General features: G+C 38.4%; 2 protein-coding genes across 3 annotated transcripts; one reads left to right on the top strand and one right to left on the bottom strand.

The window, feature by feature from the left end:
* Window positions 1–93,656: 93,656 nt before the first annotated feature.
* Window positions 93,657–202,930, top strand: CEP162 (centrosomal protein 162). 2 transcript variants are annotated; one of them, XM_030929097.1, is made up of 28 exons: window positions 93,715–93,747; window positions 94,875–94,990; window positions 100,205–100,319; window positions 102,164–102,275; window positions 105,461–105,607; window positions 105,924–106,107; window positions 108,066–108,133; window positions 117,138–117,253; window positions 119,455–119,485; window positions 120,286–120,402; window positions 126,071–126,262; window positions 127,478–127,559; window positions 133,051–133,333; window positions 134,221–134,482; window positions 139,728–139,861; window positions 140,127–140,354; window positions 140,887–141,027; window positions 143,354–143,466; window positions 145,331–145,436; window positions 151,543–151,669; window positions 152,873–153,036; window positions 153,862–153,966; window positions 165,417–165,629; window positions 167,815–168,449; window positions 171,269–171,410; window positions 174,184–174,282; window positions 200,702–200,836; window positions 201,923–202,930. In XM_030929097.1, the coding sequence occupies exons 6-28, from the start codon at window positions 105,968–105,970 to the stop codon at window positions 202,130–202,132; spliced, it is 3,843 nt and encodes a 1,280-aa protein (XP_030784957.1). In that variant the 5' UTR covers window positions 93,715–93,747; window positions 94,875–94,990; window positions 100,205–100,319; window positions 102,164–102,275; window positions 105,461–105,607; window positions 105,924–105,967; the 3' UTR covers window positions 202,133–202,930. The 2 variants fall into 2 exon arrangements, with proteins under 2 accessions (XP_010382266.2, XP_030784957.1); XM_010383964.2 differs by lacking the exon at window positions 102,164–102,275 and having other exon boundaries at window positions 93,657–93,747.
* A 32,622-nt stretch (window positions 202,931–235,552) lies between these two features.
* MRAP2 (melanocortin 2 receptor accessory protein 2) lies at window positions 235,553–285,826 on the bottom strand. Its single transcript, XM_010383963.2, has 4 exons — window positions 285,611–285,826; window positions 266,532–266,665; window positions 259,230–259,329; window positions 235,553–237,348 (listed from the first exon to the last, which is right to left on the bottom strand). The coding sequence occupies exons 2-4, from the start codon at window positions 266,656–266,658 to the stop codon at window positions 236,958–236,960; spliced, it is 618 nt and encodes a 205-aa protein (XP_010382265.1). The 5' UTR covers window positions 266,659–266,665; window positions 285,611–285,826; the 3' UTR covers window positions 235,553–236,957.
* Window positions 285,827–288,358: the final 2,532 nt, after the last annotated feature.

Genomic DNA, 288,358 nt, shown 5'->3' with positions numbered 1-288,358 from the left:
GATGCTGGAGTCCATTATTCCTGAGTCAGCTGAATGATGCCGGAAGTGAGTCAAACTCATCCGCCTACGGTATGATCGAGCCAGGACTGAGTTTGAACAACCTAGAAAGTGGTAACAGAAGACCCACTGCAGACCAGAAGGGCTCTTCTGAGACCCACAGAGTAGGCTTGAGAGAGAAATATGGGAAACATTACAAGGTAAAAGAAAGGATAAATGCGAGATTGAGCACCAAATCCTGAAACACACGCTTGTTTTACTGGAATGCTTCAAGTGTGTTGACAGATTCCAGGAATTTAGGTTTGCTAATTATTTCTGAGGTTTTGCCTTTATCTTGTAATTTGAAAGCACAACAGAAAAAAACCCAGGGTCAAAATTTTTTGTATTTTTCTGAACCCTAGTGTCTTTAAGCTTCTAAATTAAATGTGGGCCCTGGAGTCTAATAGTATCAAATGCTGCTTCAAATCAAAAAAGTTGCAGGAGCTCTCCTGACATCTATCACACTTTCCACAATCCAACCTCCCTGACATGTGTTTGAGTCATGAACCACACCACAGATCTACGTGCATACCCCTAAACCCGGTATATAACCCTGAGCTTGACCTCACAAAACGTAAAACATTTTGGCAGCTTTGAAGATTTACCAGGGATCTTATTCAGTCACTACTTTCAGGGTTCACTTGCAAATTTAGAGAGTGCAAGGCATAACTCCTTCCAAATCAAACCAAGTAGCATAAAGTCACCTATCATAGCATCTGGCCCATAAAGAAATATTAAATATGCTGGTTAAGTAGTAATTACCACAATGCTGACTATTTTATGAAAATGCCCATGTAGCTTGGCAAGTTACTAGTACATTCAGCTTTTTAATTTTAGACTGTAGGGGATTTTTGCTGATTTGTTTTGTTTTGTTTTATTTTGTTTCTTAGCAGTCTGTCTTCTCATAGACATGACTAAACAATGAATACCAAGCCTGCATGGTAGGCTGACCAATCCATTGCTATTCAACTTCGGCAATCTAAATTCATGACAGATTGTATGTGATTGCCTGATTCCAGTGAACCAGAGTCAGGATTTGAAAGTGACCATAGATAAGATCAGAGATAAGTGATCATATCCACTCCACCCGCTGCGCCTCCCTTTTCTAACTAATTGTATCAGAACTGTATTGAAAATGATGCACATTGAGATAAAATGTAAAATAAATAGAATTAGAAGAGTGTCAATGGCTGAATATGGCAGACATGTCAGCTAAACTCAGGAAGACCAGATGAGAGCAAATAGCAACGGCGAGGGTAAAAGGGTCAGAGTATCTGAGGATAGTTCCCTTACAGGGAAGGAAACTTGCACATGAGCTGCCCTACAGTGGAGCCCAGAGGAAAAGGACAGAGGTGTCCTTGGTGAAGAGCCTGGATTAAGTTTTCTGAAGATGGGTGAATGTGTTCACTAAAAGGGTGGTTTCCATTCTACTTAGTAACAACTTGTGGCTCAAGGAGACTTGCTTTGGAACTTCCAAATAAACACATAGACAGGGGCCTCTCCTGTCTTAATATTCAGCAACCTTACAGAGCAGTAAGCAGGGTTTCTCACCCTGCAGTGGGGGATCCATTCAGCAGGGCCATAGGTACCTCTGCCGGTAGATTTCAGTTTAGCTCACACTGAGAGCAGCAGAGCCTCCTCTGGACAATGGTCAATAATGTGGCAACAGACAGGGACAACCCAGACCAATTCTGGAGGCATTTAAGACACCTCTTGGGACTCCAGAAATGGGCTGGGGAAAGTTTGGAGAAGGCAAGAATTCTCATGTAATAGAATCTTTTGGGTTGCAAGAAATAGAAACCCAAATGGTTTAGGCAAAATAAATGTATTAGCGCATGAGAAATCAAAGGGGATGGTGCTGGTGCTGACATGGACTATGGCTGGAGGCAGGGTTTCAATCAATGTTACTGGGCTCTCTTGCTCGCTCTCTCTCTCTCCACCCCCCAACCCCCGCCCTGCTCTGCTGTTTATCAAGAAGTCTTTCTAGGTCAGCAAAATATCCACAGGGCTCTCATATCATCTTTGTATCCAGTGCTCCCAAGGAAAATAGTGCAACCTCCTACTGTCCACATCAATTTTTAGACAGACTCAGATATGACTGGACTCTACAATTTACCCATCCCCAAACCAATTATTGTGGCCAAGAGTTTGAATTACCCTGATTTTCCAGCCTAATTATTGGTGCCTATCCCAGGGTTAGAGTAGCTTATCCCTATAGGTCAAGAGTATCCAGCATGGGAAGGGCCACTTTCCAAAAGGAAGGAAAGTGAAAAAGAAAACCAAAAAGTTATAAACGGCCTCTACTCCATACGGGTAGATCGGGGCTTGGGACTAAACAATTCCAAGATTAATTACTACAATAACATCAATAACAAATCTGAGTACAAATGAGTTATATTGTATTGCTATTTGGGGGTCGTTTTTACTATTTCATTGCTGATTGTCATCCTAGATCAGTCTCCCAAGCAGCATCTGCTTGCCTTTCTTATGTTATCTCTAGATCCAAATACTTTATTTTCTAAAATTTATGATTTTATCCAAGCACTCCTGGATTGAATATACACATCTACTTTCTTTTCCTTATTAGGAGTAGTAAAACATTAATCTGGTCTCCTTGCTGGTTCTTATCATGAAAAGCAGCTTCTGCCTGAGGGCCTGTGCACTGGCTGCTCCCTAAGCTGGAACTGCTCTTCCCACCGCTATCCTTGTTGCTAACCCCCATCTTCTTTAAGTCTTTGCTCATCTTGACTATGCAATTTAAAAATCTAACTTGCCTCCTTCACCCCAGCCTAACCCTATACTTCTGCTCTACTTCCCCTTTTTTCTAAGGTATGAATCACTTTCTAAAACATTATGAAATGTACCTATTAATTATTTTTCTTATACATTGTTGATCCCTATTCAAATGCAAGCTCTAAAGGAGGGGAACCTCTGTTCGTTGTGTCCCAGGCACCCAAAATGGTGTCTGGTACCTAGTAGATATCCAATAAATACCTGGCAAATTAATTCTTGCAAAGCACAAAAAGCACTAGCAGATGATATTTAATGTTTTTGAGATTTTAGCACAGTACAAATAACAATTTAAATTTAATATTAGATGTATGTTCTCACAAGTAATTGAGGAAAGAATGACTAAGCAATTCCTGGCCACAGGGAATTTCTCTTCTTAGACTCCCGTTTATTGATCTCTCTCTCTATATATATATATGTGTGTGTGTGTGTGTGTGTGTGTGTGTGTGTGTATATATATACTTATAGTTCTGGGGTACATGTGCAGAATATGCAGGTTTGTTACACAGGCATACACGTGCCACGGTGGTTTGCCGCACCCATCAACCCATCATCTACATTAGGTATTTCTCCTACTGCTATCCCTCCCTCAGCTCCCCACCCCACAACAGGCCCCAATGTGTGATGTCTCCCGCCCCTGTGTCCATGTGTTCTCATTGTTCAACTCCCACTGACCTCTTAATGGGCTTCTTTTCACAAGTCTTCTCTTCTATCTGTCCTTTCTCTTTACCATTTCAAGTTAAGGTCTGGAAAACCATAAGTTCTCCTCCTCATTAGGAAGAACAATTAAGTCATCTCTTTTCTCACTTACCTGACTGTCATACACCCAGGAAACCTCATCTTTATCAACCAAAGTGTCCATCAAGTATATCGCAGTGTTTCCCAATAAAAGAATTCCCTAGCTGTGAGATAGCACCAAAATAGTAACTTCAATGTAGCAGACTTAATGGTGACTTTTGCTTTCTTCTTTTTGCTTATCTTATTTTCTATTTTTTTCTAAAATAAACATGTACTTGTGAAATAAAGGGAAAATGTTTAAATTATTCTATTCTGTGATAAGAGTTTTTATATCTACCAAGTAAGCAACTAGCTCTTGAAACATGTGAGTCATACTTAAAGTAAAGCACAAGTGTGCTAAACATAGATAGGAAATAATGGAAGGAGCAAATGAGGCAACTGCCACTCCTAGTCAAGACAAGGTAACATGAAGTAACATGGATCTTCCTCTTTTAAAAAACCAGACATAGTTATGAATTAATTGTTTTTAGGTGGGTAGCACAGAACAGTTACCTTGGGAATAGGAAAGCAAATGTGAAAATAGCAAGACTTGAAAATAGTTTATGAAAAGAGTTGCTAAGTCACAGAGCAGAGAGGGAGTCTCAAACAGAGACTATAGGTTTCCCAGAGTTGAAGATATAAATTTGAAAATTCAGAGACCAAGGCAGCTAGAATTCAGTGGGAAGAGTACTAGAGAGGAGATAGTTTCAGGTAAAGGAGAGAACTTCATGGAGAGGAGAGCTTCTTGGAAAACTGAGAACTACAAAGAGAAAGAACTGGAGATCTGCACAGAATTCCACTGAGTTTTTAGCTGAATAGTGGTCAGTGCATATATGAGGAAACTGCTTGTTGCTGGGAAAAGGACCACAGGAAAGAAATAGGCAGAACAATACTCAGAGTTCACACAAAGTTTGGCAGAGCTTGCGTTCCCACCAGCCATAGAAAAAAATTCATAGTACACAAAGAATCAGGTAAAGTATTCAGAAAGATGTTGCCTCAGTAGTGGGTAAAACATAGCCCTAGACTAAAGAAGTCACTAAATACTATTCTTTTCCCACCTAGCAAAGCTTAAAAGCATACCTTGAGAGGATCAAACTATTTCAAAGTAATGTAACTGCATCCTAGAACAAAGCTGAAGAATATTTTTTAAAATGGAAAAACATCCAGCACCTGACAAGGTAACATTCACGATATCTGGCATTCAATAAGGAATTGCCAAGCAGGCAATGAAGTAAAAAGAATGTAACTCATAACACCCCCCACCCCAAAAGTCAATCAATAGAAATAGATTCAGAAATTACATAGATGACAAAACCATTAGGCAAGGACATTAAAATAATTAATATAAATATATTCCATATGTCAAAGAAGATAAAGGAAAATATAAGCATAATAAAAAGAGACATGGAAGATTTAAAAAGTTTTAAAGACCAAAACTGAACTTCCAGATTTGAAAACAATGCTGACTAGATAAAATTAACAGTAGATTAGACACAGTAGAAGAAAAAACTGTTCAACTTGAAGATAGAGAAATAAAAATTATCCAAAACAAAACACACAGAGAAGAGAGACCTAAAAAAGATGAATAGCACATCAGTGAACTGTGGGACAGTGACTTTGATTAGCCATATATACATGTAATTGGAGTCCCTAAAGAAGAGGAGAGACAGGAGAAAAACGAAATATTTGCAAAAATAATTACTATTTTCAAATTTTGTGAAATCTATGACTATACAGATCAAAAAAGTACAGTGAACCCCAAGTATAAGAACAGAGAAGAAAACTATACAAAGGCAAATAATCTAACTGCTTACCAAGTGATAAAGAACAACTTAAAAGTATCCAGAGAAAAAGACATGTTATATACAGAAGAACAAGAAAAACACACAACTTCTCATCAAAATCAATGCAAGCCAGAAGACAGTGGAGCAACATAAGAAAAAAGTTGTCAACATAGAATTCTATATACAGCAAATATATCTTTCAGAAATCAAGCTAGAACAAAGACTTTTTTGGATACATAAAAGAGCTGATAGAATTCACTGGAAGACCTTAAACACTCTCTTCCCCCTCAACCCACACACACACATATTAAAGGAAGTCCTTTACACACCAGGAAATTGACAACAAATGGAAATATGAGTCCACACAAAGAAATGAAGAATATTGGCAATGGTAAGCACTGGGGTGGTTTTCGTTTTTAATTTTTCTTAAAAGATAACTGACTCATGAAAACAAAAATAATGACAATGGATTGTGGGCTTACAACACGTGGAAGTAAAATATATGATAATAGCACAAAAGCTGGTGGGGAAAATAAAAGTAAGTTGTTACATAGTTTTCTTACCGTATATGAATGATATAACTTTATTTGAAGATAAGACACTGTTAACAAAAATAAAAATTCAAGTTGTGTAATAGAAGAAAAATAACTAACAAAGGAATTATATTGAGAGTATTAAGAACTCTTATCACATAATATTAAGACAAACAACTTCATAAAAATGGGCTAAATATTTAAATGCACATTTCATCAAAGAAGATACACCAAAAATAAAGAAGCATATGACCAGATACTCAGTAGAGATTAGGGAAGTGAAAATTAAAACCACATTGAGATATCACACACACACTAGAAACACACAATTAAGAAAACTGGTTACAACAAGTATTGGCAAGATATTTAGTAATGGTATTCTAACATGTGACTGCTGGAGTACAAAATGGTACAACCACTTGAGAAAACATTTACCAGTTTCTTAAAACATTAAAATTGCCTACAACATGACCTGGCCATTTCATTTCTAAATATTTTCCAAAAGAAATAAAGGACTTGTTCTGAAAAGGCAGGAGGAAGTCATACACATATGTTCATAGCAGCTTTATTTGTAATAGCCAAAACTAGAACTGACCCAAATGTCCATTAACAAGTGAACTAATAAACTAATTTTGGCACATCAATACAATGGAATACTACTCAGCAATAAACAGGAGTGACCAATTAACATTCACAACAACAAGGATGAATCTTAAAATAATTATTTGTATTGTCAGAGAGAGGGTTTCACTATGCCACCCAGAGGAGTCTCAAAGATCGGCCTCAGGAAATCTTCCTGCCTTGGCTTCCTAAAGTGATGGGATTACTGGTATTAGCCACCATGCCAGGCCAAAATAATTATGTTGATTTAAATAAGCCAGGCGAAAGAAAGGAGTACTTTTGTATATTTCATTTGTTAATGTTTATTTTAAGTTCAGGGGTACCTGCGCAGGAGGTACAGGTTTGTTCCGTGGGTAAATTTGTGTCATAAGGATTTGTTGTACAGGTTATTTCATCACCCAGGTATTAAGCCCAGTACCCATTAGTTATTTTTCCTGAACTTCTCCCTCCTCCCACCCTCCCACCTCTAACAGACCCCAGTGTCTGTTGTTCTCCTTTGTGTATCATGTGTTCTTGTCTTTAGTTCCCACTTAAAAGTAAGAACATACAGGATTTGGTTTTCTGTTTCTATGTTAGTTTTCTAAGGATAATGGCCTCCAGCTCCATCCATGTCCCTGCAAAGGACATAATCTCATTCTTTTTTATGGCTGCATAGTATTTTGTGGTGTATATGCATCATTTATTTAAAAATTATGGAAAATACAAACTAGTCTATAATTAGAGAAAGCAGATTCCTGGCTGTCTGAGAATAGTGGTTGGGGAGGAGAGAAAGATAGATTACAAAAGGACACGAGAACACTTTGGGGGATGATGGATATGTTCATTATCTTGACTGAGATTATGGTTACATATTTATATCAAAACTAATTAAATTGTACATGTTAAATACATGCAGTTTATGTCAATTATATCTCAATAAAATTGCTTTTAAAAACAAATTTTTAAGAATAATAACACTTATAAGATATCAAATATTTTTGGCAGTTTAGCACTCTTCAATCAGCCATTATTGTCCTCATTCTGCTGGAAACAAGAAGATAAAAGCTGTGGCACTCAGCATCACTTTCTGGCTTGTATACTCTTTCTTGCATCTTTCCAATGGAGAAAGTTTATGTTGACCCCAGGCACCTTCTGTGTACTGAGCCCCTTGCTCACCCTCAATTCTGGTCCTCATAACCACACAATCAGCAGGGAAGGCTGATGCCTTCCAGTAGGAAGACAAGATGTATGAACATTTAAGACCCCAGCATTCAGGCAACAAACTCCTTCCACCCAACTGAATGCTGTCCTAGGTGTGTCAAGTCGCACCCACCCACTCCCACCTGCACCCCCACCCCCATCACCGATCCCTGTCTCCTTGTTTCTCCATATGTTTTAAACTGATTCAATATATATTGTGCCATTTGTGCATCTTAATTTGGTTGTGAGTCATTTATTCTGTGTCTGTTCTGTGAAGCTACTGTTAACATCAAGGAATTTCCCACTGCAACATGCTCAAAGGTTCATTTGGGGGTGAGCATCATTGAGAGTGTAGGAGGTTTTCCCCTGTATCAATTCATTTTGCCCTCTGACTCCCTGAGTATTAAAATCTAGCCAGGGCAGTCATCTTCTTTCCAAAGATAGTCTCCCTCTTTTGTCAAATAAACTCCTCAATGGGAAGAATTTTTCTGTGTTTTACTGTTTCTTCATGACTATACCTGAATCATTGGCTTTGAAAACAGAGAATGCAGGGTTCAAATCCTGTCTATTCTCTCGCTCTGATTACTAAAGTTGTCTGAAACTCATTATTAGGAATCTATTAGAAATCTAGATTTCTCAGATGTAGCAATCTATGAAATGGAAATTAAAAACCCTGATTTGTGGAGCTGTAATGACCAAATGCCTTAGCATTTTTTGGTTACCTGGTATGGAGCATTACACATGGTAAGGAACCAACAAATGTTCACTCTATTTGTCTTTCTTCTCTTCCCCTTGCCTTTGCAGCATTTTGGCTGAGTAGCTATTTCCTCCCTTTAATTTCAACTCCAGAAGTAGGCACAGCATCTCAGACCTGCACACCATCTGCATCATCTTGTGTCCAGTTAGCTCATTCCTTCTCTCTGGGGCCCTGCCCTCCCACAGCCTCTGCCCAGGCAGGAAACTGTCTTCACAGCCCACACACTTGTTTACTAAGAGCACTGAGAAAGCACCAAGGCCCATCCTCTCTACTTTTCCAGACTTCATTCTCATCCTCTTCTCCCTCTTCTCCTGAAAAAGTTACATTTACACTTTGCCTAAGACAGAAATCAAAAGTCAGCATCACTTTCTGGCCAAACCAAAGGAACAACTTTAAGATAAAAAGTGAAAGTTGAGGACGCTACAGTCAGTTATTTCAACATCACTGTGAGATGATTTTCTTATAGACTTTCTAAATTTCAGTGCCTTAGCCACTGCCATCCAACTTCTATGCAAAGATATGTCTTGGCTGGCTTCTACTGAAGTGAAAGACTTATAAGATCTACTATAATCCTATCCAGAGAGGAGAAATGGCTTACAGGAGGTAAGAGCCACCTGGTGATTCAGTGAACTCAAATTTGATGTTTTCACCATTTCCCTAATTGGCTTCTTGCCTCTAGGATCTCCTTTGTCTTATCTGTGTAACTAGCCCCATTCTTGCTCTCCCAGATAACTGCCTCCCATTTTTTAATTTTTTCTCCTGCTTAGATGAGGGAAAGAGCTCATTTAAACTGATTTATTTTGGATCTCTTCATTTCTGTCATTGTACATACACAACTTGCTGTTTGTGTTTCATCTTTTCTAAGGCAACTAGATTCATGATGTATGACTGTCAAAAGTGGGAGGTAAACTGAAGAAGAAGGAGAAGGAAGAGGAGGAGAAGGGGATGGGGGATAAGAAGGAAGAGGAAGAAAGCGGAAGAGAAAGAGGGAAGGAGAAGAAGAGAATAAGAGGAAGCAACAGCAGCGGCAACAAAACAGGAAATATATATGAGGTAAACAACTTCCTTTAGAATAAGAAATGTACACTATTAACTTTTTTTGGCCAAATTAAAAGAAAAAATAGCAGGCTTTCTTTGGAATATTTATACCCTAAGGCAGTACTTGTCATTTCTTTATTGTTTATTTTTCACCCTTTGGCCCTGACCGGTCACCGGAGGTTCTGGAGTCAAAGCAAAAGTTACCAGATATCTCAAATTTGACCAGTCCAGTTCAGGTTGTATATTAGAATGTCTCTTGAACACACACACACACACACACACACACACACACACACTTTTCTAAATGGGAAATAACAGCTTAGGTTTCCTCAAACTGTCAAGTTTAGGATTAAAATCTTGAGTAAAATTTGAAGTATAAAAATTGATATAACCTCACCTATCTCAATGCCTCCCTGCCTAATATTAATTTAAATAAAAGCCAGAAAATAAAACAAAAATTATAAAAGAAGTCTAGAAAACCTGAGCTTGATATTTTAACTTGTAGGGAGTCAAGTGGTTCTGTGTAACTCAACCTGTCCTTCCAAATTAACTATGCAATATATTTGGCAATCAGTTCTCAGATTAGGAAACTTGTAAGCTGAATTTTTTACTTTTTTCATCCTTCTTTCTTTTCAAATAAAACTGCATTCATGAGTCACACTTCAGGGTGAACTAAGTTGCTTTTAGAGTGGGAGTTAGATAAGCTAGGAATCTATTTAGCCCTCATGAGATCTGCAGTAGACCTTCAATTTAGTATTTTAATGAATACTCAGGTAAACAGTGATCCTGGGCCCACTTAGAAAGTCATAGAAAATTTGCCCTTCTCTGTAATTCTTATATATCTAGCTGTCTCTCTCCTTCCATTCTTTCATGAACAGAGAAGAAGTGGGATTAAAGTATAATAACAAAAAGGGGACAATGTAGGAGATGTCCCCCAATTGTCTTCACCCCCACTAACAAAGACATAAGACCCCAGAGTTTGAAAGCAAGACTACATACATTAGGGATAGAATGAATTGTTGTTTTGGCAAACTAAATGGTTTGAACTCCCACCACTGATTTCAGAGAACCAAAGAATTCCAGGTCTTCATAGCAATGTCACTGTTACTCGTTTTAGCTTATTACAACTGGTAGCTATATGTATTTTTTCAATAGGCAGAGCCTGAAATTTTGCAAATTATTAAAAATTAGCACTCATGACTTTTTAAAGTGAGGATACAGCATAATGAAAAGGTTAGGATATGAATGAGAAATTAGTTTTTTGAGTGAATCCTTTGTTTGATAGTCATGCTAGAAGTCAATTGCTTTTCATTGTTTTTTATTTCTTTTTCCAAGGGAAAGTTTAGATAAAGAACTGATTCATAAAGGTATTCTTGAAAATCACAAGAATTTTTTGCTTTAGTCTGTGTCATTAAAAGGAAAAAAAGATCAAGATTGAGAGAATAATAATTCTAAGACTAAAATAAGCTTGAGATTCTTTGTTACTTGCTATGTGGATGACATTTTCCCATTTTATATACTCAGAGCAGCTTTCTCTCAGCTTCCAACAATGAGAGGACAAATTGAGGGAGACAAGATTAGCTCTGGCAAATATGACAAAGGACATGGAAGTACTTAAAGGGAAAATTGTGAAATGACAAAAAACTGTAACAAGCCTGCCAAAAAAAGAAAAGGTAATAAAGGTAATCCTTCAAATAAGATAATTCAAAGATTGAAACTTGCATGGCTCAGAGATCTCATTTTTTTTCCTTTTCTTTTAAAGGACGTTTATTTTTCTTCTTTCCCTTGATATTTGAATAAAATTTTCAAAGCTAAGAAAGACTTATTGGCCGAACCAAGAAAATCACTTAAAGCAAGAGCATTTTGGCTGCTCAGAGGTATTTAACAGAAAGATTAAAAATGTAAGTCTTTTTACAACCCATTGATTTTTTTATTTAGTATGTTTTTATATTCTCAACACAAATGAAAGTACTATTCTTGTTTTTCTTTTATTTGAGAAAATTTACAGTGTTTAATACTTTAGGCTTATATTTCAACATATTTTAGAGTTTTAGAGGTTTTTACATTTTAATCCTTTTACAGGTGTTTCTAAAACAATATTTATGAGAAAAGTGATTTTCACAAAATATAGTTAATTTCAGCCTTTCTTTCAAGGCTTGGAAGAAAAGCATATATTTGTTATAGGCCTGACAAAGTTTCACTATTTCCAGACACTTTAGGGTTTTACATGGCTGGGAGGACTGGTAACATCCATTCTTTCTAAATGATTCCATTTCATTGTAAATGAATTTTGATTTGGAATCCAAGACACATTTCCTAATTAAAGGTAAAGTTTTGGCTGACTTTTCCTCACCACACTACAACTCTCATCCCATAACTTTCATCTCGCAATTTCCTGGGTGACTTTTTTGTATTGGAAGCCATGTCATCAAAGTTCTGATTAGCCTAAGGATGTCTTAAATCACCTTCTTTTAAAGAAAACCTAAGCTTCTTCAAACGTAAATTAGCAAAGCCAAATTAAAGGGTCCAAATTCTATTGTGTTATTTCATTTTAAGAGATAAAACATGGTATTCCTTTTCTTTTAATGAGAATAAAAGTTATTGAAAAAGTAAGCACCTAAGTGAAATGCAAGACAATTATTGATGTGTTTTAAAAAACTACACAATTCTACTCAACAGAAATGTCAGCTCAACTTATGTTTGTGGGTAGAATTTCATTTTTTAACTTTATTTTCCAAATTGTTTTTAACATGTTTGTATTGCTTTTATAAGAAAAAACACCCATAAAATATTCAAGTAAATATTAACATACTGAGTTAACTGTTAAACTTCCTTCCGTTTTTACTGTAATGAGGGTAAAATTCCCTGAAGATCTTTAAGGTATTTTATTATCTATCTAACTTAGTTAATCCTTTTTTTTTTTTTTTTTTTTTTTTTTTTTTTTTTTTTTTTTTGAGACAGAGTTTCGCTCTGTCGCCCAAGCTGGAGTGCAGTGAGGCAATCTCGGCTCACTGCAAGCTCTGCCTCCTGGGTTCACACCATTCTCCTGCCTCAGCCTCCCGAGTAGCTGGGACGACAGGCGCCCCCTACCACGCCAGGCTAATTTATTTTGTATTTTTTAGTAGAGACGGGGTTTCACTGTGTTATCCAGGATGGTCTCTATCTCCTGACCTCGTGATCCACTCACCTCGGCCTCCCAAAACTTCGTGAAGACTTTTAAGGATAAAAAGCTTATTTTCCATAAACAGGAATACTAGCTTCTTGAAGTCCTTGAGGAAAGGAATAACTTTGCCAGGAAGAAAATATTCACTGGCATCTGGAGAGCGAGACTGGATGCCCCAAACACCCACAGCTTCTGTAGGACACACATTCTCCCAAGAGCACAGGCTGGATGGGGGTTGCTACAGGTCATCCCAGCTGCCTCTCAACCTGCCTATCATTGCTGGAAACATCTGAAGCCATCCAGACATTTTTTCCAAGTTCCATGTCTGCTCTTAGAGGAGGAACACAGTATCCATCAGGATACGAGTTCCATAATCTCAGTATCCTCAATGACCAGAACAGAGCCTGACATTAGTAGACACTCTATACCTATGTGTTAGATGAATGATATCGACAGAATGTGCAGGATTTCATTCAGGGTTGCTTGTTTCTTATTTTGTTTTGTTCTTCCTTTGGTCCATGTGTGCCCATTACAAAGTAAACTCTCTTAGGGTAAAAGTACAATCTTTTCAGTATCTAGTACTCTACTGGTACGTAAGTATTTTTAAGTAGTATCCAAAATTCTTAAGTTTCAGGACAGTACTGTAGAAACAGGTAATATGTTTAATTGTTCAAAGTTCTGACATAAACTGCCTAGTTTCCAATCCCAGCTCCACCTCATAAGTTGTATGACCTTTGGACAGGTAACTTAACTTAAAACAGAGGTAGTAACCGTACTTCCCTCACATGATAGTTGCAAGAATTAAATAATTTAAAACATTAAAAATGCTTAGAACAAACCAAGGAAATAGTGTTTGCTTTATTATTATTATTATTATCAATTTATCCTAAGTTTGAAGTCTTCTAAGAAACTAGCTTCTAAGATTTTGTTTGTTTACTCTCAGAAAAGCACAACTTCCTGTTTCTAAGAGGGTGAAAAGCTTTTTTTAAGTTATAAAAAAACTCAAAGCCTTCTTGAACATCAAATAGCTCTTACAAAACAACATTTTGATGAGTTAAGTGTAAAAGAATCAAAAACATACGGATTAAATTTCCTTTATAATACACATGGGTTTAAAGTGAAGAGAAAACTGCTTAGCAAAACATATTTTGGGTTTGCCAAACCCAAAACATTGAAAAACAGTTCAAGACATTCTGCAGACCCAGAACAGAACCAGGTCCCCCCATCCATAGTTATATAAAATCTCCACTTATCTAGACATCTGAACTCCAAACTGCTTCACAGCTGGTCATCTTTTGATCAATCTTCTCAAAGAATCAGTTTCCTTCAATTTATGAGGAAGTGTGCTGCACCTCAGAAGTAGTATATAAGCAGTTTATAATTTAAAGGACAAAGAGGTTATCGTCTGCATATGATTTTTATTTTAATATTTTATTGAAGATCTGTAACTATGCATTTGAATGTGATAAATGTTGCAATTAAGATATAGGCAAATGTCTTATAATAAGTTGATATTATATTTTTCTGTTTGCAACACGACTGTGAGTAAGCAGCAACTTATACGTTTAAAAGTGTTATTCAGGGCCAAATTAATATTGTAAAAGTTGTTTTCTACATAAAAGTATTTTTCTAGTACAATTTTCTTTATGAAGGTATTGATACAACTCTGTCTGCACATGTTATCAGGATTGGAAAACATTTAATTGCCTCATCCAGACTCTCTTCACTCATGTATTAAGTCAATGAAATGTTCCATAGCTCTATTTTAAGAAAACAAAAAAATTTCAAATTTTAGATTTCTTCTGAAACAAGATTTCCTAAACTGAACCCCTTTATAGGTGTTTATAGAGGAGCAGGGGGGAAAGCAGCCAGCAATACTAACTGATAGTCTAGAAAAACAGGCAGAAATCAAAAGTTCATGTTAGTTTTGATGACGTGGTCACATCAAAAGAAGCAGTTTTTTAATAACAGAGGCAGATACATGGATGGCATGATCTACTTTTTTTCCTGCTAAGCCCTGCTTGAGTATTTCCTATAGTAACCTAGATCCAATATCATGAGACTTACTACATCAGTTAATAAGTCTGTCTGTAAATAAAATATCATGATAAAATAGAAAGAATTTAATGTTTTGGAGTATATCTTAATTTGAAATTGGAGAGTGGCAAAACTAGCTCAAAACACATTTCTGTATGTTGAAATGCATTACTTTTGAAAAATTTTTTCTTAGCCACCTAACTAAAAAGACACTAACCTTAATGATATTGTTCCCTTCGTAACAGCAGCCTAAGGCAATGTGGGTGGTCCCTGTCTTAAAAACAGATTCTCTTTGAGTAGAAAGTTTGCTGCTAAAATAACCCTTTCAAGTATTTATCTTATATGCACACATATTGTCTCATTTTTATGACTAATTAAAAATTTGAGGCCAGAGTGACAAATTGAAAAAATGGGAGCTAATTAAACTGAAGAGCTTCTGCACAGCAAAAGAAACCATCAACAGAGTAAACAGACAAAAGTCTAATATCCAGCATCCATAAGGAACTTAAATATCTTTACAAGAAAAAAAAAAAACATTAAAAACATTAAAAAGTGGGCAAAGGACATGAACAGACAATTTTCCAGAGAAGACATACATGCAGCCAACAAGCAAATGAAACAATGCTCAACATGACTGATCACTAGAGAAATCCAAATCAAAATCACAGAGAGATATCATCTCACACAGGTCAGAATGGCTATTATTAGAAAGTGAAAAAATAACAGATGCCGGCAAAGTTGTGGAGAAAAATGAACACTTATACACCATTCATGGGAGTGTAAATTAGTTCAACCATTGTAGAAAGCAGTGTGACGATTCCTCAAAGAACTAAAAGCAGAACTACCATTTGACCCAGCAATCCCATTACTGGGTATATATCCAGAAGAATGTAAATCATTGTTTTATAAGGAAACATGCACGTGTATGTTCGTTGCAGCACTATTCACAGTAGCAAAGACATGAAATCAACCTAAATGCCCATCAATGGAAGACTGAGTAAAGAAAATGTAGTGCCTATATGCCATGGAATACTATGCAGTCATAAAAAAGAACAGGATCATATCCTTCGCAGAGATATAGATGGAGCTGGAGGCTCGTTAGCAAACTAATGCAGGAACAGAAAATCAAATACTGCATGTTTTCACTTATAAGTGGAAGCTAACTTATGAAAACACGTGGACACATAGAGGGGAACAACAGACACTGGGGCCCTTTGGAGGGTGGAGGGTGGGAGGAGGGAGAAGATCAATAAAAATAACTAATGGGTACTAGACTTGATACCTGGGTGATGAAATAATCTGTACAACAAGCCCCTGAGACATAAGTTTACCTGTATAACAAATCTGCACATATACCCCTGAACTTAAAATAAAAGTTAAAAAATAAATTAAAATAATCAATGAATATAGACACTGGTTTGCATTTTACTAGTTTTGTAGAAATGTCAGTGAAGAAACAGTACAGAATTTATAATCTCCAACAATCTCCTTGGTAGCCACTGTTCCTGTTTGCTCAAGAATTTTCTTTCTGATGAATTCAGGATCAGATCTTCCACAGATATGTTATTTTGGCTCACAAGAGACTGGAGCCCCTTGATTAGTCCTGGAAAGTGTTTCAGTTATAAAAGAAAAATAATTATACTGAAAGTAAAATTTTACTATGACTCATTCCACTTTATAGAAATTTTGACTTTTTTTATGATAAAAAAAGATAACCTGCCCTTGATGCAACTTTTTTTGTTTTACTAGTATAAGGGGGCTTATGTCTGGTTTTCGTTTGTTTGCTTAACTTTTATTTTAAGTTCAGTAATACAAGTGCAGGTTTGTTACATAGGTCAGCTTGTGTCATGGGGGTTTGTTGTGAAGATTATTTTATCAGCCAGGTATTAAATCTAGTACCCATTAGTCATTTTTCCTGATCCTCTCCCTTCTCCCATCTTTTACCCTCTGAAAGGCTCCAGTGCATCTTGTTCCCCTCTAGTAAAATATGATAAAACTTTCAAAATTTCAGTTCATAGACAGGAGGACCAGTTGAAATTAGAGAAAAGACTGCATTATAGATTATTTTCATGAAAACTACATGTGAATTAATTTAAATTGTCTAAAGTGACTCAAACTAATCTAATAAAGCAGCAGATATCTTTTGGGGACAATACATCAGTGACTGGCTTGTCTGTATTTATCAGTATTCACATACAAGTGAGAATTTCTGGAATAATTATCAAGTTTTCCAAATGTTTTGTAATACTATAAATATTTCCCAGAAATCTTAATTATGACATTAATCACTTAATAAAGAGCTGTTTAGCAAGGCAAAAACTCAGTCCAGCCACTGTCTAAACCATCAAAAGTATCAAATAAATGAAAATAAAATTAATGAAGTTTTATCATAAGTGACATTCTGTTGTGCATTATTCAAAGAAAATGGCCACAAGTGCTCACTGCTTGACCTATTTCATATCTCATGAATTACATTGATTTTTAAAATCAATATCTATTAGATCATCTGTGGTCTCTGACTACTCATTATCACTTAGATGTGCAAGTTTCATGGCTGTTTGATCTCATGGAGATATTTAAAGCATAGGATCCAAATTAACCTTCTTTCCCTAATAAGCTGATAAGAAGGACTCCAGGTTTACTCATTTATCAGAGATGTACTGAAGATCCAGTAAGTGCTAGCCACTAAAGAATCAGAGAAGATATCATAGTTTAGCCATAGGCTAATAAAAAATAACTAATGGGTACTACGCTTGATACCTGGGTGATGAAATAATCTATACAATAAACCTCCATGACACAAGTTTATCTATGTAACAAACCTGCACTTGTACTCCTAAACTTAAAATAAAATTACAACAAACAGACAAAATAAACAAAAATAAACCCCTTTATACTACAACTCTTTATTAAGTGATTAAAAATTAAGACTCAAAAACCTGAAAAATTACACAGTGAAAAGAGACGTCAGAGAACATCTTATGCAACTCTCATTTTACAGGTGAAAAATCTAAGCCCAAAACAGTCAAAAAGATTTGTTAAATTAAGTGTCATTTGGTGTGTATACAAGTTGGAAAAGAGTGACGCATGATTTATGCTCTTTTGACATATATGTAGAATCTGTTGCATAGTTAATGTAGCTACCATCTAAATTTTTATTGCTGCATAATTGTCTGTGTAGTGCTTTGGCTCAAAATATGTGTGTGTATGTGTCATTTCCTTTAAGCAAACCTCAGTCTGAACATTCAGTTTGGAATTGTGTTAATTAAATCAAGGTCCTGTGCTGTTTCTTGTTTGGATCACTTAATCTGGTTTTGTGCCACAGTCTTCAGTTTGGCAAGGCATATCACAAATACATTTGAGGTGAATTAGGTAAGAGAGCACAGCGAAATAAAAAATAATTATTAAATATAAATTATTCCCTTTTCTGGAAAAACTACTCAGCCTAAATATCCTATGGAAAAATGAATCTGTAGGCAGAACATGGAGCTTGTTGACAGCTACGTTAAATTACTCAATGATCACTAAAGGGTAATTCTGTTTTATTTTCTGTCTCCAGCCATCTCCACATCAGCTTGCCTTGCAGTAGCAGCTAAAGTGACATCCATTCTCTGCTCATGTTCAGATGAGTGTAACCATTTTGAAAAAGATATGTCATAGTAGTGACTAGAAGGCACTATTAGTAGGCCTTTACTTTTTTCCACAGAACCCCAATTTTATTCAGACTTTCATCACTCAGAGAGGATGACCCTATAAACAGCTAAAAGATAAATCTTCATTGGTTTAAACCAATTGTGGTTTTCCCATTCTCTTACCAATGATTAATTCGACCACAGCTGTGTCAGAGGAAGTCATGGGCATCTATCTGGGAAAGGTTTCCGTAGCTGAAATGGTCAGCTAACCCCCAAAGCTTAATTTTTCCATTCCATAGCCTATGGTAGCTACCGGAAAGCAACTGTCCAGCAAGGTACTATATTTCCCAATCCCTTTTTCTCATATAAGAACAATGAGTTCTGGCCAATGGAATGTGATCAGAAGGCCGCATATGCAGCTTGCTTTCTCCATGCTGCTACAGCTTTGGATATCATGAAGAGACCCTCATCAAGAAATTCTCCAGTTTGAGGGCACTTGTCCAGAAATATCTGTATTAGACTTTACAAAAGTGATAAATTTTACTGTGTAAAGCTACTTCTCTAAATCCTAATTTTTTTCTTTTTTGTTTTAATTGTCAACAATTTTACTGTATATACGGGTTACAATGTAACGTTTCAATGCATGTATACCTTGTGGAATGATCAAATCAGGATAATTAGCATATCCATCACCTCAAATATTTATCATTTCTTTGTGGTTACAACATTTAAAATTCATCCTTTTTGGCTATTTTTAAATATACAAAGTATTATTATTAACTATAGTCACCTTACACCTTACTGTGCAATAGAACATCAGAACACATTCCTCCTAGCAAACTAACACTTTGTACCCCGTACCAATGTCCCCCTTTTCCCTGACCACCCCTCCTCCCTCAAACTTCCCACCCTAGCCTCTGGTAGCCACCATTCTACTCTCTACTTGAACGACTTTGATTTTTTTAGATTTCACATATAAGTGAAATCATATTGTATGTCTCTCTGTACCTGGCTTATCTCACTTAATATAATGTCTCCTAGGTTCACCTATGTTGTCATAAAGACAGAATTTCCTGTGTTTTCTTAAGGTTGAATGGTATTCCATTGTGTATATATACCACATTTTTAAAATCCACTCATCTGTTAATGGACAATAGTGCACAAGTGTTTCCTCTCCTTCACATTCTTGCCAATGCTTGCTTTTATTCATCTTTTTGGTAATAGCCAATCTAACAGGAGTGAGATGATATCTCATTCTGGTTTTAATCTGCTTTTCTTTATGATTATAGATCTTAAACTTTTTTCATATATCTGTTGGCCATTTGTATGTCTTCTTTTCAGAAATGTCTGTTCAAATCCTTTGCACATTTTTAAATAAGATTACTTGTTTTTTTGTTACTGAGTAGTTTGAGTGCCTTGTATATTTTGAATATCAGACCCTTATCCTATACATTATTTGCAAATATTTTCTCCCAATCCATGCATCATTTCTTCATTCTATTTGCCTTTCTTGTGCAGAAGTTTCTTAATTTGTTACAATTCCATTTGTCTACTTGTGCTTTTGTTGCCTGTGCTTTTAAGGTCATATCTGAGAGATCTCTGCCCACACCAATGTCATGGAGATTTTCTCCTGTTTTCTTCTAGTAGTTTTGTAGTTTCAAGTTTTACATTTAAATTTTTAATTCATTTTTAGTTGATTCTTATATAAAGGATAAGATAAGGGTCCATTTTCATTCTTTTGTATATGGATATTCAGTTTTCCCAATATCATTTATTGCAGCAACTTAAATGAATGGTGTTGGGAATGCTGAGCATTTCCACATAGTGTCTTCTTGACACTTTTGTTGAAAACCAATTGACAATACATGTGTGGGTTTATTTCTGTGCTGTCTATCCTATTCCATTGGTCAATGTGTCTGTTTTAATGCCAGTATGATGCTGTTTTTATGACTATAGCTTTTTAATATATTTGAAATCTGGTAGTGTGATGCCTCTAGCTTGGTTCTTTTTGGTCAAATTGTTTTGGCCATTCAGGACTTTGTGTGGTTCCACACAAATTTTATGATTTTTTTTCTATTTCTGTGAAAAAATTGCTTTGGAATATTGATAGTGATTGCACTGAATCTGTAGATCACTTGGACACTATAGATATTTTAACAATATTAATTATTGCTGTTCATGAATACAGGATATCTTAAATTTTTTTCATCAGTGTTTCATAGTTTTTAATACACAGTTCTTTCACTACTTTGGTTAAATGTACTCCTAAGTATTTATTATGATATTTTAAATGAGATTGTGTTCTTAACTTCCTTTTTGAGTAGTTTGTTGTGAGTGGATAGAAACACACCTATTTTTAAATTTGATTTTGTATTCTGCAACTTTACCAAATTCGTTTATCAGACGGAGTCTGGGATTTTCTATGCAAAAGATTGGGTCATTTGCAGAGACAATTTTGCTTCTTGCTTTCCCACTTGGATGCCTTTTATTTCTTTCTCTTGACTAATTGCTCTGGCTAGGACTTTCAGTACTATATTGAAAATGAGTGGGGAGAGTAGACATTCTTTTCTTGTTCTTGATCTTAGAGGAAAAGCGGTTTTCAACCTTTCATGGTTGAATATGATGTTCACTGTGGGCTTGTCAAATATGGCCTTTCTTATGTTGAAGTATATTCCTTCTATACCTAATTAGTTGAGAGTCTTTATCATGAAAGAATGTTGTGTTTTGTCAGATGCTTTTTCTACATCTATTGAGATGATCACATGACTCTTATCCTTCATTCTGTCCATGTATATCTGTTTACTTTTGTGATCCTTCTGGTTTAGTCCTCATTCCTAAAATAATATTTTTTTCTTTTATTGTCAATATTTCCATCAATTCCATCAAGTCATTCCTTAATTTTTCTACTTCTGATTTATATTCTGTAGTAAACACTTCAATTTCTGGTGAGTTTTTTTATTGTTGTTGTTGAGACAGGGTCTCATTCTGTCAACTCAGGCTGGAGTACAATGTACAATCACAGCTCATTGCAACCTAGAACTCCTGGGCTCCAGCAATCCTCCCACCTCAACCTCATGAGTAGCTAGAACTATAGACACACACCATCGTTCCCAGCTAATTATTATTTTTTTTTAGAGATTGGTTCTCACTATGTTGCCCAGGCTGGTCTCGAACTCCTAGCCTCAAGTGATCTTCCTGCCTCAACTTCCCAAAGTGCTGAGATTACAGGCACGAACCACCTGTATTATTATCTTACATCATCAATACACCATCATTATCTTAATGTTTATTAGATAATTTTGAAATACTACAATTTCAACCTTTTTTCAGCATGTTTCTGGAATGTTGTAATTATTTATAGAACTATGATTCTACTTCTTATTCTCCTTTTTCATACAATAACTCTGTATGGAATTTGATCTTAATAGTTTTCTGTTGTTTATTTTTAGGTGAATGTAGTTTTCCATAAATTTAGAAGGAGTCTTGGCCCAAATGTATTTTCTAACATTACAGAGCACACTATTCTGTTGTTTTCATGTAGTATTTTAAGATATGGTAACTTACTTTCTGTGATTTTCTGGCTCTTTTCCTTCCCCTCCTGCACTTTAATTGAATCTTTCCTCTCCTTTTTCTCAATTGTCTCTATCCTGCTCAATTTTTATGCCACTCCCAGCAGTTTCTGCTCATTGTGAAGCCCTGCCCTAAAAAGAATCTGCCTGGTCACTTTTGATAATTCACAAGGGTAGGGATAGGTTGCACTCAACACTAATGGAGTAGGCAAAGTCCTGCCCAACTTCAGCTTCTCTTCTCAACTTGGCCTGTTACACTTTCCAGAGAATGCCTTTTCTCTCTTTCTCAGTGTATTATATCAGCCCATTCTCACACTGCTGGAAAGCACTACCTGAGACTGAGTAATTTATGAAGAAAAGAGGTTTAATTGACTCACAGTTCCATAGGTTGTACAGGAGGCATGGCTGGGGAAGCCTCAGGAAATTGACAATCATGGCAGGAGGCAAAGAGGAAGCCAGCACGTCTTACATGGCAGGAGCAGGAGGGAGAGAGAATGAAGGGGAAAGTGCTACACACTTTCAAACAACCAGCTCTTGTGACAACCCACTATCATGAGAACAGCAATGGAGAAATACATCCCCATGATCCAATCACCTCCCACTAAGTCCCTCCTGCAACATGAGGGATTACAATTCAACATGAGATTTGGGTGGGAACACAGAGACAAACTATAGCACTCGGGTTTGTTGGATGCCTTGTTGCATCTCTCTGGTTTCTCCCACAAAGATACTGATAAGACTCATATTTTGTGAGTGTTGGTGGTTTGTCTCTAGCTGCACATAGCATGGTGTTTGCTAATATACCTTACCTAGTGTGATGGCTAATACTGAGTATCAACTTGATTAGACTGAAGAATGTAAAGTATTGATCCTGGATGTGTCTGTGAGGATGTTGCCAAAGGAGAGTAACATTTCAGTCAGTGGGCTGGGGAAGGCAGACCCACCCTTAATCTGGGTGGACACCATCTAATCAGCTTCCAGCAAATATAAAGCAGGCAGAAAATCATGGAAAGGTGAGGCTGGCCTAGACTCCCAGTCTACCTCTTTCTCCTGTACTGGATACTTCCTACCCTCAACCATCAGACTACAGTTCTTCAGTTTTGAGACTCAGACTGGCCTCCTTGCTCCTCAAGCTTGCAGGCAGCCTATTGTGGGACCCTGTGGTGGCGTAAGTTGATACTTAATAAACTCCCCTTTAATATATATCCATCCTATTAGTTCTGTCCCTCTAGGGAACCCTGACTAATACACCAATTTTTTTTTAAATATCGTGTATGAGTTTTCTGCTTTTGCTATCTGATCTCTCTCTGATTTTATCTGGGGGGTTTTGGAAGACCCAAAATGATGACTGGAATTAATTCTTCAGCACACTCATGTATTTATTTAATTATTACTACATTTTCAACTAAAATTAAATTTAAACCAATTTTTTAAATTTAACAGAATTTAATTTGAGAAAGAAGGCAGTCTTGAGAATTAGGCAGTCTCCCGATCCAGAGTAGGCTCAGAGAGACTCCAGCGCAGCCACGTGGTGGAAGATTTATGGATAGAAAAAAAGGAAAGTAAAGAAAATGGAAGTGAGGTACAGAAACAAGTGACCAAAACTTAGGGCCTTAGTGCCACTCTCAGTCAATATCATTTGGGGTTTCTGGTCACAGCACATCATTTATGAATTACGGTGTCCTAATGGCCACACATTTCTTTGAGTTTTTGTCATTCCAGCTAGAGACCATAGGACAATCTAGAAATAGTTGCATGTAAACGCTTAAAACTTTTGAGATAATACAGCACAACATGGAGACTACTATTATGACTATCAGGAGGATGATACCAAGCATTTAGAGTATGCTCCTTAGCCAGGGTGCCCATAAACCAAAACAATTAAAATCGAATAGATCAAAGAATCAGCTAGATAAAGAGTCTACTTGCTTTAACCAAGCAGTCCCTTTGCTAATCCTCTACAACTGAGCCTCTATAATACCCAGTGTATTGCTCCATGAACAATTAGAAGTATGAGCAACTGCACAGACACTTCTCCATTTAGCCAGTAAGTAATCTAGAGCAATTCCTTCATTTAGTACAATTTTAGGAAGAGTGTAACTGTAGCTTTTGCAGTAGAATCTGCTATACAGCCTAGTATGAGTAAATTTCTAATCATTGCCTCATTTACTCCAAACCATAGACAAAGAGACCTAATATATAGTGCCAATTCAGAAGAATGAAGGCCTACTGGCAATGTTCTCTTTAACCTATGATGTAAGTTAAGAGGACTGAACCAATATTTTGTTTCTGACTGCTTATGAAACAACAAAGGTACCAGTAAAATTTATTGTCCACATTGGCCCTTCATCTTAAAAGAATAGAAATGTATTCTAATTAATAAGAATGGGGTCTGAAGGACAGAAAATTAGGCAGTGTCTTGCCCTGCAAGTAGTTTATTTGAAAGTGATTTCAGGAAGCAGGGAGTACATGAACAGGAATCGTAAAATGAAAAGAAGAAAAACCAATACAAGAGTGTGTAATGGAGATGGCTAGATTACAGGAAACTGCCTGAGACTGTGACCTTTCACAGAGCTTTAAGAAAAGTCTCCCAGAACTGTCCACCTGAATTATGTAAGAACAACAAAGTATTTCTATAACTATTCCATCCCCCATTGACCAGGGAAACCCCATAATGTAAGTCTCCCACACCTCTGGGCTCTGCATATGTAAATGCACAGTGGATTCCCCTGGGCATTACAAGCCAGGCATCAGAGAAACCTCAAGACAGGAAGAGCTATATCCTCTTGCCAATGCTAGACACTGTTGATTACCCATGAAAAGCTGGACAAAATATGGGTAGAACCAGTTGGTACAAAACACTGAATGATGTAAAATAAAATCATGAGGATTTTGATAGTGTCTCAAGGAGTGTTTATAAAGGTTGAGTAAAAGTTTAGTAAAATATCTAAAAACAAACTCTTCTGGATGAATAAATAAGGAAATTTCAGAGGAAATATTTAAAGTACTTAGGAGTAGAATTCAGGTAATGAGACTTATGTAATCTTTTATGTAATCAATCCTGTTAATCTAATCATATTTTGAAGTATTAATTGCAAATTATTTCCATAAGAACATTAGCTTAAGTTCCTAGAGGCTGTTTATGGAGTAATCTCATAGACATTTAGGTTCAGTTACTATCTCTTATGGTGAACTATCATAAAATATACAGCTATGTATAATCATATGAGATGCATATCATTGACCATTTCTAATATCTGAATAATGTCTGAACAAAATTATATATAAATAGATATTATATATAATAAATATATAAGATACATAATAGACATAATAGATATATATTGGATATAATAGATATTCTACTCTATATATATCACTAACCAAGTCATTTTATAAAAATGATTTTAAAAGATTTAAAAATCAGGCATTTTTGTATTTGACTTTCTGTTCTAGGAAAAAAAAAATGTCCTGTCCAGTATTATAAGTTTCTTAAATCGTCATAGTGACATATTTGGCATGTTCTACTTCATTAGCTAGTCTTTTTTTTTTTTTTTTTTTTTTTTTTTTTTTTTTTTTTTTTTTTTTTTGAGACGGAGTCTCGCTCTGTTGCCCAGGCTGGAGTGCAGTGGCCAGATCTCAGCTCACTGGAAGCTCTGCCTCCCGAGTTCACGCCATTCTCCTGCCTCAGCCTCCCGAGTAGCTGGGACTACAGGCGCCCGCTACCTTGCCCGGCTAGTTTTTTTTTTGTATTTTTTAGTAGAGACGGGATTTCACCGTGTTAGCCAGGATGGTCTCGATCTCCTGACCTCGTGATCCGCCCATCTCGGCCTCCCAAAGTGCTGGGATTACAGGCTTGAGCCACCGCGCCCGGCTAGCTAGTCTTATAAAATAAGATCACATTTATTTTTAGTTTCAATTATAATGACTTTTAAGCCCCCATCTACCCAGACTACTTCAGCTTCTTCAGGGAATATAGGTCATCGGACCCCATGATTATTTACACTGGTCAATAACAGACTCTGTCCCCACTGGTTTTATACAGGGAAAGTGGGCATGGCCTTCAAGGCCAGTACCACAACCTCCTAGCTGAAGGAGGCCCTGCAATGAACCTGCTTTGCCTTTAGTACTCCTTTTAAGTTTTCTTTAGTTGTCCTTTTGAGTTTTGGATGGCTGGTGTGGATAGTAAAATCAATATACTAAAAAGTCATTTCTAAAGCCATGTTTGGAGCTGTTCATCCTTCAATAGTTCCTCAGGGTTCATGCAAAAAGAGTGCTCTTTCTGACAGCATAATCTTAGATACAGGTGTTCCAATGCAAAGAGAGTTCAGGTTCCCAATGTCATGGCTTCCAGTTGATAATGTGTAGCCTTTTCCCCAAAACACATATCATCATTGTACCTAGAAGCAATCCTCCCCACAACTTAGTTTATGTGTAGATATCAGTTCTGGCTCCTCTTGCCAATATTGTGGCAAAGATAGCTGATATACTGATGTCCTAGTTAACACACTTGATGTCTGTAGAAATTTAGAAACAATTGGTCCTATCCCTGTCATTTTACTGATGAAGAAGTCAAAGCCTGAAGTTAAAAAAAAAAAAAAAACAGCCAGAGTAAAACATCTAAGTATTTGGATATAGATTTAAGAGTAGATATTTTTATTCTTCTTTTTGTGCCACATCTTACCTCTGGTCCCTGAATGAAAAGAAGGATTTAGAGTCAATAACAGGAGGAATCATTAAAAATTATCAAATATATGGAAATTAAATAATATGTTCCTGAACAACTATTGGGTCAAAAAAGAAATTAAAGGAGAAATTTTAAAATATATTGAGACAAGTGAAAAAGGAAACATAGCATACTACAACTTATGAGATGCAGCAAAAGTGGTTCTAAGAGGGAAGTTTATAGCGGTGAATGTGTTGTGGGAGGGATCTGGTGGGAGATGATTGAATCACATGAGCGGGTCTTTCCCATTCTGTTCTTGTGATAGTAAATGGGTCTCATGAGATCTGATGGCTTTAAAAATAGGAGTTTTCAAGCTCTCTCTTTGTCTGCCACCATCCATGTAAGATGTGACTTGCTCCTCCTTGCCTTCTGCCATGATAGTGAGGCCTCCCCAGTCATGTGTAACTGTAAGTCCCATAAACCTCTTTATTTTTTTGGACACTGCCCAGTCTTGGGTATGTCTTTACTCAGCAGTGTGAAAATGAACTAATAAAGTAAATTGGTACCAGGAGTAGGGAGCTACAGGAAAGATACCCAAAAATGTGGAAGCAACTTTGGAACTGGGTAACATGCAGAGGTTAGAACAGTTTGGAAGGTTCAGAAAAAGACAGTAAAATGTGGAAAAGTTTGGAACTCCCTAAAGATGTGTTGAATGGCTTTTACCAAAATACTGATAATGATATGGACAATGAAATCCAGGCTGAGGTGGTCTCAGATGCAGATGAGGAACTTATTGGGAAATGGAGCAAAGATGACTCTTGTTATGTTTTAGCAAAGAGACTGGAAGCATTTTGACCCTGCCCTAGAGATTTCTGGAACTTTGAACTGGAGAGAGATGATTTTGGGTATCTGGTGGAAGAAATTTCTAAGCAGCATAGCATTCAAGAGATGAATTGCTGTTAAAGGCATTCAGTTTCAAAAGGTAAACAGAGAATAAAAATTTGGAAAATTTGCAGTCTTACAATGCAATAGAAAAGAAAATCCCACTTTCTGAGGAGAAATTCAAGCCAGCTGCATAAATTTGCATAAGTAATGAGCAACCAAGACAATGGGGAAAATGTCTCCAGGGCATGTCAGAGACTTTTGCAGCAGCCCCTCCCATCACAGGCATGGAGGCCTAGCAGGAAAAAGTTGTTTTGTGGGCCAAGCCCAGATGCCCTGCATCCCAGCTGCTTCAGCCATGGTGAAAGGGGAAAATGTAGAGCTCAGGCCATGGTTTCAGAGGGTGCAAGCCTCAAGCCTTGGCAGCTTCCATGTGGTGTTGAGCCTGTGAGTGCACAGAAGTCATGAACTGAGGTTTGAGAACTTCTGCCTAGATTTCAGAAGATGTATGGGAATGCCTGGATGCCCAGGTGGAAGTTTGCTGTAGGGACAGGGTCCTCTTGGAGAACCTCTACTAGAGCAGTGTAGAAGAAAAATGTGGAGTGGGAGCTCCCACACAGAGTCCCTACTGGGGCATGGCCTAGTGGAGCTGTGAGAAGTGGGCCACCATCCTCCAGACCCCAGAATTGTAGGTAAACTGACAGCTTGCACCATGCACCTGGAAAAGCTACAGATACTCAATGCCAGCCCTTGAAAGGAACTAAGAGGACAGCTATACCCTGAAAAGCTACAGGGGCAGGGCTGCCCAAGACTATGGGAATGTACCTCTTGTATCAGTGTGACTCAGATGTGAGACATGAAGTCAAAGAAGATCATTTTGGAGCTTTAAGATTTGACTGCCCTGCTGGATTTTGGACTTGCCTGGGGCCTGTACCCTCTTTGTTTGACTAATTTCTCCCAGTTAGAATGTCTGCATTTACCCAATATCTGTACTGCCATTGGTATCTAGAAAGTAACTAACTTGCTTTTGATTTTACAGGTTCATAGGCGGAAGGGACTTGCCTTGTCTCAGATGAGACTGGTCTCTGGACTTTTGAGTTAATGCTGAAATGAATTGAGATTTTGGGGGAACTGTGGGAAGGCATGATTGGTTTTGAAATGTGAAGATATGAGATTTGGGAGGGGCCAGGGCAGAATAATATGGTTTGGCTATGCGCCCTCACCCAAATCTCATCTTGTAGCTCCTATAATTCCCAAGTGTGTGGGAGGGACCCGGTGGGAGATGATCGAATACTGGGTGTAGGTCTTCCCTGTGTTGTTCTCATGATAGTTAATGGGTCTCATGAGATTTGATGATTTTAAAAATGGGAGTTTTTCTGCACAAGCTCGCTCTTTGCCTGCTGCCATCCATGTAAGATGTGACTTGCTTCTCCTTACCTTCCACCATGATTGTGAGACCTCCCCAGCCATGTGGAAGTGTAAGTCCAATACACCTCTTTCTTTTGTAAGTTGTCCAGTCTTAGGTATGTCTGTATCAACAGCTTGAAAACAGACTAAAACAAAGATGTAATATAGAAAGGTAAAGTCAAAGTCCTGTAGTCACACATTTGAATTAAGAAAGTTAGAATAAATTTGCTGATAAAAACCTAGAAACAATGACAAACCCAAATCCATTGAGTAATCTTGGAGCTAGATTATGTTTTCTTATACCATTTGTACTAGAAGGCTCAGGCTTCTTAAAGAAATGGCTGATTCCAGGTCTGGTGCAAGAAATGTGCAAGATAATCTAAAATATCTTGCAACACCACAAAAGAAGGAAAGATCATCTTATAATGTCAAAAGACTTTAGAGTCAAATTGAAAGAAGCTCTGATTGGCCAAAGATAAGACAATGAAAGTGTCAAGAAGGACAGAATTAATGATCAATTGAAACCCATTAAACATGTTTAAAATTTTTTAATGGTATTTAAAATAAAGTGAATTGGTCATCTTTTGAGGATGACAGAGAACCACTTTATTATATTTAAAACTGAATTTAAAAAATAATTGAGCATTTACACTGCCTCTCCTTTAGGTACTGTGCTACTGGGTAATAGTAGACGAAAGGAAACATCACCGTATAAAGTTATACCAGCTAACAAATGAAAAAGAAGCAACACAATTGTGTTACTTTGTTGGAAGCCCCAATAAATTACTGTATCTAAGTTTAGCTTTGAACAACAACTTCTTTAAACATTAACAAAGAACGAAAATCAGACATTATGTACCTTCTAATGAAAACTTATCATTTTGTCAAAGGGACTGAACTTGAATCCAACTAAGTATGGATTTAGCTACCAATTTGCGGGAAATACAGAGGACAGAGGAACATGTCAAACTGCACCATGAGTATACAGTCAGCAAAATCCAGATTGTTGACTCTGGTAGGTCAAACGTTCTAGGTTCTTCACAGATATATTGTAAGAAAAAGAAACCAATGGTTGAGAAAACTGTAGATTAAAAGAGGCATAAAATTATAGCAAGTTTTTTTAAATGGGCAAGACTGAACTATATCATATCTAGGGATGCTCATTTGGGTAGTAAAATCACAAGGAAATGTAAGGAAGCACTTCCTATACATGTCCAGATTGTGCTTCAGGAAGTAGAGGGAAAGTGCTGTAATGGAGTTGGGTCTATGGGGGTATTTCTGGAGAGGCTGCCAACATTCTACTTCTTAAAAAGAGTGGTGGTTACAAGGCTATTCACCTTATGATAATTTGCTAAGCTATACATTTGTTTTGTGTGGTTTTCTGGAGCTGCATTTTATTTTAAAATAAAAGGTAATAACATAAACAAAATATAAGCATATATCAAATATAATGTATATGTCTACATGAAAGATACATTTTTTAGGCAGAAATATTTTTTAAATGAATCAACTTGCTTCACAGAGTCCAAGGTTCTTAATACAACAGATAAAATATTATTAACATTGAAAAACATGGTATATTAACATTTTTGTTATCCCATTTGCCTAACATAATGGTAAGAATATAAGTACCATTTATTGAAAGTTCATCATATGGTGAACACTGTGCCAATTGCTTTACATGAATTATCTCATTTAATCCTCCCAAAAACGTTTACAAATAGTGACTGTAATTATCTTAAAGGAATATTCCACATAAGGAGACTGAAGCTTAGAAAGAGCAAGTCTCATACCTGACGTTCCCCAACTCCAAGTGACACAACTGGAATTTGAATCCTGGCAGTCTAACTCCAGACAAAGTTCTACCTCCAAAGCAGATGTTCAACAATTACTATCTAATAGAGGTTTTAAAAGAGGAATACAGGCCGGGCACAAAGGCTCACACCTGTAATCCCAGCACTTTGGGAGGCTGAGGCAGGTGGATCACTCAAGGTCAGGAGTTCAAGACCAGTCTGGCCAGCATGGTGAAACTTCATCTCTACTAAAAATACAAACATTAGTTGGGCATGGTGGCATGTGCCTGTATTTCCAGCTACTCGAGAGGCTGAGAGAGGAGAATCACTTGAACCCAGGAAACAGATGTTGCAGTGAGCCAAGACCATGCCACTGCACTATAGCCTGGATGACAGAGCGAGACTCTGTCTCAAAAAAATAAAAATAAATAATACGTTTTGCCTTCCTATTTTCTATTCATTGCATTATTCTAGACATAAAATATAAAACAATTATATTTGTGTTTGAGTTGAATACATTATATCAAAATAATGTAAATAATACATAAGTCAAACACAATATATCAAACCAATGTGTGGTTTTTTTTTTTGTTTTGTTTTGTTTTTTAGACAGAATTTTGCTCTTGTTGCCCAGGCTGGAGTGCAATGGAGCAATCTCGGCTCACTGCAGCTTCTGCCTCTTGGGTTCAAGCGATTCTCTTGCCTCAGCCTCCTGAGTAGCTGGGATTACAGGTGCCTTCTACCACACCCAGCTAAGTTTTTGCATTTTTAGCAGAGATGGGGTTTCACTATGTTGGCCAGGCTGGTCTCAAACTCCTGACTTCAGGCGATCCACCCACCTTGGCCTCCCAAAATGCTGGGATTACAGGCATGAGCCATTGCTCCTGGCTTTGGTGATTTTTAAGAGCCATCATAATCCCATGTTCAATGAGTATTTAAGAGAAAAGGAGAAAGAAAGAGAGGGGGAGAGAGAAAAAGAGGAAGGAAGGAAGAAAGGAAGGAAGGAAGGAAGGAAGGAAGGAAGGAAGGAAGGAAGGAAGGAAGAAGAAGAAGGAAGGAAGTGAAGGGAGGGAGGGGGAGGGAGGAGGGAGGAGGGGGAAGGACGGAAAGGAAGGAAGGAAGAATTACGTCATGAAGTACGGAAGACCTTACAGAAGCATGGAAGGAGTGCAGTTTGCGGATTTGCTGGCGGTAGTGTTTTTTTCTTTCTTCGTCCCGTCCTGCCGTCAGTCCTAGGAAGGAATTCAGGAGGAGGCCTTGGGTAATACTCAGCCCATCCCCAGACTTACAAACCTTAGGAAAGTCACTTACTCTCCCAAAGCCTGTTTCCTCTTCAGCTTCCTTCAATTGCCCAGTGATTATCTTAATTAGTACTAAATCAACAAAATGAAATTAACTCAGAGTGCACGGGGAAGAACCAATGGTCACGCTGATTATTTTTAAATTATCTAAACTGCTTAAAACATTAAAAATAATATATTGTTCTGTTTTGGCTATATTGTATACACTTTTAATGTCAATATGAATCTTTGACAGGCAATTTTCATAGCTTTAACTGATTATTGAGGTATATACAGAAAGTCAATATTACAAAGAAAAAATAATGTAACTATTTTTATCAAATTAATAAACATGAGACTTTTGAATGGGAGCATCTTAAAAAGTTGCTCTATTCAAATAGTATTTATTTTACCCAATTTAGCCTTAGGTGTTAGGTTAACATTGGAATTATGAGTTCACCTTGCAATATCTAAATTTCAGTACAATATATGATTTTAATAAAATTGTGCATGGAACACTAAATTCCAAAACCTCAATACTTTTAAGGACACAGTTGCATTATGCAATTAAACTTTAGAATTCACATAAATATCAAATAGTCTTTACTTCACAATGAAGTGGTTATGGTTACATTATACATTTGCTATTACAATTACTACTAACCTCATTAGAAACAAATACGTTTTTGTTGTTATTTTTTGTCCTGGGTTATGCCCAGTAATGTTCTGTGTGAATTATGCTGCAGATATTTCTGGAATTCTGGATAAGTTTAAAAATTAAGTTGCCCTGTTATATCAATGTACCACTCTGTGACACCTTCTTCTTTATTCCTCCTTTCTTTTTTCCTCCCTTGGTTTTCCTTCTTTCATCCACTGAACAAATAATTATCGGCTGCCTACAACATACCAAAGCCTATGTTAAACAAACACAACACAATTCTGTTCTCATGCTTAACCTAGAGGCATATATAAACAAATACACAGGAGAATTTTATAAAATGTAATCTGTGCAAAATAGAAATAACCCCTCTATGGTTTGGGAGCGTAAGGAAGAAGCCCTGAGCTCAGCCTGGTAGGAGAGCTGCAGAATGACACTTTTTTGAACATCAGCACCATCAACAATAAGGGAAATTGTTCCAAAGCTAGTAGATAGAATAAAATCCTTTCCCATAGGATTGTCTGCAACCAGACCCCTCTCCTTCCACAGTCTCTCCTATTTAAAGCACCACTTTTAAAATGTTGCCCTTAAAAGACAAAGATCAGGAAACTGACAGCTCGCAAAGCAGTCTGCTGGCACCAGAGCTCAAAGGAACAGGCCCTAAAATGCAAAGGCTCTACTCGTTAGCCCAAACACAACTTGTTATAATCCCTTCTGCCTTCTGTGCTTGTATAATACAGACCTTCTTCGATTACAAGATACTTTGAAGATCTCACCTTCTCCCATTACTTGTCTTCTATATAAAATGCCCACAGATGTGAGACTGTTAGAATGTGGGAGAACTGCAGTTGATAATTTATAAACCAATACTTCCTATGGTTTGAAATTTGTTAGGATCCAGTGAAGTTGAAAGAGGGCATGTCGCTCCAGGAGCACCCCCTACTGACCACAAGGAGAGGTGGTGTAACACTGAGGGTGAGGTTGACAGGCCTGGAAATAATGATCAACACTTACTATCAAATACCAGTATATATTGAGTGATATTCTGTGGTACAAGAGGACTAAGATTATACATTCAAGTGGCCAAAGCAATTATCTTATATTTTTTAATTTTTAAAACCAATATCTTTAATAATTTGACCCCTTCTAGAATAACATCACAAAAGGAACTCGTGGTTTGGCTTCATTCGAGCATCTTGGAGATGTTTTGATTTTGCTTTTGTTTGTTGTTGTTGTCATTTCTTTCTAAATGTATTCAAATCCTATTATGTACCAACTGAGCGAGAATGGAATGATGCAAAGGAATACCTAAAGATACCACGCTCTTGCATGGAGAGATTCAATTGATGAAATTTCCAGTTGTCCCAGATACCTCCTAAATTCAGTATAATCTTAATCAGAACATAAATGGGATGTCTTAATAAATGTAACACATTGATTCTAAAGCTCATCTCTAAAAGAATAAACAAAATATTTTTGATTTGCTATCCCAAATATCAGAACACAATACAAAACTGCAGTAATGAAAACATTGTGGTACTGGCAAAGGCAATGCACCAGAAACAGATTCAGGTGTTTGTGGTAATCTCAAATTTGGTAAAGGTACCTACTAAATTAATTAGAAGAGGATTACATGTAAAATATTGAGATAGTTAAACATAATGCCTATTTTAAGACATATACAAAAATAAATTATAGCTGATCAACAATCTAAACAAAAGAAATCATAAAAGCAATAGAAGAATAAGTAGGATGACATTTTTATCATACCAGAAGGTAGGTTTTCCCGAAACAAACATAAAGTGAGCGATAGTTTCAAGCTCCAAAAAATATGTATTATCTTACAATTTTATTTAACATATGCATAGTTTATGCTTCTTCCTATCCAATTCTGATCACTTCGTACTTACTCTTTTTTCTTAATTTTATTTATTTTAGGGAAAGAGTCTCACTATGTTGACCAGACTGGCCTTGAACTCTTGGGCTCAAACGACCCTTCTGCCTTGGCCTCCCAAGTAGCTGGAACTACATGAGCATGTTTTGCTATTGTTATTTATTGAACACCATTTTCTCTTTCTTTCTTTCTTCCTTTCTTTCCTTCTTTCTTTCTCTTTTTCTCTTTCTTTCTTTCAGAGAGAAATGAGCCATAAGGAAGTGAGGTTGCTTGGCTAACAAGTTTGGAATCATGAACATTATTTCAGGAATTCAGAGTCATTAACTCCTTTCAAATAATTGGACTTCCTCAAACTAATTCAAAACTCACAGATACTAGCTGAAGCATCTAGATGTCTGGGGCTTGGTTTAAATACTCTTATTTTCCCCCCAAATGAATGCCCCAGTATAGAAAACTAACAAAGACAACAACAAATTATAAGAAGGAATGGGGACTAAATCCTTTTCATTTCTAGAGAGAGAACAGGTGAGAGGTAAAGAGCTTCAGCTGCAAGAAAGCTCACTTTAAAGCTAATGTGAATAGGCACATTAATGATCATACTAATCTGTGGAAGAAGACCACTTAAAGCACCCCTGTCGGAACCGGGTAAGAAATCTGTTGAAGAAGCCACTACTCGCAATTTAATGTTCCAGTAATCGCTCCATAAAAAGACCCCTGAGCCACTGTGTGAAGGAAATGGTCTAGACAGCCACGCTCCAAGAATGTGCCATTGTGTGTGTGTAGCAGACTGAGTTTACCCTCTGCTCCTGATTCACAAAGAGGAGCGAGTGTGCCAGTGGGCCACCAGCCAGGATGTGGGTGGTTAAATAAGTGCTCTTGGAGGGAGTGGTGTTCTTCTGGCAACTGCATCAGCATGCCAGCTGATCAACAAATGTAGAGGTTTTGAATGAAGTTAGACAGAAGATAAATTAGACATGCGTTTTCTACTATGTGAAGGTTGGGCATCCACCAAATTTCAAATTATTCCCGGACTGTCAAATTTCCAGGCAATTCTAAGTAACTATCAATGTTTTTCTGCAAGAGTCACATAAGAAAGACTTGTCTATACCAATTATATATAGGAATTTTGTGACTATACACACACTACTCTATTTTCATAACTACCTACATGGTTTGATTGCCCTTGCATAACTGTCACTACATTCCACTTAGACAGAAGGGAAGAAAATGAGGAACAGAAAAAAGAATCTAGATTTTTCTAGTAGATTTGCAATACATTAGAGAAAAAGAGGCTCCTGCCAAAACATTTTTTTCTTAATTCATTACAAAAGAACCTTAAATCCCACCTCTTTCATGAGGAATTTTATTGCTTCATGAAAGAATTGGTAATTTCTCCCACACCCCAAGTTGTTCAGATTTATTTCCCATGATTATCTGTTGACTTAAAGGAATGTATTATTTGCCTTGAGTAATATAAATGCTTTCTGTTTAAAATGTTTAATCTCATAATATCCCTGATATTTTTCATATTGCAACCATATTGCAATTTCATATTGCATATCTGAATTGCATATTTCATTATTTTCTTTAAAGAAGAAAATGGTTAAAATGCTTACATGAAAATTTCCCCACAACTGACCTTTTTCCACCTTTGACAGCAATAATTCTGCCATCACAGTCTTTACTAATGCAAAGTTCTTTTCCCCATTAGGACAAACAAAGGATTAAATGAAAGATGGTGACTTGGCAGCTTGCCTCTTGCTGGGACTAAAAGAGGAGAAAACCAAGCAGAGTTCATCTTTTTTGACTATCCTTTTGTCTTTCAGCCTTTGACACTCATTTTCTTCTTTTTCACATATTTCTCTCTATATCTCTTGTGGTAGACATTACTACAATTCATCACTATTAGATTCTCCTTTATATCCACAAATACAAAGGATAATACTTCTCACACTTCCTGCCTTCTCAAAATTAGGCACAACCATGTGACTAGTTTCAGTGGATGCTATATGAACAGAAGTAACAAGAGAGGAAAAGGGAGAGATAGTCACTACAGCTAAAATGATTCCAAACACAGACTTTGCACGACTCTAGCTCTAACCCCGTGATGACGCTAGTGTTTTTTCCTTACCCCTACAGCTACCTAAGGTTGAATTGTATACCGTATCAGTCAGGGTTCAACCAGAAAGGTAAAACATCTAGGGATCGATAGATAGATTATATGTAGATAGAGATAGAGAGAGAGAGAGAGAGAGAGAGAGAGAGAGAGAGAGAGAGAGAGAGAGAGAGATAGATACAGATAGATGCATAGGTAGATGGATATAGAGAGGGAATCAGACTTAAGCAACTCTGGGAGCCAACTAAGCAGTCTTTGAAAAGCCGTTGTCTCTGTATCTGATGCTGGATCTTGAAGTCCACAGGATAGGTAGTCAGGAAGGGGAGATGGATATAAAGTAAAAAAGAACAAGAACAAACTGGAGCCCACAAACACTAGCTAAAACTCCACAAAGATGACTGAAACCCATGTCAGTTCTTGTTGCCTCTGACCTTGATAATAAGGATATTGTGGTAGCCAGAATAAAGGCCCCCTAAAGGTATTCACAACCTAATCCCTAGAACCAGTGAATATATTCTTTATGTAACAGAGGGGAGTTAGGGTTTCAGATGAAATTGAGGTTGCTCATCAGCTGACCTTAAGATAGGGAGCTTATCCTGGGTTATCTGGGTAGCCCCAATGTAATTACATGGCTCCTTAAAAGAGGAAGAGGGAGGAAAAAAAGAGTCAGTGTCAGAGCAATGAAATGCGAGAAAGACTTGACCAGCTGCTGCAGGTTTTGAAGATAGAGGAAGAGAACCATGAGCCAAAGAATGTGGGCAGCTTCTACAAGCTGGAAAAGGCAAAGAAATGGATTCAGCTCTAGAAAGCCTCTAAAAATGAATGTAGTCCTGCAGACATCTTAATTTTATCCCAGCGAGGTATCCATCAAATGTCTAACCTGCAAGATTGTGAGGTAATAAGTAGTTTTAAGCCACCATGTTTGCGGTAATTTGTTACAGCAGCAGTAATAAACTAATACAAGTTTCCTACAGAAACCAGAGCCCTTCATCACGAAGCTAAACACACACATCAGACCAATGAGTTGGAAAAGGGTGGCTCACTCCTGAAATCCCAGCACTTTGGGAGACCAAGACAGGAAGATTGCTTGAGACAGGAGTTTGAGATTGCAGTGATCTAAGATTACACCACTGCACTCCAAACTGGGTGACAGAACAAGACACTGACTCACAAAAAAGAGAGAGGCAGAGAAAAAGGAGTCTGAAAGGCCAAAGGAGGATCAAGGAGAAGACAGTCCTTGCAGGCCCAACTGCTGCTTCGTGCCAAGAAGATGAGACAGCAGATGAGCAATCCTACGTGTGAGCCACTCAGCAGCTGCTGCTTCCATCCCACCTTCCGCAACTCCCAAGAATCTGCCCTATGGCCCACACTATGGAAGAAAGGGGATTCTGGGAAATTTAGCTCGGCCTAACCAAATTGATATATTACAAAGCCATTATATAGGTTTCCATGCCATCAACTTCACCTTTGATTTACTTTCCTTTCGTCTTGTGGAAATTAATATCAAATTGATTGTTTGAAATCTAATTTAATATTAAAATGTTCACATATATTCAGGATATCGTCTTTAGAACACATGTACAAAATAAGCAAAAAACATTTCTCATGACTCTAAAGCACTATGCGTAAGTATTGATATATGTTAATATTTATGCATAGTACTTTGCAAATTTACTTGTTCAATTACTTAGAAAAGGTAAGCTATGCCTAAATGAACAACAGTTTCCTAATTGGGATTTATGCAGTTTCATAATGAACATTTTATGAAAATACACAGTTTTCTACAAATTATCACTATCATTAAACAAAATTTACCCAAAGGTACAATATACCTGTATTATAACATGGAAAAATGAATAAAGTTCTAACAGGCAGAAAGTACATTTAGATTCTAGCATCCTCTCCACTCTGTCTGACCTAGGTGGGATCAAAAAAACAAAATCACCTTATTTTTCTGAAATCTTATTGCCTTATCTATAAAATGGGAATGATCTTTTCAGCTACTTTCAATTTCGTGAACTTATAACTGAATTATCTATGAATTTCAGAAGTCAAAAGGAATGTAATAGAAAGAACAATTAGTATGGGATGGTTGTTCTGAACAGATTTCTTTACTGCTTGATATAATCAACCTCTATCTATGAAGAAAACAGCCACAAGAGTGACTGGATAGATATTAGCCATCAAGACCTATTTTCTAAGAACTTAACTGAGAAGAACAGTAAAATTCCTGAACATGCTAAGGTCGTAGAGCCTCTATTTGAGGCAATTATTAACCTTTGAAATACATGGAAAGGAAACTGACCTTACCTTACCCTGAAGAATGCCTCATACTAAAAATAACATAGTAATATTAAAAGAACCACAGGTATGTAGTACATCAAGAGAATAAATCCTTTGAATCTTCATTGTTTTTACAATGAGCTGTAGTGACCTCAATCAGGTATGTGTTTTGCTGGTCCATGCTCTGAAAAAGCAAATTTTGACTGTAAAATGTATTAAGAATGTAATGTATTTTCCATATGTGTTATCTGAAAGAAAGAAAAAAAAAAACTGCTATGGAAACATTTTTCTAAAAAAGTTTAACCACATTAAAAGAGTAAGGCACAAAAGGACAAAAGATAATGATTTTTTTTTTTCCTCTAAACTCCTGGCATGAACATAAGTACTCTAAAAGTCCCCCTTCCCAGATGGCTAACCCAGCTGAGGGAAAACAGCCAACTTGATTTCAAATGTGAGAGTGATTTTTTATTTAAATGAAAGATAGAAACTGTCTCAACTTCATTATATCTAAGAGGGGAGCTCAAGTGTTCAGCACGTGGGTCTGGTTTGAGTAAAAGTTTGTCTTTTTTGAATGGAAATCATATGTAATCCCAGGCAGTGGCCTGAACCATTTGCTAATACTAATTGTTGTTGGTTGAAAGTGGAGTAGGAGATTGTTAAAGTCTTCCCTGGCAGAAACCTGATCTGTGGAAATGTACTTCACAGGGACTGTGATGAGGTTTGCAGCTGGCAGGAGAGTATGAAAATGTGGCTGCGTGCATCTCCACCTTCCCTTTGGCAAGGAGATGGAGACTCACATGAAACTACTCTGGAAGTGAGTTGAAGGACTGAAATGCAGATTTGGCATTCTTTTCCTCCCCACCCCCACCATGTCCATGATTTGACAACAAAAACTGAAGCGGGTGTATGTACCATTTCTAAGAACGTATATTTTTCAAAAATGATTATTTAATGATATGGCTATTTTGAACTATGATTAATATAAGTACATTTAAGTTGTAACATTGGCAAGTTAGAAAACCACCAAGTAAAGCCACATGTATAAACGGACTTGATGTTTTAATTTAAAACACCAGCATCATGTTGAGAAGTGTGTTATAGTGTGAACCAAATCACAGAGAATTTACACACAAATTAAGTTTACCTGGTATCCCCAGTATCTAGAAATATTTTCCTTTTTCAATTATTTTGAACTAATCTATGCATGATCAAGATAAGTGGATTTTGTTGGTTAAAACATTAAATTATAAAAGTGAACTTTGAATCTTATGTTAGTCATGACAATATTTGAGAATCCTGTTACGTTCTGTAAGTTTTAATATAAATTATTTTGTTTTAATTTGTTGTGAGACGCAAAATTTTTGTTAAATTACTGTGAAATTCTTTTCTAATTTAGCTTTTGTTCACTTATACAAAGAAACCACTCCCCAGCCCCCATCAACACTGTAGAAACTATATATGAATCTGTCATTTCCATTTTATTAGGCATTACCATGGCTTCTTCCAGATCATGGGAAAAGTACATGAGAAAAGTTCATTTAGGAGAATCAACACAAAACATTAAGTAGATAATCTGTATGTAGTTTAGAGAATGAATAATGACACATGTCCCCACTACTCATACACTTATTAAGTATTTATTTAATAAGTATAAAAGCCCACATATGGCTCTTCCTCATTTGTTAGAATTAACCCTCCCAGTACTCTAGCCTTTCAATCAAATATTTACTATCACCATTTCACAGACAAGGAAACTCATGTCAAGATACTGAGCAGAGCTGGGATTCAGCACTCATGCTCTTCTCAAGACATTTAACCATCGGATAAAGAGACATCATGTCCAGGTGTGGTGGCTCACACCTGTAATCCCAAGACTCTAGGAGGCTGAAATGGGCGGATCACCTGAGGTCAGGAGTTCAAGACCAGCCTGTCCAACATGGTGAAACCCTGTCTCTACTAAAATACCATAAAAAATATTAGCTGGGCATGGTGGTGGACGGCTGTGATCCCAACTACTCGGGAGGCCGAGGCAGGAGAATTGCTTGAACTCAGGAGGCAGAGATTGCAGTGAGCCGAGATCACACCACTGCACTCCAGCCTGGGCAACAGAGCAAGACTCCATCTCAACAACAACAACAACAAAAAGAAATGAGAGACACCACAATTACAGATCCTCATCTGGGAAAGATCTAGAGTAGTCCAGTCCATGAAAGAAATGTAAAATAAAGAAATAATTAGTAATGGTTCATTGGTTATTTATCAGATATCAGTCAAAGTATCTTAATATCTTTGTAATATTACAGATTATAACACCATGGAAATGTCACCACTGGCTTATAAAACTTTTTCCTGCTGCCTGGCTAGAGCTCTTTAGCTCTAAACATTTCAAACTAAAGTATTCTGTTTTTTCAAGTTGGTATTCTTTTTTGTAACCACATATTTTAAACAAAATATATTGTATAAGTTATATCTAGAAGTACATGTTGTTTTTAAGAAATTTTATGAAAAAAAAGGCCCCTTGATTTGCCTTGAAAAAAAAAAAGTCCTTGGTAGAGGCTGGAGAAGACAGACAACAGTAATGGTCTACTATACATAAGCATGGAAACCAATTCTCCTGGCTTCTAATCCCGCCAAACATCAGATATTTCCTCCAGTAAGTCCTTCTAGACTTATGGCTCAATTTCTCTAACTACAGAACATGACTTTTACCAAATATTCCAAATATTTACCATGCTGTCCCTCCTCTTCCTTTAACTGACGTACATTTGAACCAAGTTCCACACTCAGTCTATACCTCTTGTTGCAGGAAACTCGCCCAAACCATTGTTGCCCTCACCATCTCCCCCTTCTCAAACCCCACTAGGCTCAGCCCCTCTTTTAGAGTGATATACTTGAAGGCAGGACCTGTGTCTTAGCCCCAGGACCAAGCACAGTGTCTGGCATGTGATTTAAATGAATTGAGCTGATTAATCGGAACTTGCTGTTTCCATGCACCAGGTAATCCTACCTAATAGACTAGTACTTCTCAAACTGGGTTTTGAATTGGAATCGCTTGGGAAGTTTAAAAAATGTTTATGCCTGGATCCCATCTGTGGAGATTTCTGATTTAATTGGTCTGGCATATGGCCTGGGCATCAGAACACTTTAAAGTTTTCCAGGCAATTCTAATAAGCAGCCATGGTTGAGAACCACTCTAATGGCCAGAGCTTCACAAATTGAGAAATGTTCCAAGTAATCCCACATTTAAGGAGTAACTGAAATGTCTTGGGTTATATGGTACAGATAGTTATTTACCCTTCCTCTATAGTCCCATTCCCTGCTTTCTTGGAATAAGTAAAGTGACTGCTTTTTAAATGTTGTTCACTAAAAAAAATACTTAAATCACTACAACATGGAATACCCCCACACTTTCAATGATGCACTTAGATTTTACTTTAAGTTGATTTTGAGTAACTTTTTCTCTAGGAAAAAAATAAATAATTTTACAAGCCTAAAGGACACAGCAAACATAATTTGCAACTCTCTTTTATTGCCTTTGATATATAGAGGACTTCCATGATACTAATCTGAAAAATGTTTGTACTCCCTAGAAAACATCACACATGCACATATCAGAATTCTAAACAAATTGTGCTGAAATAATTCAATAGAGTAAGACCACACAGAGATGTTTTGGAAAGCCATTTATACAAATAAATTAGCATGATTCTTGAGTCAGTGGATAATATATCTCTGAGCTTCCAGGGCTTGTGCACCAGAATGAAATTAGCTCCTGTAGAAGTCATCTATATGATAACAGCCAAGCCCCTTAACATGGTTTAAAAGATCCTTTGTGTTGTGGCTCCTGCCTACCCTTGGTTCCTAACCAGCCTCCTCACTTGTCCCATCTACTCTCACCCTCCACTCTCAGTTCTCTCTAATCTGAGATGCCAGTGTGGCCAATGCTGCCGTCATCCCACCATGCCATTACTTATTTATATTCCTGTCCCCATCACTAGACCGTGAGCTTCTTGGGGGATGATCCCATGTCTTATGTATTTTCTTATCTCTATCATCTGGAACGTAGTAGAGCCTTAGAGGACCTTTGACCTGTTGAAGTGATTAAATTCCAAAATCCATGCTCTTTCTATAAAATAGGACCCTTTCTGAGGTCAGTCAGGGAAGGTTGGAATGACGACAGCTGTCTTAATCAACCTCAGCTAAGAGTATGACTCAAACATCCAGACCCTGAGTAAATTTGTTAAAGCAAAGAAAGAAAGGAACATCATAAAAAAGTGACCAGTTATGTCTTCAGACAGCACCAGTATGTTAAAGTAGCTGAGGGTAATTTATATCATTAAATTTGGCATTTCTAAAACATTTTTTTGGTGGAGGAATTTTAAAGAATCATTATGTTTTAATCTTCTTTGAAAACTGTTTAGTATTAGTCCATTTCGTCTCTTTCATTTCTGCCAGAGAAGAAGAACTGGGGTATATGTCAAGGTTTATCCCAAAACTCTCAGGCCCTATCTTATTTTGAATATTCTAATATTCATTTAGCTTGACTTGTTTATCTTAAATCATGGTCAGGATGGTTTTTTAACTTATAATTACTCACTTGCAAACAACTTGTAACAACAAGCAACTTCTTAGCATCTCTATTCCCATCCAAGGCAAAGACTGCTAGCTGACCACCAAAACTATTTCTTCTTCCTCCTAGGAAAGCAACAAGACTATACTTTCTAATCCTTTGCAATTTGATATGGTTGCATGACACTAGCCGATAATCTATGAGTAGAAGTGATATGAGCCCCTTCTAGGTTTGACCCATTAAAATCTCCCACACACAATCCTACAATCATACTTTTTCTTTCCTCTTCCACCAGCTTGATGCCAAGTGGTGAAGCCAGTCAGAGCCACATGATGAAAAAAATCTTCATCACCCAAACACCTTTAAAAGAAAGCAAGAAAGCTCCTTGCTTCACATGAGTTTATCCAGGAGAATCAGCACTACTGAGCCCTCACTATTCCCACTCTGGGAACTAGTTTCTCACTATGGAAGCGTCCTCCACCTGGGCTCTCACTTATTCCTGAACCCTTGACCTGCCCATCAGCAAACTGATCACTGCAGGAACTCTGTCTACCCACTCCTTATTAAGGTTTGGTGGTGGACAGATGGAGAAGAAGATAAAGAAAACATTTTTGAGCATCCATTATGAGTGTAGTATGCCATATGCTCCTTACACATCCTCTCATCTTGAACATCACCAAACCCCATCAGGAAAATATCAGTATCCTCACTCTGAGTAAGTGGAAACTTAACACTCACATAGGTTACCAGCTGGTAAGTGGCAGAATCTAGATTCATACTCACTCTACTGACTATAAATCCAGTGATGGTTCAACTCACCGCAAAGTCCTCCTGCACTGACACACACCCATTCTACCTCCCTGCTGTCATCTTAGGATCTCCCTTGGAGTGAGGCTTCTGGAGAGGACAGTGTGGGAGCCTCTCTTTGGAAGCCAAGTCTTTTCACTGAGACCACAGTGGGTGGAGGATGTGTAACTGGCCTCTGCTTTTAAAATTTAGAACACATTTTTTCCATGGGAAAAAACATTATGTAAAGATGTTCCATTTTTCAAAATGTATGCAAAACCACTTTGTAAACCATCAAGCAGTACATAATATGCCTATAAGGAATTACTATTCTGCAGTACATTAGCACTATAATTCCAACATGTCATGGATTAAATAACCTTTTGTGAAGTAGTTGGAGAATTTAACCACTGAGTGTTACATTGTCTCAAAGGAAAAATACATTCCAATAGCCAAACAACTGACTTACAACAGACTTTTGGAACCCAATCCATTCATAAACTGAGAACTGCCTGGATTAGCATGAAGAGGACACATCATCACCATCTTCATCAAGTATTATTTAGTAAGGGCAGAGCATGGGGTGACGGCTTCAGGGTAAAAGAAAAAAATAAGGGAAGTGTTAATCTAATTTTTTAAATGGCTACAATTCCACATCCCTGGTTGTGAATAAACTCAAGCTGTTCCAAAACAGCCCTCTCATCTTTCTCCTTACTTCCTTCCCCATTTCACTTACCTTTCTCTCTCTTTTCTTTTTTCCTCTTACCATTCTATATGTTTTTATACATATTCCACATTTATTCTTGCATTACATAAACTCGTTTCACCACCATCCTTGCCAGCATTTGTTTTTGCCTGTTTAGTCAGTAATAACTGTACATTTTAAAATAACTTGAAGAGTATAATTGGATCATTTGCAACTCAATGGATAAATGATTGAGGGGGTGGATACCCCCATTATTCTTGGTGTGTTTATTTCACATTGCATCCCTGTATCATAACACCTCATGTACCTACAAAAATTAAAAATTTTTTAAATTTTAAAATAAAATATATTTAAAAATAAAAAACAAACTCTTTTCAAGGACTATGTTCTCAGGCTCTGCAATAGAGTCTAGAAATACCAAGATGAACAAAATATAGTCCTCAGTGAATTCTTAGACCAGTAGAAGAGGTAATCCTGAAAACAAACAAAATTTCCTCTAGTGTGATAAGAACAAGCATCCATGTAGGGAGTTAAGAGAGTGCAGTATGGGCAAATACCAAAGGAGAAATTCCAGTTTCCTTTTTGCTCATCTCACACCTTCATGTCCTCTTCCTCCCTTTCCTCCTGCCACACCAGTTTAAATCTTCAATACTTCTCAACCACTCTAAAATCATTCCCTAGCTTTTGTCACTCCCCACTGCAATCCAGTGAATATACTGTCGCCAGATCAATGTTTCTTTGGGACAATGTATCGTGCCCACTACATATCCCACTGACACTTTTTGGTCACAGAATTTTATAATCCCTCACATTTTATGTGGAGGTCCTACAAGGCTTATATAGCCCATCCCTACACGAAACTCTCTTGCTTGTATCCTATTAGTTAGTCAAATTGAACTGCATGTTATTCCCCCAAGCAAGCATCTTTCCTTAAGCCTTTGCTGTTCTGTCTTTCTTTACAGTCTCCTTCAAATCATTAGTGTGAAATTCTCTGCATCCTTCAATACTCCACTCAAAGGCCACTTATTTGCAGAACATTCCCTTATTGCCTCTGCTATGGGTCCTTTACTGCCTTTCTGGGGGAAGGAACCAATGTTTGCTGAACACTTTTTATACATTAGGCACAGTGCTTGGCATTTTTTATGTGGTATCCTATTTAGTCTTCAAAACATCCCTGTGAAATGACTACAAATTTTCCCACTTCTCAGATAATGAAATAAAAAGGTAAAGAGTGTGTCTAAGTAAGGAAGTAGCAGAGTCAGAATTTGAGCCCATGTCTACCTGGACTCCAGAGCTCATGTTTGTTTCTGTCCACTGAGCCCATTTATTATCTCCTTCACTTTTCCCCTAGATCATCAAATTTGAAATGTGGTATATGTATTCATCAGTATCTCTATAATGTTATGGATACTTTAGGGTCAGAAACTTGGTCTTCAATATCTTTGCATCCCAGAGTAACTGCTGCCATATCTTGAACAGTAGAAACATGCATAATGTGACATTAATTTGAAAGTGTTCCATCAGGCATGACTCACAAGCTTCTATCTTGTTGCCAGATGCAACTTAACTCATCAGTAAACAGCCATAGAATCATATATCCACACACACATTAATGTAAAGATTCTCACCAGTGTAATTCTCTAAAGAAATTCTGAGCACAGCAGAAACTAAAGAAATTGGCCTTTGGTGTTTGCATCTGGCAACATTTGAGAAGGATAGGATACTGGGTGTCAGCAAATTCTGAAAATGCTTTGTTTATTTGTTTAGATATTCAAAGTGAGCCATTTGCCAAGTTTGCAGGCCCAAGTACAAGACTAAGACGCAAACAAGTGTTTCTTCTCAGCCAATAATAGCATCTAATACCATCTGGAAACCTACACCAGTTAAGAAAGAAACAAATATGCCTTTTTTCTTTCCTTCTAAGTCCTCAAAGCTTGTAAATCTGGGATCTGTTGGGTAGAGAAAAGAGAGTTCCAAAAATGGGGACCCTCCATAAAACTCAAGCCCCCTGGCAAACAGGATTTCAGATCATGGAGACAAACAGAGATCATGTTTATTCTCATCTCAGTGGCTCAGGAACAAAATAAAGGTTGCTTCTATCTCTGTTCACATTGAAAGAACTTCGTTGTGAGCCAATTTAGTGTTCAGTTCAACTCTGTAAATTACTGTGATATTTTTATTGATACCATGAAAAAATACCCTTGCTCCTCTATTGTCACAAAAGCATGTTGTTAAAACACTAAAATGCCTTGGCACACTTTAAAAGTGCTTTTTACAAAAGAGACATGAAATTAATGGCCCATTTCAGTCAACACGTCCCTCACAATGCTTTCTTTCCCCTTCCTCAAAGCCACAGAATAAACCAAAGTGGATCTAAATAAGACCTCTGAACATTTCTCTGATGGTAATAACATCTGGGTAGTAAAGAATGGGAATCAGTGTTATAATCTCCCCTCATACCCTAATGTACACATGAACAGCATTAAGCTAGGTTTATCATCAGATTTCACTTTTCACTGAAGTTTTAATTGCCAACCCTTATTGTGTCATTTCTGTGAGGGAGTTTGGTAGTTTACTCCGCATTTTCTTGCTTCCCAAATATTTCTCTTGGTGTGCTCCCACCTACTTCTTTCCCTGCCTCCTCTTTTCATGCCTCCATTCAGAAAGCTTCAGATCCAGGGTAACTGCTCACCATGCCATCAGCATCTTTTTTTAACCTATATTATCCTAACCACACAGCAGCTTCCAGCCATCAAGTGTATAATCTTAGTTGTATGTTAGCCTGGAAATGGACTTTCCCCCACTCTGGTTATCTTATTCACAGCATGTGCAAATATTACCTCATTCATCCTTGTGCTGGTTCCAGAGATTAGCCCCAAAACTGTCATGATAAATGTACAATTTTAAAAATAGTAAGTTTCCTCAAACTTCATTTTGTCAGTCATTTTAAATTTTATTCCCTATTATAACGTGGCTACTAGAACTTGTCATCTTTTCTACCATTTCATTTCCAAACATCTAAGCCAAATATGATGTCATATGTTCTAGTAGCATAGCACTTATCTAAAGGAAAAAGCTTACCCAGGGCTTTTAAGAATGTTTTTATTTGTTATAATAACACACAGAGTGCAAGTTGAAAAACATATTTTTAAGGAAACCAATGAGACAGCCTTTAACCTTTAACCATGAAAAAGACTCCTTAAATATTTTGAAAGAAAGATAAATTCTATGCATCAGACAGATTAAGCATCGATTGGCAGAGGTTTTTTCATCGGTATTCAATACTAACAAAATCATTTCATCTATTAGTCAAGCAGAAATTTTGTCACTTGATTATAAGCATCATGCTGGTATTATGAAAAGTGTTAAAAAGTAAAAGATTTTGTTCCTATCCAAATAAATTTAACATTTGTTCTTTTTTAAAAAAGAAGGTAAACACATTAAGTGCTCCTATTTTCTAACACCAGTGATGTCATATTTAAATAGCATAAATGGAAGATGATATAATGGATTTGAAAATAGAAGACCAGAGCATGGACTTAGTGAAGTGACACAGGGCAAATCTCTAACTTTTCCTAATTTGTTAGAAGTAATCTGCTCTCCCTCAAAGTGCCTGGGGACCATCAAGCAAAAAATTAATGTGAAAATGCATTGAAACCATAAAGTACTATACAAACATATATTATCATCTCTGCCAGTTTTTAGTCCCCACTCTTAATTTTCAGAATTATCAAGGTTAGTGTTCTGTACTCCACTTGCACACTTTACATCCTTGTTTTCCAGCATTGACCACATTGCATTATAATTACATTTATATGACTTTGGATATACTTTGGATGTATATCCCCACCCAAAACTCATGTTGAAATGTAATCCCCATTGTTGGAAGTGGGGCTTGGTCGCAGTTAATTGGATCATGGGAGCAGAGCTCTCGTGAATAAGTTAGCACCATCCACATGGTACTGTTCTCACTATAGTGAGTTCTTTCAAGATCTGGCTGTTTTAAAGTGTATGGCATCTTCCCCTTGGCTCTCTTGCTCCTGCTCTATGTGATATGCCTTTTGCCCCTTCACCCTTCACCATGATTGTAAGTTTCCTGAGGCCTCCCCAGAAGCTGAGCAGATGCCAACATCATGCTTTCTATACAGCCTGCAGAACTGTGAGCCAACTAAACCTATTTTCTTTATAGATTACCCGGTCTCATGTATTTTTTTATAGTAATGCAAGAATGGCCTAATACATATTACTACCCTGCGAGCTTCTGCAATTCAATTGATCTGTATATCACCAGAGGCTAAGATGTCCTGGTATATATGTCTCTTGAGTGATTTACTTGCTAAGTGAATATTGACATAAGGTCCCTATTTTTCATTAAATAATTTTCCATTTTTGTTTTTCCCATTAAATATGAAAACTTGTCTTTGTTTCATGACTATGCTGTCTACAATGAATGATGTTAATTTTGGTACTGCTTCCCAAACTTTCCACTACTGTCACTTTACTGTGGAATTTCCAAAGAGAGAATAGGTATGGTCAGTTAAAAAGCCAACACAAGCAAGGAATTTATTTAAAGTCTTAGGAATTAATCTTTAAAATTTATGCACATTTTGAGTAAAAAATCTATAACATAGATTTTTGAATTTGTCCTAATAAAAATAGTATTTTCTTATACATATTTGAGCAGAATTCATGCCCCAGAAAAATGGACCTCATTTGTCCATACAAAGACCCAATAGTTCTCAATATTGGTTGTACAAAGTCACATTTAAAAATCTATATTAAAAGTTTTGGTTCAAGACTAGCCTAGGCAACATAGTGAGACCCCATTGTCTACCAAAAAAAAAAAAATAGCCAGACATGGTGGCACATGCTGATAGTTCTAGTTACTCAGAAGGCTGAGGCAAGAGGTTTGGATTGCTTGAGCCCAGGAGTTCAAGGTAGCAGTGAGCTATGATTGTGCCATTGCATTCCATCCTGGGTGACAGAGCAATATCCAATCTCTAAAAATAATAATAGTAAAGAGTTTTATTAAAATTAAGAAGGAAATTTAACTTCACAAGTAAAGGTAACTTAACTGTATATTGTGAACACACTATTACCACCAACTAAATTAATTAATAAGTTTAGAGAATGTCCTAGCTATGTATCAATATTAAGATAATATATAGCAGAGTAAGTTTGTTCTAATTTTTAAACAACTTAAAGAGATTTTTTTTTAGTATACAGTCCATTCCCACTCTCGCATTCTCACTTAATTGGTATGTTGTTAGGCCTCATAACAATATTTTTTAACCTCCCAAGATGCTTCTACTGTGCAGCCAGGGTTGAGAATTTCTGAAGTACATTCACGATTAAGCAGCACAGGAGGTAGTATAACTGAAGAACTTGAGAATGAGAAACAAATACTATGTTCTAGAAATTAAACTACAAAAGTGGAATTCAAAGATGCACCTAAGTTTGGTATCAGAATGCAGATACCTGACTTAGAGAGACAGAATGACTCTGAGACGTTACTGTAACCCAATCATGGATATTTGATATTGTCAAATAAAGGGTATTTTTGTCAGAAGGAGAGTGCACATCACCAGTGGAAGCATGGGAAAGAGAATCAGACAGAAAGATCTGTATCTTTACACACTTTACACAGAAAGTGTAAAGATATTTTGACAGGATGATTATATCACTGTTCAAGAGAGAGGTACTCTGTCCTCCAATTACACCCTCTAGAGGAGGAGGCATCACCCTTGGGTAAGAGAGTGTAAAGCACATGAGTCTTAGATTCAAAATGACCTCTGGCTGAATCCTGGCTGTATCACCTATCAGCTGTGTGATTTATACAGTCACTTAAACTCCTTGATCTTTACATCATCATCCTCGAATATTTTTATCGTATATAAATGTAAATCATGTAATTTGCGAAATGGCTGGCATGTAGTAAGAGCTCAATGCTGTTGGCTATTATTATCAACTATTATACGTTTATGACACAGTTATTGAAATCATTTAGCCCTCCTTCCTTTGTTTTCATGCTTACCAAGCAACTTTCTAATTATAATTTTGCTTCTATAAAGTCTTGTCTGCAGGGAAAGAATATAATGATCAGTAACCAGAAGTAGCTGGTCTACTAAATAGCATTGTTTCTCATCATAAATTAATTCATTGGAATTATTGTTCTTATATATCTGACTTTTATGAATCTGATTAGTTATTTCTCCAGAATAACATTACCTATACTTATTTTAACATAAAATGTTTGATCCTAAAGTTGAAAACAAATCCCTGGGATATAGAAACCCTACTGAGGTCAATACCATTTTGGCCTGTCCCAGGCAGTGACCCTTCTCTTTCTATTGCCTAATTCTCCAAATAGCAACACAAGAGCTTGAAGGAAAAAAAAAAGGTGATTGTTCTTTCTTTTGTTAAAAAAGAAAAAAAGAAAAAAAAAAAACCTTGGATTTCTCATTGAGAATATGAGAATAACAAATAAGCGTTGGCAGAAAGTGAAATATCACATGTCCTCACTTACAAGCAGGAGCTAAATAATGTGTACAAACGGACACAGAGAGTGGAATAATAACACCAAAGCCTTGGAAGGGTAAGAGGTTGGAAGCAGGGTGATGGATGAGAAATTACCTGATGGGTACAATGTACACTATTCCAGTGATGGTTACACTAAAAGTCCACATTTCACCACTACACAGTATATCCATACAACAAAGATGCACTCATACCCCCTAAATTTATTTTCAAAAATTTAAAATAAATTTAAAAAATAAATAAGGGTTTGGGATGGATTAATTAAAGCAGCAAATATGAAAATATAAACTACAAAGCATTGTTATGTGTTGTTTATTTATTCAATATATTTAGCAAATATTTTAGGTGCCTACTCCATGCTCTGCATTGAGCAGTAAAGAAAACCAGAATCCTTGCTCTCATCCTGATAGGAAGAGACAAATAGTAAACAAATACATAGATTATTGTAATGTGATGATAAAAGTACTATGAATAAATAGGAAGCAAGTTAAGGGAGATATAGAGTGATAATGTGGGAAGGCCAACTGATGAGATAATTTGATCAGAGACCCAAAAATGTGAGGCAGCCAAGCAGATAAACATAGAGACTGAGAAAACAACACAAGCCATGTCACTGGGAGGGAGGATTCAACATGCTTGTTAACTAAGGATCTTTTGTGCACATGTATCCTAGAACTTAAAGTATAATAAAAAATAATAATAAATAAATAAATATAAAAAAATAAAAGACTGAAACAAGATTTACCTATATTCCAGAGAAAAATCATCTCATGCTGAGCATGTTATGACAGTGGGGCCCTTAAGAGGAAAGCAAGTAAAAGACTGAGATGGTGCCAGGGGACTCAGGAGCTGGAATGTAACTGATGACACTTGGGAAGTAGCCGTGGTTGGAGAAGCAATGGCACACATGGCAAGACAACAAGGTTTTACTTTCATCTTTTTCTCCCCTCCCTCATGTCAACGCCACCTCTGTCCCAGGGAACCACTGGACACTCATTCTGGGGAGGAAAAATTATGAAATGTCAAGAAAGTGGTGGTGCAAATGGTGCCAAGCAGCAGGGAAGGAAGACAGGAAGGGCACAAGAGGAGGGAAATGCCAACAGTCACAAGGAGAAAAGAGAATTCTTGGCTCATGCCTGCAGGGAACGCCTCCTGAAAGGATGCTCATTTATAAAACTTTGCATAGCAGTTGCAGCCTGTCTGAATTATTATTTTTGAGAGTTTTTTGAAGATTTTGGTATGGGAATGATTCTTACAAATTAACCTTTAATTCTATTTTGTATTTTTTATGTTCATTCTAAAGAGCACAAACAGTATTTATTCTTCCAATGTGAAGAATCACTTAGAATGTGATTTAATTTTGCAAACTGCAGTAGCTATTTGTGAATGATATGTGAATCATTTGATTTTTTTCTAGAAATATTACTGAACTTACTTATTTCCAGTTAAGAAACAGCTGGAGAATTCTATGCATCCTACACACTTATTTTGTGTATGATTCTCATAATTTTATGTTAACCTTTGCACAACAATAGGAAGTGGACATCTCCATTATAATACACAACACCCTCTGCATCCATAAAGAATAACATACTCTATGAGGAAAATCTTCTTTTTAAAAAGGGAGCTTTCCTTTTTTGAAATTGTTGTGTTGCTGTTTTCATCATCTTTAATTCTGTCTGAGAGAAAGAAGGTAATGCTAAAAGAACTATGCATCTCTCAGTCATCTTTTTTGGGGAGTCATAGGTCCCTCACAGACTCTGATAATTGCTGTGGTCACTGCTACAGTTAACAGACACAAAATTTTGCATTCAGTTTCAAGGGTTTATGGATCCAACAAAGTCTATCTTTTTGCTACAGACTCAAAGTTAAAACCTTCTGCTCCAAAAGAATTCAGAATTTGGCCATGGTGGGCTGATGACCCTCTATCACAATGGAGCCAGATTCACATGACTTATTTGTGTTTGCTGGATTCAATTTGTAAATGAAGCTATATTAATCTCTACTTTGTAAATCAAAGAAGGTTAGTCACTCAATAAATGAGATGATTTCTTCTAAGAAGGACAGCAGGGGTACAAATCTTATGGTGCCCATAAACTTGGAAAACAATGCGAACTAGAAGGGGCCATATTGGTAATGTGTACATTTGTATTCACAAATCAATAAGACTAGTGGCTCTAAATGTGTATTTTATTATGTTTGATTATTATAAACCCCCCAAAGTGGTAGGAAATCCCATAATACAAAAATATTATGGCTACATAAGTGATTGGTGAAATTTTATTTCTGTAAGACTAGAACATTAAGACAATGGAATATGTTGCCTTTTCTCTTTAACCTACTGCTACAGAAACGGTGGGCTGTTTTCTGCACTGGTCTCTACTTTGTTGCCTCTTACAAGTACTTAGGTCCAAAGTGATATAGTTAGAACTAAAGAAAAGAATATTTCTGAGAGTATGGATTTTTACTTCCTGCCAAAAATTCTATTCTCATACACTCTTGTGACCTTATGGAAATGGGAATCATGAAAATATTTTCTGGGTTGGGGGTCAATCTGTAGTTCACTTTCTCCAATGTGCTCCACCAAAGACCAGATGGGATTCTAAAATGAACTAGGTTCTAACTACAAAGCACCCTTGTAGCCTGAGGCAGGAGAAGGCATTACAAATATGTGTGCTATGTGGAAGTCCCAGCGGGATTTCCATAAAGAGCCTGTCTAAAGGCGCATGTCCACTCTGGGAAGCAAACCACTCTGAAATTCTCAATCCTCTCTGAGCACTGACCTTGCAGCATGGGTAAGAAGGCCAATTTGAACCATGTGTACAGGCTACAGTTCAGGGCAGACTGCACCGCCCTTGCCACACTGCCTTATGCTTCTTGTCCCAGAGTCTTCCCAGCACCATGCTTATAGGACATGTTCTCTAAAGTCATTGACTTGACCTTCTAGCAAAAGCATACCTATTGTGATAGGGAAAACATGAGCTTTAGCATCACTCAGTCCTGGATTAAATTCTGACTCTACCCAGCTGTATGACTTTGGGGAAACTACAGAATTTCTGAACTTCCAGTATTCTCATATATAAAAGGGAATAATTATGCCTATCTTGCAGGGTATTACAGATATTCAGTAAGATAATAGAATAGTGTAGAGAAGCAATCTAGTCCAATGGTTAGGAGTTCTACATCCTGTCAGCTCCAGTTTCCTCATCTATAACATGAAAATAACAAAATACCTAATAGGGTCCTGTGAGAATTCAGTGAGATAATACATATGAAGGGCTTCATCCAGAGTTTGACACATAGCAAATGTTCAGTAAATGTTCATATTATTGGAGAGTGCATATAAATTATTTAGCAGAGTGCTATGATAATGTAGGAGTTCCAAATAGCAATATTATCCTCTTATTTTCTCCCTAAACATAGTATGAACAGAATGGAAAATCATAATGTTTATTTCTATTGTCCTATAGACAAATTAAGACTAAGTAGTGCCCACAAAACCATCTCTTCTTAAATGCCTTAAAACTTCTTACACCATGTCTGGATTATCTCTACCAAACTCAGTCTGTGTCAATTCTGCAAATTTTCTGAGAATATGAAACATGGGCTAAGTTAAACTGATTCAGTGAAAGCTAAAGAAAACACACAAGGAGAGAATATCAGTCTGGGATCAATGATTTGCAGCAGAAAAATTTGGCAGTCTCTGGCAAAAATATCCTGGTACTTCTTGAAAATCTCAACAAGAAAAAAAAGTGTTTTTCTAGTCACCACACCAAATGAAAGATTTGTGTAGTGTTTTACTCAAAAATACCAATTTTCATCCTGCAGCCAGGATACTTTAATAAGGAGAAAGCCCAATTGTATATACTACCATGAAAATGATTCCAGGTGCAAGGAGCCCTCAAGATTTATATAAATCAGCTCTTAATTTATTTCCTTTAATCCAGACGACTTTTCCTAGCTTCTCAGTTGCCAGCCACATGTTTCTCGATAAAGACTGTGGTGGCACCAAACTTCCAAATTAGAGGCTGTGAGTGTGTTTCCTGAGTACCCAACATAAAAAGTAGTTGGTGTTTTTAATAATCATTTTTCTGATGATATTTCTATAGAGAAAAAAGTAAGTGTTTGATGCCAACCCTTGGGATTCTGCATGAAAACTGCTCAATGTGCACATACTTGTTAGAAAGCTGGATTTTCAAACTCTGTTGTTAATTTTCCTCACCAGTGTTTCAGACCACGGCAAAGAGCAGACCTGGATTGATAGGCAGCTATCTCATAATTGTAATGCATGGAGCACAGTGAGAAGGCAGCCGATTAAAATAAAAATCTAGTGCAATCTCAATATAAAAGCATTATTTGAAAAAAAATATAAGAATATTACCCAGTGGGCAATATGCTTTTATTATCTATGTAATAAAGAAAAACAATATGACTCTGTATAGATAACCACAAGGAAAAGGTTTATAATTTAACAAGCTTTAGTGAGCAAAACCCAAACTTAGTTGTTAACAGTCAATCTTTTGATAGACATAAGCTTTGTATCTATCAGAAGTTCTATTTTTACATGCAAAAATGATTTTGCACAATCAATGAAGCAAAAAGGATGGCTATACCAACACATAGGAAAATCTCTATTACAATTGTTTTAAGTGATATCCACAAAAAAATTAACTATGTAAAAATTCAACCAAATGAATACTATTAGCTCTTCCCTCCAGAAGGTATGAATAAACATTCATTAGATTGGAAAGGTAATCTATGAGTTTTCTGCTTTTTGTAAAAAACAATGACAAAATTTTCCCTGTTAATATTAAGCATTAATTTAAAACAACCCCCCTTAAAAAAGCAAATATATTATACACCATTAGTTACCACTGAAAATTCCAGAAAAAAAGCCACTTTTGCCTTTTTCTTGATGTTTTATAGCCTTTGTAAAATAAGCAGCAGTCATTTCTCATTGTGCAATCTGTGATGATAATTTATTTTTTAGGATAGAACATCCATCTGAGCAACGTTTCACGTACTATGTATGTGGTGCTCATGTCAACATCACACAGAACAAACATGGCTTATGGGCAGAAGTTAAATGACAGATAAATCATTTCATGAGCAATATAAGTAAAACGCTCTATTCTTCATGTGTATTAGTGCCTTAGTATTATTTTTATCTTTGCTACAGCTTAGAGGATTTTTTTCTTTCTTTTTAATATGATTCCCAGCATTTTGATGTCATATGTTTTGCCTTATTCAGCCATTTGGAGTACAGGTGTGCTATTGTGTTTTTGATGGAGTGTTGCTATTCCAGAAAGCTCCATTCAAAAACACAGTGCCACACATGTAACTCAAACTCGAAGATGAGTCAACCATTGCGTCTTTGCTCTGGTACTTAAGAGTACTGCTTACATAACTCTATAGAATATAGAATTAGTAATGCACACAATAGTTAAAGAATAGTCTTGAACTTTGAAAGACCTCAAACTTACCCTAGGAATTTTCAAGGAAGAATTTTTTTAATTCTGTGTGCATCCTGCTAGAGTTACAACTAATGTTGTCATATTGCAAAAGTCTTTCCTTAGTAAATAAACCACCTTACCTGTGCCTTACTTTTATTACCTCTAAAGTGGGACCATTTCACAATACTGGTTAAATAATTTTTCAGGTCAGAACAAGAAGCTTGAGAGAATTTCTTGCCATGGAAGTATTCCCTAAGTACTGGTCAAGAGTCCATTGATCCTGACAAATATGATGAAATTCTTATTTCTCTGAACATGATTCAGGTTTTTATCACATGAGGGAAACGACCACTTTCAAAAAGCTTGCAACTACAAAGGGAATAGCCTGGCTTGTAAGCTTAATCTGGGTATTACTTTCAAGACACATTTTAGAGAGTCTTTGAGGGCTCAGTCAGAGACATGTTTATTTCTTAAATTGATACAGTTAAGAAATGATTAGCAAAAATGATGCTGAAAGAAAGGGAATAAATGGAAGGACAGGTGTCATATCCTTTGTGCTCTCATTTAGAGCTTGCACAGCCAATTCCATGGTGGCAAATTTGGCACCACGTGGGTGGCTGCCTGACTTCAAATGCTCAGCTGCTCTGGCTCCCAGGGCACTGACAGACTGTCTCCTCCACTTCGGAATCCTCAGATGATGAGTCTCTGACCCTTTAAACAAAAAGCCTGAGCACCAGATGGCAATTTAAAAAGTGCTATCTAAAGGCTATGAAGACTTTATGAAGAGCATTTGTACTTCACTCTGTTGCATGGGGTCAGTTTCTTTTATTGTTCTTGTTGTTAGAAACCACCTTCTTGTCTGTCTTCCTTAACAGAAAAATAGCCACAGAGTAATCAAAGTTTAAAGCTAGGAGGAGCTTATAAACCATGTAGCCCAAACTCTTCAGATGATCAAAATGATAACATGTGTGAAAACACCGTAAACTCAAAATCTCCCTAAAAGTAGTGTGTTTAATTTTGAAGATGGGGAAACCAATGACTAGAAAGTTATGATTTTTCTTTTTTTTTCTTTTCCTTGAAAGTTATTATTTTTCTAATGTGCTTTGGGTTCATAGATAACTGCATAATCAATTTTAACACTCCCATGCAAAATTTTAGCTACAATGTTCATGTAATGCTTAGAATTAGCTCATGCCCTCCATGATTTCTACTTTGAATGCATATTTTGAATTAGGTACTCAAGACTTCTCAGTGAAAATAGTCTACCTTACAAGTAACACATGATGATACTTTAGACAAAGAGTTGTCAGCCACAGCCAGAACACTTCTGTGTAGAAGATCATGGAATCTGGCCTGATAGAAGCAGAAGTTAGCAGTGAATATTATATATTTCACAAGACAGACACATTTTGTCAATGTATTTTCTTTGGGTAACAGTGAGAGCATGATGTAAAACATCGTGTAATATTTTAATACTGGAACTCTCTCAATGCCTTTATCTAAGAGTATCTGTGATCCAAAATTCAGAAAAGTATAGATGCCTAGAGAAGAGCTATCAGATTTCTGTGTCTGACTCCAGGGATCTCTAAACTGACAGATCCACAGTGGCACTGAAAAGCAAATATTGGGTCCCCTTCTCACATGCATCACACAGGGAGGCACAGGAAAGAGACAAAATCACCAAACCCAAGTTGGTTTAGACTAGCTGCTCAACGCCATCATGTCAGGGATGCCAGGAAGCATCTCTACCTCTACACCTTGGGCCTATCATTGGCTCTCTCCTGGGTTTGAGGGAGTGCACATGAAACAATCATTCATTTACTGCTGGATGTCTCACAGCATCCACAACTGTCATAGAACCTGGAACTGCACATAAAAATACCCGCTTATGCCACAGGGAACAGCTCAAAGAGGGCTGGCTGACAAGTGGGATCTGAGAGAGTCACGGGACCTGCTGGGGTGTTGGGTGAGCCCACCACACTGTCTCACTCCTCTTCTTTGCCTGGAATGTCTCCTAGCCCTCTAAACAATCTATAGGATTCCCTGGCCTAAGCCCATTCCAGTTCCTGCACTAAAACCCTCTCCAGCATCTGATACAGCACCTCTCAGCTGTTGGTGACATGTTAAAGAAGAATCATGGTGTTGATAAGTGAAGAGAGAAGTTGAGAAACAGAGAAAATAGGAAATTTAGCTTGGCTGACTACTTGTATCTAAAAAGTACATTAAATGCCTTATGATAATTTGACTCTTTGTAGCTTTTCTGCAGTTTTAACCAGTGGCATTGGCACTATTAGGAGGAAATGGATAAGAGTTTGGAGTGATTTTTCAAGTTACCAAATGAATGTGAAATGTAAGGCAATTATCCCATTTTTAAAAGTGAAACTAAACTGCAGGGTATTTCAGTGACTTCTAATGCACAGGAGATGCCAGATGTCCACTATCTTGTATTTCAGTGCCCAGCCCCCTGTTATTTGTTTTCTTTTGCAGCGTGGCGATGCTGGGGATGCATAACGTTACTTATTCAAGCTCTGTGGAAAGCTATTGGTGACAACTGTCAGCACGTCAGCCATCCCCACTTTTCTGGTTAGACTCTGCCTGGCATTCACCAAGCTAAAATCTGGCCAACTGATTCCAGGAAACCAAGTGACAGAAGTGGAACAGACTTTATTTCTTAACTCTACTTGGAGGCAGGACCTCTACCCACCCTCTTACTCCCATGATACACTTCCACTTTAACAATTGAAGAAAAAGGCTGCATTAAATTATTTTGGTATCCTATTTTGAAGTTTAAAACAAATATCCATTTTTATAACTTAAATGTTGTTCTCGTTTACCTTCTAAGCTCATAAGAGGGATGAGAACTGGTTAATATTGAGCACAAACGTTACTAGAGAGCGAATATCTCTCTCAGTGTGGTGCTTAGGATAAACATACATTCACATACTGTTTATTATACTTCAAAAAATTTTTTAAAAGTTTAGCGTGGGGAAAATTTTTTTAGCTGTATTTAGAGAGTGACCTGAGATGTGGGAAAGTTGTCTATTGCTTATGTTATTTTTTTCACCCACTTTTGAATTCTTTGAGGCTCCATTTCCCCTGAGTTAAGCAGAGATTGCCACCCACCTTGGCTCTTCCTGCCTCTGCTCCAACAGAACCTCTTTGTTGTTTTATCTAATCAGATTCAGAGGCCCTGCTATGGTTGGCCCACTTGGATTTTTCAAGGAGGTTATATTTCTTATTTCCCAGGCTTCAGAAGAACTAAAAATAACTGGGTGAAAATCTGAAAGGCAAAACTGCTCTATCTGCCAGCATTATCAGGAGATAGGATCAGTTTTAACCAAAAGACAGTCTATTTCTGTTCTTCCGTGACAATTAAAGCAAATCGTAATGACACCAGTTCAAAGCCTCTGGTTTGTTTCATGTCCACATTTAACACATTTATTTTTTCTTATTTTTTCATTAAAAATATCCATATTAACACCTACGCTTCCAGGACTATCCTAAAAATAAAACTGCTCTTGAGTCATGGTGGCTTTCACCTTTGTGTGTCTGATAATTTTTTTAATAGTAAATGTTTAATGGCACCAATAGAACATGATCTATCTGAATGGCCACTGTCACCATTTGTCTACTTATAGCCACTTTCTATAATTTAGTCCTATGCTAATTGTTTTACCACTCAATGTAGAATCTCATCCAGAAACTTGAAGAATATGTGACTCTAAAACTCATTATGAAGGATTTGCTAATCAAGACAAACAGCCTTCTTTTCATGAAGTTTTGCTGGCAGAAACATCTACCTCCATGTTTCCTAAAGACAGATTATGCCCGTGAAACATGGGTGAGGGAACATCTGTCAGACATGAAAGATAAAATGTATCTGGCTTTGCTTTTTCACGTTTTATTTTTTAGAGCCATAAAAAATTAAGAGACTAAATCAAGAGAAAAAGTTCAAAAAAGGAGTTTGTACATTAACTCTGCTACTAGGGCATCAGAGGAGATATAGGATTTCAGCTCTGGACTTACAAATATGTGAAACTAGAGATTATGAAAATAAATATTTAGCCATATTCTTTAGTTGTCTTTTTGTAAAGGTTAACAGTTTCGTACTGAATTAAAAGCAAACAAACTGGTGAATTAAGAACTTTGTTCAAACTGCTTTCTTTGTCGTGTTCACAGTGATAATCCCATTTTACAAAACTAAGCAATTGAAAAACAGGCAACTCTCCAGGATAATACTAAAAACACCACTGTTATTGGAAAGCACTTACACGCAACACGGAAATTGTAATGATAAGTAAGTCAACTTAAGTATAAAATATAAATATAGCTAGCTGAATTCAATCATCAGGTTCACCAAACTGCTTCACATACAGTATCTAAGCTAAGTTGCAATCAATAAATCATAATAATAAAATTGACTTCTTATGTGGAAGGTGGGAGAGCAATGAGTAAGACTGTCAGCACACAGGAACAGGAAGAGTATTGTTTCCACTGTATTTTGAGCTTCCCACACTGGACCACAAGCTCACTGGAATAGATTTTGTGTTCTCTATGAGGAAAAATTTTTCCAATTCTGACCATGTTTAACCTCCACTATGGGAAGGACGATCTCTATCCATAGTTCTCCTCCAGGACCTGTCAGTTGCTGGCACATAATAGCTGCTCACGAAATATTTACTAAATAAATGAATGAAGGAATGAATGTACAAACAGCCTGAGTAGAGATGGTCTCATTTCCAGTGATATTTTAAGTGAGAAATAGCAGAAACATGCAAAACTTTTGTGAGCATTGATAACATTTTACTTTCCCTCTCACTCTAAAATACTTTTCCAATCTAAAACTTTGCAAACAATGAAATAGAAATTTTAAGCCATTATCTGCAAAACTGAAACCTTCTGTCACTAAATAGTTATTCCAGGCAAAGTTTGTTTAAGAGAAAGAAAGGATGAATGGATTAGCAAGGAGCAGGAAATCTCTTTGAGCAACATTCTGTGTCTGATATAAAGTGGGATAAAGAGAAGAGCATATGGTACAAATAGACCACAAGCAACTGACAACATTTTTAAAAATGAAAATGATAAACATTGCCATTATTTTTGCCTTATTCGATAGCTCTAGTGCTTATTTTCATTCCAATAGCTTGTTTTGCTGAAAAATGCTTATAAAGCATAAAAGTTGGTTGTAGCCATGCTAAGTGTTTGGGAACAAAAGGTACAAATGCTTTTGCAAATATTCCCCTAGGTCTGCTCTTGCTGACAGATTGATAGTTGGGAATATTTTGAAAATATTTTATTCAATTTATGTCATTTTGAAGTGGGATCTTGCACACACAAAAAAATTTGTTAATGTTTTATCTCCATAATAAACAGAAGAAAGAGTTGCTCGAACATATTAAATGATTTCACATATTCAAAATCTTTCTCTTCTGTGTATCTACACATGTTCGTATTTCTGCTGAAATGCATATGTACACATTTACAAAAGGAGTAGATTTTGAATGTAAAAGACAAAGTCACTTCAGAAAGCATATGCTAAGTAGACCCATTTCAAATATTTAGGAAAATGATCAGATCCATTTTCCTAATTATTTGCCAAGAATAATTAGCAATAATTACTAGTGCCAAGTACATTAGCGACACCATCTTACATCTTACAGTACTGGTAGATAAATATTATTGTTATTCCCATATTACTGATAAAGAAATTGATGCTTCAAGAGGTGAAGTAACTTAAAATCCAAGCCACTCCACTACAAATAACATAAGTTTTTTACCTTGTTCTGGTGACAAGACATTGATCTTTCTACTACAGCCAGTGGTCTTTAAACTGTGTTCAATGTGTAGCAGGGCACTTTTGGCTGAATACTGATGGTTTGGATATCCCCTGCATCCACTCCCTCCCTATATACACATAGACTCATACATACACATACCCACACAACACACTTTTACAAACATATAGGTTTGACTCCACTTATTTGCTTTTGTTTTATATCAGGGTGAGGGCCAGTAAAATATAGAGGGAAGGGATAGTATGATATCCTTTCCCATGTGTATCTGTAGACTAGATTTATTTAAAGGGCAATGACCGTAGGCAGATGGAAATGTTCAAATGTATTTTGAGCTGTACAGAAAAGTATGTCAGGGAATGGGAGAGAAAGCCCTAATGTCCATCTGTGTTGGGCACTCAGATGTTCTGGTATCCCTCATTAGGGAACGTTTAAAGTACCCTGAGATAGAACCTTTGCTGTCACAGTGGTGTTTTCATGATGGACATTGACAGCTGTGTACCTCCTTCATATGGCGTTGCAATCAGCTACCAGAGATAAACTAAAGCCAGGGCAGGGCAGCAGATGAGGAACAAGGCAGTCCCATTTTTGAGCACATGTAAGGAACTGGGGGACACTTTGGAGGGAGGCTGTGTATATTCACTCGATAGATAGATGATAGATAGATAGATAGATAGATAGATAGATAGATAGATAGATAGATAGATAGATAGATAGACAGACATGTATATTACACCTGGACACTTAGGATTCTCAGGAGACTATTTTGATAACTGAGTGGGAGGCTTAGCCGGTATTCTCTGAACTTTCATACCTGTTTCACCCAGATTCCCTCTAAATTCAAATGTTTTATATTTTGGGGATCCATGCAACATGTCATTTGAAAAAAATATTCTGTGGCCTGAATAGTGAAACTTAGAAAACTAAACCATGGTACCTCTTTTATCCCAATTGAAATTGAGTTTGAATACCCTTTAACAAGTTGCACACACACACATACACACACACACACACACAAACCAAACTAGCAATGGATGAAAGAAGCTTTAGTGAAGCCTTAAGAGTGGTTGCTGTTGATAAATCTGGAGGATTTTTTTTTTAGGGAAGCCATTTATCTATCTGCAACTCTCAAAGGTGCTTCATCCACTCAGATCACCTAAGAGACACTCCATAGCATTTCATCCCTCACTTCTCTGCTCAAATTCAGCTCCACATATGTACCTGGCAACTGGACATATTCAACAGCACCTTAAATGCAATAACTCAGTGTATCCAAAACCTCTTTAGCTTACTTGGTCAACAGCTCCAATAACCATCTGTTTATTCATCCAAGCTAGAAACTTCAAAGCTGTCATCAATTTCTCCCTCTACCCCACCTTCTACGTTACCCAGATCAATTCATTTTGCTTCTGGACAATCTCTCAAATCTTTTTCTCTCTCTCTTCCTCATGGCCCCTTTCTTTTAAAGCCCTTGTTTTCTTTTGCCTGACCTCCACAATAGTCTCCTACCTCAACTCCTTGTCATCTTTCTCTCCTCCTTACCAATCTCCACATAGATAACAGAATTTTTCATGCAGTATGATTATATCATCTCTCTCTTTGAAATCCTTGAGTCTAAAAAATATTAGGCATAGCATGTACAACTTTTCATATTCTACCTTAAATTAACCTTTCCAACTCAAACATGAGCATTGACCTAGATATGGCTATTAGTAGCAAGAAGTGTGGCTGAAAAAGCAGAAATAAATTTATAATAGGGTATATTGAGTAGTTCACAGAAATCTTTTAAAGGTTAGAAAACTGAACTCAGAAAAGGCAGAAAGAAAGAAAAGCAGCCGGGCACAGTGACTCACACCTGTAATCCCAGCACTTTGGGAGGTTGAGGTGGATGGATCACGAGGTCAGGAGTTAAGACTAGCCTGGCCAAAATGGTCAGAAAACCCTGTCTTCTCCAAAAATACAAAAATCAGCCAGATGTGATGCTGGGCGCCTATAATCCCAGCTACTCAGGAAGCTGAGGCAGAGAATTGCTTGAACCTGGGAGGTGGAGGTTGCGGTGAGCCGAGATCGCACAACTGCACTCCAGCTTGGGCGACAGACAGAGACTTCATCTCAAGAAAAAAGAAGAAAGAAAGAAAGAAAGAAAGAAAGAAAGAAAGAAAGAAAGAAAGAAAGAAAGAAAGAAAGAAAGAAAGAAGGAAGGAAGGAAAGGAAGGAAGGAAGGAGGAAGGAATGAAGAAGGAAGGAAGGAAGGAAGGAAGGAAGGAAGGAAGGAAGGAAGGAAGAAGAAAGAAAGGAAAAGCTAGGCAGAAGAACCACAGCCAAAATCTGACTACAGAACCAAGCTAGTTAAGTCTACCATTACTGTCACCATACAATACTAGTCCTATGCTTTAATACCACCACTGTTCTCTCTGGACACTGTCTCTGGATGCTAGAGATGACAGTGGTCCTACAGCTACTACTGTCCCTGGAAATTGCAATCTCAGTGATGCAGTGAACACCAGAAGAATTCTCCACTCAATATTTTTTCTACTTCCCTTTCCCCATCAAACTGGCACAGCTGAATTTAGAGGTCCACTGCCAGCCCAGAGAGGGGGAGGTGATATGGGTTGGAAAAACAGGAGGTAGACCTTTTAGCTTCATAGAAAGAGGCTGTAATAAAAAGTGAAAGTAGATGCTGGATACCATAAAGCAATAGCAGTGTGATCTATGCTTCAGCTATTCAGGCTATGCAACATGCTCCAGAGAAGAGCATGCTGTGTTTGCCTCTTCACATTGTTTTCTACATTTGAAAAGATCTTCATTATTTTCTAACAAGGGGGCATCTATCTTTCCCTGGTCTAATGCCACCCGGCTGGCACCTCTAGGCAGAACTGGTGCCTCTTTGGTTTGTTTGTTTTTTGTAGTCATAACAGTTTATTGTAGCATTTCTCACGGTGTGTTGCGGTTACTATTGTGTCACTTCACAATTCTGTTTCCCATCTCAACAGTAAGTTTCTCTTGGCAGGGACTATGTCTTTTATCTCTGTGCCTTCAGAGTCAAGCATTGTGCCAGGGACAAAATGTGTCTCCAATAAAGTTTGTTGAATAATTTTTGTGGCTCCCCTTGGAAGAATGTGTTAAAGTCTATGGGAGACTCCTAGAAGACAGTGGCCTCAACTGTCAGTAACAGAAGCACCTTCCTTCTCTTGCCCAGTGTCAGGAACAGATAATTCCAGAACTTCACAAGACAACTGCAAACTGGAAGACATTCCTGGCATGAACATTGGCCATCAGTCTTATAGGCAGCACCTCCCAACTCGATTCTCAGTTCTAACCTGCACTATGATGCGACATTTAGCATTCTGCTACAGTTACATCTATACCAAGACTTACATGCAGTTGTTTTACTGCCTGAACTAGTTACGAACTGGGTACTATAGCAATCTTGGGAAAAGTGTTCCATTATTTCACAGGTGAAGGTTAAAGCAATTTCAAAGGCATTTAAATTCTATAGAGTAGTACTCATACACACTAAAATCAACATTGTCCTCTTTTTGCTATGAAGACAGTAAAGAGCCCATTGTCTCTACAAAGCTTTCACAAATTACAAATGAGACAAAATTCTTGGAACTCTTTAAAATAATATTGCACAATATGTCAGTATAACAATATAAAGATAGGATTAGCTTCAGCATATATTATACATATTACAATCTAAAGATAATAAATTACACGTCAAGATTGTGGGTTTTTTTTGTCAATAATGGAAGATAACATACAATATACATTACTAATATTAACTAGAGGTCACAGCATTTGTGAATAATGTTCATTGGTTTTAGAGATTTTTAAAGCAATACGATTCTTCAGCAAACACTATTGTCAATTGTCATCTGGATGTCCTTGGAGACACATAGAAGTATTATTCCTTAGACATGAGAGATAGTGGTCACAGTAATTATTCTGCCAACATGAGCCAAACTTGCTAAAAGGAAATTACACTGAAATAAATAACTTTGGAAAGGTAAATGACACAATAGTTGAAACGGTAAAATTGGGTGAGAAGTAATTATGCATAAATTCAAGGGAAAATGTCATTGTTCTATTGGCATAAGAGTCGGTGATATATTGTTTTTACACACACTTAAACTCACTGTTTAATCCCCAAGTTCCAGTTTTCATCAGTGTTCCTGGGACTCTTTGGAACTCCAGGAGTTCTCAGAAATTTATTTTGATAAAATTTTAAAATTATAAAATATAAAGAAAATGAAACAAATCAAATTTGGTCCCCCCAATCCATCTTTGTTGTATGTCCTCTGCATTTTTCTATGTGCTTATATATAAATATTTTATAAAATGTATATTAAAATTTTAAATCTGATATTTGAAATTCTGTCATTTCCAAAGATTTCATCTGTAGACTAGGGAACTTTTCAAAAAAGGAAAAGAAAATAGCCTTTTCTTCTTGAAAAGTTGCCAGAACTAAAAATGTAAAACAAACTCAAATCAGCAGTACATTCTGGTTGTGTTATCCAGAACTTAAAAGGCTGTTGATCTGACCCAAAAGTATACAATTCTCTTCCAATGTTCAGATGCTACTGTTCTCAGTTGCCTGTTCCTAAATGGTTTCATTTCCTGTTAGTCCCTGCCAACCCTGCCTCCCCACCCACGTGATTCACCAGGCTGTGGCTCCACTGCAGGGAGGCCTGGGAGTTCTCAGACGTTCCAACTTAATCCTCTATGATGGCAGACATCTCTGGTTGCCTGTCTACCACATTCCCAGTATCAGAACAAATCCACTAGATGTTTTGGTTCAAAGTATATTCATGATAGTGACATTTCCAAGCTCTATAAAATAAGTTTCACCTCCACAGTTAAACCGCAGCCGAGACTACCTCATGAGAGCCCTTCATCTTAAATCAGCCTATGACCTCTTCTTCGATTTACATAAAAAAACATGTTTTTTAAACCCCAGGTTAAAGTTAGTAATGCCAATACATGACTTTATTTCTTCTTCATTGCTTGCAGCATCCCTATTATATATTTTTAAACAAAAGATTCAATTTCAACTAAAATTAGATGAAATTTATCTCCTTTAGAAGAGTATTAAGATTCAGAAACAACCTTGGTATATGGAGGTCAGATTCTCATGGGTTTTATTATCCTTTTTAAGAAAAATAATATGAACAGACACAAAGAAAGAACAATAGACACCAGGTCCTACTTGAGGGTAAGAGGGTGGAGGGTGGGAGGAAGGTGAGGGTCAAAAAACTGCTTATTGAGTACCATGCTTATTACCTGGGTAACAAAATAGTCTGTACACCAAGCACCCACAATATGTGATTTACCTATACAACAAACTTGCACGTGTACTCCCATAACTGAAAGTGTTTTTTTAAAAAAGAAGAGAAAGAAAGAAAGAGAGAGAGAGAGAGAGAGAAAGAGAGAAGAGGGAGGGAGGGAGGGAGGGAGGGAAAGAAAGAAAGAAAGAAAGAAAGAAAGAAAGAAAGAAAGAAAGAAAGAAAGAAAGAAAAAGAAGAAAGAAGAAGGAAGGAAGGAAGGAAGGAAAATGAAGAAGGAAAGGAAGGAAGGAAAGGAAGGAAAGAAGGAGAAGAAAAGAAGAAGAAGAAGAAGGAAGAAGGAAAGAAGAAAGAAAGAAGAAAGAAAGAAAGAAAGGAAAGAGGAAAGAAGGAAAGAAGAAGGAAAGAAGGAAAGAAGGAAAGAAGGAAAGAAGGAAAGAAGGAAAGAAGGAAAGAAGGAAAAGAAAGAAAAGAAAGAAAAGAAAGAAAGGAAGGAAGGAAGAAAGAGGGAGGGAAGGAAGGAAGGAAGGAAGGAAAGAAAAGAAGGAAGGAAGGGAAATAAAGGAAAAAATAAAGAAAGAAAGAAAGAGAGAGAAAGGAAGGAAGGAAGGAAGGAAGGAATCCTGTTACCATTCCTCTTCCGTCTTGCCTTCCGTCATTCCTTCCTCATTCCTCATTAACATCTCTCTTCCTTGGAGGAAAAACAAGAGAAGAGCATAAACCTACACCTTTACCTGTGTATTGCAAATGGCTTTCAGAGTAGGCAAAGAGTCTAAATGTGTTTTTTGCATAAGATGAAGGAAATGAAACTGCTAAAGAAAGTCACTTTCAAGGTTGTATTCACTTATGAGAAAAAATGTGGTAAAAATAGCAAGGCTTCCTCCAGCTTCACAAAGACAGTAGGACAGGTCCCTAACCCAAAGATCATCACCAGTGCTCATGCTCACTCTAAAGAACCCTATTCTGCAGCAGTAGGCAATTAGTCAAGATATTTTATTAATTCCAAGCCTTTCAGAATTGAGAAACAAAATGAAAGAATGTTCCCATTGAGGCAGTATTTATCCAAATTAAAAGAATTAACTTATCAATTTACAAGACCCTGGGAGGCAAGAAAACAAGCAGGTGAACTCTGAGTAACAGTTGAGCTGGTGGAGGAGATGCCACAGCTTCCAACATCTCTCATTGTACTACCTTAGACATTTGTCATCATTGCTATCATTGAAATTAAAGCAATAAAAGATCACCATATATCTTTTGGAATTGGACTCCTGCCTGGAAATAATGTGCTTGCTCCTGCTTTAACTAAAGAACAATTTCTATAACCTAATATGTTCAGGTAGGTTAGAAGGCGGCAGTGAGGATTGAGAGGAAGAGAAGCATCACCCCATACACATGACATTCGTTCAAGATGTGGTAAACATTCAAGATGTCTTAAGTTTTGACTTAAATCATTAGATAATAAATTGGACCAATAGGCAATATAGCCAATAGTTTTGACAACCACACATTGGTATAATACAAAAATTAATAACACTACACCCAACCTCAAAAACGTTATAATCGAGTAAGAAAAAGAGAAAGGGCATACATTAAATAAATAAATAAAATTTTAAAAGTAAATAAGATAACATTTTTTACTAGATATATAAACGAAGAAAAACTGTTGTCCCCAAATTAAAGTATTAGAAGGTCCCTGAAAACTTGGGTGTGAGCATAAAATAAACCTGAATTGGATGTTTCTTTTGCTCCTTCTGCAGTTTTTGTAAAGTTGAATAGGTTTCTTTGATAAAGCAGTAGTGTTACAGAACTAATGCTACTCTCAGTATTCTTGATTATTACATGTGGAATAATGCAGGTGGTGGACTATTCAAGATTTTCTTTCCTTTGGCTTTCACCCTTAGAAGCAGTTCCTTGCTCATTAAAACCTCCTGCAGAGGGCAAACAAGGGAGGGGATGGGGCTGAAATTCATTTTGGAACTTGTTGGAAGCATTGGTGAAAGGTTTGGTAGAATTGTAGAAACAGTCTCTTTATATTTTCTTTTTCTTTCAAATAAACTTTGTTTTTCATCAATGAGATTTATATGGTGACTAGAAAATGTATGTGTGTTTTGACTTTCTGGATAAAGGAGTTCTTCAAAGAAAGACTTTATGAAAAAAATTAAAATTTTCTACCATTTCATATCAAATATTAAGTTATATTTTCCTGTTAAGATTGATACATAACTAAAAACAAACAAAAAATTGAGTGAAATCGTTCTCAACACACAGAACACATTTTTTTGCACAAGTAGCAGGTTTTGCACAGGTGGTGAATCTATTTTCATGTCTAAATGCTATGTTCTGTGTTAAAATTGATTAACCTCAAATATACTAATGAATGAAGGAAGAGTGAACAACAAAAGTCCAAAACTATTTTAATACCTAAATAATTAATTAAAATAGTTACTAGTATCCATAAAGGAGCATGAATTAAAATAACAAAGTCTCTGGTAAAAATTTATCAAACTCCAGATCCTGATAGGTGCTTATCCAACTTCTTGCCAACCCCGCCTCTTTACCATGGTCCCTGCAGGTAAAGAGAATGCTATCAGATAGCAGTAGGCTGCACCTAGTAGCCTCATGGAGACTCCTTAAACATGAGAGCCACAGGAAGATTAGAAAGTAAACCAAGTAAGATAGAACTGACTCAAAAAAGAAGACAGAATTGAGGGGAGGGACAATTGTATGGACATTTATGAAGACTAAGGTTTAGCTGTTTAAACAAATAGTTTATAAAAATAGATTCCTCTACTTAGTCACGGAGTTACGTTTTTATTATTTTTAACACTTTCTGATAGTTTTGACAGCCCTTTCTGGGGCACTATGAAACAAATGAAAAATATCTTTCTATACTCTATGCTGGAAGAAAAGTACACGTAGTAATGGCCATAATAACAATAGGTATCAAATCACTGCTTGCTACGTATGCTATAGGGTGTGCTTCACAAATAACAATCAATATAAGAACAGCTAATGTGTATTAAGCATTATTATGTACAAGGTACTATTCAATATTCATATATGTTTTAACTCATTTAGCTCTCACAACTCTATGGTATGATGTAAAAGCTATTGTTGTACCTATTGAATGAATGAGGAATTTGGGATGGATGGTGCCACATTTTAGTATAAACTCTTCGTATAAATAAAATATAATTTCTCTAAACCAGGCCTCAGCCCTGCAGGGGTTCCTTTTGCCCACTGGTGACTCCTTTGGCTGGCCAGACCCAGTGTTGTCAAGAGGCAGCAAAGGCAGACCACAAATGCTGGTAACGTTGCACTCCAACTTTAGTGGAAAGGATTTTGATTGTTTAATGTCAATTCATGGGTCACAGTGTTTTTTATCCCCATTTCTTTTAATTAATGCAAAATACATATAGAGTAAGGTAAAATGTACCATCTTAATCATTTAAGTATATGGTTACTAATGTTAAGTACATTCACATTGCTGTGCAACAAATCTCCAGAAATCTTGCAAAACTGAAACTCTACACTCATTAAATAACAACTCCCCATTCTCTCCTATCCCCAGCCCCCGGCAACCACTATTTTACTTTCTGTCTCTATAAATTTGACTACTCTTGGTATCTCATATAAGTGCAATCAGGTAGTATTAGTCTTTTTCTAACTCACTTATTTCATGTGCCACAGTATTTTTTAAAGCATAAACTATGTTAATGCAAAACATTAACTTTTTGTTAATGCAAAACTTATCATTTTATAAGGAGTTTTAAATATAAACAAAAAGGGGCAACGACAACTGATGACTTTGTGTTTCTAAAACCCAAATGTAAATTATTTTAACTTACTGGTTTTTGCATGTCTAATAATTTATCTAGAGCAAGAGAAGTTTTAAATCAATACATGCTACCTATGACTTAGCCAAAATACATATTAATAGTAGATATTTTAAATGTAGCTTATTATTATTGATAAGATAACGGATACATTTTGCATCATCAGGCTCTCAGATGTAAATTTATGAAGTACATGCTATGTTACTAAGAAATATATTGCAAAGCACTTCTGTATTTCCATTTCACTTAATTTCTTTCCTTTTTAAAAAAATAGAATACTTTTATCAATTATAGACCCCACAAACCCAACTGAAATTAAATATCATATTTATATTTGAAAGACAAGTAGTCAACAATACTTTGCACTTTAAAATTGCTCTTAAAATATAAATTGAGAGCACTAAAGTCAATAATTAGCCGGATGTTCTTGGAATCCACCAGATACTTTTATTCTTAAAAATTATTTTTCTTCATTTACAAATGGTATTAAGTAGATTGTGACTTCTTTTTTAAAAAGGCCTTCTAAAAAAAGTTTCAGTTTAAATTTCAAACTTAAATTTATTTTCAGCAAAGCTCACATTTTCTGCTCTAAACTGTCCTTTCATGACCTCTGATGGTGAAAGTGTAAACTGACATTACAAATACTATCAGAAATAATGCCACAAATTCCATTTACCTTATTATTGAAGAACTTTCTCCTTCTTTTCATATTTACTTACCTTGAGTATGTAACAGCATCAATTATTCAACAATATGGAAGTAATGTTGGGCAATTTCATACTACTCCAAAGTGTTTTTTTAAAAGCCCTCTTATTCACAGCATGTAAGTCTCTAATAATGTGTGCGATTTACATAGAAGAATGAACATTTTAGTGATATAGCAGCTCACAATGACTACCCGCTCTCAAATGTAAATTGAATAAATAATAGACTTTAGATAAGTTGAAACAAATATTTTAATTTACAAAATCATAACTCTTCCTAAATCTCGGTAGTTATGAGTAAGAAAGCAGACTTGCATGTTAAAACCTGAATTCTTTAGATTCATTTATTGTTTCAACTTAGTTAATAAGATTGTTATCTAGGCCTGAGTTTCTCCGAAAAAGGCTTGCTCACAAGGAATTTATCTGGGAACATGGACCCAGAGAGCAGCTATATGATCAGGAGAATAAAAACAGGGAAAATGAGAAAGCTGAAACAAGAATTCATTGTCAAATGATTGCAGCTATAGCTAACCTGTTCTGGATTCAAAGATCTTTTGAGAAGCACAATTAAATGAATGAAGAAAAGAGTATCATTTCTCCATGGGCTTCCCCTCCCCATGAGTGAAGGTGGTTCCGGGGACTTTGACTACCACATAACCACTTGCAACTTGTGTATGTGTGGCATTTCAATGAACATTTCACAATTCAATGTCAGAAAAGTTCCAAGGAAGGAAGTGAGAAGTTCACACCTTGGTTAAAAGTGAGGCACTCTTCAGCTGCACCTGCAGGAAGCTGGTCAAAGTCTACAAGAATTGGTTGTTGAAACAGGGACTGCAGTAAGATGTGGCACCAAGAGGATTTGAAGTGACATACACAGTGTTATTTGATACAGTAGATCCTTTGCACTACTCAGATCTATGTTTTCTCTTAAGTTCAGTCTATCGCAGAGTCCCCTTTAAGGAGCTGGCCAGCCACAATCTCTGCAGGAGGGTTTCTGGAACTAGCTACAACCCCTGCTACAGATGGTCCCCTGACTTTATTGAAACCTATTATCTAATCCCAGCACTTTGGGAGGCCGAGACGGGCGGATCACGAGGTCAGGAGATCGAGACCATCCTGGCTAACACGGTGAAACCCCGTCTCTACTAAAAAATACAAAAAACTAGCCGGCGAGGTGGCGGGCGCCTGTAGTCCCAGCTACTCGGGAGGCTGAGGCAGGAGAACGGCGTAAAACCCGGGAGGCGGAGCTTGCAGTGAGCTGAGATCCAGCCACTGAATTCCAGCCCTGGCGACAGAGCGAGACTCCGTCTCAAAAAAAAAAAAAAAAAAAAAAAAAAAAAGAAAGGTATTATCTCTGTCTTCCATTACCAATGCTAGATTTCTCTTGCCCTTGGCCACCATCTCAACTAATTTAAGGTTTCTTGTCTGGTAGAGTAATCCAGATCTTTATTCTCGAGGCTTGCTTTTCCCTTATCAGGACGTAGTTGCCGTAACTACCCGTTCACTATTATCACCTGGCATGAAAACACCAGGAGATGCATCAGTCAAGTCCCTGGATAGTCCTCTCTGCCTCCAGTTACACTGGCTCTTTACATATATAAGGATAGACTAGACTTTCAATTATATTAATTTTCTTTTGCCTGCTGATCCAGGAATGAGGAGTCCAATCACTGGAATGAAGAGCCCAAAGATACAGTCAGCAAGAGATAGTCAATTTCTGTGGGACTCTTACCACATTCTCTGGCAGAAGTGCTCTGCCTCCTGGGAACCAGGACCTCGAGTCCAGCAAAGCCTAAGATTTCAAAGGCAGGAAGCCCAAGTTTACAAATAAGTCACCTGGGAGTAATGGTGAAAGGGGCAAATTATACTTCCACCCCTTGGTTCCTGAATCCATGTATTCTAGTGTCCGGAGCCATGAGGCCCGGAATTAGCCGACCTCTGTTGCTTGATCTCCGCAAAGCGGAGACAAGAGGGCACATTCCCGGGTTCTTTATTTACAAACCCTTCCCGCGCGCGCCCAAAGCTTTTCCCGCGCGAGCTTAAGTTTCTCCCGCGCGCGCCAAAACTGTTCCCGCGCGCGCCAACCTTTCCCGCGCGCGTGCAAACATATTCCCGCCCAGGAAGATATGCAGCCCAGGGCGCAGGCGCGATCCCGCGCCCGGGAAAAGTACAAACCCACGGCGCATGCGCGATTGTAATTTGAGAAGACCCGGCCCCCCGTCACCGCCCTGGCCCAACCTCTTCCCCTGCCAGCCTATATAAGGCATGACCCTACACTCAATAAACGAGACTTGATCAGGCTATTTGTCTTGTTTCCATTTCTTGTGTTTTCTTGTCTCCTCCATTCCCACTCCCCCTTCCAGGGCCCGTTCGACTGTCCTGCAGGTCGGGACATTCTAGCTTAAAGGACACAGCATCATATGTCAGCCATTGATGTAATACATACATGTATCTCATCCTATCCCAACCTGGAACTTCAGCTGAGTCTTCCATAGGCTGTATTACCATAGGTCAACTGCTTCCAGGTGACGAGGTATTTAGTAATCCCAGTGGATTCCGTCATCATGCACCCATTCTGAACCACCTTTGCCATAAAATCAGCCACTTGGGTAGAGACAATGTTGTGACAGATGCCATGTCAATAGGTAACACTTTCTGCAAGCCCTCAGTTGGTGGTGCTGGTGGAGGCTTTACCAGCAGGGAATGCAAATCCATTACTATAGTAGGTTTTAATTCCAGCAAGGATGAATTGTTGCAATCTCCATGGTGGAAAGGATCTAATAAAATTAATCTGATATGAAATGACTGACTGGACTCTGACAATTTCATATTGAGCTTTCACCACTAGCCTCTACTACTGACAAGTTGGGCATTCAGCAGGGGGGAGTAGTTAGATCATCATATCATCATTAGGGAGCCGTGCCCATTAATAGCCTATTTTCCAGCTGTGGTGGCAAATTTGTTCACAAACCAAGTATCCAAGCAGTGAGGTATGTAAAAGTGAAAGAGAGTACAGCTCACTTCCACAGAGAAACCTAACCTGTGTTATTTGTTGTCAAGTACCTCTTATTTAGAGTGCTCATTAGTGAACATTAAGATGAGGCACAGCAATGCTGTACTAGTCCATTTTCATGCTGCTGATAAAGACATACTCAAGACTGGGTAATTTTCAAAAGAAAAAGGTTTAATGGACTTACAGTTCCATATGTCTGGGGAAGCCTCACAATCTTGATGGAAAGTGAAAGCACGTCTCACAAGGCGACAGGCAAGAGAAGAGAGCTTGTATAAGGAAACTCCTCTTTTTATAACCATTGGATCTCACAAAACTCATCCATCATCACAAAGCATCAGCACAGGAAAAGACCTGCCCCATGATTCAACAACTCCCACCAGGTCCCCCCGACAACATGGCAGTTCAAAATGAGATTTGAGTGGGGACACAGCCAAACTATATCAAATGTGCATGCCATATATCCACTTCCATAAATCCATCCACATGCGTCTTTCCCCAGATATATTTGTCTTTGATCTTTTGATCTTGTTTTTATCAAGGCCCCTGAGCAAGAAGCAAAGCCATTTGTCACCACCCAGTAGTCTATGTATATGCTATAGATAATGCCTCAGGCCATGGCTATCTCCATGTAAGTAACTGAAAACGTGCTCTGCTTAGAGCTCTTTGCATTGGGAGAATTTCTGTGTACTACATTTCTTTACGGATACGTGTGAGTGTAGCAGTAGACTAACAACAGTCTATTTGTGGTTGGCATCAATATATCACCCTTGTTCATGTATGAACCAGGCCAGGGTATTTTCTCCTTCATTAATTGGTCACAGGAAATACCCATGAGGTAACAGGAAGAGGAATTCCTGTGTGAATCAGGAAGCAGCATAGTGTGAAAGGGGTAGTTACGGGAGTCTTGTTCATCCATTTAGGTAAAATACATTACTTCTATGTTCTGTACCTGCTCAGGCCTTGTACCGTTTCCACAATATAGTGAATTTCTGCTGTGCCTATTTGATGTTAGATTTGATAAAGCTGATAATTGTCAGTTTGATATAGCTCTAGTCACATAATCACTTCGCCATTTAATTTTTTTTCTTTTTTTTTTTTTTTGGCTTTATATATCTTTATTTCAGGAAAGCTTTCTTCTATTATATCCTTAAATGCTTTAAATATGTTTCTAAATTCTGATAAAAGATACATAAAAGTTGCCATCTTATCCAGTTTTAAGTGTACAGTTCAGTGTCACTAAGTACTTTTCATATTACAACTTTTACCACCATCCATTTCCAGAACTTTTCATCTTCCCAAACTGAAACTTCATACCCATTCAACAATAATTTTGCATTCCTCCCTCCCCCAAGTCCCTGACCACCACCATTCTGCTTTTTGTCTCTATTAATTTGATGACTCTATGTACCTTATATAAGTAGAATCATATAATATTTATCTTTTTATGACTGGTTTATTTAATGTAGCATAATATTTTCAAGGTTCATTCATGTTGTATGACTTTCCTTCCTTTTTTTCCACTTTTTTAAAATTATAATTTAAGTTCTGGGACACATGTGCAGAATGTGCAGGTTTGTTACATAGGTATACACATGCCATGGTGGTTTGCTACACCCATCAACCTGTCATCTATGTTAGGTATTTCTCCTAATGCTATCCCTCCCCTAGCACCTAACCCCCCAACAGGAGCCACTGTGGGATGTTCCCCTCCCTGTGTCCATATGTTCTCATTGCTCAGCTCCCACTTATGATTGAGAACATGCGGTGTTTGGTTTTCTGTTCCTGTGTTAGTTTGCTGAGAATGATGGCTTCCAGCTTCATCCATGTCCCCGCAAAGGACATGAACTCATCCTTGGCTGCATAATACTCCATGGTGTATATGTGCCACATTTTGTTTATCCACGCTAACATTGATGGGCACTTGGGTTGGTTCCAAGTCTTTGCTATTGTGAATAGTGCTGCAGTAAACATACGTGTGCATGTGTCTTTATAGTAGAATGATTTATAATCCTTTGGGTGCATACCCAGTAATGAGATTGCCAGGTCAAATGATATTTCTGGTATTAGATCCTTAAGGAATCGCCACACTGTCTTCCACAACGGTTGAACTAATTTACACTCCCACCAACAGTGTAAAAGCATTCCTATTTCTGAAAATCCTCTCCAGCATCTGTTGTTTCCTAACTGGTGTGAGATGGTATCTCATTGTGGTTTTGATTTGCATTCCTCTAATGACCAGTGATGATAAGCTTTTTTTTGTATGTTTGTTGGCTGCATGAATGTCTTCTTTTGAGAAGTGTCAGTTCATATCCTTTGCCCACTTTTTGATGGGGTTGTTTTTTTCTTTTAAATTTGTTTAAGTTCCTTGTAGATTCTAAATATCAGCCTTTGTCAGATGAATAGTGTGCAAAAATTTTCTCCCATTCTGTAGGTTGCCTGTTCACTCTGATGATAGTTTCTTTTGCTGAGCAGAAGCTCTTTAGTTTAATTAGATCCCATTTGTCAATTTTGACTTTTGTTGCCATTGTTTTTGGTGTTTTAGTCATGAAGTCTTTGCCCATGCCTATGTCCTGAATCATATTGCCTAGGTTTTCTTCCAGGGTTTTTATGGTTTTGGGTTTAACATTTAAGTCTTTAAGCCATCTTGACTTAATTTTGTATAAGGTGTAAGGTAGGGTCCAGTTTCAGTTTTCTGCACATGGCTAGCCAGTTTTCCCAACACCATTTATTAGGTAAGAATCTTTTCCCCGTTGCTTGATTTTGTCAGGTTTGTCAAAGATCAGATGGTTGTAGATGTGTAGCATTATTTCTGAGGCCTCTGTTCTGTTCCATTGGTCTATATCTCTGTTTTGGTACCAGTACCATGCTGTTTTGGTTACTGTAGCCTTGTAGTATAGTTTGAAGTCAGGTAGTATGATGGCTCCAGCTTTGTTCTTTTTGTTTAAGATTGTCTTGGCTATAGGGGCTCTTTTTTGGTTTCATATGGAATTTAAAGTAGTTTTTTTCTGGTTCTGTGAAGAAAGGTAGCTTGATGGGGATGGCATTGAATCTATAAATTACTTTGGGCAGTATGACCATTTTCATGATACTGATTCTTCCTATCCATCAGCATGGAATGTTTTTCCATTTGCTTGTGTCCTCTATTATTTCCTCGAGCAGTGGTTTGTAGTTCTCCTTGAAGATGTCCTTCCCCTTGTAAGTTGAATTCCTAGGTATTTTATTCTCTTTGAAGCAATTGTGAATGGGAATTCACTCATGATTTGGCCTCTGGTTGTCTATTATTGGTGTATAGGAATGCTTGCGATTTTTGCACATTGATTTTGTATTCTGAGACTATGCTGAAGTTGCTTATCAGCTTAAGGAGTTTGGGGGCTGAGACGATGGGGTTTTCTAAATATACAATCGTGTCATCTACAAACAAGACAATTTGACTTCCTCTCTTCCCATTTGAATACGCTTTATTTCTTTCTGTTGCCTGATTACTGTAGCCAGAACTTCCAATACTATGCTGAATAAGACTGGTGAGAGAGGGCATCCTTGTCTTTTGCTGGTTTTCAAAGGGAATGCTTCCAGCTTTTGCCCATTCAGTATATTGGCTGTGGGTTTGTCATAAATAGCTCTTATTATTTTTAGATATATTCCATCAATATCTAGTTTATTGAGAGTTTTTAGCATGAAGGGTCTTGAATTTTGTCAAAAGCCTTTTCTGCATCTATTGGGACCATCATGTGGTTTTTGTCATTGGTTCTGTTTATGTGATGGATTACATTTATTATTTTGCATATGTTGAACCAGCCTTGCATCCCAGGGATGAAGCTGACTTGATCATGGTGGATAAGCCTTTTGATGTGCTGCTGGATTCGGTTTTCCAGTATTTTATTGAGGATTTTTGCATCGATATTCATCAGGGATATTTGCCTGAAATTTTCTTTTTTTGTTGTGTCTCTGCCAGGTTTTGGTGTCAGGGTGATGCTGGCCTCACAAAAAGAGTTAGGGAGGATTCCTTCTTTTTCTATTGTTTGGAATAGTCTCAGAAGGAATGGTACCAGCTCCTGTTTGTACCTCTGGTTGATTTTGGCTGTGAATCCGTCTGGTCCTGCACTTGTTTTGATCGGTAGGCTATTAATTACTGCCTCAATTTCAGAGGCAGTTATTTGTCCATTCAGGGATTTGACTTCTTCCTGGTTTAGTCTTGGGAGGGTGTAAGTGTCCAGGAATTTATCCATTTCTTCTAGATTTTCTAGTTTATTTGCGTAGATGTGTTCATAGTATTATCTGATGGTAGTTTGTATTTCTGTGGGATCAGTGGTGATATCCCCTTTATTATTTTTTATTGTGTCTATTTGATTATTCTGTCTTTTCTTCTTTATTAGTCTGGCTAGCAGTCTATTTTGTAAATCTTTTCAAAAAAACACATCCTGGATTCATTGATTTTTTGAAGCGATTTTCATGTTTCTGTTTTAGTTCTGCTCTGATCTTAGTTATTTCTTGTCTTCTGCTAGCTTTTGAAATCGTTTGCTCTTGCTTCTCTAGTTCTTTTAATTGTGATGTTAGGGTGTCAATTTTAGATCTTTCTCACTTTCTCCTGTGGGTATGCAGTGCTATAAATGTCCCTCTAAACACTGCTTTAGCTGTGTCCCAGAGATTCTGGTATGTTGTGTCTTTGTTCTCATTGGTTTCAAAGAACTTCTTTATTTCTGCCTCCATTTTGTTATTTACCCACTGGTCATTCAGGAACAGGTTGTTCAGTTTCCATGAAGTTGTGGGGTTTTGAGTGAATTTCTTAATACTGAGTTCTAATTTGATTGCACTGTGGTTTTAAAACACTAATGGTCAAGCACTCAGCCACTACCAGGACCAAGTAACACACTAAAAACTTTTCAAATTGGCAAGTAGTTTTCAAGAGCAGAAAAAATGATCTTCTTCACTATCTACTGGTCTGTCTTCTGACTATGCAACTGAGGTTTAGGGAATGTTTAACACACCCTTATTTACCACGGATATTGCTAGCTACCATCAGATTTGTTGGGTCATGTGGACCAAGCTTCCAGAACACTTGCACTACTACCTGGACCTGTTACAGACCATTCTATTGCTCTGGGTAACACCAAAGTCCAATAAATGGGTTAGTACAATACTCTCAAATGCAGTATATGCTGCTTTTAACATCTACAAGAGCCCATGAAGCACTATGCCTTTTTCTGGGTGGGAAGTTCCAATGTGTAGCAATTTGTTTTTCATCTTTATCTTTTATAAACATCTAAAACTTTGAAAATATGGCAGTAGTCTAAAATTTTGTAGGGTTCATATCCCACCCTCTGGTGTTCATGTGCCTAATTAGGGCATCTAGAATAATTGCCACTTCCTCCTTATCTAGTGCAATTATCATGATGCCATCAATATAGTAGACCATCATGATGTTATGAAATGACAAGCCAATTAAGTTTCCTACAGGCTACATTGTGATACCGAACAAGAGTTAATACAGCCATGGGGGAAATTGGGAATGTAAACTATTATCCTACCCAAGTGCCTATCAATTGTTTTGGATGTTTTTTTCCAAAGGTGATTTAAAAGGCAATATTTTCCAAATACACAGAGGTGCTAGTCTCTGCCATCCCTCCCATGAAGAGGTCTTGATTCTAATTTATTCACTTGGATAGTGGTGGCATATTTTCAGAGACTTCCACTTAGTACTTCCTACCACAATGGCTCCACAGATCCTGGAACCAACATAAGACTCCTTTCAGTTACATACTTGGAAATTTTATGAATTATTTATTTGTGGACTGGGGAAACAATCAAAGAGTGAGCCACAGACCCATTGTAACCTGTGTGAGACATATTTGGGCTGGGACTCTTCTACCTTTCCTCCATATGCCCTCATGCTAACTGGAAGGCCATGATAGCATTTCAGGTTCCCTGGCATCGGTATTAGCTCATACCTTTTATTCAACAATCCTTGAAAAGTCTAACTATTCTTATTTCCAGTTTTCATCTGGCTTCCAAACACTCCCACTCTAACTAGAGAACCATGGAAGCTTTTCTGGCTCTCTAAAGCAGTTAGTATTAGGGTGAGTTCATACTCCTTATTCAACAGTCTTCAAAAAATCTAACTATAATTCTTTCCTCAGTGCAGTGTTACCCTAGTAAATGGTCATAGGTCCCTTTGTGAAAAGATAGGGAGAACGTTTATAATTATTCATGCAACAATGCAGGGTCCTTCCTTAAGGGCACTCACCCTGCCTTTTAACCAGTGAGATCTTGGTCTACAAAATTACATAAATCTAGAAGCTGGATGAAGGACGTGAATTTTCCATTGTGATAGCTGATGCTCATATTCTTCTTATATTCTAATGGAGCAGATCATATGAAGATCTTTTGGTTGTTGTTGCACACACACACACACACACACACACACACACACACATACACATACAAATTGCCCAATCAGCTGTCCATGTAGCTCATCCCTCAAACCGCAATTTGTTAGCCATTGCCACAGATTCCTGCAGGTCAAGACAGCCAGACTGCTACTATAGACTTCTGCCCATTTCAGTAATTGTAACCAGTAATTCAGTAATTGCCTCTGACAGTTTAGTATCACCACATATACTTTTCATTGAGAAATCCCATAACTTTACTGATACGAGGGAGACTAGTTTCAAGCAGCATCTCCTGTTACTAATACTGACCTGGGGAGGATAGACATTACCAAGTTTTTCTGATTCTGATGTTCCCCTCACCAGCAAATTGTTTTCTGCCTTATTGAAGGGTATGTCCTCTGGGTCCTCTCGGGGAACAAAGTCGGGTGATAGATTCTAGATATCACCTAATGAATCCGTGCTAACATTCCTATCTTCATGAGCCTTATGAACTCTTCCTTAATACCAGCCAAAGCAATTTCAGCATTTCTGTATCATTTTCCTATTTGCCATCATCACATGCAGACTTCAAGGAAACTTCCCAGAAGAATATTAAGACCAGCTCCAGATGTCCTTACTAGGACATTGAGCCCCAGTTCAGGAGTGAGTGCTCTCATGTCAATAAAATCTTCCCTATTCAGGCTTATTTTATTTCCCCCACCGGTAAACACCCTCAAAATTTACCCCCACATGTGTTTCCCTGGTTTCTTTTAGTACATATAATCTAGGACCTGCAATTTCTATAAACCATTTCTTCCTGGAGAAAGAATTATATTTCCCAGCTCAGGTGTTTTGAGACCTGACCCAAGCTACTGGCATGGGGACAATGAATGGTGATCAGACAGATCTTGAGGAGGACAAGCATCATCTTGTGAGTTTCCTTCTTCATATAAGGGTTTTTAGGCCTTTTCAAGATCTCCAGGCAAGAAGAGGATGTTCTGCTCTAGTAAGAAGAATGGAAGTGCTTCTACCATTACTGAGGGTTCAGGGAAATCTGAGAGTTCAAGACTTCCAGACTTGCATGCCCAAATGTCCATATTCCAAGTTCAGTGTTCCACTATCTGCTAGCAGAGCCTTGACTCAGAAGACCCAGAATGATGGTTTACAGCTGCATCCATGTCCCTACAAAGGACAAATCTCATCCTTTTTTATGGATGCATAGTACTCCACGGTGTATATGTGCCACATTTTCTTAATCCAGTCTGTCACAGATGGACATTTGGGTTGATTCCAAGTCTTTGCTATTGTGAATAGGGCCGCAATAAACATACGTGTGCATGTGTCTTTATAGCAGCATGATTTATAATCCTTTGGGTATATACCCAGTAATGGAATGGCTGGGTCATATGATACTTCTACTTCTAGATCCTTGAGGAATTGCCATACTGTTTTCCATAATGGTTGAACTAGTTTACAATCCCACCAACAGTGTAAAAGTGTTCCTATTTGTCCACATCCTCTCCAGCACCTGTTGTTTGCTGACTTTTTAGTGATTGCCATTCTAACTGGTGTGAGATGGTATCTCATTGTGGTTTTGATTTGCATTTCTCCGATGGCCAGTGATGATGAGCATTTTTTCATGTGTCTGTTGGCTGTATGAATGTCTTCTTTTGAGAAATGTCTGTTCATATCCCTTGCCCACTTTTTGATGCGGTTGTTTTTTTCTTGTAAATTTGTTTGAGTTCTTTGTAGGCTCTGGATATTAGCCCTTTGTCAGATGAGTAGATTGCAAAAATTTTCTCCCATTCTGTAGGTTGCCTGTTCACTCTGATGGTAGTTTCTTATGCTGTGCAGAAGCTCTTTAGTTTAATTAGATCCCATTTGTCAATTTTGGCTTTTGTTGCTGTTGCTTTTGGTGTTTTAGACATGAAGTCCTATCGCAAGAACAGAAAACCAAACACCGCATGTTCTCACTCATAGGTGGGAACTGAACAGTGAGATCACTTGGACTCGGGAAGGGGAACATCACACACCGGGGTCTATTATGGGGAAGGGGGAGGGGGGAGGGGGGAAGGATGGCATTGGGAGTTATACCTGATGTAAATGATGAGTTGATGGGTGCAGCACACCAACATGGCACAAGTATACATATGTAACGAACCTGCACGTTATGCACATGTACCCGAGAACTTAAAGTATAATAATAATAATAATAATAGGATTGTCTTGGCAATGCGGGCTCTTTTTTGGTTCCATATGAACTTTAAAGCCATTTTTTCCAGTTCTGTGAAGAAACTCATTGGTAGCTTGATGGGGATGGCATTGAATCTATAAATTATCTTGGGCAATATGGCCATTTTCATGATATTGATTCTTCCTATCCATGAGCATGGTATGTTCTTCCGTTTGTTTGTGTCCTCTTTTATTTCACTGAGCAGTGGTTTGTAGTTCTCCTTGAAGAGGTCCTTGACATCCCTTGTAAGTTGGATTCCTAGGTATTTTATTCTCTTTGAAGCAATTGTGAATGGAAGTTCATTCCTGATTTGGCTCTCTGTTTGTCTGTTACTGGTGTATAAGAATGCTTGTGATTTTTGCACATTGATTTTGTATCCTGAGACTTTGCTGAAGTTGCTTATCAGCTTAAGGAGATTTTGGACTGAGATGATGGGGTGTTCTAAATATACAATCATGTCATCTGCAAACAGGGACAATTTGACTTCTTCTTTTCCTAACTGGATACCCTTTATTTCTTTCTCTTGCCTGATTGCCCTAGCCAGAACTTCCAAGACTATGTTGAATAGGAGTGATGAGAGAGGGCATCCCTGTCTTGTGCCAGTTTTCAAAGGGAATTTTTCCAGTTTTTGCCCATTCAGTATGGTATTGGCTGTGGGTTTGTCATAAATAGCTCTTATTATTTTGAGGTATGTTCCATCAATACCGAATTTATTGAGCGTTTTTAGCATGAAGGGCTGTTGAATTTTGTCAAAAGCCTTTTCTGCATCTATTGAGATAATCATGTGGTTCTTGTCTTTGGTTCTGTTTATATGCTGGATTATGTTTATTGATTTGCAAATGTTGAACCAGCCTTGCATCCCAGGGATGAAGCCCACTTGATCATGGTGGATAAGCTTTTTGATGTGCTGCTGAATCCAGTTTGCCAGTATTTTATTGAGGATTTTTGCATCGATGTTCATCAGGGATATTGGTCTAAAATTTTCTTTTTTTGTTGTGTCTCTGCCAGGCTTTGGTATCAGGATGATGTTGGCCTCATAAAATGAGTTAGGGAGGATTCCCTCTTTTTCAATTGCTTGGAATAGTTTCAGAAGGAATGGTACCAGCTCCTCCTTGTATCTCTGGTAGAATTCAGCTGTGAATCCATCTGGTCCTGGACTTTTTTTGGTGGGTAGGCTGTTAATTATTGCCTCTATTTCAGAGCCAGCTATTGGTCTATTCGGGGATTCAACTTCTTCCTGGTTTAGTCTTGGAAGACTGTAAGTGTCCAGGAAATTATCCATTTCTTCTAGATTTTCTAGTTGATTTGCGTAGAGGTGTTTATAGTATTCTCTGATGGTAGTTTGTATTTCTGTGGGGTCCGTGGTGATATCCCCTTTATCATTTTTTATTGCGTCTATTTGATTCCTCTCTCTTTTCTTCTTTGTTAGTCTTGCTAGCGGTCTGTCAATTTTGTTGACCTTTTCAAAAAACCAGCTCCTGGATTCATTGATTTTTTGGACGGTTTTGTCTGTCTCTATCTCCTTCAGTTCTGCTCTGATCTTAGTTATTTCTTGCCTTCTGCTAGCTTTTGAATGTGTTTGCTCTTGCTTCTCCAGTTCTTTTAATTGTGATGTTAGAGTGTCAATTTTAGATCTTTCCAGCTTTCTCTTGTGGGCATTTAGTGCTATAAATTTCCCTCTACACACTGCTTTAAATGTGTCCCAGAGATTCTGGTATGTTGTATCTTTGTTCTCATTGGTTACAAAGAACATCTTTATTTCTGCCTTCATTTCATTATGTACCCAGTAGTCATTCAGGAGCAGGTTGTTCAGTTTCCATGTAGTTGAGCGGTTTTGATTGAGTTTCTTAGTCCTGAGTTCTAGTTTGATTGCATTGTGATCTGAGAGACAGTTTGTTATAATTTCTGTTCTTTTACATTTGCTAAGGAGTGCTTTACTTCAAACTATACTACAAGGCTACAGTAACCAAAATAGCATGGTACTGGTACCAAAACAGAGATATAGACCAATGGAACAGAACAGAGTCCTCAGAAATAATACCACACATCTACAGGCATCTGATCTTTGACAAACCTGAGAGAAACAAGAAATGTGGAAAGGATTCCCTATTTAATAAATGGTGCTGGGAAAATTGGCTAGCCATAAGTAGAAAGCTGAAACTGGATCCTTTCCTTACTCCTTATACGAAAATTAATTCAAGATGGATTAAAGACTTAAATGTTAGACCTAATACCATAAAAACCCTAGAAGGAAACCTAGGTAGTACCATTCAGGACATAGGCATGGGCAAGGACTTCATGTCTAAAACACCAAAAGCAATGGCAGCAAAAGCCAAAATTGACAAATGGGATATGATTAAACTAAAGAGCTTCTGCACAGCAAAAGAAACTACCATCAGAGTGAACAGGCAACCTACAGAATGGGAGAACATTTTTGCAATCTACTCATCTGACAAAGGACTAATATCCAGAGCCTACAAAGAACTCAAACAAATTTACAAGAAAAAAACAAACAATCCCATCAAAAAGTGGGCAAGGGATATGAACAGACATTTCTCAAAAGAAGACATTCATACAGCCAACAGACACATGAAAAAATGCTCATCATCACTGGCCATCAGAGAAATGCAAATCAAAACCACAGTGAGATACCATCTCACACCAGTTACAATGGCAATCATTAAAAAGTCAGGAAACAACAGGTGCTGGAGAGGATGTGGAGAAATAGGAACACTTTTACACTGTTGGTGGGATTGTAAACTAGTTCAACCATTATGGAAAACAGTATGGCAATTCCTCAAGGATCTAGAACTAGATGTACCATATGACCCAGCCATCCCACTACTGCGTATATACCCAAAGGATTATAAATCATGCTGCTATAAAGACACATGCACACGTATGTTTATTGCAGCACTATTCACAATAGCAAAGACTTGGAATCAACCCAAATGTCCATCTGTGACAGACTGGATTAAGAAAATGTGGCACATATACACCATGGAATATTATGCAGCCATAAAAAAGGATGAGTTTGCATCCTTTGTAGGGACATGGATGCAGCTGGAAACCATCATTCTTAGCAAACTATCACAAGAACAGAAAACCAAACACCGCACGTTCTCACTCATAGGTGGGAACTGAACAATGAGATCACTTGGACTCGGGAAGGGGAATATCACACATCAGGGCCTATCATGGGGAGGGAGGAGGGGGAGGGATTGCATTGGGAGTTATACCTGATATAAATGACGAATTGATGGCTGCTGACGAGTTTATGGGTGCAGCACACCAACATGGCACATGTATACATATGTAACAAACCTGCACATTATGCACATGTACCCTAGAACTTAAAGTATAATAAAAATAATAATAATAATAATAATAATAATAAAAGAAGACCCAGAAAGGTTGTGGTTTCAATTCCCTTTGCAGCTATGCCACTCTTATGATTTGATCTTGGGCATGACTTTCACCACATACTCTACAGCAGCTGCAGGAAAGGATGATTCCCTCAAATGCTGATATAGGCCCTTGACTTTTATAATGCACATTGATTTTGACTGACATGAGCCATTAATTGTCTTTATTTCAAGGCATCCAAAGCATTTAGTAAAATCCGGTCATTCTACAATATTAATAATTACCATTGCCATCATACTATATGAGTAACCCCTCATATTCCACCTGTATTTCTGCCTAACCAACCTCATGTGAGAATCTTAGCAATTGCATTCCACTGGTTATCGCCACTCCATTTCTTTCAGCAATGGGGTCTTCATTGCCATCTTACTGATGAGTTCTTCAGTTCCCAAATCCTATGCTAATGGTCTGCTTTCTAGGGATAACTCTAACACTATCTGTCTTTCCAGGGTTCCCCTGAAAGGATGACATGAAACATAGACTTGAATGAAAGTAATTTATTTGGAAATGAGTTGTCAAGTAGTAGAAGTGATGAATAAGGACAGTGACAGAGAGAGAGAGAGAGAGAGAGAGAGAGAGAGAGAGAGAGAGAGAGAGAGCTAATAGAAAATGTATCATCAAATCATTGCCGTGAACAACTGGTTCCAAATCACAGCAGACATTCTTAAAAGTCTTATGAAATGTGTATCAATACTGTCTACCCTAGGGTGAAAAGAAGAAGGCATTTATTCATCAGTTCCTCCCTGCACTGGTCAAGGGTGAGCCCACAGAGGTTAAGTCCCTTACACTTCCAATGTGCAAGCTTTGAGTGCTGAATGGGTTCCCTCAAGCATCAGAGAAAACCCATGGAGCAGAAAGCAAGAGGTTCACATGCAGGCTTAAGGCAGGCACACTTTTGACTTACATCTGTGAAGCTAGTCAAAGCCTGAGCGAAACTGGTCCCAGCAGCAGTGGCAAGAGTAAAAGATGAGGCCATGAACACGTGAATGTGACATATAAGACAGTCCAATGGAGCACACAGAAAAATAGAGTATGAACCATCAAAATTGGAACTAATAAAGAACCATGGGTTAGAAAATGACTCTATATGGCCTATTTATGCTTAAGATTACAGATTGTGACTAGAAAAATACTTCTAGCTCAAAGATATTATGATCATTTTTCTTTATTAGAGTTTCTTAATACAACAAAATAGTGATATTTGTAATCCAAAACATGTAGCTTAGGAAATAATAAACACAACTTTAAACTTCTACCTTATTGACATATTTTAATAAAGTAATTCTGTGTTCTAAGAGTTCCATTAAATCAATCAGTAATGTTCCACATAGCCCTGTCAGTAAAACTATTTGGAGGCAAACACACTCACTTTATGAATATTTATTTATAAATTAATACATTTATTACAATTAGTCCACAATATTAGTCAAACTTTAATTTATTAAGTTTAAGATAAAAATACATTGAAAATAAATTCTAATATTTTCTTCTTGTATCCAATCATCTCTCCATCATCTAAGATATGTGAATACAAAAAAATTTAATTTTAGACTGACATTATCACATAGACACAGCCTAATAATTTGTTAATAATCAGATAAACTTAATCCATATTTTAGATATGCTAAAATTCACAATTTTGTATATATACTAAAAACACATATTTATACTTAATTATTTCTCTAACTTGCTGGTGAATTTATATATGTATTACATTGATTATGTATTAATAGACATGTAGAAATTATGTGATTATCTGGGTTACAGAATTATAGTCTAAAATAAGCAGTTTTAGTCAGCACTCTGGAGCTTGGGGGAGGTCCCTTCAAGGCCAATAAAAAAGCATAGAAAGAGACCTCAAAACCATCCTTCACCTGCCTCCCAACCATGGCAACTCTGCTTTTATTTGTTTTATACATTGTGCTTCTCATAAGATTTTCCTAGAAGACAGGATTGTGAAACATATATATAACCTATGATCTTATTCTATCTAGTAACAGATTGACAGAAAGTTGGGGAAAATGGAATAGAGGTCATTTTGATTTCACCAATTTTATATGCACTCACTTGTATATGTGTGGTGTGTGTGTGTATTTGTATGCAATCTTATCAACATGTAGCTTGCTATAACTGCTACTGTATCAGGATACAGAATGATTCTATCACTACAAAGATTTCCTGTGCTACCTCTTCATACCTACCCTCACCCAGTGATAGTTCACTGTGGTTCTAATATGCATTTTCCTAATGATGTGGAATATCTTTGTGATGTTGAGCCTCTTTTCATGTGCTTATTCACCATTTTCATTTACCTTTCTCATGTCCCCTTTGGTGAAATGTCCACTCGTGTCTTTTGTCCATTTTCTAATTGTGTATTTTGCTGATTTTACTGTTTTACTAGTGTTCTTCATATGTTCTAGATAGCAGTCCTTTGTCAGATATGCAGTTTGCAAATATTTTATCCTAATCTTTAGTTTGTCTTTTTCTCCTCTTACAGGGTCTTTCATAGGCTGAGTTTTTTCTTGATTCATCAATTTTTGTGTTTTTGCATTTTGATAATAATTATAAAACCATGTTGTTAATTGTATTATTTAGAAGCATAGCCAAATTACTGACATCCTCAGTGGCCATTTACTGAATCATTAAAGAATTATTTTAAAAACTATTTCATTACCTAAATCACCATCCATGAGCTCATGATGTAATTGTAAATGGGCAGCTCTGCATACTCTAGGGAAAGAGCATCTGCTTCTATTTTAGAAACATTTAAACACTTGTAAATATGACTGTAAAATTTCTCAAAATTCTACTATGAATAATTATTATTATTTTACTTGGGGAAAACTTATAACAACAGCTTAAACTTTGACTACATTTCATATATAAAACAATTAAGAAAAATTTTAAGTAGTCAAAAGCAGTCAGATGTGGACAAATGAGCAGAAGTCAACAATGACTTTGACAAACAAAGTAACAATGGCAATAACAAAAAAAATCATTAATTTTCTTATGACTAGAATGAAATGATTCCTTCAGTGTCTTCCTCATTATCCACATACGTGAAGAGAATGCCCCCTTCTGAAAATTAGAGGTAAAGAAGCAAGCAACTGGAACTATTGTGTAACTTCATCTGATTCAGTTCTTCTCCTTAATCCACTCCCACAATGTGCTAAGTTTACATCCCATTACCATTGCAGGTCTTGGCTACAACTATACTGTCAATGTTGACTGAGTTCTCACACCGTACTGTTTGCTATGAGAAAAGGCAATATAAGGCTTGAAGTACAGTCTCCCCCTCTAGAACCTCACTAGAGAGCTGGATAAACACCAAATATAAATCAAATTTCATATCATTCTAGGAAACACAAAAAGAAACACATAATGATTGAGAAACCTGTAACAATTATGGAGAATATAAAAGTAGGAAACTGATGCTACCTAGAGTGATTTAACTACTAAAGCAAGCATTTCATTGACATTTTAGAAACATATTTATGATGAGAGTTAGTATTAAACGGTGTTTTAAATTATGGGTCATGAGGTCAATTCATTTTATAAAAATGAATACAATAGTATTTGGCACAGTGTAAACTCTCAATAAATATTAATCATTCTTTTAATGACTATTATTTCGAAAAATGTGTAACAATGCAATTGAGTACCAAAAATTTAGTGACATCCCTACCACAATTCCGTATAACAAACTCCTGGATCCTATAAAGCATAAGTGCTGTAGGTTTATGCATAGAGATAAAATAATTATTCACTCTTTAAACACAGTAACATACATCCTCCACTCCTTATACCAAAGCTTCAATTCTAACCTCAATAGGATTGAACTCTGTACCAGAGCTGCAAATAATTCTGCATGCCTTGGTGAGTGGGGGTGAGAGGAGGCTGTAGAAGAGAGTAGTGCCAACCATATCATACAAGTCCTTGTAGATATTTGGATTTTAGTCCAAGTACGGTGAGAAATCATTATAGGATTTTAAGCAATGGAATAACCTGATTTACATTTTCAAATTATCACATTTTCAAATTATCACATTTTCTATTGTGTAGACAATGGGTTAGAAGAGGATAGGAGCTGAAATAGAGAAACTTGTTAGAAGGCTAGTGAGACAGTTCAGACAAGAGGAAAAGATGCCTCTGTCATTAGTAATTAAGATGTAAAATGAACAGAATAGAGACACATTTTGGAGGTAGCACTGACAAGTCTTGATGAATAAAATATGGTAGAGAGAGAACTCCTAGATTTCTGTCTTGAATGAGTAGGTGTATGGAAATACCATAAAGTGTGACAGAATAAGAGTGCAGAAATGACCCCTAAGAAATTCTAACATTAGCCAGGCACAGTGGCTCACACCTGTGATCCCAACACTTTGGGAAGCCAGGGTGGGCAGATCAGGAGTTCAAGACTAGCCTGACTAACATGGTGAAACCCCGTCTCTACTAAAAACACAAAATTAGCCAGGTGTGGTGGTGGGCACCTGTAATCCCAGTTACTCGGGAGGCTGAGGCAGGAGAATCACTTGAACTCAGGAGGTGGAGGTTGCAGTGAGCCGAGATCACACCATTGCACTCCAGCGTGGGTGACAGAGCAAGACTCCGTCTCAAAAAAAGAAAGAAAGAAAAGAAAACAAAAGAATAAGAAAAAAAGAAAAAGAAGAAAAGCAAAGAAATTCTAACATTTAGAGGTCAGCCACGATAGATGGAGACAGTGAAAACCCTTGACAGGAGGCTATAAATGTGAAAGAAAAACCAAGAAAGAGAGAAGGGACAAGTGTTTCAAATAGTAACAGGAGGTCAAATAAAATGCTGTCATATATGTACACTTACACATACAGAGACAGGATTCAAAGGTCTGACGAAAGGGAGCTAAAGTGGAAATAATTCCTCAGAAAAGATTGGCAAGTAAGGTAAGGAGAGAGATCGTTTCAACCAATGGGAAATAATAGAATGAAGAGTGTGTGTCAGAAGTGATGTTTTAGGTGGGGATCTCAAGGCATGTTCAAATGCTGTTAGGAAAAATCCCACAGCCAGCCAGAAGTCGAAGGATTATGGAGAAATGACCAGTGGAACAAGATCAGTGAGAAGAAGAATGTGTAAAGGCTCTAGATCATACGTGGGAAGATAAGTCTTTGATAGAAGGTGGCAGGAAGTCAACTTCTCAATAAATGCTAGCTTAAGATAATTTTATTATTCATATTTGCATCATAGTCCACAGCTCCTGGTTTGTACATATTTGGATTGCAAAAAAGACTTGAATAAACAGTTCTAGCTAAAGATGAGGTCCTGAACTAAGTCTACCATCAGCAACATCTGCAGCTGTTGTAGATTTTACTTACACTATGCTAAATGCTGTCCTCTGAAACTTCAGCCAACGTTGTATGCTTCGAAAAAAGAAAATAAATAGAAAACAAAATCCAAGGCAGTAATTGTGAAATGCCAGTAAAGACTGGAGTTTTGAAAAGTAGGGGTAGCGGGAAGCCACAGAGAAGCTGTGAGGCCAGGAGCAATAACTTATTAAGAACCTTGCTGTTTGTGTATTTTTGATTTCTTGCCCACTAGGTGGTGGAACAGAGTCCCCATCTAAACGACAGTTTTTTTTCCTCACAGGTTTGTGTTTCTCTCACAACGCCTACACAGGTCTTTGCATGCCAAATAAATCCAAGAAATTCAATCTCTTCAAAATTGCCCCTTGTAAAAAGAGAGCGCTCGAATGACAAGTGTGGGGAAGGCTAGGAGGCGAAGATGCGGAGTGCGGAAACACAAGCATCAGGGGAGCTAAACTACATTTCCCAGAAAGCCATGGACTGGCCTACAACCACCGCGACCCCCAATCCGCTGGAAGCCTCCGTCTCGCTTCTACAGTAACCGGTTTGCCGCCGTCCTCTTTTCTAAGGAACGTAGAGAAAGCCAGTGAAGGAAAGGCATTTTACTGCAGCAGCGAAGGTTTAGCCACTAGAGAGTCTTTCTGAGCCTTCGTTATTCCGACCTTCGCTTGTAAAGGCATTGGGAAACCCACGGCCCACGTGACCAGCCCTGGTCATGTGACTCCAGAACCCGGCAGCTGAAGTTTGTTACCCTGACAACTGGCGGACCCGCACAGACCTTCCGGGAAAGCGCGGAATTGGGAGGCAGAGGTAGGTGGTAAATTGTGAACGCTGGTTTCCCACACAAATCGTCCTGGGCGAGGCCGTGCTTCATACTCGACCGAAGGGCTTTAGTTTTCCGGGTCATTTCCCTTCTCTGCCTGGAGCCCACGGCTAATGCGTCTTTGTCTTCCCTCTAATTCCCGAACCGGCGCTTCCGGGGACGGGGTCGCAGCCAGGCTTGAGAAGCTTTTGGTGGAGTCTACCTCTGACCAAGCTATTCAGGCCATGACCTTAACCGCACTTACCCTGAACTGATCGAAAGTGCTAATGAGGGGAAGAGGTGTTATTCTGCACAATGGGGAGGGTATTGTCTTGGGTCTGCAAGCCCTCTTCCCCTCCCCCATCTCTACAAAAGAAAGCTGGGATTTGAGCTGCTCTAGGGAGTTCAGGAGCTGGGGGTCGACCCACGGTTGGGTTCGTTAGGTGTCTAGGGGAACGCTTTCCGTTGCAAATCACTGGATTCTGCTTGTGTTCAGCGCATAGTTTTTGTCGGTCTTCCCTCGCTTCAAAAGAAGCATGGTACTGATTTGTGTACTCCATTAACTCTAAGTATTCTGTAAGTATTTTGACTAAATTACTAATTCTTACTAAATTCTATTTGTGTACATTTTGAAACATCCCCATATCTGGATACAGTCTGCTTTACGAAACTGTGCAGTCTGCTTTACGAAACTATTACTATGGATTGGTAAAATAACGAGCCGAGTGATAAGGCAGCACAGTTATGTGCTTTGCAGGAAAGAAACAGTACTTTGGTTTGCTAACTTCTAGTTTTTAAGATTCCCTGTGAGGACCTGGTTTGTGTTTGAGAGGTACTAATTAACACATGCACACAAACATAGGTTTGGGAAATATAGTAGAGACCACTCTTTAACAATTGGATGTTAACAGATGAAAACATAATTCTGAACGTTGAGTACAAGACATCCTGTCAAAGCTGATTTTCCACATCGGTTTGCTTAATGAATTAGGAATCTCTTGACCAGCTTACTGGTTAAAAAAAAAAAAAAATGTACACGTATACTGAATCATAACAAATGTCTGAAGTTTAGGTCTTCCCGTGTTCATGATGTGATGGATTTCCTCAAAAGATGTTTATGTCTCTTGTCATTTAGTGTTTCCAATGTTTGAGATACTTCAGAATGTTTACTTTGGGAGGTCAAAATTGTTGACTATGGCTAACTATTCCCAAGAAGAGCTAGATGAAGAGTTTGAACAGTTTATGAAAGAGGTAAGTTTATATTTTTAAAAACTGTGTTGTCAAATTTGTCTCAAAAGACTCATCCTTCAATTCTGTCACCTCGAAGATACAGTTAGTCCATCACCAAACTCTCAACTCCCGTCATCCCTCTAGCTCTGTCCCCTTTCTGCCACTGCTAGTTCAGTGCCATCATCTCAACGGGGCTATTGCAGCAGTTCCCAACTCATGGCCCAGCATTCCTTTTACCACATTGCAGCCAGACTCTGTTCCTCCCCAGTAAAAGACTCTGTTGGTCTCCCATCACATGTAGAAAGAAAAACCAAACTCCTTACCATGATTTTAAAGCCTTTCATGATTTCGCTCTTACCTGTCTTACTGCCTTCATATTCCTCTTTCATACACTTTATTTATTCCACAGTGGCCTTTTTTCTCTCCCAGACATTTCAAGCTCATTTCACCTTAGGAGCTTTGCACTCACTGTTCCCTCTGCCAATAATGCTCCTCCCTTACTCTTTACCTGGCTGGTGAAAATCTTAACTTAAATATCACCACTTCAGAGAGGCTTCTTCTGTTTATCCAGTAAAAGGTAACCACGAAGTCACTTCTTAGTCTAGTATGTATTTAATTCTTTTTATAGCACTTAGCACATTAATTATTTTTCTTGTATGGGTCTGTTTTTTGCTTCCCATTATAAGAATGTATAGTCTGTAATGTGATGACTCTATGTTCATTGCTATTATATATCAACATGTTCATTACTATATGTACAGTACCTAATAAATAATAAATATTTGAATGAGTACATTAAATGGTCATACCACATTCTCTGTACAGTCATGCACCTCATAAAGATGTTTTGGTCAGCAACAGACCACATATACAACAATGGTTCCATAAGATTATAATGGGGCTGCCCTATAAAGGTGTACCTTAATCTTTTGTACCATATGTTTACTGTAGCTTTTCTTTGTTTAGATACACAAATGCTTGCCATTGTGTTACAGTTGTCTGCAGGATTTGGTACAGTACAGTACCGAACAGCTTTGTAGCCTAGGAGCAATAAGCTATATACCATATAGCCTAGGTGTGGAGTAGGCTGTACCATGGAGCCATCTAGGTTTGTGTAAATACACTCTATGATGCTCCTATGATGAAATCCTATTTCTCTGAACATATCCCCATAATTAAGCAATGCATAACTCTATTTATATAAATGGAGGGGCCTTGTAGCTCATTCAAGAGAGTCACATTTTAAGCTATTATACGTCATACATTCTTGTTAATAAAAAAGGGAGAGTTTAATGTGGCACAGAAAAACTTCACTTTCATTGTCTGTCTCATGGAAAAATAATGCCTTCTTTGTAGGATTGTTTTAAGGATTTTAAAAAGCATCTACCTATTGCCAAGATGTAATTAGGCAGTTGGAATAAGTTTCATTTACCATGTGAAAAGCTGATTTTTTAAAATTTCAAATACAGACACATTTTGAAAATTAAATTTGTAAGAATGATTTGTACTGTAAAAGATAGCAGAACAGGCCATTTAGAAGATATTTTTATTCTTCACTCATTTACCACCCTTCTAGCACACACATTCTCCAACACTCTCCTTCCCCCACCCTTCTGTCTCTGCCTCTCCCTCTTATATCCATCCTCAGTTGCATTGTGTCATTTTTTTTTTTACTATGGAAGTCATGATTTTAGAGTCATGCTAACTTTTCTCACTTTGATAAATTATTGTTCAGTTTATTCAAAGACAGTTTATATCTCTCTGTTTTTAGGAGAGTAGTGGTAACCAGCTGTTTAAAAATAGCTTTATTGAGACATAATTCACAAACCATTTAATTTACCCATTTTAAATGTGCAGTTCTGTGGTTTCAGAGTTATGTAACCATCACCACAATCAATTGTAGGAATTTTTATCACCCCAGAAAGAAATCCCATAGCTGTTGGTAGTTACTCCATCTCCTCCTTCCCCCTTCCCTAGCCTTAGGCAACTACTAATCTGATTTCTGTCTCTAAATATTTGCCTGTTACAGACATGTCGTAGAAATGGAATTATGTATTATGGGGCCCTTTGGGTCTGGCTTCTTGTACTTAGCATGATGTTTTCAAGGTTCATCCATGTCATAGTATGTATTAACACTTCATTTCTTTTTATAGCTAAGTAATATTTCATGGTGTAGATGTACCACATTTTGTTTTTCCACCTATCAGTTGAAGGACATCTGGGTTCTTTCCACTTTTTGGCAGTTACGAACAATGCTGCTGTGAATGATCATGTACAAGTTTTTGTGTGGATGTGTTTTTGTTCCTCTTGTGTATATGCCAAAGAGTGAAATTGCTGTATCATATGATAGCTGTGTGTTTGCCTATTTTCTAAAATGGCTGTGCTATTTTACATTTCCACTAGTAGTGTATTAGTTTATCAGAGTTCCAATTTCTTTTTTTTTTTTTTTTGTAGTGGGGGACTGAGTCTTGCTCTGTTGTCCAGGCTGGGGTGCTATGGTGCAGTCTTGGCTGACTGCAACTTCTGCCTTTGGGCTCAAGCAATTTCCATGCCTCACCCTCCTGAATTGCTGAGATTACGGGTGCCTGCCACCACGCCCAGCTAACTTTTGTGCTTTTAGTAGAGTTGGGGTTTCACCATTTGGGCCAGTCTGGTCCCGAACACCTGACCTCAAGTGATCTGCCCACCTCGGCCTCTCAAAGTGCTGGGATTATAGGTGTGAGCCACTGCACCCAGCCCAGAGTTCCAGTTTCTCCATATCATTGCCAACAACTGTTATATCTGAGAATCAGCTTTTTTATTGTGTTTTCTGTTTATTTAATTTTAATTTTATTTATTTATTTATTTATTTATTTATTTATTTATTTATTATTTATTTATTTATTTCTTGAGACAGAGCCTTGATCTGTCACCCAGGCTGGAGTGCAGTGGCTCAGTCTTGGCTCACTGCAACCTCTGCCTCCCAGGTTCAAGTGATTATCCTGCCTCAACCTCCTGAGTAGCTGGGATTACAGGCACGCACCACTACGCCCAGCTAATTTTTCTATTTTTAGTAGAGATGTGGTTTCACCATGTTGGCAGGCTGGTCTGAAACTCCTGACCTTGTGATCTGCCCACCTCAGCCTCCCAAAGTGCTGGGATTATAGGTGTGAGCCACCGCGCCCGGCCTGTTTTGTTTTATTTTTAATTAGTCATATTGATTAAAAATAATTAATGAAAGTGCTGGGAAGCACTGTGGAAGGTTGTTCAAAGTAAAAACACTTATCATTTATTAGAAATCTTCTTTTTTTTTTTTCTCTTCTTTGTCATGGCCCTACAAGGTCAGTGGTACCATGCCTATGTTACAGATAAATAAACTGACAAAATGGGAGGAGAGAGAAATGGAACACCTCAAGGTGATACTGAAGTTTAGAGAGAAAATGAAAAGTGATACAGTTAATTTCAGAAATTCAGATGAGATAAGGAATGATTTTTCTTCCCTCCTCCTGTCTTCCTACCTGGTTGTTAATGAAGGCAGTAAGTTCTTCTTGAACATTTGAAAATTGACATTCTTCAAGTCACTAAGGTAGAGTTTTTTGTTTGGCAAGTGGAAGTGTGTTGCGGGGGTGCGGGGGCGCATGCACATGGGTGTGCCTGCTGTCATTTTAGAAGTTTAAAAGGTCACTCAGATAACAATATTCTAGTTGGGGAACTACATAGCATAGTGGAAAGTGGACAGGAGTTAGTCAGACATGGGTTTAAATGTCACTTCGTAACACTTACTAACAGTAGCAATTTGGGCAAGTTGCTTTAACCTCTTAGAGCTTCAGTTTCACCATGAGTAAATTTCTGCAGGGTTGTTTAAAGATTAAGTGAGTTAACCTGAGTGTAGATCCTGACATAGAGCAGGCATGTAGTAAATGTTGATTTCTTTTCCAGAAAAAGTAATGTAGAATGAAATTGAAAAAGGATCAAGAGCAGAGTCCTGGAGAAGTCTCCTGCTAAATAAATGGGCAAAAAGCCAAAAGCTATTAAAATAGATGGGTGGGAGTAGCCACAGATCTGAAGAATAACCCAGAGGAAGTGATGCTACTAAAGTCAAGGTAGAGAGTTTCAAGAAGTAAGAGTAAGAGTTGATCACCAGTAGCAAATTCCATGATGTGATCAGGGAGGATAACTGACAGTGGTACTTTGTTCGTGGCATTTCGGAGTCCTTTGGTGCCTGGAGGAGAGCTGTTTTGGATGGGAACCAGATTATAAGCGGTTAAGTGAACTCAAGGAGTTAGTGTGTCAAGGAAATGTGATAGGTAGAATAGAAGGGATATAGGGATAAGGAATTTTTTTGTTTTGTTTTACTTTTTTTTTTTTTCAAAGTTGAGTAAATATTCATTTTTCATTCCACAATTGTGCCTGGTACTGTGCTAGGCAATGGAGATGCAGTGCTGAGCCGATATATAATCAGAGGGAAGGGAGGGGAGTAGAGAGAGAAGGGAGTGAACATACAGAAATCAAATGGGATAACCGAGGAAGGAAGAACCTAGAGAAGTTCTGCTTAGAGTGGAGGAAAGGATTGTGTTGTCTGAGAGACGAAGGAAGTACCTTCACTACTACTTCACAGTTTAGTAGTGGAGTGAGGTGGGTGGTGTTTGAAGGTTTTTTATCTCTCAGAGAAAAGGGTGACCAAGTTACTGGCTAGGTGGTAGGGGGTGGTATTGAGGTTAGAGCATGAGATTTAGGAGTGTAGTAAAATTTGGTTTGGAAGAGTAGAAAAAAGCAAATAAGCGTTTATCAATCGCTGAAAAAATATGCTGATTTTTCTGGTCAATTTCATTCTCCTCTTTACACCCTGAAACTCAGTTCTTCCTTTTCTTGAAATTCTGTTTCTAGAATGGTGCTATGCAATTTTGTTCAGCCATTATTTATTCTTAAACCCTAGAGAATGTTTAGAAGACAGGATTGTATCCTCCTATTTTTTCTTTCCTGAAAAAAATTCTTGATCAAGTTTTGTCTTTGTTGTTATTCTCCTAGTTTACTTGTTTAATTATGAAATTGATGCTCAGAGATGTATGTCTTATTTTTAACTTATTTTGGCCAAATAGGCTTGTGGCTATGAACTTACACATTATTGGTGAGAATGTTATTTATCTATGTGATAGCTGAACTGTGAGCAAACTAATAGAAACATGCTTAATGATGAATCTGAAATTCTTGAATTTACACTGTGTTTTCAAATTCACTATCTTATATCTAATTCAGCTTTCAGATGATTCTTTTGAAAATTCAGACAAAACAGCTAGACAATCTAAAAAAGAAATGAAGAAGAAAGATACAGTGCCTTGGTGGATAACTGAAGATGATTTTAAAGATGATGGTAAATGTTGCTGATTTTTAGTTTCAAATTATTTGACCACAAGGGGTCAGTCAAGACCTGTATTTTGTTACTTCACTATAAATAAAGAAATAATACTAATAGTGTGGATTTTTGAAGTTTGAATTGATTTTCATATAACTAGTATTTTATTATGTATTTATTATGTAATTGAGAATCTGTGTTATAACATTATCAGCTTATTTTACATAGAGATAATTTATATTTACTCAAATTAAGGTGACAATTCAGGTATATTTATTATATTTAATGATAAATTGATTTAATGTGATTTAATAAGATATTCTGGCAGTATATTAATGTCATTGCACTGGGAAAAGTAACCTATAGACTTTGGTATCACAGTTTGTTAATGACAGTAGTAAAAAAATTTGCTATATATATATATGTCTCATATATATGTCTCATATACATATATGTATGTCTCATATATATGTGTATATGATATACCCAGGCTGAAGGGCAGTAACACAATCATAGCTCATTGTAACTTCAAATTCCTGGACTCAAGCAATATTCCCACCTCAGCTTTCTGAGTAGCTAGAACTACAGGTACATGCCAACATGCCTGTCTAATTTTTTTGTATTTATTGTAGAGATAGGGTCTCTCACTATGTTGCCCAGGCTGATCTCAAACTTGCCTCAAGCAGTCCTCCCACCTTGGCCTCCCAAAACACTGGGATTACAAGCATGAGCCACCACACCTGGCCTGATGGGTTTACTATATATGATACTGCCATATCTGTCAACAACCCTGACTGCTTCTATTTCAGTACCTACGTTCATACCATTTGTGGATCAGTGTTAAGCACAATTTTTAAGATGATAGACTTTCTGGATCTCTAGGGAAAAAATTTACATATGGACTTCCCCCCCCATAAAAATTGAGCCTGAATTCATGTCATAATTAAGGCTCTGCATGATCTGACTGGAACCCTGCCTTCTCGTGTGTTCTAGCCATACTAAATCATTCCTCATTTCCTGGAAACACCATAGGCCTCCCTGCCTCTGTGCATTATCTCATGCTTCCTTGTCATTAGAATGCCTTTCCTCTCATCCTTCTTGCCCATTAAAGCCTAACATCACCACTTTTTGCAGTCCTTCACCCTATCTTCTAGCTCTCTTGTCACAATTAGTTTCTCCTTCATTTTGATGTCAGAACACCATAGTAACACTTACACATTGTGTTGATAGTTGTAACCTCTAGGACAACTCCTGAGGTTGGGAGTTTTGTGAGGGTAGGAAACCCTTCTTTGTCCTTATATCCCCTGACCCTCAACATTAAGTGATACATTTGTTTAATAAATGCATATTAAAGTAGATTTGACAGTCACTTCTCTGTTCTTTCTAATACTGTAGTTTAAAGAAATTCCTTATTGAAAAATTCAGTGTGTTTTTTATAAATTCTTATGCAACATGCTGAACTTTGTAGTGAAGAATAATGTTTTAGAATCTCTCCCTGCTTTTAATGCTTGAAAAGGATATTATAAGATGAAGTACTGTTGGAATTGTTGACAAAGATTTGGGATATAAAGCCTTTTGTCTAGAAGATAATGAATCAGAGCAGATATATACAGCCTAATCCTATAGGAAAAGAATAGCTCCTAGACCAAAAGTATTCACATGTAACCTGATTGATGGTATTAATAATTTTTTAAATGTATCAAAAATAGATTTGATTAGTGAAAGAAGGAAAGAAGGGTAGTCAAGAAGCAAACTTTGGCAATGTCAACTTAAACAGAGGGAGGTTTCCCTGCCCACAGGAATAACCTGGTCCCTGATTCAAGCAAATGTTTACTGAGTTCATATTATGTTCTAAATACTAGGCATTAGTATAAAAAGCCAAGACATGATTCCTGTATCAAGAGTGTAGAACCTTCTGAGGGAGAATTCAACACCCCTCTTGAGAAGAGGAATGCATTACTAGTCTTAAGACAGGTACCATTAAACATTAACGGTGAGCAACTTTTACATTATAATTTTGCCTGTTTCCCGGTTGCCATAGGAATAAAATGGTCGGCTTAGAAGGTGAAACTATCTCATCCTCTTGCTGATTGTATTCTTTATTGTAAATAACTAAACTGGATCTTTATTTCTGTTACATTAATCTCTTGTGAGCTTGGTTAGTGTGAGCTATAACACCGAGTCCTGCTTTAGAGCCAGGGTGACACCCTGGACATGTTGCCACCACAGCACACCAACTTAGCATATACTTTTGCATTTGAAGCATCTGTGAATCTATCTCTTGATTTTTTACAGCTTATGGAGGTTATTATTTGATCCAGTAAAACCATTATTCGCAGAAAGGCATAAAATAAATTGATTCTTAGCCTTTTCCAAGAGGACACTAATTAGGAAATTGAAGTCAGAATTCGTGACTTAATAAGGCTTCCTTCTAACCAAAAGTGATGTTTTTTTCTAATCTTAATATTTATAGCACACATTTTCAGTCATCTGGTTTTTGAAGAAAACAAAGAATAAAAGAATATTAAAAAGCAAAAAACAAAAACAAAACATTACTCATTATAATTACTTACCTTTTCCATATATCAGTTTTTTACAACAAATATATACTGTTAAAATGAGGAAATTTTGATACTGTATAACTTTACCAGTTTTTTCTAGTGCTCTTGTAATACAGAGCAAGGCCGTGTGCCTGGCCTATGAGGATGAGCATGATCTAACCATTGACTTCTTGCTGTGAGCTTATTTCCCCTTAGGCTTGCCCTCACCGTCTGAGTCCAGTCTCACTGGCCTTCTTGCATCTGCAAATGTGGCCTGCCCTTCCCATTGTCATGCTTCTGTACCTACTATGTCCCCTGCCTGTACTGGTCTCCCTGACCTAGTTCACCTAGTTATTTCCTGCTCTTTCTTCACATCTTAGCAGAAATGTTACTTCCTCATGGAAATATTCTTGGATTTTCCTGTCTTGGTATATCCCCCCAATTAATCTTATATAATTCCTTCAAAGCAGTTATAATTCACATTTAACTTTGCTCTATGAACAGTGCTGCTTCTCTGGTAACCTCCAATGGTTACTGTTTTCTTTACCACGTCTCTTGTTCCATTAGACTTGGAAAAGGAGTAGGTTATTGTTCATTGCTGTTTCTAGACTGTTCTCCCTCCAATCTCCTTATGAACCTTGCCATCAGGCCACCTACCTACTATGTTTCTTTGTTGCAGTTATCTACTGAACTCCCGGTTATTCCTTCTTATTCCTCAAAGATTTAAGCTGCTGTTTCACTATGAGTCTCCAATTCTCTTGTCTAATTATTGGTGACTACATTAACAACATAGCTGTTGCCTCTAATAACCTGACTTCTGAGTTCCTTAAACTTCTTTACACCAAAAAATCTTGCCTACCACATCATAGCCACCTCCTTTCCTCCCTCTAATAGCTTCTCATTTCACTTGTTAGAAAAGCTGATGACCTTCATTCAAGCTACCACCCACATCAGTTCTACACCCTGACTTTTCTGACCTCCCAACTTAGACTACCTTTCTCTTGCTTATGCCAATATCACTACATTGGGCCTCCTTTCTCTTCATACATGCCTAGGTATTTTCCTGCCTTAGAGGCTTTACACTTCTTTCCTCCTCCTTAAACACTCTTCCCCCATGTATTCATGTAGATTGGTCCCTCACCCCCACCAAGCCATAGCTCATGTGTTAACTTCTCAGTGAAGGCCTTCCTGACCATCCTTTTTAAAGTTGTAGTGCCCTCCATTCCTGCATTCTCTGTTCCTCTTTCTCATTTTATTTTTCTTCTTGGCACTTAACTGTTTTCTAATGTACTATTTAATTGCAATGTACTTATTTTACTTGTTGCCTCCCTCAAATCACATGAATGAGCAGGGATTTTTTTCTTTTGTTCACTGATGAAGCCCCAGCATTTAGAACAATGCCTGGTGTGTAGTAGGCACCCATGAATATTTGCTGTCGATTGTCTCCTCCTGTTAGATTTTAACCTTCATGATGGTAAAGGACTTCATTGTATAGCTGGCACTAACAATGTTCTAGGCACATAGTTTGTCAAAAAATTTGAATAAAGTAAATAATACTCAGAACTTTTTCTACATAAACATCAGTTATACTTTTTCACCCAGGATTCATAGAACATTTTTGAAACTTCTTATTATGAAAAAATTCAAACATATACATAAGTACCACATACTCCTGTGTACCCATTGCCTAGCTGCAACAGTTGTTATTAACTCATGGCCAATCATTTTTCATCAATATTCTCTCTTATTTTCCACCTTCCAACACTCAGGATTATACTGAAACAAATCTCCAACAGCATATCAGTTCTCTCCACATATATTTCAAAGTATCTCTGAAAATAAGTACTCTCTTTTTAAAATATAACCAAAAAATATTGTCTAAGAAATATCTATAATAATTTCTTAGTATCATCAAACATCTAATCAGTCATAAAACACTTTTAATATGCTTAATATATATTAGCCTTAGAGAAAATTTCAAATTCCTGAATGCTGTGAGAGACTATAATACCCTCCTGTCCCCAACAATATGCACATATCCTGGCATGAGAACCTCTCCTGCAGTGAGCCACTGATTCCATTGTTTTAGAAATAATGACTTTGAAAGAGCTTTAACTATTTCCGTCTATTTTTTGAAATGATATTTACACTAACGAAGGCTTCTGTCTAGCCTAGTAGGTTTTTAATTGTACCTACTTTGCCCCCTTGTATTTTGTTATACTGATTCATGCCGCCCACAGTCTATTTCCAATAGTGTTAAGAGTTGCGCAACAAAAACCCTCTGAGAAATGTAAAGAACAGAGGGAACGAGGCAGAAGATATTCTTAAAAGTGGGATGGTATACCGTATTAAGTACTTGGGCTTCAAAGTGATTAAAAAAAATTTTTGTCTTATGGTTCATCCCTTTGAAGTATTCTATTTAATATGATACAGTGCCACCAAATAGAATTATAATCTTTCTTCTCTGAGTGTTAGGTCTGATGGATTTTTATTTAATAGAGCAGATTTATTTTGTAGGTTCTGTGCATAAAATTAGCATAACATCATTATTGTGTTGTCATAGTGGTCAAAACAATTCTTTGAACATAAATGTTCATCTGTATTAAATTGTGTTCCTAGGACCGCTTGGAACAAATGTGAGCTATTTGAAAACAAAGAAGACTTCTCAACCTGTTACGGAAATAGAAGAGGAGTCTGCTGAAAAGATTCAATTTCTTAAGAGCAGTGGAACCTCTCTCTTAAGTACTGATAGCTTAGAAACAAATGGTAAGAAATGCAAGGGATATGAGTTGGTCAATCATTAATTTTTATGCTTATATTCAGAATTACAAAAGTTAACTATCTTGAAGCCTCCTTTACTGAAGCATGTAGACGGATTTAATATCTTCCTACAGGTTTAGAATTATCATTCTAGAGAAGCTTTAAACCTTACATATTAATATGAATTCATATTTGATGAGTAAGAGAGTAAATATTTGTAAAATTTTTAAAATTTACTACATAATGTCAGTAAATGCATCATTCAAATCAATGTTTTCAAAATTCTATATATTACTAAAATATATTTGTGCTTTCCATTTAGAACTAGTAGTTGCTGAGCTCAACCATAGTGTTCTCGGAGTGGGAATGGACACATTAGAAGAACAAGAGGAGAAAGAACAATTTTTTGCCAGGCTTGAGAAAGGCTTGACATCTTCCATTGATTATTCGAGATTAAATAAGGAATTGGATTCTAATGACTCTACACATTTTAAAGCTTTACATAGGTAAAGTACAGTGTAAACTGCTGATGATTTTTATGTTTTCTGTGTTTTTTGGAAGGCTGATATATGCATGATTTTAAATAGGTAAACATTATATAACAGGCAAAATTAAATCTTATTTTTTAAATCTGTTATCTGTTCATTTTACAGTTAGGGTTTTTCTTATGTGTGAATAGAATATGTTTCTTTGTATTTGAGAGCCCATGCTGCCTCCAAAGTCTGAAATTTCATGCTATGGAGACTAATAGTACATTGCCAAGAAGTCCTTACTAGGAAAGTAATTTATTAAGTCATTTTCCACAGATGAATAAGAGAGTCCAAGTTACTATTATAAACTCAGGAAAAAATATAACAGAAAGGCAAGTGGGAACCAAGGAGCAAAGACAAATTTGATCTGTGTCTTAACCTCTGTATGGTTGACCCTGATGCTTATTGGGAAACCTCATTTATTCTAGGAATCCCACTAGTTCACTGAGCTGATCCTCTCTTTATTACACTAGACCATTGCCATTCTCAAGACCTTTGAAACCTGAGGTCTTCAATGCCCTTATTTAGTTATCCATGTAATTCTTAAAATTATGAATGGAAAGCAGATTACGATTTTATTTAGGATTTTGAGATCACAAAGGTATAATTAAGTTCAGGGTCAGGAGAATCATAATCTCTGATTATTGGAGTGCCTAGACTCTGGAGGATGATTAGTTTTTTATAGACAGTGGATAAAGAAATGCATTTATCATCATGAACTTTTCAGGGTCTGAGATTTTTACCCTACTTGGCAAGCTAACAAGCTAGTCTTCCAGTTTTATGATGTTGACAATAGACAGAAGATTTCTGGGTCAGAATTAAAGAATAAAGGCAGTACCTGAGTGTCGCATTTGTTTGCATTGGTTCCCCATGCCCTATGAGTATGCTGAGGGCAAGGCAAAGGATCCATAACTGATGTATGCACACACGGTGGGCTGTGTTACAGAAGAGGAACACTGAGCTTGGAAAAATGTATTACTTTTATAAAGTGGAGACAAGCCTGCTCTTTGGTCGGAAATGTTACCCAAATGGCATGGTGAAAAATGATCAGCGTCTTGCACTCTTGGCATATTCAGCAAGAATGTGCAGAGACACTCAGGGCCTATGGTCATTGCCTTTCCCAACGGTGTCAATACAGGTTAAGCATGCCAGGTTTGTGGGCCACAACTTTTTGCCACTTTCCTACATTTTTTTTTAACTATTTTCTTATTTCTTAACAGTATTCTTAATTATTGATATTTCTGCTCTAGAACAGGCCGGTCAAAGTACAGAATAGCATTGAACATGCAATATTAGATGTTTGTAGTTCTCATCATTATTACATAGTCTTATAGTTTCTCTTACGATCTCACTAAAGAGGGTTGATAGACTGAAAAGGTAGAACTGATTCCTGGCTTGAGAGAAAGCAGTAAATGAACTAATACATCCAATATAATTAAATCATACTCAAGCTCCTTTTTTCCCTTGCTTAGGTTTTGTTTTAAGGCTCTATTCAGCTTCCATTTCAGGATTAAATGGCTTATTAGCATGTAAGTGCTGACCTTAGCATTTTTTTCTGGCTTTCGTATGGACTTCACTGGTTCTCATAGCTTGTGGTCAATTTCTAATCTTTAGTGTAGAAGGGATATCTAGGATCATAAGATAATATTTGGACATGTAAAATGCACATAGTAATAAAATTGTGTATATTTAGGAAATAGGGCATCTTTTTCCTTTGTATTACTTTCAAGCTACAATTAATCGTATGCTTCGAAGATGCTTTATTTTCAAAACGTTTTCCTTAAAGCTCCCAAATTTTTAGCTTTTGATAGAACAAGAGGACTTGAGAGAGGACGTGTATAATTTTAGGGATTTTTTAAAAAGGTATATAAAAAGAGTTGCATGAGAATATATTTTTAACATGTAATGCTAAATTGAATAAATATTTTTTCCAGTAATCAAGCTAATGTAGAACTAACTGATGACGAACATGAGAATGAATCGAAACATGAAGACCTGGCAGGTAATTTCATTGGTTCTTAAATTTATATTTGAAAAGATAATAGCTTTTAATGAAGACGTTGATAAGAAAAATAATTAAAAGGAAAATCATATTGTCTTAGAGCTTTGAATAGATAGAGTGGGTTTGCCTGTGTTATAAACTGAGCTGCTAAGAAATTGTTAAAAGTGAACTGCCTAATTTGTTGAGAGTGAGCAGTGGACCACTTGGGAAAAAAGAAAAAAGGATTTTTGTGCCAGGATTGTGGGCATCTCTGAAAACATGGTAAAGACCTGCAAAGCATGTTGATGGAGAGGTGTACCTTTTCCTAATTTTTGACTTTTAATGCATGTGTGCTTTTATATTTAAAATGTTTTTTTCATAGACTGCATATAGCTGGTTTTAGCATTTTTGTTGATTCTGACAGTCTCTACCTTTTAACTGATGTGTTTTTACCCTTTACAGGAATGTATTTATTGATATAGTTGTTTACTGTTTTGCCATTTGTTTTCTTTTCATCTTTTTGTTTTTGTTGCTTTTGTCCTCCCTTCTATTGTATTATTTATAGTATTCCATTTTATTCTGCTTTTGGCTTTTTAGCTATAGTTCTTTGTTGAATTTTTTTTTCTTAGTTGCCCTATGAGTCAAAATATATGTCTTTACCTTATTACAGTCTACTTTCAAATAACATTATATCACTATATTTATATGAACTCTAACAACAATAAACTCTCCTCAACCATTTTGCTATTTTTGTCAACATTTTTCTACATGTCTTAAAAACACCACATTATTATTTAGAAAAGCGCATTATTATTATTGTTGTTAAAGCAATCAGTTATCATTTAAAAGTACTTTTAAGGAATATAAGAAATGGATATTTATGTAAAAATGTGTATTTATCCATATATTTACCATTCCCAGTGCTTTGTATTTCATTGCGTACATTTGAATTTCTATCTCAAATTATTTTTCTTCATCACGAAGAGCCTCCTTTCACATTTCTTGTAGTGCAGGTTACTGCTAGGAACAAGTTCTCTCAGCTTTTGTTTGTCTGAAAATATACTCTGCCTTTGTTTTTGAGGAATACTTTTACTTGATATAGAATTTTATGTAGTGGTTTTTTTTTTTGTTTGTTTGTTTGTTTTCCCTTGGGTGGTTTAATGATTTTATTCTATTATCTTTTGACCTTACTTCTCATGAGAAGTTTCTGGTAATTCCTGTTATTGTTATTTTGTGTATATCATGTCTTTTTTTCCTCTATTTTCAAGGTTTTATCCTTGTTTTTTGGCAGTTTGACTATGGTGTGTCATGGTATGCTTTTCTTATATTTATTCTGTTCAGAGTTGGTTGAGCATCATTGATCTATGGATTTATAGTTTCCGTCAAAATAAAAAATATTTTGGCCATGAATTCTTAAAATATTAATAATAATGCTGCTTTCCGCTTCCTGCCCTGTGAACCTTATTATGTTAGAGTGCTAAGCTTTGTTTTATGGGTCACTAAGATTGTTCCATTTTTTAAAACCTTTTTTTCTTTCTGTGCTTCACTGTTCACGATAGAACAGTTCCTTTGCTTCAAGTTACTGGTCTTTTTCCTTTCTTTAATCTGCTATTAATCCCATCTTTTTTTTTTTGAGACAGAACCATGCTCTGTCACCCAGGCTGGAGAGCAGTGGTGCGATATCGGCTCACTATAAGCTCCGCCTCCCAGGTTCACGCCATTCTCCTGCCTCAGCCTCCCGAGTAGCTGGGATACAGGTGCCCGACACCACACCCAGCTAATTTTTTGTATTTTTAGTAGAGATGGGGTTTCACTGTGTTAACCGGGATGGTCTTGATCTTCTGCCTCGTGATCCGCCCGCCTTGGCCTCCCAAAGTGCTGGGATTACAGGCGTGAGCCACTACGCCTGGCCCAATCCCATCCTTTTTTTCCTTCACTCTAACAGTTCATTTTGGGTCTTTGTTTTAAAATTCTTTAGTATTTTTCTTCATTATGTTCATTTTTTTCAAGTCCTTAATATTAAGCATATTTTACAGATTTCAGTATTTGTTTGTTTCTGGGTCTCTTTTCTGTTGGCTATTTTTTCTTCTAGTTTCCTGACACTTTTTCCTGCCTCTTAGAAGTCTAGTAATTTTGTATTGGATATTGGGTATTGTGAATTTTATGTTATTCAGTGTCTGGATTTGATTTTCCTCTTTTAAAGAGTATTATTGAGCTTTGTCTGGTAAGTAGTTGATCCTACCACTTGATTTTTTTTCAAGGCTTTTCTTATGCTTTGTTAGCGGAAGTCTAGAGTAACTCTAGTAACCTCTAACCCTACTGCTAAAGCACATCCCTTTTGAGGCTTCTACTGGATGCCCCTAGTGATCAGTGAGGACTCTCCACTTAAGCAGATTAGAGTTCAAAATCTCCCTGTCTTGTGTGAACTCTGAGAATTGTCTAACTTACAGCATCCCACTTGTTCTTGGCTCATTTTATGCATTAACAGCTTAGTGTTCAACAAAGATTCAAGGGCACCCTATGCAGATTTCTGGGGCTTTGTTTTTACTTAGGCACCTCCTCTTTTGATTACTGTCTTATATTTTCTAAATTGCCTCAGCCTTTCTGAACTTATCTCTCTCTCCTCTACTCAGTGAGACTGTCCTGATCTCCCGCCCCTGCTCAGTACTTCAGAATGTATGTGCCTTCAGGTAATTGTAGGGATAGCTCCCTTCTTTTCTTAGGAATCACATTTTTTTTGCTGCCAGTTTTCTAATGTTTGAAAATAGTTGTTTTATATATTGTATTGTTTACAAAGAAAGTACAATCCCTTTAACTCCAACATGGCAGAGGAGAAAGTCCTCTAGGTTGGCAAAAAAATTTAAAATTTGCAGTTAAGTTTGCCAACAAAAGATGAAAAATGTCTTCCGAAAGGATCTTTTACATTGCATATGGTTTATCTGAACTTTAAGAACATTTTTATTTCTGAAAATAACATTTTTGAAGTTATAAGGATAGAGAATCATAGAAACCTAGTAACTTGAATATGTAACATCTTCCTGCAAAAAAGGTCAGAATGTACAAGTGAATATTCTGATTGTTTTCTGAACAATGTGGAAGAGCCTAGATATCATCTCTGATGTTTCTCATATAAGAAGCACCCTCTCAAATTAGTTTTACTCTTTCATTTTTATATAAACTTAATTTGCCTTGATGTTTGTTCCTGAAAGCTCTGACGTGTGCTGTCTTCCTTTTCTTTGTTTCTTGTCTCTCATTTCTTTCTGTGTCTACCAATGACACTTCCTTCTTACTTCAAATGTACTTTATTCAGGTTTCTGGGGAGGAAGTCAGTCATTCATGTGCTGGATGCTAGTATTTGCCTATAGGCTGTTTAGTTACTACATGAAAATAATAAAATGTAGTTTTGAAGAATGCTTATTAGATTGGCACTTTTCCCAATCAGAAATCATACTTGGCTGTATAAACTTTTGATTTGGATTAAGTACAAAAGTAGCTATAGTAGGCTGGGTGTGGTGGCTCACACCTGTGATCCCAGCACTTTGTGAGGCCAAGGCAGGTGGATCACCTGACTTTAGGAGTTTGAGACCAGCCTGGCCAACATGGTAAAACCCTGTCTCTACTAAAAACACAAAAAATTAGCTGGGTGTGATGGTGGGCACCTGTAATCCCAGCTACTCAGGAGGCTGAGGCAGCAGAATCGCTTGGACCCGGGAGGCAGAGGTTGCAGTGAGCAGAGATCATGCCATCGCACTCCAGCCTGGGCAACAAGAGCAAAACTCCATCTCAAAAAAAAAAAGTAACTATAATAATGTTAACAGCAATAATTACTATAAACATTATAGCTAATCATCTCAGCAATCTTTTGAGAAAAGTACTATTATCCCCAATTTACAGATGGAAAAAGTAAAGCAAAGGGAGTTTGTGGCCTGCCAGTGGTTCTGCAGCTGAAAGTAGTGGAACCAGGAATTGAATCTAGGCCTTCTGGCTCCAGGTGATGCTCTTAAGCACTATGCCATACTGCCTGAACTGTTTCTAACGCTTTCTTTACGCAGTCACACACACACACACACACCACAGCGCCTCCCATTGGTTCCCGAATCCTAAGTAGTTGTCCAAGTTCAATGTCATATTCTCCCATATCTCCTCTTTCCTCGTTCATCATCTTTTCTTAAGCAAGTCTAATCTCGGGGGTTACTTAAAATTCGGTGGTTCCCACCTAGACTACTAAAGTCTGGATCATCTTATATTGGTCTTAGCACTTAGAAGTGTGCCTAATACAAAGTAATTTCTTTTAACTATCTTATGATTTTAACTATATGTCTACTGATATTTAAAAATCCCAAGCAGTATTCTTTCTCATGTGGAAGAGAAACAAAGGTGAACTTCTCAGCCTCAGAATACAGATACTGACATAGTTAACCAACTAACCTAGTTTATCTACCTAAGTTACAATATACATGCTGTTCCAAGCTCATATTTCTTATGAACTAAAATGTAGATGTTTCTGTAGCCAGATCTCACTGGAAGCGTCCCTGTTTCACTCCCAAACCCTCTCAAATTCATTTCTTAACTTCCAGTATTAATTACAAGTTGTCGTCTTCATCTTCATTCTAAGAAAAGAGTAAAAAACAGGCATTCCAGAAGTAGACTCTAGTACCTTATGTAGTCTTTTTCCCATCAGGCCATCCTGTTTCTCAATGTGATGTAGTTTTTTGAAATACAAATTAGATCATGTTTGTTTCTAAAATGATCAGTTCCCCTCTGAAAAAGTGTTCCCTTTCATAGCCACAGATCTGAATTAATACTATGAACAAGTTAAAAATTGAAGAAGAGATCCTGGTCAAATAATTCCTGTCCAACCTTGCCAATAAGTAGACTGAATGCCTGAGTTAACATGGAGACACCTTTTCCTTCTCCACAAAGTCATTGAGATATAATTTGGAGGCTTTAGATAAGAAACACTCAGGACTGGGAAAACAGCAAAGGTCATATAAGGCCAGTAGTTACCTAAGGGAAGGGTCAGAGATCTTTCATAAGTACTAGTTAAGACTTACAGTAGAGATACTTGTAGATACAAAAAAAAAAAAAAATCAGTCAACCTAAGAAACAAAATCCAACCTTTTAAAAAGTGGAAAGATTTCACAAAAGTCCTTCGTTTATAAGTAAGCAATTGGTCATGTTTGTCTTTTAAAAATAAATATTAAAGTCTTATTTTAAAGGTAATACAAGGTCCTTTGGGCAGCTCTGGAAGTTTTTATTTGGTTAATTATATAAAAGACTAAAAATATAAAACTCTGAGAACTATTTGAAAGTACCATAATGACATAAACCAAAGATAGTCTTATAAATTGTATGCTGATTAAATCTTTGCAAAAGAAAAAGTTCTTTTTTTTTTTTTAATTGTACTTTAAGTTCTAGGATACATGTATGCAACGTGCAGGTTTGTTACATATGTGTACATGTGCCATGTTGGTGTGCTGCACCCATTAACTCGTCATTTACAGTAGGTATTTCTTTTAATGCCATCCCTCCCCCATCCCCCACCATATGACAGGCCCCACTGTGTGATGTTCCCCAACCTGTGTCCAAGTGTTCTTTCTCGTTGTTCACTTCCCACCTGTGAGTGAGAACATGCAGTGTTTGGTTTTCTGTCCTTGCGATAGTTTGCTCAGAATGGTTTCCAGTTTCATCCATGTCCCTACAAAGGACATAAACTCATCCCTTTTTATGGCTGCATAGTGTTCCATGGTGTATGTGTGCCACATTTTCTTAATCCAGTCTATCATTGATGGACATTTGGGTTGATTCCAAGTCTTTGCTATTATGAATAGTGCCACAATAAACATACGTGTGCATATGTCTTTATGGTAGCATGATTTATAATCCTTTGAGTATATACCCAGTAATGGGATGGCTGGGTCAAATGGTATTTCTAGTTCTAGATCCTTGAGGAATTGCCACACTGTCTTCCACAATGGTTGAACTAGTTTATACTCCTACCAACAGTGTAAAAGCGTTCCTGTTTCTCCATATCCTCTTCGGCACCTGTTGTTTCCTGACTTTTTAATGATTGCCATTCTAACTAGTGTGAGATGGTATCTCATTGTGGTTTTGATTTGCATTTCTCTGATGACCATTGATGATGAGCATTTTTTCATGTGTCTGTTGGCTGCATAAATACCGTCTTTTGAGAAATGTCTGTTCATATCCTTTCCCCACTTTTTGGTGGGGTTGTTTGATTTTTTCTTATAAATTTGTTTAAATTCTTTGTAGATTCTGGATATTAGCCCTTTGTCAGATGGGTAGATTGCAAAAATTTTCTCCCATTCTGTAGGTTGCCTGGTCACTCTGATGGTAGTTTCTTTTGCTGTGCAGAAGCTCTTTAGTTTAAATAGATCCCATTTGTCAATTTTGGCTTTTGTTGCCGTTGCTTTTGGTGTTTTAGACATGAAGTCCTTGCCCATGCCTATGTCCTGAATGATATTACCTAGGTTTTCTTCTAGGGCTTTTATGGTATTACATCTAACATTTAAGTCTCTAATCCATCTTGAATTAATTTTCGTATAAGAAGTAAGGAAAGGATCCAGTTTCAGCTTTCTACTTATGGCTAGCCAATTTTCCCAGCACCATTTACTAAATAGGGAATCCTTTCCCCATTTCTTGTTTCTCTCAGGTTTGTCAAAGATCAGATGGCTGTAGATGTGTGGTATTATTTCTGAGGGCTCAGTTCTGTTCCATTGGTCTATATCTCTGTTTTGGTACCAGTACCATGCTGTTTTGGTTACTGTAGCCTTGTAGTATAGTTTGAAGTCAGGTAGCGTGACGCCTCCAGCTTTGTTCTTTTGACTTAGGATTGTCTTGGCAATGCGGGCTCTTTTTTGGTTCCATATGAACTTTAAAGCAGTTTTTTCCAATTCTATGAAGAAAGTCATTGGTAGCTTGATGGGGATGGCATTGAATCTATAAATTACCTTGGGCAGTATGGCCATTTTCACGATATTGATTCTTCCTATCCATGAGCATGGTATGTTCTTCCATTTGTTTGTGTCTTCTTTTATTTCACTGAGCAGTGGTTTGTAGTTCTCCTTGAAGAGGTCGTTTACATCCCTTGTAAGTTGGATTCCTAGGTATTTTATTCTCTTTGAAGCAATTGTGAATGGAAGTTCATTCCTGATTTGGCTCTCTGTTTGTCTGTTACTGGTGTATAAGAATGCTTGTGATTTTTACACATTAATTTTGTATCCTGAGACTTTGCTGAAGTTGCTTATCAGCTTAAGGAGATTTTGGGCTGAGATGATGGGGTTTTCTAAATATACAATCATGTCATCTGCAAACAGGGACAATTTGACTTCTTCTTTTCCTATCTGAACACCCTTGATTTCTTTCTCTTGCCTGATTGCCCTAGCCAGAACTTCCAACACTATGTTGAATAGGAGTGGTGAGAGAGGGCATCCCTGTCTTGTGCCAGTTTTCAAAGGGAATGCTTCCGGTTTTTGCCCATTCAGTATGATATTGGCTGTGGGTTTGTCATAAATAGGTCTTATTATTTTGAGATACATTCCATCAATACTGAATTTATTGAGCGTTTTTAGCATGAAGGGCTGTTGAATTTTGTCAAAGGCCTTTTCTGCATCTATTGAGATAATCATGTGATTTTGTCTTTGGTTCTGTTTATATGATGGATTAGGTTTATTGATTTGGGTATGCTGAACCAGCCTTGCATCCCAGGGATGAAGCCAACTTGATCGTGGTGGAGAAGCTTTTTGATGCGCTGCTGGGTTCAGTTTGCCAGTATTTTATTGAGGATTTTTGTATCGATCATCAGGGATATTGGTCTAAAATTCTCTTTTTTTGTTGTTGTGTCTCTGCCAGGCTTTGGTATCAGGAAGATGCTCATAAAATGAGTTAGGGAGGATTCCCTGTTTTTCTATTGATTGGAATAGTTTCAGAAGGAATGGTACCAGCTCCTCTTTTTACCTCTGGTAGAATTTGGCTGTGAATCCATCTGGTCCTGGACTTTTCTTGGTTGGTAGGCTACTAATTGTTGCCTCAATTTCAGAGCCTGTTATTGGTCTAGTCAGGGATTCACCTTCTTCCTGGTTTAATCTTGGGAGGGTGTATGTGTCAAGGAGTTTATCCATTTCTTCTAGGTTTTCTAGTTTATTTGCATAGAGGTGTTTATAGTATTCTCTGATGGTAGTTTGTATTTCTGTGGGGTCCGTGGTGATATCCCCTTTATCATTTTTTATTGCGTCTATTTGATTCTTCTCTCTTCTTTATTAGTCTTGCTAGTGGTCTATCAATTTTGTTGATCTTTTCAAAAAACCAACTCCTGGATTCATTGATTTTTTTTGAAGGGTGTTTTGTGTCTCTTATCTCCTCCAGTTCTGCTCTGATCTTAGTTACTTCTTGCCTTCTGCTAGCTTTTGAACGTGTTTGCTCTTGCTTCTCTAGGTCTTTTAATTGTGATGTTAGGGTGTCAATTTTGGATCTTTCCTACTTTCTCTTGTGGGCATTTAGTGCTATAAATTTCCCTCTACACACTGCTTTAAATGTGTTCCAAAGATTCCGGTATGTTGTGTGTTTGTTCTCATTGGTTTCAAAGAACATCTTTATTTCTGCCTTCATTTCGTTTTTACCCAGTAGTCATTCAGGAGCAGGTTGTTCAGTTTCCGTGTAGTTGTGTGGTTTTGAGTGAGTTTCTTAATCCTGAGTTCTAATTTGATTGTACTGTGGTCTGAGAGACAGTTTGTTATGATTTCTGTTCTTGTACATTTGCTGAGGAGTGCTTTATTTCCAACTATGTGGTCAGTTTTGGAATAAGTGTGATGTGATGCTGAGAAGAATGTATATTCTGTTTATTTGGGATGGAGAGTTCTATAGATTCTCCAAAGGCATCTTTATGTTAATATTTCAATAAACTATTCTTATACAGACTTCTTCCTTTGGAAATCAACAGCCTTTTCCTGGAATTTGACTTTTTTGACAATGTGGTCTTTGTACTTTTAATAATTATTTTCTTCAGAAAATTACAGTGATGATTTTGAAGATGAGTATGTTGGTGCACCGTTGACTACTAAAGATGAAGAGACGCCTTCCAAAGAGAATTCCAAATCAGAAAAAATAAGTGTACCCAAACAGGTATATATCAATTATATATTTGACAGTTTTGCAACTTTTTTCATCAACCTGGCTGCCTATTGCTATATGAAGAGCTCAAAAAATGGAGTTCTTCATAATCTTGCTCATTGTTGTAAACTTACAGGTCTCTTAACAGTTAAACATTTGCTTGATTCAAGATATGAAATTAATGTAAATCTTAATGAAAAAAATTATGACAATTGATGATTTTATGAGAGGTTTTTGGCCAGGCACAGTGGTTCATGCCTGTAATTTCAACACTTTGGGAGGCTGAGGCAGGAGGACTGTTTGAGCCCAGGAGCTCAAGAACAACCTGGACAGCATAGTGAGATCTCATCTCTCCAAAAAATAAATCCTTAAAAAATTAGCAAAGTGTGGTGGCAAGTGCCCATAGTCCCAGCTACTTAGGAGACTGAGGTAGGAGGATCACTTGAGCCAGGGAGGTCAAGGCTGCAGTGACCTGTGATCATGTCACTGCACTTCAGCCTGGTTGATAAGTGAGACCCTATCTCAATCAGACAAACAACCAAAGACTTCTTTTGGCAAATAAGTTAAGCTTAAGTTAAGCTTTAGAAATTGAAAGCTTAATTAAAATTTCAAAACTAATTTTTAAACAAGTATATTAACTTATACTTTTTCTTTGGTATGACTTCCCTTTATGAAGTATAGTAAATGTCCCTCCCTAATATTTATGCTAGTTACAACATTAACATCTGAAACTTACTTGGCTAAGATAAGGAACTACATGATTCCATTCATATTCAGTGGTGCTTCATACTCTGATTCTCTCATTTCCCAGTTCTTACCAAGAATTGTTGAGGGTTGCTTCTTCATATTGCCTACCTTGTAGAACTTATCTTTGAAGCTATCTAATAGTAGCTAGAACAATTAATATTGTTGTTTTGTTATTTGTTATTACTATTTATTTGGTCTGTGTCTGGGCACAGTCTCTTTGGTTCTGTGTGTTAGGACTAGATGTTTTAACATGAATGAAATTGTAGACTCAAGATAAACACTTTTCAGGTATATATAAATCCTCTTATTTTTAAATTTACTTAGTATTTGGTCCTTGGGTGTCTACGTGTCACTCAGTTTTGAGGGAAAAATGAGATGACCTTAGAAATAATATAGAAATTAATGTGACTGATGAATATCCTTAGAAATTTAATGAGATTTATACTTGGAATATGGCAATTGCAATATTTTATTGAAAAATGAATAGGTCACCAGCCTGGCCAACATAGTGAAACCCCTTCTCTACTAAAAATATAAAAAATTAGCCGGGCATGGTTGGCATGCGCCTGAGGTCCCAGCTACTCGGGAGGCTGAGGCAGGAGTATTGCTTGAACTGCGGAAGCAGAGGTTGCATTGAGCCAAGATCGAGCCACTGCACTCCAGACTGGGTGACAGAGCACGACCCTGTCTCAAAAAAAAAAAAAGAAAAAAGAAAAAGAGAAAGAAAAGAAAAAAGAAAAGATGAATAGGTGGGTAGAAGGCATAATAGCGTGGTATATTTAGAAGGTATACCATATGTATAAAAATGTATCAGCCTAACTGTGGAAGCTTCAGAGCACTGTCTGGGTAAGAATCAAAATAGGAAGGATTAAAGCTCTGTTATTGGAAGATACCACAAACTGCCTACCCAAGTAGGAGGTAGAGGTGATATTAATAGGAAAACTTATTCTAAGGGAACCTCTAATATTGAAGAACTTCATCTGTCTTACGGTTTTGTGGCCTGTCTTTCTGAAAGTTGTGTCTTTTGAAATATAGATGAAATAATGAGTACAAAGTATTTGGCCATTAATTTTGAACAATAAATGAAAATAGACTGGTAATGTTATAATTGCAGTACTCTTGCGTGAAATAGCTCTATTGTCTTGACATTCAAAAAAACTAGAGAATTCTTGAGCAAAGTAGATGAGCAAATGGAACTTAAATACTTTAAGCAAGAATTTGTCAGGTCTAAATTTTGGTAATTGCCAAGGTTCGGAAGAGAATTTTAGACGTTCCGTCAGAGCTAGTCTTGAAGAATTATTGATAAATGAGAGTGATTGGTGAAAGAAGCCTAGAAAACACAGTTCCTGATCTTTTCAATGTGAAATAAAAAGCCCTGGATTTCAGATTTTGCTATTATTTGCATTGTGGTCATTTTACCTAATTTTGGTTTCAAAACATGTCATCATTTTCCTTTTTTAATTTAGGAAGAAGAAAAAACTGGCATGCTAGCTAATGGTAAATATTATTTATATTCATCTTTTAGTTGGCAAAAAATTAGTCTGTTAAGAATTTCATCTAAATAATTCTGAATGAGTCACTATCTGTGTTTGTTTTTAAATATTTCTAAGGAATTAAAGTTCCTAGCTTTTCTCAATAATGTGTTTCTTATGTCTATCTTGAATCCATTCTGTTATATTTAAGATTTTTTTTATTTTTCTTAATGCCCTTTGCCTTCCGTGTGTACATGTACACTAGGCTGTACATAAGCATAGATATGTATGTTGATGTTTGTCTTCTGCATCGGAAGAAAATCATATTTGTTATATGCATACACACACATAGATAAAACATGCTTGTTACATATATATAAAAGATTATATGTTCTTTGTATATAAGCATTTATCTTTGTTTTTATATGCATTGCATATTTTTTGTGTGTGTGAGAGACGGAGTCTCGCTCTGTCACCCAGACCGGAGTGCAGTGGCGCGATCTCGGCTCACTGCAAGCTCTGCCTCCCAGGTTCACACCATTCTCCTGCCTCAGCCTCCCGAGTAGCTGGGACTACAGGCGCCCGCCACCATGCCCGGCTAATTTTTTGTATTTTTAGTAGAGACGGGGTTTCACCGTGTTAGCCAGGATGGTCTCAATCTCCTGACCTCGTGATCCGCCAGCCTTGGCCTCCCAAAGTGCTGGGATTATAGGCGTGAGCCACCGCACCCGGCCTGCATTGCATATGTTTAAAATAATTTTATTAGATCAGCAGAACCACTGAATTTATCTACATTCCTTACATTTTTCTTTTATATTCTTCCAGTTGTGCTGCTTGATTCATTAGACTCTGTTGCAGAGGTCAATCTTGATGAACAAGATCAAATAACACCTAAGCCAAGGGGCCTACCAGAAATGACTGAGAATGAAATGACAGGAACAGGTAAAAATGTTTGGAAACCTGACTGTTCTCTAAATATGGAATGCTTTATGAATAATTGACTACATTTCTAAGGAAATGTGTATGTAATAACCATATTGATCATGAAAACTTTAAATCTGACATTTTTCTATCATATATAATAATTTAATTGAAACTTGCACAATGCAAGTAGGCCAAGTAAAGTGAGGTTTTAAGTAAATATTTATTAATAAATGAATAAATGATGTTGATAAAAGTGTAGTACTGTAGGTGAACGTTAACTAATTTTCTATGCCTCTCCAGAGTATTCAGTTAAATCTGCCATGTGTAGGAGAAATGGGACTTTGGTCTTATTGTGCTTTTCCATAGTTCTTTCTCTAGGAAAAAGCTACACCCCATCCCCAAATTCTGAAATACCTGAGACCAACTAGACTTTCCTAAAGCTTATAAAGGTCTTCAAGATAATGCCTTTTCAAAATTTTTTAAAGCAGTGAAATGCACATCTTCAATTGAAATCTTATGTAGAACTGTCTCATAAGTAAAAATGATATTTTATCAGGATAAATATTTAAACTTATATTTGTTACATTTGTTCATAAAATAGGTGAGGACAGTAATGGTCTTTTGGAATTTTTGAAAATAGAAACTATTGAGATTGTTACGGTCTCGTATCACCATCAGCCTTTCAGTGTGTTTGTGTTTTTTGTTTTTGTTGATTGAATAGTATAAAAATACTCTTGTTTTATCACATAAATAGCTGCAAGTGGGAACTTTTTAATCAGCTTGCTTTGCAGTCTATGGATACTGGTTTACTAAACCAGTTCAGACACTTGATAAAAAAGAGTAATGGAAATTACTAACCAACTCAGAAATCACTAACCATCATCAGCTTGCATTTCTTTCTTTTTTTTTTTTTTTTGGCTTTTTACTTTTTAATTGATATATAATATACCTATAGAAAAGTTTGTGGTATCACAATAGTGCAACTCAATGAGTTTTGAAATACTGAGCACACCCATGTAATCGGCAACCAGATAAAAAGAGGACTTTAACCACAATGTCCATCACATCTCTTATTTCTAGTCACTGTCTTTCCAAGAGTCACCACTATTTTGACTTGTTACATCCACTTTCATTTTAAAATATAAAGGTCAAAAAATTACAACTATAAAACATAATTTCCCCATCAAGACACATTACTCACTTGTTGCCCAACTGAGTATTCTACCATGATGTAAGCATGTGCTGAGTGCATGTCCCCCAGTTTTACTGCTGTTGATTTAAGGACCCATGTCACATACATGCTTTGATAGTCTGTCCCCTTGCAGAGTTTTCAGTAGGCAGACATGAATTTTTTTAAAAGGCCATTGTACAGCTACAGCTTTTCTGATTAACGGTATTTTATAGGAAATTCATGTGCTCAGGATGACCAGAGAAACTTTATTCTGAGATATGCATTAAAACAAGTAAAAAAGAAAGCAAAAATTATTAAAAATATTGTAATTACATAATGTCTTCAGATTACTACAGTTACATAAATGGTACATTTGAGTGTGCAGATTAGCTTCTATTATAATGTTTAAGTTTTAAAGCATGATTTAAAATGGAATTTCAATAATACATCTGTGAAACCCATGATTTTCTCTGAAAAACTGATAACAAAATCAGTTGCACACACAGTATGAAAACCAGTACTGTAGGTTTTAAGAAAAACTCAGAAATAAAATATGTATTTCTAAAAGTAAAAATTTTATTAAGATGATCTAAACAGTTATATAAAGCTATAGTTTTTTGGTCTTAATTCTTAAATATTCGTGACTCCAAGATAATTTGATTAGTCCATTACTTGAATGTAGCAGAGCATGAACTTACTATCATGTAGATTTGGATTCATATTTTCAACCTTGCCACTTACCAGCTATGTGACATTGGATAATGAGTACCTACCTCTAAGCATGTTTTCTCTTCTTTAAGATGAACCCTTGTGATGGTCAACTGAGATAAAATATAGTCCATAGTACATTTTTAGGAGTCACTAAACAGTTACAACTTTGTTGTTGTTATTATCATCATTATGTATGTCAACCCTCTGTTACTAATGCATGCTGCACAGTAGAGAACCTAGAGTTATACAGTATAAACACTTGTTGGCTGCGGGGTATTGAATTTCTGGTATCTAAAATATATACTTTAAAGTCTTCAGCTAGGTGCATTGTTTCCTGCCTGTAATTCCAGCACTTTAGGAGGCCGAGGCAGGTGGATCACCTGAGGTCAGAAGATCGAGACTAGCCTGATCAACATGATGAAACCCGGTCTCTACTAAAAAATACAAAAAATTAGCCAGGTGTGGTGGCACGTGCCTGTAATCCCTGCTACTCGGAAGGCTGAGGCAGGAGAATCGCTTGAACCTGGGAGGCGGAGGTTGCAGTGAGCCAAGTTCATGCCATTGCACTCCAGCCTGGGTGATGGAGTGAGACTCCATCTCAAAAAATAAATAAATAAATAAATAAAATATATACTTGAAAGTCTTCAAATGAGTATGTGAACTAGGTTTAAGAACTGAAAAGTTCAGTGGGTTTTTTTTTTTTTGTTTTACCGTGTCACTTCATGTGTTAAACAGCTAATTTTAACAACCATTGGTTAATTTTCAAACACTGTGTAACTTCAAACATTGTCAAAGATTATCTTTTGTTAAAAATATTATTTATGAAATTCTTTGTGCTTTGCTGTATCAAAGAGGTTAGTAAATATAAAACTTAAGGTTTCCTAACACCAGACTAGATCTAACCTTTCATTTACTTTCATTTGTCTCATAAGCAAGTACCATTTTGTGCTATGCCTCCATTACTGGAGTCGTCACAGGATGACAGTGTTACTCCATGAAACTAGACCCTTTCCTCTGCAAAATAGTATCTGGCACTTCTCAACTTTCTCTTTTATTTTTTCATTTTTTATTTATTTACTTATGTTGAAACAGAATCTTGCTCTGTTACCCAGGCTGGAGTGCAGTGGAATGGTCTCTGCTCACTGCAATCTCCGCCTCCTGGGTTCAAGCGATTCTCCTGTCTCAGCCTCCTGAGTAGCTGGGATTACAGGTGCACCCCACCCCGCCTGGCTAATTTTTGTATTTTTTTAGTAGAGATGAGGTTTCACCATGTTGGCCAGGCTGGTCTTGAACTTTTGATCTCAAGTGATCCACCTGCTTCAGCCTCCCAAAGTGCTGGGATTGCAGGCGTGAGCCACCATGCCCAGCCTCAATTTTCTAAAGTTGAAAAATATGAGAGCTTTTGACTTGTAATAATAATACATAAAATAACTACAGAGTCTTCTGTTTTCAATGTAAAAGGCAGATAAGGAACCCCTTTTCATGATATGCTTGGAGAAAAGTTAACTTACATAACCATGAAATTATTTTTAATATGATTTAGGTTAATAACTCAAGTTAGGAAAGTACCACTTTCCTGCCGTTTTTTGAGCAGCCTCTTCTACTTTTTTTTTTTTTTTTTTTTTCATTTCTAACTTTTAGGGCATTTGTTTTTCTGCATGTTTGCTCTGTTGTTGCTTAAAAGCCTTGAACCTATTCTTTCTGACACCTCATGCCTACTAAATTAGGTATGAGCATTTGATACTATTATGGTCTTTACCATTGAAGTCATTTCTTTTATGTATGCTCAGCAGATACTTGCTCAACCTGATATTTTTATAGAGGAAAAAAAGACACCGTGTGCTTTTCCTCTTTTCTTGAAAATTAATGATCTCTTTCGTTCATGCTACAAGCAAGACCTCTTTCCTCATGTCCTCTTGAAAATCTCTGCCCTTCAACTGTTGGCAGTATCCCCTTCTGTTTTTAGTTTATTTAAGCAAACTTGTTATTTGGGTGTACTTCATGTAGCCATGGGGACCTGAAGCACTAGCTAGAAAGACATCTCATTGTAAGGCATTCTTACACAATCTTATATGTAGCACTTGGCTATCTCTTCTGTTTAGAAGTTTTGTATATACACAACTTACATTGTATATATAGGAAGATGAGACTATATATACTATTTTATTTTTAATAACTGGTTAATTAACCATGGGTATGAAGAGATGAGATTAGTCACCTGTTTTTCTTCTTTTTTTCCTGTCTTCTGTAATTCATTATTTTCCTCTAATTTTGAAAATTCCACTTGTCAGTAATAAAAATTACAAAATGAGTAAGAAAGTACTCAAAAATGTGCAATCATTATTAACATTAAATTATTTGAATTCTTTTTTCTAGAATTTGTCAGTTGGTGGAAAGAGAAGGTATATTAGTCCATTTTCATGCTGTTGATAAAGACATACCCAAGACTGGGTAATTTATACAGGAAAAAGGGTTTATGGTATTTACAGTTCCACATGGCTGGGGAAGCCTCGCAATCATGGCAGAAGGCAAGGAGGAGCAAGTCACTCTTACATGGATAGCGGCAGGCAAAGAGAGCTTGTGCAGGGAAGCTCCTGTTTTTAAAACCATCAGATCTCGTGAGACTCATTCACTATCATGAGAACAGCACAGAAAAGACCCACCCCCATAATTCAATCACCTCCTACCAGGTCCCTCCCATGACACATGGGAATTGTGGGAGTTACAATTCAAGATGAGATTTGGGTGGGAACACGGCCAAACCATATCAGAAGGCGAATAGGGAAGGAAGAGTGAATGATGACATCAAGGTTTCTATTGTGACTGAGTAAATAGTGATGTGATTAGGAAATACTGGTAGTAGAACAAGTTTTAGTAGGGAACATAATGAATTCAGTTGAAGAATATGTAGATGTGATATAGGACAATCTAGATGTCTGTTAAGTTGATATTCAGAAAAGAGTTATAAGGACGCAAGACATAGATTTTGGAGTCATAAGCATATGGGTAATAGTTGAAGCTAAAAGTCTTCATGAAATTAGCCAGGCCAAAAAACTAGTAAGTGAGGTGTTCAAAAGAAGAGGGCTGAAGATGGAGCCCTGAAATGAACTATAGACCATAAGAGATGGTAAACCGCCATCAAAATGATGGTAGTAACAAAAAGAAGAAGGCATGCAGAAGTAACAGTTATCAGGAAAAAAAAAACAATGTATGACTTCTCTGCCTTTTGGCTGAGATAAAGTGAGAAAGATAATGTCAGATATCTCACATAGTTGAAAAGAACTAAAGACAAATGGAGTTGGTCATTAGGAAATTGCTTTTGATCATAACAGCTTTAGTGGGATGTTGAAATACATTGGATTGCAAAGTTGGAGGAATTCAGTCCTCCAACTGAATTCGTTGTGGTTGAAAAAGTGTAGATGACAGGATGCTTGGCGGTACAGAGAAGCAGAGAGAATGGTAATGGTAAAGGAGAGGTAGAATCCTTCAAAGGAATTTTTTAGTTTGGGAAACTTAAGAATACTTTTATCCAATGCAGAAGGGGTTGATTAAGAATAGTAGTAGAAAGAGCAATGACTAGTGAAGGCAGATTTTATACTTACCACATCAGGACATGCCTCAACTTACTCAAAGAGTTGTTGAGCCTGCTGTGAATCCATGCTGGTAGACCATAGCTGCAAATTACCTAGTTAGTACTTAACTCTACTTTTATATTCCTAACAGGTTAAGAAATGATATTAGTGTTTTATAGTTCTCATGTATTTGTGGTGTAATTATTTCTGGTGATTATGCTTATTTCAACAGGTGTTTCTTATGGACAAAGCAGTAGTGATGTTGAAGCCCTACATCAAGCTTATTGTCATATAGCCCATTCATTGGGAGATGAAGACAAACAAAAAATTGAGAGTAACACAGTGGAAGATATCAAGAGTTCAGTGAAAGGTCATCCTCAAGAAAATGAAGAGAATTCAAAAAACATCTCCACTATGGAATCCGGTAAAAACTGATAGATGAATTTTTCAATTATTTGATATCCTTTCTAAAGAGTTTTTAGTGTAATATAATTAAAATACAATTTGCTGTAGTGATTGTTTCTCAGTCTCTGAGCTTAATTAAAGAGTTTTTTTCAGCCAGGCGAGGTGGCTGACACCTGTAATCCCAACACTTTGGGAGGCCGAGGTGGGTGGATTATGAGGTCAAGAGATTGAGACCATCCTGGGCAACATGGTAAAACCCCATCTCTACTAAAAATACAAAAATTAGCTGGGCATGGTGGCGCACGCCTGTAGTCCCAGCTACTCGGGAGGCTGAGGCAGGAGAATAGCTTGAACCCGGGAGGCGAAGGTTGTAGTGAGCCAAGATCACGCCAGTGCTCCTCCAGCCCTGGCAACAGAGGGAGACTCTGCCTCAAAAAAAAAAAGAAGATTTTTTTCAAATGAAATACGGGAATCATTGGCTTAACTATAAAATTAGAGCCAAACACAAAACAAAAATTCAGTTTCTTTTCTTTTCTTTCTTTTCTCTCTCTTTTTTTTTTTTTTTTTTTTTGAGACGGAGTCTTGCTCTATCGCCCAGGCTGGAGTGCAGTGGCACTGTCTTGACTCACTGCAGCCTCCGCCACCCTGGTTCAAGCAGTTGTCTTGCCTCAGCCTCCTGCGTAACTGGGATTACAGATACCTGCTGCCACGCCCAGCTAATTTTTGTATTTTTAGTAGAGATGGGGTTTCACCATGTTGGTCAGGCTGGTCTCGAACTCCTGACCTCAGGTGATCCACCCGTCTTGGCCTCCCAAAGTGCTGGGATTATAGGCATGAGCCACTGCACCTGGCCCAGTTTCTCTTCTAATATGCCTTGATCAAATTAAGAAGTCACTTAAAGGGACATTTTTACTATTTTGCCTGTACATGTACTAAAGTTGTATTTTGTTAGAGAACAGCATTTCGGGATCAACCAAATATGTACTGAGAGTGTGTTTGCGTGTAGATATTTTTTGATAAATATATTTAATATTGATATTTGAGATATTTATTTGATATTTCATAAGAAAGGAAGTTTTCCTGGTATAAGGAAACTTAAGATGAAAAACCAGGTGTATTGCATGTACTGTTTTGTTAACTGTGTCAGAGAAAATATAATTTTGGTGCTATTACACATATAAATTAAGCAACCTACATAACATTTTTTGTTTCTCCTTTTTTTTCCGCCTCTTAGATCTGCCCACAGTAGAGGAGCTGATGAAACCTATCAGAATAGATTCTTTTGGGGTCAGTGGTTTTGATTTACAACCTATGAGGTATGAATTTTTTTATTTGTTGTTTTGTCATTGGAAACTTTTATAGTCATTTGTTCTATGTAATCATTCCTGGTGAATGATTAATGACTAATATTAGCTTGAGTCTACCTGTGAGTCATTACTCTCTTCTTTTTATATTCGTCCTTACTCGAGTCATCAAAATTCTAGGGCTAAATGAAAAAATAAATAGATGCTATAAAAAAGTTGCTGCCACTAAATAGTCCTAAAGGTTTTCACTGAAAAATACAGTCTCCTCAGCTTTAAATAATGCTGGAACAGTTCATTCACGATGAGGGAGAAAGTGAATTTTATTCTGTTTATGAGTCATAGATTTGCTTCTTTATAAACCAGTTAGTTTTGACTTAGTCACAGACTGGCTGTCATCTCACAGGGTGAGTTTTGTAGCCACAAGAGAAATGATCCTCATTAAAATGCTTCAGGTCCAATACAGTTTAGTGGAAGTATGTGTGACCCACTGTCATTCTTCAACATGGAGTAACACGTCACAGTAACCTTGTCATAGACAGCGTTGCTTTTGTGTAGCACTGAAATGTCATTTCCAGTCTCCCACACGATCCTCATAACAAGTAGAGAAAGCGTCTTTATGCCCGTAATTCAAGAAATGAAACTGAGATGAACTCAATTTACTGGTAGGTGATAACAGCTAACATTTGTCACATTTACTTTGGGCAAATAATTTACATGTATTATTTCATTTAACCTTACAGCAACTCCATGGGTTATAGTCCATTATTATCCCTATTTCATAGACAGGAAGACTGAAGCCTAAGAGGTTAAAACAAATAAAGCCATTGCCCAAGGTCATAGAGCTGTGGACCAGGAACACAGGCCATTCATGTGCCTAACCACTTATATTGTCAGGTCTTTGATCTCCATAAAATACTTCTGTGAAGTAGCCCGTCATCGATTCATGTTGTCATTTGTTCATTTGTGTCTTCAACAGACATGTTTTGAGCTCCCTTCCTATACTATATCCTCATGATGTATTTCCTGGCCTTGTTTCTACATTTGTACTAGTTGACAAAAAAATGATGCAGTGAACCTTACACTAAAATTCATTCACTTCAGTGCTAAGTCTAGTAGTCTTCCATTGATCTATAATGCTATTTAGTATTTTTAAAGGAGAGATTGTGCCCACTCATCATTGCTCTTTGGGGGTATGTTAGTGATAACTAAAGAGATTTTCTTACACGTCTTGTATCTTTGTTGTTATAGGTAAAACCATTTCAATAATAGAAATTCTAAAATAGATTTTTATATTTGTGTTTAAAAGCTTAAAACAGATATACTTATATTAAAGGTATAACAGTAATCATATGTAATAGAAATGTCAATAATATGATCTCTAGTACACATACCTAAAAAATTTTAGTAAACTCTGGAGTAAATGACCCTAGCTGCTGTAATATAATCCTTGAAATCTTAGTAGATTATCATCAAGAATGTATTTTCTTGCTCACATCACTGTCCCTTGTGGGTCAGTGGGGTTGAATTGGGGCTCTGCTCCACACAGTCATTTAGGAACCCAGGCTGCTTCTGTCATCAGCACATAGTTTTAAGATTTGTTATGACATCATCCAACCAGTCAGTAAGGAAAGAAAGAGAATGGTTTTGCATCCTTTCTTTTAACTGCCTTAACACAGAAGTTTTATATCACTTCAGCTCACATTCCATTGGTAGGAGCCAGCACATCTAGCTAACTAGGTCCAAGGAGGCTGTGAAATGTGGTTTGTTTTTGTGCCAAGAAAGAAAAATGAGTTTGGTCGGTATCTAGTCATTCTCTGCCAGGATGTACCTTTCTAATAACAAAATATCAATTTCACTCTTCTTCATACACAGACTCACTTATCCCCTTCCCCAAGCAGGCATCCCCAAGCCCCATTCAGGACTGTATGCATCTGAAAGACCAGGATTTCCAGGTGAAGCACAGTCCTCTCCGTCAGGTTTGAGTACAACTCCTCATTGTCTACCAATGGATGAATTAAAAAGACAGGGTTATATACTTCCTCACCCCCATACCAATATATAATGGTGGAACTGCAGTAGATATGCCCTTTCAGCAAGGAAAAGTATGAGGAAAATACAGTAATCAATGTTGCAACTTTGAGAACCACTGGAAAGAACTTGTAAAGGCCTCCTATCTTGGGAATAGGGATTTTCCTTGATTAGGTTATTATTCTATTAAGAAGGGGCTACCTTAAATCTGTTATTCTATATAGCCCCTCATTGCATTCCTTGGAGGATTTGTCTTGTATTTTATCACCATTGGCTACAACTGAAGTGGATTTTAGGTTGAGGGGTATACCCATGTTGGGGCATACACACCCTTCTCAATCCACTTCCTGCCTGCAGGTAGCTTTAAGGTTCCCAGTCACTGGCTTTTGGGTTTCTTTTTTTTTTTTTTTCTTTTGAACAGGGTTATGGTTTCTTTGACGTTATATTCTTTCAGAAGGTTTAGTAACCTAGCAATCACTTTGGTCCCAGTGAATTCCATGTGCCAGCAATGAAATTTAGAGTTCTTTGCTACCCAGAATCTATAAGGAACTTAAGCAAATTTATAAGCAAAAAGCAACCTCATTAAAAAGTAGGCTGGGCACGGTGGCTCACGCCTGTAATCTCAGCGCTTTGGGAGGCCGAGGCAGTCGGATCATGAGGTCAAGAGATCGAGACCATCCTGGCCAACATAGTGAAACCCAGTCACTACTAAAAATACAAAAATTAGCTGGGCATGTGGCACGCACCTGTAATCCCAGCTACTCAGGAGGCTGAGGCAGGAGAGTCGCTTGAACCCAGGAGGCAGAGGTTGCAGTGAGCCGAGATTGTGCCACTGCACTCCAGCCTGGTGACAGAGCAAGACTCCATCTCAAAAAAAAAAAAAAAATGTGGGCAAGGACATGAACAGACATTTTTCAAAAGAAGACGTGCAGTCAACAAGCATTCGAAAAAATGTTCAACATCACTAATCATTAGAGAAATACAAATTAAAACCACAATGAGATGCCATCTCACGCCAGTCAGAATAGCTCTTATTAAAAAGTAAAAACAAACAAACAAAAAAACCATGCTGGTTGCAGAGAAAAGGGAACATTTATACACTGCTGGTGGAAATGTAAATTAGTTCAGCCGTTGTGGAAAGCAGTTTGGCGACTTCTCAAAGAACTTAAAGCAGAATTACTGTTCGACCAGCAATCTCATCATTGGATATGTACCAAAAGGAATGTAAATTGTCTACCATAAAGACATATGCATGCATATATTCATTGCAACACTGTTCACAATAGCAAAGATAGGAATCAACCTAAATGCCCATCAGTGATAGACTGGATAAAGAAAGTGTGATACATGTACACCATGGAATACCATGCAGCCGTAAAAACGAATGAGATCACATCCTTTGCACCAACATGGATGGAGCTAGAGGCCGTTATCCTAAGCAAACTAATGCAGGAACAGAAAACAAAATACTTATGTTCTCACTTATCAGTGGAAGCTAAACGTTGAGTACATATGGACAGAGAGATGAGAGCAACAGACACTGGGGCCTACTTGAGAGGTTGGGAGGAGGGTGCAGATCGAAAAGCTACCTATTGGGTACTATGCTTATTACCTGGGTGTGAAATAGTCTGAACACCAAATCCCCGTGAACAATACCCATATCCCTGAACCTGGAATAAAAGGTAAAAAAAAAAAGTCCTTTGCTAGACAAAGGTTTTAAATCTGCTTTATTCTTTGATTCCTTGTCCCTCTAATTTTTTTCTCTGCGTTTATTTGCAGTTCTCTAGATATGTGGGGAAACAATACCTTAAATGTGAAGGTGACACTCTTTTTTTTTTTTTTTTTTTTTGAGACGGAGTCTCACTCTGGATGACACTCTTCATATGATCTTTGCTAAGGAACTGGGTCACTCCTCACTCTTCAACCAAGAAGTCTCATGAAATCTTGCTTTTTCATAGTATTCTTCAAGGCTGGATCTTACAGCTTGAGTCACATAGAGAGAGAACCCATTTCTAGAATTTCTAGATTCTTTCTATTCTCTTTAAATTCTGCTTACAAACCAGCTCATTCTTTGTTGAGCTCATCAGTTTTTTGGTAATATCTTGTCAAAAGAAGCTAATAGTAGCCAGCACTTAACTCCTTGTTCTTTCCCGTCATTTCTCTTAGTTCTCCATGGTCGGCTGGCATGTGGTCTGCCTTACAAACTTTTGTAGATGACAATTTAGCAATGTTTTGCCACTGTAAAACATAGGCTGCCATCTCTCCAGACTCTATCAGTTTCCTGTCACCCTAAACCTGACAACTAAGCCAGTAACAAATAAGTTGGGTTCTTGGCATCATAGCACTCACATTCTAAAGGGAAGAACTAGTAAATGGTCCCATCTAGATGGAAGTTGGCAAGGAAGTATAGTTTAGTTGGTACCCAGCAAGAATGAGAAACAATTTTGATTAACATCTAGCCAGGTTCTGCTGCTATGAAGAAGGAAAGAACTATTATATTTTTGATGATTCCAGCTACTTTAGAAGCTTCTAATGGTTACCAAGAAGTCAATCTACATTATATGAAAATGGTAGCCTCTTAAACATTCTTTAATCTTATTTTATAAATTATAAAATTAAATGGCCTAATTGACACACTGATTAAATATTTTAAGACTAACAGTTCCGATATTTTTGGAGACCCTGTAGTTTGCCACTATTTAACTGTATTTAAAACATTTCCTTACGTTGTTATCTTCTAGATTTTTAACATCTAATTGAATTGTTACATTTAAGTGTTTTAAACCACAGTTGCCATATTTTTGGAGACCCTGTAGTTTGCCAATATTTAACCACATTTAAAACATTTCCTTACGTTGTATCTTCTACATTTTTAATAGCTAATTGAATTGTTACATTTAAGTACTTTAAACCACAGAAGTGATTTTCTTTTCAAAGCCTAGTGATTCTTCTGTTTTACATTAAAATTTATCCTATACTGTGATTAAGTATATGCTTTTTTAGTATTTATACTCTAAGCCTCCTTAACATAAATTATGATTATTTCTTTAGTTTCTTCTAGAAATGTTTAAAATGTTTTTCTTATTTCAAATGCATGTCGACTTTATAAGAAATTGTAGATAAAAGATATATTACAGAAAGTTCACTTAGAAATTTATATTTTACTTTTCTTCTACAAAAGCAGTCTCAGTCTTGTTTGGTTTGGTCTTTCTCTAAAATAGATCTCAGCATTACCTTTATAATTCTTTGCATTATACTGCATTAAAATTATTATCTGAAATTAAAAGCAATTACACTACGTGAGTGTGCTGTTAACCAAAATTATAAATAATTTATTTAACATCAGTAACTTAATATGAATAGTTAACAACTCATATATATAGTGCATCTGCGTGTACACACGCACGTGGTTATTACTGATGTTTGAAGAGCTGTTACATAGGGTTCATTATCTGTGTCCTGTTTTGTTGTATAGCTCTGAGAAAGTGGCTGAAGGTAAAGAAACTGAATTTGTTAACTCTTTACCCCTGAAGATGAACCCAAATATTATGTCTCAAGACTCACAACATGTGAACCATTTTTTTGACAAAAATGATGAGAATGTGATTTTACAAAAGACCACAAATGAGAGTATGGAAAACAGCTGTCCACAAGTAACTGCCACAGAAGAGCATGTTGATAAAATGTACCTTAATATTTTGAGGAAAAAAATATCTGTTAATTCTTCATCATTATCTCAGGATGACAGAATTAATAAAGTAAGTATTTATAGTCTAAATTGATTTGAGATATTGAGAACCGAAGTTATGTAAAGTATATAAGTACTATTGGTAGGTGTGTGCTTTTTAAACTAGTGGGATTGATTGTATACTAACCTCCACAGTAGATCTTGGATATTTGTGAGTGATATTTATTACAATGCTAGCCAATCCCCAAATTCAAAAATACCACCATAACATTAGCTTGCTTTTAGAAGCCATTCTTTATACATTTTTTCCTTTTTTTGAATAAAATAGTCCAGAATTTAAACAGTATAAGAAAAAGTTTATTCATCATTGTAGTGTGCACTGTTCAGTTTTTCCAGTCATTTGTATTTTTTAAGTTGTCATTTTATAGGAAAGCAGTTAACACCTGTGAAGAAATTTACATTTTACTGATTCTTTTTCCTGTATTCTTGAGCTCTTCTGCTTTATAGTTCCCATGATTCAGACATTCTACTTGTATTTTATAATTTTGAATTATGTATTTAAGTCTTCTCCAGTTCTTTGTGGAATAAGGCAAGGTATTAATAACAGTTTTAAAGCACCTTGAGAAATTCAGATAACAAATTAAATAAGATTTTATGTCGTTTCAAAATATGTTCTTTCTGCTGTGTTCATTCAAGTAATTACACATCTTGGTTTCTGGCAAGCTAATTTTGCCTTATTATTTTGCTTTAGTTTGTTTCAATGCTAACTTTGAAGGTCTGCTTCAAAATACTAAAATTCTGATGCATTAGACTTCAAGAACTTAACTATGGTAGTTTGCCTTTTACCAACTACATTATTTGATAATCACTATTGTTTTGCCATCCTTTAAATATTCATTTACAACAATAGTTAAAAGTTTATTTAGGTACTGAAGAGCTTTTGCTTGTTGTGTACAGACTTACAGATCTCAACTTAGTTCTGAAGAAGAAGGGGCTGTAATGGGTAAACAGGTACCATACAAGAAGGCCAAAAGTGCACCTCCTTTACTTAAAAGGAAACCCCATCGTGGATTATATGCATCAGTTAGGAGCTCAGGCTATGGCAAACCCAGTTCACCACTCAAGATGTTTTCTACTCTTGAAAAGAAAACTTCAGGGGACATTATAAAAAGCAAAAACTTGAGATCGATTTCCACCTCTAATCAACCTAGGAAAAAAGGTAATCATATACTCTTTATTTAGTATGTTGTTTTACTTTCTTTGCTTCCATCGAGGAGAATTAATCTTAAGGTACCACATCCCATTTGTAAGATGCAATTTACAGGAGGCAACAGGGCTTGACTCAGGGTGGTGGCAGTAGAGGTGATGAAAAGTATTTAGATAAGGATATATTTAGAAGGTAGAACCAAAAATCTGAAAAATTGGTTTTGGATTGCTAAGATTTTTGGCTTGAGCAACTGAGAGAATGGAGTTATACTCAGCTGGAGTGGGGAAGGCTGTGACTGAGTAGATTTGAGAGTTGGGGGAAAACTGGGAGTTTAATTTTTGAGATGATAGTTTTGAGATGTCTATTCAATATGCAAGCAGAAGTGACAAGGAGGCAGTCAGATATAAAAGTCGAGTTCAGGAGGGAAATATGGATTATAGATACCATTTGGGAGTTGTTGAAATCTGATTGAGAATACCAAAATCGTGAGCATAGATAGAGGGAAAGGAGCAAGCCAAGGCCTGAGGCCCCTGATCTTGCTAACCTGAAGAAATCAGGCAGAAGAGGAGGAACCTGCAAAGGAAACAGAGTGAGGTTGGAAGAATCCTGAGAGCATGTGGAATCCTGAAAACAAGCAAGTGGAGAAAGTGTATTGAGAAGGACTGCTCTGTCATTTACTGCTGAGAGATTAAGACAGGTGAGAACTGAGAACTGCTCTTTGGGTTTAGCAAGGATGAGGTGATCAATAAAGTGTACAAGCAGTTTCCGTGGAGAGGTGGCTGTAAAAGGCAAATTAAATGGGAGTAAGCGGGAATAGGAGTGGAATGGTGTTTCAAGTTTTAGACCACACTGCAGATAGTTGCTGTAAAAGGCAGCAGAATAATGGGCCAGTAGCCGAGATGGAAGATGAGACCAAGAACATTTTTGCTTTGCTTTGTTTTTATGAAATAAATGATTGTTTTGTTTGTATGATGTTAAGAAAGATTTGATAGAAAGAAAAATAATTGACAAAGTACAAGAGTGAGGGAAGAGTTACTGGAGCAATGTTTTTGAATAGAGTAGCTGTAATGGGATCTGGTGCACAGTGGAAGAAGGGTTGGCATTAGACAGTAACATGGCTATTTCCTGCATTCTAGGAACTGTGGAGGCAGATAGGAAGGGAGAATGTATGCTGGCAGGTGGTTAGATGTGCTGAGGAGAGAATGCTTTTTGTGATAGCTCCAGTTTTCTCTGAGAAATAGAAAGCAGTATCATTAGATGAGCATGAGGGTTAGGCAAAGGTGTTTTGGAGGTTACAAGAGAAAAGAGAAGATATGAAGTAGCCATCTAGGAGAGTTAGACTGTCAGAAATCACGACAGTCTAATTAAAGTTAGTGATCATGAATTTAAATTGAAATAACAAGTTGTTATTTACCACGTTAAATAACCAACTTGTTTAACCAACTGTTAAACGAACTGTACTTGGTATAACAGTTGGGTTTACCAAAAAATATATTTTTGGCAAGTGAAGCTGATGATGTATGTAAAAGTAATTAGAATAGTTGACCATGGAATTTAAGTTGAGCAATGAAGGAAGAAAGGGCATCAAGGGAGTGTGACACAATGTGCAACACGTACGATCCATCGACTGTGAGTCCTAGTGGGGTCAAAGGATTGTTGGAATCTGGGTACCAGAGGGTGTGAGGGGGGAAGACAGAGATGATAGTCATAGTAGGTGATTAGATGAGGGACTGAGATTGGGGAGTGGTTACATTACTGATAATAGTCTAGGAAAGACCTAAACTATGCCAATGGGAACGAGTAGCTGAGATGGAAAGAAGTTCAAGGAACCAAAAGCCAGGGAGTTGAAAGGATCACCTATGAGTATGTTGAAATTACCAAGAATGAAGACAGAGGTAATGTCACAGTGAGTGAAAAAGAAATGAGAGGAATCATAAGGAGGTTGCTAGATGAAGACTGATATTTTTATGAGTAAAGTGAAATAATATTCTTAAACTCATTTTTCATATTTTAAAATTTTATAGCATTTGTGACATCCAAAATAAAAATAAAACACATTATTAAATTTTATAGTAAATTTATAGTAAAGTATAATAATGGACCATAAATATTTTTATACTGAACTACTGTTTCTCACTAGACTGTCTATGAAGTATGTTGTTTTTAATCTCTTTTTTATTGAAGAATTGCCCAGAGCAGTTTTAGTTATATTCAGAGGAACTGTAATTCCTTTTCGATAGTGGTTACTTGTTAACGGTTAAGTTCTCCAGGAAGCAGAGTTTGAGATGAGATTAGTGTTCAGAAAATATACAGAATGCAGTTAAAATTAAAGTCAACATTGGTTAGGATGAAGAAAAAGCCCAGCTACTACAACTTAACCAAATTAAAGATATCTTTTTTATGTAACAAAGAGTCCAGAGATAGGCAGTTCATGGCTGGTAAGCTGTGCAGGGAACCAGATTCCTTTTTCTTTCCTGATGCAAAATCCCTAGTATGTGACTTTTGTCTTAACTGTCACAATGGCCACTCCGCCTCTGGACCCTGTCCATGAGATAGGGTGAAAGGTAAAAGGTAGATGCCAGTCAAATCATCAACTTCCTAATCAAGAAAGTTTTTGCATCCATCTTAATGACCTTTGATCTTGTGGCCATCAGTTGTGTGGAGTTCAGGGGGTCAAGTATGTTTAACTATGTACATTGCTGCTCAGGACAGAATTAGATCTTTATTAATAGGAAGGAAGAGAAGGTTGGCAGTTAGCAGTACCAGCCATGTGGTTGTTTTCCTTTTTTAGTTTTGATTAATTTTCTTTGGCTGTAACTTGTGTTTTTATTTTTAGACTAATTTTTTTTTTCAAGAAAGGACAAAAATTCTTAGTATCTTTTCTTATTAAGAATTAAAAATTCTTAATATATGCTTATTGTTTAAAATTCAAAATTACAGAAAAGTAAAAGAAGAAAGCAATGATATAGCCAGAAACAACTGTTGTTATGGTGGGTTAGCAGATTCCATGCATCTCACTATTTGTATACTTACATAATAGAAGGAAATGTGAATGAATGGATGGAAAGAGAAGGGCAGATGTGGATAAATGGACAAAATATTTTGTAAGAATGGGATTACACTTTACATGTTCTTTTAAAATAGGATATTAGATCTAGGTTTACTTATATCTATAAGAAGAAAAATAAATTTCATCCCAAGAAATTGTATATCTGAAAATACAAGGAAAAGATTATGAAAAATCTTTAAGGAGATTATGAAAACACTCAAAGGTTGCCATAACTGTAGTGTTGTTTCTTAACTTTTTCAATTTTAGACATTACCAATCGATTCCTTCCCTTCTGTGAAATATAAAGCATATTGTATCCCCAACTTACATGCTTCCTATTCATTTTTATTTTTACTTAAGATATATTTAGTATATTCTCTACTACAACCTTAATTTCCCTCAGCTTTGGATTTAATTCTTGGTTCTGATTATTAAAGAGACTGAATGCTTTTCTCTTGTCTCTTAGTCATAGTTTCTCTATTCTGGAATTATTTTGATTGGTTTCTTTTTTGATTGAATTTTCTTATGCATTGCTATTCCAAGAAGGTTTCATGGGTTCCAAATCCCACAGTGTTTTCATGTTTAAATTTCATATTCAAGCAAATTTTTTTCGTATGTAAAAGGAGAAAGTACTGCTCATGTGCCATTATTTAAAATAATTACTTGACACTTTAGTCCACTGAGAGAGAAGTCAAAATTAAGAATTCAAGAAGGGAGAATTCTGGCATAAAAGGACTGGCAGAGTACAGCTATGAACAAGAACTTGTGATAGGTTGAGTATTACATATCCAAAATGCCTGGGACCAGAAGTGTTTCAAATTTCAGATTTCACTGGATTTTGGAATATTTGCATTATATTTACTAGTTAACCATCTCCAATCTAAAAATCCAAAATCTTAAACGGTCCTGTAAGCATTTTTCTATGAGCATCATGTTGACACTCAAAAAATTTCAGATTTTAGAGCAGTTTGGATTTTGGATTTTCTGGTCTGGGACATTCCACCTGTACTAACTGCCTTGTCCTGAGGAGAATCATGTGCTAGCAGATCACACCCCATTCATTTAATGAGCCTCCAGTGATTGGGAAGTTTTAAAAGCCTCCTCTTACAATGACTCAAAACAGCCTCTTCATGAACACTTTTAGAAATTTCTCCAGAAAACTTACATCAGTCTAATTAAATGTGATCATAACTCTATAAGGAAAACCTTCACATACCTGGAAAAATAATTGAAATGAAATCTTTTGGTGAGGGACTGTTGGTAATTTATTTTTTCTTTTGACTATTCTATATTTTCCAAATGTTTAATAATCATGTAGAACATTTGTAATTAAAAAGTAAACTCTACATTTAAAAATTTAGCATCTTGAATAAATTATTTTTAAAATTTAAATTTTGAAGTTCTTAATTTATCTCTAAAGCAATCAGATAGTGTTTATTGAACTCAGGGCCTGTAGTAGTTGAATATGGATCTTAGGATCTCTTCTAGGTATTGTTCTTAAACATTGTTTATTATTAACTGAATAATATATTAGCCTTAGAATGATTTCTTGTTTAAGAATTTACAGGTTACCTTAAAAGCTGAAAATTGGAACAGAGTATATATTTATCACTTTTTTTCTAATTTAATATATATAGAGAGAGAGCGCACGCACTAGGTTTTTATAACAGTGTTAATCTTTTAAAATCCTATTTAGATTAACAGTTATAAAATCGTCCTTGCAATTTATATTATTCCATTGATACTATAATATCATGATATATGTTGTTTATAAAAAATGTGCTCCAAAAGCACACTTAATCTGCACCAAAATGTTTCATAAAGTTATCAGCTGCTCCTTGATTTGTCATTTAGAAATTTTGATTGATTATTGCTATGAACATTTAACAGAAGAATTTATTTAAAAGTAATAAACTCTGAAAGTTATTTCTATCTACATTCTCACATTTATTTAGCTCCATTTGTCAGTTGACATAGTCTTGGGTTAATTGGCCATCTGTGTCAAATTTAGTAGAACGTTGATTACGGAGTGGCAATTTTTCTGAATGCAATCAGTTATAGTGAAACAGCTGTGTTATAGTGTAGTCCATCAGCCTATTTTGAGATCCTCATTTTAGTGTTTCCATTGTATTTTTATTGTACACAATTGATGAGTATACATTTGACTGTACATTTGTGGTGCATTTATACATTGCTTATAATATTTAGAAATCTTACCTGGAACAAAACTCATCAAGCCTGCAGCTTTGGATAAATCAGCTCCCAAAACTGAAAGTTGCCTGGTTACTCCTAAGAAGTCTGAAGATCCCACAGAAACTGATTCCTGTATTCAGTTTCAGACTGTAGGTATTAAATTCAAAATTAATAATCATAATGTTTTTATGTTCTAAAATTACATTAAAGCTAAATTATATATAACAAAATATAATAAGGACTGAAATGTCTTTTCCTTCGAGTGATGCTGTAATCACTCTTACTAAACAGTTAATTTTCTTATATAATAGAACATTGTTAACCATGTCTTTTTTATTCTTTTTTTTATTAACCACCTGTGTTCAAATCTTATACATAAGTCTACTGTAATGAAGTAATGCTTTTTCTTCAAAGGATTCCTTAGGATACTGTGGTGAAAACAAGGAGGAGGAATTACTTATGTTTAAAAGAGTTCAGGAAGCAGAGGAAAAATGGAGGGGTGCGCAAGCCCTAATTGAGCAAATTAAAGCCACATTCTCAGAAAAAGAGAAAGAACTAGAAAATAAGTTGGAAGAACTAAAGAAACAACAGGAAAAAGAACTCTTCAAATTGAATCAAGATAATTATATTCTTCAAGCCAAGGTACTAGACACATTGTTCTGGTTGTTTTTAATATTTATTTTTTTAAAAAAACCTGTATTCCCTGCTAAATACATTGTCATCCTTGTTTCCTAGAGATGTTTGACTTGATGTATTTGCTGTATAAAATATAGACATGGTTTAATGAGTGATTCCGTACATGAGAGCCTAAATTTTGAACCGTTGGAGGAGAAAATTAAATTTAAATTGGCTCATTTTGATGGTTTTCTTCTATTAGCCGTCCTTTTTAAAGAAAATCAGTTCATTCTGACCTTCAAAGAAATCAAAGTTTGAGCAAAACTGCTGTAGATGGTATAGACCCAGAGGATGACATTGTGTAGCATTTGTGAGTTACTAACGGCACCATCAGCACAAAACAACACTTTGCTGATTTAGCTGTAGTTATGTCACATTCCACTGTGTTCAATATTATAAGACAGTTTTCAATCTAAATAGGAGTTTTCTATTATTCTTTCTCACTTCTCACCTTATCATTTCCTTCCCCAAATAAAACAATTTCTGCAATTTCTCAAAGTTAAGCAGCTTTGAAGAAACAAACAAAAAAACAAGGTGGTTACATTTTGGAGAAGCAGCTGATCCTGTCACTGGAGAAAAATTGAAGCAAATCCAAAAAGAAATACAAGAACAAGAGACACTTCTTCAAGGGTATCAACAGGTATGGCAATTCTTCAGCATATGGCAAATTTACTCTTCTTGACCTTTTAGTTATTAAAACAAGGCAGGTCAGGCACAGTGGCTTATGCCTGTAATCCCAGCACTTTGGGAGGATGAGGCGGGCAGATCACCTGAGGTCAGGAGTTTAAGACCAGCCTGGCCAACATGGTGAAACCCCATCTCACTAAAAATAAAAAAAAAATCAGTTGGGCATGGTGGTGCACACCTGTCATCCCATCTACTTGGGAGGTTGAGGCAGGAGAATCACTTGAACCTAGGAGGCAGAGGTTGCAGTGAGCCAAGATCACGTCACTGCACTCTGGCCTCGGCAACAGAGTGAGACTCCATCTCAAAAAAAAAAAAATAAGGCATGTTGAAATATTTCTGTGCTTATTTAACAGATAATGGGAATTCTGGCAAATAGGAGGTAATAATTTGACTAGTCTATGTATTTCCCATGAGGAGAATTAAATGCTAAGAGCGTGGGTTCTGGATTGGAAAATACTGGTTTTGAGTCTTAGCTGTACCACCTGCTGTGTGCCTTGGGCATCACTTAATCTTTCTAATCCAGTTTCTTCATTTGTGAAGTGGGGATAATAATATATAGGATCCCCAACTTCCAGTGGTTTGACTTAACAAAGTTTTAACTCTTATGATGGGCTTATCAGGATGTAACCTCATCATAAGTTTTACTTACTATTTTTTGACTTTACAGTGGGTTTATCAGGGTATTAAGTGTATTTTCAACTTAGGACATTTTTTACTTACTTTTGGGCTTATTGAGATATAGCCATTTGCAGGGCAAGCAAGTTGAGGAGCATCTGTACACTCTTAGTGTGGCACACAGCAATCAATCAATGAAAGTTACCTGTTATTATTTTTAATAGCCAGTTTCTTTAAAACTGCCCTGTCTTTTCTTAGTTTTCTGTAATGCTCTTCAGTAGACAATATTGGCTGATTTTGCTATTATATTCAGAAATATGAATCTGGAATTAATTGCTAACGTCCTGAGGGTGAAAAAATTTTGAATTTAATGTAAAGATCTGTGGGTCCTACAGAGGCAGATGTTTGCAATGTGTGATGACATCTTGGTGTTGCTAGCCTAACAGTCAACCAGGACAGGTTTAGTGATCTTCAGCATCTTTGTTCCCTGCCTCTCACACCCTTTTTTCTTACTTTTCCCCTTTCTTGTCTCTTATTACATTCTTCTCTTTTGACAACTGTAACTTGGACCTTGAGCCTTAGTAACATGCATTATCACCCAGGGACATCATTGAAAGCATTGCCACATCAGTGATTACAATGTTTGCTGTAGCTGAATTGGAATGATTTTGCAGGACACTCTGCCCTCAGTTACTGGGAACCATTCAAATTCTTCTGCCAGTTTGATCTTGCCGTTAAAAAACGGGTTTTTAAGAAAATTTAACAGACCCATAAGTATGCCAACTAACCCCTGCAACAGAGACAACACAAAATTTATGTGTCTAAATAGTAAGGGAGGATGTTCATTAATTCTGCATGTATTTATTAAGCACAGACTGTCTGCCCAGCACTATTCCAGACATGGTAAAACAGTCTATAGTTTGCATTAGATACTCAAAAGCTCTTGGTTTGCATCTGATTTTTAATTTTAAACAGGTTAATAAGCCAGGGAGGACATCTAAGTGCAGATTGGTACCTTCTCTTCTCCCTCTGATCTCAACTGGTTGAGTCACTCTTCAGCTCTTTAGCTCAAGCCTTTTGGTGAACTGGATCTGTCTTCTGCTCTGCCTTGTCCTGACAACTTTCAGAAACACCGGTCTTTAACTCCCTGTTTACGGTCAATATCAGATACAAGCATGAACACCCATAGATACATCTGATTATCTCACCACCGGCAGCCAGACTTCCAGAATCTTCCTCCAGCAGTGATTCGATTTTTTTTTTCTTTTTCCCTCTCTTGGGTCAGAAGCAGAAAAGAATATAAAGGGTCTCACTGGGTCTTTCCACCCGGGTCCACATAGTCAGGATGTAGTGATTCCTTCAGCCACTCTCCCACTTAACTCCTGTGAAATGCAGTTCATTCAACTGACCTTAGGCCCTTTGGCTTTGGGAATTTTGGCAAATTATTTTTTCAATTAGGCGTTTTAAACATTATGGAAAGAACTGTTTTTAGACACCAAATTTTCTTCTGATATAATATAAAAAGTTTAAAGAATATTTTACTATGCAAAAACTAAAGAAACTTAAAAGACCATTTAAAGGATTAATCTGTTATGAGCACGTATATTCTGTTATATAAGTACTAACGACTTTTAACTAAAATGCAGTATTCTGTTTTTAAAAAGGAAAATGAACGATTATATAATCAAGTAAAAGATCTCCAAGAACAAAACAAGAAAAATGAGGAGCGAATGTTTAAGGAAAACCAGAGTTTATTCAGTGAGGTAGCTTCCTTAAAGTAAGTACTTTTGAACTTCTTAAAATCAAATATACTTAAACTATTTCTAAGCATTTTCTTATTATGTTAATAATACATTTATTTTTACTTAGACGGTAAAATTTTATTTTTATTTATACACTCATTTCCAGTTTATATGTTTAATACTCAGTGGATTTTCCTTTTGGTGTTAGATGGCTAGCACATACTTGATAGTATTTTCAGCATATTGATATTTGAATTCATATGAATTTATGTTCATAAATGATTCAAACATCAGTTTCAGGAAATTGAATATACAGTATTCCTCTTGATCAGTTATTAAGAATGAGATAACCATTTCCCAAGGAACCATGTGATTAATAATACTAAAAAAGAAAGGTCATCCAGTATCACTTATGATCTTCTTGGGTCAGGTTCTACAGAAGCGGAGCCTGAGATGGTGCAGGTCCTTGTGGAGATAACATACTGAAGGATAACTCTCGGGAGAAAGGAGCAAGGGAAGCAGGAATGGCGAGGTAGGGGGAGGGCAAATAGTGGTCTCAGCTGGAGACTGGCTTCGTTCTCCTCCCACCAAGAAGCTCTGGAGAATAGATTGTACCAGAGTTGGTCCCTGCTTGAGGCAAGGGGGCAACCTTAGTCACTGGCTGGAGTGTACCGTTGGGAAGGAGTGGGGGCTGCCCTTTGTGTCAGGGGGCAGGGGCTGCTGTTTAAAGGAGCACCTGCAAGTTGTTTTCAGCCAGCATTTATCATGGCAGGGTAATGGAGCACCAGCACCTACTTAGGAATCATATTTCAGACTGTAAGGTCTTTTGGACGTTACTGCTTCCAATTTTAACATATTAAGTGAAAAAGCCAAGCTCATGAACATGGACAAGCTAGGATACTATCTTCTTTTAGAAAACGGCCACTATTTGTGTATCCTTTTATATAAACACCTAATCATTCAGAAAGGACTGTTACCAGAAGTTTTTTTGACCCATGAATATCGTGAATGTTTACCAAATTTATTTATATACTTCTTCCCCTTTTTTGGTTATATAAACTAGGGCCTAAGAGGCAGGGCTGCTAATAATAGCTCATACTGATCTTTCACGCAAAATAGAAAAAGGCACACTTGGTAGCAGACAAAATATATATATTTATTGCCACTTTCTCCTGGTAAGTTGGTAAGTGTAACCCCAGGCCATGTGTGATAATCTGCACAGCGGTGATGCATGAATGCATTTACTTAAGCTTTTTTTCCAGATGTTTCAGTAAAGTTATTTTAAAATATCTTAGCTTGTACTACTTGGCTTCTAAAAGAAGATCTATCCCAGGATCCAAAACTGAAGCTCTAAATTAACTTTCAGAATGAAATAAATGGTTTCTTTAGTACATTAGGGTTAGATGATCTTATGTGGAATCTGAAACTCCTTCTATAATATCCCCGGAATAACAGGAAAATTGAATTTATGGTCTACGTATTAGGCTGTGTTTTGTTTTGTTTGTTAGTTTCCATGTATGAGACTGGCGACTCTCAGAAAAGATTCTAGAACAATATGCCAAGGAATGCATTAACAACCCCACAGAAAAATGCGGCACATCTTTGTGGACCATTAATTTTTTTCCTGTGAGAATTGGGAATTAATGTTTTTATATTATAAATAAACCAATAATCTTAGGTTTTAGTTCTTTTAGAATAAATATAAGCATTTCCCTTAAAGTATATTTCTCTTTTAGTGTGGTTGTATTTTAATCTTTAGATTAAATGAAAATTTTACCTTCATTTATGCATATAGTTTCAATGTATGTTAGTTTTTAATTTTTAAGAATTGAATATTTTCTACTGAAAGGAGCACCTGGTAAGAAAGAAAAACAACTTTTTATTTTCAAAATAAATCAGAGAACAGATGCACAAAAGTCGTTTTCTGTCTCAAGTAGTTGAAGATTCAGAGCCCACAAGAAACCAGAATTTTACAGATCTGTTAGCAGAACTACGGATGGCACAGGTAAGTTGCGTAAGGATTTTGACTATTAGGGATAATAAAGGTTTCTATAAAAATTCCCATATGTATGAAAAAATCTGTAAATTTCATACCATTTAAAACTTAGGGAGAAATATCTTAAATTAGCATATAGTATACTCATGACCTTAGTATAGAGGAAACATTATAATACTGGTTTTAGATGTCATTGTCTTTATGATTCAGCCTCTCATCAGGCATTTGTCACATCTCATCAGGCCCGTTTATCATGGAGCCATATCAGAAGCATGATTTTATTTAGGACATGTATACCTTATTTCAAACAAATTCCTTATTTGAAAGTATGCAGCCTAAATAGTGTAATTTGGAGATAATTGTTTACCTTTAAAAGTTAGTAGCTTGCTGCCTGTCTTCCAAAGTAGACTGTGCACTTCTAGAGAGCAGAGACTGTATCTTACAAGTATTTGTATCCCGCATACCTAACATAAAGTTGAAATGCAATGCTGTTCCATAACTTTTTTATGTTTATTGTATTATTAAAAATATGGCCTAGAGTTTTCTAAAGCAGTATTTATCAATAGGAAGAGTTTGAGAATTTAAGGCAGGGCAGAACTCTATTTTAAGCAGAAGTAATTCATGCACTGCATGATTTTTATCATCCCTGTCCCTAAGAACTGTGTGCTTATAGCACCCACCAGTCATTGTAACAATTAAAACCACTCTGCCACATTTCCAAACATGGCCTGTTGGAGGACAGTTACTTTTTCCCACCACTGTCTTTCAGAATAATAGCACTAAACTAAAAAAGCCCATTTCAGTGGGCCTCAAAAATAGCAAGCTAAGGCCGGGCGCGGTGGCTCAAGCCTGTAATCCCAGCACTTTGGGAGGCCGAGGTGGGCGGATCACGAGGTCAGGAGATCGAGACCATCCTGGCTAACACGGTGAAACCCCATCTCTACTAAAAAGCACAAAAAACTAGCCGGGCGAGGTGGCAGGCGCCTGTAGTCCCAGCTACTCGGGAGGCTGAGGCAGGAGAATGGCGTGAACTCGGGAGGCGGAGCTTGCAGTGAGCTGAGATCCGGCCACTGCACTCCAGCTTGGGCGACAGAGCGAGACTCCGTCTCAAAAAAAAAAAAAAAAAAAAAAATAGCAAGCTAAAACAGAAATTAATATTACCATATTTTATGAAGGCTTGGGGGAACAAAGTAAGGTTTCAAGCATCGCATTAGCATTAGTTCCAAAGGCTGTTGTTTTTACCTTTTGAAATTCCTGTTTTGAACATATTTTAATGACAGAAAATTTGAAAACTCCCACTAATACCACCAAAATATACTGGAAAAAAGTATAATAAATATCTTGTAAATGATTAACCATGCTCCCAAGAAAGTAAGGGAAATCGTTAGAAGCCAAAAGTAAGGAGGGATAAAAAGATAGCAGTAAGTTTAGTAACCAAGAAGCCTGAGGTTTAACAGCAAAATGTAGATGGGATACCCTTAAAGAACCACATCTTTCACTAAAATAGTGGATTAGGAAAAAAGAAACTGAGATGTCAAGGAAGCTTTTCTGTCTTAATTTGGTCTCTGGATGGGGAAAGGTAAAAAGTCTCCTCTGCACATACTTTAATGCTTGTTCAATGTAAATGGTATCTCTTCTGCCCATTTGTGTTTAGTATTTGAATTGACACTACCTTGCAATGCTTAAACTAAAAAAATAACATAAACAGTAGTTCTGAGTCGGTTTTAGCATCTCTGGTAGATTTAGAAGAAACAAATCAAAACAATTCTTAGAGGTATACACTTGTTAACCCAGTCCACACAATATTCCCACAGATAAAATCCAACTGATGATGTGCTCACAATGCAAAATTACAAAACCTAGAGAAACAACCCACCATCAGCAGGCATGAGATGCTTTACAGCAAGATTAGAACTGCAATAGAATTATTGAATAGAGGCTATAAAATAAATAGGCTTAAAGTGCTTAAATATACAAAATAATTGAGAAAGTATGAGAAAAGAAAAAAACAGGCCAGACAAATTCAAACAAACATTGAACAGAGCTGTGGGAATGAAATATGCCAGAAATTAAGAAAGTAGAATTAAATAGATGATCATAAACAACTAAGAAAAGCATTAAACTGAAAGACCAATTTAAGGGAACTCAGAGTGAAACAGAAAAATAGAGAAATGTAAAATATCAGAAATATTAAGAAATACAAGATGCCCTAATGCACATTTAAATGTTTTAATAGGTAATGGCTGAGGATTCTCTAGAAGTGGTAAAAGGTGAAGTCTCGAATTTAGGAAGCACAATAAGTCCCGCTCAACATAAATGAGTCAAAATCCACATTTAGTCCCATCATGGTAAAGCTACCAAAGTCAGGGGAAGCCTAAAAGAAATCAGGGGAAAAAAAAAAAAAAAAGGTGTTAGTTTAGTTGAAAATAATAGTAAAAATTATTTGGGAATTTTTTTGTGCACATACTACAAGATGGAATATAAACATACTTTTATTTTGATTTACTTTAGTATTCTTAAATAGTTTTAGAGTAAAAATTATTTATACTGGGATAAATCTACAAAATAATCTTGTCAAGTATATTTGTGTATAGTCTACTTTATACCTTAAAAATTAGTGCCAATTAGTATATTCTTACAATGTCAGTTGGTTATAAAGTATAGGTGGAAATGTAATAACAAGTAAGTTCGTGAGCCCTTTCCTTTTAGTATTCCAGGATTAGAAAGAGAATGGGACTGACTACAACTCATTTATTCAGACAGCCTTTATTGAATGCCTGCCTTGCACCAGGCAGTCATCCAAGCATTGGGAATATAGTAGGTAAATAAGACAGACACAGATCTTGCTCATCAGGAACATATGTTCTAGTGAAGAAGACAGACACCAGATACACAAATAAATAATTACAGATAGAAGTGCTTTGAAGAAAATGAAAATAGGGAATAATGGGTGATGAGTTAGAGGTAAGGTGGCATTTAATAATGTGGACAGGAAAGCTCTCTCTGAGAAAGAGATGTTTGAGTGCAGAGCTGAAGTGGAGGAACCGCCAACCAGGCAGATTCAGACTTCAAGCCAGAGGGAAGAGCAAATGCAAAAGCCCTGAGTTTGTTCCTTTCCAGAAGCTAGAGGCCTTTAAAGCATATGTGGATAAAGACAGGAATGGCAGAGGCCTCTCTCAGTGTCTGCATGGTAAATTATGAGAGAGGAAAAGTACTTGTCAGCCAAAAGCCTCTGGCCCACAGATTTAACATGGGGCATACCCACTTTCTTGAAGGTGGGCATTTTCTCTCCTTGGAAATATGCAAGCCTGAAATGGACATCCATTGATTGAGCATGATTAAACTTTAGATGTTTACAGTTCTTTGAATTCTAAAATACTGTAATTCCATGAATTACACTGATAGAGAACATTTCTAAATTGATCGAACTAATTAATCAACAGGTTTTTGCAGAAAAAGCATTCAGCAGCTTTTAGATTAATTTTAGTTTCAGGGCTCTCCTGAAAGGACATCTACAGAAGATTAAACAATGAAACGATGCAGTTAAATCTGTGATACAACTAGAAACTAAGATTATACAATGCTTTACAAATGCTCTTGTTTTCTTTCTAAGACTGATTTTTAAATTGTAAGATAGTGTAAACCAGAGTTTGTAAGAATTTGTCATTTTGAAACTTAAATACCGAGTTGACTGCTGTTGAGTCCAGTAGTTTCATAAGTTCAGTTTAGTGTACATTTATCTAATACATGCCATGCACTTAGTACCATAAAGTAAACAAGTAGTACTAAATCAGTCTTGGTCCCTATAGAGCCTTCAGACTAATAAAGAAAAGAGGTTACATATAAATGAATCAGTGTCACAGGAAACAGTAATAAATGCCATGCTAGAGGTACAACTGAAGTCTGTGGGAGACAGAAGAGGGTATTATCAGGAATAGCTTAGCTTAATTTGAAGTGAGCTTTGAAAGATAAGTATGATTTTTGTCAAGCAGAGGAATGGGGCACAACACTTTGAACTACTGAGAGTAGTATGGAATGTAGTCCATATTGAGAATTTCATTTTTATTTTTGGATGTCCCAAGCATTTTTTATGCATTTATGATACAAAGTTTGGCAAAATAAAATCCTGCTTTTTATATGTCAGGTGGTGATGAGTGCTGTGAGAAAAAAATGAAACTGTGTGCCTGAGGGCCAGGATGGGGCTTCCTAATTTAGATAGGGTGGTCAGGAAGGCCTTCTGAGGCTTCATGTGAGCAGAAATCCTGATGGAGTGAAGGAGGAAACTACCTGGCCATCTGGGTCCCAAACCACTGCAAGCAGAAGAGACACTGCAGACCCTTTGAGGTAGGAGTGTTCAAAAAACAGCAAAGAGGTCTCTGGCTAGAATGGAATGGGTGAGGATGTATAGAAGAGGTGATCAGTCATGGGTAAGGCTGGGTTATATGACACTAAACGTCATGGTAAGAACTTTGGGTTAACCCTGCAAGGGACCAGCAGCGAGTTTTCTGGTTTTGTTTGTTTTTATTTTACTTTAAGTTCTGGGATACATGTGCTGAATGTGCAGGTTTATTACATAGGAATACATGTACCATGGTGGTTCCCTGCACCTATCAACCTATCTAGGTTTTAAGCCCCACCTGCCTTAGGTATTTGTCCTAATTCTCTCCTCCCCTTGCCCCCCATCCCCCAACAGGCACCCTTGTATGATGTTCCCCTCCCTGTGTCCAGGTGTTGTCATTGTTCAGCTCCCACTTATGAGTGAGAATATGTGGTGTTTGGTTTTCTGTTCCTGTGTTAGTTTGCTGAGAATTATGGTTTCCAGCTTCATCCATGTCCCTGCAAAGGACATGAACTCATTCTTTTTTATGGCTGCATGGTATTCAATGGCATATATGTGCCACATTTTCTTTATCCAGTCTATCATTATTGGGCATTTGGGTTGGTTCCAAGTCTTTGCTATTGTAAATAGTGCTGCAATAAACATATGTGTGCATGTGTCTTTATAGTAGAATGATTTATAATCCTTTGGATATATACCTAGTAATGGGATGGCTGAGTCAAACGGTATTTCTAGTTCTAGATCCTTGAGGAATCGCCACACTGTCTTCTACAATGGTCAAACTAATTTACACTCCCACCAACAGTGTAAAAGCGTTCCTGTTTCTCCACATCCTTGCCAGCATCTGTTGCTTCCTGACTTTTTAATGATCATCATTCTGATGGCTTGAGATGGTATCTCATTGTGGTTTTGATTTGCATTTCTCTAATGACCAGTGATGATGAGCTTTTTTTCATATGTTTGTTGGCCACATTAATGTCTTTTGAGAAGAGTCTGTCTGTATCCTTCACCCACTTTTTGATGTTTTTTGGGTTTTTTTTCTTGTAAATTAGTTTAAGTTCCTTGTAGATTCTGGATATTAGTCCTTTGTCAGATGGATACATTGCAAAAATTTTCTCCCATTCTATAGGTTGCCTGTTCACTCTGATGATAGTTTCTTTTGCTAAGCAGAAGCTCTTTAGGTTAATTAGATCCCATTTGTCATAGTGGTGGGCACCACCATGCCTGGCTGATTTTGTATTTTTAGTAGAGATGTGGTCTCACCATGTTGGCCAGACTGGTCTTGAACTCCTGACCTCAAGTGATCCACCCACCTTGGCCTCCCAAAGTGCTGGGATTACAGGTGTTGAACCACTGCGCCTGGCCAGCAGAGAGTTTTTGATGGAGAATGACATCAACTGACTGTTTAACAATTCATGTGGTTGCTGTGAGAATAGACTGTAGGGGCCAGAGTTAGAAGAGGCATACTAATTAAGAGCTTATTACAGTAATCCAACCAAGAGAATTAGTGGGTCATCAATATGGTTAGTATATGGAAGAAGTTAGAACAGTAGATTGAAAGGTCTTTAATGCTGTGTTGAGATGATTAGAACTGATTTTAATAGGCTATTGCACGCCATTAAAAATTCTGGGGTGGGGCAGGTGGTAACAACATCAGAGCTAAAATTTAGAGAAAATATTTTGCAACAATATTCATGATGTGGATTGTGTGAAAGATTATACTACAACTTATTGTGGTTGTAAAATACTTGCTTTTATATTTCTTTGAATATCAAGAAAGAAAAAGACAGTTTATTGGAAGACATCAAAAGACTGAAACAAGACAAACAAGCTCTGGAAGTAGACTTGGAAAAAATGAAGAAAGAGAGGGACCAAGCCAAAGATCAGATTGCTTATGTCACAGGTAAACACTAAGCTGAAACTATGTACCTTTATAATCATAACTGTTCTAATGTTGATTGAATGGTATAATCAAAATGCTACTCCTTAAAGTATATTTTAGAAACATTTTTTAAATTCATTATTAAAAGATGTGTGAATCTGATTGGGTTTAATAAGAATAATTGCAAGACAAGAGAAAATCACTAATTGTTTTGGATTCATGGCATGTATATTTGGTTGTTCACAAATCTGTCATCCTAGCTAGACTGTGACCTTCCTGAGGACAAGGCCTGTCTTCTTTTCCCTGGGTCTGAAACTTTGTAGGCTGTTAAGTATTTGCCAAGTGAATAAATAATAGCGCACTGGGTTTTATAAAGAACACATAGATAAATGTGGCATGGTCCCTACTACGAAAACCAAGGGGAGTAAGATAAGAATACGCATAATATAAGAAAAAAATTACAAGCAAACATGATAGGAATTGGGATACCAAATGAGGGTTTTGGGGCAGAGTGGCATTTGAGCTGGGCCTTGACGGGTAGTAAAATTTGAAAGTGAAGGGATGGAGAGAGGCTGCACAAGTATATTCCATAACTTAGAGTGGCAGAACACAGGGATAGAAAGTTAGATCAGAGGAGCCCTTGTTTGCAAAAGATAGGATCTTTCCTCTGCATTATTATGAACTTCAGTGTAAGATATGTGCAGAGAAATCCATTCTGATCTGTTTGTAAGAAAATGACATTTGCTTCCCTTATCTGTAAAATACAGAGTAATAACAATAATAGTATTATCCATTGTAAAAGTTTGTTGTAGTAAATAACATAATAAATGGTAATAAGCACTCCTGAATGTTTGTCCTGTTACTTTTTAGTATAATTATAGACGTTCTTCATTTTTATTATTTCTTAAATCCAACATTTATTTTCCCATGGAAACAACTTTACTTTTATAATTGTAAAAAGGTCAGTGGAAAATAATTTATCAAAAATTTCTACATAGACAACTTTGCTGTAAGGTTGATGATTTGGATTATAAACACAGTCTCTTATTTCTTTTGACTAATAGATTAAGCTAGACACTATGTTGTATACATCAGTTGTTTTATGCTTCTTATTTTTTCATAATGCTGTCATTAGATGGGCATTTTGTTTAAAATCTTTTAATTTAGTTTATTTCCATATTTTGGAGAACAACAAGCAGGTTATTGAGTTTTTTTATCTTATAGGTGAAAAATTATATGAAATAAAAATTTTAGAAGAAACACATAAACAAGAAATCAGTCGTCTGCAAAAAAGATTACAGTGGTATGCTGAAAATCAGGAACTTCTGGATAAAGATGCACTTCGGCTTAGAGAAGCAAATGAGGAAATTGAGAAACTCAGACTTGAGGTAATGGATCATTTCAGAATGTATTTCTTCTCTAGATAAATCCTATTATCTGTAATATCAGTTCTACGTAACCTTTTGTCATTGCATCATTACTCTGAACTATTATTTAAGATCGTTGGTTTGCTTTTAGATATATAGTCTATTTTAAATTAGACTGAGAATAAATATAAACTCCTTATCACAACCTTTCAGGCCCTCATGGGGTCCAAACCCTGCCTGCCTCTTCAGTGTCTTCGGATACCACACTCCCCTGAGTCACTCTTCTCCAGCCACATCAGAGCTTCTCTGGTTCTTGAACATGCTGGACTCGTTCCACTTGTTTTCTTGGCCTGGAATACTTTGGCCTGAGTTCTTTCTGTGTCTCACTCCTCCTCCTTGTTCCTGTTGGCTCAAATATCTACTCTCTAGAAAAGATGTTTCCTGACTCCCTTTCCTAACGTAGCTGCCAATCTCTCAACTTCTGGTTCTTTGTTCCTATCCCTTCACTCTGTTTTATTTTCTTCTTAGCCCTTACCACTCTGAAGTTATTTCATTTTCCCTTTGATTTACTTTATTTATTAGCTTATCAACTCTCTCCCTCTACTAGAGCATAAGCATCTTGGGAGCAGGGACCTAGTTTCTCTCATTTGCCATCCATATCTCCTGCCAGATCTAGGAAGTACCTGGAACTTGGGAGGAGCTCAAGGAATTTAAGGCATTAATTCCCCAAATTTTACTGAGGAATTAATAAATGAATGAGTACCTAATATTATGCTTCTCCCCACCCCCGGAACTTTTCTGTTACATTTAAATATGCTTCTTAGCATGTTATTTATTTATTGACAGATTGAGAAACTGAAAGCTGAATCTGGGAATCCATCTATTCAGCAGAAGATACGCTTAAAAGATAAAGCAGCAGATGCCAAAAAAATTCAGGATCTGGAGCGACAAGTATGTATTCAGGGTAAATTTCCATGAGCATATTTTATGTATAGTGCATTTTGGTTTTCTCTTTTGTTTCAGGAGTTCCCACGAGATGGAGTCGACCTGGAAATTTTTGTTTTAAAATATTTACATTAGTAAAAGTAATAACATCATTTTATGTACCTACAGCTTTATAATTACAGAATTTTTAGACTAATGTGCCTCATTTGTAAGATGGTAGACCTGCTGATAAAAGGTAATTTGGTACCGTAGCTCTATTAGACATCTAGGAAGAAGGAAGTAGAATTTTGAAACTCTGGATATAGAGTTAGGATTTCTGTTCCTGACCATAGACAGCTGAGAGAGGAGTATAGGAGGGAGATCCCTGAGTTGGGAACATGCTGGTAATGCTTGGGAAATGTTACAAAACAGCCTATAAGCAAAACATTCAGCTTCCCAAAGAGCTGGCCATTATCTTGAGCCCTTTCTTACTGTTCAAACTTAGAAATACTAATTTTGTGGTCAATGTGGAAGACCTTTAGTCATAAAGTGAAGCTTACTAAAATAAAGATTTTTTTATTTAAGTATTTGTTTTAGAAGGTAGGATTATTTTTTCCTTCTGTTTTTAAAACACTGTAATATAGCATTTATATTCATAACTAAATATTTTAAAACAAAATATGAATTGCCAGCCTTGTTCATAAGGGAGCATGATTCTGTAGTCAAGTCATGGTACTTAAACATATAGGTATTATTACATCATAAATCCAAAACTGTGAGGTCATTACTGGGCTGAATATTATCCCAGTTTTATGAGAAGAAGGAAAACTAAGCAAAGAATTAACTTTATTACTTTTACAATACCTATTTTTATATTAAAAGGTATGACTGAGTAGATTGGATCAGGGTCAAGAAAGGATCAGCCAAATGTGGTATGAAGAACTAGAAATATCTGGCCAGGCGCAGTGGCTCACGCCTGTAATCCCAGCACTTTGGAAGCCGAGGTGGGAGAATCGCTTGAAGCCAGGAGTTCAAGACCAGGCTGGCCAACATGGTGAAACGCCCTCTCTACTAAAAAATAGAAAAATTAGCCAGGCATGGTTTTAGCTGGGCATGGTGACACACACCTGTAATCCTAGCTACTTGGGAGGTTGAGGCAAGATAATTACTTGAACCTGGGAGATATAAGTTGCAATAAGCCAAGATCATACCACTGTACCTCAGCCTGGGTGATGGAGCGAGACTCCATCTCAAAAAAGAAAGAAAAGTAAATAAATAATTAATTTAAAAAAAAGAACTAGAAATATTCTGAAATGAGTATAGTCTGGCATTGCTTGGATTTTCTTTAGTGCTAAAGATTTAGCCAATCTAAGAAACCATCCAGAAGTGGGAGAGAGAAAACACCAAAGGAGCTACTTCTTTGTTAGATGACTTATTTTAAGAGAAATTATGTAGAATTGATCCATATTGGTCAGAGATACACCACTTTATAAAAGTAACCTCCCTTTTTTATTAATGCTTTTATTAAACATTAGTTCATCATCTTACATTTTTCTAAAATAATTTTCTATGTAGTTGGATTGCTGCATGTACATTTCAGATCATGTTTATTTAGTTTCCATGAGCATTTCTATCCTGATGTTTTAAACTTTAATACATATTTTTTAATCAAGGGATATCACAATATAGTCAGAATAATTATGGAGCAATATTCTTTTTTATTATTATTATTATAATACCTTAAGTTCTAGGGTACATGTGCACAAGGTGCAGGTTTGTTACATATGTATACATGTGCCATGTGGGTGTGCTGCACCCATTACCTCGTCATTTACATTAGGTATATCTCCTAATGCTATCGCTCCCCCCTCCACCCTCCCCACAATAGGCCCTGGTGTGTGATGTTCCCCTTCCTGTGTCCAGGTGTTCTCATTGTTCAGTTCCCACCTATGAGTGAGAACATGCGGTGTTTGGTTTTCTGTTCTTGCAATAGTTTGCTGAGAATGATGGCTTCCAGCTGCATCCATGTCCCTACAAAGGACACGAACTCATCCTTTTTCATGGCTGCATAGTATTCCATGGTGTATATGTGCCACATTTTCTTAATCCAGTCTGTCACAGATGGACATTTGAGTTGATTCCAAGTCTTTGCTATTGTGAATAGTGCTGCAGTAAACGTACGACTGTGCATGTGTCTTTATAGCAGCATGATTTATAATCCTTTGGGTATATACCCAGTAATGGGATGGCTGGGTCAAATGGTATTTCTAGTTCTAGATCCTTGAAGAATTGCCACACTGTTTTCCACAATAGTTGAACTAGTTTACAGGTCCACCAACAGTGTAAAAGTGTTCCTATTTCTCCACATCCTCTCCAGCACCTGTTGCTTCCTGATTTTTTAATGATTGCCATTCTGACTGGTGTGAGATGGTATCTCATTGTGGTTTTGATTTGCATTTCTCTGATGGCCAGTGATGATGAGCATTTTTACATGTGTCTGTTGGCTGTATGAATGTCTTCTTTGAGAAGTGTCTGTTAATATCCTTTGCCCACTTTTTGATGGGGTTATTTGTTTTTTTCTTGTAAATTTGTTTGAGTTCTTTGTAGATTCTGGATATTAGCCCTTTGTCAGATGAGTAGATTGCAAAGATTGTCTCCCATTCTGTAGGTTGCCTGTTCACTCTGATGATAGTTTCTTTTGCTGTGCAGAAGCTCTTTAGTTTAATGAGATCCCATTTGTCGATTTTGGTTTTTGTTGCCGTTGCTTTTCGTGTTTTAGACATGAAGTACTTGCCAATGCCTGTGTCCTGAATGATATTACCTAGGTTTTCTTCTAGGGTTTTTATGGTATTAGGTCTAACATTTAAGTCTCTAATCCATCTTGAATTAATTTTCGTATAAGGAGTAAGGAAAGGATCCACTTTCAGCTTTCTACTTATGGCTAGTCAATTTTCCCAGCACCATTTATTAAATAGGGAATCCTTTCCCCATTTCTTGTTTTTCTCAGGTTTGTCAAAGATCAGATGGCCGTAGATGTGTGGTATTATTTCTGAGGGCTCAGTTCTGTTCCATTGGTCTATATCTCTGTTTTGGTACCAGTACCATGCTGTTTTGGTAGTAACTGTAGCCTTGTAGTATAGTTTGAAGTCAGGTAGCGTGGTGCCTCCATCTTTGTTCTTTTGGCTTAGGATTGTCTTGGCAATGCAGCATCTTTTTTGGTTCCATATGAACTTTAAAGCAGTTTTTTCCAGTTCTGTGAAGAAAGTCATTGGTAGCTTGATGGGGATGGCATTGATTCTATAAATTACCTTGGGCAGTATGGCCATTTTCACAATATTGATTCTTCCTATCCATGAGCATGGAGTGTTCTTCCATTTGTTTGTGTCCTCTAATATTTCACTGAGCAGTAGTTTGTAGTTCTCCTTGAAGAGGTCCTTTACATCCCTTATAAGTTGGATTCCTAGGTATTTTATTCTCTTTGAAGCTATTGTGAATGGGAGTTCATTCATGGTTTGGCTCTCTGTTTGTCTGTTACTGGTGTATAAGAATGTTCGTGATTCTTGCACATTGATTTTGTATCCTGAGACTTTGCTGAAGTTGCTTATCAGCTTAAGGAGATTTTGGGCTGAGATGATGGGGTTTTCTAAATATACAATCATGTCATCTGCAAACAGGGACAATTTGACTTCTTTTCCTATCTCAATACCCTTTATTTCTTTCTCTTGCCTGATTGTCCCAGCCAGAACTTCCAACACTATGTTGAATAGGAGTGGTGAGAGAGGGCATCCCTGTCTTGTGCCAGTTTTCAAAGGGAATGCTTCCAGCTTTTGCCCATTCAGTATGAACATTGACTGTGGATTTGTCATAAATGGCTCTTATTGAGATATGTTCCATCAATAACAAATTCATTGAGAGTTTTTAACATGAAGGGCTGTTGAATTTTGTCAACGGCCTTTTTTGCATCTATTGAGATAATCATATGGTTTTTGTCTTTGGTTCTGTTTATATGCTGGATTATGTTTATTGATTTGCGTATGTTGAACCAGCCTTGCATCCCAGGGATGAAGCCCACTTGATCATGGTGGATAAGCTTTTTGATGTGCTGCTGGATTCTGTTTGCCAGTATTTTATTGAAGATTTTTGCATCGACCTTCATCAGGGATATTGGTCTAAAATTCTCTTTTTTTGTTGTGTCTCTGCCAGGCTTTGGTATCAGGATGATGTTGGCCTCATAAAACGAGTTAGGGAGGATTCCCTCTTTTTCTATTGCTTGGAATAGTTTCAGAAGGAATGGTACCAGCTCCTCCTTGTACCTCGGGTAGAATGTGGCTGTGAATTTTTCTGGTCCTGCACTTTTTTTGGTTGATAGGCTATTAATTATTGCCTCAATTTCAGAGCCTGCTATTGGTCTATTCAGGGATTCAGCTTCTTCCTGGCTTAGTCTTGGGAGAGTGTAAGTGTTCAGGAAATTATCCATTTCTTCTAGGTTTTCTAGTTTATTTGCATAGAGGTGTTTATAGTATTCTCTGATGGTAGTTTGTATTTCTGTGGGGTCAGTGGTGATATCCCCTTTATCATTTTTTATTGCATCTGATTCTTCTGTCTTTTCTTCTTTATTAGTCTTGCTAGCAATCTATCAGTTTTGTTGATCTTTTCAAAAAACCAGCTCCTGGATTCATTGATTTTTTGGAGGGTTTTTTGTGTCTCTATCTCGTTCAGTTCTTCTCTGATCTTAGTTATTTCTTGCCTTCTGCTAACTTCTGAATGTGTTTGCTCTTGCTCTCTAGTTCTTTTAATTGTGATGTTAGGGTGTCAATTTTAGATCTTTTCTGCTTTCTCTTGTGGGCATTTAGTGCTATAAATTTCCCTCTACACACTGCTTTAAATGTGTCCCAGAGATTCTGGTATGTTGTATGTTTGTTCTCGTTGGTTTCAAAGAACATCTTTATTTCTGCCTTCATTTCGTTATGTACCCAGTAGTCATTCAGGAGCAGGTTGTTCAGTTTCCATGTAGTTGAGCGGTTTTGATTGAGTTTCTTAGTCCTGAGTTCTAATTCGATTGCACTGTGGTCTGAGAGAGAGTTTGCTATAATTTCTGTTCTTTTTCATTTGCTGAGGAATGCTTTATTTCCAACTATGTGGTCAATTTTGGAATAAGTGCCATGTGGTGCTGAGAAGAATGTATTTTCTGTTGATTTGGGATGGAGAGTTCTGTAGATGTCTATTAGTTCTGCTTGGTGCAGAGTTGAGTTCAATTCCTGGATATCCTTGTTAACTTTCTGTCTCGTTGATCTGTCTAATGTTGACAGTGGAGTGTTGAAGTCTCCCATTTTATTGTATGGGAGTCTAAGTCTCTTTGTAAGTCTCTAAGGACTTGCTTTATGAATCTGGGTGCTCCTGTATTGGGTGCATATATATTTAGGATAGTTAGCTCTTCCTGATGAATTGATCCCTTTGCCATTATGTAATGGCCTTCTTCGTCTCTTTTGATCTTTGATGGTTTAAAGTCTGTTTTATCAGAGACTAGAATTGCAACCCCTGCTTTTTTTTTTTTTTTTTTTTTTTTTTTTTTTTTTTCCATTTGCTTGGTAGATCTTCCTCCATCCCTTTATTTTGAGCCTATGTGTGTCTCTGCATGTGAAATGGGTCTCCTGAATACAGCAAACTGATGGGTCTTGACTCTTTATCCAGTTTGCCAGTCTGTGTCTTTTAATTGGACCATTTAGTCCAGTTACATTTAAGGTTAATATTGTTATGTGTGAACTTGATCCTGTCATTATGATATTAGCTGGTTATTTTGCTCATTAGTTGATGCAGTTTTTCCTAGCATCAATGGTCTTTACATTTTGGCATGTTTTTGCAATGGCTGGTACCGGTTGTTCCTTTCCATGTTTAGTGCTTCCTTCAGGATCTCTTGTAGGGCAGGCCTGGTGGTGACAAAATCTCTAAGCATTTGCTTGTCTAAAGGATTTTATTTCTCCTTCACTTATGAAACTTAGTTTGGCTAGTTATGAAGTTCTGGGTTGAAAATTATTTTCTTTAAGAATGTTAAATATTGGCCCCCAGTCTCTTCTGGCTTGTAGAGTTTCTGCCAAGAGATCTGCTGTTAGTCTGATGGGCTTCCCTTTGTGGGTAACCCAACCTTTCTCTCTGGCTGCCCTTAACATTTTTTCCTTCATTTCAACTTACAATCTGACAATTATGTGTCTTGCAGTTGCTCTTCTCGAGGAGTATGTTTGTGGCGTTCTCTGTATTTCCTGAATTTGAATGTTGGCCTGCCTTGCTAGGCTGGGGAAGTTCTCCTGGATGATATCCTGCAGAGTGTTTTCCAACTTGGTTCCGTTTTCCCTGTCACTTTCAGGCACACCAATCAGACGTAGATTTGGTCTTTTCACATAATCCCCTGTTTCTTGGAGGCTTTGTTCCTTTCTTTTTACTCTTTTTTCTCTGTACTCTCTTCTCACTTCATTTCATTCATTTGATCTTCAATCACTGATACTCTCTTCCAGTTGATCGAGTCAGTTACTGAAGCTTGTGCATTTGTCACATAGTTCTCGTGTCATGGTTTTCATCTCTATGAGTTCTTTTATGGTCTTCTCTGCATTGATTATTCTAGTTATCCATTCATCCATTCTTTTTTCATGGTTTTTAGTTTCTTTGTGCTGGGTATGTAGTTCCTCCTTTAGCTCTTAGAATTTTGATCGACTGAAGCCTTCTTCTTTCAACTCATCAAAGTCATTCTCCATCCAGCTTTGTTCCATTGCCTGCAGTGAGCTGCATTCCTTTGGAGAGGGACATGCACTCTGATGTTTTGAATTTCCAGTTTTTCTGCACTGCTTTTTCCCCATCTTTGTGGTTTTATCTGCCTTTTGTCTTTGATGATGGTGACATACTGCTGGGGTTTTGGTGTGGGTGTCCTTTCTGTTTGTTAGTTTTCCTTCTAACAGTCAGGACCCTCAACTGCAGGTCTTTTGGAGTTTGCTTGAGGTCCACTCCTGTTTGCCTGGGGATCAGCAGCGGAGTCTGCAGAAGATAGAGTATTGCTGAACAGCAAGTATTGCTGTCTGATTCTTGCTCTGGAAGCTTCGTCTCAGAGGTATACGCAGCTGTGTGATGTGTGGTGTCGGTCTGCATCTACTGGGGGATATCTCCCAGTTAGGCTACTTGGGTCAGGGACCCACTTGAGCAGGCAGTCTGTCCGTTCTCAGATCTCAACCTCCTTGCTGGGAGAACCACTGCTGTCTTCCCAGCTGTCAGACAGGGACATTTACATCTGCAGAGGTTTCTGCTGCTTTTTGTTTAGCTATGCCCTGTCCCCAGAGGTGGAGTCTACAGAGGCAGGCAGGCCTCCTTGAGCTGCAGTGGGCTCCACCCAATTCGAGCTTCCCTATGGCTTTGTTTACCTACTTAAGTCTCAGCAATGGCGGGCACCCCTCCCCCAGCCTCGCTGCCGCCTTGCAGTTAGATCTCAGCCTGCTGTGCTAGCGTTGAGGGAGGCTCTGTGGGCGTGGGACCCTCTGGGCCAGGTGTAGGATATAATCTGCTGGTGTGCCATTTGCTAAGACCCTTGGTAAAGCACAGTATTAGGGTGGGAGTTACCCAATTTTCCAGGTGTTGTGTGTCTCAGTTTCCCTTGGCTAGGAAAAGGAATTCCCTTACCCCTTGCACTTCCCAGGTGAGGCGATGCCTCGCCCTGCTTCAGCTCTTGCTGGTCAGGCTGCACCCTCTGACCAGCACTGACTATCCGACATGCCCCAGTGAGATGAACCCAGTGCCTCAGTTGAAAATGCAGAAATCACCCGTCTTCTGTATTGCTCACGCTGGGAGCTGCAGGCTGGAGCTATTCCTATTCGGCCATCTTCGGTGCCCCTCGCAATTCTTAAATAGACTAATTATAAATTATCTATTTTTAAATAGAATATAAGTAAAAATGGGGCTAATTAGATGTATATTGTAATGAAAATTTTAGATTGTGTTTGCTTTGTTTTATTTAATGGAATATTTCATGGTTTAACTTGCAATGAGAGTTAAAAAAAAGTTTACTTTGTATACCAGTCAAACTGATATTTTTGACCAAAGAATAATATTAGAAAGCAAAATTAAAGGAAATACAAATAAAATCTCATTTTTCCCAAAAAAAGTATATATTTCAAGATATCAAAATCAGATTGAAAATATTTTTAAATTTTTAAATAAATACATTAATTTAAAATGTTAAATTTATAAAATCTAGTTCTCCTTTTAAGATATGTAGTGTTGGTATGTATACATGTATTTTCATATACCTACGACTAACTCAATTAACTAATATCAGAGGAAACAAAGCTTTGAATTTTTCAGGTGAAAGGAATTACTAATATTTGTAGATGGATATATCCCAATTTATGATATATCAATAAATGTGTAAGCGTTTTCACAAATGGAAATATTTATATTAACTTTGCAAATCGTGTGCCCCTTAGATACCTAATATGAACAGGATTTTGAGCACCAGCAAACTATCTTACCTTAGGAGATGAAATCATCATAAAAGCCAACACTTAACCAAGCCCTCACTGTATGCTGGACACTCTAAGTGCTTACCAAGATGAAAGTCATTTGATCCTCAATTATATCAACCCTTTGAGATTGCTACTGTTACCATCCCCATCTTACCCACGAGGCAAGAGAAATTTAAATTGAGGGATTAGTTGACACAGGGTCCTAAAGCTGGTGGCACAGTCTAACCCAAACATGCTCTTAACTGACACTAGACTGCCTCTCAGGTGCTATTTTGTTGCATGCTGATAGGCTAGAAAACAGTTCAACAAAGAATTCAGTGTTTGTGTGTTTTGCAAAGATGTCTTCACCATAATAGTTTTTAAAAGCATGTATATAGACGGGCACATATAAAAAGCTGTCATTTCTGTGGACCCTAATGTGTTTCTTTCATTATGTAATATGTCATTGTTTTTTAGATTAAATGAAAAGTATCCAGTCCTTTATGTAAAGACTTCATTAAATGTTATCTAGTCCTCCTTGCTTTCCAATTAAAAGAAATTATTTTAAAGTAGATTAAACTTTATTTGGACCAGGAGATTGGGGTGGAGTAGAGCTTTAGGCAGAGTCAGGGACTTAGGAAGCTGAATGTTTATTACAAAAAGTTTACACACTCATGTGCATATAAGTAATTTTTCAATCAGTACAGTGTAGAAGCACTATCATATGAAGGAGTCTGGAAAAAAGAGAACGGGAGAGCTTTGTGCTCAAGAGGACTGGTTATTACTAATTGAAAGTCTGAAGACATATATATATATATTTTTTTTTTTTTTTTTTTTTTTTTTTTTTGAGGTAGTGTCTCACTCTTCACTCAGGCTGGAGTGCAGTGGCGCAATCCTGGCTCACTGCAACCATCTGCCTCCTGGGTTCAAGCAGTTCTCCCACTTCAGCCTCCTGAGTAGCTGGGACCACAGGTGTGTACCACCATGCCTGGCTAATTTTTGTATTTTTTTAGTAGAGACAGGGCGTCACCCTGTTGGCCATGGCTGGTCTGGAACTCCTGACCTCATGTGATCCACCTGCCTTGGCCTCCCAAAGTGCTGGGATTACAGGCATAAGCCATTGTACCCAGCCCTGAAGATATATTTCTAATGAATGTAAGAGAATTTCTATAAATAAACCAATAGATAATTAGACAATATACTTTAAGATTTTTTTATCAGATAATCTAGGGATGTAAAATTTGAAATTAATTTGTGCTTCTGTGCATTTGATTCAATCTGGAGACATGCTATAAATATCTCTGAAATCTTGACAAGTGTACCATAATCTAATTTTATTTATTAAATTGCTTTATTTTACATGTATTTGTGACCTTATATATGTTTCAAAATTTTCACTGTTTTATTTTTATAGATTTAGGGGGTAGAAGTTAGAAGTGCAGATTTCTTACAGGCATATATTGCATAGTGGTGAAGTCTGGCCTTTTAGGGTAGCCACTACCCAAATAATGAATGCTGTACCTGGTAGGCAATTTTTTAGCCCTCACTGCCTCCCACCCTACCACCTTTTATAGTCTTCAGTGTCTGTTATTCCAGTCTGTATATACATGTGTACTCATTGTTTAGCTCCCACTTATAAGTGAGAACATGTGGAGTTTTACTTTCTGTTTCTGAGTTATTTCACTTGGGATAATGGCCTCCAGTTCCATCCATGTTGCTTCAAAACATGCTTTTATTCTCTTCTATGGATGAATAGTGTGTGTTTGTTTGTGTGTGTGTGTCTTTTTGATACGATTTATTTTCCTTTCAATCCTAGTAGTAGAATTGCTGGATGAAATGGTTCTCTTTTTAGGTCTTGAGAAATGTCCATACTGTTTTCCATAATGATTTTACTAATTTATACTCCCACCGACAGTATACAAGTGTTCCCTTTTCTCCACATCCTCACTAACATCTGCTGTTTATTAACTTTCTAATAACCCTTATGACTGGTGTAAGATGGTACCTCATTGTGGTTTTAATTTGCATTTATTTGGTGATTAGTGATGTTGAGCATTTTTTCATATTTTTTGGCCACTTGTATGTCTTCTGAAAAATGTGTGTTCATGTCCTTTGCCCACTTTTTAATGGGATTGTTTACGTCCCATTTGTTTATTTTTGGTTTTGTTGCATTTGCTTTTGGGGACTTGGTCATAAATCCTTTCCTGGGCCAGTGTTCAGAAGAGTTTTTCTTAGAAATTTTTCTATGATTTTTATAGTTTCAGGTCTTAGATCTTTAATGCATCTTGAGTTTATTTTTGTATAAAGTGAGTGGTATGAGTTCAGTTTCATTCTTTTGCACATGACAGTCCACTTTTCCCAGCACCGTTTATTGAATAGGGTGTCCTTTCCCTAGTGTATATTTTTGTTGACTTTGTCCAAGATCAGTTGATTGTAGGCATGTGGCTTAATTTCTGGGTTCTCTATTCTGTTACATTGATCTATGTGTCTATTTTTATCAGTACCATGCTGTTTTGACTGCTATAGCCTTTAGTACAATTTGAAGTCAGGTAATGTGATACCTCTACCTTTGTTCTTTTTGCTTAGAACTGCTTTGGCTATTTGGCATCTTTTTTGGTTCCATATGAATTATAGGGTTGGTTTTTCTAATTCTGTAAAAAATGACTTTGGTAATTTGATAGGAATTGAATTGAATTTGTAGATAGCTTTAGGCAGTATGGTCTTTTTAACTATACTCATCCTTCCAGTCTATGCACGTGGGATGTTTTTCCATTTGTTTGTGTCACGGTTTTCTTTATCAGTGTTTTGTAGTTCTCCTGGTACACATCCTTCACCTTCTTGGTTAAATGTATTCCTAGGTAGTTCTTGACTTGATCCTCAGCGAGATTGTTATTGATATGTAGAAATGCTACTGATTTCTGTAGATTGTGTCCTGAAACTTTACTGAATTCATTTATTAAATCTAAGAGTTTTTTGGTGGAAAATATGTCTTAATAGGTTAAGGAAATGGAAGGGATTCTGAAGAGAAGATATCCCAATTCTTTACCTGCTTTAATATTGGCTGCATCAGCAGCTGGTGATACAGTGGATAAAAATACAGTAGAATTTATGGAGAAAAGGATAAAAAAGCTAGAAGCTGATCTGGAGGGCAAAGATGAAGAAGCAAAGAAAAGCCTTCGTACCATGGAACAACAGTTTCAGAAAATGAAGGTAAGTGCTAAGTAGCCTCAGAGATAAATAAAGGTCAGAGATGGACAATGGGGGCTGGCATTTCTTAGGATCTCACTTTAACAAATAGCTGTAAACATTCTTTCCCATGAAACCTTTACCACTGGTATCAATAGGTGCCAAAGAAACCAAGTCCATCCTATTTTGATGTCCTCTTTCAGCAACTTTTCTTTTTATTTCTGACAGAATAATCAAGCACAAGATAATCTTTACATCACCTCTCTCAATATTAGAATTAGTAGAAATTAAGTCATGAAAAAGCAGAATAAAACACACCTGATATGTGTTCAGTACAAAAGGAAAAAAGAAATTACCATGTTTGAAAATATTTTCACTGAAATTTATGTAGAGAAGGGTAAGGAAATAAGACAGAAGTATGCACTTTAGGAACAGCGGGTAGGGGAGCATCTTCCAGAAATGTCTTACTTTCTGAGTTTTCCATTATTTTGTGAAACAGGAATGAATCAGAAAATACCATTGCTAGAACAGACCAAGTATGAAACAGGACATATTTAATTTACTTTAAAAAAAAAATTTTGTAGACCAATAACAGTTATAGATTCTTTTTAAAAATTTGTTGAGCACATGGTTTCTGTCAGGAATCCATGCTAGATACTTTCATAAATATCTCTGTTCATCTTGCATAATCCTTCCAAACACCTGTGAGGAGTAGATATTGTTAACACTATTTTGCAGATGAGGGAGCTGAGATGTTCTAGGAAGTTCATCTCAATTCTCCACAGATTTATATCCTGAGAAAAGCAACAAATGAAAGAACATTAGATTCCAGAAACAGTAGAAGGTTGATAACCGGGAAATAATACAGTGGCCTGGTAATTTGGGTTTCTTCCATTCCACCCTCTTTTATACTTGGATGGATGGATGGATGGATGGATGGATGGATGGATGGATGGATGGATGGATGGATGGATAGATAGATAGATAGATAGATAGATAGATAGATAGATAGATAGATAGATAGATATAGATAGATAGATATAGAGATATAGAGATACAGATCCCTGATAACATGCTGGTATCAATTATCAGCATGGAGTCTAGCAAACAATTAATGATTTTAATTATTATTAGTGTTCCGCCAACCAAATAAAGACTCTCAGGTATAAACTCCAACCCCCTACTCCACTTTTATATATCTAAATCTAAACACTCTGTTTCTTTTTGCAGCCGCCTGCCCCATCCCACTCCTGCCTTTGCTCACTACTTGCCTCTTCCCCCTTTCATTTCTGATTCCCTGTATATACCAAGCATTCGACCAGCTTTGCATATGCTCTTCCTACTTCCAAAACATCCCTGACTCCACCTAACCCCAAATTAACACTCATCTCTCAAGACCGAACATAAATGTGCTGTCTCTATGTAGTCTTCCCACCTTCTGTCAAGCCTCCAGACACTTAGGGCAGTCTCGCCTCCTCTGCACTCACTGCACTATGTTCTTCACAGGCCCATTATTGCACTTATGGGACATTATAGCTGCTGCTATGTTGCTCTCCTCACCAAGCTGTGAGCTATTTGAAAATAAGAACTGAGTCTTTCGTTTCTAGAACCTGCATATTGCCTGGCATAAGGCCATAGCTCAGTAAATATCCATTGAATGAATGAGCAAACACTGCTGGTGCCTCCCTCCATAGGAGAAATTATTTATTTCATTTGCTGAACACTAAACAAAATATTAAAGCTCCAGTATACAAATTCCAGGCCATTTTACTCTCTATGAAATTAATAAATTGATGTTAGAAAGTTGAAAATGTGCTGTTTCCCAAAGACTTCAGTGCCCCCAGTTGTTTTACTGTTTATCCTCAAACAGTGTGCTGACAGTTTGCATGGAAAAGACTGCATAATAATAGGTTTTGTTGTGAGGTTTAAAATAAATTTTGCAGTGTGTAAGAACATAGGTAAGTTAATATTTATGAAGCAACATATCAATTATTAAATTACATGACATATGTCAAGAATACATAATGTTATGCCCTGAAAGAATAGGACTTCAATACATTTGACTCACTCAAGAAACAGAATTGTAGACATCAGAATGTATAATGAGTACCTGAATAAAGGATTAGGTAGAACCCAGTAGTGTGCAGGGCTTCAGCAACCAATGAAACGTTTAACAGGTGTTTGGCATTACATGGATTCTTTCCTTCAGATTCAGTATGAACAAAGACTAGAGCAGCAGGAGCAGCTACTTGCCTGCAAATTGAATCAACATGACTCTCCCAGAATTAAAGCACTAGAGAAGGAACTTGATGACATTAAGGAAGCTCATCAGATCACTGTAAGAAACCTTGAAGCCAAAATAGACATTCTTAAACATCAGAATGCTGAATTAGACGTCAAGAAAAATGATAAAGATGATAAAGATTTTCAGTCTATAGAATTCCAGGTGGAACAGGCTCATGCTAAAGCTAAATTAGTAAGACTCAATGAAGAACTGGCTGCAAAAAAGAGAGAAATACAAGACCTTTCAAAAACTGTGGAGAGGCTTCAGAAAGAAAGAAGAATGATGCTATCAAATCAGAACTCTAAGGGCAGAGAGGAAATGTCTGCCAAAAGGGCAAAGAAAGATGTTTTGCACTCAAGTAAAGGGAATACTAACTCCTTCTCTGGAATCCTGGACAGCAAGCTTTACCAACCACATACTTTCACTGATTCCCATGTTTCAGAAGTTTTACAAGAAAACTGCAGATTAAAAAATGAACTAGAGGGATTAATTTCAGAGAAGAATGAGCTGAAGGTGAAATCTGAAGCAGCAATCAATCAATTTGAAGACTCCATGAGAAGGTAAAATGTTAAATTATAAATATTTGTAAAAATAAAAAGATAAAAATTGAAAAATTATAAGATATGTTTCCTTCAGATAATTAGTTTGACCCTGAACTGAATTCATAAGTGAATATTAATAAATTATATTACATTACTGAGCATATATCTGTTTCAGGATAGGGTCTTCTACCTGCTGGTGGCCCAAATTCTGATGTACCTGAACCTCTGTGTCAACCCAAATTGTGTCCTTGGGCTCGCCAGTCTTGCCTTTTGGCATGTACCCATATGGTATTAATAAGCTGACTCACTGGGCTCTTCTAGCAAAGGAATGTCATAGTTCATTATTGCTATAGGCAGATTGCTTTCAGAAAACAGTTATTGTTAAAGCTAGTTGACAGTCTAAAAGGAAAAGGTCCTCTTTTCAAAAATAACTTTTCAAATTGACCTTGTGATCACATCCATTCATACCTTAAGGAACTTTATACTCATCCATTTCCTTCTCACAATCTCCATTTGCTATCCACTGTCTCTTCCTCTGAGTCTTTTGACATCCTCGGATCTTTTTTTCACCTGATCAAGTTCCAATCCTGTCTTTCAGTACCCGTGTTTTCACAAGTAGTCTTTTCTTTTATTTCTATCTCACTTCCTCTTAAATATGGCTTTCATCATCACCCCTTTTAAACCTGGTCTCAATAATGACCTTTCCCAGTCCAGTGGCATTTTCTCCATCCTCATTTTCTTCAACAATGTTGACCACACTACTTCTCCTGAAATGGCTTCCTCCCATAACCTCCATGACTTGGCAGCTCTGACCAAAACTCCTTTTCTGTTTCTTTTACTGAATTCTGACCCTTCTTCCTTCTCCAGCCCCAAAAATCTGGCTTTCTACCAGCATTCAGCTCTTGGTTTTCTGTTTATTCTCTGTTCTTTCTCCATTGCTAAACTTACCCATTCTTATGGTTTCTATGAACCATGACTTCTAGATTTGCTTTTAAAGTTTGTTCTCTTTGCTGAGTTCAGATGTGAAACCTGGAACTATTTATTGGATTGCTTCTCTTGGAATCACCAATACCTCAAGTTTCCTTTTTTTAACTGTAAATTAGTTCCCCTTCCCAAGCTCCCCTTCCCTGTCTATATTTATTTTAATTACCAGACCAGCTTTATCTCTGTTATTCCTTGGGTATAAATGTTTCCCATTTTTCATTCTTCCTTACTTTAATAAACCAGTGCTGCCATTATACAATTTTCCTACTCCAATCTTCCTTTTTTTTTTAACCTTCCCCAGTCATCTTGCTTAAAAATCATTAATATTCTTTCAAATACTCATACACCTGGGTCACTGTGCTCTCCAGTGACTCCCAACTTCCTTAAATATCAAGACTAAATTTCTCTGCCTGGCATCTCATGTCTCATCACTATTCTAATACTGCTGTACTTACCTAATCTGTCACATTTCCTCATGCCTTTTGCGCATTCTTGTTATAAGTACTACTTCACATAACATTTCATGGAACTTCCCAGGAAATTGCCTTCTCCTACCCCCAACTCCTACAAAACTTACTAATATGTACCAAGAAAGGATTAATCATACCCAGCCTTGTAGTTCCTTGAGAACTGGTGTAAGATTATGCTTCTTTGCATCCCCACAGCAATGTGCTGTAGGAGCAGAAGGAGCATGGGAAATACCCAACAAATGCTTATTGACTGGCAGCCATGGCAGTGAGTGAGTCATGTTGTTACCATATGGCAGTCATATTGCTACCAAATGGAAACCTTGTTTCTTAAGTCCTGAATATTATGATAGTAGCATGAAACTATTTAAAAAGAACCACATTCTTTCCAGGAAAGAATTTAAAATTCAGGTTTTCCTATGAATTTTCCTGTACATCATATAAAATTTGTTAATATTGTCAGTCTGTTTCTTAGATAATTCTGGGCCTGAGAAGTGAAGAATAAACTTCTCTAGTCACATATTTAGACTTTTTACTATCATTCAGTTATATGTGCTTTAATTTGGGTTTTTATTCTTTTCCTAGGACCCTAATCACACTAAATATTCATATGGTGAAATAAGCAATGGTTAAATTTGTCTATAGTTGGGAAGCACCATATTAATATAGCAGTTTACTGGAATACATGCTTTAAGTTAAATCCTGTTATTTTCAAAGTCTTTCCAATAAGAGAGAAAATGTTTATCTGTAGAAAGTATATCAAATCTTTATTTATAATTTTAACCATTTACTGAACTGCCTCTGAATAAATTTTATCACGGAGACAAATGAATAGTCTCTCACACTTACAGTCCAAATTACTTAATTGCATATTACAAGCGTAATATGTCCTGAGAATTACCATAAAGATTGTCTCATTCTCACAACATGCAACTAGCCCTGGAGTCTCATGCATGGATTGAAAATTGGTTAATGCTGCCTACAAGGCATTGAAGATTCTAAAGGGAACAGCTGTGATTTTCCAGTGAAGCATCTGGGCAAGAAATCTGAGTTTATCTTAAAAGATCAAATGTCAAGTGCTTTGCTTTAAATTCAGACAGTTATTTTGGAACCCTAGATTCCCTCAGAAGGTATAGCCTCATGTTGGGGATAAAGTGGAGATATATCACTATTTGCCCTTATAAAATTCAGTAAATAATAGCTCATGGATTGGTCCTAAGAACTCATAGGCAGTAATGTATAAAGCACCTAACACAGTGCAGTTAATATTGGTGCCCATTTTCCCTTTTCTTAATTTCCAGATTTCTTATACTGTTTTTGTGCTAAGTCTGAATTAGAGGTTGAAGAGCCGCTTTTATGTGTGGTTTTCTTTCATTTGCTCTGTAGGGTCAAGGAAGATACTGCAGCATACATTGCATCCCTCAAAGCATCTCATCAGAGAGAAATAGAGAAACTCCTTTGCCAAAATGCAGTAGAAAATTCTTCTTCCAAAGTAACTGAACTAAATCGTAAAATAGCAACTCAAGAGGTAGATGACAAATCTATTTTATCTTTTGACTTGAATAAATTTGTTTTGACTTTAATGAGATTAAAGTTAACATTGTTTTATTTGGAAATGTTTTAACTTTTTCAGCTTGGTGATAGAAACAGGAAACTATTATTGGCCTGATTTCTTTTTTAAAGAAGAAAATATTATATATTTAATTTTTTTAAAGAAGATAATACTATGTATTTAATTTTTCTGCTTTAAAACTATACCATATAAATGTTTTTTACAGTTTTGTCCCTATACTTCTCAAATAAGTCTTTCTCTAAATTTGTTGTCACAGGTGGTGAGGTATATGTCTAAAATGATTAGGACCGTAGTACTTGAACTTGGATGTTGAACTGAGTCTCTTAAGTCCCAGCTGACAGTTATCCTTAGGCATTCTTCCTGCCCCATGATCTTTTATTTATTGAACAAATGATTCAGGTCAATAGACAATCAGGCACTGGAATAAAATAATGAACAGAGAGATACACAGCTCTCGGTCTGATGGAGCATAGTCTTCTAAGAATTATTAAAGGGAATGCTGCCAACTCATCAGCATTTCCTCAAATAAATGTGTGTTTCTTTTTGAATAATAGGTATATCTACTTAAAATATCTATGAGCATTACCCTGTGGCCTGTCTTCTATACTGTTTGTCGCTTATAAAAATATCATTAAAATAGGACTTTTATCTACAATCTCCTTTCAAATGGTATATCCAAGGAAAAGAAAATGAAAAGGTGGCAAATCAGCCACCTTTTGGGTTATCAAATTGAAAAATATATGAATGTTTATTGTGTTCATCTTGTCTGTAGGCTTCAATTTTAAGAAGGAAGCTCAGGGAGAAAAACATCAAGAAAGAATTATCTCACCAAGTATAATTATTTAATACCATCTTAATTAAAAATAAATTCCTCAATTGGGGAAGTTTGAATATGGACTGGCTATTGATACTAAGAAATTACTATAAATTTTCTTAGGTATAAAATGTTATGGTTTTGTGAGAAATGCCCTTATTCTAAAGAGATGTATGTTGAAGCATTTGAAGGTTTTGTTTGAGACAGTCTCTTTGAGACAGTCTCTTTCTGTCACCCAGGCTCTCTTAGCTCACTGCAACCTCTGCCTCCCAGGTTCAAGTGATTCTCCTGCCCCAGCCTTCCAAGTAGCTGGGATTAGAGGTGCGCACCACTATGCCTGGCTAATTTTTATATTTTTGGTAGAGATGGGGTTTCACCATGTTGGCCAGGGTGGTCTCAAACTTCTGACCTCAAGTGATCCGCCCACTTTGGCCTCCCAGAGTGACATTTGAAGTATTTAGGGGCAAAATGTAATGAAGTCTGTAACTGAACTTCAGATCGCTGAGGGAAAAAAGGACTGTTTGACTACGTTAATGAAAAATATTTAAAGTGCCTTTCGAAAGTAACAATCCATACATCCTTACAGAGAACCTCTCTGGCCTTATCTTCCATAGGAATAGGGTGTCAGAAGGTAACTGTAAGCATTCTATCAAGTGATTTTGTAGTAAGGAATAGTCTGGGAGAGGTGGGAAAGGTAGTATTGTGATGCCGTAGTGCCATAAATGTTATTGTCCCAGAATTATAAATGTAATATTGTAAAATTGAGTTAAAGAGAAGTCAGCATAGTCTGATCATTAAAAGTACAGCATTAGAGATAAATTTTTCCCAATTTCTCTTAGTTTCTTAAAGTATCTGTACATGTATTTCAGTTTACCTAAAAATATGAGACTGACATTATTTCACAGATATTATGAGGTTTGTGTTATATTTAATCAATAGTTCTTAAATAAAAACTATCACACTTAACTACAGAGTATAAAGATAGTGTTGTCTACCTTTTTCCAAATGTGTAGACTTTATAGAGCTTTATTTTAAAAGGACTTTTTCTAGTCATGAAAAATGTTCATATTTATTTTCCCCCCTTTTGTTGATATATAATGATTTAGATATTTATGGGATACATGTGAATGTTTGCTACATGCAAAGAATGTGTAATAATCAAGTCAGGGTAACTGGGATTTCTGTCACCTTGAGCATTCGTTTTTTTGTCTTGGTATCACTTCAAACCCTCTCTTCTAGTTACCTTGAAATACACATAATATTGTTGCTAAGTATAGTCACTCTGGTCTGCTATTAAACATTAGAACTTATTTCATCTATCTAACTGTATGTTTGTACCCATAACCAACCTCTCTTCATCCTTCCCAACCCCCCACTCCCATCTCTGGTATCTATTGTTCTATTCTCTGTGTTCATGAGATCAAGTTTTTTAGCTCTCATATATGAGTGAGAACATGCAGTATTTTTCTGTGCCTAGCTTACTTAACATAATGACCTTCAATTCCATCCATTTTGCTGCATATGACATTATTTCCTTCTTATTTAAGGCTGAATTATATTCCATTGGCTATATATGCCACATTTCTTTTCGTCTGTTGATGGGAACTTAGGTTGATTCCATATCTTTACTATTGTGAATAGTGCTGCAATAAACATACAAGTGCCAGGTGTCCCTTTGATATACAAATTTCTTTTCCTTTGGATAGATACCCAGTAGTGGGATTGCTGGAAAATACAGTAATTTTGGTTTTAGTGTTTTGAGAAATCTCTATAATTTTTTTCCATAGCAGTTGTACTAACTTACATTCCCACCAACAGTATATAAGTTTCCTTTTGTGAATTGGCTTTCTTATATTTTTCAGATAGTGTTCAAGGAGGAGCTTTATTAACTCAGCACTTCTAACAATTTCCTAGGTACTTATAAGACATTTCCAAAGTCAAGTTAATGAGCTGCAGAGTAAACAAGAGTCTCTTGTAGTTTCTCAAGTTCGAGAAGAAATTCTACAGAAAGAGGTAAGAAATAGCCAAAATACTGGGCTAAAATAAGTTTCAAGTTCGAGAAGAAATTCTACAGAAAGAGGTAAGAAATAGCCAAAATATTGGGCTAAAATAAGTTTCTTAGGCATTTCAATCATATTCATATTTATAAATTTTTTACCTAAATGTGCAAATAGACATAACCTGAAAGTATCACGTGTCAAGAAAATATTAGTAGCGTGCTTATGTAAAATCTGCTTTCCCCAGGTGAAGTTCAGATATTAAGTCATTAAGTTGTCTACGTTTTATTTGCTGTTGAGATTTTGTGGATAGTGGGGAAAATGGGATGGGAGATGTTTGGGTTTTCTGTTTGTTTTCTTTAGGAGACAACTGAATAGTGAAGGCTGTTTCTGTGTTAAGTACTGTCAGGGAGGAAAAATAATTTTTTCCTCAACCCTCATGAGTTTTTAGTTGAGACAGACCCCATAACAAAAGACAGATTAATAAGAGAAAAATAAGTTTATTAACACGTGCAGCACACGATGTGGGAGAAACCGCAACACAAAGTAACTCAAAATGGTGGCTTAGGACTCTCCAAGTTGGTAGCTTTGAAGAGATTTGGGTTAGAGATTGTGAGATCAGAGATTGGCAAAGGAGGAGAAAAACATCGATTGGAACAAGTACAACTGAACAAATTTAAGTACATTGTCCCATATCAAATCATTGTCTTAGTGCTGAGAACAGGTCAATTCAATTAAGCAGTTGTGTCTCATTTCAGGAGATATTGCAGGTGTGCTGTCATCAAAGTTAGGCCTCTATATGGTGATTTAATAAGAGGCATTTCTGTGGAAACAAAAGAAAAACAAAAGTTAATGGTAGGAGTAGTGTATATACTAATTTCTGAATCCTAAGAGCAGCTAGTCAAGAGTTCTAGATGTTGGTCTCAAAGCGTTTTTTACAGTTTGAGTATCTAGTTATAATGTGTGTGGCCCATGCAGCAATTGGCATGAAAATTGTCCATATATGAGCTGTTGTGGTGATTCTCTGCAGTTTATATCAAGTTATTCAGCTTCAGCTTATTAGGATTTTAGGAAAAGAGCAGTTAAATATTTTAGTGATTCCAAGCCAGGAGGGTAGGAGAAAAATTCGAAATACTAGTTTGAAGAATTATAGACTGAGATCTAGACTAGATTACATGTAAATAATAAAACCCCAGAGATAAAGAACAAGGCTAGAATCTGATATCTACAAGGGTGTGTTACAGTTTTCTAATGAAGCACAGTATTTTTCTCTCTGCAGTCACCCTGATTTCTCTCAGAGATAATCACAGTAAGACCAATTTGTTGGCAAAAATAAGTCTAGTCTCATTAAACTTGGCTTGGTTATTTGCATAAAAAGTGCAGCAAGAATAGTGATTAATCATATAGGTTCTTTTATAAGTCCGTTTTGCTGGAGCTTGTCATAAGGATTCTCAGATTGGCCCTTTATTAGCCTCTCCAGGCTAGGAATGCATGCCAAAGGCTTGCCTCAGATTTTTGCCTCCGATACCGATAGATCCAGGTAAATTCCTTTATTTTCTAGAGATCCCCCAAATATTCTGAGGCTCCTGGGCTTGCCAGGAAGTGACATTTCTTACTCATCTGTACGGAAACCGTGTATATAAGGTACCAAGCCAGTTTTTTCCAAGGGACTTTATTGGCGTCAGAAAGTCAATGTATTTTTTGAAACTGTCTGATTATATCTGATTCGATGCACATTCTGAAATGTGATATTCCAGTCAAAGCCTTGGTAATGTAACTGATGTTTCCAGTTGTGTTAAAGAGAACAGATTCTTACTGAACTTATGCAAATACTTCCATAGCTATGAAAATAAGAATACTCAACTAATGGTTTCTGGAGAGAGAGAGGAAAAAAAGATAAATATTTCAATTCTGTTTTCAAAAGTGTAATTTACCAAATTGCTCTAAGCTATGGATAGCTTAAGAGAAAAACTTCTCTTACAGAATATTAAAGAATCAGCAGTGTTTTAAACAAAGTCCCTAAAAAGAATTCTTCATCAGTTTATTTAGTCCCATGTAATTAATTATTGTTCTGCTTGATGTTGGGTTAGCACTTCTGTGAACCAATCATTCTTTTCATTAGAATTCTGAAAAATTATTACTCGGCCAAATGGTATAATCTTGAAGTTATCAGAAACCCGTACTTGTCAGAGTCCTTTCCATGAATCTTTCTGAAGATAAAACACTTCGTATTTATAGTTGCTTACCAAAGCTCTTAGGAAAGTAACAGAGTAAAACAATTAACTCTCTGTGGATGACAAGACTTGAAACTTGCCATGGTTAAACATCTGATGAGAGTTCATTATAATGCACTTGATACAGAAATTTGGTTATTTTTGTGACAATACAACATTTTAAGATATTAACTAGAATTATTGCTGATAACATCATACCAAGGCATACCAGATTTTTAGGAATTGTATACAACTTCTAGAACATTTGTTAATAACATATCCATACAAAAATAACTCAAAGAAGATTAAACATTGTCTTTGTCAGTGATTCCCATACAATTTATCATGTCAAATAAGCCTAATTCCTTTGAATTTATCTGGGAGAAAGAACAGATCCTTTTGAGGTTTTCCAGGGCCCTCTGGAACATCCCAAAGCTAGTTTGAGGTCAAAAGAATTTAATATATAATTTGATTTGGGGAATTTGTCAAAAATGTCAAAAAGTTTAAAGCATTTGATTAAATAGGATCACAGGTCATTATGAAACAATACTTAGTTATCCAAAGTAGATTCTAAAGGCAAATACAGAAAATCGCATAGTGAGAAGATTCAGTTTCCCTAAGTAATCAAAGAACTGATAGAGACCATAGGAAACACAGGAAGTTAATTTTACTGAAACACAAAATCTTTGCTTTCTACGTAAATTAACTTAAAGATAAAGAAAATCTTTTATAATCTCTTATCAAGAGCAGACCGGTGCTCCAAGAAAGCTTTGTTGTTTTAAAAGAGAAAACCAGTTTCTAGTTTTGTCCACTGAACTTCTGACATTAAGGCTCATTTTTAAAACCCTTATAATAAATACATTCTGTTTATCTTCTGCTTGGACACATAAGATGTTCATGCATTCTAACTTTCTCTCTCCCTCTCCAAGCTTTCTATATTCATTCATTTTTTTGTTCTTCATTCTCCTTTTTCATTCTAAAACAGTCTGTCATTCTACTTTAGTACAGATTTATTCTTTTTCCTTTAACAAAAACACATCTTCATTCCTCATAACTTTGCTTACCAAAACTATGTATTATTTTCCTTGTATATTTTGCATACAAAGTTGTTTCCCTAATCTTTAGTAGTTTTAAATATATGTATATTAGAACTTTTAATCCTTAGTAACATTAATTTCTTATGAAAACTACAAAGCAGCTATGACCTGTCATATACCAGCATTTTGTAGATTATCATTTCATGATTTCTAGAAGCATATTTTTATAGTTTTTTTTTTTGTGACAATAAGAACAGGTGATTTGTTTCTCTGTAAAAATTAAGAAGCCAAGGTAGATAATCTTACATTCAGCAACATGAGTCTATGAAACATAAGTTAGTGTTTCAGTATATTTGGAAATGATCTAGATATTCAATGAATATTTATTATTTAACTTAGCAAAACCCCAAGGATGTAAGTTATACCAAAAAGATTTGGACAACTAATTTTTTTCTACAAACATAAAACATAATCATTATTGAAGACTATAAATTTTATCCCACTAATATTTACTTAATGTACTTGTTATTAACAATTATGCTTGGATTGCTCATGAAAATTCATGAGCCATTAAACAGCTAGTCATCTTATTTTCCTGTTAACTGTTTTTACAACACATGCATGTTAGGCAAGCAGCAAAGTTAAATACATGTTTTTCTTTTCCTGCTGTGCTTAACATACATGGAATAATGGATACTGTACTTCGACTTGCACGTTTGATTTGGGAATGAACTCCTAGGTCTTTAATTTTAAATATCTAGCAGAGATACTTATTTGACTAGTAAACCCAGGTAGCATAAGGGTTGTATGTCTGCATTATACTTACTGTTGACAACTCTGAAGGCATGCCTATTTTTATTAAGTCAGTAGTGTTAAACTAATCATATACCAGATTTACCTGAGACACATGAACTTGAAAAGCATTTGGGTTAGTTTCTATATTTCTGAGAGTTTTTGGAATTCTTAATTTATGTAAGTGCTTCTTTTTCTTTAAGCCAATTAAATAGTGCTCTTTTATGAATTACTTTTGACAGTACCATCCAGAGGCAGAAAAAAATATGTATACATATATATATACACACACACACATAGATGTACATAAACATAATGCAGAGATCATATAGATTTCATTTTAAAGTTTTAGCCATGAGACAGGCACAATAATATAAAACTCACTAATTTTTTTATATAGAATGAAATTTAATAAATTTCTCTAGCATACATACTTCCCCAAACCACGCAACCCTCAGAGTATCATATAATGAGTTCCTTGTCACTTGCTGACCATTTGCTTTTGCAATTATCATTTAACTGCCTTAATCGTGTACCTAGTGCAAGGGCACTTAGTCAAGAGGATGCAATCTAAAGTATGTTTCACAATTCCACTCGCGATGGCAGGTGCCGAGGACATAGATGAATTCACCTAGGAAAAGGGTTGTCTTTTTTCTTTTTTTTTTTTTTTTTTAATGTTATTTTAAGTTCTAGGGTACATGTGCACAACGTGCAGGTTTGTTACATATATATACATGTGCCATCTTGGTGTGCTGCACCCATTAACTCATCATTTACATTAGGTATATCTCCTAAAGCTATCCCTCCCCCCACCCCTTCCCCACAATAGGACTCACTGTGTGATGCTCCCCTTCCTGTGTCCAAGTGATCTCATTGTTCAATTCCCACCTGTGAGTGAGAACATGTGGTATTTGGTTTTCTGTTCTTGTGATAGTTTGCTGAGAATGATGGTTTCCAGCTGCATCCATGTCCCTGCAAAGGACACAAACTCATCCTTTTTCATGGCTGCATAGTATTCCACGGTGTATATGTGCCACATTTTCTTAATCCAGTCTGTCACTGATGGACATTTGGGTTGATTACAAGTCTTTGCTATTGTGAATAGTGCTGCAATAAACATACGTGTGCATGTGTCTTTACAGCAGCATGATTTATAATCCTTTGGGTATATACCCAGTACTGGGATGGCTGGATCAAATGGTATTTCTAGATCCTTGAGGAATCGCCATACTGTTTTCCACAATGGTTGAACTAGTTTACAATCCCACCAACAGTGTAAAAGTGTTCCTATTTCTCTACATCCTCTCCAGCACCTGTTGTTTCCTGACTTTTTAATGATGGCCATTCTAACTGGTGTGAGATGGCATCTCATTGTGGTTTTGATTTGCATTTCTCTGATGGCCAGTGATGATGAGCATTTTTTCATGTGTCTGTTGGCAGTATGAATGTCTTCTTTTGAGAAATGTCTGTTCATATCCTTTACCCACTTTTTCATGGGGTTGTTTTTTTCTTGTAAATTTGTTTGAGTTCTTTGTAGGTTCTGGATATTACCCCTTTGTCAGACGAGTAGATTGCAAAGATTGTCTCCCATTCTGTAGGTTGCCTGTTCACTCTGATGGTAGTTTCTTTTGCTGTGCAGAAGCTCTTTAGTTTAATGAGATCCCATTTGTCGATTTTGGTTTTTGTTGCCGTTGCTTTTCGTGTTTTAGACATGAAGTACTTGCCCATGCCTGTGTCCTGAATGATATTACCTAGGTTTTCTTCTAGGGTTTTTATGGTATTAGGTCTAACATTTAAGCCTCTAATCCATCTTGAATTAATTTTCGTATAAGGAGTAAGGAAAGGATCCACTTTCAGCTTTCTACTTATGGCTAGTCAATTTTCCCAGCACCATTTATTAAATAGGGAATCCTTTCCCCATTTCTTGTTTTTCTCAGGTTTGTCAAAGATCAGATGGCTGTAGATGTGTGGTATTATTTCTGAGGGCTCTGTTCTGTTCCATTGGTCTATATCTCTGTTTTAGTACCAGTACCATGCTGTTTTGGTAGTAACTGTAGCCTTGTAGTATAGTTTGAAGTCAGGTAGCATGATGCCTCCAGCTTTGTTCTTTTGACTTAGGATTCTCTTGGCAATGCGGGGTCTTTTTTGGTTCCATATGAACTTTAAAGTGGTTTTTGCAATTCTGTAAAGAAACTCATTGGTAGCTTGATGGGGATGGCATTGAATCTATAAATACCTTGGGCAGTGTGGCCATTTTCACGATATTGATTCTTCCTATCCATGAGCATGGTATGTTCTTCCATTTGTTTGTGTTCTCTTTTTATTTCACTGAGCAGTGGTTTGCAGTTCTCCTTGAAGAGGTCCTTTACATCCCTTGTAAGTTGGATTCCTAGGTATTTTATTCTCTTTGAAGCTATTGCAAATGGAACTTCATTCCTGATTTGGCTCTCTGTTTGTCTGTTACTGGTGTATAAGAATGCTTGTGATTTTTGCACATTAATTTTGTATCCTGAGACTTTGCTGAAGTTGCTTATCAGCTTAAGGAGATTTTGGACTGAGATGATGGGGTTTTCTAAATATACAATCATGTCATCTGCAAACAGGGACAATTTGACTTCTTCTTTTCCTATCTGAATACCCTTGATTTCTTTCTCTTGCCTGATTGCCCTAGCCAGAACTTCCAACACTATTTTGAATAGGAGTGGTGAAAGAGGACATCCCTATCTTGTGCCAGTTTTCAAAGGGAATGTTTCCAGTGTTTGCCCATTCAGTATGATATTGGCTGTGGGTTTGTCATAAATAGCTCTTATTTTGAGATACGTTCCATCAATGCCGAATTTATTGAGAGTTTTTTTAGCATGAAGGGCTGTTGAATTTTGTCAAAGGCCCTTTCTGCATCTATTGAGATAATCATGTGGTTTTTGTCTTTGGTTCTGTTTATATGTTGGATTACGTTTATTGATTTGCGTATGTTGAACCAGCCTTGCATCCCAGGGATGAAGCCCACTTGATCATGGTGGATAAGCTTTTTGATGTGTTGCTGGATTCTGTTTGCCAGTATTTTATTGAGGATTTTTTGCATCAGCGTTCGTCAGGGATATTGGTCTAAAATTCTCTTTTTTTGTTGTGTCTCTGCCAGGCTTTGGTATCAGGACGATGTTGGCCTCATAAAATGAGTTAGGGAGGATTCCCTCTTTTTCTATTGATTGGAATAGTTTCAGAAGGAATGGTGCCAGCTCTTCCTTGTACGTCTGGTAGAATTCGGCTGTGAATCCATCTGGTCCTGGACTTTTTTTAGTTGGTAGCCTATTAATTATTGCCTCATTTTCAGAGCCTGCTATTGGGCTATTCAGGGATTCAGCTTCTTCCTGGTTTAGTCTTGGGAGAGTGTAAGTGTCCACGAAATTATCCGTTTCTTCTAGATTTTCTAGTTGATTTGTGTAGAGGTGTTTATAGTATTCTCTGATGGTAGTTTGTATTTCTGTGGGGTTGGTGGTGATATCCCCTTTATCATTTTTTATTGCATCTATTTGATTCCTCTCTCTTTTCTTCTTTATTAGTCTTGCTAGCAGTCTATCAATTTTGTTGCTCTTTTCAAAAAACCAACTCCTGGATTCATTGATTTTTTTGGAGGGTTTTTTGTGTCTCTATCTCCTTCAGTTCTGCTCTGATCTTAGTTATTTCTTGCCTTCTGCTAACTTCTGAATGTGTTTGCTCTTGCTTCTCCAGTTCTTTTAATTGTGATGTTAGAGTGTCAATTTTAGATCTTTCCTGCTTTCTCTTGTGGGCATTTAGTGCTATAAATTTCCCTCTACACACTGCTTTAAATGTGTCCCAGAGATTCTGATATGTTGTATCTTTGTTCTCATTGGTTTCAAAGAACATCTTTATTTCTGCCTTCATTTCGTTATGTACCCAGTAGTCATTCAGGAGCAGGTTGTTCAGTTTTCATGTAGTTGAGCGGTTTTGATTGAGTTTCTTAGTCCTGAGTTCTAGTTTGATTGCACTGTGGTCTGAGAGACAGTTTGTTATAATTTCTGTTCTTGTACATTTGCTGAGGAGTGCTTTACTTCCAACTATGTGGTCAATTTTGGAATAAGTGCCATGTGGTACTGAGAAGAATGTATATTCTGTTGATTTGGGGTGGAGAGTTCTGTAGATGTCTATTAGTTCTGCTTGGTGCAGAGTTGAGTTCAATTCCTGGATATCCTTGTTAACTTTCTGTCTTGTTGGTCTGTCTAATGTTGACAGTGAGGTGTTGAAGTCTCCCATTATTATTGTATGGGAGTCTAAGTCTCTTTGTAAGTCTCTAAGGACTTGCTTTATGAATCTGGGTGCTCCTGTATTGGGTGCATATATATTTAGGATAGTTAGATCTTCTTGATGAATTGATCCCTTTCCCATTATGTAATGGCCTTCTTCATCTCTTTTGATCTTTGATGGTTTAAAGTCTGTTTTATCAGAGACTAGAATTGCAACCCCTGCTCTTTTTTTTTGTTTTCCATTTGCTTGGTAGATCTTCCTCCATGCCTTTATTTTGAGCCTATGTGTGTCTTCAGCTTTGGTGAATCTGACAATTATGTGTCTTGCAGTTGCTCTTCTCGAGGAGTATCTTTGTGGCGTTCTCTGTATTTCCTGAATTTGAATGTTGGCCTGCCTTACTAGGTTGAGGACGTTCTCCTGGATGATATCCTGCAGAGTGTTTTCCAACTTGGTTCTGTTTTCCCCGTCACTTTCAGGCACACCAATCAGACGTAGATTTGATCTTTTCACATAATCCCATACTTCTTGGAGACTTTATTCATTTCTTTTTACTCTTCTTTCTCCACATTTATCTTCTCGTTTCATTTCATTCATTTGATCTTCAATCACTGATACTCTTTCTTCCTGTTGATCGAGTCAGTTACTAAAGCTTGTGCATTTGTCACGTAGTTCTCATGTTATGGTTTTCATCTCTATCAGTTGTTTTAAGGTCTTCTCTGCATTGATTATTCTAGTTATCCCTTCATTCATTCTTTTTTCAAGGTTTTTAGTTTCTTTGCGCTGGTTACATAGTTCCTTCTTTAGCTCTGAGAAGTTTGATTGACTGAAGCCTTCTTCTCTCAACTCGTCAAAGTCATTCCCTGTCCAGCTTTGTTCCGTTGCTGGTGATGAGCTGCGTTCCTTTGGAGGGGGAGATGCGCTCTGATTTTTTGAATTTCCACCTTTTCTGCACTGCTTTTTCCCCATCTTTGTGGTTTTATCTGCCTTTTGTCTTTGATGATGGTGACATACTGCTGGGGGTTTGGTGTGGGTGTCCTTTCTGTTTGTTAGTTCCTTCTAACAGTCAGGACCCTCAGCTATAGGTCTGTTAGAGTTTGCTTGAGGTCCACTGCAGACCCTCTTTGCCTGGGTATCAGCAGCAGAGGCTGCAGAAGATAGAGTATTGCTGAACAGCGAGTGTTGCTGTCTGATTGTCACTCTGGAAGCTTCGTCTCAGGGATGTACCCCACCATGTGAGGTGTGAGGTGTCAGGTCTGCACCTAGTGGGGGATGTCTCCCAGTTAGGCTACTCAGGGGTCAGGAACCCACTTGAGCAGGCAGTCTGTCCGTTCTCAGATCTCAACCTCCATGCTGGGAGATCCACTGTTCTCTTCAAAGCTATCAGACAGGGGCATTTACCTCTGCCGAGGTTTCTGCTGCTTTTTGTTTAGCTGTGCCCTGTCCCCAGAGGAGGAGTCTACAGAGGCAGGCCAGCCTCCTTGACCTGGGGTGGGCTTCACCCAGTTTGAGCTTCCCTAGGGCTTTGTTTACGCACTTAAGCCTCAGCAATGGCGGGTGCCCCTCCCCCAGCCTTGCTGCTGCCTTGCAGTTAGATCTCAGACTGCTGTGCTAGCAATGAGGGAGGCTCCATGGGCGTGGACCCTCCTGGCCAGGTGTGGGATATAATCTCCTGGTGTGCCATTTACTAAGACCCTTGGTAAAGGGCAGTATTAGGCTGGGAGTTACCCGATTTTCCAGGTGTTGTGTGTCTCAGTTTCCCTTGGCTAGGAAAAGGGATTCCCTTCCCCCTTGGGCTTCCCAGGTGATGAGATGCCTCATCCTGCCTCGGCTCTTGCTGGTCGAGCTGCACCAGCTGACCAGCACTGATTGTCCAGCACTCCCCAGTGAGATGAACCTGGTACCTCAGTTGAAAATGCAGAAATTACCCATCTTCTGTGTCACTCACGCTGGGAGCTGCAGGCTGGAGCTGTTCCTATTTGGCCATCTTGAACATGCCCCAAAAACTCACTAATTTATAAAAGAATAGTTGAATGCAAATTGTATATTTGGCAGATAGAATAAATGAAGGTTACCTGTTTAGATGGCCAAACTTTTTACTAGTATTTCTGAGGAAGACTTAAAATTTTTCATTTGCCCTTTTTAGGTAATCTTATGGAGGGTATGGACTAAATTTGGGGTAAAGGAGTTTTTATAGCAGTGTGTTTAAAAAAACAAACTCTTCTCCCCCTGGGCTGCCTTTTTCTCTTTAGTCTCAAATGTATGTGAGGTTTGTTTTAGTTAACTCCTTGGATGTTTAAATTTCAAAGACATGGTAAGATTTACATCTCTGAGGGACTGAGAAAGGATGGAAGTTTTTCTCCAAGAAGGAGTTTTAGGACATATTTGTCTATTATGAAAGATCCAGGGTATTTTTTTTTTTAAGTTTTTTTTTTCCTGGAGCACAGGACAGTCTTAAGGAATATTTTTGTAGTGGGCACCCAAAATATAGGAAGGCCTGGAGCTGATGGAGTTGATTATAGAGCCCTGGAAAGTAGGTGGAATATAGGTACAGCAAAGCCAGCCTGGCTACCAGTTCCCTGAGACAGTGTTCTGTTTATTTCCTAGTTGGCAGTATTTACACAAGTAACCTATACACCCCGGCCCTGTATATCAGTGGAGTACTTTCTGTAAATCTTTCAGAGGAAGGCAAGTTAGTAGGCCGCTGGGCATTCAAAAGATTTCCTGGGGAAGTTGGAGGAGTTTTAAGATTAAAAGAATTTGTTCAGAGGATGAGACTGGATTTTTAAGTCAGGGACCCAGAGATCGGAAGATCTTCTGGTAGATCAACGTCAGGCAGTTGGGAGTAAAGGAGACTATAGGTAGGTGAGAAGGAATCCATATAGCAGGTGTGGATATTAACTTAAGTCTAGTCTGACTTTTGTTTATTTTTTTCTTTTTTAGACTAGACTTGATACTCTTTTACGCCCTCTTTTCAATTTTATTTTACCATAAGTACCAGTAAGACATTTGTTTAGAATGAATGCTCCCTTTAAAATTCAAAAAAAATCATTTTTCGATATAAAAGCTCAAATTTTTAAAGGCATACCCATTTTAATGTGACTCTAGACCAGGGGTCACCAACCCCTGGACCACAAACCAGTACCAGTCTGTGGCCTGTTAGGAACCTGGCCTCTCAGTAGATGAACAGGGTTCAAGTGAGCATTACTGCCTGAGCTCCGCCTCCTGTCAGATCAGAAGCAGCATTAGATTCTCATAGAAGTGTGAACCCTGTTGTAAACTGCACATGCATGTGATCTAGGTTGTGGGCTTATGAGAATCTAATGATAAATGTAATGAGCTTGAATCATCCCAAAACCATCCTCCTTTTCGTGGAAGATCTGTCTGCCACAAAACCAGTCCTTGGTACCAAAAGGGCTGGGAACTGCTATTCTAGACCAATAAGCTTTTTTTATGGTTTAAAACAAGTCAGCCATGCAGGGTTACTCACGCCTGTAAATCCCAGCATTTTGGGAGACTAAAATGAGAGTATCTCTCAAGACCAGGAGTTTGACATCAGCCTGGGCAACATGGCAAGACACCATCTCTACAAAAAATACAAAAATTAGCTTGTGCGGTAACATGTGCCTCTAGTCCCAGCTACTCAAGAGGTTGAGGTGGGAGGATTGCTTAAGCCCAGGAGTTCAAGGCTTCAGCGAGCTGATTGTGCCACTGTACCACAGCCTGGGTGTCAGAGCAAGACCCTGTCTCTACAAAAAATAAAATAACAACCAAGAAGCCTTTTGTAGCTTAACCATGGTTGCCGGGGGCTTCCTCAAAAAGTCTGCAAAAGATCAAAACTCCCTCAATATCCAAAGCTTCTCCCAAAGATAGCCTAAGAAAACAAAGACCTTCATTGCTCTGCAGACAGAATAGTTGTGTGAAAATGGTGTTTCAAGCCTCCCACAGAGACAACTCCAGTCACAGACCTGCTAATCTGTGACACCACACAGGCATTACTGGGATAGGACTCTTCCAGTATGAACCAAGCAACAAAGTTTGAAACGCCAAAGGCTCCTTATGGACTGGCATCTCTTATTCAGACAAACTCCCCTGAGCCGCATCAGACAAAGAGAACGCTGCTTGTCACTTATGTCTTGGGTTCCCACCCTGTTCACCTGGCTGCCTGACACAAGCCAACATGCTTGTGCCCCCCCCCCCCCCCGCCCACCTGACAGAGACCAGAGAGAGTGTTCTTAGTGGTCATAAAAGCCAAGCTCTCACGACATAAAACAAGACAAAAGGTGAACCTCATCCTTTCTTTTTCTTACTGGGGACCCTCAGCAAAGTTTGTCTAAACAGACACCAGTCTGGTGAGAACCGTGAGCACACCAGTCTGATGAGAACCGTAAACTCATCAGCCTGAGAGGGTGGCTGGAACAACAGGCTTATATGACCTATGTCTGTGTTCTATACTGTGATTCTCCTCCTTACAACAAATGATGCAAAAGACAATAGAAAACAATGATCTTTTCAAGGAGGCTAAAGATAATAATGAATAGGTCACCAAAACCAAACCCACAAGAGTCACAAATTCAAAGAATTGTACAATTTTTTTTCTTCTACCAATCTGAATATGGAAAAGAAGGACCAGGAAAAATTTCAGCTTCCTTTCTTGACTGGCTGCTATAGAGAGATATCTGGGAGAGCTGAGTTTGGTAAGAATTCTTACCTTTTACCAGCTTCTGCCAGTTTTGCTAGGATTTCATCTGCAGGTTCCAGAGTGGATAGGGTATCCCAGAAAGTCCCATCTGCATTGCCAAAAACTGTCAGGAAGGAAACAGATTTTTTCTCAACCCATGTGAGTTCCTGTTGGGACAGACCACTGGAACAAAAGACAGATTAACAAGAGAAAAACAAGTTTATTAATGTATGCAGCACATATCACAGGAGAAACCTCAACAAAAAGTAACTCAAAACAGTGGCTTAGAACTCTGGTTTACAAGCCATCTTTAACAAAGAACAATCAATTTGTAGATAAAGACAGGACAGAGGAAAACAGTTTTAGGCTACAAAGGTGGGAAAGTGGGGGAATGTAAATATATGGTAGGAAACTCATGGAGTCCTGCAGATTCCTCTGGTGCCATCTCTAAGCTGATAAGCATCTAGAGCCCTCTTCACTAAAGGAAAATTTATTTCCTACTTTTAGGCAGAAAAGGAGGATAGAAAGCTTTTCTTCCATTTGCTGCTGCTTATTTCCTTTAGCTCAAAAATAATTTTTATGTCAAAGAGGCATATTTTGAGATAACATATTCTGATTTCCTTCAGTACTACTACTGTTTGATTAATAAATAGGCAAGGCCACCATGATAGAGTCATACTGGATCACCAATAACAATGTCATTACAAAAATAAATCTTTCTGGAAACCTACCATTTTTATTACTCTAAGATCTAAGTAATTTTATTACTCTAAGATTGTTTTGATTCTAAAAAGTGTGAAAAGCCAGGAAAGCTGCACATCCTATTCTTTGATGCATATATACCATTTATTGTTATTCAAGGACTTAAGTCCCACAGGCAAAATATAAAGCCAATTGTATTATGAAAAGATCAATATAAAAACACTCTACAATTATGCGAGTGTCAGTTTTTAAAATCCTGTTCTAGTTGAAAGGCTAGTTCAACATTGTGCATTCTTTTCAATGTTTAAGATGTACATAAAACTTTAACATAAGCACTAAGTTTACAGAACCTCAGAACTGAAGTAAAGTTTTTAGGAAAAGCAATAAAAGAAAGTATATGTACTTATTGCGTGTTTGCAAGATCAAGAATGAAGTCAGTTTTAGCTTTGTTGTTAATTTAGCAATACAATGATAAGACAGTTCTTTAAGAATAACTAAAATATTTGAAAACAGAAAAGCCACAGCCCATGATTTTTAAGCCTAATTACTAGAGAGCTAAGCACTCAGTGTCCTGAGTAAAGGTAATGACACCCTGCCTTTTAATTGGAATACCTACCTTTTAATATGGGGTTTATTTATAATGGCTGTATTATGTGTAATATTCTATAAAATAGCTGTTTTGACAAGACTAGTTTATTGCTACTGCTGATACCCTTCCGAGGACTCTCCCTGACGTCCTGTGTATTATGAGGCATTTCCTCTCAGGCTGATGGAAATAAGAACTATTCCCACCTCTGTGTGAGCTCCAGGAAATGCTCTGGCTTCAAAACTGCCTCCAGCAGTTTTGGCAATAAGCTGTTTGCCAAAGTAGTTTGGCAATAAGCTGGATAACTCTAGAGCTCACCTTATTTCTCTTCTCCCAGAAATCACAGTCTGTAGTGCTGTTTATCCAGTGTCTGAAAACAGTTGTTTCGAATATTTTGTGCCGTTTTCTAGTTGTTGAAAGGAGGAGTCTCCCTTTGTCTCCACATGGCCACAAGTGAAAGTGCACTATACATCGCCACAGATGAAAACACACTATACATTTTAAACCATCAGTGGACTTTTGATTGCTTATGTGTTTCTAACATTTTATAGGCCATGAGATAACTGAATAATGATTTCGAAGTTTTCAGCATAAAGCAAATCCCTCAATGTCATTGGAGATAATTCCCACTTAGTGTATTAATTATAGAAATCTGAAAGGATGTTTCTAAACTCTTCATTATGTTTCATGCCTTTGTCACCTAAAATATTTTCAAGCACATATTTTAAAATTATGTCTGCTGCAATGGGGTGAAAATCTTATTAAGCATCTAGCACCTCTTCAGTTGATGCTAACTGAGGCATGTGTTTTTCAAATATTTGGTTTTTTTAAGACTCTAGAGGTAATCTTTTGTATTTTAATATTCATCATAGATTTTTCAGTCTATTATTCCACTTCTAATTGACTGCAAAAATCTTCAGTTCATTTATTTCTTCACACCTTGCAGTTGTAGAGAAAGGACATGAATCTTTACTCATGATCCCTACAGATAACCAAGGATTGATGCTATTATTGCTTATTTTCATATTTTTCCTATTAGGATATGCATTTTACTGATTATAGATTTTTTCATTCGTGGGATTTTATTTTGTTTTTTAATCTACATAAATATTTTATAAAAGATATAGAAAATATTTAAGACTTAACCTCTAATAAGACCCCAGGGACTGCTGTGGCCAACTCATAAGAATTATCAAAATTCTTACTGTAATTTGTCCCAAATATTCTACAGCTAGCTGCTGTTGTTTTATGAACAGATAGTGGAATGATCATAGCATTTATAAGATCTGGGTTTAAATTCTTGACTTGCCATTATAAGGCTCATTAGCATGTTCAAGTAAACATTTAGAGTCACACAACAACCGTAAGGCTGTACTTGGCATGCTGGATACAGGCCAGGAAACAGCAGGCTAGCAAGGCAGCTTGAGGCATTTCTCTTCAGTGCAAGTCATTCTCACAGCGGTTCATATAGTTGTCCAGGAGCTGTCCAGGTGACAACACAGGTGCAAGGAAGTAAGACTCATACCACCTGCCAGGCATGAGTCTTATTCCCTAGCTAGCTTAGATGCCCCATGCTCCACAAGAATCGATATCTCTCATACTAATTCTTGCGCAGTGGCTTCCACAAGGACATGCTCAGTTACAAGAGGCAGCATGCTCAGGAGAGCCCAAAACTGTCTTCCTATGAAGTATTTCAGTTCATACAAAGTCCCCCAAGCCTAGGTGCCTGGTGTGTGGCTGATGGCCATTCTTTATCAAGGGGAGAACAGACACAGAAAACTGAACCCATGGTCACTTTCTCATGCAGAAGAAAAAAGTTATCTTTACATAGCGACTTCTAGTGCTTTTAAACGCCCTCGGCCTCAGTTTTTACAGCTGTCAAGTTAAATAAGACCTTCATAGCACTTTTTATTTGTTTATTTAATAAATACTTAGTGAGCAGATGTCAGTCCCTATTATATGCTTCTTAAGGTATAGCAATGAAACATCTGAAGTCCTTGCTCTCAAGCAACATTCCAACCAGTGGGACAGAAAAATAATCAAACAGATACATACAGTCTATGTCTCCTGCTAACTGTCTTTGCTTCAGAACTGTGTCACATGCTGCTATGGTTTGAATGTCCCTGCCAAAACTTATGTTTAAATTTAGTTGATGTTAAAGCAGGAATGGGTTAGTTATCACAGGAGTGAGCTCATGATAAAAGAATAAGTTCAGTGGTTCTCATTCCCTCTTGTCTCATCACCCGCCTGCCCTTCCATCGTGGGTTAACGCAGCAAAAGGCCCTTCCCAGATGCCAGTAGCATGCATTTGGACTGTCCAAATGCCAGGACTGTGAGCCAAATAAATGTCTGTGGTATTTGGTTATGCCAGCAGAAAACAGACCAAGACATGTGCCCAACTCTAAACCAATCACTGCCAAGAAAAACTGGACAGCTATAACTAATCAGTTGTTTTTGTCCAGTAGGTATCCAGTAAACTGTCAGTAAAACTGATCAGAATTTACCCCAGCATGACATGAACACCTGAACAATATCAAGACCTTGTCAGCAAAAAAGGCAGTAATGGCTGCTTAAGACACAGTGCCCAGTATCTCCTTCAGTGCTAGCCTAATTAGAATCTAAGCCCTCTAGATTAAGTAAGCACTCACAATTCCTCTAGCAAAGTGACCAGGAAAACTTATGCCAATAGTTACAAAGCACGAAGGCACATGACATGATTGAAAAGTACACAGACACAGTATACCAGGCTCATATTTTTTTCTTTTGAGACAGTCTTACTGTTGTCGCCCAAGCTGTAGTGCAGTGGCACAATCTCGTCTCACTGCAACCTCCGCCTTCCTTGTTCAAGTGATCAAGTGTTCAAGTGTTCAAGTGATTAAGTGATTCTTATGTCTCAGCCTCCCGAGTAGCTGGGATTACAGGGTTGTGCCACCATACCCAGCTAATTTTTATATTTTTAGTAGAGATGGAGTTGTTTCACCATGTCAGCCAGGCTGGTCATGCCACTACCCCTGACCTCAAGTGATCCACCCACCTCGGCCTCCCAAAGTGCTAGGATTAATAGGCGTGAGCCACCACGACCGGCCCAGGCTCGTTTAAAGTAATAAAAATAGTAGTAATTTTGTGGTTCAGTGTAAATTGAAATGTGTAGTTTGTAAGATTATCTACTCACCAACAAGTAAGAGAACAAAGACAAATGTCTTCTCTGAGAAGCAGTCTCTGGGCTATGCACAGATTGTTTGAACTCTAGCACCTGAGCCACCTCCTGCCAGCAGTCAGTGATATCTGTCTTCTCTAGTAGGAAAGCATCTTCACTCACCTCTAAGTGACATCATCTGGGTGAATCACTCTTTTTTACTTTAGCAAAGTAATAAACGATGAATAAGATAACAGAGTTTTATTCATTAAAGAATATATGCTTTTATGCTTTTTATTGGTGCTATTTCTGTCCTTAGTTGAGCATGGATTCAATATGCAATGTGTTTTTATACTATTAATACATGATAATTAGTATTAGCAATTAGAAGGTATAAAATCACTATAATCCCACTACCTATATTTTGCTCTATATCCTTCCAGATTTTTTTCTGTTCATAAATATAGAGAAATACAAATATTGTGGATATGGTTCTCATGTGTGTACACATGCAAATACATGTTTGTTCATGTATATGTATGCATGCATATGATTTTCAAAGCATTTTTAACTGTAACAGTGTGTGTGTGTATGTGTGCATAAAATCTTTTCATGACAGTATATTATCTTTATTGGCACTTCTGTTATACCATTTCAAAATAGAGGCATTATTATAGTAGTAATAATTATTTATCAAAAGTTTAATCTGTGGGGGGAGGCTGGCAAGATGGTCAAATAGGAACAGCTCTGTTCTACAGCTCTCAGTGAGATCAACACAGAAGGCAGGTGATTTCTACATTTGCTACTGAGGTACCTAGCTCATCTCATTGGGACTGGTTAGACAGTGGGTGCAAACCACAGAGGGCGAACCAAGGCAGGGTGGGGCATTGCCTCACCTGGCAAGTGCAAGGGGTCAGGGAACTCCCTCCCCTAGCCAAGGGAAGCCGTGAGGCACTGTGCCATGAGGAATGGTGCACTCCAGCCCAGATACTATACTTTTCCCATGGTCTTCGCAACCCACACACCAGAAGATTCACCTGCGTGCCTACGCCACCAAGGCCCTGGGTTTCAAGCACAAAACTGGGAGGCCATTTGGGCAGACACTGAGCTAGCTGCAGGAGTTTTTTTTTTTTTTTTTTTTTTTTTTTTTCATACCACAGTGGCACCTGGAATGCCAGCAAGACACTCCCCTGGAAAGGGGATTGAAGCCAGAAAGCCACGTGGACTAGCTCAGCAGATCCCACCCCCACAGAGCCCAGCAAGCTAAGATCCACTGACTTGAAATTCTCGCTGCCAGCATAACTGTCTGAAGTGACCTGGGACACTCAAGCTTGGTGGGGGGAATGGTGTCCACCATTGCCGAGGCTTGAGTAAGCAGTTTTCCCCTCACAGCATAAACAAAGCCTACAGGAAGTTCGAACTGGGCAGAGCCCACTGCAGCTTGGCAAAGCCACTATAGCCAGAATGCCTCTCTAGATTCCTCCTCTCTGGACAGGTCAGCTCTTAAAGAAAGGCAGCAGCCCCAGTCAGGGTCTTATAGAAAAAACCCCCATCTGAAATGCAAGATGGCTGAATAGGAACTTTTGCTGCAGTCTACAGCTCCCAGCGTGAGCGATGGAGAAGACGGGTGATTTCTGAATTTCCAACTGAGGTACTGGGTTCATCTCACTGGGGCTTGGTGGACAGTGGCTGCAGCCCAAGGAGTGTGAGCTGAAGCAGGGCAGGGCATCACCTCACCCAGGAAGCACAAGGGGCCGGGGAATTCCCTTTCCTAGCCAAGGGAAGCTGTGACAGACGGTACCTGGAAAATCAAGACACTCCCACCCTACTGCTGCGCTTTTCCAACGGTCTTAGCAAACAGCACACCAGGACATTATATCCCACACCTGGCTTAGAAGGTCCCACGCCCACGGAGCCTTGCTCACTGCTAGCACATCAGTCTGAGATCGAACTGCAAGGCGGCAGCGAGGCTGTGGGAGGGGCATCTGCCATTGCTGAGGCTTGAGTAGGTAAACAAAGCTGCCAGGAAGCTTAAACTGGGTGAAGCCCACCACAGCTCAAGGAGGCCTGCCTGCCTCTGTAGACTCCACCTCTAGGGGCAGGGCATAGCTAAACAAAAGGCAGCAGAAACTTCTGCACACATAAGTGTCCCTGTCTGACAGCTTTGAAGAGAGTAGTGGTTCTCCCAGCACGGAGTTTGAGATCTGAGAATGGACAGACTGACTCAAGTGGGTCCCCGACCCTCGAGTAGCCTAACTGGGAGACACCCCCCACTAGGGTCCGACTGACACCTCAAACAGCTGGGTGCCCCTCTGAAATGAAACTTCCACAGGAAGAATCAGGCAACAACATTTGCTGTTCTGCAATATTTGCTGTTCTGCAGCCTCCGCTGGTGATACCCAGGCAAACGGTCTGGAGTGGACCTCCAGCAAACTCCAGCAGACCTGCAGCTGAGGGTCCTGACTGTTAGAAGGAAAACTAACAAACATAAAGGACATACACACCAAAACCCCATCTCTAGGTCATCATCATCAAAGACCAAAGGTAGAGAAAACCACAAAAATGGGGAGAAAACAGAGCAGAAAACCTGAAAATTCCAAAAATCAGAGCACCTATTCTCCTCCAAAGGAATGCAGCTCCTCACCAGCAATGGAACAAAGCTGGACGGAGAGTAACTTTGATGAGTTGACAGAAGTAGGCCTCAGAAGATAAGTAATAACAAACTTCTCCAAGCTAAAGGAGGATGTTTGAACCCATCGCAAAGAAGCTAAAAACCTTGAAAATAGAGTAGACGAATGGCTAAAATAAACAGCACAGAGAAGACCTTAAATGACCTGATGGAGCTGAAAACCAAGGCATGAGAACTACATGACGCATGCACAGGCTTCAGTAGCCAATTCGATCAAGTGGAAGAAAGGGTATCAGTGATTGAAGATCAAGTGAATGAAATGAAGTGAGAAGAGAAGTTTAGAGGAAAAAAAGGAAAAAGAAATGAACAAAGTCTCCAAGAAATATGGGACTATGTGAAAAGACCAAATCTACGTCTGACTGGTGTACCTGAAACTGAAGAGGAGAATGGAACCAAGTTGGGAAACACTCTTCAGGATATTATCCAGGAGAACTTCCCCAACCTAGCAAGGCACACCAACATTCAAATTCAGGAAATACAGAGAACGCCACAAAGATACTCCTCGAGAAGAACAGCTGCAAGACGTATAATTGTCAGATTATCCAAAGTTGAAATGAAGGAAAAAATGTTAATGGCAACCAGAGGGAAAGGTCAGCTTACCCACAAAGGGAAGCCCATCAGACTAACAGCAGATCTCTTGGCAGAAACTCTACAAGCCAGAAGAGACTGGGGGCCAATAGTCAACATTCTTAAAGAAAAGAATTTCAACCCAGAATTTCATATCCAGCCAAATTAAGCTTCATAAGTGAAGGAGAAATAAAATTCTTTACAGACAAGCAAATGCTGCGAGATTTTTTCACCACCAGGCCTGCCTTACAAGAGCTCCTGAAGGAAGCACTAAACATGGAAAGGATCAACTGATGCCAGCCACTGCAAAAACACACCAAATTGTAAAGACCATCAATGCCAGGAAGAAACTGCTCCAATGAACGAGCAAAATAACCAGCTAACATCACAATGACAGGGTCGAATTCACACATAACAATATTAACCTTAAATGTAATGGGCTAAATGCTCCAATTAAAAGACACAGACTGGCAAATTGGATAAAGTGTCAAGACCCATCAGTTTGCTGTATTCAGGAGACCCATCTCAGGTACAGAGACACACACAGGCTCAAAATAAAGGGATGGCGGAAGATCTACCAAGCTAATGTAAAAAAAAAAAAAAAAAAAAAAAGCAGGGGTTGCAATCCTAGTCTCTGATAAAACAGACTTTAAACCAACAAAGATCAAAAGAGACAAGGCCATTACATAATGGTAAAGGGATCAATTCCACAAGAAGAGCTAACCTAAATATATATGCACTCAATACAGGAGCACCCAGATTCGTAGACCAAGTCCTTAGAGACCTACAAAGAGACTTAGACTCCCATACAGTAATAATGGGAGACTTTAACACCCCACTGTCAACATTAGATCAATGAGACAGAAAGTTGACAAGGATATTCAGGACTTGAACTCAGCTCTGCACCAAGCAGACCTAGTAGACATCTACAGAATTCTCCACCCGAAATCAACAGAATTTTTCCCAGCACCACATCACACTTATTCTAAAATTGACCACATAATTGGAAGTAAAACATTCCTCAGCAAATGCAAAAGAATGGAAATCATAACAGTCTCTCAGACCAGAGTGCAATCAAATTGGAACTCAGGATTAAGAAACTCACTCAAAACCACAAACTACATGGAAACTGAACAACCTGCTCCTGAAGGACTATTGGGTAAATGATGAAATTAAGGCAGAATTAAATAAGTTCTTTGAAACCAATGAGAACAAAGACATGACGTACCAGAATCTCTGGAACACAGCTAAAGCAGTGTTTAGAGGGAAATTTATAGCACTAAATGCCCATGAGAGAAAGCAGGAAAGATCTAAAGTCAACACCCTAACATCACAAAATAGAACTAGAGAGACAAGAGCAAACAAATTCAAAAGCTAGCAGAAGACAAGAAATAACTAAGATCAGAGCAGAACTAAAGGAGATAGAGACACGAGAAACCTTTCAAAACAATCAGTGAGTCCAGGAGCTGACTTTTTGAAAAGATCAACAAAATAGATATGATTGCTAGCACAAATTAATAAAGAAGAAAAGAGAGAAGAATAAAAGACACAAGAAAAAATGATAAAGAGGATATCACCACTGATCCCACAGAAATACAAACTACCATCAGAGAACACTATAAACACCTCTATGCCAGTAAACTAGAAAATCTAGAAGAAGTGGAAAAATTCCTGGACACATAACACCCTCCCAAGTCTAAACCAGGAAAAAGTCGAATCCCTGAATAGGCCAATAACAAGTTCTGAAATTGAGGAAGTAATAGCCTACAAACCAAAACAAGTCCAGGACTCGATGGATGCACAGCCGAATTCTACCAGAGGTACAAAGAGGAACTGGTACCAATCCTTCTGAAACTATTCCACACAATGGAAAAAGAGGGACTCCTCCCTAACTCATTTTATGAGGCCAGCATCATCCTGATACCAAAACCTGGCAGAAACAACAAAAAAAGAAAATTTCAGGCCAATATCCCTGATGAACATCAATGCAAAAATCTTCAATAAAATACTGGCAATCCGAATCCAGAAGCACATCAAAAAGCTTATCCACCATGATCAAGTCAGCTTCATCCCTGGGATGCAAGTGTGGTTCACTATACGCAAATCAGTAAACATAATCCATCACATAAACAGAACCAAGGACAAAAATCACATGATTTTTATCTCAATAGATGGCAGAAAAGGCCTTTGACAAAATTCAACAGCCCTTCATGCTAAAAACTCTCATCAGACTAGGTATTGATGGAACGTATTGCAAAATAATAACTATTTATGACAAACCCACAGCCAATATCATATTGAATGGGCAAAAACTGGAAGCATTCCCTTTGAAAACTGGCACAGGACAAGGATGCCCTCTCTCACCACTCCTATTCAACTTAGTATTGGAAGTTCTGGCCAGAACAATCAGGCAAGAAAAAATAAATAAATAAAGGGTATTCAAATAGGAAGAGAGGAAGTCAAAGTGTGTCTGTTTGCAGATGACACAATTGTATATTTAGAAAACCCCATCATCTCAGTCCAAAATCAGTATGGGCAAAGACTTCATGACTAAAAAACCAAAAGCAGTGGCAACAAAAGCCAAAACTGACAAATGGGATCTTTAAACTAAACAGCTTCTGCACAGAAAAAGAAACTGTAATCAGAGTGAACAGGCACCCTACAGAATGGTAGAAAATTTTTGCAATCTATCCATCTGACAAGGGCTAATATCCAGAATCTACAAAGAACTTAAACCAATTTACAAGAAGAGAAACAATCCCATCAAAAAGTGGGCAAGGGATATGAACAGACACTTTTCAAAAGAAGACATTTGTGCAGTCAACAAACATATGAAAAGAAGCTTATCACTGGTCATTAGAGAAATGCAAATCAAAACCACAATGAGATACCATCTCAGGCCAGTTAGAATGTTGATCATTAAAAAGTCAAGAAAAACAGATGCTGGAGACGATGTAGAGAAATGGGAATGCTTTCACACTGTTGGTGGGAGTGTAAATTAGTTCAACTATTGTGGGAGACAATGTGGCAATTCCTCAAGGATCTAGAACTAGAAATACCATTTGACCCAGCAATCCCATTACTGGCTATATACCCAAAGGATTATAAATCATGCTTCTCTTAAGACACATGCACACATATGTGTGGCACTGTTCACAATAGGAAAGACTTGGAACCAACCCAAATGCCCATCAGTGATAGACTGGATAAAGAAAATGTGGCACATATACACCATGGAATACTATGTAGTCATAAAAAAGAATGAGTTCATGTCCTTTGCAGGGACACAGATGAAGCTGGAAACCATCATTCTCAGCAAACTAAGGCAAGAACAGAAAACCAAACACAGCATGTTCTCACTCATGAGTGGGAGTTGAACAATGAGAACACATGGACGTAGGGAGGGGAACATCACACGCAGGGGCCTGTTGGGAGGCTGGGGGTTAGGGGAGGGATAGCATTAGGAGAAATACCTAATGTAGGTGACAAGTTGATGGGTGCAGCAAACCATCATGGCACGTGTATACCTATGTAACAAACCTGCACATTATGCACATGTACTCCAGAACAAAGTATATATTTTTTTAAGTTTAATATGTACTAGGAACTGTACAAAGTGTTTTATATGCCTTATTTTATTTGATTCTCATCACAACCAAAAGAGTAGTTGCTACTACTATTCCTATTTTAGATGAAGATACTGATGCTAAGGAAAGTGAAAAAGCTTGTCCAGGCTTACCAACCACCATATAGAAGTGCCACCATTAGAACCTGTTGCCTGTGACTCTAGGTCTCGGGCTCTTATTAATCATTACTAATTTATTTCACAAATCCCTTATTGTTGGTATGCAGGTTGTTTCCAGTTTTTTTAATAATATGTACATAGCAGGAAGTGTTTTTTTCATATGTGTTTATTAAGTATTCAGTTATCTCTATAGGATAATTCATTAAAATAAAAGGATTTTTTAAATATATATACATATTCAGTTTTCATTATATTCTTAAAGGTTCTTTTAGGTACGTGCAATTAAAAGGAAATTTTCTCTATTTGTCTAAAACCAGATTTCTAAGTTGATATGATTTACCATTGAATGTTTAATCATCGAAAGGTGAATGCACTAATTAATTCATGAATAATTGTTAAACATCTACCTCTCTGCCATGGGCAGCTCTAGGTGCTAGGAATAGTGAGGAGAACAAAGACAAAAATCTTTGCTCTTATGAAGTTTACATTTTATGTGAGGAGTCAGACAGTAAACATATATAAGGTTTAATAAAAAATGAGACAACATCTGTAAAGTGCTTATCCTAATGCCTAGCACATCATAATGTAATGACTGACTACTACTTACCCTTTAAGACTCAATTCAAGCACAGCTGCTTTAGGAATTCTCTGTGGCCCATCTTCTCTTCAAGTTAGGTGTTCTCACTTATCTCACTACTCATTGGCCATCTCTGTATCATAGCACACCATATTAGAGTTCTCATTCACTTGACTGCTTTGTTCAGAAAACCAGAGCTTCCTAACTGGTGTACCAGGAACAGGTATATCACAAGATAGTAACAGCTGGAAATGTTACTCAAAATCATTTTTCAACCATTAAAAAGGTTACAGGAATTGAAGTAATATTTGACCATTCTGTGTATGACTGTGCCTTTATCAGCTTTCTTAGGTTAGTCATCATTAGTTCTTTAAACAATCATTTTAGTAATCACTATTTTCACACATACAGTTTTTATGCCCAACCAACACTCATAAGCACAGCATGTTCTGTGACGCCTCTCCCTGAGCTCTCTGCAAATCATCCCAAGGATAGTCTGCATAGTTCTTTGTTCAGTGATGATACCATCAGGGATGCTCCACATTTAAAATAGATTGCCTCTGATTTAATTTGCTTGTGTCTTTGCATGTTTTTCAACTAATGTAGGTAAGATACTGGGATTTTTTGGTATTATTGTTATTAGGTAATGGGTGTTTTCATAGAAAACAGGAGTGATTGTTAATTCTATCCATTTTCATTTGGTTTTTGTTGCCTTTTGATGTAAACAATTAGCAAAATCTGATTCTTGTTGGAATTTCTGTTCATGATTATATGGCATAAAGAAGATACAATTAATTGTTTTCCCAAGCTCAATATGAAGGCACTGCATTACACTCTATGAGGGTGGGGTCTATGTCTTTAATCTCTGAATCCCCAGGTCCTAAGACAGCAGCCAACACAGAAAGGGCTCAGTACTTCATTATCTCTGTTTTTATATGTGTACATTTATTTGTGGAATGAACTACTACAAATTATAAAGTGATAAGGGCCATAGAGAATTACAAATAGAATTATAGGGAGTTAACAGAAGAAAAATACATTTTCATTGAACTCTTTCTGTGCATGGGGCACTATACTGTGTTGAGTGCTTTAAATATACTTTTTTAAATTCTGAAAGTAACCACCTTACTAACAAATACCTTGTAGTGAAACTTAATGCATTAAAGAAAGTGCCAACTTCATTTTCAGCCCCTTTACCAGACTGCCATACTTGGGAGGTAGAAAATGGTCCATTCATCTGGAACCTCTTAGAATGTGAGGTCAGCTCAGAGCTAGGATGAGCCTTTACTTTCTGGATATAGAGAATGAAAGCTATTAATTAACAATCCAAGATGCCTCTTACTTACGTAGAGAAATTTGATACAAATATTCTGATTTTCAAGATTACCTATTAAAAAATAATTAGTTCTTGTGATCATAGGTTTTCATTTGCTTCATATGTCAATTTTAGGTTACAAAACTCTTAGAAGAATTGAGAGAAGCCAAAGAAAACCATACACCAGAGATGAAACATTTCGTGGGCTTAGAAAAGAAAATTAAGCAGATGGAAATGAGACATGCACAAAGAGAACAGGAACTTCAACAGGTAAAGTAAATCATTTTACATATTTATATAGGTCTTTACTTTTAAATGCCTTTACTTTGCTATAGTTTTGTCATCCCTAACAAAAATTACCATTTACAGTGTTTCCAGTGTATTTTGATCTTGTTAAAAATTTAATAAATTTATAACTTTTACGAGAAAAATGAGACTTTATATCTCAAGTGCTTGAAGATTGGTATCCTTATATCTGGAAAAAAAGCAAAAATTTGTATCATGTTCTTAATTATTGATGGGTTCCTAAAAACTTACACATCTTACCCTGGAACAAGGCATGGTGTTCCATATTCAAGTCATTTAAGCAAATGTTTATAAGAAATAAATTGTTTTAATATGATTATTTAAATTATATAGCTAGCACTAGTAATATTACTATACTTAATTACAAACAGATAAATTAAAAATAGCAGATCTAAAGGCGTGATGTGTTTTTAGGCACTTGCCTTGGTGCTGAAATTTTACTTGTTTGAACAGTATATAGTCTGCTTTGGCTGACGTAACAAAATATCATAAATTGGGTGGTTAAACAGGAGAAATTTATTTTCTCACAGTTCTGTAGGCCAGAAGTCCCAGATTAAGGTTTTGGTCAGTTAGGTTTCTGGTGAGGTCTCTCTTCCCAGCTTGCAGATAGCCACCTTTTTTCTTATTCTAACATGATCTTTCCTCAGTGCCACGTGCGCGGAGGAGAGGAAGAGGGGCGAGACATCTCCCTGGTGTCTCTTCTGCTGAGAATCTCTTTGGTGTCTCTAGTGGTGAAAATACTAATTCTTATCAAATCAAGTCCTACCCTTATGATCTCACTTAACATTCATTATTTCCTTACTCCACATACAGCCACATTAAGGGTTAGGACCTCAACATATGAATTTGAGAGGGACACAAACATTTAGTCCCTAACACAGTTGGGATGTATATACTCCTTGAAGACTGAAAATGCTGCATCCATGCAGAGCATTATAGTTTACATGAGCTCCCCAAAGAAACCCCAGGTTTGCCTACTTTAAGATTGTTAAAGGTTCCTCACCCACCACTATGAACTATGACAGCAATGTGGAATTTTTGTATTTGCAGATAATACAGCAAACACACCAAGCAGTGGAAACTGAGCAAAACAAAGAAGTTGAAAAGTGGAAAAGACTAGCACAGTTAAAGAATCGTGAGCTGGAGAAGTTCCGCATAGAACTAGACTCAATATTAGATGTTCTCCGAGAGCTGCACCGGCAAGGGGTGGTTGTACCAGTTGCTTTTGCAGATGAAGTGAATGCACCAGAGTATTCCTAGAAACTCAGATTTCATAATGACCTTATTAAAAGGCCTAAAAAATGAATGGGATTGTGCCACTGCCAGGACAGCTTATGAAAAACAAGTGTTCCAATATGTTTCCAGAAAGCAAACAACCATAGCAACATTTCAAAATAAATTGCCTTTAACCAATAAGAAAAAAAAACGTATCATGGTGTATTTTACTAAAAATCATTAACCAGTCACATTTTAAGTGATTTATGGACAGGTTCCTTTATAGCCGAGAAGGTCTCACTTGTATGCTAGAAAGAAAAGAAAATTGAACATAGTCTGCCACATTTTTGTTGATAATGTGGGGTTTTTTTAATTTTTATTTTAGATCCAGGGGATATATGTGCTTGTTGTAACATGGGTGTATTGAATAATGGTGGGAATTGGGCTTCTAGTGTACCCATTACCCAAATATTAAACACTGTACCCAATAGGTAATTTTTCAACACACTCTTTACCCTATTGGAGTCCCCGGTGTCTAATCTCCATCTTTATGTCTGTGTGTACCCATTGTTTAGCTCCTACTTTTAAGTGAGAATATATGCAATATTTTATTTTTTACTTCTGATTTAGTTCACATAGGATAATGGCCTCCAGCTCCATCCATGTTGCTGCAAATGACATGATTTCATTCTTTTTTATAGTTGCATAATACTCCATTTATATGTATCTCTATATATAATCTCTCTCACGTTTTCTTTATCCAGTCAATTGTTGGTAGATACTTAAGTTGGTTCCATGAATTTGCTGTTGTAAATATTGATGCAATAAACATACATGTGCAGATATCTTTTTTATATGATTTCTGTTCCTTTGGGTAGATTCCCAGTAATGAGATTGTTCTATTTTTACTTCTTTGAGAAATCTCTATACTGCTATCCATAGAGGCTGAATTAATTTACATTCCCACCAAAAGAGTATTCATGGGCCGGGCGCAGTGGCTCAAGCCTGTAATCCCAGCACTTTGGGAGGCCGAAACGGGCGGATCACTAGGTCAGGAGATGGAGACCATCCTGGCTAACACAGTGAAACCCTGTCTCTACTAAAAAATACAAAAAAAACTAGCCGGGCGAGGTGGCGGGTGCCTGTAGTCCCAGCTACTCCGGAGGCTGAGGCAGGAGAATGGCGTAAACCCAGGAGGCGGAGCTTGCAATGAGCTGAGATCCGGCCACTGCACTCCAGCCTGAGCAATAGAGTGAGACTCCGTCTCAAAAAAAAAAAAAAAAAAAAAGTATTCATGTTCCTTTTTATTATTATTATTCTTTATGTTCTAGGGTACATGTGCACAACGTGCAGGTTTGTTACATATGTACACATGTGCCATGTTGGTGTGCTGCATGCATTAACTTGTCATTTACATTAGGTATATCTCCTAATGCTATCCCTCCTCTCTCCCCCCACCCCTCAGCAGACCCCATTGTGTGATGTTCCCCTTCCTGTGTCCAAGCGTTCTCATTGTTCAGTTCCCACTTATGAGTGAGAACATGCAGCGTTTGGTTTTCTGTTCTTGGGATTCTCAGCAAACTATCGCATGTTCCCTTTTCTACACATTGACACCATCATCTGTTTTACAACTTTTTGATAATAACCATTGTGACTGGTATAAGATGATATCTCAGAGTGGTTTTTGTATTTCTGTAATGGTTAGTGATGTTGACCATTTTTTCACGTGTTAGTTGGTCAGTTGTATTTCTTTTGATAAATGTCTGTTCATGTCCTTTGCCCAGTTTGTAATGGGATTGTTTGGGGTTTTTTCATATTGTTTTAGTTCCTTCTAGATGGTGAATATTAATCCTACCTCAGGGAAATAATTTGCATATATTTCCCCCATTATGTAGGTTGTCTGTTTATTTAGTTGATTATTTTGCTGTGCAGAAGCCTTTAATTTTAATTCAGTTCCATTTATCTATTTTTGGTTTTGTTGCATTTGTTTTTAGGGTCTTCATTGTGAATTCTTTGGTGAGGCCAACATCCAGAAGAGTTTTTCATAGGTTTTCTTCTAACATTTTAATAGTTCTAAGTCTTACATTTAGGTCTTTAATCCATCTTGCATTAATTTTTGTATATGATGAGAGGTAAGGGTCTAGTTTATTTCTTCTGCATATGGCAAATCAGTTTTCCCAGCACCATTTATTTATCTAGGTCCTTGAGGTTGAGGTACGATGTTAGGTTGTTAATTTGAGATCTTTCTGTCTTTTTATGTAGGCATTTATTCTATAAACTTTCCTCTTAACATTACTTTTGCTGTATCCCAAAAGGTTTTGGTATGTTATGTCTCTATTTTCATTTATTTCAAAGAATTTTTTTATTTCTGCCTTAATTTCATTGTTTACCCAGGAGTCATTCAGGAGCAAGTTGTCTAGTTTTCATGTCTTGTGCAGTTTTTGTTTGTTTTTGAGACGCAGTCTTGCTCTGTCACCCAGGCCAGAATGCTATGGTGCAATCTCGGCTCACTGCAACCTCCGCCTCCTGGGTTCAGGCGATTCTCCTGTCTCAGCTTCCGAGTAGCTGGGATTACAGGTGCACGCCATCTCACCTGGCTAATTTTTTGTATTTTTAGTAGAGATGGGGTTTCACCATGTTGACCAGGCTGGTCTTGAACTCCTGACCTTAGGTGATCTGCCCGCCTCGGCCTCCCAAAATGCTGGGATTACAGGCATGAGCCACCGTGCCTGGCCATGTTTGTGTAGTTTTGAGAGTTCCTTTTGGTATTGATTTCTAATTTCATTCCACCATGGTATAGGAAGATACCACACCATGGTATAGGAAAGCCCCCATCTCTTAAAAAATATTTCTTAATTAGCCAGGTGTGGTGACATGTGCCTATAGTCCCAGCTACTCAGGAGGCTGAGATAGGAAGACTGCTTGAGTCCAGGAATTCAAGGCTGCAGTGAGCTATGATTGCACCACTGCATTTCAGCTTGGAACAGAGCAAGACCCTGCCTGTAAAAAAATAATTAAAAAATAAAAAGGTAAAAAGCAAGTGAAACGAATTTATATAATCTACCTAAATATTACCAGTATTGATATAAAAATTGAGTTTTTGCATTTTGTCATACTAAATCTTCAAAATACATTTTACAGTTACAGCACATCCCAGTTTGGACTAGCCATATTTCAAGTGCTCCGTAACCATATGCCTAGAAGGTAGTAAAAGTATTACAGTTTCCTATTTTTTTATGTAAAAGAACCTTTAAGCTATAAGTAATTTATTTTAATGAGTGTGTTTTGTGTATTTTTATCTGTGAGCCTATTAATGTATAGCTGCACCCATCCTTTCCTTTGTCCTTTTGACTGTCTGTGGGCCATTCATTCCACATGCAAGCAGTGCCTGGTTCTGGAACACAGGGATATGCGAACATCATGAAGGGGTGGCCTGCCCCTCCACACCTGTGGGCGTTTCTCGTTAGGTGGAACCAGAGACTTGGGAAAAGAAATGAGACACATAGACAAAGTACAGAGAAAGAAAAAGTGGGCCCAGGGGACCGGCACTCAGCATAGAGAGGACCCGCACCTGGACCGGTGTTTGAGTTCCCTCAGTATTTATTGATCATTATCTTTACCATCTTGGAAAAAGGGAAGTGGCAGGATAATAGGATCATAGTAGGGAGAAGGTCAGCAGTAAGACATATGAATAAAGATCTCTGACATGAATAAGTTTAAGGAAAAGTGCTGTGCCTTGATATGCATATGCAAACATCTCCATAAACCTTTTTAGTGCATAAAGAGCAGCTTTGCCACTAGCAAGTCCCACCTTCAGCCCTAAGGCAGTTTTCTCCTATCTCAGTAAATAGAACATACAATCGGGTTTTACACTGAGATGTTCCATTGCCCCGGGACGGGCAGGAGACAGATGCTTTTCTCTATCTCAACTGCCAATGGGCCTTCTTCCTTCTTATACTAATCCTCAGCACAGACCCTTCACGGGTGTCAGACTGAGGGACGATCAGGTCTTTCCCTTCCTATGAGGCCATATTTCATACTATCAAGTGGGGAGAAACCTTGGACAATACCTAGCTTCCTAGGCAGAGGTCCCTGCGACCTTCCGCAGTACCCTGGGTACTTGAGATTAAGAGAATGGTGATGACTATTTTTTTTTTTTTTTTTTTTTTTGAGACGGAGTCTCGCTCTGTCGCCCAGGCTGGAGTGCAGTGGCTGGATCTCGGCTCACTGCAAGCTCTGCCTCCCGGGCTCCCACCATTCTCCTGCCTTAGCCTCCCGAGTAGCTGGGACTACAGGCGCCGCCACCTCGCCTGGCTAGTGTTTTTGTATTTTTTTTTAGTAGAGACGGGGTTTCACCGGGTTAGCCAGGATGGTCTCAATCTCCTGACCTCGTGATCCGCCCGTCTCGGCCTCCCAAAGTTCTGGGATTACAGGCTTGAGCCAATGCGCCCGGCCGGTAATGACTTTTAATAAGCATGCTGCCTTCAGGCACTTGTTTAACAAAGCACATCCTGCACAGCCCCAAGTTCGTTAAACCTTGAGTCACCACAGCACATGTCTCTTGCAAGGACAGGGTTGGGAGTATGGTCACAGATTAACAGCATCTCAAATACAGAACAAAATGGAGTCTCTTATGTCTGCTTCTTTCTATATAGACACAGTAACAGTCTGATCTCTCTTTTCCCCACACATCATATAATTACTTTCAGAAAAGGTATATCCTGTTTTGATGACGGTTCTATATTTTATTTTGGAATAAGCTATATACATGGCAGGTCTTTGGTTCTATATGTAAAGATCCATAAGTACTCTAAAAGTTTTTAGTTAGAACTAAAAACCCAGGAGCCATATCCTATTCCTTAATCATTGCACTTAGGGGCCAGGATGAGGACACAGAAGATGGATACATCTGGCTGTTTTTATAAAGATTGAAGCTCCAGAAGTGATCTATCTTCTAGTGTGATGGTTAATTTTAGATGTCACCTGCACTAGATTATGAGATACCCAGAGAGCTAATAAAGCATTATTTCTGGGTATGTCTGTGAAGTTGTTGCTCAAGAGATTGGCATTTGAATCAGTAGACCGAGTAAGGAAGATCCATCCTCACACAATGTGGACAGGCACATCCAAATGGTTGAGGGCCCATATAGAACAAAAAGGCAGAGGAAAGACAAATTTGCGCCCTCTCTCTGGAGCTAAGACACCCTTCTTCTGATCTTGGACATCAGAACTGTAAGTTTTCTAGCCTTCAGACTTCAGGACTTAAACCAGTCACCCCCAGGTTCTCAGGCTGTTGGTCTTGGACAGCACTACACCACTGGCTTTCATTTCTCTAGCTTGCACGTTGCATATCATGGGACTTGTGCCCCTCCATCATTTGTCAACCAACTCCCATGATAAATCTTTATCTACATCTCTTAAAGAACCCTAATACAGATTTGTGGCACCAGGAGTTATTCTAGGGGAATAGAACTTTTAGGATGAGTTTCTTTAATTAGTTTTGGGGTTTCTAGAGTTTGCTTTCTAATCTGATTGGACTTCAAGTGCTAAGGAGTCTATTTCCAACAGTACAGGGAGCACTAATAATCTATAGGATGAATGGCATGAACTGCTTATTGTGATACACAAAACATCTGGATTGAGTCCTCCTGATCAACCACTTGTAAGAGGCATGTAATTTAGTGATTCTGTATATGACACTTTCAAACACTTGTGGAAAACTAAGGAATATAATTATGTCAGTTGCTTACCCCTAATGTTGCTGGACAAAGTAATTTTTAAAAGGATGACCTCAGAGATTTGAATTTCTGGCTCAGGGAATGCATAAATAATTTAAGAGCTTCTAGTGTGCCCTGAGAGAGAATCTCATCTCCTAGAGCCACAAGGCTATAATTGCTGAAAATAAACACTAGACCTCATCTTGCACTTGGCTGAGTTAGAACAAACTTCCAGCCTCACAGGGTGTCTACTGTTAAAGTGAGAGTGTTGAATAATTGCACAACAACAAAAACTTAGGTGAAAGAAATTGAACAAAAACACAAATTGGGGAAGATATCCCATATTCATAAATTGGAAAAATACTGAAGTATCTAGACTACCCAATGTAATCTGCAGATTCAATGAAATTCCTATTAAAATTACAATAACATTTTTCACATAAATAGAAAAAAAGAAAGTCCTAAAAGTTGTATGGAACCACAAAAAGACCTCAGTAACTAAAACAATTATAAGCAAAAAAAGCAAAGCTCAAGGCATACTGCCTGACATCAAATATACTACAAAACTACAATAATCAAAACAGCATAATATTATCACAAAAGCAGATACATTGACCAGTGAGACCGGATACAGTATCCAAAATTAAACCCACACTTTTACAAATAATTGATTTGCAATAAAGGTACCAAGAATACACAATGAAGAAAAATAATCTCTTTAATAAGTGGCATCAAGAACACTAGATATCTGCATGCAGAAGAATGAAATTGGATCCTTATCTCACATCATATATAAAAATTAAATTGGGTTAAAAACTTAAATATATTTAAGACCTGAAACTAAAAATCCAGCCCTAGGAAGAGGGCTGAATCCAGGGTTCTGAGCAGTGTCAGTCTGCAGGCCCACTTCCACAGCATCTCACAAGATAAGACCCACTACCTTGGAATTCCAATCAGCCACTGGCAACAGGGTGGAGCCTGCCTGTGGAGGTCCCAAAGGAAGGGGCAGGCTGCCATCTTAGCTGTATAGTTGACTCAGCCCTTCCAGCCTGCAGGCTTTAGAGAGTCCAGACAGTCTGAGGAAGGGTTCCCCCAGTGCAGCACAACTGCATTGCCAGAATGTGGTCAGACTGCTTCTTTAAGGAGGACTCTGATCTGTTCCTGTTCATGAGGTGGGACCTCCTAGCCAGGGCCTCCAGCCACCCTCACCTGCAGGTATTCTAGAAAGAGCTCTGATCTCTCCCTGGGATGGAGTGCCTTGGAGGAAGGGTGGGATGCCACCTTTGGTGTTTGGACAACTGGGCTGTTCAGCCTACAGGCTTTGGAGAGTCCCAGCAAACCAGGGCAGAGGTGGTTTCCCAGCACAGCATGGCTGTTTTGTGGAGGCATGTCCAGAATGCTTCTTTAAACAGGACCCAGATCCATTTTTTCTCACTGGACCGATCCTTCTAGCTGGGGCCTCCAGCCGTGCCCCACCCATGTTCTACAGCCTTCAGAGTTCTAATTTCTCCCTGGGATGAATGAAATGCCCAGGTGTAGGAGACTGGCTGCCACTTTTGCTGTTTGGGTGTCTCAGTCAGTCTAGCCTGCAGGCATTGGAGAGCCCAAATCGATTGGGGGATGAAGGGATCCCCAGCACAGCACAACTGCTCTACCAAATGCAGCTAGACTGCTTATTTAAGAAGGTCCCTGATCCCGTTCCTCCTAACTGGGTGAGACCTCCCAACAGGGTTCTCCAACCACTTCCTACAGGTGCATTCAGCCCAACAACAGGTTGGTATTCCCCTGAAAGGAAGCTTCCAGAGGAAGGGGCAGGCTGCCATCTTTGCTGTTTCACAGCCTTCACTGGTGATACCGCCAGGTACTGGAAAAACCAAGATGACTAGGATCTGAAGCAGACCCCCAGCAAACTGCAGCAGCCCTGCTGGACAGTGGCCAAACTGTTAAAAATGAACAACAACAACAACACACACACACCCCTACCCCCACATCCAAAGGTCAGCAACCTCAAAGAATGAAGACAGATAAGCCCCCAAACATGAGAACCAGAAAGAAATTGAATCTTTGAATAGAACAACAACACATTTTGAAATTGAGATAGTAATAAATAGCTTACCAACCAAAAAGAAGCCCAGAACCATATGAATTCTACCAGAGGTACAAAGAAGAGATGGTACCATTCTTACTGAAACTATTCAGAAAAAAATTCAAAAAGGAGGGACTCCTCCCTAACTCATTCTATGAAACCGGTATCATCTTGATACCAAAACCCAGCAGACAGAAAATAAAAAAAGGAAACTTCAGGCTGGGCATGGTGGCTCACACCTGTAATCCCAGTACTTTGGGAGGCCAAGGTGGATGGATCACTTGTGCTCAGGAGTTCAAGACCAGCCTGGCCAATATGGTGAAACTTTTGTCTCTACTAAAAATACAAAAATTAGTTGAGTGTGGTGGTGCTCTTCTGTAATACCAGCTACTTGGGAAGTTGAGACAAGGGAATCACTTGAACTCAGGTGCCAGAGGTTGCAGTGAGCTGAGATCACACCAGTACACTCCAGGCTGGGCAACAGAGCAAGATTCTGTCTCATGGAATAAAAAAAGAGAGAGAGAGAAAGAAAAAGAAAGGAAAGAAAACTGCAAACCAATATCCTTGAACATCGATGCAAAAATTCTCAACAAAATACTGGCAAACTGAATTCAGCAGTACATCAAAAAGCTTATCCTATCCACCACAATCAAGTAGGCTACATCCCCAGGATGCAAGGCTGGTTCAACATACACAAGTCAATAAATGTGATTCATCATATAAGAAAACTAAATACAAAAATCACGTGATTATTTCAATAGATGCAGAAAAGTTCTTCCATAAAATTTAACATTGCTTCATGTCAAAAACTCAAAAACCTAGGTATTGAAGGAATATACCTCAAAATAATAAGAGCCATAAATGACAAACCCAAAGTCGATATCATACTGAATGAGTAAAAGCTGGAAACATTGCCCTTGAAAATCAGCATAAGATGAGTGTATTAGTCTGTTCTCACACTGCTGATGAAGACATACCTGAGACTGGGTAATTTATGAAGAAAAAGAAGTTTAATAGATTCACAATTCTATGTGGCTGGGGAGGCCTCACAATCATGGCAGAAGGTGAAAGGCATGTCTTACATGGCAGCAGGCAAGACAGAATGAGAGTCAAGCAAAAGGGATTTCCCCTTATAAAACCATCAGATCTCATGAGATTTACTATCACGACAACAGCACTGGAAAGTATCACCCTTGTGATGCAATTACCTCCCACCACATACCTCACACAACAAATGGGAATTGTGGGAGCTACAATTCAAGATGAGATTTGGGTGGGGACACACCCAAACCATATCAACAAGGATACCCTCTCTCACCACTCCTATTCAACATAGTATTGGAAGTTCTGGCCAGGGCAATCAGGCAAGACAAAGAAATAAAGCATATATAAATAGGAAGAAAGAGAGTCAAACTCTTTTTGTTTGCAGATGACATGATTTTATGTCTAGAAAAGTCCATCAAAATGGCCAAATAGGAACAGCTCTGGTCTGCAGCTCCCAGCAAGATCGATGCAGAAGATGGGTGATCTCTGCATTTTCAACTGAAGTATCTGGTTCATCTCATTGGGACTGCTTGGACAGTGGGTGCAGCTCATAGAGGGCAAGCTGAAGCAGGGTGGGGCTTTGCCTCACCTGGGAAACACAAAGGGTCAAGGAATTTTCTCTCTCCCCTACCCAAGGGAAGCTGTGAAGGACTGTGACATGAGGAACAGTGAACTCTGGCCCAGACGCTGTGCTTTTTTCATGGTCTTCATGATCTGCAGACCAGGAGATTCCCTGCAGTGCCTATACCACTAGGGCCCTGGGTTTCCAGCATAAAACTGGGCAGCCATTTGGGCAGACACTGAGCTAGCTGCAGTTTTTTTTTTTTTTTTTTTCTCCATACTCCAGTGGTACCTGGAACACCAGTGAAACAGAACTGTTCACTCCCCTAGAAAGGCTGATGAAGCCAGGGAGCTAAGTGGTCTGGCTTGGCAGGTCCCGCCCACACAGAGCCCAGCAGGCTAAGTTCCACTGGCTTGAAATTCTCACTGCCAGCACAGCATTCTGAGGTCAACCTGGGATGCTGAAGCTTGGTGGGTGAAGGGGCATCCACCATTGCTGAGACTTAAGTAGGAGGTTTAACCCTCACAGTGTAAACAAAGCCACTGAGAAGTTCAAATTGGGCGAAGCCCACTGCAGCTCAGCAAGGCCACTGTGGCCAGACTGCCTTTCTAGATTCCTCCTCTCTGAGCAGGGTATCTCTGAAAAAAAGGCAGTAGCCCAGTCAGGGGCTTCTAGATAAATCCCCCATCTGCCTAGGACAGAGTGCCTGGGAGAAGGGGCAGTTATGGGTGCAGCTTCAGCAGACTTAAATGTCCCTCCCTCACAGCTCTGAAGAGAGCAGCTAATCTCCCAGCACAGTGTTCAAGCTCTGCTAACAGGCACACTGCCTCCTCAAGGAGATCCCTGATCCCCGTTTAGTTTATCCTGACTGGGAGAAACGTCCCAGCAGGGGTCGACAGACACCTCATACAGGATAGCTCTGGCTGGCATCTGGTGGGTGCCCCTCTGGGATGAAGCTTCCAGAGGAAGAAACAGGCAGCAACCTTTGCTGTTCTGCAGCTTCTGCTGGTGATACCCAGGAAAACATGGTCTGCAGTGGACCTCCAGCAAACTCCAGCAGACCTGCAGCAGAGAGGCCTGACTGTTAGAAGGAAAACAAACAAACAGAAGGGAATGGTATCAACATCAACAAAAAGGACATCCATGCAGAGACCCCATCTGAAGGTCACCAACATCAAAGAGCAAAGGTAGATAAATCCATAAAGATGGAGAGAAATCACCATAAAAAGGCTGAAAATTCTAAAAACCAGAATGCCTCGTCTCCAAAGGATCGTGACTCCTCACCAGCAAAGGGACAAAACTGGACGGAGAATGAGTTTGACAAATTGACAGAAGTAGGCTTCAGAAGGTGGGTAATAACAAACTCCTCCGAGCTAAAGGAGCATGTTCTAATCCAATACAAGGAAGCTAAGAACCTTGAAAAAAGGTTAGAGGCGTTCCTAACTAGAACAACCAGTTTAGAGAAGAACGTAAATGACCTGATGGAGCTGCAAAACACAACATGAGAACTTCATGAAGCATACAAAAATATCAATAGCCAAATCGATCAAGTGGAAGAAAGGATATCACAGATTGAAGATTAACTTAATGAAATAAAGTTTCAAAACAAGATTAGAGAAAAAAGATTGAAAAGGAATGAACAAAGTCTCCAAGAAATATGGGACTATGTGAAAAGACCAAATGTACATTTGACTGATGTACCTGAAAGTGTGGGGGAGAATGGAACCAAGTTGGAAAACACTCTTCGGGATATTATCCAGGAGCACTTCCCCAACCTAGCAAGACAGGGCAATATTCAAATTCAGGAAATACCACAAAGATACTACTCAAGAAGAGCAACACCAAGACACATAACTGTCAGATTCAGCAAGGTTGAAATGAAGGAAAAAATGTTAAAGGCAGCCAGAGAGAAAGGTCAGCTTACCCACAAAGGGAGGCCCATTAGACTAACAGATCTCTCGGCAGAAACCCTACAAGCGAGAAGAGGCTGGGGGCCAATATTCAACATTCTTTTTTTTTGTTTTTTTTTTTTTTTTTTTTTTTGAGACGGAGTCTCGCTCTGTCACCCAGGCTGGAGTGCAGTGGCCGGATCTCAGCTCACTGCAAGCTCTGCCTCCTGGGTTTACGCCATTCTCCTGCCTCAGCCTCCCGAGTAGCTGGGACTACAGGTGCCCACCACCTCGCCTGGCTAGTTTTTTGTGTTTTTTAGTAGAGACGGGGTTTCACTGTGTTAGCCAGGGTGGTCTCGATCTCCTGACCTCGTGATCCACCCGTCTCGGCCTCCCAAAGTGCTGGGATTACAGGCTTGAGCCACCGCACCCGGCCCAACATTCTTAAATAATTTTCAGCCTAGAATTTCATATCCAGCCAAACTAAGCTTCATAAGTGAAAGAGAAATAAAATTCTTTACAGACAGCAAATGCTGAGAGATTTTGTCACCACCAGACCTGCCTTACTAGAGCTCCTGAAGGAAGTGCTGAACTTGGAAAGGAACAACTAGTACCAGCCACTGCAGAAACATGACAACTTGTAAAGACCATCGACACTATGAAGAATCTGCATCAACTAATGGGCAAAATAACCAGCTAGGGTCATAATGACAGGATCAAATTCACACATAAAAATATTAACCTTAAATGTAAATGTCCTAAATGCCCCAATTAAAAGACACAGACTGGCAAATTGGATAGAGTCAAGACCCATCAGTGTGCTATATTCAGGAGATCCATCTCACATACAGAGACACACAATAGCTCATAATAAAGGGATGGAGGAAGATTTACCATGCAAACGGAAAGCAAAAGAAGCAGGGGTTGCAATCCTAGTCTCCGATAAAACAGACTTTAAACAAACAAGGATCAAAAGAGACAAAGAAGGGCATTACATAATGGTGAAGGGATCAATGCAACAAGAAGAGCTAACTATCCTAAATATATATGCATCCAATACAAGAGCACACAGATTCATAAAGCAAGTTCTGAGAGACCTACAAAAAGACTTAGACTCCCACACAATAATAATGGGAGACTTTACCCCACTGTCAATATTAGACAGATCAAGGAGACAGAAAATTAACAAGGATATTCAGGAGTTGAACTCAGCTCTGGACCAAGAGGACCTAATACACATCTACAGAACTCTCCACCCCAAATCAACAGAATATGCATTCTTCTCAGCACCACATTGCACTTATTCTAAAATTGACCACATAATTGGAAGTAAAATACTCCTCAGCGAATGCAAAAAATGGAAATCATAAACAGTCTCTCAGACCATAGTGCAATGAAATTAGAACTTAGGATTAAGAAACTCACTCAAAACCACACAACTACATGGAAACTGAACAACTGCTCCTGAATGACTACTGGGTAAATAACTAAATTAAGGCAGAAATAAAGATGTTCTTTGAAACCAGTCAAAGACACAATGTACACAATTTCTGGGACACATTTAAAGCAGTGTGTAGAGGGAAATTTAGCACTAAATGCCCACAGGAGACAGCAGGAAAGATATAAAATCAGCACCCTAACATCACAAAAGAACTAGAGAAGCAAGAGCAAACAAATTCAAAAGCTAGCAGAAGACAAGAAATAACTAAGATCAGGTCAGAAATGAAGAAGACAGAGACACAAGAAAATCCTTCAAAAAAATCAGTGAATCCAGGAGCTGGTTTTTTGAAAAGATTGACAAAATAATTAGACTGTTAGCCATACTAAGAAAGAAGAATCAAATAGATGTAATAAAAAATGGTAAAGGGGATATCACCATTGATTCCACAGAAATACAAACTACCATCAAAGAATACTGTAAACACCCCTATGCAAATTAACTAGAAAAATCAAGAGAAATGGACAAATTCCTGAATACATACAACCTCCCAAGTCTAAACCAGGAAGAAGTCGAATCCCTGAATAGACAAATAACAAGTTCTGAAATTGAGGGAATAATTAATAGCCTACCAACCAAAAGAAGCCCAGGACCAGATGGATTCACAGCCTAATTCTACCAGAGGTACAAACAGGAGCTGGTACCAATCCTTATGACACTATTCCAAACCATAGAAAAAGGGGGACTCCTCCCTAACTCATTTTATTAGACCAACATCATCCTGATACCAAAACCTGGCAGAAACACAACAAAAAAAGAAAATTTCAGGCCAATATCTATGATAACATTGACATGAAAATCCTCAATAAAATATTGACAAACCGAATCCAGCAGCACATCAAAAAGCTTATCCACATTGATCAAGTCGGCTTCATCTCTGGGATGCAAGGCTGATTCAACATATGAAAATCAATAAATGTAATCCATCACATAAACAGAACCAAAGACAAAAACCACATGATTATTTCAATAGATGCAGAAAAGGCCTTTGACAAAATTCAACAGCCCTTCATGCTAAAAACTCTCAATAAGCTAGGTATTGATGGAACGTATCTCAAAATAATAAGAGGTATTTATGACACACCCACAGTCAATATCATACTGAAAGAGCAAAAACTGGAAACATTCCCTTTGAAAACTGGCACAAGACAAGGATGCCCTCTGTCACCACTCCTATTCAACATAGTATTAGAAGTTCGGGCCAGGGCAATCAGGCAAGAGAAAGAAATAAAGGTATTCAAATAAAAAAAGAGGAAGTCAAATTGTCTCTTTTTGCAGATGACATGATTGTATATTTAGAAAACCCCATTGTCTCAGCTCAAAATCTCCTTAAGCTGATAAGCAACTTCAGCAAAGTCTCAGGATACAAAATCAATGTGCAAAATCACAAGCATTCCTATACACCAACAACAGACAGAGAGCCAAATCATGAGTGAACTCTCATTCACAATTGCTACAAAGAGAAAATAACTAGGAATAAAACTTACAAGGGATCTGAAGGACTGCTTCAAGGAGAACTACAAACCATCACTCAAGAAAATAAGAGAGGACACAAACAAATGGAAAAACATTCCATGCTCATGGATGGGAAGAAATCAATGTTGTGAAAATGATCATACGACCCAAAGTAATTTATAGATTCAATGCTATTCCCATCAAGCTACCACTGACTTTCTTCACAGAATTGGGGGAAAAACTACTTTTAATTTCATATGGAACCAAAAAAGAACTCGTATAGCCAAGACGATCCTAAGCAAAAATTACAAAGCTGAAGGCATCATGCTATCTGGCTTCAACCTATACTACAAGGCTACAGTAACCAAAACAGCATAGTACTGGTACCAAAAGAGATATATAGACCAATGGAACAAAACAGAGGCCTCAGAAATAACACTGCACATCTACAACCATCTGATATTTGACAAAATTGACAAAAACAAGCAATGGGGAAAGGATTCCCTATTTAATAAATGGTGTTGGGAAAACAGGCTAGCCATATGCAGAAAATTGAAACTGAACCCCTTCCTTACACCTTATACAAAAATTAACTCAAGATGGATTAGACTCAGACATAAGACCTAAAACCATAAAAAACCCTAGAAGAGAACCTAGGCAATACCATTCAGGACATAGGCATGGGCACAGACTTCATGACTAAAACACCAAAAACAATGGCAACAAAAGTCAAAATTGACAAATGGGATCTAATTAAAGAACTTCTGCACAGCAAAAGAAACTATCATCAGAGTGAACAGGCAACCTACAGAATGGGAGAAAATTTTTGCAATCTATCCATCTGACAAAGGGCTAATATCCAGAATCTACAAAGAACTTAAATTTACAAGAAAAAAACAACCCCATCAAAAAGTGGGTGAAAGATATGAACAGACACTCCTCAAAAGAAAACATTTATGCAGCCAACAAACATATGAAAGAAAGCTCATCATCACTGGTCATTAGAGAAATGCAAAGCACAACCACAATGAGATACCGTCACATGCCAGTTAGAATGGTGATCATTGAAAAGTCAGGAAACAACAGATGCTGGAGAGGATGTGGAGAAATAGGAACACTTTTACGTTATTGGTGGGAGTGTAAATTAGTTCAACCATTGTGGAAGACATTGTGGCAATTCCTCAAGGATCTAGAACCAGAAATACCATTTTACCCAGCAATCCCATTACTGGGTATATAACCAAAGGATTATAAATCATGCTACTATAAAGATACATGCACATATATGTTTATTGCAGCACTATTAACCATAGCAAAGACTTGGAACCAATCCAAATGCCCATCAGTGTTAGACTGGATAAAGAAAATGTGGCACATATACACCATGGAATACTATGCAGTCATAAAAAATGATGAGTTCATGTCCTTTGCAGAGACATGGATGAAGCTGGAAACCATCATTCTCAGCAAACTAATGCAAAAACAGAAAAACAAACACTGCATGTTCTCTCTTATAAGTGGGAGTTGAAGAATGAGAACACATGGACACAGGGAGGGGAACATCACACACCAGGACCTGTTGGGGGGTGTGGGGGGCTAGAGGAGGGATGAGGAGGGATAGCATTAAGAGAAATAGCTAATGTAGGTGATGGGTTGATGGGTGCAGCAAACCATTATGGCACGTGTATACCTATGTAACAAAACTGCACATTCTGCACATGTACCCCAGAACTTAAAGTACAATAATAACAATAAAGAAGTGGAGTGTTTAAAAAAGAAAAGAAAAGAAACCTCCCTCATCTCAGCCCAAAAACTTCTTAAGCTAATAAGCAGCTTCAGCAAAGTCTTGGTATACAAAACTGATGTGCAAAAATTGCTATCCTTCCTATACACCAACAACAGGCAAACAGAGAGCTAAACCTCGAATGAACTTTCATTCACAACTCACAGAAAGAATGAATACCTAGGAATAGCTAACAAGGGAATGAAGGACCTCTCCAAGGAAAACTACAAACCACTGCTCAAAGAAATCCAAGAAAGACACAAACAAATAGAAACACATTCCATGCTCATGGATAGGAGGAATCAATAGCATGCATATGACCATATGGTCATATGCCCAAAAGCAATTTATAGATTCAGTGCTATTCCCACTAAACTACCATTGACATTCTTCACAGAATTAGAGAACACTATTTTAAAATGCATATGGAATCAAAAAGAGCCCAGAAAGCCAAGACAATCCTAAGCAAAAAGAACGAAGCTGGAGGCATCACACTACCCGACTACAAGGATACAGCAACCAAAACAGCATGGTATTGGTACAAGAACAGACACATACACCAACGGTACAGAAGAAAGAGCCCAAAAATAGGACCACACACCTACAACCATCTGATCTTCAACAAACTTGACAAAAACAAGCAAGGGGAAAAGGATTCCTTATTTAATAAATAGTGCTGGGAGAACTGGCTAGCCATATGCAGAAAACTGAAACTGAACCCCTTCCTTACACCATATATAAAATCAACTCAAGATGAATTAAAGACTTAAATGTAAATCCCCAAACTATAAAAACCCTGTAAGAAAACCTAGGCATTACCATTTATGACATAAACATGGTCAAAGATCTGATGATGAAAATGCCAATAGCAATTGCAACAGAAACAAAATTTGACAAATGGAATCTAATTAAAGAGCTTCTGCCTAGCAAAATAAACTAACCACAGAGTAACCAGACAACCTATGGAATGGGAGAAGATTTTTGGCAATTGGTGGATCTGACAAAGGTCTAATATCCAGCATCTATAAGGAACTTAAATTTAGAAAAAAATAAACAACCACATTAAAAAGTAGGCAAAGGACATGAACAGACACTTCTTGAAAGAAGACATAAATGTGGCCAGCACACATATAAAAAAAACTCAACATCACTGATCATTAGAGAAATGCATATCAAAACCACAATGAGATACCATCTCACACCAGTTAGAATGGTTACTATTATAAAGTCAAAAAACAACAGATGCTGGCAAGGTTGTGGAGAAAAAGGAATACTTTTATACTGTTGATGGGAGTTTAAATTAGTTCAACCAATGTAGCAATTTCTCAAAGACCTAGAGGCAGAAATACCATTTGACCCAGCAGTCCCCAAAGGAATGTAAATGGCTCTATTATAAAGACATATGCATACATATATTAAATATATATTTAGCCAACTTGTCATCATATCCCCACAGGACCTCCAAGTACAATTGACAGTGGGGAAAGGGCATAATAATTAAGACTAAATGCTGTGTATACATCCCAGATAATTTGGGAAATGTCTTGATAGCCCTTCAAGACATGCACCAACAAATCAAAGCTATGTCTGACCCCACATTGTTGCTAGATCAATGGTTAATATCCTGGCTTGGTTTATTCTTGAAGAATGACAGCAGATTGTTATACTTGAACCAAGTAGTGACTCTAATTTCAGCTACTGTACCAGATGTGGTTTTATTGCTTGAGCAAATTAACACATCTCTTGGGAGTTGTATGCAGCTATTAATCTGGCAAATGCCTTTTTCTTCACACCTGTCCATAAAACCAACCATAAACAGTTTGCTTTCTGCTGGTAAGGCCAGCAATACACCTTCACTGTCCTACTTCAGGGTATATCAATCCTCCAGCACTGTGTCACAAATTGGTTCACAAGGGTCTTGATTGCCTTTCCCTTTCACAAGGTATCACACTGTTCCATTTCATTTATAACGTTATGCTGATTGGATCCAATGAGGAAGAAGTAGCAGCTACTCTAGACTTATTAAGAGATGTGCATGTGAGAGGGTAGGAAATAAAATCAAGTAAAATTCTGGGTCCTTCTACCTCACTGAAATTTCCAGGGGTCCAGTGGTGTGGGGAATAGTAAGATATTACTTCTAAGGTAAAATATATATTCTTGCTTCTGGCCCCTCCTATAACCAAGAAGGAGGCACAATGCCTAGTGGACCTAGTTGGATTTTGGAGGCAACATATTACTCATTTGGGTGTGTTACTCTGTCTCATGTACAAAGTGACCCAAAAAGCTACTAGTTTTGAGTAGGGTGCAGAATAGGAGAAGGCTCTCCAACAGGTCTAGGTTGTTGTACAGGCTGCTCTGCCATTTGGGCTATATGATCCAGCAGATCCAATGGTGTTTGAGGTCTCAGTGGAAAACAAGGATGCGGTTTGGAGTCTTTGGAAGTACCCTATATGTGAATTGAAGCTCAAGCCTTTATGATTTTACTGCAAGGCCCTACATTATGCATAGATGGCTCTCCTTTTGAGAAACAGCTCTTCACGTTCTACTGGGCCTTAGTAGAAACTGAACCCTTGACCATGAGCCACAAAGTTACCATGAAAACTAAGCTGTCTGTCATGAACTGCATGTTATCTGACCCACTGAACTGTAAAAATTGGGCATGAACAGCAGCACTCCTTCATCAAATGGAAGTGGTATATAAGTGATCAGCCCTGAGCAGGTTCTGAAGGCATAAGTATGTTACATGAAGAGGTGGCCCAAATGCCCATGGTTCCTACTCCTGTTACATTGTCTTCTTTCTCCCAGCCTGCATCTATGGCCTCACAGGGGAGTACTCTACAATCAGTTGACAAAGGAAGAGAAACTCAGGCATGGTTTACAGATAATTCTGTAATATGCAGTCAGAGATCGAGGATATGCATAGGCTCAACAACATGGACCTCCATTCACCAAAGCCTTCCTGGCTATGACCACTGCTAAGTGCCCAATATGCCAGCAGCAGAGACCAGCACTGAGTCCTCAATATGGCACCATCCTCAGGGGTTATCAATCAGCTACCTGGTGGCAGGTTAATTACATTGGATCATTTCCATCATGGAAGAGGCAGCATTTTGTCCTTGGTGGAATAGACACTTAGTTTGGAAATGGATTTGTCTTTCCTACATATAATGCTTCTGCCAAAACCACCAACTACTGACTTGTAGAATGCCTTATCCACAGTCATGGTATTCCACAAAGCACTGCTACTGACCAAGAAAATCATTTCACAAGCCAAAGAAGTATGTCAGTGGGCTAATGTTCATAGAATTCACTGGTCTTACTATGTTCTTCAACATCCTGAAGCAACTGGCTTGATAGAATGGTGAGATGGTCATTTGAAGATACAGTTACAGTGATAGCTAAGTGACAGTATCTTGCAGGGCTGGGGAAGGTTCTCAAGAAGGGTATAGATGTTCTGAATCAGTGATAGTTTCTCTTATTGGCAAAATGTATAGGTCTAGGAATCAAAGGGTAGAAATGGGAATGGCACCAATCCACATTACCCTTAGTGACCCACTAGCAAAATTTTTACTTTCTGTTCCTGTGACTTTATGCTCTGTTGACTTAGAGGTCTTAGTTCCAGAGGGAAGGATACTTCCACCAGGAGATACAACAATGATTTCATTGACCTGAAAGTTAAGATTGCAATCCAGCTACTTTGGGCTCCTCATGCCTCTGAGTCAACAGACCAAGAAGGAAGTTATGGTATTGCCTAGGTTGACTGATCCAGACTGCCAAGGAGAAATTGGACTACTACTCCAAAATGGAGGTAGGAAACAGTACCTCTGGAATACAGAAGATCCTTTAGGGTGTCTCTTAGTACTACAATGCTGATATGGTTTTGTTGTGTGCCCACCCAAATCTCATCTTGAATTCCCACATGTTATGGGAGGGACCCAGTGGGAGGTAAGTGAATCATGGGGGCAAGTCTTTTCCATGCTTTTCTCATGATAGTGAATAAGTTTCATGAGATCTGATGATTTTGAAAAGAATTCCACTGCATAAGCTCTCTCTCTTTGCCTGCTGCCATCCATGTAAGATGTGACTTGCTCCTCCTTGCCTTCTGCCATGATTGCGAGGCTTCCCCAGCCACATGGAACTGTAAGTCCAATTAAACCTCTTTCTTTTGTAAATTGCCCGGTCTCAGGCATGTCTTTATCAGCAGCATGAAAACAGAGTAATACAGTAAATTAGTACCCATAGAGTGGGGCATTGCCGAAAAGATACCAAAAATGTGGAAGCTACTTTAGAACTGGGTAACAAGCAGAGGTTGGAACAGTTTGGAGGACTCAGAAGAAGACAGGAAAATGTGGGAAAGCTTGGGACTCCCTAGAGACTTGTTGAATAGCTTTGACCAAAATTCTGATAATGATATGGACAATGAAATCCAGGCTGAGGTGGTCTCACATGGAGATGAACTTGTTGAGAACTGGAGCAAAGGTGACTCTTGTTATGTTTTAGCAAAAAGACTGGTGGCATTTTGCCCCTGTCCTAGAGACTGGTGGAACTTTGAACTTGAGAGAGATGATTTAGGGTATCTGATGGAAGAAATTTCTAAGCAGCAAAGCATTCAAGAGGTGACTTGGGTACTATTAAAGGCATTCAATTTTAAAAGGGAAACAGAGCATAAAAGTTCTAAAAATGTGCAGCCTAACAATGCGATAGAAAAGAAAATCTCATTTTCTGAGGAGAAATTCAAGCCAGCTGCAGAGATTTGCATAATTAATGAGGAGCCAAATGTTTATCCCCAAGATAATCGGGAAAATGTCTCCAGAGAGTGTTAGAGGTCTTCATGACAGCCCCTTCCATCCCAGGCCCAGAGGCCTAGGAGGAAAAACCAGGGTTCCCATGCTGTGTGCAGCCTAGGGACTTGGTGCCCTGCATTCCAGCCACTCCAACCATGGCAGAAAGTGGCTGATGTAGAGCTCAGGATGTGACTTCAGAGGTTGTAAGCCCCAAACCTTGGCACAGCTACCCAAATAATGCAAATTGGGGGAAACCCTTTTCTTTCCCACCTATTCCTACTTTATAAGATTGTTTGAAGAATTACGTTTGTTGAAGTACAGTATTAATTGGAGGGGAAATCTATAGAAGAGGCATCAGGTTTCCTTAGTAGAATAAAATGAGTTGTAAATTCAAGTCAAACAAAAATGGAATAGACTATAGGGGAGCAGACCAAACTAATGGAGAGGATAATTATACAAGTTATGCATTCTTGGAGCACAAAAATGAAGTCAAGAACACATCAGGAGCCTGACCAAGTGTATTTAGTCTCAGTAAAGCATGCCCTGCACTTTAAACCCCTTCTGGTCATGCTACCAATGGTTCCTATCTAACGGTATTGCTATTACAATAACAAAACCCTTATGCAGATACAGAGGACAAATAATAGAAATAGAGCTACACAAGGTTTATGAAACTTCTTGGAGAAAATTCTGGAATGGTTTTCTGAAAAGGATTTGTGAGGTACACACAAATGAATTCATGAAGGAAAGAATTTAAGTTATTTATAAATGGTGAAATTGAGCCTGCTTACTGGAGCAAACTGGGTGCAATAAAGCATCTTGGTCTTTCACTGGTAAGCTCTGGGCTGTCAGGGTAAGGAATCATACCTTTGCAACCTCATGACTTCTTACCTATTTTGCTCATTATCAGGAATGAGTGAATGAAGCCATAGCAAAAAAGGACAGGTGCCCACTCCCCTTGTTTGGGATCAGAGCCTTCACAGCAGCCCCACCTCACACACAAAGTAGGGGCTCAGGAAATCAATCACCTTTGTCATCCCTTGATCTCCTTCCACAAATAAAGCACTCATTCCCCTCAAATCCCCAGAGATTTTTGTACCATAATGGCACAAATACCACCACTAGTGGGATAACAAGATAACATTGGATCTACATTTCTACCCTTCCTCTCCCCTTGCTCCTGAATGCCAACATGTGTTTCCAATCTCTTCCAGAATCGGTCCCCATTAAACTCAGCTGCCTACTCGCTATGTTTCATCATCTCTATTCAGCCAGTTTTAAACTTTGAAGCATCCTTTACTTATCTTCTCCAACATGGAGTCATCAAACTTGTAGCCACTTTCTTCAAAATAATGCACATATTTGTCTGTCTACATTTTCATAGCTACCACCATTACTGAAGCCCTGTCAGCATTTTACTTCTTGATTTTCTATTAGGAGCTTAACTGATTCCTCTATTCCAATGCTGCCATCACTCCAAATAGTCTACAACAGCATTGACAGGTAGTTCTTCCTAAAAAATTGCTTGACACATTCCACCTGCCCACCTCATACTATTTTTTTTTTTTTTAAGTTGTAAACATCAGAATCCTTGCCCTAATCACCGAGGTCCTCCTCGCTCTGATCCCAGTCTTCCTATCCACACTCCATAACAGACCTCTAATGTCTTGCATAAATCCTCTCTATATTAGTTTTCTATTGCTGTTGTAACAAGTTATAGCAAACCCAATGACTTAAAACAACACAAGTTTATCATCTTACAGTTCTGTAGGTCAAATGTCCAACACAGTTCTTGTTGGGCTAAAATCAAGGTATCAGCAAGACTCTGCTCTTTTCTGAATTCTCTAGAAAAGAATCCGTTTTCTTGCCTTTTCCAGCTTGTGGAAACCACTCACATTCCTTGGCTTGTGCCTCCCTTCCTCCATCTTCATAGCCAGCAACTTTACATCTCTCTGAGCATTCTTCCGTGGTCACATCTCCCTCCAGCTCTAACTCAGCTTCTCTGATTTTATGCCCCACTCATGTGATTAGATTAGGCCCACCTGGATAATGCAAGCTCATTTTCCAGACTCATCTCAAGGTCCTTAATCTGCAAAGGCCCTTTTGCCAAACACATAACATATTCACAGGCAGACATAGGAGGGTGAGTGGTGGGTAGCATTATTTTGTCTACAACACTCCCCTTCCTTCAAACCGCTCTATGAATTTTCTAACCATGCCATTCTACTACCACCTTTGCTATGACTTCTTTCCATTTGACCACCTCCTACCACTTTATTTTTTCACCACACCAGGTTTTTCTGATCACATCCTTCTCTCAGTGGAATATATATCCAAGATCTAATGTCTTATTATTATTCTCATTGTATACATGCACACACACTGACATGCACACATCCCCTGTGTGTTCAGTTCTTTATTTCCCTGGGATATTCCAGAGCAATTAATTCTGCGATGATGAAGATGATGATAATGACACAGGCCTTTGATGGACTTTAAGGGAGAATCATTGCAAAGCTTCCATAGAAATAGGCTTAAAGGCAAATGACTGCTATAGTATTTAATGGAATCAACTAATAATCATTTTTTGTTTTAATATCTTTGTATTTAAATTTTTAACATAAATTTTCTTTAACCACTAATCAAGATTCTACTTTAGGACAAAATCTGAGAGCATTTCTGTTTTCTAACAAATTGTCTACTAGCTTTTAAACACATGATGCTTTAATAAAGATTAGTGCTGTGCTGCAAATAAACAGGATTCGTATAATCTCACCAGGTGTAATAAATGTGGAAAGACTAAGGAAGAAAAACACAAAGTCAAATTCATAACTGTCCTGGAGCCTTAAATTGCTCACAGGGGAAACCATTACCCAGGGTGAGTGTCACAGTGGCATAATGCCTGAGTGGGATGGGAAAGTTGATTTCCCTACTCATGTAGTTATGCTGCTAACTTGTTAGATGCTAAAACAATTTCTGTATTGTATTTGTCCCTAATAAATATGAAACAATTTAGGTCCTACAGAAAGCAGACTACACATATTCCCATGCTGCCAGATCACTAAGCTGAATTTCTTCCCTAAGAAGGACATAATTAAACTCCATGAAAATAATCTTCCTGAGAATAATAAGATAGAGGGCCTGTGTATATTCAGTAGGTCCGAGCTGATGTACTACTGCACTGCTGGCCAAAGATATCAATATCTTTAACGATGTGACATTCCTCCAAGAGTTCAAGGATGAAGAAGGATGTGAACAATGAATAGATTAAGATGCAGCTGCATTTATTACCATCACAAGTCAATTAGAGTATGTTTGGATATTTGGAAAATAATAATCCCATTATTCTTTGAAAGTACATTAGTGTCAATAGAAATAACAAAGACTGAGAGATCTTGGAGACATCAAACAATAGAATAAACAATTGTAAATCTCTTGGATGCCTTGACAATATGCAGGAAATGAGCTACATGTCTTCCGCAGGTGTCTCAATACAGGGCTAACTCCTGCAAAGTATAAAACTAGTTTTTCAAGCAGACAGAGGGAACACACCAAGATTGCTGATCTTGAAAAGTTTACTGTGTGGCAGAAAAGATCAGACATGTACATATAACCAAACGTGAATATATGAAATAAAAATGTTATGAAGTGTGAAGAGAGCACAGAGAAGGTACAAATCTCTTTCACCAGGGATCTGGAGCACATTTTTTGAAAAATATAGCTTTCAAGTTGTATCTTAAGAAATGAGTGGAATTTAGGGAGAATAAGATGTAAGAAAGGGAATTTAAAAACTGATTCTGGCCTGGTATGGTGGCTCACACCTGTAATTTCAGCACTTTAGGAGGCTGAAGCAGGTGGACTGCTTGAGTTCAATACCAGCCTGGACAAGATGGCGAAATGCTATCTCTACAAAATACAAGAAAAAAATTAGGTAGGTATGGTGGCATGTGCCTGCAGTCTCAGCAACCCAGGAGGCCGAGGTGGGAGGATGGCTTGAGCCCAGGAGGTTGAGGCTGCAGTGAGCCATGATTGTGCCACTGCACTCCAGCCTGGGTGACAGAGTGAGACCCTGTCTCAGAAAACAAATAAACAAATAAAAATAAAAATAAAAAATTGATTCTAAAATTCATATGGAAATGCAAAGGATGCCAAATAGTCAAAACAACAATAAACAGGAAGAACAACATTAGAAGACTTGGCCAGGTGTGGTGGCTTGTGCCTGTAATCCCAGCACTTTGGGAGGCCAAGGCAAGTGAATCACTTGGGACCAGGAGTTTGAGATCAGCCTGGCCAGCATGGCAAAACCCCATCCCTACTAAAAATATAAAAATTTGGTAGGCATGGGGGCATGCACCTGTAATCTCAGCTACTCAGAAGGCTGAAGCATGAGAATCACTTGAACACGGGAGGTGGAAGTTGCAAGGAGCCAAGATCCCACCACTGTACTCCAGCCTGGGCAACAGAGCAAGAACCTGTCTCAAAAAAACAAAACAAAAAAAAAACAAAAAAAAAAAAAAAAGGAGAAGAAGAAGACATACACTGTCTGTATTAATCCATCTGCATTAGTACAAAGGAATACCTGAGAGTAGGTAATTTATAAAGAAAAGAGGTTTATTTGGCTCACAGTTATTCAAGCTGCACAAGTGTGGCACCAGCATCTGCTCAGCTTCTGGTGAGGCTTCAGGGAGCTTTCACTCGTGGGGAAAGCACAGGGGGAGCAGGTGCATCACATGGTGAGAGAGGGAGCAAGAAGGAGAGGAAGTGCCAGGCTCCTTTAAATAACCAACTCTTGTGTGGACTCTTAGAGAACTTACTCATTACCGTGAAGACAGCCATTCATGAGGAATCTGCCCTGATGACCCAAACACCTTCCACTAGGCCCACCTCCAACATTGGAGGTTACATTTCAACATGAGATTTGGAGGGGGCAAATATCCAAACTATATTACTACCTGATTTCAAGACTTCTAAAGCTATAATAATCAAGAAGTGTGGAATGAGTGTCAAATAGGTAAGTAGAATGTCCAGAATTGTAAAAAGAAAAACAAAAAAATCCAACACATATATAGACAACTGATTTTCAGTAAAGTTGCAGAGGCAATACACTGGAGAAAGGATCCTTTCACCAAACTGTGCTGGAACGTTTAGATATCCATAAGCAAAAGAAAAAAAAGAAAAAAAAAAAAGAAAAAAACCTCAAAATGAATCATAAACCTTAATGAAAATCTGAAACTATGAAACTTCTAGAAAAAAAAGCATAGGATTATACCTTTATGACCTTGGATTTGGCAAAGATTTCTTTCATATGACACCAAAAGCATGGTATCTTTAAAAAAAAATTATGGATTAGGTTCACCAAAATGAAGAATTTCTGTCCTTTGAAGACACTGTTAAGGATATGAAAAGACAACCCACAAACTGAGAGAAACTATTTGCAGATCCTATATCTGATAAACAACTTACATTTCCAGAATATAAATAACTCTCAAAACAATAATAAAACAAATTCCCTAATAAAACAATGGTACAAAGACTGGAAAAGGCACTTCACTAAAGATATACTGATGAAAAATAAGCATATGAAAAAATGCTGAATACCATTAGAGAAATGCAATTGAAAAATGAGATACTACTACAAGTGCATATTAACATGGATAAAATTTAAAAGACTGATATTACAATATTTTGGATAGGAAGCAGAGCAACCAGAATTCATATACACTGTGAGAAAGTTAAAATTGTACAACCATTTTGGAAAACTGTTTAGCAGTTTCTTAAAAAGACAAACTGCCTATCTACTATATGACCCAGACATTCCTCTTCTAGGAACTTAAACAAACAGAAGCACATGTTCATACAAAGACTTATAAGTGAATATTTACAGCAAATATTCATAGAAAATATTTATTTGCAATAGCCAAAATTATAAGTAACCCAAACGTCCATCAACAAATATATAGATAAACAAATTATGGTATGAATAACCACACAATGAAACACTACTCAGCAATAAAAATGAATGAACTATTGACACACACAGCAACATGGATGAATCTCAAAATAATTGTGCCGAATGAAAGAAGCCAGGCAAAACAGAGTATATACTGCATGATTTCACTTATATAAATACCATGAAAATATGGACTGATATATCGTAATGGATAGCAGATCTGTAGTTTCAGAGAAAGGGATAGGAGGGAGGGATTATAAAAAGGCATCATAATTTTTATGGATGATGGACATGTTTATTATCTTGATTGTGGTGATGATTTCTTGAATGTATACTGTGTCAAAATGTATTAAATTGTGCACTTCAAATATGTAAAAGTTATTTTGTCAGTTATACCTCAAAGATATTTTAAAAATGCAATCCAGTCCTGACCCACTTCAATGCCTGATTCAAGTGAGATAATCAGCCTCTTGCCCTATCTGCTTAACAGAGGAAAGAGGAATACATCTCTCATGTAAGATAACTTCCCATGTTGTATCAATGGATTTTTCATATACAATGTCTGCCAAATAATAAAAAATATCTAGACATGCAAAATGTCAAGACCATATGATTAACAGCACGAGAATAAGAAACACTAAACAATAGATGCAAATCCACAGATTACTTAGGCATTAGAGTTAGTAGAGTCTTTTTATAAAAACTATAATTAATTGCAATATTTTAAGAGCATAGAGGAAATGATGGACAAAATAGATGAAAAGACAAAGATTTTCACCTGAGAAATAGACTAAATATATTTTTAAGGAGAATCAAACAGGTATTCTAAAACTGAATAAATAACATGTTTCCAGTTCTGGAAACACAGTGAACTGAGCTAATTTGAATCCCTCTTAAATAAAACTTTTATTAATGTTGTATAAAATACAACAAAAGTAATATAGAGCTAAGCATGAAAGAAGGTGAAGTTCCCAGGTGACAAAAATAAAGAGGAAACTTAAAGTCACGATCGTAAGCTTGTGAGCTGACAACGCAGTGCCCTGAAGGGAGTAGGCTCAGATCTATGCAGGAAAAGGGCTCATCCCAGATGTAACGACTCTTGGCTTACTAAGACCACCTGCCCTACCCCGCCACACACACACACATAAAATTTATTGGAAGGGCTGCTTCTGTGATGGGCAGGGGAGGGGAACATAGATCACGTAGAGCTTTCAGGTTATCATAAGGACTGTGGCTTCCTCACTGCATGAAATAGGAAGCCATTGAAGGATTTTGAACAGAGAAGTAACTTGACATGATATTTAAAGGATCACTTAGACCTCTCTGTTGAGAGTCCTCATAGTAGGCTTACAAAAATTAACTCAGGACAGGGGCAGCTTAGTGCCTAATAAATGTCACCTGTTATTGTTTGTAATGCATGCTGCTAGTGCCCACACAGGGTCCTTTACTAGCCAGTGCCTGTTCTTAGCTGCTAGAGATGTTAACCAGCACCCTCTTCTCTCAAAAATTACCCTTGATCAAAGCAGAAGCCATCTTACCCTGACTAGCTTGGGGCAACAAAAGATCATGCCTCTGCCTCAGGGTGGGACTGATTCTGTAGTACAATTTGTGCCCCAGAACTTCCTGTGAGATCAGAATGTGGCCAGTCTGCAGCTGAGATGACATTCTTGGTGGCTTTTCCCCTGCTCTAACTGCTTCAATCATTCCCCTTCTTATAGCTCACCTACAATAAATCTTTTCGGGCTTTTATGGAACACAGCCTATGACACTGTTGTTATCATAATTACCTCTGAATTTATTATTTCTTTAATGCAAATTGTTCGCATACATTTCACTTGAAGCCAAAGGCTGGTGCTTTCAAACTCACACTGGCAGCTCATAGGGTCCGTGGGTACTATACGGAGCTACTCGTGTGTACAAACTCTCCTACACTTACACTTGACACTATTCTGCTCTCTAATGAGGTGTTTTTGGAATGAAGTCTAACACCATTTGTGTTAAATTTTTAACATTTGTTTTTATTAATTTTATCATAAATGTATACCCCAGGTTATCCAGGTCAGTTCGGATTCTCATTATTCATTTTAAAAGCCATCCATAAGCACATGGTCCCTCACATCCCAATTCTACCCCTGAAGTAACACTGCAAACTAGGTTAAAATTTCCTATACATACAACATCTGTATCCTAGATGAGGGATGGAGAAAAAAAGAATTCCTCTGTTTATATACAGGAGAAAGAGGCAAAACATGAGGAAGAAAAAACTTTGCTCCACAGAGAACAGATGGAAAGGATCCTAGAAATGTATACACATCTCTCTCCAGTATCTCTGGATTTTATGAAGTATTTTTCCTTAAAATGTACACACATTCTTCCCAAGGCAAGCGTATTTCTCTGGAGACCTCTCACTAGCTATACAGTAAACGAACTTCCCAAGGGTTGTTCTTAGCTGAGGATCCCAAGTTTTCTGCAAAATTTATTCAAAAACTCCAACTCCATAGAAAAACAAGAATATTTTCTCTGTGCCACTCATACACATCTGTCTCAAGAATCAGCACAAGCTACCAACTCACCACCTCTGATCATAGGCTGCCTGAAGTCACCTCTTTCAATATGTCTAAAAGCCTGGCCTAGACATACAGACTTTCTATTTCTACTATACATCATTTCTGGGTGACAGGATGGATTATTGTTCTACCAATAATAGACAATTTTTCAGTTGGTAATAAATAGCTCACATATACTATATATATTTTGGCAAAGTCTTGGCAGTTTTCAGAAGGGAAAAAAATTCATTGAATTTAACCTGAGGTGGTTGTATATCTCTAAAAGAGAAATTCAGGCATTTAAAAAGTCACCTTCATTCTTTTCACAATTTCTTCAAAGTTGTTTCTTTCTTAAAAATCCCCAGTGACTTATACAATATACTCTTTGATCATTTTTGGTTTGGGAGGCAGTTTCCAAAGGCCTGTCAAGTTTCTGCATGTATAGTGAGCAGGGGCACTGACAGCTTTTGTTTCAGCTGTCTATTCAACAATGTTTGCAAAGTGAACAGCCTTCAAAGATGGAGATAGAGTCTCCCTCTGGAGCACAGAGCAGGTTTATTGACTATCCAGCATAATGAAGATAGTATCTCCTTCTAAGGTAAAGGGCAGGCAGGTTTGCTTGCAACCCATTGTCAAAACACAGAGTTCCCCTAAGCTCAGGGTTCCACAGCCGTGACGCCAACCCACTGTGTGCACAGCATCTCCCTGAGTCCTTGCATCTCCACACTGTGAGACCTAAAGACAAGAGGAACTATATTAATTTCTGTTGCTGTTGTAAAAAAACAAAACACAACTAAAAATGTGGAGTTGGCAATAGGCAGTGGCTGGTAGAATATTGAAGAACATGATATAAACTGACTAGATTGCCTTGAGTAGACTGTTAGTAGAAATATGGATGTGAACAACTGTAAGTGAGGACTCAGAGGGAAGTGCTGAGCATGACAGAAAAAAAATTATCTGGCTGGGCACAGTGGCTCGCACCTGTAATCCCAGCTCTTTGGGAGGCCGAGGTGGGCGGATCACAAGGTCAAGAGATTGAGACCATCCTGGCCAACAGATGAAATCCCATCTCTACTAAAAATACAAAAATTATCCGGGCATGGTGGCGCACACCTGTAGTCCCAGCTACTCAGGAGGCTGGGGCAGGAGAATCGTTTGAACCCGGGAGGCGGAGGTTGCAGTGAGCCGAGATCGTGCCACTGCACTCTAGCCTGGCAACAGAGAGAGACTCCATCTCAAACAAACAAACAAAAATCTTATGAACTACCTAAATCATCATGAACAGACTATTGGTGGAAATATGGACATTAAAGGTACTGCAGATGGAAGTTAAAATGGAAATGAGGAACATGTTATTGGAAAGTAGAGAAAAGGAGATCCTTGTTACACAGCAGCAGAAAGCTTAGGTGAATTGTGCCCTGCAATTATGTAGAAAGCAAAATCTGTAAATAATAAAGTTGAATATTTAGCTGAGAGGATTTCCAAGCAAAATGTTAAAGATGAGGCCTGGTTTCTTCTTGCTGCTGATAGTAAAATGCAAGAGGAAAGATAAATTGAGGGAAGAACTTTAAGTGAAGAGGAATCAGGATTGATGATTTGGAAAATTCTCAGCCAATTACATTGCAAAAACACTAAAGTTAGGAGATTCACCATCAGGAAAGCATGCTCTGGAGAGAAAGCCAAGGACATGACTAGGCAACCTTTGCTATTGTCTCAAAAGAAACAAAAAGAGTATTAAATCACACAGGGGGGCTCTCTTTGAAAAAATTAGGAGTGTGACTCATGGATCATGTTATCCATTTAAGTACAAGCTAGGAATAGAGATAGGGTTATTCAGGAGTGATCCACACAAGAACCTCTTGCCTAATGTAGTAAGTTTCTGTGATATATCCAGGAGACACCCTAGTTCTTGAAAATGTTATACCAGCAGAAACACTGCCAACTTTCAGACAGGCAGGCTGGTTGGTTTCCTGTTTTGGAGTGGTTTAGAGAAAAAGAACAAAAGCTCCTTACTCAAGTTGTAGCTTACCTAACTTCCAGCCAATCAGCAATAAAAGATCCAAAAAGCTGTTAACCACAAGTTCTTGCTTTAGGGGATTAGGGGCTTCCCTGAGGCTCCATATGCATACTTAGATTTAAACTTCAACTCATAGTTACCCTTCCTCTGGACTGATGATTCATTTTTCCTTCCATTCTCTCCTTTTATAGGGTTGAACTGCACGTGTCCACTTGTATGCAGATGTTTTTCACCAAATGGGGATTGAAAATCCAGTATTCTTGGGATGTAAAACCCACATATATGGAGGGCTAACTTTTCATATACACAGGTTCTGCAGGACCTACTGCGGGACTTAAGTATGCTAGGATTTTGGTGTACACAGGGGGCCTGGAACCAGTCCCTTGCATATACTGAAAGACAACTATATTTGTAACTAGTATCTTAACGTTGGTCACATCATTGTATTTTGGGAGAAAATAACTTATTTTCTAGTTTTATAGGTCCACAGATGGAGAATCTTTCCCCAGTGACATGCCCAGGATGTCACTAACACTGAACTCAGATGGTTAAGATAAGATTTGGGACTTTTAAGCTGCTAAGATTTAGGTAATATATCTGACTTTGAATTGATTCTATAGTGAATTGAGACTGTGGAGCATATTGGGATAGGGTGTATGTATTATGCATATAGAATGGATATAATAAACCTTTGGGGCCAAAGGGAAGACTAGTAGGCTAATGGCTCCCGAAACATGTCCACATCCTAATCCCTGAAACCTGTCAATATGTTGCCTTATGTGGCAAAAGGGACTTTACAGATGTGATTAAGTGAAGGATCTCAAGATGAGAATGTATCTTAGGTAACCCAGTGTCATCACAAAGGTCCTTATAAGAGAGAAGAGGATGGTTAAAGACAGAGATGTAAAGTGGAAGAAGAGGAGCCAGAGAGTGGGAGCAACCCCGGAAGACCGAAAAGGCAAGAAAACTAATTAATCCTGAGAGCCTCCAGATGGAATGCTGCTGTGCTGACAACTTGATTTTAGCCCACTGAAACTGATTTTAGACTTCTCTACTCTACAACTGTAAGAGAATAAATTTGTGTTGCTCTAAGTCACTAAATTTGTGGTAATTCGTTACAACAGCAATAGGAAACAAACTCAGGAATCAACATGAGTATGAAGCATATGTGGTCTGCTGTGCTGTAATGAAGTTTTTGTCTCTGACCTAAGACTCTTGTGTCTTCTGGCAGCATCCACGAGACTATAGCAAGCTAACTTGCAGGAGGGGCAAAATCTTAGATTATTCACAGTTCTTAATATTTTGTTCATAAAAATGATAATATAGTCATGGGTATTTGTCTAACTTTTAAATATCTTTCAATCTTCTGATCAATAAATCTACTTCTAAATAAGATACCACTAAGTAGCTGTGAACTTTAATAATAGCCCATGATTTATATCTCATTAAATAAATTACGAATATTCATACTCATATTAGAAGTTAAACTCTGGCCAGGCGTGGTGGCTCACACCTGTAATCCCAGCACTTTGGGAGGCAAGGCAGGTAGACCACTTGAGATCAGGAGTTCGAGACCAGCCTGGCCAACATATAGTGAAACCTCGTCGTTACTAAAAAATACAAAAATTAGCTAGGTGTGGTGGCACGTGCCTGTAGTCCCAGCTACTTGGGAAGCTGAGGCAGGAGAATCACTTGAACCCAGGAGGTGGAGGTTGCAGTGAGCCATCCAGCCTCAGTGACAGAGCAAGACTCCATCTCTCAAAAAAAAAAAAAGTTAACAAACTCAGCATTCTTTAATACTCTTGCTCTCTTGCATAAAAAATTCATGAAAAAGCATCTATTTGTAAAAATATGTTAGTCACTTTAATTACAAAAAAAAAATTCCATGCTTTGTTTTACTGTTTAGTGTTATAGTCTTAAAGAATGATATTTTCTTTAAAATACATCACAGAAAAAGGATTTGTTTTAGCGAAATAATCCCTAAATGAAATCTCATGCATGACTCAGATCACCAGAATCCCAGAGATTAAGGAAGAGTCAGCACTGCCTACTCCAAGAGACATTATAAACATGGTACAACTTTTTGGGAAATAAAAAATTGGATGTGTGAAAATAAAGAACCAGAGAAAATTTCTGTAGTCAAATGCATTTATTTTATAGCTTAAGCAAGACAGGTGGTGAACAAATTCATAATGAAAATGCCACCCAGAGATTAACAGCTTGCCATGCATGCAACTGTGTGCACAAAACCAAGTTGTTTTAACACCAGTCTGCAGCTTTGATTCCTCCATAAATTAACTCTGTGTTGCTCACAAGTTTACATACTCAGGCCACCCTGAATATCTGCTAGTGGGGAATTTACAACCCACTGACCATCTCAACTCAAATACAGATGACTATCACCCACACATCTGCCAAAGTAATAGCATGGCAAATAGTATTTTTCTTGTTCTGTAGCCAATGGCACAGATACACCAACACAGAGATACCCAGAAGGCACCTCCCCTCACTCAGCTGACAACCTTCCTAACTTTTCTTGGGGACAAGAGTACCATGCATGACCTATGAATTGGTACTTATTCTGAGGCACGGGATGGCTGTCCCCAGGTTAGAGCATAGGTGGTTGGAAGTTCTCAGAAGGGAGCTGTTTCAGCACAACCCACCAGAAACACTGGCCACCGTGACTGTGCAAGATGAGTCTCCTGACATTCTGGCAGACACTCAGACCCCCTGACTAAAGCTTGGTTCAATTAAGGGTTGAGTGGAAGGTACAGAGATTTGGGAGAGCCTACAAGCGGTATGAGGCAGTACCCTAGTTTATACTGTTTTGTGTATAGCTTAGCCTCATCTGAAGGCAAAGTCATAAATTCACAAAATATTAGAGGTGGGATGGATCACTTCAGACACGTCAACCTACAGTTAAAAATGGGGCAGCCCAGAGAGGTAAAGCAACTTGCTAAAGGTAGAGCATGGTAGTGGCAGGGCCAGATTAGAACGTGGTAGGCTAATCCTCACCCAAGAATGCTGACAATAAGTATGTGGCCAAATTTTTCAACAAGGAAGATGAGCTAGTGTAAATCAGAGGTGTCCAACCTTTTGGCTTCCCTGGGCCACATTGGAAGAAGAGTTGTCTTGGACCACACAGAAAATACACTAATACTAATGATAGCTGATGAGCTTTAAAAAAATAGAAAAAAAAAAAATGTTAATCTCATAGTGTTTTAAGAAAGTTTAAAATTTGTGTTGGGCCACATTCAAAGCTGCCCTGGGACACATGCCATGGGTTGGACAAGCTTGTTGTAAATACTTTAATACCGCCAAAGCTCCGAATGTATTAAAAAGCAAAAACAAAGCAAAACAAAAAACCACTCAGCTTAATCATCTCAGCTCTCTTCTAAAGGGGTCTCTTCTCTGTCTCTCTGTCTCTATCTCTGTGTCTCTCTCTCCCCCAAACACACACAATTTTGGTGGGTGTAGATTTCTTGCCACATAAAGATAGAATCCACATCTTCAGGAAGACCCTTTACAGAGCATGTTTCTCAATCCAGGTCTTTATGTGAGGTCTGAGAAAGTGGCTTAGTTTCCAGAACAATAGGTGGTTCAGAAATCAGAAGATCATCCTCCCCAAAGGAGTTCTGGTCTGTGTTCACAAAGTTGGGGATGTCAAACTTCATGAGCCTGTTCAGCTCCTCCTCTGGCTGCCCACTGCTTCTGATGGCTTCCTGGAGTTGAACATCACTGTCAAGGGCTGTGGTCTGGTGACAAGTTTTGGCTCTGTCCAAGCGTTCCACCTCATTGATGTAGCAGTGAAAGAGAGACCTGGACTCCTCGTTGCCTTGGCGAGAAAATACCTTATCTGGCTCCAGAGGTCTTCCAAAGTCTGACACAAAACTGTTCATTCTGAATCTCTTCTCTGAGGACTCTGCATTGCTATTTCAAAAAAAGAAAACAAAAGATTGCTTACACTCCAGCCCATTCACCTGCAGAATCATGGTTTTCTGCATGTAGGGCAGGCTAGCACATTTCCACTAAGCACCTATTGATTGTAAGCCCCTTGCATGGCATGCAGACAAACATGAGAAATAAGAGAAATCCCTTCTGAGCATGTACAAATAAACCCAAGGAAAAGGGTTCAAGATGAGGGCCCCCAGATCATCCTGACAACAGACACCTTGCTGAGGAATTCCCCAATATTCTGCAGACACACTAGTATTTTTCAGTGGAATTCTTGGACCATTCGCATCATACTTACTTGAAGTGCTTTTTAAAATGCAGTTTCCTTGGTCACAGACCCTCAGAAACTGTGAATGTAGGTTCAGTAATATGCATTTTCATATATTCTCTAAGGATCATTACTCATACCAAAGTTTAGAACTACTGGCCTAAAAATAATAATATTATCTCATAGGGGTACATTAAATATTTGTCAAAATGCTATAATATCAATTTTTCTCACTTGATTCTCTAAAGTAACCAAAACAGTCACTTAGGGCAAGAATTATGATATGCATTTTACAAACGTATGAACTAAGGTAAGGAACAGTCAAATTGCCCACTTAGTCACACAATCAGTTTGTGATATGAGTGGGAATAAATCCAAGATTCCTAATTCCTTGTTTCCTTTAATGTGGAACAAATAAGCAGTTCAAGGAGAATAAATGAGTCAATGAGTGAATAAAACAACTCTCAGTTAGTCCCACAAGTGCATGAAAGAACCCAGGTAAGCTGAGAACCTGATACTTCATCTACTTTCATCACCATCCTTTCCAGGCAATTCTTAAATAAGAATTGCCCGTGCACAGGTAGTGACTCCTTAAGGGCACAAATCATTACTGAATGTGCTTTCAAGTCCAGAACAGAACCTGACAAAAATCAGGCTCTGGAGTTTGTGCTCAACAGATGTGTAATCCTCTCAGTGTTTCCAGTTCTTAAATCTCTTCCTTCCCATCCTATCACTCAGGGAAAAAGCACTTATGACTAAATTCTATAAGAATTTGGGCAGAGGAGGAAAAAAAAACAAAACCACAAGTCTGGAAAACCTGATCATATATCACTAAACTCCAAATTATCAAAATCACCTGGATTTCAGAGGTCAGCAACCCTAGAAGGTTTATAATCCAGCTAGCTGAAGGAATTTTAATATCAGATCTATCTCCTAGCATGGTTACCTGGGTGACATCAGGCAAGAACTCCTCTCAGAAACCTGCATTTTTCCTTTTAGTAATAAGCCTGGTTAACAATTTTCATTGCCCACTACACAAACATGTTGTGAAGGTCAAGGGTTTATGCAAGAATCCAATATTCTACTATGTCAGGTATTCAGAATTCAGAGAAAATCATTTTAGAGAGACTGAAGATTTATGCTTTAGTACAAATGTACATGGTCTTCTTTGTCTTTCTGTAAATGAGTTTCCCTCAATTGTCATTTCACTCAGGTTTAAAAGATATTTGAGAAAAGGGATGAGTGTGCCAGCAACCTGTAACCTGATAAACTAAAATGTCACCTAGGAAAAAGAGTGGCTTAAAGCTGTGAAAGGAAAGTATCTTAGACCCCCTGAAATCACTAAGCTAAAGAGAAAAGGCAAGCTGGGAGCTGCTTAGGGAAAACCTGCCTCCTATTCTATTCAGTCACCCCTCTGCTTACTGAGATAAATGAATATCTGACTGCCTCCTTTGGAGAGGCCAATGAGAAGCTCAAAAGAATGCAACCATTTGTCTCATCTCTACTTATGACCTGGACGCCCCCTCCCTGCTTCAAGTTGTCCCGCCTTTCCAGACTGAACCTGTTGCAGGAAGTCAGGGACCCCAAATGGAGGGACTGGCTGAAGCCATGGCAGAAGAACATAAATTGTGAAGATTTCATGGACATTTATTAGTTCCTCAAATTAATACTTTTATACTTTTATAATTTCTTACACCTGTCTTTACTGTAATCTCTGAACATAAATTGTGAAGATTTCATGGACATTTATCACTGCCCCAATCAATACTCTTATAATTTCCTGTGCCAGTCTTTAATCTTGTTATGTTACATTAATCCTGTCATCTTCATAAGCTGAGGATGTATGTCGTCTCAGGACCCTGTGATGATTGCATTATCTGCACAAATTGTCTGTAAAGCATGTGTGTTTGAACAATATGAAATCTGGCCACCCTGAAAAAGAACAGGGTAACAGCGATGTTCAGGGAACAAGGGAGATAACCATAAGGTCTGACTGCCTGAGGGACTGGGCAGAATAGAGTCATATTTCTCTTCTTGCAGAGAGCGAATAGGAGAAATATCGCTGAATTCTTTTCTCAGCAAGGAATAGCCCTGGGAAAAGGATGCATTCCCTGGGGGGGTCTCTAAAATGGCCACTCTGGGAGTGTTTGTCTTATGTGGTTGAAGATAAGGGATGAAATACACCCTAGTCTCCTGTAGAGCTCTCAGGCTTGCTAGGATTAGGAAATTCCAGCCTAGCAAATTCTAGTCAGACTGGTTTTTTGCTGTTGAACCCTGTTTCCTGTTAAGATACTTATCAATGACAATGTGTGCCCAGTGGGATGGAACCTCATCAGTAATTCTAATTTCACCCTGGCCTTGTGATCTTGCTCTGTCATTTGCCTTATGATATTTTATTGCTCCTTGAAGCTTGTGATCTTTGTGATTTACTCCCTGTTTGTACCCCCCTCCCCTTTTGAAATCCCTAATAAAAACTTGCTGGTTCTAAGGTTCAGTGGGCATCACAGAACCTGCTGACATGTGATGACACTCCTGGAGGCCCAGCTGTAAAATTTCTCTCTTTTGTACTCTTTCTCTTTATTTCTCAGACTGGCCAACACTTAGGGAAAATAGAAAAGAACCTACGTTGAAATAGTGGGGGCTGGTTCCCCCGACATGAACCAATGTTCATCTTACATATGTTGATTGATGTCTCATGTCTCCCTAAAATGGATAAAACCAAACTGCTCTAACCAACTTGGGTGCATGTCTTCAGGACCTCCTGAGGCTGAGTCATGGGTGCATGTCCTCAACCTTGGCAAAATAAACTTTCTAAATTAACTGAAACCTGTCTCAGATTTTGGGAGTTCACAAAGCATTTGGAGAAAGCATAATTAAGATTGCTGGGGCCCACACCATTCCTAAATTCCAAGGCTAAGAAGCTCTGAGAAATAGCTTTTCTGCCTACCTGTGGCACTAGCTGAGTGTAACAGCAGACCCAGAAGCCCAACTGTGTGTGGCTGCTCTTCCATAACACAGCTATGTTTCCTGGAATTAAAGTCCATTAATTACCTTTGTTGGAGAACTAAGGCACAAGAGACCAAGAGAATTTTGTCCCTCCCCAGGACAGTGCCAAGGTAGTGTACATTAAAGCCCCTCTGAGGTGCCTTTCCTGCCCCCTGAGGCTACCCTGTGCTCCATGGCTACCCCCTCCCCTCTAGCTTCCTCCTGATGATCCCTTGGTATGGCAACAGTACAATGTGTCTGATTTTCCCTTCCTGAGAAGAGCAAAAAGTTCATCTTTGTACTCTTAGAGTCCAGTAAATATTAAACACTCAACACACTGGACTTTTATTTGTCTCTTCTTTCCTTGACTGATAAACAAAAGGACCTGTAAGTTGTGAAAGTTGTCAGAATAAATCTGGAGTCACTTAATGTTATAAAAAAAATCCTGATGAATAGAGCTGGGGAAGGCCATGAAGTAGGAATTCTCACTCACAAATGTCTGATAACAAAAACCATCACGAAAGACTGGAAAAACCATAACCTTGCACAAAAAAATACTATAAGGACATCTGCCCAGCAACTGCCTGTCCAATCTGGAACTGGCACCACCCGTATTGTTCCTTGTAGCTAAGGATCACTCTCTCCAAACAACCTCCTCGCTTTTCCTCTAAAAACCTTTGTCTTCTTTTACTTCCCAGAATATGCACATAGGTCATATGGCATGAGTATTCCCACTGCAATGACCCATTACCATGTAAACATCATTTTCTTTTAGAGAACCTCTCAGTGTTTGTTATTTAGATTGACATAAATGGTTTCCAGAAGTGGAACCTGAAGCAAGATCACTTTTGGAAGGAATCAGTGATTCTTGGAACCTGTGGGCTGTGCTCACCTTGAGCCCTTTGAGCTCTCTGCTTCCATGGCTCACCTGTTCTGCCCTGGCAAGTCTTCACTCAGGCTAAGCTCCTTCTTCCTGATAGAGGCTTTTTGACTTGATCTGAGATTTGGTTTGGTTATAAGCCTACCTTCAATGAAGAATGCTGCACCTCTCTTGGAACTATAAAATTCTTTTTTTGGCAAGCCTTTCCTGAGAAGCGTCCTTGTGGAGAGCACTCCAGTTTCTACAGAATTTACAATCTGTCTTGGAGGCATGTCTTTTCTGGTGAGTTCATTTTTGGTTCTTTCTGCATGCCTAGTTTAATATTTTGTTTGATCTGCATGCCTGGGTTAAAATTTCTGTGAACACTCTGATTTGGGTTTGGTTATGCATGTGTGTAAATGATTTGGCCCTTCCCCCTTGCTTGTTTCTGAAAATCTTCCAAGAGCAAAAATAAACATCCTAAATGGTGGATGCAGGATGGCTAATTAAAAAACACTATGTCGGTTGCCACTGCATAAGACACCAGTCTAAACTCCTGACATTTTCCTGACAAGATTTAATGAATTTTCTTTGCACACCAGTACAAACTCCTGATGTTCCCCTGACACGATTTATGGGATCTTCTTTGCTTTTAAGAAATTAATAAGAAATGAAATGAAATTCTCAAACACCAAGGCATGCCAGGTCTTCTGGGACTCCAGCTGGCTACATGGCTTTTCCTGGTGCACACAAACTCAATGGGCATCATGGAGCTCATTCAAACTCCCCAAGCCTGTTTTTCTTAGAGCTGAAATAGAAACTGCAACTACAGAGTTAATACACAAAGGGTTTTAGGCTCTCTATCTCTCTATTTTTTTTTTCTGCCTATTTTGAATCTGCTGACTTTTCTGCTGGTGTTAAGACAAACTCACTGCTTATGGCATTCCAGTCAAAATGTAAAAAACTTAACAGCTTTAGAGATTACAACAGGTTCATGAAAACCAACAATTTAGACACCTTTGGAAATGTAAATCTAGGTTTGTCTGACTAAAAAGTGCTTTGTGTAATGGAACACTTAATTAAAGGATTGGTATTCTAAAAGCAAATAACTACATAAATGTTTATAATAGTCTCTCAGATCAAACAAGTCAAAATCTTGAGCTCAGAGGAATATTATATCTTTGTCTGGCATAAAAATTGCTTTATGTACTACGGAGGGACTAGAAAAAGCCGGAAAAAAAAAACCCCCCGTTAAAATGCTTCCTCACCCACATTGACTAGTAAAGCAAACCAGACTAGCAAACAAAAGATAGATTTGTTACTAAAAATTCAAGACCACTTGAAGATTTTATTTTTCTTATACAATTTAGCCAGTCCTGGCTAAAATGTAAATATTAAAATTATACCCTAAACTCATTTGAAACTGAAATAAAGGATAGTAATAAAGGTTTATTATGATTATCAAACTGCTATGAAAATTTCCTTATCCAAAATTTTAGTTCACAGCCTTAATAAGATTATCTATTGGGGCAAATAAACATTAGCCATGTGAACAGGTCCCATTTTGTCAGAAATATAATTTGAGTTCAACTGTCCTTTTATAAACTGAGTTTGTATTACTATGTTACATTGTCTCATGACTAAAATATCCAAATGAAAGCTAGAGAATCTGTTTCTATGTATTTGTGTTGTCTGTATGTTTTAATGTTGTGTGTATATAATATTTTTCTACTAAAATATATTAAAGAGATCTGATTAATAAATTTAAAAGGAACAAAAGCACTTAAATTGAGTACGGTAACAAAAATATAGTAACTAACCCAAGTGTTTTTAGTTCACATTACTTAAGTAAATTTTTGATAAATAAGTTGGTTTTAAGTTTGTTGATAAAATAAAAATAGAGAGGTCTTCAAAATTGTCAGCATACATTGTGCCTGGGGTAACTGTTCATCAAGATTGTACTAGATATTTTAAGGTGATGAAATTACAAACTCACTCTAAAAGCAGAATAAATTTGTTTCTGAAACTCTTTGGTATGTAAGACTAATTTCATATTGTTGGCTTAATAAAAGCAGCTGTATCTTCTGAGTTATTGACAAAATACCCACATATTTAACTTTAAGGTTCTTACTCAGGTGAACACCTGATATTCACAGACTATAAAAATGATTAACGGGAAATAATTTAAAATGATGACTAGCTTTGTCTAATATCTCAGTTTCTATGAGAATCCAGGTGTAATTGTTAAAAGTAAAGAGGCCAGGTATGGTGGCTGTTGGGAATAACCCTCAAAATCTTAAAGAGCTTGAACACTCAAACAAAGGATTTTTAGCAAAGCAATTTTACTTTTGTGTTGAGGGGTGTTTTTCTTGTTTGTTTGTTTGTTTTTTGGCCAGTTGCCATGAGAGCACACTTGAACAAAGGGGCATGAAAGCCTGTATTTCTGATGCAAGTCCTGTCCCTGTACTCTGTTTCTATTGGCTGGGGTCGGGTTGCACAATCTGAACTAATCTCGGTGGGTTAGACATTTGAACTTTTTTTAGATAAGGTGGGCGTGTAAGGGAGAGAGGGGAAAAGGGGAAGAGGTGTCTGTAATGAGCTAGAGGGCTAGTCTTTTTTTAAAATAAGGAAAGGAATGTGAGCTCGTACTGATAAGCCTGGTACTGTGGCGCGTTTGGGCATGTAACAAAGGCAGAAAGGAAAAAAAGAGAAAAAGGAAAAAGGGGTGAGGGGGTGGGTACTATGAATTAAAGAATAAAGGATTGATCAGGCTATTTGAAGAGAAATCTCGTCATATATCACAGTGGCTCACATCTGTGATCTCAGCACTGTGGAAGGCCAAGGCAGGAGGATTGTTTGAGCTTCGAAGTTCGAGATCAGCCTGGGCAACATGGCAAAAGCCCATCTCTACTGGTAAGCAGGAGAGAGACACATGGAGAAAGTTATAAGAAAGAAGATGAACTTTCGGTAAGGAAGGTTAAAAAGAAAACAGAACAATTTTATATAAGAAAGAATCTGTCTAGTAAATTTTTGTGCTAAAGTAAAATGGTTATTTAAGAAAGAGGAAGAATGGGACAAAACTAAAGGCTTAAGCATATTACTGAAGATTTGAGCAGGTCATGAAAGGTTCAAGAAGGCTATAATTAGAAGGAAATTATCTATAAGCCTTGCTAAAGAGTGAGCTTTAATATTAAAAGTACACTAATACAAGAGAGAAAAAGTTATATTTCTAGAGAAAAACTACAACACTCTTGTTATTAGGTTTTTAGCCTTGTGCATTATTTTCAAGTTCTTGGTATCTGCCTACAGAATAGACTGGATCCTGAATTATTCTAGATTCTTTCAATCCAACTCTCTACCACGGAATTACTAAAAATACAAACTGTTCTCTTTCTGAAGCCCTATAACCTTAAACTTGGTGAATTTTAAGGGACAAGTCTAATGTTCACCAAAGCACCTGTATTAATCTGTTTTCACACTGCTATAAAGAACTGGCTGAGTCTGGGTAATTTATAAAGAAAAGAGGTTTAATTGACACATAGTTCTGCATGGCTAGGGAGGTCTCAGGAAAATTACAATTATAGTGGAAGGCAGAGTGAAAGCAAGGCACATCTTACATGGCGGCAAGAGAGGGGGATCCACCACATGCTTTTATTTATTTATTCATTCATTTATTTATTTTTGAGATGGAGTCTTGTTATGTCAACCAAGCTGCAGTGCAGTGGCTTGATCTTGGCTCACTGCAAACTCTGCCTCCCAGGTTTAAGTGATCCTCCTGCCTCAGTCTCCCAAGTAACTAGGACTACAAGCATGCACCACCACCCTCGGCTAATTTTTGTATTTTTAGTAGAGACAGGATTTCACCATGTTGGCCATGCTGGCCTTGAACTCCTGACCTCAAGTGATCCACCCACCTCAGCCTCCCAAAGTGCTGGGATTACAGGCGTGAGCCACTGTGCCCGGCCAAGGAATCACCACATACTTTTAAGCCATCGGATCTTGTGAAAACTCACTATCACAAGAATAGCATAGGGGAAACTGCCCCCATGATCCAATCACGTCCTGCCAGGTTCCTCCCATGACACATGGAGATTACAATTTGAGATGAGTGAGACTCTGTCTCAAAAAAAAAAAAAAAAAAAAAAATTAGCTGGGTGTGGTGGCACACACCTGCAGTCCCAGTTACTCAGGAGATTGAAGTGGGAGGATCACCTGAGCCTGGGGAGTCGAGGCTTGCTGTGAGCTGAGATCGCGCCACTGCACTCCCACCTGGGTGACAGAGTGACACCCCATCTCAAAAGAAAAAAAATAATAACTCCTGAACAAAAGTTACAGACAGAACCAGACACATAAAATAGATTTTCTACCCATTCATAGCGGTAGATACCTCAGAATGACAGGGCTTCCTCAGGAATCACTCACTACATCTGCACTTTGCCATCTAGTTCCTATGGCCATGGTCAATATCAAAAATTTAGAACAATGACATTTCCCTGCTGTTAGTTTTTAGTTTCATGTACCCAGTCTTATTAATGAGTGCTATATTCAGGTAAATTGCTATTCAAGGTAGAATATAATTCCCATTTTTACAAGGTCCTGAGCAATCTTGCACTGGCCCCTAAGTGAAGAACAGGCCTACCCAGATGAGGTGTACTTAACAAAGGCTACAGAAGGAGGGTATGCGAGGTACGTAATGTCTGGGGTTTGACAATTTTTTAAGAAGTCCAAAGTATTCGACATAAAAATGTGACCCAAGCTTTTCCCATTGCTCTCTATCTGGCAGATTTATGATAATGGGGCCACAATGCTTTAAACAAGACAGCATGCAGAGTAAATGACTCTGTAGCTCAGAAGGCAGGAGGAAATGCTTCTTTTATCTTCACTGTCCTTAAAAAATCCAGATAAGAGATCCCCTGCCTGCCCCACCGTAAAAAAAGCAAGTATTCCATGGAAAAAATAATCCCCATCAAAGCCACTTCTTAGGCCTAAAAGCTTTTAAGAAGGGTGATGTCAGCTTTATAACAGTCTTTCTTCCTCTGCAGTCTACCTTCTCAGTGCTCACCAATACCTGCCTCTTTCCTTCTGGATACACAGAAGACTACCCTTCCCAGCCCCGGGCAGTCAGGTGGGTATGGCTAGTTCTGACTAATAAGCTGTGGGAGGAAGGGATGTGCGCTGCTTCTGGCTGAAGAATGGAGGGGCAGCCTTGAGATCTCCAAGTGTTTTCTTATCCTGTCACAGCAACCTAGGAGGCCGAGTGGTGGGGAAAGGGCAGCTGCAAGTAGAGATGTTTCTGTCTGCTCCTTGCCAACCTTAGCAGACGTGGAGTTTAAGCAAGAAATTAACCTTTGTTGTGTTATACCAAGATTTGAGGATTAACTTCTTACTGTCTGACAGCCTAGCCTAGCACATATTTCCCCCCTTAACAGAAGCCACTAAGTAGTTAGTGATTCCAGAAGTTCTCATTCTAGCATGATCCCAGGTCAAAAAATTCAGGGGAAAAAAATACCCATTTTATTGCAGTGTGATTGGCCCTGTGCAGTTAAATGGATCTCAGCTCCTGCCATCTAGTACGTTAAAGGAAAGTCCAGCCAGGGATGGCAGATAAACATTCTTTCTCAGGTAAACTGTGATTGGTTCCTGGTGGCTGCCTGGAGATCTGTTTTGAAAATGATTCTCAGGCAAAAGTCTTGGCTATGCGGGGAAGATGATGCAGTCCATTGCTGATGTCTGTTGTGGGCACGGGCACAGGGAGTCAGGGCACAGGTGGTATTATCTGTCATCCTGTGTCTTACTACTATCAAAGGGAAGCTCACACACTTCCATGTGTCAGCAATGATGAGATCCTAGGGAGCCATTTGGCCCTGGCCTAAGATGCCTCCATGGAGAAAAATATTAAATTCAATGGTAGATCCAGCACCAGTCCATTCTGAGCTTCCAGACTTACTCAGATATCTTAACCATGCTGTTGGAATCACGTTCCAAAAGGATGCTGTTGATGTCCTACTTTAGGAAGTAACTGTCTTAGTGACAAACCACCCAGAGAACCAGATATGTAAAGCAATCAGAATTCAAAGGTGTTGATCCTTCTGAGTCATCACCAGGATTCTCTACCTAGCTGCTATTCTAGATTCATCTTACTGTTTCACTTGGAGACTCAGCCAAGGTTAAGCTGGGATAGATGAGGCAACATTTCGAACAGTGCAGATATAATGCTTAGGGTCTGGCTATCCCATGGGAGAATGGGTTCCTTTTTCTTCTCCCTCCTACTCTTTACCTAGACCCTTCAGCTCACACAGTGACTCATCCTTACTAAGGGATGCACCGAGCCCAGCTTTTGCAAGAAGCTCCACAGTCTGCTCACTGTTTACAACAGGGATGTCCAATATTTTGGCTTCCCTGGACCTCAGTGGAAGAAGAATAATTGTCTTGGGCCACACATAAAATACAATAACACTAATGATAGCTGATGAGCAAAAAAAAAAAAAAAAAAAAAAAAAAATCACAAAAAAAATCTCATAATGTTTTAAGCGAATTTACGAATTTGTGTTGGGCTGCATTCAAAGTTATCCTGGGCCACAGGCTGGATAAGCTTGGTTTACAATAAACTCAGGAGGCAGACACTTCCTTATTTATATACAAGGAGTCTCAAGCACAGAGAAGTTAAGAATCCGGGCCAAAGTCTCAATAAGTAAACCTGGAAATGCTTGATTTCAGAGCCCCGTGCTTGGCACGGTATGTGACAAAAACAAAAAAACAAAAGTAAACATCATAGCGGATGGGAGGCAGACTAGACTGCAACCCCAACTTGGATGGACAGAGCAGTGTGCAGAGGCTCGCATTGTGAATTTTAGCTCCAGATCGACTGCAAGAACAAACCAGCAATTCCAAGAGGACCCACAGACCCTCTGAGGGAAGCAGACTGCTCCTGCAGGACCCAGGAAATACCCCAAATACTGTGGGTACCCCAACTGCAGAAGTGGGAAAGGGAGAGCCTCCTCTCCTGAACACACGTCCCCACTAGAGAAACTGAAGGTCTATTTTGGGAGAAGTTTCTGACCATACCTGGAGCTGAGTCAATTTAGAGGGCTGAGTGAAATACAGGGGCAGAGGAAGCAGCAGAAAGGTCCTAGGAGCTTGCTGGGTCCACAAGCAGGCCATTCCTGCCTGGCACCATAGGAATCTATCAGCAGGGCGGCCAGAGAAGCCAGGGGCTGGTGGGGAGAAACACCACAGGGAGAAGGAAATCTCCAGCTGAACTTTGTAACAATTTAAATGGGACAAGAAGCCTCCTGGCCAGAACTTGGGGAAGGACACAATCCAGTGTGCAGACTCCACAGGTGGGGGACGAAACAAGCCCTTTTATTTTGCAGCTGGGAGGAGGGTAACCTGGGGCAAGTTCTCAAGTCTGGCTGCCCATTACCAGGAAACAGATTAGGGGCTGTTAGTGGGGACATGGTGGGAATGAGACTGGCCCCTCGATTTGTATGGGAGCTGGGTGAGGCCTGTGACTGCTGGCTTTTCTCCACTTCCCTGACAACCTGCATGACTCAGCAGGCAGCCATAATCCTCCTAGGTACATAACTCCATTGATCTGGGAGCCTCACCCCCATCTCCCACAGCAGCTGCAGCAAGACCCACCCAAGGAGAGTCTGAGCTCAGACACGCCTAGCCTTGCCCCAACCCAGCGGTGCTTCCCTATCCACCCTGGTAGCTAAAGACAAAGGACATATATTCCTGGGAGTTCTAGGGCCCTGTCCACCACCTGTTCCTCCCCAAACAACCACAGCTGATGCTCTCTGGACAGCACCATGTCCTGGCAGGAGGCCAACCAGCACAAAAATAGAACATTAGGCCACCAAAGCTAAAAACTTTCACGGAATTCATTTGCACCCCTGCTACCACCTCCACTGGAACAGGCAGTGGTATCCATAGCCGAGAGACCCAAACACGATTCACATCACAGGACTCTGTGCAGACAACCCTCAGTACCAGCCCAGAGCCAGGTAGACTTGCTGGGTGGCTAGACCGAGGAGAGAGACAACAATCACTGCAGTTCAGCTCACAGGAAGCCACATCCATAGGGAAAGGGGGAGAGTACTACATCAAGGGAACACTCCATGGGACAAAAGTATATGAACAACAGCCTTCAGCCCTAGACCTTCCCTCTGACAGAGCCTACCCAAATGAGAAGAAACCAGAAAACTAACTCTGGTAATATGACAAAAGAAGGCTCTTTAACACCTCCTAAGAATCATACTAGTTCAACAGCAATGGATGCAAACCAAGAAGAAATTCCTGATTTACCTGAAAAATAATTCAGGAGGTTAGTTATTAAGCTCATCAGGGAGGCATCAAACAAAGGCAAAGCCCAATACTAGAAATCTAAAAATCGATACAGGAAGTAAAGAAAGAAATATTCAAGGAAATAGATAGCTTAAAGAAAGAACAATCAAAACTTCAGGAAACACTGAACACACTTATAGAAATGCAAAATGCTCTGGAAAGTCTCAGCAATAGAATTGAACAAGTAGAAGAAAGAAATTCAGAGCTCGAAAACAAGGTCTTCAAATTAACCCAATCCAACAAAGACATAGAAAAAGAATAAGAAAATATGAAAGAAGCCTCCAAGAAGTCTGGGATTATGTTAAACAACCAAACCTAAGGATAATTGGTGTTCCTGAGGAAGAAGAGAATTCTAAAAGCTTGGAAAACATATTTGGGGAAATAATCAAGGAAAACTTCCCTGGCCTTGCCAGAGACCTAGACATCCAAATACAAGAAGCACAAAGAACATCTAGGAAATTTATCGCAAAAAGATCATTGTCTAGACACACTGTCATCAGGTTATCCAAAGTTAAGACAAAGGAAAGAATCTTAAGAGCTGTGAGACAGAAGCATTAGGTAACCTATAAGGGAAAACCTATCAGATTAACAGCAGATTCCTCAGCAGAAAACCTACAAGCTAGAAGGGATTGGGGCCCTATCTTCAGCCACCTCAAATCAAACAATTATCACCCAAAAATTATGTATCCAGTGAAACTAAGCATCATATATGAAGGAAAGATACAGTCTTTTTCAGACAAACAAATGCTGAGAGAATTTACCACTACTAAGCCAGCACTACAAGAACTGCTAAAAGGAGCTCTAAGTCTTGAAACAAATCCTGGAAACACATCAAAACAGAACTTTAAAGCATAAATCACACATGACCTATGCAACAAAAATACAAGTTAAAAAGCAAAAACAAAAAAACCAAAGTATACAGGCAACAAAGAGCACAATGAATGCAATGGTACCTCTCATCTCAATACTAACATTGAATGTAAATGGACTAAATGCTCCACTTGAAAGATACAGAACCAAAGAATGGATAAGAACCCACCAACCAACTACCTGCTGTCTTCAGGAGACTCACCTAACATGTAAGGACTCACATAAACTTAAAGTAAAGGGGTGGAAAAAGGCATTTCATGCAAATGGACACCAAAAGTAAGCAGGAGTAGCTATTCTTGTATCAGACAAAACAAACTTTAAAGCAACAGCAGTTAAAAGAGACAAAGAGGGATATTATGTAATGGTAAAGGCTTTGTCCAACAGGAAAATATCACAATCCTAAACATACATGCACCTAACACTGGAGATCCCAAATTTATAAAACAATTACTTATAGACCTAAGTGGGGGACTTCAATCCTCCATGGAGAGCACTAGGCAGGTCATCAGACAGAAAGCCAACAAAGAAACAATGGATTTAAACAATGAACTTTACAGATATATTCACAACATTTCATCCAACAACCACAGAATACACATTCTATTCAACAGCGGATGTAACCTTCTCCAAGATAGACCTTATGATAGACCATAAAACAGGCCTCAATAAATTTAAGAAAACTGAAATTATATCAGGCACTCTCTCAAATCACAGTAGAATAAAACTAGAAATCAACTCAAAAAGGAACCTTCAAAACCATAAAAATACACGGAAATTAAATAACCTGCTCTTGAATGAGCATTGGGTCAAAAGTGAAATCAAGATGGAAATTTAAAAATTCTTCAAACTGAAAACAATAATGACACAACCTATCAAAACTTCTGGGATACAACAAAGGCAGCACTAAGAGAAAAGTTCATAACCCTAAACACCTACATGGAAAAGACTGAAAGAGCACAAACTGACATTCTAAGGTCACATCTTAAGGAACTAAAGAAAAAAGAACAAACCAAACCCAAATCCAGCAGAAGAAAGGTAATAACCAAGATCATCAGAGCAGAACTAAATGAAATTGAAACAAAAAAAATACAAAAGATAAATGAAATATAAACCTGGCTCTTTGAAAAGATAAATAAAATTGATAAACCATTAGCAAGATTAACCAAGAAGAGAGAAAATCCAAATAACTTCATTAAAAAATAAAACAGAAGTTATTACAACTGACACCACTGAAATACAAAAGATCATTCAAGGCTACTATGAAAGACAATTTTATGCACATAAACTAGAAAACCTAGAAGAGATGGATAAATTCCTGGAAAAATACAATCCTCCTAGCTTAAATCAGGAAGAATTAGATATCCTGAGCAGACCAATAATAAGCAGCGAGATTAAAATAGTAATTTAAAAATTACCAACAAAAAAGGTACAAGACCAGACAGATTCACAGCAGAATTCTACCAGACATTCAAAGAAGAATTGGTACCAATCCTTTTGACACTATTCCATAAGATAGAAAAAGAAGGAACCCTCCTTAATTTATTCTATGAAGCCAGCATTATCCCAATACTAAAACCAGGAAAGGACATAACCAAAAAAGAAAACTACAGACTGATATCCTTGATGAACAGAGATGCAAAAATCCTTAACAAAATACTAGCTAACTGAGTCCAACAACATATCAAAAAGATAATCCACCATGATCAAGTGGGTTTCATACCAGGGATGCAGGGAGGGTTTAACATATGCAAGTCAACAAATGTGATACACCACATTAACAGACTAAAAAACAAAAACACATGATCATCTCAATAGATGCAGAAAGCACATTTGATAAAATCCAGCATCTCTTTATGATTAAAACTCAGCAAGATCGGCATACAAGGGACATACAATGTAACAAAAGCCATCTATGACAAACCCACAGCCAACATAATACTGAGTGGGGGAAAGTTGAAAAGTTCCCTCCGAGAACTGGAACAAGACAAGGATGCCTACTGTCACCACTCCTCTTCAACATAGTATTGGAAGTCCTAGACAGAGCAATCAGACAAGAGAAAGAAATAAAGGGCATCCAAATCGGTAAAGAGAAAGTCACACCGTCACTGTTTGCTGACAATATGATCATCAGCAAACCCTAAAGACTCCTCCAGAAAGCTCCTAGAACTGATAAAAGAATTCAGCAGGCCAGGCGCAGTGGCTCGTGCCTGTAATCCTAGCACTTTGGGAGGTTGAGGCGGGTGAATTGCCTGAGCTCAGGAGTTTGAGACCAGCCTGGGCAACACAGTGAAACCCCGTCTCTACTAAAATACAAAAAATTAGCCAAGCATGGTGGTGTGCACCTGTAGCCCCAGCTACTCAGGAAGCTGAGGCAGGAGAATTGCTAGAACCCAGGAGGCGGAGGTTGCAGTGAGCTGAGATCACGCCACTGCACTGCAGCCTGGGTGACAGAGTGAGACTCCATCTCAAAAAAAAAAAAAAAAGAAAAAGAAAAAAAAAAAGAATTCAGCATAGTTTCCAGATACAAGATTAATGTACACAAATCAGTAGCTCTTCTACACACCAACAGCGACCAAGTGGAGAATCAAATCAAGAATTTAACCCCTTTTACAATAGCTGCAAAAAACCCAAAAAACAAACAAACAAACAAAAGCTTAAGAAAAAAAACAAACTTAAGAAAACTCCTTCTAACAAAGGAGTCGAAAGACCTCTACAAGGAAAACTACAAAACACTGCTGAAAGAAATCATGGATAAAACAAACACATGAAAACACATCCCATGCTCATGAATGGATAGAATCAATATTGTGAAAATGACTATACTGTCAAATGCAATCTACAAATTCAATGCAATTTCCATCAAAATACCACCATCATTCTTCACAGAACTAGTAAAAAAAATTCTAAAATTTATATGGAACACAAAAAGAGCTTGCATAGCCAAAGCAGACTAAGCAAAAAGAATAAACCTGGAGGCATCATACCACCTGGTTTCAAACTATACTATAAGGCCATAGTCACCAAAACAGTATGGTACTGGTATATAAATAGGCACATAGGCCAATGGGACAGAACAGAGAACCCAGAAGTAAACCCACTTACAGCCAACTGATCTTCAACAAATCAAACAAAAACATAAAGTGGGGAAAGGACACCCTTTTCAACAAATGGCGCTGGGATAATTGGCTAGCCACAGGTAGAAGAATGAAACTGGGTCCTTATCTCTCACCTTATACAAAAATCAACTCAAGATGGATTAAGGAGTTAAATCTAAGACCTGAAATGGTAAAAATTCTAGAAGATAACATTGGAAAAATGCTTCTAGACATTGGCTTAGGCAAGGATTTCATGACCAAGAACCCAAAAGCAAATGCAATAAAAACAAAGATAAATAGTTGGAACTTAATTAAACTAAAAAGCTTTTGCATGGCAAAAGGAACAGTCAGCAGAATAAACAGACAACCCATAAAGTGGGAGAAAATCTTCACAATCTATACATCTGACAAAGGACTAATATCCAGAATCTACAACGAACTCAAACAAATCAGTAAGAAAAAAAAAAACAAACAATTCCATCCAAAAGTGGGCTAAAAACATGAATACACAATTCTCAAAAGAAGATACACAAATGGGCAACAGATATATGAAAAAACGCTTAACATCACTAGTGATCAGGGAAAATGCAAATCAAAGCCACAATGCATTATCACTTTACTCCTGCAAGAATGGCCATAATCAAAAAATCAAAAATCAGTAGATGTCGGCATGGATGCAGTGATCAGGGAACACTTCTACACTGCTGATGGGAATGTAAACTAGTACAGCCACTATGGGAAACAGTGTGGAGATTCCTGAAAGAACTAAAAGTAGATCTACCATTGATATAGCAATCCCACTACCAGGTATCAACCCAGAGGAAAAGAAGTCATTGTATGAAAAAGATACTTGCAGACACATGTTTATAGCAGCACAATTCACAATTGCAAAATCGTGAAACCAACCCAAATGCCCATCAATCGACAAGTGGATAAAGAAACTGTGATATATACATCAAAAGAAATCATAGATAAAACAAACACATGAAAACACATCCCATGCTCATGGATGGATAGAATCAATATCATGAAAATGACTATACTGCCAAATGCAATCTACAAATTCAATGCAATCTCCATCAAAATACCACCATCATTCTTCACAGAATTAGCAAAAATAATTCTAAAATTCATATGGAACAAAAAAATACACATATTGTTGGTATATGTATATGTACATATGTATATACATACATATGTATATATTTTGTATACACATTTTGTATATATTTTGCATATATATGTATATACATATATATGTATATACGGTGGGACACTACTCAACCATAAAAAGGAATGAATTAACAGTATTTGCAGCAACCTGGATGAGACTGGAGACTGTTATTCTAAGTGAAGTAACTCAGGAATTGAAAATGTGGGAGCTATGAGGATACAAAGGCATAAGAATGAAACAATGGACTGTGGGGACTTGAGGGGAAGAGTGGGAGGGGGTGAGGGATAAAAGACTACCAATATGGTGTAGTATATACTGCTCGGGTGATGGGTGCACCAATATTTCACAAATCACCACTAAGGAACTTCCTTATGTAACCAAATACCACCTGTACCCCAGTAACTTACGGAAAAAATAACAAATCTGGTTGCTTGCTAACATCTTCGGTTCAATAGAAGGAAGAGATTAAAAATTGCCAATCTGAGATAGTGTAGTGGTTCATGACAGGAACTTCAGCACTGAAGAGACTTTAGTTTGAGGTTTGACTCCACATTTTTTCTTTAACCTGTGAAGCCTTAGACAAGTGTCTCAACCTCATGTTTCTTATCTGTAATGTGGTAACACATGGAATTTACTTCGTCTTCTTGTGAGGACTTGGTGAGATATAAAGTAATTAGCTGACCCTGGCATCAAAAAAATGGCTCTTATTATTTTCAATGTTGTATTGTCCTTCCCCCCACACCCTAATTATCACAGGCAAACTTAAAATTAGTTGTTTTCTATTAATATTGGCTATATGGGAAAAAAAAGTCCACTTAAGAAGAAAATTCCTGCCAAACAAATAACAAGTTTGTTAAGCCCTAAAAGCCTTTATAACAGATTTATTTCAATGTTTTTCCACATGTCTGATTCTTTCACTTTTCTATTATTAAATACTGCAACCAAATGCCATATCTTATGCTGTGTCAGACTGTGTACAGAAGCATTCAAAATGTGATTCTGAGGGAAGATCCATTATTTTCTTAAATGTTAAAAAAAGTTATTTTTCCTTTACCTTGTTAGAAGCATTCAGGGTTACAATGACCTCTGTTCTGTGATTGAGCATTGTTCAGAACAACCATCAAAGAGAGACCGTCCAGCGGCAAAAGTGAACTGCCAACTGGAAGGCTAAAAGGCAAGTCTCAACTACCCAGGGTTGCCATGACACCACACGGAAGTGATGATTAGTCAGGGATCTCCAGAGAAAACAGAACCAACACAATGTGTGTGTGTGTGTGTGTGTGTGTGTAAAGACAGAGTTTTATTTTAAGGAATTGCCTCATGAAACTTGGGGGGCCAGCAAGTCCAAAATACACAGAGTGGGCTGGCAGGGTGGGGACAGTCCAAAGGCAGTGTCCTGGTAGATCCCTTTTGGCTTGAGGAGGTCAGTCTTTGTTCTCCTAAGTCTTTGTTCACCTGACTGGATAAGGCCCACTCACAGTATGGAGGGTAATCTGCTTAACCCAAAGAGTACTGATAAATGGTACCCTCAACTAAGAAATACCTTCACAGAAACATCTAGAATTGTTAACACATAAAATTAACCATCACAGAAAGTCACATTCTATTTTGTGCTAGTGTTCTGAGTCCTAAAATCTCCTGCCTTCTACATCACACACATCTATCTCAATAACCCACAAAAATCCATTGGTTCTTCTGAGGAAAAGGAAGATACCAGGGTATTATTAATCCCTGACCACTCTATGAGTTGTGCCTTAATCTGAGTTTATTCTAGGCTTTTCTTACCCCTCTTGTAACCCACACCGTATTTTCAAATTCCCCGGGCCAATATAATAGAAGTGAAGCATGTGCGAATATTTACAATGACACGAAGAGAGAAAAAGGAAAGCTCGTGTCTTTTTAGTGGCTGTAAAATAGATTCTCAGCCATATGTCTCCAAATGCTTCAATAAAAATGATGTTTTCCTTTCATTTAAAATGTTTGTGTTTACTTTTTTTTTTTTTTTTTTTTTGAGACAAGGTCTTACTCTGTCATCCAGGCTATAGTGCAGCAGCACAATCACAGCTCACTGCAGCCTTAACTTCCTGGGTTCAAGTGATCCTCCCATCTTAGCCTCCCGAGTAGCTGGGACTACAGGTGTACACCATCATGCCCGGCTGATTTTTGTATTTTTTGTAGAGACAGGGTTTTGCCATGTTGCCCAGGCTGGTCTCAAATTCCTGAGCTCAAGCAATCCTCTCAATTCCACCTCCCAAAGTGTTGGGATTGCAGGCATGAGCCACCGCACCTGGCTGTGTTTACATTTTTCTTTCTAGCCCCTGATATCTACAAATAGCTGAGTGATGGCAAGAACTGTTCCCTTTGCACAGGCATTTGTCATAGTTGAAGTGCAGGATGAAGAGTGAACATCAGATGCTGGAGGCTGTGATGAGACACAACCATGAAAGAGAGCTGCTCCCAGGCTGTGAAGCAAAAATAAGATACTGAATATAAAAATGCCAGGATTCCTGTGAAACTTCTTCTATTCACTCTCGCAGGTCTCTCCCACTCTCCCCTGTCCTGCTCTGTGCATGGGAAAATGGCGTTTGATCCAACCTCTGGCTGCTGGCTGTGTTCAGCCAGTGGGGAGCAATGGTAAGAAATGGGAAGGAGGGAGAAGACTGAGGTATTGGTCTTCACTTTGAGGCTCCTTCCCTGAGAGGTCACACTGGACTAGCTGTGTCCCTCAGCCCAAAGTCACAGCTACTCTCAGTAGACTCGCGGGTTCCAGTTGTGGCCCCACCCCTTGCTTCCTGGGATCTAGGATGGTTGCTCCTCAGTGTTGCCAGCCTTGCTGTCCTGCATGAGCATGTGTAGTTGCCCTCTTCCCTGTCCATAACTTCTGAACAGCCCCTTTATCAAAAACTTTTTTTTTTTTAGACAGAGTCTGGCTCTTTTGCCCAGGCTGTAGTGTGGTGGCACGACCTTGGCTCACTGCAACCTCCCGTGTTCAAGTGATTCCTGTGCCTCAGCCTCCCAGGTAGCTAGGATTACAGGTACCCTCCACCACACCCGGCTAATTTTTTGTATTTTTAATAGAAACGGGGTTTCACCGTAGCCAGGCTGGTCTTGAACTCCTGGACTCAACTGATCTGCCTGCCTCGGTCTCCCAAAGTGCTGGGATTATAGACTGGAGCCACCGTACCAGCCAAAAACTCTTTTAATTACTGTTGCCTGCTGGTGCTGACTAATAAGGTATTGAATGTTCTCTGTTTTCCCTTTTATTAAAAATTTGGTGTAAAATATATAAATCCTTTAAGGTATTTCTGAATTTTTTACAAGCCATTAGTGAACAAATGCTTTCTGATGTTTCTCAATGTTCTTTAAGCACTCATGTAATACTTCAATCCAAAGTGTAGCATCATCGTAAGTCCTACCATGTTATGAGAATTATGTAAACCACAGTGTTGGCCTTTGTATCCTAGTTTCAAGAAAACTCTGTTAAATTTATTAATCATTGTCAATAGTTAATTGAGTTGAGTATCCAGGAACAACTATTACTCTGCTTCTTGAAATAATTTTTAAAACTGGTTTTCATCCTATTTTGCCATTATCTTTTCCACTGTTTTTTTTTTTTTTTTTTTGAGACGGAGTCTCGCTCTGTCACCCAGGCTGGAGTGCTGTGGCCGGATCTCAGCTCACTGCAAGCTCCGCCTCCCGGGTTTACGCCATTCTCCTGCCTCAGCCTCCCGAGTAGCTGGGACTACAGGCGCTGCCACCTCGCCCGGCTAGTTTTTTGTAGTTTTTAGTAGAGACGGGGTTTCACCATGTTAGCCAGGATGGTCTCGATCTCCTGACCTCGTGATCCGCCCATCTCGGCCTCCCAAAGTGCTGGGATTACAGGGTTGAGCCACCGCGCCCGGCCTCCACTGTTTTTAATATGGTGAATCATCTAAATCCTTTTGGGAATATGGATAAAATACATTGTAATTAATAAACATTTCAATGTAAAAATCAGGCCCTGTATCATCATTAAGACTGTAGGAAAGGACCAAGAAACCCAATTTCATAAAAGTCCACTTGAAAATAAGCCCAAGACGCAAGAAACAAAAAGCAGGAGAATAGTTGGATCCAATCCACAGGCATCTGGGTTCAGACAGCAAATCCATAACCACCCCCTTCTCTTCATCCACTGGAAGCACCTCCAGCCCTGTGTAGTAGTTTCCATTTCCTCCGTCTCCTGTGAGGCTTAAGAGACATTTAGGAACAGCCCAAACTTACTCTTGGTGTGGGGCTCCTGTCTTGGTCAGCAAGGTCAGCACAAAAAACATAAAAATCACGAAGACTGCAAGACCAACCCAAAATCCAATCACAATGGAATCTGCAAGACAGTTAATACTGCGATTAGTATTTCACAGTAGTTTAAAACTTGAACATTCAAGAATCAGAGCTTCTTGGAGAAGTTTTGGTACATGAAACATGAAAGGAAATCAACAGTCTGATCCGCAGTTGGCTGCAGATTGATAAGACGGAAAGGATGACGGGGAAGGAAGAGTCTGCTCTGCCTCCAGGTTTCTGTCTCAGATAGCATGAAGGGATTTAGGCCTCATTGACTCATGGTTTCCATACCTCAAGGAAGGAACCTAGGCCAGAGCACAGGTCATCTAGGGCCTCAAGATTCCACTAATGTGTTTTGAGTTAGAAAATAAAATGTTTAGCACACTACCAACTCAAGTTTTAAGTGCATTTGGATTCCTACTGTTAAAAGAAAAACTTTAGACAAATTAAATTTAACAGATATTAACTGTGCAAGGGAAACAAAATTCTTGAACCGGGAAGCTCCCAGAATCAGAACAGATTCAGAGAGACTCTGGTCAGCCTCATGGTTGGTTAAGATTTAGGGACAGAAAAAGGAAAATGAGGTACAGAAAAAAGAAACAAGGTATGGAAACAGCTGGATTTGAACACCATTTGAATAGCTGTCTGCCTGTGAGTGCCTGAAGTGTAGCTGCATGATTAGCTGAGACTCAGCTATTGTTATGGAAGCATTCGCTAGGTTTTCAGTTTGCTTACCTAGTAAGCTAGGTCACAGCTCATACCTAAGAATGCAAGTATGCAAATATGGAGGCCTTACCTAGTAAGCTAGGTCACAGATCATACCTAAGAATGCAAGTATGCAAATATGGAGGCCTTCTTGGGCCAAATTTTAGTTCAGCAACTCTATTGGTTAGCAACTCAATTAGGTAGCAACTTTGCATTCTCACTTATGTTCACCATGGAATAATTCAGGCTGTCATTACTTCTTGCAGAGAACATACAGACAGCCTCTTGAGTGCTCTCTCTGCCTTCTGCCTTTCCCTGTGCTTTATTTCTGTACAAATCTGCTTTAATCACAGCCCTGATGATATTGCTCTTTCGTGAAAAGCTCTCCAACAAAAACAGGACTGACCCACTTTTCCAGATTAAAAGAGATTCCATATGTAAAGCACCTTATACAATGTCTGACAGCTGAGAAAACAGTACACCACAGGTGCTGGCTACTGTCATTAGAATTGTCATTTTCTCCCAATTTACCTCACTTTAAAAACCATGTGTTTCCAATCATACTAGGGGACACTGTGTCCCTGTATTTACCGTAACCTTAGCCACGGCTTCCTTACAGCCACACCTTACCAGGGCTCTGACCACTACCTGCCGGGAACAACTTTTCCCAACCTGGAGCTAATGAAAGTGTATCCATCCTTCCAAGTCCATCCACTACAGTATCTACTAAGCCTCAACTAATTTCCATAATTGATGTGCTCTCTCCCTCCTTTGAACCCAATAACATTTTTGTCTGTACTTCCCTAAACAGGGCTCTCCTTGGTCCTATCTTGGATAACAATCACAATTCTTTATCTCTAGGTTCAGGGTTAGATTGGATTGTCTACAGAACTTGGTATATGCACAGTAGGGCCTCAAATCTAGGACACAACAGAGTTGAATCATTCTACATTTTTTGGCCTATAATAAGAAGCTTATCTATGTGGAAATACATTAAGGATGCTTAGCAATTTTCTAAAAATAAGTGATTGGAGTTTAAATATCAAATGTGTTTAAATGCAAAGCTTTATTCTAATTAAATTATGTATGTGTAGCACTTTTTCCAAAGTGAAGAAATCAGATTAACAATTTACTCTGCATAATTCATACTTTCATCCTCCACATACTATTGCCTAGAGGATAACAATGTGTATTTGGCACTCTGAAAAACTAATGTATCTAACCTTAAATGCCAAAGAAATAGAAATTGTATACTTTGCCTTTTAATATAGTAGAAATGAGGCATAAAAAAAGGCAAGGACAAATACCAAACACCATATGTACTGAGGTACAACTAACATGAAACAATAAAATCTCAACTATCTAGGCGTGGACTATGAAGACACATTGTACAGTTAAATAACAGTTCCCTGCACTGTACTTTATCAACTGCCTGCATAGCAAAAGCAAATTCTAAAATTATACACCAATGCTATATTTAAATCTTCGGTTTAGAATTGAATCATGTTGATTGACATTTTTCAAATCTGTGTACTAGGAAGGTGTTCCCCTAAGGACAGCTTTCACACTGCAAATGGTGGACTGACTCCTGGAGGCGGAGGAAAGTGTACCCTCAACCCAGCCCAGTCCCCCTTCCCTCTGCCCCTCTAAGTGCCCCAGGGAGCTAATCAAAAAGCAGCAATAATGTGAAGCATGGGAGGGCTACAGCCTTCAGAGAAGTCAGGCAGCGACAATGTTGGGGAGAGGCAGGCTGGGGGTAGAATCTGAGAATCCTCATGATCCAACAGCATTTTCAAACATTTCTTTAATAATGCGGCATCTATGTTTTCCATGGCAATATGCTTTAAGTAGCTCTGCTTATTCACATTCCACTTTGAACAAAATTTAGCTTCCTCAAGTTATTTCCACTAATTTCCCCCAACCTCATCTTCTGCCCTATGACCCATCCCCAGGGGACTTTCTCACCCTGAGCCTCTTACAAGAAACATCAGAGATCCCCATCTCATCCCAGAAATATCCAAACTCTCCTGAAGTTTTATTCACATGTTAAGCTTCATGGGCATAGGCACTACAGTAAGACGGGAAAAGTGGATCCCCTTGTCTTCCCAAAAGCGTCCTTTTCTGGGAAGAAGTCAGAATACAGTTTTATACAGAGCAAAGCTCCAATGTGGCTAGATGGCTAAGAAAGTCAAAAGAAGCCTTCCAAAGGAGTTTCCACCACAGCCAAGCTACCACAGTCTGTCCTGTCTAGACACTGAGATACTTGGAGACTACTATTGTAAATGGGTAGAACAATTGCCCAGGGGAATTGCAAATGGAATGTGTCATAATAAAGTAACCCCCCTTAACCTAACCTTTAGTGAATGGAATGGAACAAGAGAGCTGAAAGCTGACATGATTTTTTTCCTTCCCATTCTAGGGTAGGACTAGGTTAACTACTCCATCCAACTCGCCCTCCTCTCCACCTCTTGAGAATAAATGGTGAACTTCCCATTTCGTGGTTATATGAAAAACAAGGGTTAATACTTCACTTGAAAGAGAGGGTTCGTGACACTGTCCTCACATCACTTTTGGTTCCTAAGGCAGTAGGGTCAATTCTGTGATACGAATTCCTGGCAAAGAGCCAACAGTGATGTTCTCACACTTGTCTCTACTGTCTTACTCCAAGTTTTTGCAAGCTCTAGCTCTGTTTCTCATCCTAATGACCTGGCTTCTTGCTGACTCATCCATGCATAGGTCTGATATCCGCAAGGCGGCACATAAAAAAGCATGGATTTGGCCACCACTGATGCCTCATATTAAGAGGATATTCCTTCAGTTTTTTCTCAACACAGCGGTCAGAGTGGTCCTGCTAAAATGTGATTGTCCACTCATTGACTCATCAGCTTTTGCTTCTGCTGCTTTAAGAACACCTTGTCTCACCCAGCCACGCCCTTCATAGATAACCCATTCCTCTCCTTCCCTTTATAGCAAGACACTTGAGAGATTTGTCTGTACATCCTGTCCCCAATTCCTCTCCTCTCATTTTTTCTTGAACCAATTCCATCAACCTTTTACCCCCAGCACCCCACTAAAACTGCTTTTCAAATCATTGCCAGTAACTTCTACATTATAAATCCAATGGTCAAATCTCAGTCTTCAATTAACTTGACCTAATAGCAGCATTTGACACAGACTGTCTTTGCAACCCTTTTTTCAGTTGGCATCGAGAAAACCAGAATTGCCCAGTTTTCTTCCTACTTTCTGTACATTCCTCTCAGGCACCTATACTGCTATGCAAAACCCTCCAACTTCGAAATACAAGCGTGCCCAGGGCTCAGCTTTGGACTCTTCAGTTTTCTGTCTACACTCACTTATCCAGCCTCTTGGCTTTGAACGCATACTATTTACATGCTGATGACTCTCAAGTCTACAGCTTCCCCCTACCCTCTCCTCCCTTGTCCTCCTGGATATGTGATAGGCGTCTCAATTTAACAAGTCCAAAATGGAGCTCCTGGCGTTCCTCTCTGAAACCTCCTTCTCCCATACTCTTCCCAATTTGTTAAAGGCAATTCCATCCTGCCAGTTACTCAGGTCACAAATCTTCAAATCATTCTTGACTCTTCTTTCTCTTATACACACCGCCAATCCATTGGCAAATCTTGCCAGATCCATCTTTTAAAAATATCCAGAATGTATGCACTTCTCACCACTTCACTCTCCCTACCTGGCTCCAAGCCACCATTATCAGCTGCCTGGACTATGGCAAAAGCCTCGTGAATGGTCTCTGCTTCTAATTTCTTGCCTTTCACTTCCCAGTTGCAAAGTGATGTGTTGAAACCTAAGCCAGATGGCACTCCTCTGCTCCAGACCCTCAAGTAACTGCTCAGAGTAAAAGGCCAAGCAAAGTCCTTAGCATGACCTCTAAGCCCCCTGACCATGTCCATGTCCCCATAGCCTCTCTGACTTCATTTCCTGCTGTTCTGCCTCTTATCACTCCCTTGGTATCACGCTGGCCACCTTGTTCCTTGCAAGATCCAGTTCACTCCCACCAAGAATTCTTTGCTGGAATGTTTTTCCCCGAGATATATTATAGCTCAGTCTCTCACTTCCTTCAGGTCTTTTATCAAATCTCTCCTTCTCAGTAAGGCTTTCCATGGCCACTCTATCTATACTGTCACCTCCACACTCCACATTCCTTTCCCCCTACTCTATTTATCCTTTTATATTGCCATCTGACATTATATATTTAACTATTTATTGTCTGTCTCTCCCACTAGAATGCAAGCTCTATAGGAGGAAATATTTTTGTCTTTTCAGTTCACTGTTGTCTCTCCAGTGCTTAAAATAGTACTGCACATAACAGGTGCTCAATAAATAGATATTGAATGAATGAATAAATAAATTTCCACTCTGTTGGTGCCAAATTTGTATAAGATACATGTCCACTTCTGATATATGATGAGGTTTAATATGGGATTCAAAACCAATGGCACAAGAATTATCAATGACCATCTGAGGGTGTTTCTCAGATGAAACACGCTTTGAAGGTAGGAATCTTAATTTCAGCAGAGGAACTTAGTCTAAAGATGGAGCTATTGTTGCCAAGTATGATCCATTACAGGTAGGGCAAATAAAGATAACTGTTATGGTCACTCCTGTCCTCAATGAGTGCTTCCCCTTGAGATGTCGGGCTTCTGTTCTTTTGAATCTGCATCTAATTGGCTTTGTATTTTGCCCAGCAAAACAAAGAGTCATACTTGAAGGTCAGAATCACAGCATTTTTAAATGAAAGAGACTGTACCAAAGCACACATTTCAACAGTTGACGTGATCTTTTCACTTTCCTGTATATCTGGGGTTTTGTGTTTGTTTGTTTTTTGTTATCAATGTGTCTCACATATTGTCAGGTTTCCGAAGCTAAGGGCTTCTACTTATCAGCTCTCTTATATCAGAACAGTAAGTATTCAGGTATTTTTGTTTTATCTTGATGTGAATATTAAAATTAACAAAAGCAGTTGTTATTAATGGTATAGTAGGTAGTGTAAGTAAGGAAAGAATGAGTCACACCTCTGCCTATGTTTCTCAGGAAGTTTTCCAGCTATAATTATTTCTAGAATGAAATATCCTCAAAAAAGATTTTATTCAATTGTCTCTGGAAAGGTACCAACCAAAATTATAGCAGTAGGCCTGTCTTCTGTGCCTCTTAAACTAAGGAAAAGAGACAGGAGCAAGCTGACACAAAAATAAAGTTGATGTCACCAAGCTGTAAAAGCCCACATTTCAAGAAAATATGTGGCAATTTTCCCAGTCATTTTGATTTCCACTATAATTCAGAACAAGCAATTGTCTTTACATAAAAGTTATCCTAGGAAAATAACATATTAAAAAATTTAAGTAAATTAAGGAGGGTGATTTCACACCCAACAGCCTTCTATCAGATAATCAATGACAGCATACCTTAATTAATGCCATGTGCTTTTTTTCCACAAAGAAATACTGAGTAGATGTCAATAAAGGAATGAGTGAAAGTATTTAATTATTACTACTCACTTAAGGGGTAAAGGACATGTGGTTTAGTTAATGATTTTTGCTAAAGGAACAAAAATAGAAAGCCTTTCTTGCAAAAGAGCACCAAGCTGGTGCAAGAGATCATGAATGCCAAGACAGGTCAGGATAGCAGCAACCAGGAAATAATTAAAGGAATGAAAACACTTTCTTTGCTACATTTGTGTCTCCAAGTCCTCTTATATTTCCTAACGTGTCCCACTAACCTGGACCAGTTAAGAACGTAAAAATTTTACAGTGCTGTGGATAATTCACTCTGACAAAAGTGAACATTTCAGGGATATTTACGGGGTTACCAAGACAGGACCTGAGACTGGGCAGCAGTTCGTGCCTACCATGTTAACTGTTAACTCTACTTAGTGAAGCAAGGATGTCTCATGCTGGCCAGTCAGCATTCAGTTATGACTGGAGTTGAATAGCAACGTCTCACAGAATTACATTTCCTTGCTCTGTGCTGGACCCTTAATTACTCCAATAGCATGAAACACAATTCATGCCTAGAACACAGGGTTAGAAATGATCGCAGGCTATTCTGGCCGGTCATTATGAACACACATGGATACACTGCTCTCCACAGCTCTAGAAAACCAACTAGGATGAAAAGATGCTGCTGTGTTACAAAAGAAGGTTCTTCAAATAACAGCTCCAGATCCTATTTTTATACATATTTTTGATAGTTCAAACATTCACAGTTTGGAGGAGCTAAAATAGCAAATGCCTTTTTAAAATTCTCAATCTCAGCTTGACATCGATTCATGTTCTCCTACTATAGAAATTTCTTAGTCTTTCATCAATTAGATTCACCAAGGCCCTCCTGTACCATTTCCAAGCAATCAGCCCATGTATGGAGGCGAGATGTTTTGTGGGATTTGGGAGGTAGAGGACAGAGAGTTCTGTAAGAAGACAGAATGTTCAGGAGAAATAATCCTTGGGTATTTCACAGGTTAAGAGAAATACAATTTATGCTTACAATGAGGAATTGTATAAAACTTACATTTATGAGCCTTTAGTCCTTCAAAGGAAACTGGTCCAATCTCATAATATTCATATTCCCAGGTGTAATCAGAATTAGATGCCGATTGCTGGGAAGTTCTGTTAGAAATTAACCTCTGGGCAGACATCTTCAACCTGTACAAATGGAGAAAGTCAAGTGCAGAACCTGTTAATTCATCCAGAGCTGCACAGTTACCTTAATTACTCTTGATCACATTCAGGAGTTTAGCAGCAAACCCCTGGAGGAGGTCTTACCCCCTAGGCCAGGAGAGGTTCTTGCCAGCTGCCCACACCTCATGTCATATGGCACTACTTCCTTTCATCTCACCACTAGACTGGAATAAATGTATTTGAAACCAGACACCGTATTTTTTTGTGAACTTAACCCAATGCCTGGCACATAACCAATGTTCAGTAATTGATGAAGCAAAGAAGGAAAGGAGGGAAAGAGTATGCCAAAATCTCTGAGCTTACAGCTTCAGCCTCAGCACCTATACCTGCAAGAGTATGTAACGAGTCTGCTGAAGCTAGTTCATTTCTGATACTAATTTGATGTATTACTCAATCTCAGATTGACATTGATTTCAGTTCTCCTATAAGGGAATTTTTTAGTCTTTCATCAATTAGAATCACCAAGGGCCTCCTGTACCATTCCCAAGTAATCAGCCTATGTGTGGAGGTGAGATGTTTTGTGGGATTTGGGAGGTAGAGGACAGAGAGTTCTGTAAGAAGAAAGAATGTTTAGGAGAAGTAATCAAATTAGTATCAGAAATGAACTAGCTCAGTATGTATCCATTGAACACCTACTATGTAACAACGGAGATAAGCAACCTAAGGTTTTGTTTGTCTGTTTGCTTTTCTTGCTTCCAGTGGGGTTAGAGGAAACTAAGTTTAATAAAAAGGAGTGAATAAAGAAAAACAGGCAACAAAAGTTGCATAGTGGATCTTGCAGAAGATCCTCAACAGAAGTCCACAACTTGTCCAACTGCTTACTCCTGAAATTTATCGTATTTTCAGGATTTCCCAAGTATCTTTGTTAACTGTGACTATTTTAGACCAAAAAATCCTGACTTCTTTGGGAGAAGATGATTGCACTGCGCAGCATGGATACCGAAGGTGATGTCAATGCAGCCTGTGTTCAATAACTGCGTTTGAGCACCTACGGTGTGCAAGACACTGCACACTGTGGGGTGGGCAGAGATGCATGAGACAGATCAGTACACCACAGGCCTTCCCTTATAATGGAGAAAGGGAGACAAAGCAACAAATAGCAGTAACATAAGGGAAAATCTGAATGAAATATCAGCAGAAACGAAGATTCATGAGCAGTCACTACCACTGCGCCCGCTTCAAGAGCTTTCTGAGGTTTCTTTCGCCCGCACCCCTCCCCACTGCCTCCAGGGCACAATCCTCAGGGAAGCTGGGGCAAAATCACCACCACCACCCTTCCGCCACACTTCTGCATCACTCTCCCCTTTCCCTCACCCCTTCTTTCCCATCCCAGACATGACTCCACAGAAAAAGACTCCAACCCCATGTCATCATACTCTTCAAAGGATGGGCCCAAAAAGCCTAAAATATTTACTTTCTGGTCTTATATTATAGAAAAAGTTTGCCAATCCCTGCTATAGAGCCATGAAAAAAAAATCTGAGCTTCAGTTTTCCCACTAATAACATGAAGATGATTATGGTACCCACTTCATGGAGTTGCTATAAAAATTAAATGTGATGTTGCATGAAAAATTAATAAAAATATTAGCAGGCCGCACAACTATTAATTAGAAATGCTGATCTTGAATAGAAAAGCCTCGCTTTGTTCTTCAGACACACCCAACTCCCTGGCCAGCCAATTCTTACCAAATGCACCAAGTGTGAATTGATTGATTCAAGCAATCTACCTGCCTCACCCTCCAGAGTGTTGGGATTACAGCTGTGAGCCACGGTGCCTAGACAAATAAATAAAACTATGACCAAAAATTACTTAAAGGTGTTTAGATCATTTGAAAGTTAAAATGATCAACATTTACATCCTGGGATTCATGCTGTTCTACCAACTCAAAAACAAAATAATATTTCTCTCCTTTTTTTCTTTATTAAGGAAAATAAGATGAAGTCTGGTTTGATCATGTCATTTTTAGTAGAAATCAACATTACAGCTACTGTAACAGCAGAGCGGAGGGAGGCACTAAACTTCATCTGGAACAGAAAAATAGTGAAAAGTACTTAAAGGAATGAAGAAAATAAAGATGGAGGGTGTGTATTCAGGACACCACAGAACCGACAGCTGTTCTCCCACGGCCACACAGTTCTCAAAGTCAGCACACAGTGGGGACCCTCATCTGTGGCTGCCAGGGTCCACAGGACCAGTCAGAAAGCAGCAGTAACATCACCCTCATAGGGCCGGTCGGGAACTAGTCAATAAAATATGTCCGTGTAAGAGTTAACTGTAAGGAATATCAACCACCCACCCTGTAACAGAGACATGCCTTCTTTTTCTCCCCCTTACACTATCCCCTTTCATCTAAATGAACTATTTAGGGATTGATTACTAAAGGGCATTACCAAAGGGTAATGTAAGTTACATGTGCAAAAGTCCTGAAGGTGGGAAGAGAGGAGCGAAGTTCTGACCAACACTGACAGACAAGAATGACTGAATAATAGAGCCAGCCTACAGAAGGTTCTCATTCTGCAGAATGAAATGTGACACCAGCTCTCCCCAAGCAGCCACCAGTTGCCTGAGTAGCCTTCAAACAAAAGGAGGGGCATTTGTCTCCACTGGCTCTTTCCTCTCACTTCTTGAATCCCAAAGATAGCTTTGGAGGACAGAACCTCTGACCTCTTCTACAAAGCAGTCACCTAGTGCCCTTGAAAAAGTCCACGAGGCATTATTTTTTCATGCAAGTCTCAAATTAACCAGCTTAGGCCAACAGATGCACAAGGACCAACAACAAACATAAGGCAGTGCTAGGGAAGTGTTCTGTGTCATCCCCCTTACCAAGCCCGCAGTGACTCTCCAAGCTTTGCTGAAACATAAGCTGGGAACTGCCAGCATGTCCAAGCAGCAGCCCCCAGAGTCTGCTATTCCACACCACAGTGTGCATGATCTGGGCCATCCACGCAGTAAGGGAGGCAGCCTGGCACTGAGCCTCACTCCCTGGGGTGTTGACAGGCCGGCAGCTGCTCTCTCTTGAACACAACAGCAGGAAGCGGCAGCTCCACGGGCAGCTGCTGTCTGTGTGGCTACCACTCCTGAGAACCACCCTCCCCGAACTGAGATTTTCTTAATGTCAGATTTCTTTATAATATTAGAGTCATGAAAAATAACTTCTTTGACAGGAAACATATCCTAAACAAGCTTCCACATCACAGAGACTAAATTGCTCTTTTGAACAGCTGAAAGCATCACTGCCAACAAAAGCAAAAATGAAGATTAGGACTGCATCCCAAAGCTAGCCCTGAAAAGAAGCTCACCTTTTCCAGGTGTGCACAGGGTAGTGTGGCCCAGGCCAGCCCATTGTTGGGGAAGAGGGGAGATCACAAACCCAAACAGAGAAAGCGTGGTGAGCAGGCCCAGACACCTCTCACTAAACCATCACCTCTTCTCCAACCCACATTCCCATCACTTTCATCCCTTCTTCGGACTATCCAATCTTTCCCGCTCCAACCCAGGTTCCTATACCACTCCTGGGCACTCTCTTTTCCTCCTCGTCCCTCTTTTTTTGAGACAAGGTCTTACTCTATTGCCCAGGGGGGAGTGCAATAGTACAATCACAGTTCACTGCAGCATTGACCTCCCTGGCTGAAACAATCCTCCTGCTTTGGCCTCCCAAAGTGCTGGGATTACACGCATGAGCCACCACACCTGGCCTCTTTTCCTTCTTTTGAGGGGAGTCTCCCTCTGTCACCCAGGCTGGAGTGCAGTGGTGGGATCTCTGCTCACTGCAAACTCTGCCTCCTGAGTTCAAGTGATTCTCCTGCCTCAGCCTCCCAAGAAATTGAGACTACAGGCACATACCACCAGATCCAGCTAATTTTTGTGTTTTTGGTAGAGATAGGGTTTCGCCATGTTGGCCAGGCTGGTCTACAAACTCCTGACCTCAGGTGATCTGCCTGCCTAGGCCTCCCAAAGTGCTGGAATTATAGGCGTGAGTCACCATGCCCAGCCCTCTCTACCTTCTTAAAAATGGATCAAGCAATTCTCTCCACCTCCCTGAATTTGAGGAGATGTACTCAGACATAGAACTTCCCAAAGAAGTTCTATGAATAAATTCTATTCTAATAATAAAGCCATTATTCTATGAATAAATGGCTTTGTGTCAATATCCTTGGTGTATTACGATGGTATGCACGGTAAGAGGGCTGCTTCTTTGGAGTTAGACACTTTTTTTCCATGTTAAGGGGTAAACATCAGCAGATGAATTTTTCAAGTAACTACTAACCTGGGCACAGGACTAGCACATTAAGAAGAAATCCAAAAGGTGCCAGAAACCCTGAAAAATGAGCATGCCCCCACACAAACATGCACACAACTGACAGCGCAGCTACTAAGGCATTCCAAGAAACTGCCAGCCAATGCCACAAATCCAAAGACCTATGCTGACCAGTTTGTACAGGGGAAGACTTAATGGCCAGTCAGATGATCAAAATTCCCAACTGCAATGACTCTCTCACGTTCCTCTTCAATCCTCAAACTCCAAAAATAGGCATGCCACCCAGGACCACCAACCTCTGTTCTGGCCCAGGCCAGGAAGGTCTTGTTAGTTACCTCTTCTTATCCTTCTTCCTCTTACTTCCAGGAATGACTGTCCCCCACACAACATAGAGAAGTCACCCTTGTGACTCATAACCCTCTCTCTCTTCCAGCAAAGAGACTTGAGAAACCAAAGATAAAGCTCAGCCACGCTGCACTTTGGCGGCTGATGAGCCCAAGGTGGGAACTTCAGAACTACAACTTTAGAAGCTTAATTTCCTCCTTGCACGGAACAATGGTACACCCAGCTTACCCATGTCTAAGTGGGTAGGGTCACATAGAAAATGAGAGACTTCAACATTATGAATCACACTCCGAGCCAGCTGGATCTTCTTAAAGCATCTCTACAAGGTAGCACCTCCCAGCAAGGGATCATGCTTGACCCTCTCAATCAAAGCTGCCACATTGTCCTCCCAGGGCAGTGCTTTAAAAACAGTAACATGGTGTTATTCTCCAGTTTACTTCTCCTTTTTATAGAGTCTGCGTAAACCACCACCTTCTACTGGCACTTCCCACTTAATTCCCAGGTCTGCTGGTTCTTTTTCTGTGAATCCATTTTAAGTCAGTGGTGTCTTGCGTGGGGCGTGGATTTTTCTTTCCTCCAATTAAATAAAAAAGATCGTGCTTCCAGGACTTTGTAGTCTTCTCCTCCTTACTACTATTTTGACTCGAGTATGACTCTTTTGAAGTCTGATGCTCTGGCCACTCAATTAAGTCTAGAGATGTTACATGCACGTACACACACACACACACACACACACACACACACAAACGTACGCATGCTGGGCTCTTCCTTTTCAAATGGACATACTTCCCAAATTTCTCTACACTGCCAAGTTTTATGCCATTCTCTAGTGTTTCCAAGAAAGTACTCAATTACCCAGCAGTCCTCAAAAAATGGTGACTGACAGCTGACAGAGAATTCAGGATGTATCTATTTCCTGCCTATTCCTGCTTCTCCTGTGCACGTCAGCAACTTGTTTCCAGCAGCAAAGCAGCAAACAAAAAGCGTTCCCAAGCCTGAAGACTTCTTCCATCTTAACATAAAATCAATGCCAACAGAAGAACAACTTCCAAAAACAGAAATGGGACTTAATATTTTACACTGATAGATATGTAGTCACCACCTGAAATAAAGATTGCTTAATTAAGAAGTAGGCACCCTTCTTTCACCAGCTGGTATCTCAAAGGGGACAAGCAGTTTGTATTCATAAATCTACCTCTTCCTGTTATGCCTGGGCACCTATATGGTAGTAAACAGGCTAGGAAGGTTTTTTTTTTGTTTGTTTTTTTGTTTTTTTGTTTTGAGATGGAGTCTCCCTCTGTCACCCAGGCTTAAGTGCAGTGGTGTAATCTCAGCTCACTGCAACCTCCGCCTCCTGGGTTCAAGCGATTCTCCTGCCTCTGCCTCCCTAGTAGCTGGGATTACAGGTATGCACCACCATGCCTGGCTAGATTTTGTGCTTTTAGTAAAGAAAGGGTTCACCATGTTGGCAAGGCTGATCTCAAACGCCTGACCTGAGGTGATCCACCTGCCTCTGCCTCCCAAAGTGCTGGGATTACAGGCATGAGCCACTGTACCCAGCCAGAAGTAATTTTTAAAGTGAGTGTTTCCTGGCTCTGTAGTACTCCACAGGTTAGTCCCATTCTAATAGACTTCAGCTGGACATCAAGAAGAATTTCATGTTACACACCCAGGAAAGAAGCTGTAAAGTCTCCATCTGGAGAAAATTTCCAGAGAAGAGAAGAGGCATGGCCCTGAGATACGACTGCACCTCTGCCCCTGGCTCTACAGATTCAGGGAACTGAATTTTCAGTCTTCCAGAGATGAGAAAGCCCTTATGGACTCAGTCATGCTAACCAAGCATAGCAGAATGATTTATAATGAGCATATTCATTTGTTGAATAAGGAAAACAATTTTCACGCTGACCACAGCACATGTTTTACATGGTCTGGGAAACAAAATTTAAGATCAGAAGATTAGCTGGTGAAAGTAGAATCAGGACAAGGGAGTTGTAATAATGTGACAAAACAGAACCGTAACGCTCCATCCCACTACATGTGTGTCTATGTGTTAGACTGCCGTCCTGTATTCCAATGTCAATGTCCTGTTGCCACCACAACATGCTATCATGGTGGAGCTGGCTTCCCCAATCACAGGAAAGGCATAGGCTTAACTCTAGCCTTTTCTAGACCTTGCTTTTCTTGGTCTGTCTTTCAAAAACTTCTAGGCTAGTTGAGGGCACCAGTAGAATACCAAGTCAGTCACTTTTATTACAGTTAGGTTTTCTGAGTTCCCATGACTACTTGATTATTGCTCTATCTCTAAACTGTTAGGGAAAGCGTGTTTAAATTACTAGTGTCAAGTCAAAGAACCAACTATCAAAAAGAAATCTTCATAATGAGATACCACTTCACACCCTATTAACATGGTAATTATCAAAAATCAGAAAATAAGTGTTGGTGAGGGTATAGAGAAACTGGAACCCTTGTGCACTGCTGGTAGGAAGGTAAAAAGGTACAGTCACTGTGGAAGACAGTATAGCAGTTTCTCAAAAATTTAAACATGGAATAACCATATGATACAGCAATTCTAGTTCTGGATATATACACAAAAGAACTGAAAGCAGAGACTTGAACAGATATTTATGCACACCTATGTTCATAATAGTATTATTTACAATAGCCAAAAGGTCAAAACAACCCAAGTGTCCAATCACAGATGAATCATAAACCAAATGTTGTATATACAATGCAATATTAATCCTTAAAAAGCAATGAAGTTCTGAAACATGCCACAACTTTGATGAACCTTGAAAACATTATGCTAAATGAAATAAGTCAGTTACAAAGGGACAAATATTGCACGATTCTACATATATGAGGTACATAGAATAGCCAGACTCTTAAAGACAGCAAGTATTGGGTTGATGCAAACGTAATCGTGGTTTTTGCAAATACTTTTAATGGCAAAATTCACAATTACTTTTGCACCAACCTAACAGGCATGAGCCACCGCACCTGGTCAAATTCTCCTTTTTATAAGCTTTACCTTCTGTTGTACCTGTCATTACCCCAATTCATTTCAGGAGAAGTCCACTACAAATTATCATTCCAAAGCTTTCAGGCCCTTCTCATGGATAACATTTAAAATTAGCAGCTTCCCAACAACAAAAAGGAAGCACCTTAATTTCATTAAACTGGTTCCATCCAGTCTCTGGGGAATGTTTTCTAGAGACCAGCCAGTTTTCATGGACCTGGAATACAGACTTGCCAGCATTTTTATTTTGCAAAGTAAGGAAAAATTTAAAAACAACTATTATTAATAATTATAATTTTGTAGATAGTTATCTTAAACACCGTCCAAGTAGAGAAGACATAATTTCACAATAAAGGCAGTCCTCTGCAAGACAGGAGGGCTAGCAGTTTGACATCGATATTTTCACAGAAAGCAGACACTTCCATGGGGGTTCGCATGAACAAAACAAAATTATCAAGTTGCTTTTCACTTAACAAAATTATCAAGTTGCTTTTCACTTGTATCACAAACTCAGCGGTCTGTATCTATTTGTATTATGGGTATGCATGTGTGTTCACATGCATGTGAAAGCACACACACGTGAACATACACATTGTGTGTGTGTATCTATATATACTTTTTTTTTTTTGAGACAGAGTTTCGCTCCTCACACAGGCTGGACTACAGTAGCGCGATCTCGGCTCAATGCAACTTCTGCCTCCTGTGTTTAAGCCATTCTCATGCTTCAGCCTCCCGAGCAGCTGGGATTACAGACGTGCACTACCACACCTAATTTTTGTATTTTTAGGAGAGATGGGGTTTCACCATGTTGGCCAGGCTGGTCTCAAACTCTTGGCCTTAAGTCATCTGCCCACCCCCGGCCTCCTGAAGTGCTAGAATTACAGGTGTAAGCAACTGTGCCCAGCCTGTGTGTATACCTTTCTTTTTTTCCAGGCTTCTTCATCTTTAAGGAAGGGTGAGGGGTGGGGGCAGGTCATTTGTGGAGGTGGCTCCAGAGCACATAGGTCTTGGGGACAGGCTTGCCAATTCCAGGGCCTTCATCAGGGCCTTATTGGCTTCAATGCAGATTTGGATCTCTGCCTTCGCAGCCTCATCAGCTGCACCTGACAGCTCCACCAACACCTTATTCAAGTTCATCTTGGCTGCCCATGTCCAGCATGTCCAGTGTCACTACCATCATTCACTGTGCATACATATATTCAGTCATTCCTTAGCATCTGTGCAGGCTTGGTTCCAGGACCTCTCAAATACCAAAATCCAGAGAATCTCAAGTCCCCAGTATAAAACGGTGTAGTATTTGCATAGAACTTATGCACAGCCTCCAGTATACTTTAATCTCTAGATTACTTATAATACCTAATACAATATAAATGCTATGTAAATATTTGCTATCCTGTATTATTTAGGGAATAAATTACAAGGAAAAAAAAGTCTGTGCATGTTCAGTATCCTTTTTTTTTTTTTTTTGTTCAAATCTAGTTAACTATCCTTTTCTTGTTTAAATATTTTCCATCCACAATTGGCTAAATCCATGGATGTGGAATGTTCTCTTTGGTGCACTAATTAAACTGTCCTAGGAAGTCCATTAAAAATGACTTACTTTATACCAATCACTCTTACTATAACTAAAAAATAAATACATTTTTGAAAAGAAAACATTTACAAAATGTCATTAATCTATTCCACTTCATGCCATCTTCAGCAAACACATCCACTAAGTTCTCATAAATATGCCCTTCCTGGAGAAAGAGCACTAGTTTTGAACATGTTAAAATTATTATGAGTCCATTCAGATCAACAAGGATATTCTAAACACCGTGTCACACCCACCCTGACACACACACACACACGGGTTAAGGGGCAACAAAAAAGCCTGAAGACATAGACAGTAAAAACAACAGGGTCATTAAAAAAGGGAGGGCTCATGATGGTACAGGAACCTGGGGTGGGGAAACCCTCAAAGATGGTCCTCTGAGCTTTTGCCCATTCAGTTCCACCTGCAAGCTGGACTTCCTCTTTCTCCTCTCCAGATTCCAGTCTACCCTTGTGGGTAGGGATCAGATATTACCTCCTCCAAAGAGATCTCTCCAACTATTTCACCACACGAGGATCTCTCTCTTCTCTCAATCCCATTACATGGATTATCTGAGTCTCTCATTTTAGCAGCAAGAAAGTATACATCAGACTCCCCAAAGACTAAACTTGGCCTCTCACTGAGTCATACTGTTTTATATAGCTGCTATTCTAAAACAGCCTGGCTAAGTGAATTAAAACTTTAAAGATTTTAAACTTTCAAATTAGACCATTTTAAGAATACCAGGGAATCAACCACTCTTTAAATTCTAATTAGAGGAGTTTTTGAAACACTTGGCACAATAAGAATAAGAGAGACTGGCTATGTCTTAAATCACTGTGAGGATGACTTGCCAAACAAGACTATTTTGTATTTTTGGCTCATAGTATCTGTCTCCAAGCAGCACACACCATATCACACACTATTTGTTACGGTCCTGAGCTGAACCATTCTTTTAGCAAATGAGTGAAAAGGAGAGGTACTGTGTCCGGAATTGGTGGGTTCTTGGTCTCACTGACTTCAAGAATGAAGCCATGGACCCTCATGGTGAGTGTTACAGTTCTTAAAGACTGTGTGTCTGGAGTTTGTCCCTTCCGATGTTCAGACGCGTTCAGAGTTTCTTCCTTCTGGTGGGTTCATGGTCTTGCTGGCTTCAGGAGTGAAGCTGCAGACCTTCGGGGTGAGTGTTACAGCTCACAAAGGCGGCATGGACCCAAAGAGTGAGCAGCAACAAGATTTATTGCAAAGAGCAAAAGAACAAAGCTTCCACAGTGTGGAAGGGGACCCAAGCGGGTTGCCACTGCTGGCTCCAGCAGCCTGCTTTCATTCCCTTAGCTGATCCCACCCACATCCTGCTGATTGGTCCATTTTATGGAGAGCTGATTGGTCCATTTTGACAGAGTGCTGATTGGTGCATTTACAATCCCTGAGCTAGACACAGAGTGCTGATTGGTGCATTTACAATCCTTTAGCTAGACATAGTGCTAGAAAAGTTCTCCAAGTCCCCACTAGGTTAGCTAGATACAGAGTACTGATTGGTGTATTTACAACCCCTTAGCTAGACATAAAGGTTCTCCAAGTCCCTACTAGACCTAGGAGCCCAGCTGGCTTTGCCTGGTGGATCTGGCACCTGGGCTGCAGGCGGAATTGCCTGCCAGTCCCGAGCTGTGCGCCCACACTCCTCAGCCCTTGGGCGGTCCATGGGACCTAGTGGGGAGGCGCAGGGGGCGGTGCTTGTCAGGGAGGCTCGGGAGGCCCAGGAGCCCACATCCGAGGGGAGGAAGCTCCGGCATTGCTGGCTGCAGGTCCCAAGCCCTGCCCCGCGGGGAGGCAGCTGAGGCCGGCGAGAATTCCAGCGCAGTGCCGGCATGCTGGCACTGCTGGGGAACCTGGCACACCCTCTGCAACTGCTGGCCCAGGTGCCAGGCCCCCGGCTGGCCGCTCCGAGTGCTGGGCCTGCCAAGCCCATGCCCACCCGGAACTCAGGCTGGCAGGGGAGCGCTGTGGGCGCTGCAGGCGCAGCCCCGGTTCCTTCCCACGCCTCTCCTGCCACACCTCCCCAAAAGCAGAGGGAGCTGGCTCTGGCCTCAGCCCAGCCCAGAGAGGGGTTCCCACAGTGCCGTGGGAGAGCTGAAGGGCCCCTCAAGCGCCGCCAAAGTGGACTCCAAGGCCGAGGAGGCGCGGAGAACGAGGGCTGCTAGCGTGTTGTCACCTCTCGGTACCAGGTATTTCCAGCTGTGTTCCGCAGAAATGGAAATGTAAGCTAGAGCGGTGGTTTATTTAAGAGCTTAAGACAGAGCAGTAGAAAAGCTGAACTTTCTAATGACATCTTACCTTCTGAGGCCTGGGGTCTTAAACTAGGATGTGTACCTCTTGTAGTTTCTCCACCTACTGCACCCACTGCCACCTCAGCACAATCAGTTACAAGCAAACCAGAGCTTGGGGTGCAAGGGCAGTGCAGGCTCAAGGCACACCATAGCCTCCTCATCTTTCAGGGAGGGGCCTGGCCAGAAAAGAGGGGCATTATAAAGTGAGGGCAAGAATGTAGTGTCCCTCAGCTTGCCTAGGTCTAAGGGTCCCAAATAGTCCCCAGAGTCTCAAGGCATACCTGGTTCATCTTCCTGGAGCATCAATAATACAGGACCTGGAGGATTATATTTTATATTAAATAAGTGCAGATATGTTACAGAGTAAACTGTAAGAACCAAATAAATGTTTGCTCCTGCCACCTTTGGCCTCTGCTTCAGAATCCTAGAAATAAGGATTAACTCTCCTCTCCTATTGGGCTAATTCAGTGGAAGATTTAGTCCATTCTCATACTACTAATAAAGACATACCTGAGACTGGGTAATTTATAAACAAAAGAAGTTAAATTGATTCACATTAGTTCAATATGGCTAAGGAGGCCTCAGGAAACTTACAGTCATGGTGGAAAGGGAAGCAAACACATCATTCTTCACATGGCGGCAGCAAGGAGAAGTGTGAGCAAAAAGGGGAAACCCCCTTATAAAACCATCAGCTCTTATGAGAACTCACTATCAGGAGAACAGCATGGGGATAACTGCCCCCATGATTCAATTACCTCCCACCAGGTCCCTCCCACGACACATGGGGATTATAAGCACTACAGTTCAAGATGAGATGGGTGGAGACACAAAGCATAACCATATCATTACACTCTTGGCCCCTCCCATATCTCATGTCCTCGCATTTCAAAACATAATCATGCCTTCTCAACAGTTCCCCAAAGTCTTAACTCATTCCAGCATTAACTCAAAAGTTCAAGTCCAAAGTCTCACCTGAGACAAGGCAAGTCCCTCTACCTATCAGCCTATAAAATACAAAACAAGTTAGTTAATTCCTAGATACCATGGGGGTACAGGCATTGGGTAAATACACCTGTTCCAAATGGAAGAAATTGGCCAAAACAAAGAGGCTACAGGCCCCATGCAAGTCTGAAATCCAGTAAAGCAGTAATTAAATCTTAAAGCTCTGAAATAATCTCCTTTGACTCTATGTCTCACATCTACAGGCCCCATGCATGTCTGAAATCCAATAAAGTAGTAATTAAATCTTAAAGCTCTGAAATATTCTCCTTTGACTCCATATCTCACATTCAGGTCATGCTGATGCAAGAGGTGGGCTCCCACAGCCTTGGGCAGCTTCACCCCTGTGGCTTTGTAGGGTACAGCCCCCCTCCTGGCTGCCTTCACAGCTGGCATTGAGTGTCTGTGGCTTTTCCAGGTGCATGGTGCAAGCTGTCAGTGGATCCACCATTCTGGTGACTGGCGGACAGTGGCCCTCTTCTCAGACCTCCACTAGGCAGTGCCCCATTGGAGACTTGTGTGAGGGCTCTGACTCCACATTACCCTTCTATGTTGCCCTAACAGAGGTTCTCCATGAACACTCTGCCCCTGCAGCATACTTCTGGCTGGACATCCAGGCATTTCTATACATACTCTGAAATCTAGGTGGAGGTTCCCAGAACTCAATTCTTGACCTCTGTGTACCCATAGGCTCGACACCAAATGGAAGCTGCCAAGGCTTGGGACTTAAACGCTTTGAAGCTACAGCCTGAGCTATTCCTTGGCCCCTTTTAGCCATGGTTGGAATGGCTAGGATGCAAGGCACCAAGTCTCTAGGCTGCACACAGCAGGGGTCCCCTGAACCAGCCCACAAAGCCATTTTTTCTTCCTAGGCCTCCAGGTCTGTGATGGGAGGAGCTGCTTGGAAAGGTCTCTGACATGCCCTGGAGACATTTTGCCCATTGTTTTGGCACTTAACATTTGGCTCCTTGTTACTTACGCAAATTTCTGCAACCAGCTGGCTTGAATTTCTCCCCAGAAAATGGGTTTTTCTTTTCTACCACATTGTCAGGTTGCACATTTTCCAAAACTTCTATGCTCTGTCACCTCTTGAACACTTTGCTGCTTAGGAATTTCTTCTACCAGATACCCTAAATCATCTCTCTGATGATCACAGATCACTAGGGCAGGGGTAAAATGTCACCAGTCTCTCTGCTAAACCATAGCAAGAGTCACCTTTGCTCCACTTCCCAACAAATTCCTCATCTCTATCTGAGACCACCTCGGCCTGGACTTCATTGTCCATATCACTATCAGTATTTTGGTCAAAGCCATTCAGCAAGTCTCTAGGAAGTTCCAAACTTTCCCACGTTTTCCTGTCTTCTTCCGAGCCCTCTACATCTCCAGGGAAGTCCAAACTTGCCAACATTTTCCTGTCTTCTGAGCCTTCCAAACTGTTCCAACCTCTGCCCATTACCCAGTTCCAAAGTCGCTTGCACATTTTCTGGTATCTTTAATAGTAGCTCCCCACTACCTCAGTACCAATTAACTGTGTTAGTCCATTCTCATGCTGCTAATAAAGGTATACATGAGACTGAGTAATTTACAAAGAAAGAGGTTTAATTGATTCACAGTTCCGCAGGGCTAGGGAGGCCTCAGGAAACCTACAATCATGGCAAAAGGGGAAGCAAACACTTCCTTCTTTATATGGTGGCAGCAAGGAGAAGTCAGAGTGGAGACACGGAAAGCCTCTTCTGAAACCATCAGATCTCTTGAAAGCTCAGTACCATGAGAACAGCATGGAGGTAACCCACCCCTGATCCAATTACCTCCCAGTGGGTCCCTCCTACAACACTTGGGGATTGTGGGAATTCAGTTCAAGATGAGATTTAGGTGGGGACACAGCCAAACCATATCACACTGGTAGGAATATGACGTAGGTTTTATATGATATAGTTGATCTTAATTTTGTTTCTTTCTCTCTCTTCTTTCTTTTTTTCCCCACGCAAGATAGAATTATATTTCCTGAAATAATGTATACAAAGTTTTGTAGAAAGATAAAAAACATTTATAACCACATTCCCTCACTCAGCTCCTAATTTTTCTCTCTTGTTCAACCAGGCAACTTCAAAACTAATCCTTAAGAAGCCCCTCCCTCAGCCTGCTCTGCCTTCCAGTGATTGTTGTTTTTGCTATTACCAAGGACATGCAAGAAGAAAACAAAATGCAACTTGCAGGAGAATTATTTGAAGCTTACAAAGTATTTTCACTTGAAGGGTTATGAAATTTTACTAATGTTCTCTAGTGAGGCAAAAATTACACAGGTCTTAATAACAGAAACATGAGCAACAATTAAACTCAGATTTTAACATACATAATTTTAGCATCTCATAGAGATATTCTCAACTGCTTTTTTACCTCACATCTCAACAATACTATAAAGGACTGCCGAATCATGTTTGCAAGGAAAATGCATACTTTCCTCTTCTCCAATAGTACTAAGTATTTCTCACACTGCAGTCAAGAAAAAAATCACTTTGTATCCCGACATGAAGCAAAAATAACATGATCACCCTGCCTGAAAGTTGGTCTCCAAAATAAAATTTCAAACACATCTCACTCCCTTAAAGAAACAATTTTTTCCCTTGATTGTTTGCTATGCTGGTGTCTGAAAACAAGTCACAACTTTTAGGAATATGATAACTGTGTGAGAAAATTGTTTTCAGTCATGAACAACAGACTAATGTACATGGAGAACTTTGGTGATTTGGAGGAATATTTTCTTTCAAGTATTTACTGTGATTTTATTTGATGGGCCAGTCTTATAAAGTCTGACTCCCTTACACTCTGGGGAAGTAAACATTTTCTTTCCTTTTCTAACTGCTTCTGCCTCTAAGTCTTCCTTTGTCAAAAGTAAATATAACAATAAACACAGATTGCTATTCTACTTAATTTTAACCCAAGCATATATTACCTACTCTGAGCTAGCACAACTTGTGGGGCCTGCTCAAATGTCAATTGTATTTTGGTTTTCTATTGCTCCTTAAAATATATTCAAGGATTCATCTTCCCTACCCTCAAACAAATACGTGAGTAGATCCCATGATGTTTCTGCTCATGCAACAACTTCAAAGTCCCAAAAGAGGCCAGTCACAGCGGCTCACACTTGTAATCCCAGCACTTTGGGATGTGGAGGCAAGGATATGAGCCCAGGAATGCAAGACCAGCCTGGGCAACATAGCAAAACCACATCTCTACAAAAAAAAAAAAAAAAAAAAAAAACTTTTAAAAGTAGTTGGGCATGGTGGTGTGTGTCTGTAGTCCCAGCTCTCTGAGAGACTGAGATGGGAGGATCACTTAAGCCCAGGAGGTTGAGGCTGCAGTGAGCTGTGATCATGCCACTGCACTCCAGCCTGGACAACAGACAGAATGAGACTTTGTCTCAAATGAATAAATAAATAAATAAGAAATATAAAAACCTAAAAGAATTAAAATATCTAATCTTTGGAAACAAAAGAAACTGACCCATTATAACATGAATCTGCCCTATTTCAGCAATGTCCTGCTGCATGCTGGTCTCCTGCTGGGGTTAGGGGAAGGTAAACTTCTTTTCTATTTCTCCACATCCACTCAAGTGCTGGCCAGTTTCAAATCACTCCAAGATCAAAGCAGGAGAACAGGACTGAATTACCTATCTTCATACCTCACATGGGTGCGTTAGTAATACTCACCTTCCTTCAGCTGGCTGCTCATTCCTACTTCTGCTGCCAGATGTCCTCGCCCTTCGGCCAGCCCTTCCTCCCATGTGGCCCCAACCTGGCTCCCAGATCATCGTCAGACATCCTTTGCCCAACAAATTCTGGGAAAGTGAGTGATCCAGCCGCCTAGGCCGCTGTGTGAGCCCCAAATGCAAGAGGCACATGGACAGCTCAACTCACCCTCAGATGGCCCCATCACTATCTTTGGGATGAAGGAAGTAAATCTGTTCAACAAAGCCTCCTTGCTCAACCCTTATATTATTTTTCGTTTTGTTTGTTTAAACATTTCTTCATATTCCTCTGCATGATGAACCCTCATACTCTTGAAGTAACCAGTGGGCTCAGGAGTTATGGAGAGGTTCTCATGTATCTACCTTGATATTTCATTTAGGAAAAAAAGCCAAAATAAGAAAAATTAAAAAAAAAAAGACTAGACAGAAAATGACACATTGAGGCATTATCTGGTAATCTCCCAAATATCATAGCTTGGTATAATAACAGTTCCTTAAATATATTACACAAACATCATAAGAATATTGTTTTTCCAGTATTTTTTGTACTCCAAATAACAAAAACATTTCACTTGAAAGCTAAAAAGGACAGATGTGATACTCTCTTTATACAATTTGGACTAATTTAATATGTTTGATAAAAGTTATCTATGAACTGTGGCTATCAAAAAAAGTTCATAGATAAATAATTCAGAGATGAATTCTGACTGACAAAATACTTCAGCGTCTGGGGACCGACAGAAACAGGGAGGAGGAAGCGAACACCTTTCCAGAATATGTTGATGACGTATAATTTGCAAAGTAAAAGAAGACGACCCCTGCTGTGACCAGAGTGGGCCTAGCTCAGAAGGCTGAAAGGGGGCAGCCAGCGATGGATATGAACACTCACGCAGAGGCAGCAGGATCAGCAAGGCAGAACAGGACACATGCATCACCAGCGCGTGCTTCCAAAAACAGTACTTCCCCTTGCTCATGCAATACACTCTGATATCTTATCTTTCTTTCTTTTGGTTTTCATGTTTTAAAAACTGCTGTTTGCAACTCACTAAACTGATCCATTTGAAGACAATGGATACAGCATACCCTGATCTATAGCCCAGGAGATTGCTAGAAAAGGGAGGGGAGTTGGTTTGGCATAAGTCTTTGTAAATGCTTCCCTAGGTAGTTTTGAGCTATCTTAAAGAATTTGTTCTAGAACCTTGCCAGGATTCAATGTTTCCCTCTTTTGAGGATTCAATGTTTCCCTCTTGAAAAGCCTCCCGGGTCCGTTCTCATCTCTCATACCTGCACAAAGATGACTATAATCGCTTTCACTACTCCAGGACATCTGCCATTTGGGCTTTGAACATCCAGTCCAGTTTCGGGCTTTGAGACCCTCTTTAAAGGGTTTAGGCTGGCCTTCCCATTTTGAAAAGAAAGATACAGACTGGAAGCAACTCTTCCTTTTCCTATCACCTGTTAATATCATCTATTCGTCCATAAACACTGGATGGTCTTCTTCATAAGAACAAAACTCCTTGTGGGTACCCCAGCTCACAGTGGCCTCTGGCTTTCCTGACCTTATCCCTGCAGGCCCATGTCACTCTCCGGCACCTGTTCTTGGCTATGTATCCCATGCAATGTACCTAAAGGACACTAGACTCACAGTCCTAGCTTCCAGACCCCTACTCCTCACTATTACTTAACTGGGGGAGTCACCTTGGAAAACGTATTTAATATCGCAATCTAATTTTCTCCACCTGCAAACTGAAAACACTACTTACTTTTGGGGTTTTCGTAAGATTTAATTTACGCATGAGAGTTCCCTTCTCTAGTCTCCCTGGACACATTCATTCAAGCTTCCTTTGCTTTCAAAACACCAGAGTGTTTCATTGTTGTCAAACTAAAAGCAGAGTAGTGGCTGAGATACGGTGCCATCTAACATGCTGTGGAAACCACAACGCCTCCAAACAGGTTTCGGCAGAGACTACTCTTTGCCTTCCTCAATTACACAAAGGATGGGAAGGTACGGGGCGCGGGAGGGTGGGGGGATTGCGGGGTGGGGCGGCGAGGAAAGTGTGAAACCCCTATTTCCCTCTAATCAGTAAAATGACCTGCGAGCAGAGCAGGCTTCCCAGTTCAAATAAAATGAATACAACTGTCAAGCCAGGGATCATCTGAGAACCCTGCCCAATGTATGGGGTGCGCGCCCGGGGCCAGGAGTCAGCACATTTCCCCAGTGCAGGGGGGCTCTCTCAGCCGCAGCGCACCAACGCGGCAGGAGGGCCGCAGCAAGGAAAGTTTTCTCACCGGCGGGAAAGGGCGTGCCTCTGCCGCTGGGGCCCAGCGGAGGGGAGGAAGCCCACCCAAGCCCCGAGCGCCGCCGCTTCCAGGCTTTTCGGACGCCCAGCGGCGTCCAAACGCACATCAGCGGGTTGCCGGGAAAGGTTTTAAACTTGGTGCTCTCCACGGGGTCCACACTCTTTCCCTGGGCGTCCTCACATCCCAGTTCTCCTCCTCACACCCCATTCTCCAGCCCCTCCAAACTAAAGACTGCCCCCAAACCCAAGCAAGCCCTACTGCCTTGACCAAAGCTGCACGCGCCCCGCACCCAGCGCCCGGGCTTTGCTCGGCCCTGGACGCCCGGTCCCGCCCGTGGTTACCGGCTGGCTCGCCCCGGCCCGCGGGCTCGGCCCTGGTTCCGGCTCCTGGCTCCTCCGAGGTGCGCGAGCGCAGCCGCCGCCGTCTCCCACGCCCAGGGCCGGGCGAGTAGCTCCTGTCTCCGAGGTGCGGCGGAGATGCGCGCTCCCGACCGCCGCGGAGGCGGCGCGGGGCGCTGGAACCGGGGCTGCAGCGCGGGGGCCGCCTCCCCGGCCCGAGGCCGCCTTGGCCAAGAGGAGGTGAGCTTTTCAGATCCCTTTCCTGCTCGCTTTGCCCTTCCGAGTCCGGGTCAGAGCCTGAGTCAGAGAATTCTTTGCCATCCCGGGCACTACAGTGGGTCTCTCGGGTGAACTTTGGGTAACAGGAGGAGCTCATTAGCTGAGCGAGAGGGAGTGGGGTAGCATGAATCGAGGTTTATGAAAAATCGGCAGCATTAAGTTCAAGTTCAATAAGGTCAGAGCCCCCCATAATGTGCTACTTAAATTACTACCTCGATTTTAGTTTTTCTTCCTGCCCACTGGTCCAGGTGTCAAAGGGCAGTCAAACGTTCAAACGGGGTCCCAAAGGGCTAGCACTGGGTCTGGAGTAGTTTCAGCATAGCAGGGCTGGCTCATCTCTTTCTCCCTTGAGTCCATATTGCATGCCAGGCATTGATCTGGGAATATGGATGCTTGGTGCTTGCGTTCTACTAAAGAGACAGGCATAAACATAACAAATAACTAAAATACATAGTATGTGAGATAGTGATGAAGTGCGGTGGACAAAAAAGAAGGGAGGAAATGGGATAATGTTTGGATGTAGGGGGTGCATTTTTAAATGGGATGGTCAAAGATGGCCTCACAGCGGAGTAAAGATCTAAAGGAGATGAGACAGAAAGAAGTCACGCTGGTATCTGGAGAGAAAGCACTTGCTGTGTGGCAGGCACTGAGATGTTCTTTACTGCACTCGTCATTTCTTTTACTACTCTCCATATGCCATATTAGGCAGGTATTACCACCATTTCCATTTTACTGATGAGAAACTGTAACTTAGGAAGGCTAAAAGAACTGCCCAAGGTCATATGCTAGTCAATAGAGGAGCTTGCCTTCAAGGTCAGGAAGCCTGGTGCCCCAGAACCATAGTTTAACCACCATTATACGGTAGCAGGGGAAATGCAGCACCCATGCAGGCTGGTGGCAGTGTGATGAACTCAACATGATGGTGCCAGAAAAGGATTCCTGGAAATGACATATCATCATTGATTTGTTTTTTTTTTTAAAGCTCAGTTTCATTACCACTTGTGAAACGAAATATTTTGAACACATCTTTTTTTTTTTTTTCTTACTTTAAGCTCTGGGATACGTGTGCAGAACGTGCAGATTTGTTGCATAGGTATACACGTGCCAAGGTAGTTTGCTGCATTTATCAACTCGTCATCTAGGTTTTAAGCCCCACTTGCATTAGGTATTTGTCCTAATGCTCTTCCTCCCCTTGACCCCCACCTCCCAACAAGCCCAGGTGTGTGATGTTCCCCTCCCTGTGTCCACGTGTTCTCATTATTCAAGTCCCACTTGTGAGTGAGAACATGCTCATTTGGTTTTCTGTTCCTGTGTTAGTTTGCTGAGAATGATGGTTTCCAGCTTCATCCATGTCCCTGCAAAGGACACAAACTCATTCTTTTTTATGGCTGCATAGTATTCTATGCTGTATATGTGCCACATTTTCTTTATCCAGTCTATCATTGATGGGCATTTGGAGTGAACAAGCAACCTGCAGAATGGGAGAAAATGTTTGCAATCTATCCATCTGATGAAGATCCAATATCCAGAATCTACAAGGAACTTAAACAAATTTACAAGAAGGAAACAACCCCATCAAAAAGTGGGCAAAGGATATGAACAGATACTTCTCAAAAGAAGACATTTATGTAGCCAACAAACATATGGAAAAAAGCTCATCATCACTGCTCATTAGAGAAAACCATCTTTACAGCATGTGTGTATATCTTCTGCCTCATTCGCAAGCAGTTTGATTCTAAATAACATAATTTGACAATCTGTGATAAGATTTGTTAGTCATTCCCCAAGTGTCCACACCAGTTCCAGTTGCACATTCCTATTCACAGGGATGTGATTCCTCACCCCTGCTGTAGAACCTCTGCCAAGTGTCTTCAGGGCATCGCAAGACAGAGTGACAGAACTGCTGCTTCTGAGGGGCTACGGCGTGAACAGGCCAGTTTCTGCCTTAGCTGTTGGCATCAGGTGGCCTTGTTCTGGGCAGAGTGTCAATGGCTCCAGACAGAAAACCAGGGCACATTGTACTTTGTGAAAAAGGCAGGTCACTAACCCTTAGTTTCAGGAGATGAAACTGCAGCATCTGGTGAAACAACAATAACAATAGGATGGCGGAGCCCACATTTCTCTCCTAGGTATTTCCTCCTCATGGTTGCATTCATTCCCATCTTCCTTCTTCCACTGTCAGCAAAAATCTTTTGACCTTTCCTTCAGGGTTCATTTCAAACACCACTTCTCCCAGAAAGCTTTCCTCATTGTCTCAGCTACAAACAAACTCTTAATCTAAAATCTGCTACCTCTCTTATGGCACCTGACACTTTCTACTTTATTTTAAAATGTAGCCTATACTGTATACCCTTAACTTCTCCATAGGCCAAATATTAATTTACATTTCATTTCTCCACAGGTCCTAGCATAATGTCTTCTACCCAGTAGACATTCAATGAGTATATTTTTACTGTTGTTGTTAATAAATTA

The sequence above is a fragment of the Rhinopithecus roxellana genome, chromosome 4 (assembly GCF_007565055.1).
Source record: "Rhinopithecus roxellana isolate Shanxi Qingling chromosome 4, ASM756505v1, whole genome shotgun sequence".
In the NCBI taxonomy this organism is placed as follows: domain Eukaryota; kingdom Metazoa; phylum Chordata; class Mammalia; order Primates; family Cercopithecidae; genus Rhinopithecus; species Rhinopithecus roxellana.
Note: the sequence above shows the minus strand (reverse complement) of the source record. Positions and strands in the feature narration are given on the sequence as shown.

Coding starts and splice junctions, on each gene's coding strand:
- MRAP2 (XM_010383963.2), bottom strand. CDS start 266,658: ATGTCTGCCCAGAGGTTAATTTCTAACAGAACTTCCCAGCAATCGGCA. Junction 259,330..266,531: donor AGGACTAAAGGCTCATAAAT/GTAAGTTTTATA, acceptor ACTGTCTTGCAG/ATTCCATTGTGATTGGATTT. Junction 237,349..259,229: donor ACAGGAGCCCCACACCAAGA/GTAAGTTTGGGC, acceptor TTTTTGAAATAG/CAATGCAGAGTCCTCAGAGA.
- CEP162 (XM_010383964.2), top strand. CDS start 94,883: ATGTTTGAGATACTTCAGAATGTTTACTTTGGGAGGTCAAAATTGTTG. Junction 120,403..126,070: donor GAATGAAATGACAGGAACAG/GTAAAAATGTTT, acceptor TTATTTCAACAG/GTGTTTCTTATGGACAAAGC. Junction 151,670..152,872: donor TCAGATTGCTTATGTCACAG/GTAAACACTAAG, acceptor TTTATCTTATAG/GTGAAAAATTATATGAAATA.